The 278,258-nt window shown below is 50.9% G+C and overlaps 10 protein-coding genes, 3 long non-coding RNA genes and 1 other non-coding gene across 23 annotated transcripts; 6 read left to right on the forward strand and 8 right to left on the reverse strand.

The window, feature by feature from the left end:
- Positions 1 to 11,775: 11,775 nt before the first annotated feature.
- LOC146431029 (uncharacterized) lies at positions 11,776 to 12,866 on the forward strand. Its single transcript, XR_014854844.1, has 2 exons — positions 11,776 to 11,979; positions 12,582 to 12,866. It is a non-coding gene; the product is annotated as an uncharacterized LOC146431029 (long non-coding RNA).
- LOC146431030 (uncharacterized) lies at positions 12,004 to 16,163 on the reverse strand. 2 transcript variants are annotated; one of them, XR_014854846.1, is made up of 3 exons: positions 16,038 to 16,163; positions 14,376 to 14,484; positions 12,004 to 12,422 (listed from the first exon to the last, which is right to left on the reverse strand). It is a non-coding gene; the product is annotated as an uncharacterized LOC146431030 (long non-coding RNA). The 2 variants fall into 2 exon arrangements; XR_014854845.1 differs by having other exon boundaries at positions 12,004 to 13,715.
- On the forward strand, positions 12,240 to 12,442 carry LOC146431031 (small nucleolar RNA SNORA74). The gene has a single exon (XR_014855016.1). It is a non-coding gene; the product is annotated as a small nucleolar RNA SNORA74 (small nucleolar RNA).
- MATR3 (matrin 3) lies at positions 15,799 to 41,880 on the forward strand. 3 transcript variants are annotated; one of them, XM_085073245.1, is made up of 15 exons: positions 15,799 to 15,906; positions 23,694 to 24,775; positions 29,095 to 29,156; positions 29,761 to 29,802; positions 30,051 to 30,154; positions 31,296 to 31,348; positions 31,843 to 31,968; positions 32,566 to 32,691; positions 32,880 to 33,050; positions 34,322 to 34,453; positions 35,690 to 35,733; positions 36,201 to 36,591; positions 38,230 to 38,623; positions 39,214 to 39,335; positions 40,817 to 41,880. In XM_085073245.1, exons 2-15 carry the CDS (start codon positions 23,885 to 23,887, stop codon positions 40,865 to 40,867), a joined length of 2,709 nt encoding a protein of 902 aa, XP_084929371.1. In that variant the 5' UTR covers positions 15,799 to 15,906; positions 23,694 to 23,884; the 3' UTR covers positions 40,868 to 41,880. The 3 variants fall into 3 exon arrangements, with proteins under 3 accessions (XP_084929371.1, XP_084929370.1, XP_084929372.1); XM_085073244.1 differs by lacking the exon at positions 15,799 to 15,906 and adding an exon at positions 16,132 to 16,268; XM_085073246.1 differs by lacking the exons at positions 15,799 to 15,906; positions 39,214 to 39,335 and adding an exon at positions 16,132 to 16,268.
- Positions 41,881 to 44,791: 2,911 nt separating this feature from the next.
- On the forward strand, positions 44,792 to 53,166 carry PAIP2 (poly(A) binding protein interacting protein 2). Of its 2 annotated transcripts, XM_085073249.1 has the most exons (4): positions 44,792 to 44,956; positions 48,281 to 48,446; positions 50,674 to 50,853; positions 52,055 to 53,166. In XM_085073249.1, exons 2-4 carry the CDS (start codon positions 48,309 to 48,311, stop codon positions 52,118 to 52,120), a joined length of 384 nt encoding a protein of 127 aa, XP_084929375.1. In that variant the 5' UTR covers positions 44,792 to 44,956; positions 48,281 to 48,308; the 3' UTR covers positions 52,121 to 53,166. The 2 variants fall into 2 exon arrangements, with proteins under 2 accessions (XP_084929375.1, XP_084929374.1); XM_085073248.1 differs by lacking the exons at positions 44,792 to 44,956; positions 48,281 to 48,446 and having other exon boundaries at positions 50,512 to 50,853.
- LOC146431034 (uncharacterized) lies at positions 45,445 to 48,068 on the reverse strand. The gene is made up of 3 exons (XR_014854847.1): positions 47,817 to 48,068; positions 46,841 to 46,911; positions 45,445 to 45,829 (listed from the first exon to the last, which is right to left on the reverse strand). It is a non-coding gene; the product is annotated as an uncharacterized LOC146431034 (long non-coding RNA).
- Positions 53,167 to 55,110: 1,944 nt separating the features above from the next.
- Positions 55,111 to 59,522, reverse strand: SLC23A1 (solute carrier family 23 member 1). Of its 2 annotated transcripts, none has more exons than XM_085073263.1 (15): positions 59,313 to 59,522; positions 58,796 to 58,855; positions 58,522 to 58,623; positions 58,266 to 58,423; positions 58,104 to 58,192; positions 57,960 to 58,027; positions 57,696 to 57,877; positions 57,478 to 57,598; positions 57,218 to 57,374; positions 56,882 to 57,029; positions 56,651 to 56,756; positions 56,444 to 56,573; positions 56,133 to 56,276; positions 55,905 to 56,000; positions 55,111 to 55,786 (listed from the first exon to the last, which is right to left on the reverse strand). In XM_085073263.1, exons 1-15 carry the CDS (start codon positions 59,520 to 59,522, stop codon positions 55,545 to 55,547), a joined length of 2,013 nt encoding a protein of 670 aa, XP_084929389.1. In that variant the 3' UTR covers positions 55,111 to 55,544. The 2 variants fall into 2 exon arrangements, with proteins under 2 accessions (XP_084929389.1, XP_084929388.1); XM_085073262.1 differs by having other exon boundaries at positions 58,522 to 58,626.
- On the reverse strand, positions 59,517 to 61,025 carry MZB1 (marginal zone B and B1 cell specific protein). Its single transcript, XM_085073264.1, has 4 exons — positions 60,764 to 61,025; positions 60,369 to 60,475; positions 60,033 to 60,137; positions 59,517 to 59,954 (listed from the first exon to the last, which is right to left on the reverse strand). Exons 1-4 carry the CDS (start codon positions 60,953 to 60,955, stop codon positions 59,777 to 59,779), a joined length of 582 nt encoding a protein of 193 aa, XP_084929390.1. The 5' UTR covers positions 60,956 to 61,025; the 3' UTR covers positions 59,517 to 59,776.
- Positions 61,026 to 61,552: 527 nt separating this feature from the next.
- On the reverse strand, positions 61,553 to 67,968 carry PROB1 (proline rich basic protein 1). Its single transcript, XM_085073261.1, has one exon. The coding sequence runs from the start codon at positions 66,653 to 66,655 to the stop codon at positions 61,952 to 61,954; it is 4,704 nt and encodes a 1,567-aa protein (XP_084929387.1). The 5' UTR covers positions 66,656 to 67,968; the 3' UTR covers positions 61,553 to 61,951.
- A 3,001-nt stretch (positions 67,969 to 70,969) lies between these two features.
- DNAJC18 (DnaJ heat shock protein family (Hsp40) member C18) lies at positions 70,970 to 85,395 on the reverse strand. The gene is made up of 7 exons (XM_085073251.1): positions 85,247 to 85,395; positions 84,988 to 85,133; positions 83,477 to 83,662; positions 80,712 to 80,824; positions 78,805 to 78,914; positions 76,790 to 76,962; positions 70,970 to 73,259 (listed from the first exon to the last, which is right to left on the reverse strand). Exons 1-7 carry the CDS (start codon positions 85,282 to 85,284, stop codon positions 73,135 to 73,137), a joined length of 891 nt encoding a protein of 296 aa, XP_084929377.1. The 5' UTR covers positions 85,285 to 85,395; the 3' UTR covers positions 70,970 to 73,134.
- Positions 85,396 to 86,529: 1,134 nt separating this feature from the next.
- On the reverse strand, positions 86,530 to 105,057 carry ECSCR (endothelial cell surface expressed chemotaxis and apoptosis regulator). 3 transcript variants are annotated; one of them, XM_085073252.1, is made up of 11 exons: positions 104,900 to 105,056; positions 95,498 to 95,539; positions 94,909 to 94,959; positions 93,448 to 93,564; positions 92,938 to 92,991; positions 91,463 to 91,531; positions 90,822 to 90,920; positions 89,999 to 90,097; positions 89,373 to 89,409; positions 88,150 to 88,249; positions 86,530 to 87,620 (listed from the first exon to the last, which is right to left on the reverse strand). In XM_085073252.1, the coding sequence occupies exons 1-11, from the start codon at positions 104,949 to 104,951 to the stop codon at positions 87,612 to 87,614; spliced, it is 729 nt and encodes a 242-aa protein (XP_084929378.1). In that variant the 5' UTR covers positions 104,952 to 105,056; the 3' UTR covers positions 86,530 to 87,611. The 3 variants fall into 3 exon arrangements, with proteins under 3 accessions (XP_084929378.1, XP_084929380.1, XP_084929379.1); XM_085073254.1 differs by lacking the exon at positions 93,448 to 93,564 and having other exon boundaries at positions 104,900 to 105,057; XM_085073253.1 differs by lacking the exon at positions 91,463 to 91,531 and having other exon boundaries at positions 104,900 to 105,057.
- Positions 105,058 to 107,177: 2,120 nt separating this feature from the next.
- Positions 107,178 to 108,577, forward strand: SMIM33 (small integral membrane protein 33). The gene is made up of 2 exons (XM_085073255.1): positions 107,178 to 107,300; positions 107,742 to 108,577. The coding sequence occupies exon 2, from the start codon at positions 107,758 to 107,760 to the stop codon at positions 108,148 to 108,150; it is 393 nt and encodes a 130-aa protein (XP_084929381.1). The 5' UTR covers positions 107,178 to 107,300; positions 107,742 to 107,757; the 3' UTR covers positions 108,151 to 108,577.
- Positions 108,578 to 115,767: 7,190 nt separating this feature from the next.
- PCDH12 (protocadherin 12) lies at positions 115,768 to 126,723 on the forward strand. The gene is made up of 4 exons (XM_085073256.1): positions 115,768 to 118,866; positions 119,305 to 119,399; positions 120,589 to 120,764; positions 125,448 to 126,723. Exons 1-4 carry the CDS (start codon positions 115,969 to 115,971, stop codon positions 125,810 to 125,812), a joined length of 3,534 nt encoding a protein of 1,177 aa, XP_084929382.1. The 5' UTR covers positions 115,768 to 115,968; the 3' UTR covers positions 125,813 to 126,723.
- DELE1 (DAP3 binding cell death enhancer 1) lies at positions 125,277 to 145,129 on the reverse strand. Of its 3 annotated transcripts, XM_085073258.1 has the most exons (12): positions 144,993 to 145,129; positions 144,816 to 144,912; positions 144,571 to 144,691; positions 144,123 to 144,266; positions 137,694 to 137,749; positions 136,403 to 136,496; positions 135,545 to 135,687; positions 134,529 to 134,687; positions 133,570 to 133,662; positions 130,133 to 130,289; positions 128,969 to 129,212; positions 125,277 to 125,823 (listed from the first exon to the last, which is right to left on the reverse strand). In XM_085073258.1, the coding sequence occupies exons 1-11, from the start codon at positions 145,127 to 145,129 to the stop codon at positions 128,977 to 128,979; spliced, it is 1,437 nt and encodes a 478-aa protein (XP_084929384.1). In that variant the 3' UTR covers positions 125,277 to 125,823; positions 128,969 to 128,976. The 3 variants fall into 3 exon arrangements, with proteins under 3 accessions (XP_084929384.1, XP_084929383.1, XP_084929386.1); XM_085073257.1 differs by lacking the exon at positions 125,277 to 125,823 and having other exon boundaries at positions 127,152 to 129,212; XM_085073260.1 differs by lacking the exons at positions 125,277 to 125,823; positions 133,570 to 133,662 and having other exon boundaries at positions 127,152 to 129,212.
- Positions 145,130 to 278,258: the final 133,129 nt, after the last annotated feature.

Consider the following 278,258-nt stretch of genomic DNA (forward strand, 5'->3'; position numbering starts at 1 on the left):
ATAAAGAACATGGGAAAATGCAGCACTTAATTTTAAATCAAGACTTGATTCTCTTTTAGTAGGTAATTGATGTTGATCACATCACTTAGCAGCGACTATAAAATGTGCTATTTAGATTGTAAAAGGATGGAGAAAAGGACTAAGCAGATAGGTAATTGATGGATCACAGGCAGCATTGGTGGGAGGCAGCAGGAATCCTTCAGCTGGTTCTGTTTGCAGCTGCTCTGAGGCTTCGTTAGTGCCCAGGGTGTTAACAAGCACAGAGCCCCTATCCCAGTCCCACAGCATTGCTCTGTCCTGGACCACAGCAGCTGTGGGGGAACTGCACTTTGTGGAACTGATCCTTTGTGGTTAAACCCCTTCCTTTAAGGATGAGCTTTGCCCAAAGTGGCTCAGCCCCTAGTGCAGGGTGGCATTTGGGGATGGTCTCCCTGGGCAGAGCATCCTGCCCAGGTGTGCCAGGTTCTGCCCAGTTCCCTCTCCCAGGCAGAGAAAAAAGCAGAGAGTGCAGGACTGGGTTATTCCCTGTGCAACAGCACTGATGGCTTCTCCATCAGGAGCTTTACAAGTAAAGCTTGTAAAGTAAAAAGTATCCAAAAGTAAAATCAAGTCACAAGGTGCCACCACTGTGAGGCCTCACAGTGCTGCCCTTCAACAGGTAACTCTTAGTTTTTAGTGATTTTTTCAAACTAAAATTACCTGCAAGTAGTTTTGGTAGGGGAAAGACCCAGAGAAAAGCCATGAGATGCTGTTTAATGCAGCAAGGCAGAGACATCCAGAGGGTTCAACTGCCCTTTCCCTCTGGAAGGATGCCAGGACCAGCATGAGAGGTGTCTCCCCTGGGTAAGAAGCAAACTCCACAGGCTGCAGGAGACTCACCACGTCACATTTCCAGGTGGTAGGTCCACACTTGCACCAAAATGGATGGATTTGCGGCCAGACAAGCCACTGGATAGAGAGTTCTACCAGGATTGTGGAGCAAAACACTTTTCCTCTCCAGCCTTTCCTTCCCCTCAAGTTTTGTTGTCATACAGTAGCAAAATATGAGATGGAATTTGGGCTCCGGTGGGTGTAATTGTTGAACAGCCTGCCCCAGCCAACCTTGCCGCTGCCAGGGAGCTGGCTGCTTTCCATGCTGACACAATGAAATGCATTTTTACAGCCCAAGAAGTGAGTCATGACCCAGCCTGAGTTCAGAGCAGAGAGGTTTTTGCAGAACGTGTGACGGCAGAGAGGCCAAAGGGGAACCCTGAGCTTGAGATGGGATAGGATGGCGTCATAGAGCGGCAGAGTTACCCCAGTCACTTTTAAAAATGCTTTTTCTCACCCATTTTGTGTGCTGGGACATGAAGGCTGTCACAGGATCTGTTCTGCCATGTCAGCATAGCCTCTCCGAATTGCCGTGAGGATCAGATGGGTCCAACTTGCAGCCTCTTATCACCACCAGCACAAATCCTATTTCATTCAATGCCAAAAAAATGACTCATCCAAGGGCTTTTGCCATCAGTCCCTCAGGGGCTCCGGAGTGGTAAGTGAGATATGACGAGCCCAGGGGCCACCCCTGCTCTGGGAAGGGCTCTGCCAGCGGGGGTGAAGCTGCTGCCAGTGAAGCAGTGACCCAGCTTGGGGTCAGGATCCCGGTGGGTGACAGCCCCTGATGACTCTGCTCCCTCTGGGATGTATCCACATCCAGCTCTGCCCTCGTGGGAGCTCCAGCTGCGGGACAGAGGCTGTGCCTGCTGCCGAGAGGCAGCAATGCCAGCTGACTGCAGCATTTCATCCCAGGTTATTAACGATGCCGTTCATCACCGCCAAGTGCTTTGCTGCACGCAGGTTCCCCCGGGCTGCCCTCGCTCATTCCCGCTTGATACCGGTTTTGGATTAAATTAGCAAAGGCGACACAGTGATCAATTCCCAGCGCTTTCCTCCAGAGCCAGGCACAAATGAGTTGGAAGCAGGGAGGAAAATAAAGCCCGTAGCAAGAGCAGAGGGATGTGGCAGGTACAGAAGTGGTGTGAAGGGAACCTCAAGTTTTCAGTGCCACCAGCTCTGCTGTGACCAGGCAGGGATGGTGACAGCAGCAGTGTCCCCAGGGATCCTTTCTAGAAGCTGTCACCTCAAATGATCTGGCCAGGGGCCTTTATGGGTGCCCAAGCAGGGATTTGGGTGTAAAACAAAGTCACGAGCACAGAGGGCTATGCAGGCAGCAAAGGGACTGTTCCATCCCGTTCTTCCTCCCTGTGGAACAAACCCTGGTCATAGACATACAGTCCTGGTTATCCCTCAGCAGAGCAGACTCCCTTGGCCCTTCCCAGGGCTGAAGGTTTCAGATCCTTGCAAAGCCCGCGGGCAGCACCCATCCCTGCCTCTCTGGCTACCTTCCCCAGGAGTCACATCCTGGCTGCAACCTCCTCCTTGCTGTATTTGAAGCACCTCAACATCACAGCACACATGGGTTTGGGAGCAAGGGCAGGGACAATTAATAAAACACCTCCCATAAGATGGAAACAAGGACACCATCAATCTTGGCAGTGTCACACCATTAAAGGAGAGGGGATGGTTATGAGCCATTATTCCCTGCAAAAACGGGCTTTAAATCATCATCCATCACCAACACCCAGCACTGGATGTTCTAAAGGTGTCCAGCAAAGCCTTTGTGGCTCCTTTCCACCATGGCACAGGTGACCACAGTGCCCATCATCACCTGGAGGTACTTACAGAGCCTCCACACCCACACTGCTGCTGCTCCTGGCACCCACCAGCCTCCTGGAAGAAATCAGCCCTGTAAAACATCAACAAGACCAACTAGGCTGCTTTAGGGTCTCAGATCCACCTCTCTGCGATGGGATCACAGGAGGGCAGGGTTCCCCAGCTGCCCCACCCCTCCCGGCAGCACGGCAGGGGAAGCAGGATGTTAGGGAGCAGCAGTGCTGTAATTGAAAGCCTTTTTGCTCCTGAAGCCCTTGAGGCTGCCAGTCTCTCAGCTGAGCCGCTGCTTGCCAACACTTTTTCATTTCTTCTCTGTTTCATCTAAACTTTCCATTGGGTTCTTCATCCATCTGAGCTGCACTGATAAATATGGAAATAAAGAGGCATTTACAGCCCCTCTCCTGGGTTGGTTATGTGTATAAACAAGCTGTGCTCACAGCATCCTCCTCTCCACAGTGCTGGCTCAGGAGCAGTGGGGTCTGCCCAGGACTCAGCAGGGTGAAGGCTTTGGGGAAAAGGGGTGCCAGCCACATCCCTGGGTCACTGGGGGGAGAAAACAGCAGCAGAAAGGATGGGGGAAGCAGGATTTCTTGTAAATCTTGTAAATCTACAGGGATTTCTATAAAGGACTAGAAAGGAAAGAGCTGAAAGTGTGAAGTATGAAGAAAGGCTTTAATTTGCACAGAATATCTTAATCCATTAATCACAGGGACATTTGTGTATGAAGACCTCCCTCTCACTTAATACTATCTCAGGTTTGTCCAAGAAGGCAATAACTGTTTGGCAGAGGAGTGGGTGGAGCAAAGTGGGACAGGCTGAAGCCATGGGCTTGTTTCCAGGGAGAGATCAGCCCTTAACAGCGTGGAGCCAGCAAAGGGATGATCAGTGATGAAAAGCACAGGGTATGGCAGCCCAGAGTCACTGTGGGCAGTGAGGACATTGGTTTTGTGAAGAAGGATGCCCCAGTGCTTCTTGGCTCTCTGAAAGTTGCCTGCAAAGGCTGGGCAAACCTGCTTGGGTGCCTGGAACAGAGAGTTTGGGGTTTTAACAGTAGACTCTGACACCTTCCCCTCCACCACAGTCCCTTCCTCTCCATCCACACTGCTCCAGTGTTCCTTCCCTTGCCCCTGAAAGAGCTGGGGAGTGTAAGGATCATGCTGGAGGCATGAGGAAGCACTGGCAGCATAGCATGCTAGGGCATGGACTGATCCATCCCCTGATCCTCACCTAATGCTTTTCTCAGGCTTAACCTGTTCTGCTTTAATCCCATGTGCTTTCCCGGCAACACCAGCACTGCACCAGACCAGCCAAAGTCTCCCCATGTCCCATGATGGTCCCACAGACCTCAGACTTCCCTGTCAGCCAGCAAGTGAACATAATATCTACAAACCCAGCTGCTTTCCTGGAGCTGTTACCTGTGTTCCTCAAGGGAGAAAAATAGGAAAAATTAGTATGCGGCTTCTTCCTCGAGAAATCAATGCGATCTCAACTCACTGTGAAGTTCCCCGACTGTTAGAGATGCTGCACTGGTAAAAACTAACCCTCAGAGGAGAAAAGGTGGGGAAAAAAAGGAAGAAAAATAAATTCCAGCGACTAGACAAGTCTAAAATGTTGCAGAGGGCTAAACTGCCAGGGCTGGGGCTCGTTTGGAAGTCCCAGAGCAGAGAGGGCTGTGCAGTCCAGCTGTTTATAACCCTGCCAAGAATCAGCTGTAATTGTTAATTCTAATTAGAGCTGTTGGGAAAAAAATGTAATCAAGAGTTTCCATTAAAAAAAAAAAAGACATTTCATCTAAATTAAAAATTTTGGTTTTTAAAACGGGGTAAACGTTGAAAATTTTGTAACAACCAATTTCAGCATTCTCAAGATGAAAAGGGATGTACTTTTGCTGTGAAATGCATCATCAATTCAAATGTGTTTTATCTTACAGTCTGAAGAGCAAAAAATAATTTTCAAATTAAAGCAAAAATTGTATTTTTAGGCATTTTCTTTTAAAAAGCCTATCTGGGGGTTTCTGTCCTAATTAAGAATGATTATTTTTTTTTAAATTGAATAAGCTGTTTCTAGTTAGCTCTGCTCTAAAATGCTGGGTTGGTGCTTTTCTTGATGTGCCCACCCATCTGTCCCCAGCACCTGACCCCACCCCACTCTGGGTGCCAGCACTGCCTAAAATCCCTGGGATTTGAGTCAGGCTTTATACAACTCACAGAATTAAAGCAAATTCCTTGCTGCCAAGAGACTTGGTTGGGCACTGGAAGGACACAGGTGTGTTTGATGAGCCTTGTGCAGGTCTGAATTCCTAAGGGGAGTGGGTTGTGCTGCCCACGCTTGGGGCAAGGCAGGTTTCACCCTGTGGCTTGATGCCATGGGGTTGCCACAGATCCCAGTAGCGGTTTGCATCCTAGAGAATCCTCACCACAGGATTAGCAGATCACATTTATCATGCTGAGAAAGTGGTTTAGGATCTGTTAGATGAATAACAGAGCTTGTGGTTTGTGATCTGCCTTCTGGGTGGGAGCACTGAAGGAGGGAGAGGAAAAATGGGGGTTAAATTGGAGCTGGGAGCAGAGAGGGACACCAGGGAAGGAGACTGGGCCAGGGAGAAGCTCAGCAGGAAGAGAGGAGGGCGGAAGAGAAAGGGAGAAAACTCCAGGGCTCTGCCAGAGATGAAATGGAAAAAGAAATTGCTGTGCAGCAGTTTCAGCCCAGAACAGAGGAAGCTGCACAGGCTCCTCGAGCTGCCCAAGTGCATTTTGAACAACAAAAAGACCAGGCTCTGACAGGGACAGGAGACCCAGGCAGGCAGGGAGGGAGGGGAGAGGGGCAGCAGGCCCAGGGGAGGCAGGGTCCCAGCAGGCAGGGCACGCTCCTGCCCAGCCTCATCCAGAGTGGCACTGCTCTTGCTGCTGGTGCACCCACCCCTCTGGCAGGCTGATTGGGGTTTATATAACCTTTTCTGACTGCTCTTTCCTCTGGACCAAGTGAGGTTGCTCTCCAGCTCCACAGTGAAGGGAACAGCCTGAGCAGCCTTTCCCTGGGCTGCCCAGAGGGACATATTGCCTCAGCCTCTGAGACAGCTGAGCAGCAGATCCTGCCCCGCTGGCACCCCTGGGGAGCTGTGCTGGGCAGAGCTGTCACCAAGGACATGGCACACACCAAGCCCCTGTGGGAGACTGCAGGCCCTTGGCCAGGGAAGGAGATGGTTGCATCATGGGTTCTTCCTGCAGGGAGCAACTGGTGGATGAAGCCTGGAGCACCCACTCCCATGTGGGAGCAGCAAGTCTCATGTTATCCCAGCCCTGCGCCTTCATCTCCTGACACAGCCACGGAATAGCACAGCAGGACAGCTCCCTCCCACTGGCACCCAGGGAGGTCACAGAGGAGCAGGTTGATGTGCAGGTGAACGGGATTTGTACTCTGTTTTACAACAAAATGATGGGTCCAGCAGAGCAGGAGACATCAGCAGTTCCCTATGGAAAGGGAAGCCAAGACAACCTCTGCACAGATACTCTCCCCATCAGGAGGCAGAGTCCCACCAGGTCTGAGCATGGCCAGGTGCTGGTCACAGGGTCACCATCTCATGTTCAGCTGGCAATGACTCAGTCCAGAGTCTGGACCCAGGAGCCAGAGGAGACGAGCCAAGGACAGGGCTGGAGGCACACGGATCCAAAGATCACCTGGAAAATACAGTCAGAGATACAACTAAAATGTGTGTCTGAGGGTCCTTCCAGGAGTCAAGGCTCTGACAAAGAGCAAGGTGCTCCTGCAGCATCCCTCCCAGGATGAGGGAAGTTCCAGGGCTGAGCTTCAGTGGGGCTCCTGTCCTGGAGGTGTGGCGTGTCAGTGATCTGGAAGCTCCTCACCAGTGTGGCCACACTGAGCCATGGCCATTGGCTGTGGGTTGTGCCATGGGTAGGCAGGGGGCTCTGGGCAGGACCTGTCCCCACAATGGCAGGGGGGACACAGAGGGGATAACACTGCACCAGGGCTTTATGCACCTAACTCAAAATAAGCTTTCTTTAAAAAAAAAACCCACATATCTAAAAGGAGTGATTTTTCTTTTTTTTTTTGTTATTATTTTAAAGATATAAATTGTTGAAAGACTTCTCATTACTCTCCAAATCATTCTTAAGCACAGAAAAGGCAGTTCTACCTTTGACAGTGCTTTGTAACAAAATGAGTCAGATTCATTTTGCTCATGATTTGCCCTTGGCTCCCTTTGTCTATGTCTTAAACTATTTCATGGCTTGGTCTGATTAGCAGTGTCTCCTCGGGGGCAGAGGAGGCCCTGCAAGAGCTGGAGGTGTTGCAGGGCAAGATTAAAGTGCTCTGCATGCCATTTACTGTCAAAACTGTAACTGGCTTAACTCAGTGCAATTAGATGGCTCAGAGGTTACCGAGTAACGGCGGCAGTGTTTCAGTCCAGGTGCTTAAAGCACAGCCTTGGCATTAAGGGATGTGATTAAAAGGCAGTGTCGGGGCTGAGACCTGGCAGAGCAGCTCAGCAGGCAGGGTTAAATCCATAGCTTCTTCTGGGGTTGGACACCCCAGGGTCTGGAAGAAATCTCCAAGTATCAGAGAGTCGGCTCAGCTTTTAGGTCTGGAATGCCATCTTGTGATGGCAGAGGGGAAGTGGAAATGGTCCCTCTGTAGAGTCAGAGGAGATAATGGAATCACAGAAGGGGTTCAGTCAGAAGGGACCATAAAAATCATTTTATTCCTCCCCCTGCCACGGGCAGGGACACCTTTCACTGTCCCAGGTTGCTTCAAACCTTGTCCAACCTGGCCTTGGACACTTCCAGGGATCCAGGGGCAGCCACAGCTTCTCTGGGCACCCTGTGCCAGGACCTCACCACCCTCATAGAGAAGAATTTCTTTCCAATATCCCATCTAACCCTGCCCTCTAGCAGTGGGAAGCATTTCCCTTATCCTGGCACTCCAGCCTTTGTAAATAGTTTCTGTCCATCTTTCTTGTTGGAAGGCCACAATTAGGTCACCGTGAGGCTTCTCTTCTCCAGACTGAACAATTACAGTTTTCTCAGCCCTTCCTCACAGGAGAGCTGCCCCACTGCTCTGATCATCTTGGTGCCTCCTCTGGACTGGTTCCAACATGTTGATGTCCTTCCTGGATGTGATGAGTGTCTGGTTTGGATGGACAGGAAGCCCACTGCACTCCAGAACAAGTCAGGGGCTAAGAGAAAATCTGCCTCCAATTGAAAAGTCCCTATTCTTGATTGGATAGAGTGCAAATGCTCTCATCAACATTTCTCTCTCTGGTTGAATTATGTGGCTATAAAAGCAGTTTGTTCCAGGCTGAAGAATCTGACCTGTGTCTCTCACTGGGTGCTGAGGGCTAATTTCCCTTCTCAGCATGGAGGGACAGAGTTCCACCTATGCCATGAGTGGCAGAGGAAGGACCTCTGGTTCAAGGTGCCATATCCAAGCAATAAAGGTTCTTTTCTTCCTGGATTGAAGCTGGGAAATTCAGCAAGATCACCTCAGCTGTGAGCATCCACACCAACCTCAATGCTAAGATGCACACATAGGGTCATGGAGAACCAGCACAGGAAACACAGGATCTGTGGAGCTAGGAGAACTGAACTCAAGGACCAACTCATGGGAAGCAGAGGGCCGGTGAGCTGCCTCTCTCTTTGCCTCTGATGTGTCCCGCTTAAGGCACATGAGGTAGAAGTGTCAGCTCAGAAACAGCTGCCAGCAACAAAAAATCCAACCCTAAAATAAGCAGAAAAAAAGTTGTGGTGCTGCCAAGTGCCTCGCTGGAAGAAGCACAAATCCACACCTTGCCTGGTCTCCACTGGATGCCTTAACATCAGCTCAGTGCTCTGTGTATCCATGTCCAAGCACAGCAGTGTAACTGTGACCTCCCTCACTTGGGATCCATTCAAAGGAAGTTTTTCTCTGGGCTTTGTGCTCCAGTGAGACATTTCAAGGCCTTTCCAGAAAGCCTGGCTTCCCTCCCCCATGCTCCTCATGTGCTTGTGCTCTCAGTGCTCAGGGATGAGCTCAGCTGGAGCTGTGTCTTGCCTCAGGCAATCATCCACTCCAGCTCTGTCTTCTTCAAATGCTGCTCCGTCTATTTTCAGCCCAAAGCAGGCAGCTATTCTTCCTGTATGAGGGGTGCTCCTCCCCAAAGCAGCCTCATCCTGCCTCATCCCAGGAAGCTCTGGGTTTGTTGTGCCCAGGACAGGCTGTGTGGGGGTAGAGAGAGGTTGGTGCTGAGCAGCAGAAGGAGTTTGGTGCTTCCCCTGTCACTGATGAACGTGGTGAGGGACAGGTTTCCCAGCTGTACCCAGTGCAGCACAGGAAAAGCTGTCTGGTGGAGGGACAGGTAAGAGCAGACACAGAACACTTCAGGGTCTTGTTCCTGGAGGTCTCACTGCCTGTAGCCGAGGGCACATGCCCATGGACAGGGCTGGATGATGACTCTGCTGAGACCCTAAGCCACAGCTACAGTTTGGAAGCTGTTTAATTCATCAGTGTAGCATGGGGCCCAAATTAATATGCTTTGTCTGTTTTAATAAGACATTTTCAGCAGGATCAGGGAGATACTTCAAAAGCTTCCTAAATGCCAAATACCATAACTCAGCAACTCTCAGTGCCAGGACCAGCCTCTCACTTCCCAGCATAGGACTGATGTGTGCACAGCTTTTCCTCTGCTTGTTGGCCTTGGAGGGAGGCTAAAACAAAGGCCTGCACATCCTTTGTGAACTTTGGGTAAAAAGTGTCAAACCAGATGAAAAACAGCAGCTCTGCCATGAGTGTGGAGTGAAGCCCTTTTCTGTCATAGGAATGTGCTCTCTGCACCAGCTTCAGCCAGTTCCTCTTGTTCATCTTGGCTTGGTGGCAGCTAAACAGATCTTCCTTTTCTCCTGCAAGTGTTGTCATGGGTACTGAAGGGACTGAGTTGCTTTGTTCCAAGCCAGATTAGAGATACGAGTTACTACAAAACAAAAGCCCAGCCAGCCTTCAGGAGAGCTTCTCTAGTCTAGACAGAGCCTCCTCTGAGCTTTCTGCATCCCAGCACTGTCCTGCAGCTTGTGTTCAAGGCAACTCAACAGACTCCAGAAGCCTGGGTAACCCCTGTCAAGTGAATGCTCAGTTACAGCATAAAGGAGGGATCACATCTGAGTGATTTTGCTCCCATAAATTAGCAGGATGGGTTAAACCAGGACATCAGCACTGTCAGCTGGCACAGTGCATCCACTCAAGAGATTTGCACTGGCATGAAACTGTAATGCTTCAAAATACATGTGCTACAAGCCTGGGGTGGGACATCCTGGTGTAACCGATGTCTGCAGCTCCTGTGGCAGCAAAAGTGATGCTTTACTGTCACCTCAGCCCTGAAAACTGCCTGCCCCATGTCACTGCTCACCTCCAGCCCTGGCACTGCAGGGCTGGTACTATGATCCTTCCGTACTGATCAGATTTTGCCTCAACACCATTTGGCCACACATTCAGTCACTGGAGAAAAAGAACAGAGTAGTACCATGGGAAGGTGAAGAAATTCAGTAAACCTATGGAAGAAAAGATTTGCGGATGTGCATTGTTATTTACCGTGGTAAATAACACCTCCAGCCCCATAGCCAAGCAGGTTTGGGCTCTAGTGAGAAGCATTTTAGTCCCATCAGTGTCTGCCACAGATGGGGACTGTGATGGTGATGTGTTGAAGGTGTTTGTACCCCCATTGCACCATGAGTGACACAACTGTGCTTGACACCAACTTTGCTCAGCCCCTGCACAGTGGGGATGGTGGGGCAGCCATGGCCTGTGTTTTCCTCTTTTACGAGATTCAGCACTCTTTGAGGTGGTGTGCCAAAGTCAGGGCAATGCCCAGCATGAGCACAGACTGGCAGAAGAGCTCATTGACCAGCAGAGAAAGACTTAGGGGTTCTCATGGATGAAAAGCTGGACATGAGCCAACAAGGTGCAGTGACAGCCCAGAAATGCCCCATGTGCTGGGCTGCACACACAGAGGAGTGGGCAGCAGGCAAGGGAAGGGATTGACCCCCTCTGCTCTACACTTCTGACACCCCCCTGCAGAGCTGCCCCAGCCCTGGGCGCCAGCACCAGAAGGACATGGAACTGCTGGAGAGAGTCCAGAGGAGGCCACAGAGCTGCTCCAGGGCTGGAGCTCCTCTGCTCTGGAGCCAGGCTGGGAGAGCTGGGGGTGTTCACCTGGAGAAGAGAAGGGTCCAGAGAGAGCTCAGAGCTCCTGCCAGTGCCTAGAGACTCCAGGAGAGCTGGAGAGGGACTGGGGACAAGGGATGGAGGGACAGGACACAGGGAATGGTTTCCCACTGCCAGAGGGCAGGGAGAGATGGGATATTGGGAAGGAATTGTTCCCTGTGAGGGTGGTCAGGCCCTTGCACAGGGTGCCCAGAGAAGCTGTGGCTGCCCCTGGATCCGTGGCAGTGTCCAAGGCCAGGCTGGACAGGGCTTGGAGCAACCTGGGACAGTGGAACGTATCCCCGCCCATGGCAAGGGGTGGGACAGAATGATCTCTAACGTCCCTCCCAGCCCAAACCGCTTTCTGACTCTATCAGGGTTTCTCCCCGCCCCAGGGAGTGGCCGAGGCGGTGCCTGTGGAACCAGCTCGGCAGCGCGAGCACACCAGGCCCTTTTCTCCGCCCGCCGCCATGAGGGGAACGAGCGGTACTGGCCGGGCTGGGCTGCCTCGGCTCGCCGCCATGAGGGACCGCCGCCGCCGTGAGGTGAGGGCGGGACAGGGGAACGGATGGCGCCGGCAATGGGGCTGGAGACCGGGGCTTCGGGGGCGGAAAGTGCCACCTGAAATACCCCGATTTTCTAATTTACTCATTTCTGCGGGCCGGCAGGCGCTGCAACCCGCGGTGCCCCGGGAATGGGGGTGTTGCTCGGCTGTGCCGTTCAGCACTAATTCCTCAGCGTTTTGCTCGGTTTGGTGGCTTTTTTCCCTTCCTACAAGCCAGGCCGCTGCTGTTGAGCTCTCTGATACAGATTTAATTAATGGGGTTTTGTGCTCTCTTTAGGGCTTCAGCCGAAGTGTGGCGATCGCCGTGACCCGGAGCTGTGGCCGGCCCGGAGCCGCCCGAAGGAGCAGCCCTGAGGTGACCCGACACCGTCGTGTGTGAAACCCACGAGCTGTGCTGTGCTGGGACAGCCAAGTGAGACACCTCCAGGAGGGCGCTGGAGCCTGCCCAGAGATGTGAAGGATAACCTGCCTGTGAGGCACGGGGAGAGCTCGGGAGCCTCTGGAGCAACGTGGGTGAGGTGTGACCATGAGCCAACCAGGGGAAATGGGCAAAAACTGTTCATTTTGCTGAACTAAAAGGCCTCTGCTGGCTCCTGTGCCAGCCTCGGGGCTTCGGGGTGGAAACAATGTAGTTTACACAGCGATAGGTTTAGCTAACCTGGGTTACCTGTGCCACTTACTGGAGGAAGCCCTGCTGAGAGAAGGCATCACCAGAGAGATGTACTTTGTGCCTTCACTTTTTTCTGCCCTTTACACTCCCCAGTTTCGGTTTTTTTCTCCCAGCAGTAGTCAGCTGCCCGTGGCTGCTCGGTGCCTGTGGCAGTGTTATGCTGCTGGGAGAGAAAGGTGCTGCCGAGTCCTCCTGGCACCAGCGGGGCTGTCCTGGCGTTCGATGGTGCTGGGTTTTGGCAGTGCTCTGCATGCCTGAGAGTGGAGTAACTCCTGCCTGTGGAGTTAAAACCTAGATTGGATGCAGACAACACACAGAAAATAGAAAAATCTGTTGCAGACACATTAAAGTGTCTTTTATATAAAGTCAATGTCAGCTGATTAACTGCTCAGTGCTAAGGGTTGAATAGGGATCCTCCTTTCAACTGTCTTTATTGGGTTTTTATTTCAGGTGTGGGGCTTGCTGGAGCAGAAGGAGTGGTCAGAAGAAAAGCTGTTGATGCTGCTTTAAAGATCCTTGTTTGAAAGGTATTGGGGAGATGAAAACCCAGAGCCCACAATTTACATGGGGCTACGGGAGAAGGACTTGTTTTCAGGATCTGGATGTAGGAATTGGAAATTTCAGAGGTGGTTTGGTGCAAGGTACAACAAGAATTACGTGTACAATTAATCTGCTGTCACTGCTTGTTTAAAATACATTTTTATGTGACTTCAAATAAACTTACTTATATTTAAAGTTGCTTGGTTTGGGTTTCTTTATCTTAAAAGGTTGTCAGGTGCAGCAGGATTTGAGAGTGGCTTTGAATTCCTATCTGGGAGACTGGAGAGGCTGGAGTGAGGCACCAGCTCTCATCCCTGGGCTGGTGAACTCACAAAAGACGGTTGAAAAGGCTGATGAATATGTAAAATACATCAACACTGGTGGGGAGGGGCAAGTTGATCATCAGCTATTCAAACAAAAATCGTGTTTAAATGCAAAAGCTGGAACAAAAGGAGAGTTTTGCTCTTTCTCCAATATCAGTTGTGGATTCCATGCAGTCTTTTGGGGAACCCTGTTTTTGTGAAATAATCCAAGCATCTTAAATGTCCCTGACACTGCTTGTTTAGCCATTCTGCCACCTGAATATCCTGATCTTTAAATGCACAGTTTTATACTGCACATGGAAATACTTGTTTGAATACTCAACATTGGAAGAAAGCTCTTTTTCCTGGTTGAAGCCTATGAGTTTTATTATTTCTGTAGGAACAAATCCTACCTGCAAAGCTATTAAAGGGTTTTCCCACAGATTTGTATTGTGCCCAGCCATCTTCCACTTTCCCAGATGGGTGCTGCAGGGCTGGGTGCCTGTTGCCCTAACTGAGGGAGGGTCCTGCCTGCTGGCAGCAAAGGAGCACTCACTGTGTCAGGGGCCTCTGTTGCTGGACTGGATATTTCCAAAAGTGGCAGAAAATGGGGAATACAGGCTCTGTCAGCCACATGAAGCATGTGCCATATGGACAACCAATAAAAGTTGATAGGCTTATTTCCTCAAAAAAATGGCTGCAATAAAGCTCTGTGACATTCATCTTGGGGCTGAACCCAACACTGTAACAAAAAAAGGCAGAACAGGGTGGAGAAAGTCTGTTGGCAGTGGTGATTCTTCCATCGAAACAGTTGCGAGCGACTGCAGGGCTCTGCTCAGTGAATGCTTCGCACTACACGAGCTCTGGTTGCCCTGCAGCTCAGGGTCTCTTTTTTCACAGAATCCCAGAATGGTTTGGGTTAGAGACCTTAAAGCTGATCCTGGCCCACCCCCTGCCATGGGCAGGGACAACTTCAACTGTCCCAGACTGCTCCCAGCCCTGTCCAACCTGGCTTTGGACACTTCCAGAGATCCAGGGGCAGCCACAGCTTCTCTGGGCACCCTGTGCCAGGGCCTGCCCACCCTCACAGGGAACAATTCCTTCCCAATATCCCATCTAAGCCTGCCTTCTGGCAGTTTGAAGCCATCCCCCCTTGTCCTGGCCCTTCTAAAAGGTCTCTCTCCATCATTCTTGTCAGCTCCTCCAGGCACTGGACAGCCACCCCAAAGCTTCTCTTCTCCAGGCTGAACAATCCCAACAATCCCAACTCTCTCAGCCTTTCTAGCACAGCTGCTCCATCCCTCTGCTCATCCTGGTGCCTCCTCTGGACTCTCCAGCAGCTCCAGGTCCTTGCTGTGCTGGGCCAGGGCTGGGGCAGCTCTGCAGGTCTCTGGGGTCTCACCTGGCTGGGGCAGAATCCCTCCTTTCCTGCTGCCCATGCTGGGGGCTCACCCCAGGGCACAGGGGGTTCTGGGTGCCAGGGCATGTCCAGCTTCCAGCTTTGTGCACAACTGGAAAACAAAACACATAGGGATGTCCTGAAGGTTCTGCAGTGGTCAGCCTGAGCACAGGCTGGTGTCACCCCCAGCAGGAAGGGGACAGTCAGTGCCATGCAGCCCCTTCTGCAACACAAAGGTGATCGATAAAGGTCAAAATGATTCACCTCATCCCCACTTCAGTGCCTCAAGCGAAGGACAGCAAAGGGAATTGGGAGAGAACCCATGTGGTCCAAGACTGGCAGTGAAATAAAGCTGGGAAATGGAGCAGGACCTGCATTCATACTCAGGAAATGGCAGCATGATTTATGGTTCTGTTTAGAAGCACCATACATTTTGCAATCTAGATATGACTTTTACCAGGCAAAAGTGGCTGCGTTGCTTTAAATTTGCTCTGCTTTTACTGCTCTGCAGTACCACAGCACAGGAGAATTGTTAACTGAGATTTATGAGCTTGTTTTTGGGCACTTAATTGTTTTCTTATCCTGAGCTTGTTAAGAGCTGGATTTCTTGTGATTGTTCTCTGAGCATTTCCATATTATTTCAACACGTATATTGCACCACTTCCATTTTTAAAAAATACCTAATGTGTTATTGTTTCATTGTGCTCTCCAGCCACATACAGAGAAGAAAAATCAGCCTGTGATGAATTGAACAGGCAGATTTTTCCTTTCCCGTGGAGCTTTCCCTGAATTCATGTACACACCCTCGCCTTTGTAAAGCTGCTGGAACACAGCAGCTTTTAGGCTGATGGAGAGACTGGTTCTTTAGTAACAAAATTAAATAGGGAAGAAACATACAGACTATGAAAGAATTGCAAATAATGAATAGCATTTCCCGGGTTGTACGAGTGCTTTGGTTACAACGCATGGACTTCAGCACAGCGGCACGGGGAGCTCTGCTCTTCCAGCACAAGGTGGCAATGTTGGATCAGAGCAAAGCCTCGCACATCGGCTGCACGGCCTTTTTACCAGAATCTTCTAACGAGCCTCACAGCCAGCGAGAACCCATCGTTTTGACTATTTTAGCGATGGTGACACCTGCGTTGAGCTGAGGAGAGCGGCCTTGGCCTGGGCTGGGTGCCCGTGAGTGTGCCCTGGGACAGCGGGAACGGCGCTGGGGACCAGGGGATAGCCTGGCTATCCCGGACACCCCGGATATCCCGGATGTACTGGACACCCTGGATATCCTGGATACCTTGGATACCCCGGGCACGCCCCGCAGCAGCGCTACCGGCAGTGCCTGTCCCCGGAAGGGGCTGAGGGGGGACGCGAACCCGCGGTCCCGAGCCCCCACCCCTCCCGCCAGGGGGCGTGGCCGCCGCCGCGCCACGCCCCCCGCGCTTTCCCATGCTGCCCCGCGGGAGCGCGGACAATGAGCGGGGCGCGGGCGGCGGGCTGGCGGCGCGCGGTGCAGCGGCGCTCTCGCGAGAGCAGGGTGAGCGGTCCGCACCTCTCGCGAGAGCCGTGCCGGCGGCGCCTCCTCCCCGTCCCCATCCCACACCCCACATCCCTCACGGCGGGCGGGGCGGGCGGTCCCGGCCAGCGGCGGGAGCGGCGCGGACTCACCGGCGATACCGGAGCCGAGCGGCGCGGCCGCCGCCGGGCACGTGAGCGAGCGGGCAGCGGGCGGGCGTGCTCTCGCGAGCGCGGCGAAGCGCGCGCGGGGCTCGCGCAGCCGCCTCGGTCCCTCCTTCCCTCCCTCAGTCCCGCCGTCCGTCCGTCCGTTCCTTTCCCCGCCGCTGGCGCCGCACCGAGCGGGAGGAGCCGCCGCCGCGCTCCGTCCCCGCCGGCCCGCAGGTAGGAGCGGCGCCGCGCCCCCGGCCCGCCGCCCTCTCGGGGTCCGGCGGCGGCCGCTCCGCCATGAGGGGGGTGGGGGCGAGGCGGGAGCGCGCGGCGGGAGGGGGTGGCGCGGGCCGGCGTGCGGCGGTCACGCGCAGGCCCGGCCCGGCCGGTGCCGCGGGCCCCGGGGCGCCCCCGCCCGCCGCCTGCCGGTACTGCGGGCGCGCCGGGCCGAACAAAGCCCCGAGTTGCCCCCCAGCGCCGCCCCCCCGGGCCTGGGGACAGCGGCTGCCGCTCGGCCCCTCGGCACTGCCGCCGTGACCGGCTCCAGCCGCGCTTGCCGCTGCCCGCGGCTCTCCCCTGCGCCCTGCCAGCGCTGCTGGCGCCAGTCGGGGCCTCACAGGCGGCCTTGTTCCTCCTTCCTTCCTTAACTCTCTGAATGCTGTTAGAGTCAAAAACTGCTGGTTTTGATGTTCGTCTGGCCATAAGAAATAATGAATTGAGCAACAGGAATCCTGACAGTGCAGGCATCCGTTTGACCATTCTTTCTACTCAGTTTCACTTTCATATAATTTAAGCTCTGGTTACAAATACAGCTGCGGGGATGTTTTTTCTTCTTGTGGTAGATTGATAATACTTTTTTAATGTACATCCTCTGCTTCCAGAGTCAAAGTAACGAGACATAAAGTTCACCTATTCTGAAAACAAGCAGAAGTTGAAAAGAACTTTCTGGGAGCCTGAAGAACTGCTTTGTTAAATGATAAATGAGGCGTTTACGCTGTTAAAAGAAAGCTGAACCATCCCTCTGATTCTAAATGTGTGGCTTTTCTTCTTTCCACAACGCAAACTTTTGGGAAAAAAGTATCTGATACCGGTTCAAACTGCTGCATGATCTTTATTCTTTTTACTCAGCCTTAAATTCTTCAGGTTTTTTGAACTGTAGGTGGTCCTGACTTCCTGGAGTCAGATAAGTAGGGAGCAGCTCTGGTCAAAAACGTAAGTTTCTTAAAGAAGTCAGTATAGTTTTCATGGGGAGAAGAAAAGGGTGCATTTTCAGAAACTTCTTTACAAAGAATCTATTGATCCAGTGATTTAATCTTCTCATATTTTGAAGCATGTTAATATATTAAACTTTTCTATGTACTAACATTATATATTGTTGGTTTTTTTAAATGTAGTGGAACATACTAACATTTTTATTGTATTCCCAAGAAATTAGTGTGAACTTCTGTCTTGAATTTTATTTAAAAAAAAAGCCTTCCCAAAATGATCCATTACTGAATTCTGAGTCAGGATACTGGCACTCAGACCTTGAACATGTGCTGGTGAAGTGATAAGCCAGTGTTTGCACTTCTGTATTACACACATCCCAGAGCTAAACAGTGGGAAAAACAACACAGAGATATTCCTAAGTGCGTCCTGAAAATGTCAATATCCACGTTCCTGAAGATAAAAACTGAAAGCCAAGGGGGGAGTAAGAATCAGTCTTTGGGACTCCACACTGAAGTTTAATACAACTGTTACAGTCACCTGGTTTATTCAGGACTACACTTAATTAAAAACACTCATTAATGTGGTGAGAAGTTAGGAAATGCTGCGTGCTGCCCTTTGCTGTGGCTTGCACATGTCTCAGCTGACAGATTTGGTGAATACAAAGGTATTTTGTAATGTAATACTCGACAAGCTTCTGAGGCTCAGCAGATCTGGGGGGAGAAGCTGTTGCAAGCAGAGCTACAACAAAATTATTTCCATTTGGTTTGTTAATTTATAAGTGGTTTTTTGAAACAGACTCAGTGCTGTTTCCTTTCTTCTTAAGCTCTCTGAGTCAACAAGTCTTGAAAACAAAAGCAAATACCTCACAGTATTCCTGAACTAATTTAGTTTGGGAGTGTTTAAGTACCATATTGTGCAGTCATAATTTAAACAAAAGGGGTTTTATTTTGAGCACTAAACCAGTGAAACAGTTCCTTGATTCTTCTCTGCAGCTTGAATACTTCTTGCAACCTTATGCAGGATTTCAGCTGGGAAAGAACAGGATTTTATCCTAGCCCTGGAAATGCGTGGAGGCAGACGTAAATTCATAAATCTAGTTTGCCAGCTCTGAACACAAAACTGTTCTGTGGGGGAATCAAAGTTTTGGTGCCCGAGGGGCTGTTGGTCCCCAAACCTGCTGGGATTGAAAAGTGATTGTGTCCTCGTTGTTCATGGACACAGAGCTGTGTTAGCAGAGCTTCCCAGCTGAGATCCCACAGCATTCCCCAGAGACTCTGTTTTTGGCAGAGCCCTTCTGTTAATGGCTCCATGGAGCTTTTTGTAGGTGAAGGAACCTGTGTGCATCTGTCTTAGTGTAGAACTGGGGCTCTGAAGGTGTCAGTGGGATTGAAGGTAGTAGAAAGGAATGGCTGGAAGCGATCATGTGTTCGTGGTGTGGTCACCACGGAGACAGCAGTTACGTGTTGTTCCTGGGTGTTACTTCTTCCCCTTTCCAAAAATACATGGGATTTGCCTTCTTTCTCCACTGTTCCATGGATCTTTTTTTCCACTTCCATTTCTGTAAAGGAATAAATGCACTTTTAAATGCAATTCTTACAAAAGAGGGATGTTTGAATATATTAAATTATATAATGAGCAGAAATAGGAAACCAGCCTCTTTTAGTGTTCCTTTTTGCATTCAGATGTTAAAAACTGTAAGTTCTTCTAAGATTCTTCATTGCTAGACCAGTCATTTTAATTCCCCATTTGAAAATATGCCTGTTCAGATATCACACTTCCCTGTCCTGAAGCAATCCTCTGTTAGAGTCACTTCAGCTTTCAGATTATTTTGTGCTCCTCTGATCAAGGAACTTCCTGGGATGAAGCTAAACATAATCCTGAGAACTGAAACTCCTCCAGTTGTTGTGCCTGAAACAGACTGTCTAATCTGTGCCCAGAAAAAGCTCGTGCATCCTGTGTGCCAGGTGCTCCTGAAGTTTCTGAGGGCACGACCTTGGAGATGGCTTGAACAAGATGAGTGCTTTTCTTGCATGTGAAACAGCAATATTAAATAACTGCGCTGAACACTGGAACCTGAAATGAATGAGAATCTGTATTTTCTCTAATGCTGCTGGACAATTCCTGCTTTGCCTTTGGAAAGACAGCGGCCTTCTCTGTATTGTCCAAAAGTTAATCCCTTAGATTTGAAATCCATTGTACTGGGTCATTCAGCAACTAGATAACATCTGCTTCTAATTTCCTTGCAAGTTCTTGTTTTTACTACCATTAAGTCTCAGAGCAGCATGGGAGGCTGCCTGTCCAAATTCCAGATCTCTTCCCTCAGTAACCCTTTTTGCCATAATGTGCTGGAGCCAGTTTTGCCAAGAAGCATAAGAATTCCTCCATGTTATAAGGGATTGCCACAGAGTATGATATTTAAGAGAGGAGAAGGAAGACCTATAGATCTTTATCCAAAGAGCAGATTTCCAAAAACTTCTATGAGACTTTTTTCCCAAGGGTGTACAGTCTGCAAAAGCATTGCATTCTTACAAACTAAGGGTGTGCTTTTCAGCTTGTCGATTATTTCATGCTTTTACCACAATTGAGTTTATTTGCGTAAATTTAATATGTTTTGAAGTGAAAGTGAAACTGATTAGAAAGTGAAAACAGTAATTTTTCATTTTTAATACTTTTTTCTGCAAATAGTGGAAGAGGAATGGATAAAACATGAGTTGTTCTAAGAACAAGACAAACATTGAAATTATAACTATGCATAGGTTAAAACCCTCTGAGAGTGACAGAAGGAATGGGGAGCTGGGGACTTATTTTCAGCCTATTGGTGTTCTGTAAAAGGTGACAAGTTGAGGTTATTTTGTTCAGCATGATCAATATATTGCAAGAATTCACTAAATTAAACTATTCTCAGGTCAAAATTAATACTGGAGCAGGAGTTCTGTAAGCTTTATAGAAAAAATATGATCAGTTTTACACGAAAAGAAAAATCTGTAGTGTTTGAAAATCAGCCTCATTTTGGGCTTTATTTGATAACAGCGTACTCTGTAGGGTTCAAATCTCTCGTTTTTGTTGTCTGCCTTTATAGAAAACTCTCTTGCAACTTGTAGGTATAAATTGTTTTCATTGTCTGCATTTGTCTGGAAATCTAACAACATTTTGACTTTCAACTTATTTCAAGATTGCTTTATATTATATATTTTCAAATCTTAATACGGCCAAATTTCTGTCCACAGATGTTAAAAAAAGGTGTATGTGAAAGCCTGTCTGTTCCCAGTGTAGCTGAAATTACATGGAGAACAATTAGCGTAACGCTTTCAACTAACTCATGTCTGGCTCTCCAGGCAGCTCTGTTCAGTCCTACCTGTCTTGTTGCTGTGACTCAGTTGATGGCACCCTCTCTCAGAAGCTGGCCCTGCTCCATGGGAACCTGTCTCTATCACATAGTGGCATGGAGTCTCTCCAGAGTGATCAGCACAGGAAGTGCTGCCTTGGGATCGTGTTGAACCTGACCATGTGGAAGTTAAACATCCTTTGGGGTGATGGTAGAGCTCTTTTGCCACCTCGTTCCATTGTCTTAAATCAGATGTTAAAGGATGGGGTTGGTTAGGAGTGGAGTGCAGCAGCCCCTGCAGGATGAGTTAGTGTCATAAATGGTGGATTTTGAGGAAGTTCAAACTTGTTTAAGTACTCCACTCAAATACTTAATTGGATGTAGGGCATTTCCTGACTAGCACCAGCTGCCAGCATGTGCTGTGTCTTCATCACACACTTGTCTTACTGTCCCACTTCATGCTTTTCCATAAGATTGTTCCTCTTTATGTCTTTGTCTTGGTTTTTCTCCCATCTTTCCTATTTTTATTTTTCCCTTTGCCCTTTCCCTGGGTGTTAGCAGCAGCAGGAGCTCAGTGTGGTTCTGGTGTGGGGTCTCAGCATGGCACCATTGGGTCCCTGCAGCTCTGGTCCCTCCAGGCCAGGGTGCCATGGGGTTTGTTCCCTGCTAATCCCTCTGGAGCAGCACACAATGAACTGCCAGTTGACAGCTGTGATGAGAGGATTAGGGAGCATTTGTTCAGAGAGAAAGGATGTTTTTGAAGAGTGGAGAACTTTCCTGATTCTGTGGAAACTTGAATAGTGTGGGTCCTTGCACTAACAGCAGGACACACCAAGCCTGCCCTGACCGCAGGGGTATCTGTTGAATTGCTGCAGGGTCAGGCTCAGAAAGCCCTCTGGAATACCTGATTTTATGAAGAACCCAGTAAGTTCAGCTTCAAACTGTTCTGAAAATGTGTGAGTGAACTAGGAGGAAATCTAGGTGTAAAAATGGAATGAGTAAGGATTAACTTGTAAAATTGTCATGAAGTACTTTGAAGAATACTGAATGAATGAAAGATAAAAGCATGGTACCCAGGTGAATAATTATTAGTGTTCCTCTGTGTTTGAACTTGAAAGAGCCTTGATTTTTACAATATAGTTCTTCAATGCTTCCTGTTCAGATGTCCTCCAGTGTGGCCTCCTTCTCTGGGACAGCTCCCTTAGAATTTGCCTGGTCTGCTCCCCCTGTGTTCTTGTGTTACTGTTTTCCTCTGAAGCTTTCTGCAGTGTTTTTCTGTCTTCTGCCTCAGAACTTTCAAACTTGTTTTCATCCCCATGTTTCTCAATCTCTTATTTTTAATCAAATATCACAGAGTTAAGGTTCCTTCAAGTGACTCTAGAGTATGTGAATCTTAAAAATGTAGCTGAAATGAGTTCAGATGCACTGGTAACAGATGCTACATGCTACATGCTACACAATGTAGCAAATTGTGTAAAGGAGTTACTTTGCAAAGGTGGAGTTGTGTGAGTTATGTGTATTTTGTGTATTTTTCAGATAATCCATTTTTTTACATAAACGTATAATTTTGTAACATGCTGCTACTGAGAAAGAAAACCCAAGTGCTTTTCAGCTTTGTGCAGTGTAGCAACAGGCTGTGGATTGAGCAGACAGTGGGGTAGAGACCTATTCCTAACCTTGACCTTTTTCCTTCTGTTTCCAGTACAAGAGCCATTGCCTTCTGCAGAGCTGGTCTCTTCAAGGAAAAGTCCTTGCTTTCATTTTGTCCTTTCCATTCCTCCCCAAATGTACCTGTTCTCTTGGGAGCTGACTTCATTTGCAGCTGTGCAGTCTGTGCCTGTTTCTTTTCCAAGTGATTCTGTGTTTGATGTGCTCCTCTGTGGCAGTGCTGGAGAAGCAGAACTGCTCTGCCGACATTGGAAAGGGCTTTGCGGCCGTCGGGGACCCAAGAACAGATTATTGGTGGAATATTCTCACTTGTATTGAATTGCTTTAAAATTTGTGTATCTGTCCCAAGGCTGGAGGAGGATGGGGGTGAAGTATTACAGTTTATTTCTGCTCTGCACTAAGGGAACATTTTATATAATATATTCGTTGCAGCATACTGTGGATATTGATCAGTTCAGTTAAAACTTCATGTAAATGCAGTGGAACTAAATATTTGACTGCCAGGTTAGTATTTTAGTGGGACACTAAAGAGTCACCTCTCTCTTGTGAGCAGTTTTAGGATCTTTAACTCCCACAAGTGGTCATGGTGTCAGTGCCAGCCCCAGCCAGACAGTGCTGGTATGAGACAGGGCCACTGGGATGTTGTGCCATCTCCTGACTCACTGGGGTCTCTTCCTGCAGGAGCAGGGTTTTCCTTGGGTTTCCCATCCCAGCACTAAGCCTGACCTTGTGTAGCTTGAGGTCTGAGAGTACAGGCTGATGTCACAGCTGCCATGTAACAGAATAAAGAGTCCCTTCCGAAATGCTGTTAGCCGTGTAACTGCAATTGGAACAAGAGGTCTTGTTTACTTCCTGCAAAATGTAAAACTTGTTTTTCTTGTTCACATCTGTCTTCACATCAGTAATTGGAATTTTACTGCGTAAAGATTGAATATTATGTTTGGTCTTATTTACAGATCTTATAGCAGAAACTTTTTGCCCAGACTTCAGTTACTTTTAACTTCCTTTCGTCCTGTTCTGTGGTGGTACAGGTTTCATTTTCAAATATGTGTTATATGCCAAAGTCATCTTGGATTCTATGGGCCTAAGTTTTTTGTGTTCTTCTCACAGACACAGTACAGCAATGTAGGGTATGAACAAAGCCATTAAACAGAGATCAAGGTTTACATGTCAGTAAACTTTATAGATGCTTTCAGACATCGCAAACTTCTGAAATTCACTTTTCTTCAGTATGAAAATAGCTTTTTGTGGAAGAAGAATAGTGTGTATAGGAAACACAACTGTATTTTTATCTGCAATAATATATGTAGGTTCTGGGTACCTCTTGAATCTGTTATGTGATAAAAGCCTTGTAAGATTGAGATCTTTAATGTTTTTTTTAGATCAACATGATGCATAAGTTTAAAACTGCATCTGTTTAAAGGGATTTATGACTAAAACTGCTTGTTTTTCTACAGAATTGTCTGGTGTTTCTCAGCTTGAAGAAGATCTGCAGTCATTATTGATCCTCTTTCTTGGCGTTACCGTTTTTGAAGTGAAGTTTGCCTAGCTTTCTAGTGTGAGCTCTCTTTGCAGCCATCTTTTAAAAAACTAAAAAAAAAAAAAGAAATTTTTTTGATCCATAAAGTAGACAAGCTCTAGTTCTACAATGTCCAAGTCATTCCAGCAGTCATCTCTGAGTAGGGATTCACAAGGTCATGGGCGTGACCTCTCTGCAGGAATAGGCCTTCTTGCTGCTGCTACCCAGTCTTTAAATATGCCAGCATCTCTTGGAAGGATGAACCAGGGTACTGCACGCCTTGCTAGCTTAATGAATCTTGGAATGAGTTCTTCATTGAACCAACAAGGATCTCATAGTGCACTGTCTTCTGGTAGTACCTCTTCCCATAATTTGCAGTCTATATTTAACATTGGAAGTAGAGGTCCGCTCCCTTTGTCTTCTCAGCACCGTGGAGATGCAGACCAGGCCACAAACATTTTGGCCAGCTTTGGTCTGTCTGCTAGAGACTTAGATGAACTGAGTCGCTATCCCGAGGACAAGATCACTCCTGAAAACTTGCCTCAGATCCTTCTACAACTTAAAAGGAGGAGAGCTGAAGAAGGTTATGGTAGAGATGGCAGATCATCCACACGGGAACCACCATACAGAGTACCTAGGGATGATTGGGAAGAAAAAAGGCATTTTAGAAGAGATAGCTTTGATGATCGTGGTCCTAGTCTCAACCCAGTGGTTGACTATGACCATGGAAGTCGTTCTCAAGAATCTGGTTATTATGACAGAATGGATTATGAAGATGACAGATTGAGAGATGGAGAAAGGTGTAGGGATGAATCTTTTTATGGTGAGACTTCGCATAACTATCATAAATTTGACAGTGAGTATGACAGAATGGGTCGTGGTCCTGGACCCGAGAGATCTCTCTTTGAGAAAAAGAGAGGTGCTCCTCCAAATAGCAATATTGAAGACTTCCATGGATTCTTACCGAAGGGTTATCCCCATCTGTGCTCTATATGTGATATGCCAGTTCATTCTAATAAGGTGAGTTATGCACCAGATACTTCTATTTTCCTTTACGTTGTAGTATCTGTTCTGTTTTTACCTATTTCTTTAATTATTTCTATGGCCTGGTTGCTTTTGAAATGATCTGAAAGTTGGTTTGAGAGTGAAAAAGGCACTTGGTTTATTTGCAAGGTAATTGTTGACAAACATTGTAAACCAGGGCTTTACATTAATGTATTTTGTTTGCCCAGATTGCTTAACTTCAAGTCAAACAGCTATCATCTACTGGGATATCTTGTTTATATTTTACATCTACATGTTCTCTTTAACCACAAACATCTGGCATTCAAGCAGTTTTTGGGGTGGGTTTTGGTATTTTTTTGTTGGTTTGGGGTTTTTTTTGCAGTATATCTACTGTGCCATTCCGGAAGCTAGTTTCAGCTCTCCTCCACATCTGTCTTGATTGCTGATTTATATGTAGTTAAGATGCATTCTTGCACAGTTCTGCTTTTTCCCTGTCCAAAGGGAAAGAGTTAATGTAGAGCCCTGGAACTTATTTGCAAAAGTAAAAACCACGTTTTAGATTAGCTCATTCTTGCCTTTTTAATTTCACTTTAACACTCTATCTCATACTATGGCTGAAATTTGTCGTCATTTTTCTCCTTTTTTCACAACTTTCTTAGAACACTTCAGACTCACTTTTTATTGTCACATGTTGCATCTATCCCTGTAGACTCTCCGAGCAATCAGTTTGCTGTTGCAGTATCCTGCTCTGTGTTCCTAGTAGTGTTCTTTACTTGGCTCACAAGTAGAGTGGATCTTCGGGTGTATTCAGTGATGCTGAGACTTTCCTCTTAGTTATCCATGACTAGTGCAACTCTGCAAAGGGAGCAGGTTACTCAAAATGGCCTGTTGATTCAGATGGTATTTTCAGAGCCTTCTCACTTTCAGCTTTTCCAATGTACTCATCTTGCTGATTTCCAGTATACTAGGCAATTTAATTGGCTAATTGGCTGATACAGTGCCCCTCTTGTCACAATTAGTGGCTAATTAGCTCGAAGGCCTTCAGTTGAAAACATAATACATGCTATTATTGTAAAATTGATACAATGTGGAATTGCTGTTACTAACCATTTCTTTACAGTTACCTCTCAAAAAGTGCTGCTTCTGTACATCTAATCTTTTTGAAACACAAGAATTATTCTGTCCCTGCAAGGAAAGGATCAAACCACTTCTAGAGCACACGCTGTATGGCTCCACCTGATCTGACAGTTTATGAACTTGTGTGGCTTTGATTACTTTTTGTATAAAATCCGGGTTTCTTGTCTCCTGTATTTCACATTTATTTTCACAAAAGTTTTAGTGTTAACAGTTTAGCTGCCTTGCTCAGTTCTGTAAAAGGACTTCATTTGGGTAGATTGAAAGCATAAGCTTCTGAGGCCCTTGAAGATGGCAACCAGTAATCCTGTAAGTAGGGGTCTTTTTAGCTCTTTATTTTAAAGGCTTGTGGCTCTTAGTGTGTTTTGAAGTGCAGATCTAATGAAGGGATATCCACATGGAAATACCTATCCAGGTATGAGAAATACCAAATTCTTTTAACAGCATAACCTAAGTGGCTGACCTCTTCTGTAACATGTAAAACTTTTTTTTTTAGGAATGTACTTTGACTTTAAAACTGCTAGCACACCATAAAATATTTGCAATTGGATCATCTGGTTCTTATGTCCCAAGTTTGGGCTTTGTTTCTAATTTCAGAAGTTATTTCACCACAAGAATTTTTCTCTTTCTCTCCTTCTTTCCTCTGCTTTGCATACCCAACCATTACAGAATTCCTTATTTTGTGTCTCCTACAAAATCAAATCAAGTAACTCATAACTTTTAAAGTAATCTGATTTCAACCGAAATTTATGGAAAGCAGAAAGGGAATGCTTTTCTTAGCTGGGACTATGTAAATTTATGACTGCAGTAACAAAATCTCATTTTCCCCACCTCCAGATAAAAATATCAGAGATTTCTAAAAGTGTTTGATCAAGCCATGTGTATTTTAAGTGCAAGTAAGGTATTAAACATCCTTATTGTGACTTAAATTGGCAAATTAGTCTTTCTTTTTATTATTATTATTGTTATTACTATTATTATGGTGATTTTCTTAATTGCTTGTTTAATTTGATGTGTGTATATTTTAAGACCCAGTTTATTTTCTGTGAAGTAAATTGTGCCCCAGTTACTTCAGGCATTTTGTCAATCCTGAGCCGTTTATCAGAGCACGAGGTGTTAGATGTGGAGGGATTGTTTTCCTGCCAGAGACAAAGGCTGATCCAACCCAAGCAGATGAATTTGGAGGTTAAACACTTGAAGCTGGTTGGTACATCTCAGAGGAAAACCTGGCTGTGGCCCTGGGAGAGGGCTGGCTAAAATTAGGTGCTCAAGTGTGGCCTCGTTTTCTGAGGAACAGCGTGTCCTCTCGCTTGCATTGACTCAGCCAAGGAGTAATCTGGGTTTTTAGAAACTCAGTTCAGGTTTTCTCTCACTTAACTTGGGGCCTTTGTGTTAATGAGTTCCTGTAAATACAAATACCTGGTGCTCCAAAACCTCGGGGAGGGGATGCTGCTGACTGGGTGTAGGCAGTGAAGGGAATCCAGATGAAGTATTGTGTAATAAAACGTTAAAGTAGGTGAGCTGCCATTGTTCCCTGGGGGAAAGAAAAATCTAAAGTTATAAGTCAGATTCCCCCTTTTTTGCCGATTTAAAAGCATTTGAATGAGGAGTTGATCTCCCATACTTTGCCTCTAGTTTGCAGATAATTTCTACATCAGTTTAGAATAGTTGTCAATTATGTGTTGATCCAAAGCATGCTACATCTGTCAGAACCAGCCACTGAGGCTTTACTGACTGTGCCCCCACATTTAGAGGGGTTGGGGGGTTTAAAGGACTGTTTTTTAGAGTGTACTGCTAACACGTTAGCAAGTGTTGAACTGAAGAAACTTCATATTGAATGGTTCATAGATTTTTTTTTTTCTGGTGGGTATTTTTCATCCTAATTGCCAGTCTATTTATAGTTGCAGAGCCTACATCTTGTCCAGTTAACAAGAAAAAGTGGTGCTCTCATTTTACATCTTGATAAAATGGATGGAGATTTCATCTTGCTCCATGTCAGGACCATCATAGAGTAATACTGTAGTACTTTATGAGAGATTTTAAATCCAGGTTTTTCTGCTTCATGGGAAGTGCAGAGTAGGCATTTAACATATGGAAACACTACAGTGAGCCTTGGGAGTGTCTCACTGTATGCAGAAGGATGGCTGTAGTGTGGCAGAGAGACCAAAAATCTGGAAAGATGAGTGATTAGGAAAAAAATCCTTTGTGGGTGCGAGGAGAAACAAACTTAAGAAGAGCCACATAAAGCAGTTGCTAGTGCTCTTTGTGTTCATAGTTGAAAATGTGGCTGATACGGAAAAAACCTTCAGTTGAAGAAAACCTTCAGCCCCAAGGTTCTGTTTATCTCTGCTGGTCCCTTTCCTCCCTGAGGAGCAGCAGAGTGAAGGTCAGGCTGCGGCTTCCAGATGTGCAGCAGGGAAACTCCTGGGTTTCACTTCACAAATGTGAATAAAGCACAGACTTGTGCTCCTACTTGTAAGAATGTAAAGATACAGAGATCAGGCACTAAAAAAAAATCCTCCCTTTGTAGCTAAAACAGTCTGCAGAGAAAAAGTAGAAATCCCTCATTCCTTCCTAGTGATAAAACCAGAACCAGGAGGAGTTTTATCTGGCTGATACGCTTTAATGTCATTGTTTTTCCTTTGTACCACCTTGATTTAGATCTGCTTTTTCCTTGATCATTCCCCCTGAATGGTCATATATTTTGTATTTTACCTATGTACTTGTAGTTTGTCCTAGCTATGCAGTTTCATTTCTTTTAGTCTTTCCTTTCTGAATTCCGTGCAATTTCTTGGCCTCTTTATGGTTCTAAAAATTGAAGTGTTTACTACACATTAATGTGTAGAAGTTTGAGGAATGAAGCAGAGTGGAGGAAATTCTGAAATGCCTGAAGACAAACACTCAGCCTTCAGTTCCAAAGGCTGCCATGGCACTGTGTGCCTGGGCTGTAGTTTTCCAGGGAGCTTTGCACTCTGAGGCAGGAGCGAGCCCAGTTCCCATCAGACACCCTTTCACCCTGGTTAGGAGGGAGGAGGTAGGTCCAATGTCAGTGTCTCTTCAAAACACCACAAACAGATTCCATTATCTATGTATCTGCAAAACTCCAGCTTAGAAGAGAAGATACTGCACTGTAGGACATGACTTTGTGGAAAGGACTTCCATGTGTGGCTGCTAATTGTGACTTGTTTACTTTGCTGCAGGAGTGGAACCATCACATCAATGGAGCGACTCACAGCCGCCGCTGTCAGCTGCTGCTCGAAATGTATGAACTGGAAGTACAGTAACTGGGGATGAGGGCTCAGCCTGGGCACAGCACCAGCCCAGCCACAGCTCAGGGAGCGCTGGGCTGGCACTCAGGCACAGGCTGGGATTGTTGGGTGTCCTGTGCTGGGCCAGGACTTGGACTGGATGATCCTTGTGGGTCCCTTTCAGCTCAGGATGTTCCCTGATTCTAAATAACTGATACGTTGCACAAAGCAGGTTTAGAAAACATTCTGTGCCTTGTAGGGAATAAAAACAACCTTAGAGCATCTCCAGGACAAAAAGGGTTCATAACTTTGGAATCCTGCTGATGTATATGTAGCCATTGGATCTCAGCAATTGAGAATCTATTGTGATTATAATTACTGATAGCAACTTGTACATTTTTGGTGTAAAACCAGCAGTTCTGCAAACGGTGTAGGGAGTTTGTCCTGAAGAACAGCATTTCTATCAGTGCTGTTCATGGCTCCAGCAGAGGGCCTGGAGTGATGCCTGTGCTGCAGCTGTGTTACACCTGCAGGTATTGCTGCTTGTGTGAAAAGTGTTACACACCTAGACAAGATCGCATATTTCTTATATTTTCTTTTCATTTTGTTTCTTTTAAGATACCCAGAATGGAATCCTGACAGTGATTCAGGACATGGAATGTAAGTAGTAATTAATTTGGAAGTATTTATAATTTAGTTGAAGCAGAGGACGTTCCTAACGTGTTATGTGAAACAATACACCTCCTTTGCTTCAGATGGATTCCTGCCCTTGTTTTCTAGCTAAAGGGCAGCAGTAAAAGTAGTCTAAGTTGTCTGCATAGAAGCTCTGCAGAAATTAGGGGGTTTTGTGAATGAAAGCTTCACAGTTTTTTGATTTAAAATGACAGTGTGTTTTCTCCTCTTTCTAGGGGTGATCCCTTTATGTTGCAGCAATCTACAAACCCTGCACCAGGCATTTTGGGACCACCACCGCCTCCATTCCACCTTGGAGGACCTCCTGTTGGACCCAGAGGTAACCTCAACAAGCACCTACCTTTACCAGGCTTATCTTCTTGATGGGTTGTTCTTGGGGTTTTTTAACTCTTGTTTTAATTTGTTACCAGTGTTTAAAACAACAAAGGAAAACACATTTCTGAGCAGTAGAGCTGAAATACTTTGGCCAGGAAGGGACTAAAAACTGGTACTGAATTCCCACACTTCACCCTTCTGCCAGCTGCCAACTCCCTATGGCTGGTGATTTTTAACTGGTTAATCTACACATGTTTTGGACTTGGATTTTTTTCCATCCAGGAGGTTTTTGTATCTGTCTTCTGAGTAGCTACATGTTAGTGGAGTTTTCTGGGTGAAACTTGTAAGAATTCAGTGTTCTAAGAGGTTTTTTTCCCCCAGTAATATCAAAAGAATTTAAGAAATAAATTGGAATAGCAAGTGAGAAATGGGAAGATGGATGATGTAAGGCTCTTCCTCTCAGGAAGGGAGGCTAAGAATCATATTCTTGCCTGATGCTCTTACTTCCTACTTTTAGATAGTTCAAATGACTAAAAGAGCAAAATTAATTTACCTGGATATCCTGACAGAGTACTTTAGACACTTTAGATCATAGATGCATTCATACTTAATTTCATTAAAATAACACTGTTACTTTTTCAAAACATGTCAAATTCAATTATAAGCCAAACTGTTTGAAAGGGGTTTTTTGGTTTTGTGGGGGGGTTTTTTTGTTTTTTTGCTTTTTAAGTGGGCACTGCGATAGATTTGGTGATGTTTTAGAACCTAAAATCTCAGTTGGGTCTTAAATAAAGAAATCTCACATCCTGTGTATACAGAGATGATTTGCTCTGGTAAATCTTACTTAAAACAGGAAATTTTTTCCCAATAAGCTGTACTTACTCTCTGCTGTTCCTGAACAGCAATAAATTCAGCTCTTTCTGTAAAGTGAACAGAAGGAGCAGGAATGAGGACCCTAAGTTACAAGAGCTCTGAAATACATTAAAAGCCTTTTTAGACTGCATTGAAATAATTAGTTTTTAAAACTTGATGTCATTCTGATTTGGTATTACAAGTGACATATCTTTTAAGAACTTGTGATGAAACATGTTAATCCCAGTCTTACAGGTTGAACTAAGCTTGTTCATTCCTTCAATTTCTTAAAGGAGCTGGAAATGGAAATATGCAAGGACCCAGACACATGCAAAAGGGCAGAGTGGTTAGTATTTAAAATTCATTATTTTTTTAACTTGCATTTTTGTTATATAAGTTTTCTGTGCTATCTTGAAGCCTGGGGTTTGTTTGGGTTTTTTTAAATGAATTTATTGTCTTTAGAAGTGAGATATTAAAATTTGTCTGTGTGGAAGTACTGAAGCTTTGGCATGAGATTGGCATTTGTTGTGTTGAGTACTCTACAAAATATTTATTCCAAAACAGTACTGAACTTCTTTAGACATTCTCTTTATGATGAAACTGTGGGACACAAACTTACAGAAGGGCAGCTTTGGCATGGCAGGCATCTTCCTTTGGAAATCCCTGGAAATTCTTTGTGTTTTCTGTTTGGATCTTGTTCTGGTTACTAGTGAAGATAGATAGAAAAATTTTTTAAAAATTTAAAAATCTACACCAGTAGAGCAAGCCTTAGCAGACTCTTTAGGTTTGCTGGTGCACAGGGCTTTTTCTTGCTGTGTACATGTGCTTTGTCTTCAACAGGAAACAAGCAGAGTTGTGCACATCATGGATTTCCAGAGGGGAAAGAACTTGAGATACCAGCTCCTTCAGCTCGTTGAACCCTTTGGGATAATTACAAATCACCTGATTCTAAACAAAATCAATGAGGTAAGGCTGGGTCCCAGGGCACTGCTGGTGGTGCTGGCTGGTGTCTCTGGTGGGCTTAGTGCCACTGTCTGAGCTTTGGTTTTGTAAAAGTACTTTCTCAGCCACCAAATGAGATTACACACATCACCAAGGTCATGTGGGAAGGGAGGAGTGTGTTTCCAGAAATGCTGTACTACTGCATTTTCACTTAAGTATTGAAAACTCCTCGTTAGTTGTTCATAGCTTTCGCAACAGCATCACATTCTGCTCTTGTTTTAAAACGATCTGAAAACTTACTTGGTCTTAGTTTGTATACACAATGGATCATATTTTGAACTGTGGAAAAAGGCAATATCAAAGAAGTGAAAAAGCAGGAAGCAATTGAGTGTTCCAAATCCAAATCTAGGTGGAATGTAAACAAACAAAATAGTTCTGTTTGTGCACCTAAATAAAGTATCTTCATGCCAAGTTCTGCAAGTCGGTTCATGTTGTAACCAAAAAGCTGTTTTCATTTCTGATGCGGTTATTTTTTTGAAAAAGCGTGGAGGAGCTTGAAAACTTGGAACAAAATTAGATTCCTGAAGGAGCAACACTAAATTTGGTTCTATGTGATTTCAGGCATTTATTGAAATGTCAACTACTGAAGATGCCCAGGCTGCAGTTGAATATTATTCAACAACACCTGCCCTGGTATTTGGGAAACCAGTCAGAGTCCACTTGTCACAAAAATACAAGAGAATAAAGGTAAAACACTTCTGCTTTTTTTAGCATTGCCGTATTTTAATCTGGGGCAGTCAGTGTTAAGAGGCTGCTGCATTTAAGTTACACTTCGTTCTTGTACTTCTCAGTTGCATCAAATTAATCAAGGGACAGTCACCTGTGTATATTTTACATATAGCTCTTCAAAAAATGTCATTCCCTTTTAATCTTAGAAACCTGAGGGTAAGCCTGACCAAAAGACTGAGCCACCAAAACCAGAACTTGGTCGTGTGATCCACCTGAGCAACTTGCCCCATTCAGGATACTCTGACAATGCTGTGCTCAAACTGGCTGAGCCCTACGGGAAGATTAAGAACTACATCCTCATGAGAATGAAAAGCCAGGTAACTGCCTGGGGAGCACCCCTGGGGGAGGGTTTGAAGGGGGTTTTAACTGTGAAGAAATTGCACACCTTTAGCTGGTGCTTGTGTGCACTTTCTGCTCTGGCATGGGTTTGGAAATGACTCAGGGTCTGTCTAGGTGGGGGTTTGCTATGGATCTTGCTGTGAAATAGCTCTGCAATAGGAGGTGCTTTAAAAACAGGAGCAGGCCTCAGTTTGGAAGAAGGTATTTTAGCATTGAGGCTTAATTATTTGATTATGAACATTTCTTGGAGTGTTTGGACTGCTTTCTTAGGGCTGAAAAACCATTACCTCTGAAACATTAACAAATATATTCCACTCTTATATGTTTTTTTAATTCATCCTTTTCTTTAAAACTAAACAAAAGCAGTCCTGGTGTGGTTTTCTAGGTTGTAAAAGAAAGGTTTGAAGACAGACCATTGCATGTGTATGGTAAAAAGCTTTGGATGTTCATGGACATGATTTCTATAAATATACAGGAGTTTAAACTATTTAGCTCTAATTTTTTTTAAGCTTTACTGCCCCAGTTCACTGCTCCCTTGAGTTAAATAGGAAGTTCCACTGATTTTTCAAAGAGATGGGTGCCTGAATCCCCTAATGCCTGTGAAAAGTTATTAGACTATTGTGTGACCCCTATGAAGTCCTCTCTGACCTTATTTCACTGGAAGAACAAAATCCCTTGCTGCCTAAGTTGGCTGTTGAAACAGCTTTCAGTTTTCTGGCAAGGATACTCCAACCCAGATGTGTTTGTTTAAAGCTCATTCAGCAACCTTAATGTGCCATTGGCTTTTTCCCAGGAGGAACTCCTTTCAGAGCTGGAGGAGCAGCAGTTGTTGCCTTTCTGTTTCAGGCTTCTCTCAAAAAACAGAAAATATGGGGGATTTTTAACAGCTCCTGTGAAGATCCCAGGTTTCAGGGGAGCTCAGTGCTTAAATAAGCACTAAATAAGAGTTTCATTGTCCTGATACTTTTTTTTATTTAAATAATATTTTCCTTTATGGTGATTTTTTTGGCAGATTATTTAAATGCCTGTTTAATTTCAGAACTTTCTCTGGGACAGATATTACTGAATTGAAAAGCTGGGGTTTGTAGAGCACTTGGGTAAATGTCACTGTTTGGAAAGGATGGATGTAGCTGAACCTCATAGTTTTGTTTCACTCTTTGGAAGTGCTGTGTTTTAAGTTAAATAGCTTTGACTGGAAAGGTGGTGTGTGTTTCAGAGTCCATTTTAATGTGTGTTTTAATCTTTTCAGGCTTTCATCGAGATGGAGACCAGAGAAGATGCTTTGGCCATGGTTGAGCATTGTGCCAACAAGGCGCTCTGGTTCCAGGGCAGATGTGTGAAAGTGGATTTATCTGAAAAGTACAAGAAACTGGTGTTACGGGTAGGGAGTGTTCTTACTTTTTTAATTGTAGTTGAAGGTGTAAAGGGAAGTAGAAGACAGCTGTTGCTTATTGAAAACTTGCTTGTAAAATGGACCAGTTGGCTTTAATGTTTTCTGGCTCCTCAAGTGCAGTTACTTGGCACAAGTGTGGTGTTAGGAAGCCTCGAACAAGTTAAAGGATTTTCCTTTCTGATTAAAAAACCCCAAACTACTACTATAGTTCAGATTTGAGAGTAAATGGTGTAGATTTTAGTTAAAATTACTCCGTTTAGAATGGAGTAATTACATTCTATAATGTCTCTTCCTTTTTTTTTTTTTCTTCCTCTTCTCTGAATATGAAGGTTTGTGAAAACTTAAAATATATCAGAACTACACCTCTGCCTGTGCAGCTCAAACAAAGGAAGGAAAAGCTGGCTGAGGGGTTTTTTTACGTTACACCAGGGTAATATTCCTGCAATTATAAGTCTCTCTTACTCGGACTGGAACAGTCGGTATAAAATTGAGATGAGCTCAGTTGGTCAGAGCAGGGTGGTGATAATGCCAGGGTTGTGGATTCAACCCCTGCAGGGGCCTTTCAGTGAAGAGCTGGACTTTATCCTTATGTGTCTCTTCCAGCTCAAGATAATCTGTAATAATAATAAAGTTCTGTGATAATAAAAGCAGGAGAAATCTCAACTGTCAGGCTGTCTCCTAGAAACATCAGTGGTGTTGTGGAGCATGAAGAAACCTTACTGTTGCACATGATAATGCAGCAAAATGAGCACTTAGGGGCAAATTGAATAGATTTCCTTGTTACTGCGAACAAGTGACGTTTCCTGTTCAGTGCTTCATAAACAGGTGAAGTGGTGGAAGTCTGCTAAAAGTTTTCCACCAATGATAGAGAGAAAAGCACAGATTAGGACTGATCTGTGCCAGTGCCTGCACCACATTCTGTTGGTTCATAAACAAACCAGGAATTACATGTGACTTTTCTGGAGCAGGATATCCCATTTGTTTTGCATTAAGTAACTGCTAATTACTGTGAATACAAGCAAGGGATTTCTAGGTTGGTCAGGTCTTGTGTGACAAAAAATCAGAGTTTACTTTCCACTTGGTGGGTGTCATGGGCAGAGTCTTTGGGGGTTAAAGTAACTGGAAGCACTTGGCTGGATTGGCTTCTGGTCTGAATTAATACTGCAACGGTTGTGTGAATCATACTCTGCTGTGACTCACAGATTTTTTAAAATTTTATCTTAGATTCCCAACAAAGGAGTTGAGCTGCTGAAAAAGGATAAAACCAGGTAATTTCCTATTGTTAAAGCATAATGTTGTTTACAAGAAATACGAAAATACCTTATTCAGAGTATAGAAACAATAAAAAAGAATCAGGCAAGCTTTGGGATCAAATGATTGTTGTGCCCAGAGATTAACTGTTTCTAATTTGCTACCCACCCTCTTCCTTTAATCATGGAGATTTCACAGCCTCTTCGGGCTCCTCAGGAAATCTTTTGCAGTCCCTAATTAGCCTTGCCTTCCTGCAATTTAAACCCAGGAGCAGTTGTCCTGTCTTGTAGGGATAATTCCTCCTTGCAGCAACCTTTTTTATGTTTAAAGAATGGTGTCCTTCAGGGTTTCCCTCAGCCTTCCATTTTGTGAACTGAAACAAAATAGTTTTCAGGCTTGTCTAGAGAAATAGGATGTTTTTCTTTAGTAATTTCTGGGCTCTCTCCAGGTTTACAAGCAAGAATGTTCTTTATTCTTTTTACAGAAAGAGAACATACTCCCCAGACAGCAAAGATTCTCCCAGTGATAAGAAGTCCAAAACAGAAGCTGCTCAGAAACCTGAAAGTGGTAATGCGGAAGAAAAAGCAAAAGAGGAGAAACAAGAGGATGCTGCTGAGCCTTCAGGTGCCAAAAGTGGGGAACAGGCAGAGCAAGACGAGCCCAGTTTACTCCTGGAGTCAGAAGATGAGCTGCTAGTGGATGAGGAGGAGGCAGCAGCACTGTTAGAAAGTGGCAGCTCAGCAGGAGAGGATGCAGATGTTGCCAATTTAGCTGATGTAGCTACTGAAGAAAAAAAGGACACGCCTGATGATGTGACCGTAAAAACTGAGGGCAATGTTGTGGCCACTCCAGCAGCCAAGAAAAAGCTTAAAAAGGTAAATCCTACAGTGATGTAATGAGTGGGAGAAGCCCAGTCTAACTTAGGTAGCACACTGTGTACATTCTGTTGCAGAGCTGCCTCTGTGGGTCTTTAAAACATCTTTCTGGAGAGAAAAAGGTGTTAAAGCTCCTGTGAAGAAAGTGGAAGATCTCGCTGGATGTAACTTGCACATGGATTCAGTTGTAAATTCCCAGTTCTGTTTTGACAGAAATATTTAATTTTTGGGCTTCTGCCCCTGTTGCTCCCTGGGGGTTTGCTTGCCACGCTCTTCACCCCTTTTTTGACTAATACTTAGCCAGGAACTGTGTTCTCCCAAGCAGTTTCTCAGAGAACTGTCTGTAGTTACTCTTGAGCCCAGAAATTATGTTAAAAAAAAATTTACAGGTGGCTTGAGGCTAATCTGGAGTTGGACTGAACTGGATGTACAGCTACACCTTAACACTGACTGAGAGGCAGGCAGGGCCATCTGCTGTTAGCCATCTCCCCTTTCCCTCTTGAGAAAGAAAATAATTGGTTTCAAGGTGTTTCCAGTCACAGGCTACTTGCTGTGAATTCCCTTTTTCTCACCATGTGATCCCACATGGTTTTATGTTCTACCAGCTCCTTTGTTGATCATACTCAGTTCTGTGGAGTAGTTTTAGTGCAAAGTTTTAGTAGTTGACTTGGAATGTTGTTTTGCAACAAAGTCGGGCATGTTCCTAATTAATGAATGAGATGTGCATGGATTTCAGTTTTGGGGGATCTTCCTGTCAGGAGCTTAGATAATGGTGCTGAGACCAGTACTGGTGATGCAAATGGTAATTCCTAGTTTTCTTAGTGTTCCTTATTAGTATGTGGGAATTGGCTGTGATAAACTGCCTCAAACCCAAACTTAATTCTTTGAAGACCTACATTCCCAAAGCTTATGCTGCTTCAGTCCTGTTAGCAATTGCTGTTAAGTATGTGGAATAGTGATGACTCCATATCAACAGGAACATTTCCAAAAATTCAGAATTTAAACAGTCCCTCTTCTAATGAAACATGGCTTTTAAGAGACCTCCACAGTTCGGGTGGTTGGTGGGGTTTGGCTTGGTTTCTGTTTGGTTTTGTTTCTGTTACTGATTTTTTTTTTTTTTTAATGCGGATGCTGTAAGCTTTCTACTGGTTGAAAAGAGCTTTTAATTATTTTTAATGAGCTTTCATACCATTAGTAGGCATGGTATACTAGAATAGTTCTGGTAAGGTTTTACCTTCTGTTCGGGCATGAATTTGAGGATCATGTGGGACTCACAAATAGAACCAAAATTTGTGCACTCAAAAAGTACTTTCACTTAAAATATTCAAGTTAAAAAAACTTTCAGCTTGAGAATTTGAGTATGATTTTTGCTCTATTCTTAAGTTGAAATCACATGTTGCTATGGTGAAACAGTGGCCCCTCCTGATGCAAAAAACAATCATTCTGAAATGGAATCCTTGATTCTGGGGCAATGGGATACAAAGAAACCTTGTTAAACATCTACATCCTTGAGTGACAGTTTGAATGAGCAAGGTAGGTCTTGGAGGAAGAGTTTGGAGAAGGTACTCCTGTAACTTAGGGGGGTTTGAGGGAAACACTGCAGCCTAAGCTGACCTGAGGCCCCCGTTCTCCCCGCAGCGCTACGTGGGTGGCTTCCCCCGGAGCATGGAGGGCTTTGTCACCCTGGACGAGGTGGGCGACGAGGAGGACTCTGACCACCAGAAGCTCCGCAAGTCAGGCCTGGCAGTGAAGGCTGCCGGCAAGAGCGAGGACAGCCTGGCAGAGATCAAGGTGGACAAGATTGAGGAGCCAGAGCAGGAGAACGAAACGTTGGAAAATGGAACTAAAAGCGAAGAGAATGCCAAGGCTGAAAGCGTTGAAGCGTCTGATGCTACAACGGCACAAGACACTGAGAAAAGTGCCCAGGAAAACACGGAGCCCCAGGGTGAGCAGGAAACAAAGAGTGTCCAAGAGAAGCCTCTTGTCCCAGATGAGTTTAGGATTGGGCCGTACCAGCCAAACATTCCTGTTGGTAAGGCTGTTTCCATTTCTTTTCCAAAACATCTCTCTGCATTGCAGTAGCATTTCTCATTTCATCTGACTTTTATTTTTGGCAACACATTGCCCCATAGCCTGTCATTTTAGGGCTTCCCCTTCCTCCCCCTTCTTCACTCCTGCCCTAAACTGAGTATTTTCTTTTGTTTTTTTTCCTTACTTTCATACCGTTTTTCATGACACTTTCCATAGGCAGAACTTGAAAGAGGTATCTTTTAGCAGCACAAATTCAATTGCTAGCACAAAGCACAGCAGTGGTAATAGTTCAGACATACTAAATACTCCAAAACTGATCACCAAACATTGTGAGTTCTTTTGAAGGAACCAATAAAATGGACCCTTAATCTAAAAGGTTGATTTTTTAAATTAAAACAAAAAGAAAAGCCTGCATATATTTAATTATGACTAGGCCCCTGCTTGACTCAGCTAAAGCAGAGACTCTTAAAGATAAAGCAGCTTTTAATGTAAAATGAATTATGGTTTTAAGACTTAGCTAAAATGACAAATGACATTAAAAATGATGTAGAGTAGATCTCTTAGTTTATTTTGTGGTGTTTACTCCTCTAGGTGTGAATTATGTGGTACCCAAAACAGGGTTTTATTGCAAATTGTGTTCCCTGTTCTACACAAATGAAGATGTTGCAAAAAAGACCCATTGCAGCAGCCTTCCTCATTATCAAAAGTTGAAGGTAAGGCAAAAACTTGTTCATTTTAAATGGCTTGATTCTTTCTGGGGAATAGAGCTCAACGAGTCCGGACTGAGAATAAAAATACCTTTCAGGCAGTGGAAATTGGCTTATTCTATAACTTTTAACTCTAGGTAGACCTCTCCAAAACTTCATCTTGTGTAAATAATATGCAGAATACACCGTCTAAAGAGGGGCTCCAGCATTTTTTTTATCTTGTAAATCTGGATTAAAGAGGGAATTCCAATTGGAATAAGGCCAGGCTTAGAAGAAGCAGTGCAAAGTAAATACAGATGGCCCAGATCCCTTCCAGTTGTCCCTTTGAGAGTGTTTTTAACCAGTCAACAAAGCTTAAGATGAAGTTTTTGTGTTTAAAAAACAAAAACCTTTGCAACTTCTGATTTTGTGAGCACTTCTTACATTTTCCAACTGGATGAGGTATCACATGATTGCATGGCATGAGTGGCAGTGCTGCTGCTGTAACCTGATACTGTGAGCTGCAAACATCACCTCCAGGAGAGGGCAATCCCAAAGGAATTGTGATAGTCCTGCAGTGTCACATTAATGCATTTCGTGGCAGTTGATATCTGAGCTGAAAGCAAACCCCAGGGGCTCCACAGAGAAGGAAAAGGTGGCCCCTGAGACTCCAAACATTTGCCTTCTCCTTGCAGTAACAGGGAACCCCTAAATAAATAGAGGGCCCAGGAAGGCAGATGACACAAAAATTGTCACCAAACAAACAACACTGTGAAGGACTAGATCAGAAAATCAGTTCCCATGCAGGATCTTATAGGAAGAAAACCCACCTCATCCATCACCATAGCGATTTTTTTTCTTTTTTTTTTTTTTCCATTGAGGTACCTGCTTATGGGACATTAAAGCCTTGATGTAAAAAGGGAAAGGGGGGAATAATGCTGATTTGTGAACTTTATTATTTAAGTGGAACATGACTTGCTTTGCTTTTTCCATGGCAGAAGTGATTAGTGAGCTGCTTGTGGGTGACTGTGTCACAATGGTGGGGTTTGGAACTGGGGAAGGAAGGGGTGAATGCAGCTTTTGTTTCACAGTGGCAATTCCGAGTTTCCTTTGCTTGGAGAGCAGGAAAAATTAAATTGATGAATTGATGTTGCTACCAAATGTCATCAAAGTAACAAATTCCTCAAACTTCCAAATTAACCCTTCTCCAGGGAGGGGAGATGTTGTGTCCCTGCCTCTGTAGGGGGCAGATTCCACCCAGGTAAGTGGCACAGTTGCTGTCACAAGTCCATGACAAAAGCGGAAGGAATTCCCTTGGCTTGCCAAGGAGAGCTCCACTTCAGGGCAGGGCTGGGAGACGTGCCAACCTTGTTAGTTTGACCTTTGCAATTGCAATTAATGTTCACAGATTGGAAACTTGGAAATTGGATTTATGTTTCTGTTCTTTACGTTGTGCCTGTGAGAAACTCTTTAAATATATCCCAAATATAATTGCTTTCTTTCAACAGAAAATTCTGGATAAAATGGCAGAAGACTACAGGCAAAAGAAAGAAGCTTAAAAAGAAGAAAGGATGTAAGGAACACGTGGCTTTGTTTTTAATGTTAATCTTTTTTAAAAGCCGTACAAGTAGTAGATGGAAAAACTGTATTCTTTTTTGTTTTAGTGAGATACAGTAGGCATTATAGGTCTGTTCATGTGTTAAATGTTGTAGCAAAAAGCATATGCAGTTAAGTTAATGACAACAATTTGTTCTTAATGTGAGAATAGCAACAACTTTTCATTTTGACACTTCAAGCTATTACAGAAAAAAAATCTTGCACCCTTGTGGAAAGCTCATCTAAGAGAAGAAAACTGCATTTAAATGAAACTTACTACTTTCAAGCTTCAGAAATTGTCTTTCAATTCCATTCTGAATAAAAAATGAAAAGTAACACTGTATTTTTATTTTATCTAGAACATTCCGTATTTTGGTCTGAGCCTAGCAGCTATTTAATTTTGAGTGTAAGGCTGTCATTGCATTTCACTTTGGAAAAGTCTTTAAATGTAAGTTGCATTTTTAAATGTTGAATTGCAGTTTCTTTTAATGTCACTGCTGTTATCTATAGCAAATAGGTAAATTAGTGATTAGTCAGCTTTACAACTTTGTGATTTTTTTTTTCCTAAGCTGTTGCTAGACTTTCCTATTCGGCTATTCCGTGTATTTTTAGTGAGAAGTAAATGCCCATTCTCTGACCAGTATTATTTCCTCGAGCTCTTCCTGCTTTTACTTGAATCTTGTCGCTGTCGTACATCTCTGGTATATCAAAAGCAGCACTGGAGTCCTGAAAGGGACAAAGGTATCTTTATATTCTCCACATGGAAGTTTTCATACCTGCATTTTAACATCGTTTTTTGTTAAAACCTGGTTTTGTCAAGACTCTTTAGAACTGTGCTCTTAATGTACCTGCACATGTGAGATGTGAACAGGAATTTGCATGTGTAACCTGTGTTTATCTGTAGTTTTTGTTATTTACTGCTTATTTGTGACTTCAGGTTACTAAAGTGATTCCCAATAAACAAAGCTAGGCCACAGTGATTTGTTATAGATGTTTGGCATGTTAACCAGTGTGTCTGCTGAACTCTTTATCCTGTGTCATGTCACCACACCAAAACTTGAGCTCTCTTTTTAAAATGTGCATGTTTTAACACCTGTGCTTCAGCAGCTTGCTACATAATTTTCTTTCTCTTCCCTAAACCCTCTTGCATTTCCAAACAAATTAAAATACCACTTGTTAAAACCCTGGTAGGTATATTCTGCTGACACTTTTATTTCTGGAGTTTTGGAGTGTTCTCATCAAAACTGAAGTTCAAGCCACATCCCATTCATGTGGATAAAACAGACTGAGGCCAGTTCTTCCAGCCTGAGCGTCCACCAGTGAGGATTTGAGGCTTGGAAGGGGTTTGGGATGCACGAGAGGCTGAGTGGTGATGAATTTATAATGTACTTAAGCAGACACACCCAGCAGACACAGGACAGTGTGTTGTGTGCAAGTCAGGCCTTGAGAACTTGTTTTTCCAGCTGTGGCTTTGTGTTGCATCCCTCAGCCGAAGGGGTGCAGTCCCTCACAGAGCTTTAGCCACCTCCTCCTCGAGCAGCGGGTTCTTTGAGGCCTCTGGAGAGGGGAGAGAAGTGCTGAGGAGCAGCTCTGGTGCAGGGCTGGTTTAAATAGCACATCCAAATTAAAGTCTTACCGTGCAGTGACTCATCCTTGTACACAGAGAAGTTACTGCTCTGTACACAACACTCATTAGTAGGCAAAATGTTGTTTGGGTTTGTAGGAAATGGATTAAATGTCAGGCAGTGACAGAATCTTAAAGTTCTCTGAGGCCCCTGAAAGAAATCACAGGCACCAGCAGCCCTGCACCTAAAACAGAACTAAGTTATGGCATGGAGTTGGAGTCCCCGTTAGGGTGGCATTTGTCACTCTGTCACTGAGAGGCTGCTGAGTCCCTCAGCCAGGCCCTGGCCTTGGCTGCAGACCAGGCACCCTTCTCTCTGAGGATGGCAGATAATTTATTTCAAAGATCTTCCATCTTTCCCAAGGATTTCAAGTTTCCTTACAATGTGCATTTAAGATTAATGTATTGAAATACTACATTTAATTTTTAAAGTTGCCTTTTTTTAGCTAATACCTGTGCTGATCTTGTACCTTGTGTGAATGCTGACCTGTGTCACTGCAGGAGGATGGTACATCATGTTTGGTGTTTAAACATAAAGCATTCCCAGGTCTGATTGTGGCATAGCCCAGCTTCAGAGTCCCAAAATCCCTGGCTTTAGTCAAACTCAGTTTCTGGCAGCAGCAGTGGTTAGTACCTGATGCAGGTACTTCAGACCCTTGCTCAGCTGTGTGTAAATCTCACCTGTCCGTGTGCACCAGGATGCTTTTACACATCAGAAACAAAATCAAACCCACTGCTTCTCCAAGTGTCTTCTGTTTCCATGCAGAGGTTAGGGAGAGTACAGCCCTTTTAGGCTAATTTTTGATGAAAATGTGCCAGAAAAATGTGATCTTGAGGACAGATGCCAGACACAAGCATTGGTGCCATGGGCTGCTTATTTGGGAATACCTGACTGCACAGTGAAGGGGTGAAGGAAATCCCAGAGCATTGGGCTGAGTGAAATGTTGGGCTCTGCACGTCAGGCACCAGTTTCAGCTGGGAGGAGTTGTCCCATTGCTGTGGGAAATGAGAGGAAAGAGAAGCCTCTGTTAGAGATGAGAAAACCACATCCTGCTGGATTTGCAGAGTTGGAAATTGTTGTGGAAAGAAGAGTAGTGAGTAGTGGTGGTTTCTTTAATAAAGAATGATGCTTGCAGGGGTATTTTGCAGTGTATGATGGACTGGGAATAATTTGGTCGTGGGGACCAATAAAATCAGTATAAACACACAATCCAAGGGACAATCATCTCCCAGAAGATTATGTGGGATTAGTTACCTCTTACTAAAATACAGGATGAAGGAGGTAAAGGGCTGAGCAGAGAGAGGTTAGTGCAACTGTTCTGCTCAGATCTCCCTTTGTTGCTTCCCAGGCCGGAGCTGTGGGGCTGTGCTCGCTGCTGGGGTCGAGCCTGAAAATTGTTCATCTGGGAACCTCTCAGCCGCTGCCAGGGACACCGAGCCCTGTCACTAACACACACTTGGGCCCTTTGCATTTTCCAGACGCTGTGCCACACGTCTTGGCAGCAGCTGGGGCAGCTGTCCCAAGGAGGGCTTGTGGCTCCAGGTTTTGTTTCTCGGATGGATCAAAGCGCTTTAAGTCCGTCAGTGTCTGGTGTCTGTGGGGCTGTGAACGGGAGCGGGGCTCAGCTGTGGGCAGGAGAGGCGTTCCCACCTTCCTCTGAGGAACGGGGAGGAGGAGCCAAAGAATAAAAACGGGGTTTTGGACCCATTTTGTGAACGGGGTAAAGCCTCGGCACGTACCCAGCAAGGGTTATCTGTTGCGTCCCATTCCCTGACATAGAGCATTAAAAATGTACGAGCCCAGAGCGGAACCATCACTTTGTGAAGAGGAGTGTTGTTCCCACAGTGTTCCATTATCCCCTCCCTCAGTGCGGCGAGGGTCAGCCGCTGTCCCGAGGGAGGCTCGGGAGCCTTGGGGGAGGCTGTGCCCGGGCACGGGGGGTGTTGGCAGCCGCTCCAAGCGGCCCGGAGGCTATTCTGCGATCGCTCTGCGAGCACCGGCGCTGTCCGACCCCTGCCCCCTCCGGCCGGTGCCACAAGATGGCGGCCGCCCCCCGGACTGCGCTTCCCGGCGTGCCCTGCGCCGCCGCGCGAAATGGCCGCCAGGTGCTGCTCGGGACTACAGCTCCCGGCATGCCGCGCTCCGGGAGGCGGGAAAAGACTACGCCTCCCGGCATGCAGCGCGCAACCCCCCCGCCGGTGCTGCGGCCTGCCGCGCGCCTGCCGCCGCCGCTTCCGGGGGGAGGGGGCGGGGCCAGCGGGGCCCGGCGTTGGCGGAAGTGACGTCAGGTCCGGCGGTGTGTGGCGGAGCGGGGCGGGCCGGGCCGAGCGCGGAGCGGGCGGAGCGGAGCGGGGCCGGTGGGTCCGGTGGGGTCCGGGCGGGTCACGGCGGGTCACGGCGGAGCGGCGGCTCCTCTGCGCACCGCAGGTGAGCGGCGGGGGCGGCTCCGGGTACGCATCGCCGGCACCGCCGCGGGGGGCTCGAGGGCGCCGCCCCCTCCCCTGAGGCGGCGCCGGGCCGCGGCCTCCACCCCCCGCGGCGGGGCCGCCCCTCGGTATTGTCTGCGGCGCCATCCGGGGCCTGCGGGGGCGGCTGGTGCCGAACAAAGCGGGGCGGGGGGAGGCGGCTCCGCGGCGTTACCGCCCGCGCGGGGCCGGGCGCGGGGCCGGGGCTACCGACAGCTCCGCCGGTGCCGAGCCATGGCCCCGCAGCGCGGCGCGGGCAGCCGCCGAGGGCCCCGTTCGTGGCGGGGCAACCCCCGCCTTAGCCCCGCGCGAAGGAGCGGCTGCGTTCGGTAACCTCCGGCGCAGCGCTTGGGAGCGTTTATATCAGATAGCGTGGCGTCCCGCGTGAATTTGATTAAGAAATCTGTTTGTTAGGCGGGTATAATTATGGGGCGGTTATAATCAGCTCCGCTGATAAGAGCCGTGTGCTAATCTCGCTAGATAACCAGGAGCTGGGCCGGCGCTGCCGACTCGCAGGAGGAATCGCCGGCTGATAAACAAGTCACTGACTCCTGCTCTAAAACACCTTTCCTTAATCTTCAGCTGCCGCTGAAACCATCCCGTGTTGGTTTGGGGTGCGTAAAGCAAATATCTGAATTTTTTTGCTTAATTGTTCTCATCGTTATTTTCTGTCGTGGCTAAGGTCCTGGGGTTGCTGCATGGAATTAGGCCTGACCTCACCTCCGGAGAAGGCAGTGGATAATCTTCTTTCGTGACTGGGTTTTAAATGCAGACTCTTCAGTCACAAAGCTCTGAATTTTAATGATGGTCGGTCAAGGGCTCTTCATGGCTGTAACTGCAGCAGAATTGAGGGAAATGGGTGAATTAATGGGCCTCAGTGATGTTCTGGAGCAGCAAGCTCCACACTCCCTACAGAAAACAACTCAGGGTTAACTGTTGTTACAGGATTTTTAATTTCTGACTTCATTCCTAAGATAAAAGCCTTACATTTTTTAGTGTCTTTCTTTATGCACTTGCAGTGTGCTTGCTCCATCACCCCACTCTACACCAAAATCCCAGAGGAACTTGGGTCAGAACCTCACAGTGTGTCACTGTGGCAGAATTCTCCCTATTTTCTGTTCCTTAGCACTGCCAGTGTTATATTTTCTCTTCTAGTGTGAGGAGCTTCAAGCTCCTCTGATTCCCACCTACTCCCAGATGGAAAATGGGTTATTTTTATTCCCAGCAGCAGTGTAGCCTGGCACTGGGGCTTGTTTCCTGCAGCAGCCAGCTTAGGTTGGGACTTTTTGCAAGACTGAAGTGCTGTTTGGCTCTCCCCCTCAGAATTCCCTGCCTGAAAAGGTTGTATCCAGAACTGGTGAAACGAGACTGATCTTGTCCCACACGTGAGCACAGAAACTTGGTCTGTGCCTTGAAGTGGAGAAGTGGGAATGTTTATTTGTTCTACTGGAAGCTGCAGAAAATTAAATTAGGAGTGCTGTGAGTGAGGAACCGGCCTGGGGCTTCCTCACTGCTCCTGCAGGATGAGTGAGTGTTGGCACGTTTCCTGTGGGAAAAGCATGAATGGACTGAGGGCTTCATCAGATAAACTCCAGCCATCCAGGCCAAGCCTGGGTCCTTCTTGAAGATCATCCCAGTGATCCTTGGGAAGATCCTTGAACAAAGCTGGTTTGGTCCAAGCTGGACTTCTCTTCCCTCCCTCCTAAAGCTGGAGCTTCTGTCCAGTGGGAACGCTTCAGAAATGGGAAAGCTGGCCCATGATTCAACAAATTAACCTTCCAAGGTCTTACACAAACAAGTAGGGTTGGTTGGTTAGGTTTGGGTTGGTTTTTTTAATTATTTTTACCTTTCTGGACTTGTCTGGTACAGTCACCTTTGTGCAGAAGCTGCCTGATTCCTCACTGCTGAGGCAGTTACCTTCAGGAAAATAGTAATATCAAGACTAGCTCCACAAAAGAGAAGGGGAAAACACATGCCAGTAAAAAGGGGCCAAAAACAGAAATCAGAATTTTAAGGCCTTATTTCCTGTTCTCCATCCATGTGTTGGCTTGGGAACAGCTGAAGTGGCTTAAAGCAATTTCAAGCTTGAATTGGGGTGTTAAATGCAACGTCCTTTCCTGTTTTATGTCAATGCTGCCAGTAATCTTTAGCAAGTTTGTTTTGAAAGAACATCAAAAAGAACCTGTTTTCCCCTGGTGGAATACACAGTGGAATACACGGGATCTGCTCCCATTTGTGGCACTTTCCAGGGAGCTGCAGTGACTTCCGTGCTGGGGTTTGCCTTTGATTTAAAAACCTGGAACAGAGCGAGCCAGGCAGGTTCTTTCTTCTTTGTGCTTTTCTTAATTGGTCATTTGGATGTGGCAGGTTTTTAGTGGTATTATCAAGAGTTTTGAAATAAAACTTGCCTTAATTCCCTAGATAACAGGACCAACTGGAATCCATGGAGAAAATATGAGGTGGTGGTAGGTGATAAGCCCTTGTACTCTAATAACAAGGCTGTATTTTGATACCCTCTTCTCTAAAGAAGTCACTCTTTGATATACAGACAACGAGCTGAAGTGTTTTGAGAACAAAATAAAAATGTTTTCACTTGCTGCTGCAACTTCCACTGTGGATTTTAACATGAGAAAAACATTCAAATTTGACTTGAGTCATGGTGGTTTTGGTCAGGTTTTTTTGAAGTCGTTGCCTCACTTTGCATACTGTTTAAAGAAAATTGATACTACCTGTACTAGTATCCAACAAATACTCAGCTTTTCCAGTGTTGATCTGTGTACATGAGCATGGTACAGGAAGGGCAGCAGTGTTGTCTCACTCACCTCAGAACAAACAGATTTCCATGTGGCCCTGTGCAGGGTCAATTCCTCATGGTTTCTGCTCCCTGCAAGGTTTCCCAGTGGGAAAGGGCTGTGAAACCTGGCTCATGCCATCACACACAACACTTAAAAGTGCTTTGGAAAACAAATTCTCCTTTTGAATGTTGCCTTAAATATTTTCCTACTGGCAAGTACGTGTGCTTCCTGTTTTTTCCTGTTGCTTTTCATTGGCCGTGGTGCTTGGCGTTGGTGAGGTTCAGTTTGGGAAATTAATTTGTCTCTGGAATCTGCACACAATGGGAATGGTGTTTCTGATACTGTTCTTTGTGATCTCAGAGCTCTGCTGCAGTTGGGGCAAGGCTGCCTGGAGCCTCCAAATACAGGTGCAGCCTCCCTTCCCTTGGGCTGGGCTTGTGCAGAGGCAGGGAGTGAGGAATCTGCACGTGTTTAATTGCTGCCCTCCTCAGTTGCAGGTTTGGGATCAGAGAGGCAGCCATGAAGGACCCAAGTCGCAGCAGTACCAGCCCCAGCATCATCAGCGAGGATGTGATCATCAACGGGCACTCCCACGAGGATGACAACCCCTTTGCCGAGTACATGTGGATGGAGAACGAGGAGGAGTTTAACAGGCAGGCAAGTCATTCCCTGCTTTCAGTGTCCTGTCTGTCCTTTGTCATTTTCCAGCTGGAGGAACAGAGCTGGTGTCCCACACTGACAGTCCTTTGGAGAGGAAGTTTTAGGTCAGCTTGCTGGAGTGATCCTGGGGGACAGGTCTTCCTTTCTCTGGAAGTAAATGCTAATCTTCTGTAGTCCTGGTGGAAAATGCAGGAAGTGCAGCATGTTCTAACGCATCCATTAGTTCCCTACTTGTGCAGGAGGGAGGGGAGAAGAGGGAGTTGACAGATGTGCATGGCACTTGGGAAGGGCTGGCCTGGGAGGTGTGTTCGTGTGTGGACATGCTGGCTGTCCTAGTGCCGAGCTGGCAATTCCAGCTGCACACCTGCCTTGGGAACAGTGCTGCCATTCCACAGGGAGTTGGGTGACAGAGCTGCTGGGTGACAGGCCTTCTCATTTTAATACTTGAGTCTTACAGCTCCCGTTGCCATCAAGTGGAAGGAAGCCTTACCTTCCTCTGCCACCTTGCATCTGTCACCCCTTTCTCTCCTGTTCCTCTGGAGGCTGGGAACAGCCCACCTCTTTCCACGCCCTTTTGCCATTCCTAGCTTGTTCTGTGCACTCCACAGCTGCTGCCTGTGCTCCAGCAGCTGTGGCTGTGCTGGTGCCTGAGCTGCCAGCATCAGATCCACAGGGTGCCAGCAGCACTGAGCTCCTTCAGCGGCAGGTTTGCTCACTAAACCTCTGTTCTCTCGTGCTGTGTTTCCCGTTTGGTGGCTTATTCCCCCTGGGAACTGTACCACAGTTAACGTGTGGGCTGGGTAGTTCTCTGGGAAGGAGCACTGAGAGTTGTGCCGTGATTTTTCATGCACAGATTCCATTTTCAGAGCAGAGGAAAAGTGGGAGTATGAGGGGAGAAGGGTCATGCTGAGACAAACACCTGGGTCACCTGCTGCTGCAGACACAGCCCTTGAGCAAGTTAAACTTGAGCTAGAAAATACAAACAGGCGGTCCTAATTTCCAGATGTTTGGGGCATTAAATGTTATTTAGTACTCCCGGAGCTGCCATTGAGGCACCTGTAGGGGTGCAGGCCTGTAACCAAGCCCCTGGAACCGGGCAAGCCCAGTGTAACAGGAGCCTGTGGCTGTGTGCCCACGGCAGGAGGGAGGCAGTGCCTCCTGGAGGTGCCATCCGGGCTGGAGTGCTGCTCTGGGGAATCGCTGAGTCAGCGTTCCATGCCTCTGGAGTGCTGGGCGGTGGCTCGGAGCTCGGAGCACGTGGGGATGAGTCCCTGTTCCCCAGAGCACCAGGTGAGCTCGTGGGTGTGTTTGCCCCAAGGGCAAGGACCAGATTACACAGCAGTCCTGATCTCTGGTGGTAATGTTTTTGATTTGGTGTTTGTGGTAACTGCATTTCCACTCCAGGATTGAGGAGGTGTTTGATTTCAAAGTGAGGGATAGATGGGAAAACTTGTTTGAGCTTCCACTGAGTGAACTTCTAAATCTGTCCTGAATCATTTTTCCATTCCCTTGGGACTGTGCAAGTCATTCACACCAGCTTCTATTTCCCTGCTTTCCACTCTTAAACACTGTGATGCAGGACATGGAAAATTTGTAGGATGAACTCCCTCCAAAGTCTGTTTACTGAACAACCAAGGAAAACTGCTTTAATCTCTGCACTGCATGTCAGTTCTGCATGGTTTGGTTTGTCCTGCTCCCAGGACAGCAGGGCTGCATTCCTGACAGCTGCTGGGATCAGGTGTGGTTTCCAAGGAGAGCTACAGTGGGTGAGCACACACCAAGAGCCAAGGAGAGGCTGCTTGTTCCAAGTGACAGGCCATGGTTATTTTTTCCCCAGGAGTCCCGTAGGACACTTTCCTAGGGAGTGTTTCCTGGCTGTGTGTGTTGGCACAGCTCCCTTCCTCATACTTGCAGTGAGCTCAGTCCAGACTAGTTGGTACAGCTGAAATTTTTGCATGGGACCAACATTTTCCTTCTCCTTTAGCTCATAACAAGCTGCAAACGAAACAGCTGGGGCTGTGGGGTTCTCCTGCCACTCCCTGTTAGCTGCAGCCCCAATAACTGGGACAAAGCACTGATGTCCTTCCTGCTGCATGGACATGGTGCTGGGCTGGGGTCCTGTTGGACAGCTGGGAAGGTCAGCTGGGTGCACACACCTGGGAATAAAAAACCCCATGAGCTCACAATAGATTTGTTGCTGAAGCAGTTTCTTTTCATTGTACAGATCGAAGAGGAGTTGTGGGAAGAAGAATTTATTGAGCGCTGTTTCCAGGAGATGCTGGAAGAAGAGGAGGAGCATGAGTGGTTTATTCCAGCCCGTGATCTCCCACAAACAATGGATCAAATCCAGGACCAGTTCAATGACCTTGTTATCAGTGACAGCTCATCGCTGGAGGATCTGGTGGTAAGTTCAGTTTCTCATCCTATTTCTAAATCCTTTTTCTAAAACTAATTCTAAAGCTTGAATCTTTGTCTAAGGCTGGGGCTTGTTGCTGCTAATGGCAAGAGGAAGTCCTTCCCAGTAGGAACCTGTTAAACCCTGCCTGGCTGTGCAGGGTGGGTGGGAAGTGATGTGTCTTCATGGGATGTGACCTATTTGGTGGGTTTCTTCATACCCACATGGAGCCTTTCCCAGTCCATGGCACAAGTTCAAGAGTGGGTGGGATGTTATGAAAGAAGGGCAGTGAGTGAAGCTAGGGCTGCAAAAGGGTCACTGGGCATCTGCCAGCGTTGACATGTTGGGCTGGTCTGAGCTCTGTCCCAAGGTCTGGTTGGGATTGGGAGAGCCACAGCAGATCCCTGTAGCAATTCTGAGGAAGGGGAAAGCAGCCAAACTGTGATTATTTCTGGTTTTGCTGTCTGACTTCTGTGCAGAGTATAACTCAAAGGAAAGGGCCGCTTATTTTCCCTCACAGAATCCAAAGTTTCTGATACAGAGCACAGATCTCACACCATCCTGTCACACAGCTGCTCTGAGATTCAGATTCAGACCCCAACTTTTCCAAACTGAGGCAGCTGCAGGCATCAGACTCAGTGAAGATCAGAAAAGCCTAATCCTCCATTTCTTTGTGATAAAGAAGAATGGAGGTGCTGCTGCCCACCTCTAACTGCAGGACACTGAGCAGCAGCAGCTTGCCAAGGGGAGTCACAGACAGAGACATGTAAAAAATCAATACAGTGCTCATACACATGAAATTCCCAGAAGTGGCTGAAGTTCCTGGAACAAGTCACCTCTTGCTTAAATAAGCAAAATTTAAAAACCTCCTGGCACTTTTTAACAGCTCAGCTTGAGAAAAGGCTATTTCAGCATGAGGGGAAGCTGCTATGTTTGGTGCATGCCTGTGGTTTGTGCTTATTCCCTGAGCCCTCATCCAGCTTAGCTCAGGTGAGCTAAGGAAGGTTGGATAGTTCAGGGAGTAGCACAGAGGAATGGGCTTTTCTAGAGACTGTAGACTGCTGATAAATGTAAGAAGCCTATTGTATACCTGATTGTTGCTCTAAATCCATAAACCTTTCCTAATGCTCTCTGCCTCTAATTGTCTTTAACTTGAAAATGGAAGCTGAAAATAACGATTCACCTCAATTTCTATTTTTCCCTTCCTCAGGTCAAGAGTAATCTGAATCCAAACGCAAAGGAGTTTGTTCCTGGGGTGAAGTACTTAAACATTTGAGTAGACTGGGCCCTCTTTTGGTGGATGTAGCACAATTTCCACACTGTGAAGCCAGTATTAGAAGATTTAATTGTAAAAGCTCTCTCTTCTTGTCACTGTGTTACACTTATGCATTGCCAAAGTTTTGTTAGTCTTGCATGCTCAATAAAAGTGCTGAGACTGTTATTAAGTAAATCTGTCAAAAGTTTAATGGAAACATAATTGGGCCCTGGCTCTGTGCGAAGGAGGCAGTGAGGTAAGAAGCACCAGTCAAGTTGAGACAAAGTACCACGTTAATAAAACCTTCTGCAGACTCTGACTTTTTAAACAGGACTTGGAATTTGCGGTGAATGGTCTGTTTTTAACTAAAGATGTGTTAACTGGTGCTAGCTTGCACCTGATAATGCCTTAACTTCCAAGTGAAAGTGAGGAGATTTGATTGTTATGCAAATTAGCTAACTTTCCTTTGAGGTATCAGTGTTGTTACTAACGTTAATTTTCCCCCTTACCAAAACATCATGATCCTGGGAAGCAGCGTGAGCTTAACCCAAATCTTACAGACCTGTACAGAGTTGTAGATCTCAGCTACTGAACTAACATCCTATCAACTGGGAGGAAGCAATTCCCTGTCCTTTGCAGTGTGTTACCATGTTAGAAACCTTCCCCTTCCCCGTGATGTTCAAGGAGATGTGAGATCCATCACAGTTTCTTCCAAGAATGAGCGCCGTACATAGCACTGCCTATGTAACTCTTAGCATCCAACTTCCCATAGCTGGATTTAACCTGGCAAACCCCAGCATTAGTGATTTGAGTGGTGCTTTTCCCTTGCTTTGTTTAATCATCACTACACTATAGTCTACAGCACAATGACTTTTTGTTTTTTTGGTTTTTGGTTGGTTTTTTTTTTCTTTTAATAAAGCTAGAACAGTTTTGGCTTCTTAAACTTCATACTTGGGTAGGTTAAGCTGCCATACGTGTTCAGTGTGAATAGTGTTTAAGTTGAAAATATTGTAAAAAAATTATATTTTTTCAAAAATATTTAAAAAAATAAATAATAGTAGAACTGATGTGGTGGCTGTCTCATAACTGGGCATCTCACATGGGAGCTCGCTTGGCAGCGTGTGGAGGACAGGGCTGGCACTATGGATGCCAGCCTGGAAGGCTGTGGAACCCAATGGCCCAGGATCCTGGCTGAAGCTGGACTCTTCTCATGGAATCACAGACTGCTTTGGGTTGGAAGTCTTCAGAGATCCAGTTCCAACTCCCCTGCCAAGGGCAGGGACACCTTCCACTAGACCAGGGTGCTCCAAGCCCTGTCCACCCTGGCCTCGGACACTTCCACGGATGGGAATTTATTCCTCTCCCCCTCCATGCACTCCCTTCATTTTCCCTGTAACTATTCCCAGCTTGGCCCTGCTGGCAGCCCTGGGAGCAGCTGCTGTCACTAAAAAGCTGCTGCCTTGGTGCTTGGCACAGGAACCCCAGAGCTGCACGGTCAAGTGGTGACTGCAGCAGCCTCTCCAGTCCCATCCACACTTGCTTCATGGAATATCCAATATTTGACCCACAACGATCAAGTCCAGAAGAATCAAGCCCAAGCCTTGGCTCTGCTCAGAACAGCCTAGCCTCACTCTTAATATCTCTGTTTCAGGCTCTGATTGAACCAGAGGGGAACAGCTGGGAGCTGCAGCTCTGCAGGATGGGCAGGGTGAGGCAGAGCCTTGCCACAGGTGTTACCCTGCAGCAGAACCCCATCGCTGTGTCAGCCGCTCGTGCTCCAGGAGGAAGAGCTTCTCCCTCCTGGGGGAATTCAGCCACACCAACCCCTTCTGCTGTTGCTCTGCAAAGTTATAATGCAGTCACCCCGGGCTCTGTGCTGGGTGCTGCCTTCCTTCCCATGCAGAGAGCTGGCCTTCCTAGAGCTGTCAGCACTGCTGCAGGATTTCCACTTACCTGGGGAGAGTTTAGACTCGACACCTAAAGAAGGTCAGCAAATAACACAGCATCGTTCTGCAGCGGTTTTGTATCTGCAGTGTGAGGTTCACCAGCGAGTCCTGTGCAGCTGCAATTTATCCATGAGCTTCTGCCTGGCCACCATCACCTCGAGGTGGTGGCAACTGAGTGGAGCAGCCAGTGTGTGGAGCAGCTGGCCATGGGCTGCTCTCCTAGCTTTGGTTTTATTTCTCTCCTGTATCCTGTAGCACTGGGATGTTTATTGAGGAGGAGCTGCTGCTGTCCATGGCAGCCCCTGCCCTGCTGGCTTTGGGGTGTGACTGGAGTGGAAGTGGCATCACCCAGGGCTGAGCAGCACTTGCACAGCATCCAGGCTTCCTCTCACTCCTGCTCCAGCCCCAGCAAATGGGCTGGGAGGACAAAGAGGTGCGAGGGGACCCAGCTGGCCAGAGAGCTGTCATGCACTGTAGCACCATCCTTGGCAGCAGCACCAGGACAGCAGCAGAAGAGGGAGCTCAGAGTGTGGGTAGTGTTCGTGGGAGGTGGTTGTATTTGCATCACTTGGGGTTTATTTTAAGTTGGGATTTTTTTCCCCTCATCTTCACCTTTAACAGACTTTCTCACTTCTCTCCCTGCTCAGCCTGGGGACTGCGTGTGTGGCAGTGCCACCACGGGCTGTGACGGGGTTGTGCAATGTTGCCTCAGCTCAACTTTGGCGCTAAAGCCAGGCCCAGGACTGGCCTGACCCCGTTGCAGGGGGGGTCAGCGACCTCTGTGCCTGCAGCTGAGATCACACCGCTGGCACGAGGCAGTGTCACCAGCATGGCTGGGACAGAACCAGCTCTCCAGAGCTCCCAGAGCAGGAAGGGTTTGCCAAGGGCTTGTGCTGACATGCTTCTCGCACTGCACCATGCTCAGGCAGAGCACACCTGGATGAACTCCAGCCTGTCTCCGTGTCAGGCAGCCCAGGAGGGAGTATGGAAGGGTGCTGATGCCTTTGCAGTGCTCAAAGGACAAGGGAACGGTGCAGGAGGCAGCAGAGACGCTGGCAGGGTGCGTGCATTTGAATATCTTATCTTTTTAATGTATAATCTTAAATTAGGCATCCTAACGCTGGTCTGAACACTGCCCCACGCAGAGCCCGTGCCAGCCGCTGGGTCACTCTGCCAGGGCAGAGGGCACGGCGTGATAATCCGTGGCCGGGTGGGAGTGGGTGGCCCCGGGGCTCTGGCTGGCTCCGATGGCTGACGCGCTTCAGCAGGCACTGGGCGAGTCTGAGCCAGCTAAAGCTTGATGTGGAGCACGGCACGGGGTGGTAGTCCCAAAGCTATTCCCCGGAGCTCGGGTATCCCCCAAGAGCAGCACCGTGTTTCCCTAGCCCTGCGTTCGAGCCGAGCACCAGAAGCCTTGGCTTTGGCCATGGTGGGTGCCACGGAACCCCGACAGCACCCCTGGGAGCTGCGGCTGGACCCTCCCGGGAGCCTCCCCTCGCTCAGACCTTGGTGCACACCGAGTCTGTGCCGTCCGGTCCCTCTGCGGCCGCCGTGCCCCTGGCCCTGGCCCGGGCCCTGAACCCGGTGAACACCGGGCAGATGGGCACTTTACTCAGCCAGCGGATCCTCCGCACCGCGCCCATCCCGAACGGGAAGTCGTAGCTCCTCAGGCTGGCGCTGCTCGTGCTGTCCGAGTGCGCTCCTGCCTTCCACTGCACCAGCCCTCGCTCCTCCTGCGTCCCTGCGGGGATGTCCAGGGTCACCCCCGGCCCTGCCACCCTCTCTGGCAGCTCTAAATCACCGGGAATCTGCCCCAGCGCCCCTGCTTCCCCCTTCCCGGCCCCGCGTGCTGCAGTTACCCGGGATGGTGTTGTCCAGGATGAAGGCAATGGTTCCCCCGACGAACATCTCCGTCGTCAGCAGCACCGTCAGGATCTGGTCCAGCTCGGGGACACCTGCCAATGCGCGGGACGGAGCCGGGGGTGCTGTGAGGATTTCCCAGCTGCTCCCCCGGGGTGGGCGAGCGCCCGGGAGATCTGCCCTCCTCTCTCCCTAAACTCCCAAAACTGTGCCTTTTCGTGCCGCACCTGTGTTAATGGCCCCGGGGTGGGAATCCAGGTAGTTTGGCAGCGTCAGCCCGAAAAACATGGCAAAGCCCAGCACGAAGAGGTTTCGCGAGGAGTTCATGTCGACGAACTGCAGGTTGGAGAGGCCGACGGCCGTGATCATTCCTGCCAGCAGAGACACGGAGATGCAGGCGGGGTCGGGCATCACGGGGCTGCCCTGGCTCTCCCCCAGACCTGCCCTGCATCCCTTGGGCTCACCAGCCCCTGAAGCTGCGGGGATGTGGCCCAGGGCTGCTTTGAGCAGCGCTTCGGTTTTGGGGGCGAACAGTTACCGAATAAGGTGCAGAACATCCCGCCGAGGACTGGGTCGGGCAGGGAGGCGAAGAGCGCCGTGAACTTGCCGACGGTGCCCAGCACGAGCATGATCCCGGCGCCGTACTGGATCACCCTCCTGCTCCCCACCTGCACAGAGACCCCGGCGGCAGGTGACGGTGCCTGTGCCCCCCGGCCGAGCCGGGATCCCTCCCTGGCCCCGGTACCTTGGTGATGCCCAGGACGCCGATGTTGGGGCTGGAGGACGTGGAGCCGTTGCCGGTTCCCAGCAGCCCCGCGATGATGCAGGAGATGCCCTCAGTGAAAATGCCCCTGGGGAACAAAACGGGCGGGCTGGTCCCCATCCTAAGGCCTGCAGCATCCCTGATCTGTCCCTCACACCGAGGGATGCCACGGTGTGAGCGGGGTAACGTGGAGGGGGGAACGGCTGGCTGTACCTGTTAATGGCGTGCACGGGGGGCGGGGGAGCTCCTGCCAGCCGGGCACAGGAGTAGTAGTCCCCGATGGACTCGATGATGCCCGCCAGCGTGGCACTGAACATGCCCAGCACGGCTGCCGAGGTCACCGTGGGCAGCCCCCACTGGCCTGCCCAGGGGGTAGAGCAGGTCAGGGTTGGGGACACCTCAGGATTCCCCCACCCAGTGCTCCCTGGTGCCACTTTGGGTCCCCCTCCAGGTGCCCCTCAGCCCAGTGGTGCTGCACCAGGGCCCCACACCCCCCAGGGCAAAGGGCTATCGGGGGCTCAGCGTGCCGTGGGGCTGCCGGGCACTCACAAGGGTACGGGACCCGGAACCAGGGTGCCACAGACAGGATCTCCCCGCGGGCATCCGTCCTGGCCTTGTATCCGTACTCGTCGGGCTGGCTGGGGAACACTCCGGTGCGTGTCAGGATGTAGCAGATCAGCCACACCAGCAGGATGGCCAGGATGATCTGCGGGGCACACACCGGGACGCTCCTGCATCGCTTGCGAACCCACGTGTGGGTAAAGGGGGGAATTTGGGGCCGCCCCAGGATGATCTCATCCAGTCCCTACCGGGAACATCTTGAAGATCTGAACGCGGAGCAGGACGAAGCCGTGGCCCCGCCGGTAGCCGGGCAGGTAGATGGCGACCTGCCGCAGGTACTGGGCGAACAGGACAATCAGGAAGATGGTCCTGGGGGGAGAGAGACGGGATTCCTCATGCCCCTGATATCCTCCTGGCTCCATGTCGGACATCCCTGACCCCTGTCCCCCATATCCCCATGCCATACAGCACGGCGATGCCCCAGTGGGAGCCGGCCCGGTCGCCGGCCGCCTGGAAGACGGAGAGCCCGATGAGGGACACGGTGGGGGTGACGGTCAGTGGCCCGATGTAGCTGAGCAGTGCCCCGGGAAGCCCCAGCAGCCCGATGACCACCTCCACCAGGCTGGACACCATGATGGCCCCCTGGATCTGCAGGGCATGGAGAAGTGGAGGACAGGGTGTCAGCAGGCTGCCGGGGGCTGGGGAGCCCGGCGGTGGTGGCAGGAGGTACCTCTCGCATGCGGGGCTGCCAGATGTGGGAGGTGTTGAGCGGCAGGGACCAGTTGCCGTAGATCTGCTCTGGGGATGAAGGGGGGTCAGGAGGTCCCGGGGGGCTGGGAGCGGCCAGCCACCCCCTGCACCTCCCTGCCCTCACCTTCAGGTGGGCATCGCCACTTGTCCAGGGCCAGGATGGACTTGGCGGGGACGAGGAAAGCCAGCGCGCTCGCCTGGAAGAGGGGCAGCCTGGGGGACGAGAGGGATGCCTGCGCCCGGGCCCGGGGCTGGGCAGGGGGTCCCGCCGGGGCCGCGGCTCTACCTGATGCCCACGGTGGTCTGGATGAGGGTGGTGATGCCGACGCAGGTGAAGATGGTGCCGATGAGGTAGCTGACGGTGAGCTGGTCCTTGCCCACGCACAAGCTCTCCGCCAGCAGGAAGGGGACGGCGATGGTGCCGCTGAAGCAGGTCAGGTAGTGCTGGGGGATAAGGGGGGGCTCAGCGGGGCTGGGGGGCCGTGGGGTGCCCCACACCGCGGGGATCGGGGCCTTGGGATCTGCCGTTTGCCAAGCTGTACCTGGAAGCCGAGCAGGATGCAGAGGTACCAGGGGGGCACGTCCTCGATCAGGTAGAGCATGTCCATCTCCGGCCGCGGGGGCCTGGTGGCCGTCCCGGGGTCCTGCTGTGTGGGGGCACAGCTCAGCCTGGCTCACCCGGGGCTGCGTGCAGGGACGGGCACCTCATCCTGCCCCACGGGGAGGGAGGGGTCCCGGCTGGCTGGTCTCCATCCGAAGGTGCGTTACTGACGGATTTGGGGCGTGGTGCTGCCCGAGGGGTGCCCCTGTACTCACCCTGCCCGTCGCAGGCAGCTCCTTCCCGGGGGTCTGCGGGGAGCCAGCGGGGTTCCCATTCTGGCATGAGGACGAGGCGGGAGCTGGGTCAGTGTGGGCCCAGGTGTCCCACGGGAAAGGGGCTGGGCTCTGCCCTGGGTGGCGCGGGTGACACCGGGCCGTGGCTCAGCATGTGTGTCAGGTCAGTCCCACCCGGTGCCAGCTCTGACCCCGAGGAGAGGTCTGGGCTCCAAAACCCACTGGTCCCTACGTGATAATTTGCTCCCCAAAAAGCGTGCAGGGGGATCCCCGCTGCAGGTGCTGGGAAATGTCCCAGCCACAGCATTCAGCATGTCCCCTTGGTCCCGGGATTCACCGCAGTCCCCAGGCTCACCCCGACCTTTGCCAGCTCCAGCAGTGCATCCTGGCCCCGAGCTGGCCATCGCAGCGGTCAGTAGCCCTGGCCAGCACCTCCCTCCCCACCGCCCTGGAATGACACCGAGGAAAGGATGGGGACAGGGACGGCGGCTGCATTCACCTGGGGCTGAGCCAGGTCTCCTGAGCGGGTCCCCATCCTCCGGCGACGTGTCCCCGGCGGCGATGTCGCTGCTCGGGGGGGTTTTATGGCCGTGGGAAGGACTTTAGTCACCAGCCGGGCGGTGGCGATGGCAGGGGCGGCGGGCGGGAGGGCGGCCATTGGCTGGGGGTTGTGAAACCAGCGAGCGCAGCCCCGGGACGGATCAGCCATTAACTGCTTTAATTGGGGCTGCACCCGCCCGGAGCACGGCCGTGGTGAAACATTAGAGCCCGTGGGTTACAGAGTAATTGCCAGCTCGCCCGAACGGAGTCCGCGCTGCTGCCGGCACGGCGTCGAGCGACAGCGGCGACATCGGTGACAGGCGACCCCGGGAAGGCGCCCACCTCCCGGCACGTGTCGGCTCCCGCTGGGGACGAAGTCGGCTCCGAAGGTCACCGGGGCATTAAGCATTAACCTTGCCGGGGCTAGAGCTCGTTCTGCAGCGCCTTGGGGGGTTCTGGCCCCCCGTCCTTGCGGCCGGCACAGGGTCCCTTGTCGCCGTGGCACAGCAGCTGCCGCAGCGCTGCCGGGCCCCGCCGGTGAGCCCCGTAGATCTGCGCCTCGCCCTGCTCGCCCACGTAGCTGTGGCACATCTTGGAGAGCCTGCGAGGAGCCGCGGTGGTCAGCTGGCGGCGAGGGGACAGTGCCCGGTCCCCCCGCAGTGCCCAGGCCCCGACTCACCTGCTCGGCCAGGGTCCCCCCGACACCATCACGCTCAGGGACTGCTGCCTGGACAGCCCCGGCCCCGACAGCCGCTTCTCCCCGTCCAGCTCCAGCACCCCGTAGCTGCGGGGACAAGGGGGTCGGAGGGAAAATGGTCACTGGGGACACCCCTGTCCCTGGAGTCAGCCCCGGGGGCACTCTGATCCCTGGGCCATCGCCATCCCTGTGGACATTCTGACCCCTTGGGACCCCCTGTAACTGGGGACGCCCTGATCCCTCGGAACATCCCTAACCCCGGGAACAGCCTGATCTCTGGGGACACCCCCATTCCCATCCCAGGGACACCCCGCTCACCTGTCCCAGTCCTGTGAGCAGGTCCTCTCCAGCACCTCAATGTAGTCCGACTCCTTCAGCGCCTTCTTGCCCATCTTCCCCTCTGCCTTGCGCAGCTGCTCCTCAATCTGGGGTGAAAAAAGGCAGAATCCGGTCGGTGAGAGAGGCAGCCTCGCCATGACCCTGGTCCCGAGCAGAGCTGGGCTCTGCACCCCCTTCCTTGCAGCCCCGGCAGCAGGAGCACCTCTGCGTGGGTTAGAGGGTCCACGAGGAGCCCCAAAGGGCTTTTTTGAGGCGCCAGTGGGCAATATCCGTCAGCGGTGTGCCCAAGGGAGCCGGCAGCATTCCCCCAGGCTGAAGCATCCCCGCAAGGGTTCTCACTCCCGCTTTTGGGCTGCCGTGTCCCCGGTCCCCACCTGGAAGGCGATGGCGTGGCAGGCGTCGCAGCGCAGGGACTCGGGCATGTGGGGCGAGAGGCGCTCCTCGGCGCTGAGCTGGGGCGCAGGGACGGAGCGGGTCGGGGGCTCGGGGGGCTTCTCGCACATGCCCTCGGCCCCCGTGCCCCCCAGCAGGCTCAGCACCAGCCACGCTGCCAGCGCCGGCCGCATCCTGCCCAAAGTGATGGGGCGGAGGCGCGGGGTGGCTATAAACCCCCGGGGCGGGCTAGGAACCCCCTGGGGCTGGCGAGCGGCGCTGAGGCGAGGCCAGCACGCACCTGCATCCGGCTGGGGCCGCCCGTCCGTCCCGGGAGTCGCGGCAGGAAGCAAGCGGGTGGTGGTGCGTGGGGTGTCCCCGAGCAAGAGCCTCCTCTCCAGGAGGTTTTTGCTGTAACTCAGTGCTGTAATGCCTAAACCCTTCTTCTCAACCCAAATCCTTCCTGGCATGGTGTGGACCTGCAGGGGCCGGAGCTGGATGGGGGTCTGGGGCTCAGGACCGGGGTTTGGGGCTCAGGACCAGGGTTTGAGTCTCACGATTGTGGTTTGGGGCTCATCGTTGTGGTTTGGGGCTCAGGGCTGGAGTTAAGGGCTCAGGGCTGGAGTTTGGGGCTCAGGGCTCACTGATGACTGCCGAGTCCCCTCCTGCTCCCAGGGACTGGGATTTATCTGGTGGACACTACAAGACACATAAATGGACTGCAGATTCCAAGTGCCTCAGCCCCTTGCCCCTCTTTACACACCACACAAGCACAGGATGAACAAGCAGACTTAAAGCTGTTTCAGCATTTTTATTACTATTTTAGGGTGTCTAGGCTGCAGCCGTGGCTGGGGTGGCCGGTGGTGGCCAGGCCATCACCCCCTTGTGCCAAACAGCCCGGGTCACCCATGGGTTTGGACTGGCAGGACCGGGGAAAGCAGGGGCTGTGTGGTCCCTTTGCTGGCCGGGCCCACGCCTCCGTGTCCCCCCAGGGCTGCCAGGTGCTCACACTGGCAAACACGCTTTCTGTCCCCGTTTCCATGAGAAGCCAGTGAGGTCCAACCAGTGCCCTCTACCCCTCGGCGCTTTGCCCGCTCAGCCCTGGGTGGGAGGGCTCTCCCGTGCCAGGGTGATGCTGACTTTGGGCTAAACCCGGCCATGGGAAGGGACATCCACACGGCTCCATCCCGTCACATCCGGAGCAGTGACCCCTTCTCGGGGCTGGCGCGGGCCGGGGGCTGCTCGGGGCCGGGGCTGGCCCGCATCCCCGTGGGGATGTAGTACAGGCTCTCCAGGTACCCGCAGTCGGGACCCCCGGCAGGGGACGGCCCGTCGCCCTTGGGGGCAGAGCTGGAGGTCCCGGAGACTCCGGGGTTGTCGGCGGCCGGCAGGTCGGGCTGTGGTGGTGTGGGGGCAGAGGGCGGCGGTGCCGGGAGCCCCGGGAAGCCACCGTAGGGGGCATAGGGTGGGCTATAGACCCCCGGGGCCATGACCAGGGGGTTGAAAGGTGCCTGGTAGAGCCCGGTGTGTGATGCCACCGGTGGGAGCAGCACCTCCAGGTACTGCCCGGTCTCGGGGTCGTAGAGCGTTTTCATCTGCGGCTGCCGCGGCGGCTCCATGTAGTAGCACTTCCCGCTGTTGGGATCCACGAGCATCCTCCGCTGGGTGGGCAGGGGGGCGGAGAAGGGCTTGGGGGGGCTCTGCCTGCTCTTCCCACTCGGCGAGGGGCCATCGGTCCTCCTGAGGAAATGAGGACCATCCTCGAGGTGGGGCTGAGCTGGGGGCTCCACGGCAGCCGGGCCCTCGGGGGGTCGGGGCAGGAGGGGCCCAGGGCTGGGCTTGCTCCAGGCCACTTCCCCACCAGGAACGGGATAGGCACCAGCTCCCAGTGGAGCGCTGGCTGGGCTGGGGACAAAAGGGGATCCAAAGAAAGAGCTGGACATGTTGGAGACTGATGGATGCCCAAGGGAAGTGGGGACCGGGTTGGTGACCAAGGGAGACCCAAACGATGAGCTGCCTGGGTTGGGGATCAAGGGGTTCCCAAAGGATGCACTGGATGGATTTTGGACCAAGGGGGACCCAAAGGATATACTGGGTGGATTGGCGACCAGTGGGGACCCAAATGATGCACTGGGTGCATTGGGGACCAAGCGGGACCCAAAGGATGCACTGGAGGGGTTTGGGACCAAGGGGTTCCCAAATGATGCACTGGATGGATTTGGGACCAAGGGATTCCCAAATGATGCACTGGATGGATTTGGGACCAAGGGGGTGCCAAAGGATGCACTGGATGGATTTGGGACCAAGGGGGTGCCAAAGGATGCACTGGATGGATTTGGGACCAAGGGATTCCCAAAGGATGCACTGGATGGATTTGGGACCAAGGGATTCCCAAAGGATGCACTGGATGGATTTGGGACCAAGGGGTTCCCAAAGGATGCACTGGATGGATTTGGGACCAGTGGGGACCCAAATGATGCACTGGATGGATTTGGGATCAAGGGGCTCCCAAAAGATGCACTGGATGGATTTGGAACCAAGGGGGTGCCAAAGGATGCACTGGGTGCATTGGGAACCAAGGGATTCCCAAAAGATGAGCTAGATGGATTGGGGAACAAGGGGGTGCCAAAGGATGTGCTGCACAGGTTGGGAACCAGAGGGGCCCCAAAAGACTTGTTGGAGTTGGAAACCAAGGGGGTCCCAAATGTTGTGCTGGCCAGGCTGGAGGCTGCTGGGTAGCCAAAGGATGAGTTGGTCATGTTGGTGACCATGGAGGTCCCAAAGGATGCGCTGGCCGGGTTGGGAGCTGAGGGCAGCTTTGGCACCAGCGTGGATTTGGGGGCTCTCTCGGGGATTGCCAAGTAGTTGGAGTTCTCTGCCGGGGCAGCAGGCAGGTAGGGCTCTGTGGCCGCCGGCCATTGTGGCGAATGCTCCCAGGCCTCCCTCCGCTCCGGCAGCCGCCCAGGGGGACCTTCGCTGTCCTCCCCAGCTCGGAGCGGGGCGGCAGGGCCACCAGCAGAGCCACTGCCACCCACCGACACCCGCCGGCTGCCGGGCTGCTCCTGCCTCGGCTCGCTGCTCCTCGCCGCCGGGGCTGCAGGCAGTGCGCGGCCGCTGCTGCCGGCCGGGGCTCCGGCTCGGGGGTCCCTGCTGTCACTGCCGCTGTGCCGCTGCCCCAGCGACTCCGGCCCCTCGGCGGCGTGCAGCGCTCTGGAGCTGCCATGGCCACGCACCTCCTTCGCCTCCGTGGGACTCGGCGGCGGCGGAGGGAGGAGAACGGTCTTCTCTGTCCGCAGCACCGCGCTGCTCTGAGCCGGGGAGCTCTCCCTGGCCACCGGAGACGGCCGGCCCACCAGGACGTGCAGATGTGTCTCCACGTGCGGCACCCCGTCGGGCACGGGCGCCCGGGGCGGCACCCTGAGCTCGCTGCGCTCCCGGCGCGGGGGGGATGCCGGTGGCTCCTCGGCGGCTGCAGCTCCCCTCCGCGTGGCCTGGACCCTCGTGATGTTGATGGGGGAGCTGTGGGAGGGCGCGGGCCGGCTGGCGCTGGGCTTTGCGGGTCCCTCGGCACACGCCGGGGCTGCCTCTCTGCCGGGGGCCGCCAGCACCTCCTCCCCCGCCGGCGCCGGCTCCGGCCGGCGGACCGAGGTGCAGTGGATGACCAGCGGGGCGGCCGGGGGCGGCTCCCCGCTGCTCGCCGGTGCCACGGTGCCGCGGGAGGTGCCGGCAGTCCCGAATTTGAGGCTGTAGCTGCTCTTCACCAGCTTGCGCACGTCCCGGGGCTGCGGGACTCGCCCCTTCCCCTTCTCCTCTGGCTTGGGGGGCGTGGCTGGCGGGGACCCCCGGGGCGCCGGGACGCCAGGGCTGGGCGGCCGGCGGGGCACTGCTGGTGGCTTCTCCGGCTGGCTCTGCGGCAGCGTCCTCACCTCCTGCGCTCGGGTGGAGGCGAAGTGGCGGCGCGGGGCGGCGGCGGGTTGCGCCCGGCTCTCGGCCTTGAAGGGGAGGGTTTGGGAATGGATGGGGCCGATGGCTCGCTCCTTCAAGCTGGGCCATGGCCTCGGCCCCCTCCCAAATCTGGGGGCGACATCCAGCACCTTCCCCACCCCCGGCTGGGCTTCGAACAAGGCTCGTGCTCGCTGGTAGCAGATCCTCTCCGACGCGTGTTCCTCAGCGGCAGCGGGCAGCCAGCGGCCCTCCAGCACCTCCTGGTACTTCATCCTCTGGTTGAGCTCGTTGAACGTCTTCCTCAGGTTGCACACAGTCTCCCTCGTGGCCTCGCTCAGCACCACGCCCTTGGTGGGATGGGTGGTGGTGCTGCTCCCCGCGGCCGCCGTGGCCACCGGCATCCCTCCGACCCGGACATCTTCGGCAGAGAAGCTGCAGTCCGAGCGGGACAGCGAGCTGGACTTGCCCTCCAGACCATCCCCCAGCATGTCGGTGCCGGCGGAGGACGGTCCCGAGGAGGTCGAGCTGCCCCGCAGCCCCTTCTGCTCCATCTTGATGCGCTGCTCGTACTGCATCTTCTTGGCCAGCACGTTTTTCACCAGGCACGAGGCCGCCCTGGTCCTGTCGGTGTTGGCGTCCAGGGATGCCGCCTTCATGAACTGCTGGTAGTTGAGCCTGAAATCCTCGCCGATGGCTCTGCCCTTGCTGGGGGGCTCCTTCCTGGCAGGGGGCTGGGGAGCTGGGCCATCTCCCCAGGAGCCAAAGCCCGTCTCCTTCCTCTCCTTCCTCTTCAGCAGGATCTGGCGCTTGGGCACCGTCCTCTTCTTGCCGTGGCCCTTCCTGGCCTCTCCGCTCTCCAACTCCACGTCCACGCACTCGAACTGCTCCTTGCCCAGCAGCTCCCCGTCCAGGCCGGCGGGGAAGGGCCAGCCCACCCTGCCGTGCAGAGCCGTCGCTGCCCCCCGGGGCTCCCCGGCGCCCGCCGGCCACCGCCGCGGCCGCCCGCCGTCCTCCGACAGCGAGTTGGAGAGGCTGGAGGAGGTGTGGGAGCTGCACATGTCGAGGCGAGCTCCGGGGAGCCCCGAGAGGCTGCGGAAAGCCCTGGCCGTCAGCGCCTGCACCTCGCCGTCCACCTCGTCCGAGTCGCTGGGAGCCCCGGCGAGCATCGGCCCGGGCTGGCGGGGCACGGCGGGCTCCCCGCCGGCGGCAGCGGCCGGCACAGGCTGCCGGTCCCCACCGAGGGGACCCATCCTGCCCCCCTGCCCCGGCGCTGGGCTATTCTTAGCCGCGCTGGACAGCTGAGCCCGCTGCGGGCGGGAGAGGGGGCCGGGCGGCGGGGGAACGCTGGGGGCCCCCGCCGGAGCCCAGCGCCCCGGGGCAGCCCGGCCGGGCGATCCCTCCTCGTCCAGAAACTCCAGGCAGTCCTTGAAGGTCTCCGTGCCGTCCGAGCACAGGGCGGAGTGGTAGGAGGACAAGGAGGAGCTCGACATGCTCTTGGTGAGGTCGTCGCGGGGAAGCCCCGGGAGGTGTCCGTCCTCCTCCTCCTGCTCCGCGGACAGACGGCCGTCGCCACCCGTGCGGGGACCCTCGCCATCGGGGCCGGGCAGCTCGGCGGGGGACAGCAGGACGGGGTCCCTCTTCCCGCGGGGCATGGCGGCAGGGAGGAGCCCGGGGGTCTCAGCCGGTGCCGGGGAGCCCCGCTCGGGGCTGGGGCCGCTCTGTCGGCTCGACCTTGTGGCTCCGTCGCCGTCCCGGCGGCTGGACCCGGCGGCGGCACAGAGCAAGCCCTCGATCACATGGACTCGGCGAGCGCCAGCCGGGGCAGCCGATGCCAAGCGCATTGCAGGGATGCCACCGCCGCCCCCAGCCTCGGCGACCTGCCGGGGGGCCGCTGGCTCATCCCTCACCCCGCGCCGCTCTCCCCAAACCGCAGGAAGGTCCCAGGGCATCCCCGCACCCCATACACCTTCCGGGCCTGTGATCCCATGGAACGGGCTGGGCTGCCCCGGAGTTTGGGGACCTGCAGACCTCTCTGGGGACGTCCCATCCCCGGTGCTGAGAGCACGGCAGGATCCTGAGCTGCTGCTCCATCCCCACCACGGCTCCTTTCCCCGTTCCTCTGCCTATCTTGCCGCAGGAATGGTGTGTCCATATTGGGCTTTCCCCAAAACCCACCCTACCCCAAGCAGGAGCTCCCCCATATCTAATCCAAGTGGCCAGGAGCAAACTTAAGGCTTGGGATCAACCCGGGCATGGAGCACCCCTGGGACTCACAGGAGCTGCTGGATGGACCTAGAATGTGTCTTTTTTGGGGTGAACCCAAGCCAGTGGCTGGTGTGGCATGAGGGTCTCTGCAGCTTGCCCACCCCAACTGTGCTGCCCCGTCCCAGCTTTTGGGGGAATTTTTGCAATGAAACAGCAGCAGCAGGTGCTCCCCAGCACTGCCAGCCCTGGAGCAACCCGATGCCCACGTCCCCTGGGTTCACGCAGGGGCTAAATTTAAACCTTGGCAAGCAGGAGAGGAAAGCTTCCCGGAGAGCTGGGCTGGCACTTAACCCTTTGCTGCTGAGCTGGGCTGGGCTTGCAGGTGGCATTTGTGCCCACAGGGACTGCAGGGGACCTGCCATAGGCTGGTGTGGTGGCCTTGTGCAAGAAATGGTGTGTATGTGGGATTTCAAATCCTCAAATCCCACCCTTTCTTCACGGAAAGGGTGGTCAGGCACTGGCACAGACCTCCCAGAGCAGTGGTGGAGTCACCATCCCTGCAGGGATTTAAAAGATGTGTAGATGTGGTGCTTGGGGAGACATGATTTAGGGACTGCCTTGGCAGTGCTGGGGGAACTGTTAGACTTTGGAGGGCTTTTCCAACCGAAATGATTCTGTGGTTCTACAGAATATTGGTTCTATAGCTAGGTCCTATTGGCTGCAACACTGGGGCTGTGCAGTCCCTGCCTGATGGTGGATTTGCAGTGCCAAGGGATGCGGGGCAGAGATGTGGTTCCCCTGCAGCTGAGCTGACTCCAGCTGCTCCAGATGCCAGCAAGATGCTGTTTCATTCCCTCTCCTCCACTGAGGGTCATCCCAGAATCCCAGGGCCAGATATTGGTGGGAAAGGGGGGTTGGTGCAGCCCAGGGTCACTGGTGACCCACTGAGCCCCAAGAATACCTTCAGTGCATCCGGATACCACTGCAGGGGCTGAGGGCAGAGGGGCTCCGAGGAACAGGGCTGCAGGAGCTGCTGAAGCTCTGGGTAAGGTAAAAGAATCAAGCACAAAAGGAAAGTCCTTGTACTATTGCCTACAGGTCCTGCTCTCCTGGCAGTGATGGGAGGCAGATTTAGGGTGATGAGTTGTGTGACTGCTTTAAAGCTTTCACAGAATCAGAGTGGTTTTGTCTGGAAGGGACCTTAAAGCCCATCTCATTCCACCCCTTGCCATGGGCAGAGACATCTTCCACTACTCTAGGTTGCTCCAAGCCCTGTCCAACCTGGCCTTGGATACTTCCCCTGTGCTGGGGGCAGCTCTGCAGGTGGGGTCTCACCTGAGGGGGCAGAGGGGCAGAATCCCCCCTGCCCTGCTGCCCACACTGGGGGCTCAGCCCAGGTTCAGGGGGTTCAGGGGAAGGTCCAGCTCTGACCCACAGCACCCCCAAGTCCTTCTCCCAGGGTAGCTCCAGCTGCTCATCCCCAGCCTGGACTGACCCTGGGGGTTGTCCTGACCCAGGTGCAGCACCAGCACTTGGTGCTGTTAAAGATATTGGGAGAAACTCACTTAGCTGACAGTCCTTGCTGCAGCCCTGCCCTGCTGCTCCACGGAGCTTCAGGCTGTGTCCAGGGCCATCCCACCTCCTGCAGCAGTGCCTGTGGGTGCTGGGAAGCGGATGGACAGCGGATGGACAGTGGATGGACAGCCGGGTGTCCGGCACTGCTCTCCTGCCACCCTCACAGCCTCCGGTGCTGTCGTGTCACTTGTCACAGCTGTTGACACTGTGACCATTGTGGTTTTAGCAGGACCTGGGTGTCAGAGATGCAGCAGCAAGGACTGTGCAGAACACAAATGCTGGAGTGAGGCAGGGGAAAGGCTTGGAGAGCTGGGGGTGTTCACCTGGACAACAGAAGTCTCCAGGGAGACCTTAGAGCCCCTGCCAGGGCCTAAAGGGGCTCCAGGAGAGCTGGAGAGGGACTGGAGACAAGGGATGGAGGGACAGGACACAGGGAATGGCTTCCCACTGCCAGAGGGCAGGGATAGACGGAATATTGGGAAGAAATCCTTCCCTGTGAGGGTGGGCAGGCCCTGGCACAGGGTGCCCAGAGAAGCTGTGGCTGCCCCTGGATCCCTGGCAGTGTCCAAGGCCAGGTTGGACTTGGGGCAACTTGGGCTAGTGGGAGGTGTCCCTGCCCGTGGCAGGGAGTGGAATGGGATGGTCTTTGGGCTTTTTCCCAACCCAAACCAGTGTGTGATTCTGTGATCCCAGTGATGCCATGAACAACCCGTCTGGGGTGCTGTGGGAGTGCAGCAGGACTTGCTGGGCATTGCTGTCCCTGTGCCCTGGCTGCAGCCCCAGGCTGCCAGCAGCCTGCCAAGCAAGGTCACGCTCCAGCAGCTGCACCTGCTCCTCCTGGTCCTGGGGTTCATCCCCCCTCGGTTTGGAGGCCATGGAGAGCCCCCCGGGGTCCTCCTGCCAAATGAAACCCAACCAGCATCTCCCACCACCCAAAGCAGGTGGGGCTGTGCGTGGGAGCAGCCTGTGGGGCACAAACACGTTACAGAACAGCGGGTGGACCCCGGCTGAGCCAGACGTGCTAATTAAACTGTGATTTATGTTTAAGCCAGCATGATACCGCCTGCAGCCTCACCACTGCATTTGCTTATTAACCTGGATTTCGTGCCAGCTCGCTGCGTGCTCACCTCAGTGCTGGTGAGCCTGGCACGGGCAGCGAGGAGGAGGAGGAGGAAGAGGAGGAGGAGGAAGGCTGCTGGCAGCTGCCGAAAGCAGGATGTGCCTCTCCCACGCTGGAGCTACTTTTTGCAACTCCGGAGGAGCAGGAAACACCGGCCCAGCTTGGCAGAGGTTTTCAGAGCTGCCTCTGGGGCTCAGGAGGGATCTCGGCATGCAGGACACGCAGCAGCCCCGGTAGAGCTCAGGCACTGGGACACCCCAGTGCTGTGTGACACAGGGACCCAACCGCCTGCCGCCCGTGCCGCGGTGTCACAGGGCTGCCCTGCTCCCCACGGCACCGCCGCGCCGGTGGCTGTGGCACAGGGGCGATGCCCGAGCAGCTGCCAGGGCTGTGAGTGCCACGGGCCGGAGTGCGGGGCTGGGCTGGGACGCGGCAGAGCAGGAGCGTCCTGCGGCCACACGGTGCTGTGACAGGGGCCAGCCCCGCTCCCAGGCTCCTGCCCTGCTCCCAGCTCCCTGTCCCGTTCCCAGCCCCTTGTCCCTTTCCGTTCCCTGTCCCATTCCCAGCCCGTCCCATTCCAAGCCCCTATCCCATTCCCTGTCCTCTGTCCCTGTCCCGTTCCCAGTTCCCTGTCCCATTCCCAGTCCCTGTCCCGTTCCCAGTCCCTGTCCCGTTCCCAGTTCCCTGTCCCGTTCCCAGCCCCTGTCCCGTTCCCAGCCCCTGTCCCGTGCCCAGCCCCTATCCCATTCCCTGTCCCCTGTCCCGTTCCCAGTTCCCTGTCCCGTTCCCAGTTCCCTGTCCCGTTCCCAGTTCCCTGTCCCGTTCCCAGTTCCCTGTCCCGTTCCCAGTTCCCTGTCCCGTTCCCAGTCCCTGTCACGTTCCCGACTGGTCCCACGTCACGTGCAGATCGCGGGGCGGGGCCTGCACAGACCCCGCCCCCAAGGCAACTGGCACACGGTGCCCCCGCCCACACGATGACTCCGCCCACACGATGACCCCGCCCACACGATGACCCCGCCCACGCGGTGACCCCGCCCCGAGCTCCCGCTGCTCCTCAGTCCCTGATCCCTGATCCCGATTCCTGATCCCCATCCCGATCCGATTCCGATCCCTGATCCCCATCCCGATCCGATCCCGATCCCTGATCCCCATCCCGATCCCTGATCCCGGTCCCCGATCCCCATTCCGGTCCCGGTCCGGTACCGCCCGCGGCTGGCGGCAGCCCAAAGCCTCCGCCGTGTCCCGCACCCCGCGGCAGATGGCAGCCGCCTTCCCCCAGCCCCTAGCCCTGTCCCCACCGCTCCCGGTGCCACCCCAGCCCGCCCTCCCTTCGGCCAGCCTCGGACCACCACGGACAGGCACAGCGATGTCACGTCTTTAATTTAAAAATAAATAAATAAATATATACACACACACGAACCCATGTGCAAGTGCTTGGTGCTCTGAGCCACCCAGGAACATCCTTTCCTCCAGTCAGAGCCCCGCGAACAAGAATCCCAAGTACCCTTTGGAGAAGGACAGCGATGCCATTTCCACACCTCGGGCTCCAGAGAGGATTCTCCTTTTCCCTGTGGAGCACTGTACAAACACGGCTTGTCCTCTGTCACCGCAGAGGCTCTGAGCCACACGCCCTCCCTCACAGCACACAGCGGGACCAGCACCCTGACCACCCCTGGTTAGGAATAAAGAACACTTATTGCTTTGGGGGATGTTTTTACCTCCCTCCTGCATTTCCTAGCTGATTGTGCTTCCCACAGGAGGTCTCCTACCTCCATCAAGTACTCAAGATCTTTGGATGAAAGGTACAATCTGGTTTCAGTGCAAAATGCTGTGGAGGAGTTCAAGCTCTGTGCAGGACGTTGTGAGTCCAGGGAGTCACTGGATTTGGTCTCCCTACCTGTATCCCTCTACACTCACACAGGAATGACAGGGAAGATACCAACCCTGGAACAAAGTCCAACCACTTTAATAGATTTCTAATATATTCTACAGGCTATTTAATATATAAAAAGCAACATTATTTTCACTTTTTGTACACACTCATGTGCTCCAGAGTGGGAAATACCAGAATTAAGACTGCCTGCTCTGCAAGCCACCAACTTGGAGTGATCACCCATTCTTGTCCTTAAACTCTGGCACTAAATATGTTCCACACCAACCCCCTCAAAATGCCCTTTTCATCGGTGCTCTTCCTGTCCCAGGTGCACAACAAATTCAACTCAACTCCCCCATGGGTTCCTACAAGGTTTCCTACAAATGGGCCACAAATGTTAACACAAAAATGCCATTTGGAGTCTAAACCATGTTGTTTTTTTCATTTTACGACACACCACCACAGCACTGTTGCTGTACCTGGAATGCTCTCCTCCCTGGGATAGGAGCTGGGATGTTTAGGGCCTGTGTGCAGGAGCACCAGGCCTCCAACCTCACACCCCACTGCAGACCCCCAGAAAAACTGCTTTTCCTGCAGCTCCCAGCTTTGTTTGCCACCCAGTCTCCCCGGGTTGTATGGGACAGGGATGTGGAGGGGACACACTGTGGTGCCAACATTCCCAGTTCCATCCCAGGGGTCTCACACACCACTGCACCAGCGCCCAGCACATGGACAGTCCAAGCTTGAAAGGCAGGTTTAATCCTGGCATTTCCCAAGCTTTTGCACATTTGCTCCCTAGGTTTCAGCCAAGGCCACCTGTGAATCCTGTGTGACTCAAGTTTCAGGAATGTGGCAACAGCAGAGCCTTGCTCAGTCAGGTGTCACTGACTCACATTCCCAAGGTCAGAGGGGAGCCCCCCATCCTGGGCAGGCATTCCCTGGAAGAGCAGGTCATTCCACGTGTGGCACATGCCAAACTGGCCCGGGGCTTAATGATGCCCAACTGGAGCAACACTGGTCTAACACTCCTCTGCTGCTCATGAGGACAACCCAGCCTCAACTTGCTCTTCAAGGCCTGGCTGTGTAAAGAAGGATCAAGAAAAAACAGGACAGACATTGCCACATGGATCTTTTTCTTTGCAATATTATGTCTACAGTGAAACATTCATAGCTGCTCAACAGATTAAAAATGTGCTACATGAGAACTGTACTGGAAAAAGCAGGGCCCTGGAAGAGCTGGGGAAGAGTGCAGATAAAATCCAGAATGGAACAGCCAGCTTCCCCAGCACTGCTCGGGGATCCAGGGAGCTGCAGGTCCATAGAAAACACGGAAAGCTGAGAGGTGCCTGCTCTCCTGGGAAGCACACAAAGTCTGGATGGCAGACAAACCACCCACGCAGATGAGTTCCAAACTCAGAGCGTGTCCTGGGGAATTAATTTACAAAGTGCCACTGGTCCTTGGAACCAAATCTAATGTACAGGATATATTACAGCAAACAGCAGCCCTGCAGCTCGTGCTGGTCCCTCTCTGCACTACCTGCAGAAGGACTTCAATATCCACTCTTTACAACAGACTCCTTCCCTTTTCATACAAAGGAAAATAAAAACATAAGTTAAAACAGCAATAAATAGAACTACGGAAGTGTGCGTCCTGGTCAGCCCCCTTTATGCATCCCAATCAGACTGGAGAGCTTCTCACAGTGCTCAAGTTTCAGGGACTCTGCTTTCTGTTTTAACCGCTCATCTCTGTAGAGCTTGGCCAAATTTGACAAATCAGACTCTGAAAGATGAAAAAAAAAAGTATTAGGACGAAGCCGTAAGCCTCCTTTAAAGAACTGTTTCTCAGTGCTTTGTTATCCTTGTGGCACTTTTAATTTTGGTGGGTATTAAATCCAGGGAGGTGAACAGCTACCCAAGGGACTCGTGTGAAAGGCCTCCCTGCCCTTTCATTAACAATCTCAAATGTACTTTCCATTTTGTTCCACTTCTTCTCCAAAAGCAACATAAAACTGAAATAATCCATTGTTTAAATTATTTCCCCCCAGTAATTCAGAGAAGTTTCTTCTGCTGATTAGCTGAGGAAGTCTTAATACAGGTTTCTCCCTGAAGAATAATTTGGCTGCAGGATTAGATGCACCGAGGAGAACAGCAGTAATTTACTTTTGAAAAGGTCAACATCTCCGTAAGCACAGGCTACCTGATGACACTTAATTTTTCAAAGAGCTTTTATACACCTTACAAGCCCCTCATTTTACAAGATTATTCAGAGTGGAAAGAACTTCAATAGATCCTTTCATGCCTTATGCCCTCTGTCCCTGTCCCACTGAAATTTAAAGCCATTTAACCCTCCTCCCACTCACTGAAAAGCTTCACAAACTGACAGGCAGGAACAGTTCATTTTAGAGCACGAATCCATTTACAGGTTTATGACCAAAATGCCACTCAAGCAGTGCTGGACACAGCCTTGTCGAGCCTGCAGCAAAACCAGGCTCAGGTAATTGTCCCTGAGCCCAGAGTCCCTGGAGTTGTGCAGTGGAGAATTTCAGTTTACACTTATCCAATTGGGAAAATTAATCCCTTCAGTTTTGACAGTGTTCATTCCATCACATTTGCTCTTTGTGGGTTTCAATCTTTTATAGAGTAGCTCCTTTGGAGTTTTGTCTTCAAGGAGGTCCTAAAATATTGAATTCCAACTATACTTACATTGGATATGCAGAAGTTTTTCCCTGTGAGGGTGGGCAGGCCCTGGCACAGGGTGCCCAGAGAAGCTGTGGCTGCCCCTGGATCCCTGGCAGTGTCCAAGGCCAGGCTGGACAGGACTTGGAGCAGCCTGGGATGGTGGAAGGTGTCCCTGCCATGGCAGGGGTGGAATGGGATGAGGTTCAAGGTCCCTTCCAACCCAAACCATTCTGGGATTCTGATACTTATCCTGATTCTGTTTTCAGTCACCTCTTTGTGACCCTGAGCTCCTTGCAGCCTCACTTTACAATTGTGCCATCCCAGCTGAACCATTTCCTGTAAAAACCTGGGATGTGCTTTTTGAACTTAACTGTTCCAAAGATTTCAGAAGACCCAAACCCACAGCACATCCAACCTTCACACACTGCTCTGCTGAGGAGCTGTTTGGTGCAGCACTATAAAACTGACTGGCTGACCAAGGTACCAACCAATCCATTACTTTAAGGTTTTCCTTAAGGTTGTTGGACACCAGGTAACACTCTTCAAGTCATAAAATCAAGGACTTGAAAAACCAAACTGCTCCTGAACAACTCATCTCTGTCCATTTTGCTGGTGCTCAAGGGAAATGTGCCCTCAGTCAACACAAGTATACTATTAATAGACATTCAACTAACAAAAAGCTCATCACATCAAGTCCAACACTTCAACAAGGATTAAGGGACCAACACTGTGGAGCAACAGCTGACTAAGAACTGCCTGAGCATCTCCAGAACTTTTCCCCAGCACTCCAACCCATAATCAGAGTTTATTTTTACAAACATGACTGTCCAACTGTCCTAAGGTCAGCCCACTCTCAGCTGTGCTCCTCACCTGCTGGCTGGCCTGGATGGGAAGCACTCTGAAAATGGTTAGTTTTAATGACAGTGGTGTCCTCAGGCTATGCTAATTGTGGCTGTTGGAAATGTATTTGCAGATGGTGACTAATACAACCCCTAAGTGTACAAAGCTCTGGAGGAGCATGGTTTGGCAGGCACTTGGCATTCCACGCTGGATCATCTCCACTCTCTGACTACTGGGCTCTCTCAGACACACAAACCCTGTCTCCCTCTTTGGGGATGGGCTCTCCTCAGCTCCAGGTGTCTGTGAAAGAGACAATGTGGTGACTTGCAGTTGCACAAGGTCAGTTAAAGGCGTTTTTCTCTAAGAAATAAACCCTCTCCCTGTAGCAAGCCTACATTTTTGAGTATTAACAGCCAGTTTATGCCCAGAGGCTGCTCCTGCCAGCCACAGATACTCAAAGTTCACAAATCAAACACACCAAAAACTTCAAGACTTTTATGGTCTTATAATTATGTGTTCTTTTCCTTTTTAACTTCAGAGCCTACATATTTTTATTTCTCTTTAAAAGCAGGATTGGTAACTTTCATGTAAAATAAGCCAAAACAAGCCTTCCCATCAAAAACCTGTCAAGAGTTTGGAGTTAGCAACACTGTTCCTGTAGGATTAAATGAGTTTGTTTAGACAAACTGTGTGTTTCCACAATGATGCAATTGATCAAGAAACTGAAAACAAATGCAAAAGCACTTTTTTAGCAGTGTGCTGAGGACTGTTCTGCACAGAGCAATTTAAAATCCCTACCAGAGTGTGAAAGCAGTTTGTCTGCTGCTACTCAGCATTCACACAGACACAACTGATTCCAGCTTCACACAGCACTACTTGGTGTTGAGTCATTTGAAGGTGATGAGTTCTATAGGTGAATGAAATCAGTCACAACATCCCAGCCTAAGCTACTCCCAGTAATTTCATTTCTGTTATTTCTTACCATTCTGCAAGCAGCAAGGATTTGCTGTCTCTTCAATGAACCAGATTAATAGCAATTAACAAGTAATAAAATATGGGGTTAACATGCCTTAAAATATGCACTTAACATGCCCTTTTTTGTGCCACTGAGTCACTCCGGGCTGAGAGAGAATACAGACTTTGAATGCTCACATCTGTGTTCTCCCTTTCTGCATTCAATTCTTGTTTTTAGAAGCCTTGAAAATGGTGAAAAACATAATCTCCAACTCATCTAAAGATAGAAAATGCAAATAACACCCAAACCACAGAAGCATGCTCTGTAAACTAATATCAGGAACACAGCCCACTGCAAAAGAGCCAAGAGCACCTGGACATGCTCCGGACTCTCCTGGGGAAATTTTAAGGAAAACATTACAGAAACCTCTTGTGAAGCCAGTCAAAGCAAAACTGATTCTGCCCCAGCAAAGGAAATGTGGAATAGGTGATGCCTCAAGATCTTTTCCAGCCTAACAATCTGTCAGGATTAGATAAATGCGGTGGGCTGTATGTTTAAAATATCACTAGGAGTTATTCGAGCATAAAAACCGAGCGGAAAAAAGTGTCTCAAATGGTGAACTCTACTTTCCACTTGTCTCTCAGAATCACTTAAAATGTATTTTGACAGATCTCCAGAATAGCAAATTCAGTGTTAAGAGCAGATGTGAGACACCTCAAACCAGTGCAAGGTTGAGATGTTACAAGGATTGGAAACTAGAACTAAGAACAGCAGAGCTTTGTGAAGCACAGCCACTACCCAGCCCCTGAAACGCACTTGAGACAGAAATAACTTACTTTGCTGTTTCTCCTTCCAGCAGCTGGTCTGAATATAGTCTATGTAATCTTTTTCAACTGTTTTCTCAAGCTCTTGAAGTTCTGCTCCTTGATAATTCTTTTCAAAGTTCTTATCAACATAGTAAGGCACCTGCAAGTTCTCTGTTTCTCTGCTGACAACGTGGCCTATGGACCTGTGGGAACAGCAGGGAGAAATCAGATGTTGCAGCAGCTCAGATCTCAAGAAATCAGGAGTTGTTCCTCCATATTAGCATTTCCAGAGGACAGTATTTACAGCAATGTTTGTACAGCTCATTTCTGCAGGATTATGGCTCCCTCAACCATCCAGTCAGGAAATTACAAGTCTCAGGCACAGCAAGATGTGCAGTACAAACAGAATCCACCCTCCTGCTAAAACCACAGGAAAAAATCCCAGATGTGGAGATATCCACACTGTTCCTTCTAAATACCATCTTTGTTCCCAACAGTTCAGTCAAGACACTTCTAAAACATAAGAGCAGATTTTTATCTATGAACTCTGCAGACACTTTCTTCTGTTTGCTGGTGATTTCTGGCAAGCTCGCTCCAGAAATCCACAGGGATTGATTACAAAGGGAAAGATTATAAAAACTTAGGGCACAATGCAACTGGATCTGGATTTCACCACTTTTTGGATCCTTTAGTAGAAATAAAACTTAGCAGGGGAGATTCTAGTTATGCTTTTCTTCAGGGTTTTATAATCATCAGTAAGCAAAAAGAGGCATAGAATAGCATGGAAAATACCCTGTGGGAAGAATCTGCCCCTCTGACACAGTCACTGGCTTAAACCACACTTCAATTTCCTTATTTGAGCAAAGATACCCAGGCCTTTGCTCAAATCATTGCCCACAGAGAGAGGCAGGCAGCCAAAACACAAAGGTTACACTCTACTCAAAGGAATCCTGTTTGCCCCTTTTTCCTGGACTCCTCTTTTCCTTCTCTCCCTGTGTCTCAGTTGTCCACAATTTTAGTTTTCAGGCTGTTTAGTTGTTTTAAGGCTGTGATTTAGAGAAATAGCCTAACTCTGTACCAGGCTCAGGCCTGCCTATCTCACATCCCCAGGAGAAGGGGAGGTAGTGAAGGAAAGCAGATCAGCTGCTGTGGGGGCAGTGTGGGAGGTTTCACATGGGACTGGCAGATAGCAAAAACACTCCCTGGAAAAAATACCACCCTAAAAACAACCACCCTCCTGTTCTTTTCTGAGGGCCTCACACTGACATCGTGTGGTAAAATGATGAGGGGTGTTGGGCTGCTCTGACAGAGAGGAGGGGAAGGCTGGACCTGAGCAGTTTTACTCCTAGAGGGGAGCAAGGGGAATGTTTGGAACACTCTGCTGGTTGCCCCAAACCTGCCAATCCCACTCCTTCAGGAAGGGCCAGCCCAGGTCAGCTCTTTCCCTCCTGCAGCACTGGATGTGAGAGGAGCACATGGGTTTTCCTCTGCCCCACAGCTCCCAGTACAGCAGTTCTGCTGGGGTCCTTCTGCTCCCAGAGCCCACTGGGGTCCTGCTTCTCTACAGAAGTTAAACCAGGGCATTCAAGGCTTCAATGATTTGTGGAGCTTCCAGTGGAATCCATGCTCCAGAAAAGATTTGGATTTATAGTGCAAACCACAGGCTTCATTTTTTAATTGCTTTCCAGAGGAAGGTCAGTGGTGGTCCAGATTCTGGGGGCTGGGCAGAGCAGAGGCTGATCTACACCCACATTCCCCATCCTGTTTCACTGTACAAAACCATTTTACACCAGCTGAGGAAGATTTCTGCCCCAGTGCCTCTCTTTGTTCAGCACCCTGTGCACTAAAGCTCCCCACAGGTAACTTCACAGGGAGAGTGCTTAGAACTCACCAGTGCAAACTGTTGGTATTTCCTTATTTACAAATTGATAACACTTGCTAGAAAGACCAGAACACTAACATGCATTTTGCTATCAAATCCAACTTCAATTGCCTCCATACTGCAAACAGCAACAGCAGAAAAATGTGGTTTTTAAAGGACTTACGATTTGTAGAATAAGCTGTAGGGTGGGTTGGTGGCCATCAGCTGTGTTATAACTGACACTATTATAATGATGAAAACTGGCATCAACTGGATAAATGCAGAATATGAATTCTGAAAAGTACAAGGATTAGCAGTCAAGAAAATAAAGAGATGGAAAAAGACATCTGTTCACAGAAGCCAGGCTATCAATCACAGATCAACAATGTGTTACATGGAGCCTTAGAAGAAAAGAGGAAGTACTCTGGGATTTTGAGAGGGGTAACATTGTAATTTCTACATAATTAATTTCTTATTAATAAATAATCCTTTATTAATAATATCAGAACCCTACTGAACACCATTTTCTTTCCATTATCTTTTGCTCTGCCCCTTCCTTCACAGTGCCCACAGTCAGTCAGTGCCCAGCTGACAATGCAACCTGCAGGAACACCCTGCAATTCCTGCGTGTCTACACCTGCACAGGGGCTTTCCTGAACCCTCTGAAGCTTGCTCCCTGTTGTAAAGATCTCAGCCTCTGCTCAAGCACTGCATTTCATGGCTGAGCAGTAAAGGGTTAAGAGCTCACACGAAGTGTAACTTCAGACAGGATGCAAGCACTTGGGCTTTTGTTTGGATTAATTTAGCAGAACAAAAGAATGGAAATAGTATCAAAGAGAAAACACTGATCTTTCCTTCTGCTCTTCAATTTCTTTCTGAACTGGCTTCTAAAATTCCTTTTCTCATCCAGAGGAAAGTATCACATGCAGCTGTTTAGGCTTTGCCCTCTGCCCTGGGATGGAAACAAAGGTTCTTGATGTAGCAGTAGGTGGGATTCACAGAATCACAGAATTATTGAGGTTAGAAAAGCCCTCCCAGACCATCGAGTCCAAGCTGTGCCCAATGCCCACCTTGTCCCCAGCCCAGAGCACTCAGTGCCACCTCCAACCCTTCCTTGGACACCTCCAGGGATGAGCACTCCAAACCTCCCTGGGCAGCTCCTGCCAAGGCCTGAGCACCCTTTCCATGGAGAAATTCCTGCTGCTGTCCAAGCTGAGCCTCCCCTGGCCCAGCCTGAGGCTGTCCCCTCTCCTGCTGTCCCTGTTCCCTGGAGCACAGCCTGACCCCCTGGCTGTCCCCTCCTGGCAGCAGCTGTGCAGAGCCACAAGGTCCCCCTGAGCCTCCTTTGCTCCAGGCTGAGCTCCTTTCCCAGCTCCCTCAGCTGCTCCTGGTGCTCCAGCCCCTTCCCTGGACACTCTCCAGCCCCTCAGTGTTTTTCCAGAAGTCAGGGGCTGGATTCACTTGCCCCAGCTTAGCTGTCTGTCAGGTTCATGAGGGTTTTTTTTCAGAGCCTGACTAAGACACTCAAAAGGAAAAATTCATCTTCCTTGGAGAATGATCCCTGGAGGTTAACAGACTGTCTCCGGAGGAAGATTTTGCCAAGGCGGGTGGCAGGTGTGTATGTGCACTGACAGCAAAGGACATCTTGTGTTCCATCTGGAGGTCTCAGTTGGCAAAAATGTATCCCAGACCCATCCTGTCCCAGCTGGAATAGTCCTGTGCAGCACCTGGGTGCAAATTTACTGAAGGATTAAATACACCTTGAGGACAAGCCAGTACTTCCATATCCATTACCAGTCCCAATTGTTGTTGGATTACCAAGCATTGGAGCTTGTAAAAAGCAAGCAGCATCAAACCCCTCAGTGACAGGAACTGGAGGGCCTGTAATCCTATAAATACAATGTATTTTTACAGCAGTGATTCATAAAAGCCAATCCAGAGACAAAGAAAACACCCACTGTGGCTGCAGCCCTTGAGGATAAACACTGAGCACTCAGGCATGGGAAGGTTTGTCCTGCCTTTGGAAGACAATCCCTCACCCTGCTGAGATATTCACATATTTAAGATGAAGTGATCCCTCCTCCTGGCTACCTGTGGCCTGTGCTCTTCCTCCTCTGGCTCCTGTGTCCATGCCCTCTCAGTCCGGTGCCTCCGTGGGTAATAGTGAGCATCCCTGGCTACATTGGAGAACATGTGGATATTCCCTGGAAAAGAAACCAGGACACACTCCTTTCACCCCCTTGCTGGTACTCACCTGGATTCCTCAGCTGCTATTTAATCATCCACGTTTACACTACACAGCCTGAATTACAGCTGGGAGATCTGAGAGTAAAAAGCACAAACCACCTCAGAATTAAACAACAGCACAATGTTATTCCAAAAAGCCTACCAGAGAAATGGCAAAGTGCTCCAATCCATCTTAATTTAAATCAAGCTGCAGAAACATGTTCGGATTTTTATGATTGTATCTCATATTTTAATGCTGTTCTTGTCACATTCACTCGCAAGGCTGTGGCAGGAAAATGAATTTGCTTCACCAGGCTCAGGCCATGAATTATGGCCTCCCATAATTACTGCATGTGGTCTTCTACCCTCATTTCTAATTCTTCTGCCTTCAAGCCATTAATAATTTCACTTAATTATTTTATAATAAGGAAAGAGATTTTTAAAAGGAGTAAAAAAAGGGAACAATTCAGGATTTTCTTTCTTGCACACAGAATGCAGTTGATTTATTTTTAAAAAATCTAAAATGAAGAAAGAATTGCACTTGCTGCTTCAATTTGAAGCTCAGGATCTGATTTTATCACCATATGAATATCTTAATAATAGCTGTGCTCTCCTCTTTTGAAATTCAGAATGCCTTTGTGTTAGAAAATTGAAATCTATGGCTTATCATCACAGCAGAAATGCAAAACTATTTTTAAGCCCCAGGAAAGATGTCACATTATTTTATACTCTTATCCTGTCCTTTTTTGAGTTTCCCAAAGAATTCTGCAAGAAACCTGGGCAAAGGTGACCTCTGCAATTGTGTCAAAACCTCTGTTCCACTGCTTGTTCAAAGATTTTCCAAGCTCTAGGCATGCGTGCAGTCAGAGCTCCAACAGCGAGCCGAGCCAGGCTGGCTCCAAGGAGGAAAGGTTCTTTTGGAAAAAAGAAAGTTTATTTCTATCCTTCAGCATTGCTTAGACAGATTTTATCAAGCTGTGAAAAGAAGCAGCAAGTGTGGGAAGAGAAGGATGGCTTTTGTAGGGGTGCCTAGAAAAAAGTTTTCCCAAATTTTAAGTTTCTCCGAGAATTTCTGTCAGCAGTTTCCTTTGTTTCATGTGCATTTATTTTTTATGAGAAGAACTTGTAGCCTCTACTCATTACAACTGCAACACTCTGCCACATGGAGTCTCTTTTGAGTTTAATCACATTTAACATTTTAAATTTTACTCTTTTCCCACTGAATATCCATAGTGGAAAACTGCTCAGTAAAAACAAAGCCACAAACTTGCCCCCAAAAGCCCAGTGAGGAAACTCTTGTTTAATACCAACACCTGCTGCCATGAAATTATGTTTTTATTTTCTTACTCTTTGCTGCTTTGGTAAAAATCCCCATTTTCTCCTTCATGCCAGTGTCCCTGTTAAACCTGCCATGCCCACTACCCAAACTCCTCCCACAGCACCTCAATTTCCTGTCCTCAACTCCAAGCATCCCTCTTCTCCTCAGGCCTATTCCATGACAGTAATGTCCCACAAAAGGCACATCCAGCTGCAATTCCTTGCAGTCAGAAATGGAAAACCTGCAGACTCCAGCTGGAATTACACCATGCTGGGGTTGGCTCACTTGGCATATCCACTGATCCAAGTTTGGGAGCAAGTGCAAGATGCACCACTCGCAGCAAGGTTCAGTAAATAACTACTTGTCTGTGTCTTCAGGCTGTAGTAACTGCTGTGTACTTCACTTTTTGTGGGCCTTGGAGGTGAAAAGTTCCCAGGAGCGCTAATGCAATTCCTTAGATGCTGCTAGGAGAGCCGTTGAAGTCCTTACACCTTTCAGATTTATTTTTAATCCACTGATCTTGCAGGATCTATTTTGCCTACAGATCCAAAAGCCAAGGCTGGATTGAGACATGCATGGAGCTACTACAGGTGCAGCTCCACTGCTGTGTCACTGGATCCTGCACATCCACTGCCAGCCTCTCCTGGCAGGCAGCACTTGCTGAGCTCCCAGGCTCTAATTTCATTACAACACAGGAGCTCCTGTTTCCCCTGAGACCAAAACTCCAGGAGCTGGGCCATCCTGGCCTGGAATGCTGTCAGGTGCTTCAGGTACAACCCAACAATGGAATTGTTAAGAATTGTTGGAAAAGACCTCTGAAGTCAACCATCAAAGATACCTCTGAGCCTTTCCCATTCACACTCTGTTTTACCTTCTACACCATTGCTGGCTTCATATGATGCAGGAAATAAAGGCAGAAATCAAATCTGAAAAGGTTTCTTCTCTTTTCAGATGTATTATCAACTCCCTGAACAGTCCCAAGGGAAACTGAACTTCCTTCATGGTTTACAGAATCACAGAATATCCTGAGCTGGAAAAACCCACAAGGATCACCCAGTCCAACCCCAGCCCTGCACAGACACCCCAACAATGCCACCCTGTGCATCCCTGGCAGTGCTGTCCAAGTGCTCCTGGAGCTCTGGCAGCCTCAGGCTGTGCCCATTCCCTGGGCAGCCTGGGCAGTGCCAGCACCCTCTGGGGGAAGAACCTTTCCCTGATATCCAGCCTGAGCTGCCCTGGCCCAGCTCCAGCCATTCCCTCAGGGTTAGAGTCAGTCCACTGCCCTTCAGAACCACTGCAGACAGGTACTGACCTGTAGGGAAGTGCCCACCAAAAAACACATTGAATATTTCTTCTGGTGTAATGTCTGCTTCGAATTCTGTGTAGTAATTGTAGTGCCTGGCCTGGCCAGTGCTGACATGCTCGTGGTCACTCCCGAGCTCATCGTAGCGCAGTCGTTTCTCAGGGTTGCTCAGAACTGCAAAAGCATTGCCTATTGCTGGAGAGGGAATGAAAACCAGTGTTACATTTCAAGAGCTCACACTTTCACAAGTGGAGTAGTAAAAAGCCCTCAACAAGCCTAGGAAATTTGTGCTTGACCAAAGACTGAGTTACTTTTGTAAAAGATGTGTAACAGCTCTGGTGTTACCTGTGATGGAAACCACTTCCCGCTGTCACTGATGTCAGGAGAAAGACAAAAGTGTTAAAGTTCATGGAGATACTTGAAATATTTGTAAAACTGAGGTTAGAGTTACCTTCAGCCAAGAAACTGGGTGAGAGTGAAACACTTTATCAGCTCAACCAAAGGCATCTTTGGTGTGAGCGCACCTCCACATACCACACACAATTAACACACAGTTAATAACTGCACAGACCAATTAAAATGCAGAGGGACAATATCCCAAGTTTTTCCTGCTGGCAGAGGTGCTCCTGAAGCTGTGTGGCACATCTATTTCACACCTCACATCCAACCACTCAGAAGTGTTTGGATCATCTTCTTTGACAGAACAAGTTCACAGAGGAATACAACCCAAAAAAACTCAAACAAACAACAGCTCCTTATTTTAACAGACTATGAATGAATCACTTGCTTTCCTCATGCTGTGATGCATGGAGAGGGAAAATATATATGAGTTTGGGCAGTAACACTGCTAATACAGGACTGCTGCATGACTGAGAACTCCAGACACAACATATTGGATTACATTTCATATGCCTGCATATATATATAGATATAAAAATTTATTCATGAAACAGAGCAGTTACTGACGACAAACACCCCACTCTCCATAGGCAGTGTGAGTTCCTGTGCAGAAGTTCTGAACCTTCTGCAGTACCATGCAATCCCAGAATGGTTTGGGGTGGAAGGAACCTTAAAGATCATCTCATCCCAATCGCCTGCCATGGCAGGGACACCTTCTCCTACACCAGGCTGCTCCAAGGCCCATCCAAGTCGGCCTTGGACACTTCCAGGGATGAGGCAGCCACAGCTTCTGTGTGCCAAGGCCTCCCTACCCTCACAGGGAACAATCCCACCCTAATATCACATCTAACGCTGCCCTCTGTCAGTGTAGAAGCCATTCCCTGTGTCCTGTCCCTCTAGGCCTTTGTAAAGTTCCTTAGAAGTATGTAGGAATGTGACCTGGCATACACATCCTGTCGTTTCTAAGGGAGACGTTTTATTTCGCAGATGGTAACGCAACTCCTGCCGATCCGCAGTGGGGTTCAGTGAGGACGCTGCCGTGCCCGTAACCCCGCCCGGCACGGCTGCCGCAGGGCTCTCGGCGCGGCCCCTCGGCCTCACGGTGCCCCACAGCCCCTCACCTTTGAAGGCCTCGGTGGCTCCGGGCGCGCGGTTCTTGTCGGGGTGGAACTTGAGGGCCAGCTTGCGGTACGCCCTCTTCAGCTCCTCCTCGCCGGCGTCCCGGCTCACCCCCAGGATCTCGTAGTAATCGCGGCACCGCTTGATCCTGCGGGCGATCGCGGGGTTACCCCGGGGCTCCCCGCTCTCCCCCTTTCCCCGGGCTCCGCCCCCCGGCTCCCCGCCGCCCCGGGGCTCCCGCGGCCCCCCGTTGCCGCTCACCGCCGCACCCCGTCCAGCTGCTCGGCCGTGTAGGTCATGTCGGCCCGGGGCCGGGACAGCCCCTCGCTCACCGCCCGCCGCCCGGCGCCGCCATCTTGAGCGCGGGGCTGCTGGGAGCAGGCCGGGGGGCTGGCGGGAGAGTGACGTCACGGCGAGGGCGGTGACGTCATCAGCGGGTCCGAGGGGAGCAGGAGGGTGGGGGGGATGGGGTCATGGGATGTCCTGGTGTCTGGGATGGCATGGGGTCTGGAGTGTCCTGGGATCTGGGATGTCATGGGATCTGGGATGTCATGGGGTCTGGAATGTCCCGAGCAGGAAGGGACCCACAAGGATCATCCAGTCCAACCCCTGTCCCTGCACAGACACCCCAACAATCCCACCCTGTGCATCCCTGGCAGTGCTGTCCCAACGCTCCTGGAGCTCTGGCAGCCTCAGGCTGTGCCCATTCCCTGGGCAGCCTGGGCAGTGCCAGCACCCTCTGGGGGAAGAACCTTTCCCTGCTCTCCAACCTAAACCTTCCCCTCCATCCATTCCCTCCTTCCCTGAGCTCTGCCCTCTGCTCTGTGCTGTGCTGTACCAGCCCAGGGCCCTCAGCCGCTCCTCGGTGGCCCTGCAGACCTTCCCAGCCCCAGGTCCCTCCTTTGGACACTTGAACAGCTTTGGATCTCACCAGGAAAGGCCTTGGTGGCGCTGGTGACAGCAGCTGATGGGCAAGCGGCCAATGGCACCTGGGCTGTCCCAGGCCTGGCGTGGCAGCAGGAGCAGGGCAGTGCCTGTCCCCTGGGCTGGAGAGGCCCCTCGAGTGCTGTGTGCTGTTCTGGCCCCACACTGCAAGACATTTCCCAGTTGTCTTCATCGTTGCTAGTGCTGTTGATGGTTTCCCCTCATCCCACCTGCCAGGGACACCTTCCACCATCCCAGGTTGCTCCAAGCCCTGTCCAGCCTGGCCTTGGGCACTGCCAGGGATCCAGGGGCAGCCACAGCTTCTCTGTGTGCCACAGCCCCACTGCCCTTGTTGTAAGACCCTTAAGGGCCTGTGGGAAGAAGGAGGTCAAAGGAAGAAAAACTAAAGCAGCAGTGAGATCCTATGGCATCTCAAAAGTCTGGGGAGATTTGTTAAGGCTTTACATTTACTAAAAACCTGCTTTTGGTGCTCCATGTGTGCAGTCACAGGTCTCTTGGATCTGGAGCTATCTGCATTCATCTAATTGGGAATAATTTGGGATTTTGTGTTAGGCAAATTCACCAGTCTGGTGGAGCCTGGGTGAGTGACCACATTTCACTTTCCATGAATGTTACCAGAAAAGCTTCATTTATTAAAAAACAACATATCAAAATAACTCGTGCAGATGTTAAAGGTTGAAAGTGCATTGGTACTTAGCAGGAGCTGTGAAAATGTTGCATTTAGTTTGCTGAACATTTCCTTGCCAGCTGCAAAGCACAGCTGCCTCTTGCACTGCACAAGGGGATGCTGCTCTTCTGGACTACCAGGAAGCTCAGGGAAAGCAGTGGTGGAGATGATGGAAGCTCTCCTGGCAAACTTGGGCTGCCAGACTCCAGGAGCTGAAGGAGCTCAGCATTTTGCTTGTGACCACTCGTTTTACACTGAGATAAACCCTGGTCTATGCAGGGACTTTGTTCCTTACACTTCAGCTGAGTCTGTAAGCATGCGGGGAGATAATGATCTGCCTTCCCGAGGCTCCATTATTAATAATAATAAAGTGTTTAAGATGGCAATTTGCATTTCAGCAGCACCTTTAATTCCCGGCTCTCCAATCGCTTTGCAGACATGGATTAACAAGGCCTCACAACAACCCTGTGAGGTAGGTGGAAAAGACCATCCCCACTGCTGTGGGGACAATGACTGCACTGGGGATAAGGGGCTGGGAGCAGTCATGCTGGGATTTGACCTGGAACTCAGGCATTTGAGACCCATCAGGCCTTCAGCTTCAGCTCGAGCTTTCCCAATGCACAGGTCTGGCTCGACGTGGGGCTACGCTGATTAACGAGCCTGTGACTGCCTGGCACAGACTATAAAGGCCATTAATCTAAGGCAGTGGTTTATTAGCGGAGTAGATAGTGCCTCGGTGCTTCTTGCTGCTGGAATTATCTGAGTGTTTGAAGGCATGTCAAAAATAGAGTTAGATATCAACCACCGAGCATGGCAGGCTGGAACTGGAGAAAGCCCTTAGGCCCCAGGTGGGGAAGCTATGTAGGACACTACTGTAAATGTATTGATCAGAAAGGACATAATAATTTATATGTAAAGTCCACCCTTGCTCTTTCCCCGAAGGAAAAAAAAAAAAGAACCTAGAAAGGCACTGCTGGTTGTCACGTGTCAGCTTCAAGCTCTGGGCTCTTGGCTTCATAGCACCTGCCAAAAGAACAAAAGGTGGTACATCAGCAGCCTGGTTGGGCTGGCAAAGGGAGTTAGAGCAATGTGTTCTCCCACACTCAGTCTCAGCTTTAAAACAGCTGAAATCATCCCCATGAATTCCTCATGTGGGATGGACCTGAGAGCACTGATGGGGCTGTGCTTCAACCACCTGTGGAGCAGGAGTGGGTGAGCTGGGCTGGAGGGTGAGACCTCGATATCTCATAGACCTCTTCATTTAATGACAAACCCCTCCAGCTTTGCAGCTGGCCCTAGGGGATGTCACCTGTACACGAGGTAAACTTGGCACCTCGAGTTCAGCCAGCTCAGGTAAACCTGAGATGGGCACCCAAACTTTTCACCGGGCTCACTGGAACCAATTTGGACCTTTAGAAGTTTGGTGGCAGCTGTTTTCTGTTATATTTCTGAAGGAATAATGAAGCAGACAAACACCTCAAGGCATGCTCTTATCCTGCCAGAGAAATGATCCCCAGCTGACTCCCTAAAAAGCATGGCTGAAAATGAAAACCTTTTCTGACGGGGGGTAGCTCATGCTGTTGTTGGTGTTGATGTTCTTCATGGAGATCAGAGTGATGCTGTTGCCCTTCTGGCTCGTGTCTGCCGAGCAGCTGCCAAGGAGAGAAGGTAATATTAACTCCTCTGCAAAACGAGACAGGGAATCATAGAATCACAGAGTCACTGAGGTTGGAAGAGACCTCCAAGACTGTAAAGTCCAACCTTTGATCAGTCACCACCTTGTCACCCAGACCTGAGCATTGACTGCCACATCCAGCTGTTCCTTGGACACCTCCAGGGATAACATTTCTTTGCACACAGCTGGAGGCAAACAGGCAAGGCTGGTACAGGGGACAAGGTTTGGTTTCCACTGCCCACTGAGCTGCTCTCCTGATTCAGGTCCATCCACAGTGAGTTACAAGGCTTTGGAAGGTGGAACTCCCTTATTTTCCTACTCTGAGGGCAGGGATGTGCATTCCTTGCCAGTGGAAACTGGATGACTTTGGGGATCAGGGAACCTTAGTCACTGTCCTATTTTCTGGCATGTTCTGCCTCAGTGGCTTCAGATCTCTTGGATCATGATTATTCAGGGTATTTGGAAACCACTGATACTGATGCAAATTTGGCACCTAAATACTTACAGACTTTGCTCCCTGTGTCCCTTGTCTCTTTCCAAAGCAGGATTTAGGAAACTATCAGTTGGAAAAATAGGAACAATATGTTTTGGTCCCTTCCAGCTCTTGTTTCCTGCTGTTTCCCCACGTTCAGCCTCTCCTCTGGAGCAGCAGTGATGGACTGTGGGGCTCTGATGGACTATCCTCTGCTTCAGGCTTCTCTTCCAAAGATCTCTGAACTGGGGCTTCCTTGTCCTGCTTTCACTAGGTGACAGTAATGGGCATCTTGGGAGATATCTGAGATTGTTTTGAGACCCAGAAACTCAAGTTTACACCTCAAATCTGTATCTATGCAAGGAAGACAAGCAAATTGCTGTGGGAAGATGATGAGTCTTCACACATCTTGGTGTAGCTTTAAAATGAGGCCCCTAAATATACCTATTTCTCTATCAGAGGATGAGATGATATCAAAGCTGATTTTGCTTTTCTCCCTCTCTCAAAGATGTCTTGAGATGCTTCCTTTCACCTGAAATAACCAACGCAGACTAACTTCCTTGCTAAAATTAGCTCTGGGATAAAACAGGCACTCCCAGTCAGATGTGGATAGTGTGATCAGCCTTACCTCTCTGAGACCATGGAGGTTCCTGGTTTCTGTTTGTCTGGGGAAAGAAAAGCAGTTGGTGATGTAGAGGTGACAAAACAACCCTAGCTAAGCTATAAAATAATTCAGCTCTATTCAGAATTACTTTGTCCAGGGATATAAATTAAACCTGAATTGGAGATTGGAGGCATTGTGGGGGAAACTTAGATGCTGATTGGAGAAAATCCTTTAACCAAGGGGACATACAGGCAGGACCTGCTGGCCCTGCTTCCTGTTCAGTCACCAGCATCCTCTGGGCTTTAGGAAGCTGCAGAGCAGCCTTGCTCTCTGGTGGGCACTGCTTAGTGGGAAGTGGGATTCCTAGGCAAAAAGGAGTGACAAACTTCATGACTGTTGCTGGAAGAGCTGCCCACCTCTTGGAATTTGAGCTGCAGCAAACTTGAGACCATATCCAGATGGGGCAGGGCTGGGGCCCTAGTGAGGAAATCACACTGCATTCCTGACTGCTCAATCTGTGTTCCAGCCTGGCTTCTAAACCTCCCCACCACTGTATAAGCTTTTCAAATGCATCCTTTAGGAATTGCCAGATCCACATGGAAACTGGTGAGTTGTTGATTAGGGGAGTACAGATTCCCTCAGACAAATACCTTCTGAGTCCTTGGAGTGGTTGCACTTGAACCTCAGGCTGACCACGCTGACCAGGATGATGACCACCACTATCAGGATAACAACGAAGCTGATGACACCTGGGGATGGAGGAAAGAATTGTCTGAGTAGCAGAGAAATTTTGACATCAAAACTTGGGTAGGAAATCAATGTTTTCATTAATGTGAGCAATGGTACATAATAGGCAGAGAAGCAAATAGTTGTTAGAGTGAATGGCTTTATCCTCTTGTGTTTTAACTTCAAAGGGCTTCTGATGAATACTTAATCAATAAATACTTAATTGATAAGGGAGCGCCAGGAGAGCAGAAGTGAGCTGATTACACTGGGGATTGATAGGAGTCAGTATGTTCTTGCTACAGTTGGTAAATCTTATCCCAGAAGTGTATAAAGACAGATAAATAAGTAATGTAACAGGGAGAGTCAAGCTAAAGCTGTGGGTGATGTTAGCTGTTCTGTAAACCACTCAAGTGTGGATTTGATACTGACATCAGGCCTCAAGGAATCAAACAATGCTTTGCACAGGAAATTTGTCCTGCTAAGAATCCTGTGGACTTAGAATCATGGAATTACAGAATGGTTTGGTTGGGAGGGACCTTAAAGCCCATCCCATCCCACCTCCTGCCACGGGCAGGGACACCTTCCACCATCCCAGGTTGCTCCAAGCCCTGTCCAACCTGGCCTTGGACACTGCCAGGGGCAGCACAGCTTCTCTGGGCAGCCTGTGAAATGGCCTCATGAAGTTGGGTGTCCAAACCAGTGTGGCCTGGTGAAACAGAGCCCCCTCCTGTCCCCACAAGACCTTACCAAAAGCTGCCACTGTCAGCGGTGATTTGTCGTCTGTCGGGCTGGGCTCAGGCACGTGGCTGGAGGAGCTCGGGGTTGGGGTGATGGGTTCTGAGGTGCCTGCAGAGGGGAGAAAGGTAGCTTTATGTAAAAGTCTTCTTTCCAAGGCTGGGAAGAGGATTCCTAGCTGTGTTAGAGGACCTAACTCCCACTTGTACTTCACTGAAGAGACTTAGGTTTTATCTTGGCCAGGCCCATCAATCTTAACAGCCAAGTGAGCAAGACCTGTGTGGAATCATTGCCTTGGTGGGACCCCTTTTGTGGACAAGCTGAGAACACCCAGAGGGCTTCCTTCTGGGACCCCAGGGAGGAAAGGCCAAGATCAGCCCTGGCAGTGTGTTTGAGGAGGCAGTTTGTCCTATCTCCCTCCTTTTATGACCTTTTGCCATAGTGGCATCTTTCCTGCTCTTCCCAGGCTCATCAAGTGGCCCTGATGTGCTGCTTCTGCAGAGCTTTACAGGCTTTTCAAGGGACAGATGGGATGTTCAGCACCCCTCAGGCACTTGCTGGCCATTCTCCATGCTTCCCTGAAGACAGCAGTGTGATGTGTAGAACATCTGTGTAGAGGAATATAAAATATGGAATATAAAATAAGGAATCACCTCTCTGCGAGGAGGAAGCACCTTGAGTCACTGATGTCGTGGTGCTCACATTCCTCGTGGGATCCTGACCTGCACAGAGAGACACAGAATGTGAGTCTTGCCCTCCAATGTCATCTAAGAACCAAAGGAATTAATGGGCACCTGGAGAGGAGAATGGATTCACAGTAGTGCTGGTGATACCTGGGGAAACATGGAATTAGTACTCATGCTAAAATCTTCTCACCAAATATTGTAGTATTTTCCGTGTCCACATGGAAACCTAGGGAACCAAAAATCAAATACCCTTTTAGAAACTCTTTAGGGTCTGCAGTCCCAGGTGCAGATTTGGGGCAGAAACAGCAAAGGAAGGCTGGAAGACTGAGCTGGGAAGGTTGTAGATTTGCTGTAGCTCATAAACATTGAAATTTTAAAATAAATCTACTTAGGGGGAGGAATGTTGCAGAATGTGGGCGTGGATTGACTGTTTGGCTTGTCCCTGGACTTGAAATGAGTGGATTTGCTATCCTGGTTTATCTAGAAGTAATTAAACTCGTTTGAGCTGGGCTAACTTGTACACCATATGTAGACTAGTTGTGGCAGCACAGAGGTTTGTCCAAGCAAGGACTCCAGTCCTCAGTGGGATAAACTGGCTTGTGTGAAGCTGCATGGTTTGTGACAGCTGCTTCCAGTGCCTGTGCAAGGAAATTTAAAGCCAGCCTGTGTGTTTCACTTGTACAGAGAAAGAACATCCTCTGCTGCCTCCAGGCTGTTGTTGAACAGCCAGAGTGTCTGCATTGACCTTAATGAGCAGCTACAGGCCCTGTCAGGAGACTAAAAGTGATACTTCAGAGCTTCAGAAGATCCTCTGTAGGTCAAGTAGGATCTCCTTCCTTGCTTTCCCATCCCCACCTTCCCAAAGGGATGTGGTGCCTGGAGAGATGTGTACAGCTCTTGGCACTGCCCCGGGGAGCAGCTGAACCTGGGTCCTGTTCCTCAGAAAACATCCCTGTTTTGGAAGGTGATTTTGCCAAAAGCCAGAAGAAAAAAGGGAAAAGGCATGAAATAGCCAATCTAACTGTTCCAGAAGCCCCATGGAACAGAACAGTCTGGAGAAGCAGGGTCTGCTGCTGTACAGGTTTCCCCCAGTCATTGAACACTTACTGATTTCTCTAATTTGTGCTTACATGTTTAAGGGTTAAGGAAATTGTCAAAAGCAAAACTATATTTATTTAAAAGGATTTAAAAAGGGCTCTCTTCTCCTAAACATAGATCAATTGTTCAGGTATTCAACTTCATCCCAGCAGAGGATGTTAAGAGCATATGACCTTCTGCTTTATTACTTTTATAAGGACACCAGATGTGATTTGGGGTGTTAATTGTGGCTCAACCCCCCAAAAAAAGACTCATGCTTAGATAAGCTGTGCCATGAGAACCAAGCAGGCTGATTGCCATGAAATTCTCTGATCTTATTGTTACTCTATAAAAGGAGAAAGTACCTTGAGGTGGTGGAGAAGGAGCTGCTGTGCTTCTGTTTCCACTGGGTTTATCATCTAGATAAATAAAAAATGGGAAAGGACAATTAACTTGTGAAGCCACTAGAAATTCCACTGTGGAGAGCTGTTGGGTGTCCATGGAGTAAAAATCTTTGTTTGCATGATGCTTTCCCTCCAGACAAACATCAGGATGCCCAGTTAGCAGGGTGTGGAGTCAGTTAAGAATGTGTCTGACAGGTGAGCTTGGGAGAGGGAGGCTGAGAGACTGGAGCTCCATTATTTGATAAAACATGATCTACCTTTTCTGATATGGGTTTTGATCCCAGCTTTTGGGGAGCTGGAATGAGCTGCTCTGTCAGCAAAGACTCAGAGAAATTCAATATTTGCAGAATTGCTGAATAACCAGCACAGTGTGGACTAGCCCAATACTCTGATGCCTGCAGTTTGGCTTGGATAAGGAGGGAGGCACAAACAGGTCCTGCCTGAGCAAATATTTGAGTTTTCCATCCTTACCTCGCTCAGTGGTTGCTGTCAGTGTTGTTGTAGCAATGGGGGAGGATTTGGCTGTAGCAGTTTGACCCGCAGAGGTGGGGTTTGGGTTGGTGGGTGGTGTTGATTTTACTGTTGGCTCTGTAGGGAAATTGTAGTGTTACTTCAAAAAGTTCAGCTCAGAAACAGCTTGGAGAAGGCAGAGCTATCAAAAAGAGTCCTCAAACTCCTTGAGAGTTAGAAATAACCTCCTAAAGAAAGCATGGGAATAGCCTTCAACCTGCTCAAGGAGCTCTTGTACGTTGGAATTAGCTTTTGCTCTTTTCACTGTGAGGAGATGCTGTGCTGGCAGAGCTCAGCAAACACATGGGGAAAGTCTGGGGTTTGCCCCTGCTCCTTTCCCTGCTTTGAAAAGTGAAGGTGTTTTGTCACTGGACACTTGAACTGCCTGGGGCTGCCTGGCACCCATGTGATCATTTCCTTGTGCTCTGAAATGCCAACTTTCATGTTTCATTGCACTGAGAGTCTCTAAGCACAAATAATTCAGCTCTTGAAGTGGTCTGGAGGCTCCAAGCTCTGCCACAACCTGCTACTCCACACTGCACCTGATCCAGAGCAAGATGTGGGGAAAAAGTCAATAGTCCCTCTGCAAGGAAGAGTGGATCACCAGCTGGGAATTTACAGGCAAGTTCCTTGTCTAGACTTCTCTTGGCTTTCCAATAAATTGAGAAAAGGGTAAAAAATGTTTCAAGGTTAGTGTGAGGATTTTTCCCCCCCTTTATCCAAATGCTTCACTGAAATACTAGAATTTAGGATTAAGTTTCTTTTAAGTTTTTTCTTTTCTGCAAGGCTTGGAAGCAGAAGCTGAGATCTTTTTGAGATCTTACTCTGTGGTATTTTTGGTGTCCCTTTGGAGGAGTAGCTATGCTTAGATTTAATTTTTTTCCCCTGAAACACAGCAGGAAGAGATCTATCTCCAAAGATTCAAGTGGACACTAACAGATGTGTATGTGGAGTTGGAGATATCATTTCTTGTGTAATTGGTTTCCTGTACATGTCACAGAAACCTAGAAAGGTTTGGGTTGAAATGGATCTTAAAGAGCAGCCAGGTTGGACAGGGCTTGGAGCAACCTGGGCTAGTGGAAGGTGTCCTGTACATGGCAGGGGGTGGAATGAGGTGACCTTTAAGGTCTCTTCCAACCCAAACCATTCTGGGATTCTCTGATTCTACTCTGTGATCATCTCATTTCCCCTGTTCAATACAGTGATTTCTTCCCCCCTGTTTTTGCTCACACCTGTGCCTTGATCCCTCTGGGGTGAGTTGGCTGGATCAGAAGCCCTGACACCACAAAATTTCCTTCCTCCTCACCACTGTCCTCTGCACAGCCCCATTTACTGCTGGGTGGCCCAGCTGGACTGCGGTCAGACCAGCTCCACACTGGGATGTCCCTGAGCTGCTCTCCTCAGTCTCCAGCTGAGTGTTACCTGAGGTGTGGTTCTTTACTTCAGGGCTGTGTGTTGTTGGTTGGGGTTGACCTGGAACACAAGCAGAGACACAGAGGTGACATTTCCCCGGGCAGGGTTGAAGGGTGGGCCAGAAAGGAGCCATTGTAGCCAGTGAGAGCAGAAGGGGTGAGGGGGACAAGAGATGCCAGGAGAGGGTTTGTCACTGGTGTGGCTGTCAGCACCAAAGGGATCTTGGCTCTGAGGATCCACAGATCCATAGAGGGTGGCATGCTAACTGCTGGGAAACAGCTGGGGAAACAGGGAGCAAAGATGAGGCAGAATCCCTCTGCTTTCCCCAGGCTTCCTGGAACACAGCCTCACTCTGTTCCAGACAAAAACGAGCCAAGCCAAGTCACCCTCTGGGGCACAGTGCCCTCCATGTCCCCTGGGGATCTGGGGGGAATGGTGATGGATGGGGCAGGCAGAGGCAGATCCTGGGTGAAGGTCACTCAGCAGATGGGAGTTTTGAATCAGGTTCCCATTTAGGGGCTCTCCATTTGCATCCCCACATTTCCATGTGCATCCACATACAAACAGACACTTAAAGCACACCACAGCCCAGAGGTACCTGTTCCAGCAGGGGTGGAGGAGTTTGTGGAAGCTGTAGAACCTGAAAGAAAAGAGCAGGAGGGTTAGTGGTGCTGATCTGTGATGGTCATTAATGCTCTGCTGCTCTTGCTCCTTGTGAGGCTTGGGTTTTCTTCATCTTCCCTCAGAATGACTTTGAAATATGGGATTTCCCCAAATGCATTAGCAGAGAAGTAGTAGCAAACATTGAGTGTAAAACGATCAGCCTCTGAGTAATTAGCACTGGAGTTTGTCCAACCAGGAGAAATGTCCTCAGCTGGAGCTGAACCCTTTGGGTGGCCATACAAATCCATGGGGTCATTCCCTCCCTGTCAGCTCAGCCTGAGCAGAGAAGGGTGTGTAACCTGTGACCTGGAGCTGTTCAAAGAGTTAGGACACACATTTGGACACTCTGTTCCTTGAGACCTTAAGGAATGGATGGATGAGGCTTGTAAAGGTTTCCAGGAGCCAGTGGGACTGTTCTTCCTGTCCCATGTCCTTGGATCCTGGGAAGCTGGCTGAAGCCTGGTGGCTGTGTGAGCCTGGAGGGAGCTGCAGCTCTCAGGAATGCCTTCCCTGGAGGGCTGGGTAGTCCTGTAGGTCCATGCAAGGTTGTAGGTGTTTCACTGAATCCAATTCCTCCACTGAGAGGTGGTTTTGTTTGCTTTTGTTTATTTGTTTGCTTTTCTTTTGGATTCACAACAAAGCATCCCTGCCCCAATCCCTCATATTGCATCTGTGTTCTCCTTAAGCCCCTGGAGTCTTGTGCTCATGGAATCACAGACCAGAATAGTTTGGGTTGGAAGGGACCTCTCAAGGTCACCTAGTCCAACCCCAGTGGTTAAATGAGATGCCAATTAAAAATGCTGCCCTTGAAAATGGGAGAAAGAAATGTCCCACACTTGAGGACAAGACCTGGAAAATGTAAATACACTTTAAATGCTCAAATCAAACCCAGCTGGTTTAACTTTGGGAAGGTGACTTTGAGTCTGTCATTGCTGGAATGTACATCCTAATTGGGATTTTAAAGTGGTTATTGCTGATGACCCTGGTGCTCTCTGTGGTTAAGTTTAATGAAAGAAATGACATTGCAGGTGGAGAAATCAGCTGAATTTGACTCCACTGGTGATCCGTCTCACTAGAATCCCATGGGAGCTAAAGGATTTGGACAGAAAGGAACAGCTGGGAAGGTTGAATCCTTCCAGCACACTGTCCCCTAATGACGCCCCAAAGCTGCACTGCCCCATTGGTCTGTGGTGGCAGCAGTGTCCTTGTAGGGGGTGTGGGGGAAAGTCCAGCCAGGCAGCACCAGCCAGGGCACAGCAGTATTTGTGTGCCTGTTTGCAGCCAGAACCTGCCCTTCCTGGGGACAGATGCAGCTCAGCTGCTGCTTCACATCTCTCCTGAGCCAGCCTGTGAGAGAGCTCCTCTCCAGGCCCCTTTCTCACCAAAGAGGGGACCAGGCATGTCTAAAAGTGTAGCTCTGAGCTCTCTCAGATCTCCAGCCTGCAGCACCCCATAATGGCTTCAAAACAAAAGAGAGCAGGTTTAGTTTGGATAGATGGAAGGAATTCCTCCCTGTGAGGGTGGGCAGGCCCTGGCACAGAGTGCCCAGGGAAGCTGTGGCTGCCCCTGGATCCCTGGCAGTGTCCAAAGCCAGGCTGGACAGGGCTTGGAGCAATGTGGGATAGTGGAAGGTGTCCCTGCCCATGGCAGAGGTGGCACTGGATGAATTATGTAAACCATTCCAACCAAAACCAGTCTGGGATTCCATGATTTGGTACCAGGAGCTGTAGAGGTGATGTAAATGAACATGGTGTTAGGTCCACGAGCTGCTGGTGCCTGGAGGAGGCTGAGAGCCCTGCAGGGATAAATGTCTGGAAGGAGACCCTCAGCACTGAGTATGGTTTTCCAGGGCCTGGCTCAGAGCTCACCATCAGCACCCTCTGGGTGTAGCAAGTTCCTGATTGATCTCATTTTCCTCATGGAATTGCTTTGGAGCTGTAATTGTTTTTGAGTCTGAGGTTTTATGACAATGATCCCAGCCAAAGGGGAAGTGTGTAAACCATGGTGAATACATAATAAAACATGGTCTATTTCCATAGATGATTTGGCTGTGAAAATGAGACCAGACTTTTTAGACCTTTTCCATGTTTTTCTGTTCTAGTTTACTGGGCAGCAGGCTGGGAAAACTGTCCTGTTCAGTCCAAGAGAAAGGAGACCGGATGAGATCTTTAATTACACAGAGAGGAAGGGACTGGTTGGTTTTCTAAATCCATTTGGAACAGGATCAGAAAACAAGGACCTTTATCTGCAGCAAGGAAAAGGGAGGCTGGGCAAGAAGAAACTGCCTTAACACAAGGATAACGAGGTGCTAGGAGTGGTTGTGTTGGAGAATTTACGGGATATCCTTCTCTAGGGGTTTTGAAGAGCAAGTTAAAGGAGCATCAGGGCAGTAAGAGACAGGGTTGTGGGCAGCTGTATCATCACCTACTAAATCAGTTAATATAATGGGAAAAAAAGAATGTTTTAAGCACATGTTTGCCCCTTCTGAAGAGGTAGAGATGCATCTTTTGAGGAAGGGGGATGATTCTGGATATTGGCTTGCAAATGCCTTATGATACTGTCTACATTCAGCACAAAAAATAATGTGCTGAGATCATCATAGGAGATCAGTATCCTCTAGCAGCTGCAAGATTTAAACAGCTCCTCTTTCTCCAAAATTCCCTTGCAGGGCCCACTGTCTTGTTTTCCTGTGGGGAGAAGTAGCTGTTTGTAACACATTTATGGAAATGATCACAGGTACTTTTTCATGGACATGGCGTGCAGAAGCACCCAGAATCCCTGGAGAAAGCTGTCTGCCCTTAGCTGTTGCCAAAGGAAAAGGGGAATGAAGGTGCTGAGCTGCCCATTTATTCCACCATTTTTGGTGCAGATGAGGAGAAATCTGAGAGCTTGAACAGAGCCTCTAGGGATGGGAGGAAGCTGAGGGTGAGGGAGGTGACACTGTCCTGTCCTGCCATCCCTGATGGGACCATCCATGGGTGTTCTCCAGCATTCCTGGAGGAAGAGGATTGTACTCAACACTTGCTTCCACTGCAGCTTGTCCTGTCACTGAGGGTCACCCTGGATTTTTCTGTTTGCAAACCTAAACCTTGGGGTTATTGTAAATAAGATGAAAAAGTGTTTCTTTTTTCCCAGTGCTCAGTTCCCAGAGTTCATGAGGCTGAGTCGATGTTTGCCCTGCTCTGGTGTGTTGCTGTGGAGAAGTGCCCAGCCTTGCTGTGGAGAGGCCAAGGGATGGAGATCCCTTCTGGCATTTTGCTCCGGAATAAACGGCCCTGGCTTCTCTAAACACATCCACACTTTATTTCAAAGTGGAGCAGGCCTGGCTCTGACTTCTGGCTGCTGCTGCCGCTTGTTATGCCTTCCCTGCCAACTCAAATAAGCAAAAGTCCTGTTCTATTGGGTGTTTTCTTTTGGGGAGGGTGCTCAGCAGCCCAGATCCCACAGGAGAGGGATGGATCTGCACAAAGCAGGATGAGACCCAACTCCCACTGCGGGGCTGGGCAGCAGGATGGGGATGAACAAAACACGCCACGTGTCGTGGCTCCCTGCAGACATCCCAGGGGATTCTGGAGTTGGAAACCATTCCCTCCCAGGGCTGCTGCCAGCATGGAGAGCCCTGGCTGTGTAAACAGCTCCCAGCAATAATCAGGACGCGGCCGGCGCAGCTGGAGTTGCAATAAACATCAAAGCCCTTCCATGAGCACAAGCACTGCCAAGGCATTCGTTGTGTGTTTGGGTGCAAAGGATTGACAGCTGGATTGTGCAGCCCTAGGTGGAGATTCAGAATTGGCTGAGGGATTTATGATGGGAAGTATGGCTTTCTGCTGGTGCTGTCATGGGAAGGTCCCAGTAACCCACTGGAGCTGCAGGGCTGCAGAGGAGCACGTCAGAGCTGCAGCTGCATTTTGCACTCAGTGCTCACTGCTTCCTGGCTAATTTTTCCAAAGGATAAACAGGAGAAGTTTGGAATTCTGTTTTTGGCAGTTGTTTATCTGTGGGGTTAGGTGTTCTAGATGGAGAGCCTTTCAGTTGAGCCTTCTCTTGTGGCAGCTGAGATATTCCCAGAGCCAGCAGCTCACCCACTCGCTCCTCAGCATAAAAAGAAGATGATGTCAGCCAAAAGACAGGTGAATTTTAGTAATTTCTGCTTTGGTATTGTTTTTGTCAATTGTAAACATTTAAAGCACGGTTAAAGCACAGCTGCTGATCAAAGAGATGCACTGCTTTAAACCCCCAAACTTTGCCAGGGCCTCCTACAGAGACCTGGGCTAGCTGTTGGAATGGCTTCAGCAGGGTTTAGATCAGGCTCAAGGCAGGCTTGTGCTGTCCCACTGATGTCCCACCTGCAGAGCCCACAGGGCAGTGCTGTACCTCAGTGTCACCCTGTGCTTGAAACTGCTTTCAGGAAAGAGATCCAGCAACCTAAAAATAGGCTTTTCAGCTCATATATTGGCACTTCTGGCGGATGACCCATGACAAAAAAAATACCAACCACTTAACACAGGTGCAGCTGTTTCCTGGGTGGAACAGAGCAGCAGGGAAAAATACCCCCAATTCTTTGGACTTCCACATGGAAAACAAATCCTCTGATAGGAAACCTGGAAAGCAGAGAACTCTACCAAAGCCTGGATTCGATTTTATTAAGAGCCTAAATAAGGTGTTGCTGCCTTGAGGGTCTCACAGCAGAACAGGTGGGCTGGGAATTGTGGAGGAGAAAGAGGAGAAGTGTTGTTCAGCGGGCTGGATAACTGACAGCCTAAATCAGGGCCAGATCCACAGAAGTATTCAAGTGTCTAATTCCCAAATGGCACGGGAGGGTTGGCAACTCACTGCCAAGTGGTTCTGAATTGTAATGACTCAGTCAAAGTGTTATGGAAAGTTTAGAGAGCCAGGAATTAATCCCGGATCTCATCAGCAATTAAAATTAATCGTTGCCTTCCTCTGCCCATCCTCAAGGGCTGGGCTTGGGCATCCTCTCCAAGCATCACGCTCCTTGCTCCTCTCTGGTGAGCCAGTCTGGAAACAGATCTTGGTGGGAGGCAATTAAAAACCACTTGGATGTAGAAAACAACCTGGGAGACAAACAATGTGGGGAAGCTGCACCACCGTGGTGCCCAGGGCTGATTTTTCCACATAAAGGGGTTGTTCCTGGAAGGAAAACAGCATGGCTTTTCTCCTGGCTGCACCACCACTGCTCCGTGGTTTTTGGGGAACAAACACCTGCTCCACCAGGCTGCTGCTCCATCACCCTCCCAGCTGCTCACTGGTTCCAGTTTCCTCCTGACCTGCTTATTTTAGAGCTCTGGTGTTTGCAGTGCTGGTGATGAGGGTCTTGCCCTTCTCCTGGCTGTGCTGCTCCTCAGGTTTGGTGCTGGCTCTGGGATTTTGGAGGAGGAATCACTCCATGCCCAGTGCAAATGAAAAATGGGGAACCACCATAGGAGCTGGAGCCCAATCTGTACTTTTAGCCTACCTACAGTTTTTTAATAGTATTATTTATTAGCAGAGCTCAAAGCACTTCACAGAGGAGACTTTCCAAATTTCTCCCCAAACTGATTATTCTCTCCAGTAATTCCAAGATTCCCCAGGTTTATTTCAGTGTTGCTCTGTGGTGCTCATGAACCACCAAGCAGGAGTGTGATCTGCTGGGACTGGTTCAGGAGACAAGGTGTGAAGGGGGCTGCTGGCTAAGGGATTTCTCATAATTCCTGTTCTTTCCACCTGCTTTTCTTCAGTGTCCTGGCTTGAGTGCCAGGGGAGCAGATGAAGGATGTTCCTGCTTGGAAGCAGTTCCAGTGCTGGGCAGGCCTTGTGCAGCTGCTCATCAGGGGCTGAATCTGACAGAACCAACAGCCACAGAGCAGGGAAAGCATCTTGGCCTGGCTGTTCAGCTGAGTCCAGATTTTAGCTGAATGGCCCTGGTGGTATCACCCAGGTTTTATTCCCAGATTTCATAACTCTTTATGCATCCCTCAGAGTGGGCAGCAGAGGAGGGGGGAATTCTGCCCCTCTGCCCTGCTCAGGTGAGACCCCACCTGCAGAGCTGCCCCAGCCCTGGGGTCCAGCATCAGAAGGACCAGGAGCTGTTGGAGCCAGGCCAGAGTAGGTCATGGAGATGCTCCTAGGGCTGGATCCCCTGTGGAGCCAGGCTAGGAGGGATGGGGGTGTTCACCTGGGGAAGAGAAGGATCCAGGGAGACCTCAGAGCTCCTGCCAGTGCCTAAATGAGCTCCAGGAGAGCTGGAGAGGGACTTGGGACAAAGAATGGAGTGACAGGACAAGTGGGAATGTCCTTAAGCTGAAAGAGGACAGATACTGGGAAGAAATCCTTCCCTGTGAGGGTGGGCAGGCCCTGGCACAGCTTCTCTGTGCTCTCCTGGCACAGAGAAGCTGTGGCTGCCCCTGGATCCCTGGCAGTGTCCAAGGCCAGGTTGGACACTGGGGCTTGGAGCAGCCTGGGCTAGTGGGAGGTGTCCCTGTTCATGGCAGGGGGTGCAACTGGATGATCTTTAAGGTTCCTCTTTCCAGGGGGGAATTCCTTCCCAATATCCCATCTATCCCTGCCCTCTGGCAGTGGGAAGCCATTCCCTCTTGTCCTAGCACTACATCCCTTAGAAATAGTCCCTCTACATCATCCTCCTAGCTCCTTCAGGCACTGGAAGGCCACAGTGAGGTCACCCCAAAGCTTCTCCAGGCTGAACAATCCCAACTCTCCCAGCCTTTCCCCATGACAGAGCTGCTCCATCCCTCTGCTCATCCTGGTGCCTGCTCTGGACTCACATGGGAGCTTCTCCCTTGTTCAGATGGTCAGGTCATGCCTGGTGGTTCCTCTGGGAAGTGGAGCAAGGAGAGCTCCCAGCTGGGGCTGGGCCTGGGGCTTTGCTGGTGCTCCACAAGCCACAGCTCCCCTCTCCAGCCTGGATCCCCAGCAGGAGCGCTCCTGGCTTTGGGACATCAGCACCACCTCCTCCAAGGACACCTGTTGTTGACTCACCTATTGTAAATGGGACATAATTCCTGGAAGCAGATCTGCAGAGTCACCGGAGGGGTTTCGTGTTACCGAAGGGAGCAGTTTGTTGTGTGAACAAACATTTCTCCAAGCCACCTCCTGCTTTCTCTTCCTTGTTCACCACCTTAGGGCTGCCTGGCCTCACCCTTTGGCTGACCAATTTGCTTTAGGATGCCCTGATTTGAGGATGCAAGCTGGGATCTTGTGTCTGTCCTTTAGCTGCACTCCATCTTTTTGATTATATCGAAAATATATCTCAAAATACATGTCTGGTTTTGAAATACAAGATTTCTCGTGGCATTATCCATCCACAGGCTGTGGCACAGATAAGGAGAGCAGTGGATGGAACAACAACAGTGGGAAATCCTGCTGGGTTTTCATCAGCTTTGAGGAGGAATTTTTTCAGTGGAAATCTTTTGTCTGGAAAACGCCTGCCCATTGTAATGGAAATGGTCCATAGGAAGAGGTTTGTTTGGACAAATTTTCTGCTAAGTGTTTCTGGGGGGAGGAAAAACAAGTTGGAAATGTTCCAGACCTTCTCACTTCAGCAATTTCAAAATAACAGTTTGAACCTCCCTTATTCGAACCTCCCTGCAGAAATAACCATGAGAATGGAGAAGTTTAATTTAGGAAATGATAAATTAATAAAATACTGAATTTGCACCAGGCAAAAGCAAGAAAGGCCTGTGTGGGAGCAGGCAGGTGTTCGTGACTAGCCAAATCTAATTCTCTCTCTCCTCAAGGTTATCTCCATCTCCCCCAGGGCAGGGAACCCTAATTGTTCCAGAGCTCCCAATTGTTCCAGAGCCCCTAATTCCCTTTTCCAGCTGCCTGTGTGTCAGGAAACCAGCAGCATCACAGACCCTGTCTGCCCCTCTCACTAAGCTGCTGCTTTGCCTTGTGCAGAAGCTTCCCCCAGGGGCTGCACCACCACAGGGACTTGCTGTAAAATTAAAAATGAAATGAAAAAGCCATTTCAGAGCTGTTGGATCAGTGCAGAAGAGGGAGCCAGGACACATTCAGGGGAAGGCTGGTGGTTTGGTGGGAGAGGTGCAGCAGTGATTGAGGAGGAGGACAGTCCCTGTCCCCTGATTTTCGACAGGTGGCTTGGAGAGGACAGAGTGATGCCCTTGGGACTGAAAGATGGAGGGTGGCATCCCATGCACCTGATGCTGCAGCAGCCAGGTCCTCCTGGAAGCTGGAATTTTGGGAGTCCTGCTCTGTGGATCTTGGTGTGGTGCAGCTGAGCCAGGGAAGGGGCCTGACCCCCTCTGTGGCATTCCTGAACCAGAAAAGCCTTTCCAAGTAGTTTTAAGAGGAAAAGCAGCATTCTGGGTGGGCATTAAGGGGGGTCACAGGGTGGCCAAGGGGCTCAAAGCCCCTTGATGTGATCCTTGATCTGACCTCAGGCACACATCCCCCCTCTGCTGAAGGCACCAGTGTTGCCCTCTAATGAAGAGAGAAATTTTCCAATCCACATGCTCTTATTTCTTGGAATTATACAGCTACAAACTGAATTGGTTTCTATATTCTATAGAATGAGATGATCTTTCCTTTCCAACACAAACCATTCTATGATTCTCTGCCTTTTAAAAATCCCATTATTACCAGCACAGTGGCTGTAACCTGAGGCAACTTCTATGGTTTAATGATAAAACCTCGGAGTTGGAGACACATTATTTTATATTCCTTTGAATGTGTTCCAGCTCCCAGCTACTACAGCTGTCAGCAAGGCAAGAGGTGCCTGACAATGCAGGGAAAAGCAACCTGTCATCCTTTGGAGCAGGAAACCAGCTCCTTCATCCCACACCTCGACTCACATGGGAAAGAGAAGTTAAAGCAGAATTACCCCAAAGCAGCAGAATTATTACAGCAAGGACGAGGTGTGCTCTGCACAAGCCTTGCACACGGGCTTTGTGTTTATATTAATGAGAGGAAAAAGTACAAGTAGTCACGGGAAAAAAAATTGAGGAAAATAATGTTCTGTACATTTAAACATTCTACTTTTACTCTCATCTGACAAAAGCCACTTACTACAATTTCCTCAGCATCGCAGCCCTCAGCAGAAAAGCTCCTTTCATTAACCAGGAAACAAATTCTTGTATTCCAGCACCGCCAAACGAACTCGGTAAACCTGACAAAGCCACGTTTTCCCCAGCAACCTGCCTCCTGCCACCCCTGAGCTGCAAGGCTGAGCTTCCCAGCGGCAGCTCCCACACCTTCCAGCCTCTGCCTGGCTCCCTTTGGATCCCCCGTGAAACTGGGCTCCCCAAATCCCCCCGCCCAGCACCGCCCCGTGCTCCCCAGGGCGTGTGGAGCAGCTCACCTGGGAGCAGCAGCAAGAGCCAGAGGAATGGATGGATGGACAGGAGCAGCATCTCCGCGGTGGTTTGTGGCTCGTGGAGCCTCTGGCCATCCCGGGAGGGACCGTGAGCAGCGATTTGCCTGCCTGGGCTGACTCTCACCCAGCTTCCTGTTAAAGAATAGAAGGAAACGGGCTGAATTCACAGGGGAACTGTGTTTTTCAGCCCATTATGGCCGGGGAGGATGTGAGCCATCGCTTACCGGCGGCAGAGGAAACCTCGCCGAGGTTTGCTGGGGATTCGGCTCCCGTCACAGAGGGATGCCCTGCTCTGGGCCTCAGGAGCTTCCTGATGGTGCTGGGGTTTTTTGGGAGATGTTCTGTGTGTGGTAGGATGTGCCCCCCAGATCCCATCCCCCCCACAGCAGCCCTGAGGGCTGTGTTGAGCCTCCCTAGGGTAAGAGCTGCTGGAGGGACCTGTTCTGTTCTTATACATCCACGAGGAATTTGGAAATAACTGTTCCTTGTGGGGCCAGGGGAACTCGGCAGCTGGATCTGCCCTGCAGCCTGTGCCTCCCTGCAGAGCTCCAGGGAGCCTGGGCACTGGGACATGCCAGGTTTGGGATGCTGGCTTTGGGATGCTGTTCTTCAGGCAGCACAGCCTCCCTCCCTACAGCACACACAGCACATGCTGGGCTTTCACCTACCCCATCCCCAGGTCCTTGAGAAGGGGAGGAACTGGGAAACTGGGCTGGTTCTGCCCCCATCCAGCCCAGGGGGTTCAGGCATTTGGGCTCTGGCCCTGACTTTGTATGTGCTGATCTGTGCAGGTCCTGTCATGGTGTGAACTCCAGGGGTGATGATTGATCCTGTCTTGGATGTGAGTGGGTGTTTGGAGGAGGGTTTTAGTGTTCCCATGTGGGAAAGGCTCTGTGTCTGCCCATCTCAGGGGGTCCATGTGGGTGTTCAGCATGCAAAGGCACAGGACTGTGTCTCCTGGTTTGAGGGGCTGGTCCAGCCCCCTCCCACAGCCCCCCAAAAGCCACAGGCAAAGGAGAGTCTCCTTCACTTCATGGAGTGCATGGAGGGTGTTCTGTGCTGCCAGCATGATCCTTGCTCCCCACAGCTGGCAGACAGCAGCAGGACTGAGGGAATGATCCCCCATGTGTGGTGCAGCTCCTCATGTTCCATGGGTCTCTTCAAACCCCTCCAACCCCCAGGAAAAGCACCAGGCCAAGGCTGATGGCCTCCTCAGTGGCCTTTGCTGGGACAAACCCCCTCCAGCAGCCCCCCCAGCCTTTTGTCCCTTGCACAGATGTGACGCTCAGAGATTATGCTGTAGATTAAGGTTTTACTGAATCCTGAAATGAGTGCAAATACCCAGAAGCTCTCACATGCAGTTAAATCTCTTCTGGATGCTCGGCTGGATGGTGGAAAAGGCATTTCCCACCCCGTCCTCCCCACGTGCAGGAAGGACAAAACCCAAATATTCACCCCAGCCTGTCTGCTGAGAGCCTGCAGGTAAGAGCAGTGATGTTTTGGGGTGGAAGGGTGGGAAGATGTGTTTTGTAACAGCTAAAACTCCGGAGGATCCATGTTTTCTGCTCTGACATGTGCTCAAGGTCACTCCCAGTGGCAGAGAGTCTGACACACGGCATCCCTGGGCCAGGGGGATGTAGCTGTGAGCAGGGTGGTGGCCTGGAGAGCAGCCCTGCAGCCTCGTGGCACGGCTGGTGTGTGAGGGGAGGGATGTGCCAGCTCTGACCTGCCTGTGACCCCCAGCAGGTCACACAATCATCCAGGCTGGAAAAGCCTCCAAAATCTCGAGTCCAACCATTGTACTGGAGGCCTAAAGCATCCAGAGCTCCCCATGGACTCACCCCACAGCTGAGCTGGCAAATGTTCCTTGTGCAGCAGTGGCACCCCAGCAGGGACAGTCATCCCTGGGGCTCTGCCATCCTCCCAGCCCGGAGCACTGCGTGGATCTGCCCTGCCGGGCTGTGCAAAGAGCTCCCGTGCAGAAAGGGCATTTTTTACACCCATTTCTTTGCCACATTAAATTTTCACGCCACGCCGGTGGCAGCAAGGAGGTTTCCTACAGCCCGAGGGGGGAGGGTGCTTCTGCCCAGACAAAAGGGTCCTTGTCCCGCCCGGGGGGACAGGAGGGTCGCGGCGCGAGGGCAGCGCTGATGTGGCAGCGGGCAGGGATGGGAGCAGCGCTGCCCGCGGGATGAGCCGGAGCTTCCTCGTGTGCCCCGGGGAGTCCCGGCGGCTGCGGGGCCGGGGCGTGACGTGGCAACTTCCGAGGTGAGTCTGCCTGCACCTTCACCGGAGAGCCACCCCGCAGCTTTTCCTGCTCGTCCCGCCGGCAGCTTCCCAGCCCCGCCGCTGGAGACGATGATTCCCAGGCAGCAGGGACGCCCAGGTACCCCCGTGGGGCTGGCAGGGCTCTCCTTCCTTCCTCCTTCCCTCTCCCCCATCGCCCCCTGCTCCCACCCGTGTGCCTCCCACGGGATTTTGCCTCTGGCGAGTGGCTCACGGGACTGTGTGCCCCGGGGAGGTCCCCGGGGGGTTTGGTCCTGGATCAGCGCCGTGGGGCTGGGGGCGGACAGGGGTGGGCAGAGGGCTCCCCACAAGCTCCAGGTGAAGTGTGTGCAGGTGCCCAGGACAAGGGGATGCAGGGCATTGCCTCATCCTGCAACCCCGGCCTTAGCCACCCAAATTTATCCTGTCCTGCGAGCCCGAGGGAGGGAACACTGACGGGATCATCCCATTCCCTGGCAGCTGCCAGTGCAGGCAGGAGGGCTCGAGGGGACATGAGGACAGGACAGCCGTGCTCGGTGCTCACCCCGTGTCCCTGTGCCAGGTGACCCCGCTGAGCCATGAACGCCTCGGTGTCCGGCAGCCAGCTGAGACAGCCCGAGCTCCAGGACGTGGCCGCCTTCACTCCCGTCTCCATCGTCAAGAGCGTGACAAAGAAATCGGACGCGCTGCCCGTGATCTCGGCCATCGTGGTCATCTTCGTGCTGCTGGCCGTGTTCATCATCCTGCTGGTGCGCTACGGGCCGCAGCTGCGCACCGTGCAGATCACCCTGCGCCACGAGCCGCTGCCCCAGCACATGGACAGCGTGCTCCTCACCCGCTGGACACAGCTGGAGCCCCACGGCAAGCTGCCCGCCATGGACCCGGCCGGAGCGAGCTGCCACTGCTCCTGCAACCATCACCTCCCCTACGGCAGCGCCGAGCCCAATGTCATCGAGATCACGTACCTGTGACACGGCCTGGGCCGGCTGGGCTGGGCTCGAGGGACGTGTCCCGCTGGAAAAGTGTGGTTGGGATGTTAGAGCATCCCGGGATTCACGGCTCCCCGCACACGGAGGCTGCATCTCCCCGGGACTGTGGCTGCCCCGGGAATGCTCAGCCAGGAGCTGCAGTGCCCCATCACTGCTGCTGCTGTCCCCAGGCAGGAGCTGTGCCCCAGCCCGGGCTCTGGGGCTGGGTCAGCCTGCGTGGGACAGCTTTAGCATCTCTTCTGGTTCTACCTGCCCTGGTTTTACCTGTCCCACGCTGCCTGGGAGTGGCCAGCAGAGCTGCCTTGGTCCTTGCCGCAGCTGGGGAGCTCTGGGGCTGTGCTCGGGCCCTTGGCAGCAGCTGGAAGTTGCATCACCTGGAATTGTTTTCCAGTGAAAGATATTTCCACAAGCACGGTGTCCTCATTACACTGTTTATGTGGCACAGAGAAGTCTCCAGCCCGTCTTTCTCTCCATGCTACAGCCCTTTTTCCCTCACCGGGGGGTTGGATCATCACCCTGCCCCCTGCCAGCTCCCTCAGCCCCTCGGGGCAATCAGCCAGAGAGGAGGGGAGGGGAGGGAAGGGGAGGGGAGGCAGCTCCTGAACCACTGATGGGAGGAGACAGTGACAGGTGACAACGTGTCCTGTCCCCAGTGTAGGTGGGTGAGAGAAGAGGGGTGACACAGCAGAGGCAAGAGAGGTGATAATGGCACATCACAGCTGGCTGAACATCTGGAAGTGCTGACATCAGAGGAGAAGCTCATGTGACTCTGGGCAGAGCCTGCAGCATCTGTGTGCAAGGGGATGGGGAGACCTGAGGTCACCTTCGTTGTGGTCACCTTCACTGTGGTCATCTCGCTGTCCCCATCACTGGCTGCTGTCCCAAGGAGGCAGTGATGGTGAGCTTGGCACTGAGGTGGCTCCATAGCCCTGGGGAGAACCTTGTTTAGGCAGCCCAGAGAGAGCAGAAGGAGAGCTGAAAGCTCCTGAGCCCTGCAGGGCTGCTGCTGGTGTCAGACCTGTGCAGCCCTGGGCTCTTTGCTGCTGGAGGCACCTGGATCTCTCCAGTCCTGGTCTTTCCTCCCGTGGTGGGAGCAGAACCTCGGTGTCTGCAGTGCCTGGGAGGAGCACAGCCTCTGGGATCCCCACAAGGATTTGTTCTGCTGAGCAGTGCCAGGAGTCAGAATGCAGCTCCCACCTCTCCCCCTCTGGAAAAACCAGGTCTGTGTCTGCCCTCAGCTGTGTCCCTGGCACAGACCCCTGTGGGCACAGCTGGACAAGAGATGGGCCTTTACCTGTTCCTCCAGGTGCTGGAGGGATTCCTGTCCTGGCAGATGCTCCAGGATCACTCCTCTCACTCCTTTCCAGCTGTTTTCTTGCTCTGAAGCTGGGTAGTGGTTGGACTTGCTGGAAACATTTTGTCTCCACAATAAACATAATTTATATTACTTTTTCGGAGGGTTGTTTTCTGTTTTGTTGCCGTTTGTTTTCCAGGGGTGATAGGGCATTATCAGCTCTTCCACACCCGTGTTGGAAGAGATAAGGGCTGTCATTTCCATTGAAAACCATGGAGTCCTGCTCCCCTTTGCATGTCAAAACACGGCTTAGTTTGCAGTGTAATAGCACCCCTGAGGAGATAATCACCTCCAGGGACTTCTCCTAATTAAGAAATTCCTCCCTGTTCTGGTGGGCAGGCCCTGGCACAGGGTGCCCAGAGAAGCTGTGGCTGCCCCTGGATCCCTGGCAGTGTCCAAGACCAGGCTGGACAGAGCTTGGAGCAGCCTGGGACAGTGGAAGATGTCCCTGCCATGGCTGGGGTGGCACTGGATGGGATTTTAGGTCCTTTCCAGATGAAACCATTCCATGGTCTCTTTAAATGACATCTGCAGGTTGTGGTCACTCACACCAGGGAGCTAAGAGCTGGAGAAAGCCCCAGGTAAGCACCACGTGCTCTGCACTGTGGCACCCAGAGAGGCTGCACCTCCTGGGGACATCAGCTGGTGTCACCAGCCCAGGGTGAGGCAGCAGAGTTGTCCCCCAGCTTTGGTGGCTGTGTCATTCCAGCTCAGTCCAACAGAAAGCCTTTAATGGGAGCAACAGGAGCTTTCCTGGCAGCTCCCTCTGAAGGACAACCACAGCAGGGAAACATCGTGTTTGGAGAGAAAAGATTAAAACCGTCTAAATATTAATAAAGAGAAAGATAAAAAGGGTAATTATTGCTGGCTCTCATTGATTTGCAGCCGCTGGGGACTCGTGAAGGTCTGATTTATGTCACAGTGTGCCATGGCCCAGATCCATCACTAACCCCCTGCAGCACAGGGAACACACCCTGGCCTCTTGTTCAGGTGGTTCAGGGTGTCTACAATCAGATAAAAGTGGCATGGTGAATGAATGGTGGTGCTGAGGGAGCTCCAGTGTCCCCACATTTGTCCTGTGCTCCCAGCCAGTCACCAGCCCTTTCTGCACGACCATCTCTGGAAAGATCCAGGATTGAAGTGCCAGCCTTGGGGAGCTCTTCCGTGTGCTTCATTTGCCAACAGAAATGTAGATACAAGCTTTTGGAACACAGGAAAGAAATTACTGTAAGACTTAGAATAGCAAATTAAATCATACGAGCGAGCGACAATATGCTGCCAGCTTTCTCCTCCAGAAGGACATCAAGGGTTAGATCTCAACTCATTGCTTTCTCCCACACAATAAAACATCATTTTTACAGCTTCTCCTCATTTCTCTTTGGCCAGCTCTCCCTCTCTCTGCTCACAGAATTGCTTTTTGTAGCACCAGGCTTTATAAAACACATCAGGGTCCAGGAGCAGCAGAGCTGTGCATGACATTACCATAACATTATTCCTCTCCATTCAAACACCCAGCCTGTCCCAATTTACTTCACTTATAACTTTCTTCCCCTCCTTAATAATAACCCTCTTATGAGCACAGAGCAACAATAACTCTCCTTATCGTCCCCTCAGTGCAGGGCAGCTCCTGGAGCACGGCAGGCAGGAGTTGCTTTGCTCAAAGCCAGGCTTTGCTTGGGGAAGCTTTCAGCAGCTTCTGCATCCATTATTAACTCTGTCCTGAGCAGAGATGGCCTGCACTCCGTTTTATTTCCTTCCCAATTAAGGTGTTGCCCTGCAGGAAGGGAGACCTTTATAATCCCCCAAAGGAGGGTTTAGTGCAGGGTTACAGCAGGGTTTGGGGGTGACACTGCTCGTGATGCTGCAGAGTTGTCTAAAATAGTGTAAAACCCAGGGAAACACCCTAAAAGCGTTCAAAACCGAGGGAAGCACCCTAAAACTGTGCCAAACTGAGGGAGGTACCCAGAGCACCGGCTGAGGATGGAGAGGGGAGGAGCTGCAGCATCACCCGCAGGGCTGGAGGGGCTGAGCTGGGGCAGGGTGGTCGCAGCCCCTCTGCTGGCAGAGCTGGGGGGCTGAGCTGGGGGTTCAGCGCCCTGTGTGCCCCTCGGGCAGGCCGGGGACAGGCAGGGGACAGGCAGGGGACAGGCAGGGGACAGGCGGGGCCAGCGGCGGAGCGCAGCGCGGAGCAGCAGTGAGCTCTCGTGGTGGAGCAATCCAACTGCACGGAGCGGGGCTGAGCCTTCCCTGCCCGCCCCGAGCCTTCCCTGCCCGCCCCGAGCCTTCCCTGCCCGCCCCGAGCCTTCCCCGCTCGCCCCGAGCCTTCCCTGCCGCCCCGAGCCTTCCCTGCCGCCCCGAGCTCGGCAGGCACCTTGGGGAGCTCCGGAAGGCACCGCGGGAGGACATGCAGGCCATTCATCACCGACGAGCAGCCAGGCTGGACCAGGTGGCATGCGGAGGTCACCTTCAGCCAGTGTCACCTGCTGATTTTACGGAGGAGCTCAGGGAGAGCCAGACCCCCTCGAGAGAAGGTCCCTGTGCCTCTTGCGCAGCTCTGTGTCTGATGTTGGTGGGAGAGGAGGAATCACGTCCTCCCTCCTGACAAAGGTCCCCCAGCAGCCTCCCAGGTCCTGCCGGCAGCTGAGCACGGGGAAGGTGCTCCTGTGGGCTCTCCTGTGCTCTCCTGTGCAGCTGCAGCTGCACCCAGCTCCTCACACACCTCACACACCTCAGCGAGGGATTGCTGTTCTGCTGACAAAGGATCGGCACTTCTAGAGAAGCAACGGATGTCTTTGAAGGGCTTAAATTCATAGAATCACAGAATACTTGGAGTTGGGACCCCCAAGGATCGTCCAGTCCAACCCCTGTCCCTACACAGACACCCAACCATCCCAGCCTGTGCATCCCTGGGAGCACAGTGTCTAAACACTCCTGGAGCTCTGGCAGCCTCAGGCTGTGCCTGTTCCCTGGGGAGCCTGTTCCAGCTGAAAGATAAACCCCATGATCCCTGGGGCATGGTGAGAAACACCCCCCAAGTGCCTGTGCTTGCTTCTTCTCCCTTTGCAGCCCCTCTGAGGTGGAGCTGAGCCTGGAGGAGCCCAGTCCTGCTCAGGGTTCATCCCTTGCCCACGGTCTCTGTGTCCTGGACACCATTTCCCACCCCATGGAGCAGCTGTGGAGCAGAGATGAGATCAATTCCTGCTCCCCTGAATGGCCCACAGGGTATGGAGAGCCCTGAGCACCCCAGTGAGGCTCAACCTCTGGCAGTGGGAAGCCATTTCCCTTTTCCTACCCCTCCATCCCTTGTCCCAAGTCCCTCTCCAGCTCTCCTGGAGCCTCCTTAGGACTGGAAGAGGTCTCTCCAGAGCTTTCTATTCTCCAAGTGAGCACCCCCAACTCTCAGCCTGTCTTCATCAGAGAAAATGATCAGATTTGAAAAAGTCTCTTCTCTCTCACTGAAGCTGCCCTCTGCTCCCTGCTGTGTTATGGCACAGCTCGTGGTCCCCAGCTAACACCATGTCAGCCCAAAATGACAAAGTTTGAAGATCTCTAGCTGTGCAGTGGAGCTCGAAATAACCTGGTGGTGCTGCTCTCTGCCATGTGATGGACAGGAGAGTGGTGCCTCCAGCACAGCTCTGCACCCCTGGGAGCTTGGGGTGCTCCCATGTCCTGCTCTGGAGCCTGGAGAGCAGCTGAGCTGCAGAGGAGCCAGGTTTTCACTCCTGAAAATGGCATTTCCAGCTGCTCTGGGTACTGACAGCATCAAGCAGGAGCAGAAGGAAGTATTGCACATAGTGAATGTATGAAGTGCTGCAGGAATTGAATGAAGCTGATGCTTTTTCTGAGCTTTAAATGAAAGGGTTCAGGTGCAGCCTAAACCTTAGGGGGAGAATGTTGTGTTTATAGGCACCACATTATCCGTGGAGGTCCTGAAGCACGTTGGGAGCCTGCCGGGGTGTGAACAGGAAACAGGAGGAGACACGTTTTGTTTTTAGCACCAGATCTCATTTTCCTGCCTGTGCTTCTGGCAAGTCTCAGCTCGACCCTGTTTTTTTCTCTCCTATTTTCTTGCAGCATCACTTTGTCCATCTCCCTCCACAGCCCTGATTTGCAGCTCAGTGATGCTTTTGCAGCATCCTCCTGCCAGCTGGGAATGTTCTGATGGCTGGGGGTCACAGGCCCAGTCTGTAGGGATTTATTCCTGAAGAATCATAAATAATTCATGCAGGAGCTCCTCCAGCTCCTCCTGGGCAGGCCAGACCTGTCACTGGTGCTGGGATCTGTGCAGCCAGACTGGGGACAGTGCTCAGGGGGTCACAGCCTGGTGACAGTGACTTCTCCTCCCAGCCTTTCCCTGTGGTGGCTGAGCAAACTGGTGCTCAAAATCCCACCTGGTCCCTGTCTTTGGGAGAGAAAAAGGGGTGGTTTGGAGGTTTGGAATCCTCTCAGGTGAGGGGTGGGGATGGCAGCAAGTGAGGTGTGTGCTGGTGTTGGGGGGAATCCATCTGTGCTGTCAGTGATGGTTAAACACGGGGGACTCGGGGAGATTGGCTTGTTCTGCAGGTGGATTGGGAGGTGATGGGAGAAGGAAACACACGCAGGGCTCCTCAGGGAACCCCTGGGGTTCATTTGTTTCTTTTCCCTTGTGACGTTCCAGCGCGGTTCTTCTGTTCCGCGGCGCCCCTAAGAAGGAACGGCATTAAAAAAACGGGAGGTGGCAGGATAACCATCCCCGCAGAAGGAAGTGGCCTTCCCACCTCCCCTCCCAAAATCGGGGCACGGGCTGGGAGACATCCGGTTCTCCTCCCGCAGCTCCGCGGGCAGCGGGAGCGAGCAGGAGCATCCCTCCGGGAGAGCCGCGGGCAGCGCAGGAGGAAACGCGAGCACAAAGCAGGGAAATGACTTGGCAAAGGTCACCTGGAGCTGGGGCCGAGCCCAGGAATAGCACCGGGGCTCCTGCCACCCCCCGCGGCACTGTCCCTTCCTCCCGCCGTGCTGAGCGGTGGCACCGACCCAGCCGAGGGGACAGCTCGTGGCACTGGGGTGGGGCTGGTTTTGCTGCTCGTTGGGACATCAAAAGTCACTGTAACAAAGAGAAGTGATGACGGCAGGGATGCAGGTGGTGGGAAGGCTCACCTGGGAAAACCAGAGCTGTGAGGGGAACTGGGAGGGATGGCAATAGGTTGGGTCTACAGGGGGTGCCCATCAAGGCTGGAAAAGCAGGAGGAGAGGGCGAGGTGGGAACAGGACTCCAAAGGCTGCTGGAGGCTGCCTGGAAGGTGTGGGAGCCACAAAGGTGGTGTGGCTGGTGGGACTCCAACGACACCATGAGGATGCTCCATAATGCCAAGGAAGATTCCACTGGACCTTCCCTGTCCCAAATGCTTTCAACCACCTCGAGAGCAAAGTGAACCCAGCCTGGGGCTTGGGGGCTCTGCAAGCTTAGGAGGAATACCTGGAATAGCTCTAGGCTGTGCTACCTGTTGTGCACAGCTGGCCAGCTGTGCTGCTCCTGGTGCAGCAGCTGGGCAGCCTGAAGGTGGGGGCTGCTTGAAGCTGGGGCTCAGGATAAAGTGCTGAAATAAGGCTGAGAAGGGATTTGGTGGTGCAGGAGTGACGCCAGGGAAATCAGTGCTGAGCCAAGCTGGGATGGAGCATGTGCCAAGACAGGGAGTGGCCGGGATAGGGACAGACGGGTGCAGGGATGGAGAGAGGCCTGGAAGGACAGAGGTCGTGTCTGCCAGCACCTCCCTCCGCCCCTCGTGCCCTCCCGGCTGCGTCGGATGTGCTCACACTCCCGGTGATTCATTCATCAGCTCCTTTTGGTGTGTCCAGCTGCAACTGGTAACATCATCAAAAGCCACGTGTGGAAAAGGTGACTTGGGCACATCGCCCCCAAATGCAGAGCAAGGAGCAGGGGTTGCACTTGGATTTAGGAAAATGAGGATAAGTCAAAGTCTGAGATGTAACAATGGGGGAACGAGGCTTTGGGTCCATGCAGGAGCAGGAGTCCATCACCTCCTCCTGAGGCATTGTGGTGGGTCGGGGAGTGTCTGCAGGAACCACACCTTCTGGGCAGCGTGTTCTGCAGGTGACAGTGGGAACGGTGCCCGCAGGTTGGGATCGGAGGGCACTTCCACACCCTCTGGCAGCTGGGCCCGTGCCGCCCCAGAGCCCCCACCCCGCCCCGGCATTGTACCAGCCCGGTCCTCCCTTTTCCTGTAGGTGGGGTTTCCATAGGATGTCGGCTGCTCCATCCCCAGCCCGGCCAGCCGGCCGGTGGCTGCTCCCGGGGCTGTCCCTCTGCTCCGGGCTGTCCCAGCCCGGGGAGCTCCCGCGCTGTCCCCCGGTGATGGCAGCGCTGGGGACAGCCACCAGTCCTGCTCGCCATTTCCCCTCCTTTCCGAGCGCTGGCCGGTGCCCACGGGACCCGGAGATGGGAGAGGATGCCGAGGCCCCGCTGTGGCCGTGAGGACTCTCCGGGGATGCGGTGGCCGGCGGGCCAGCCCGGGGCAGGGCGGCGGGGCCGCGGGGGCTCTGCCGGCAGCATGCTGGGGCTGAGGCACTCGGCGCTGCCGCTGCCGGCGCTGTGGTGGTGGTACCTGTTCCTGTGCGCCGACGCCCAGGAGGTGGCCACGTTCACGGTGCAGTACCGCGTGCTGGAGGAGGTGCCCCCGGGAACCGTCATTGGCAGCCTGGCCGAGCATTTTGAGGGGGGCGAGAGCGGCGAGGCGGCAGAGGCGTTCCAGCTGATGGAGACCCCCGGGAGGTTCCCGCTGCACGTGGGGAGCGGCGATGGAGTGCTCAGCACGGCCGGGCGGGTGGACAGGGAGCAGCTGTGCCGACACAGCGATCCCTGCTGGGTGTCCTTCGACGTGCTGGCCGCCCAGAGCCCGGCGCTGATCCACGTGGAGGTTCAGGTGCTGGACGTCAATGACAACGCACCGCGGTTCCCCACGCCCGAGCTGGAGCTGGAGATATCAGAGAGCGCGTCCCTGCGGACACGGATCCCCCTGGATCGAGCCCTGGATGCTGATGCTGGCCCCAACGCCCTCTGCTCCTACGCCCTCTCCCCCAGCGAGCACTTTGCTCTGGAGGTCATCTCCAGCTCCGATGGGATGAGGCATGCAGAGCTTGTTGTGGTTAAGGAGGTGGACCGGGAGCTGCACTCCTCCTTCGACCTCGTGCTGACAGCCACGGATCACGGGGAGCCTCCAAAGTCAGGTACAGCTTTGATTAAAGTCATCGTCCTCGACTCCAATGACAACAGCCCCGTCTTCGCAGAGAACTCCCTGACGGTGGAGGTTCGGGAGGACACCCTGCCCGGGACCCTCCTTGTGACAGTCACGGCCACCGACCCTGACCAGGGTCCCAACGGGGAGATTGAGTACAGCCTGAGCAGACATGCACCCCCCGAGGTGCTGAGCACCTTCAGCATCGACGCCCGCACGGGCAGCATCCTCCTGCGGCTCCCTCTGGACTACGAGGAAACCCACGCCTACGAGCTCGACGTGCAGGCAAGGGACCTGGGCGCCAACCCCATCCCAGCACACTGCAAGGTCCTGGTCAAGGTCCTGGATGTCAACGACAACGCTCCCGACGTCCACGTCACCTGGGCCGCGCGGGCTCCTGTGCTCTCTGAGGCCCTCCCCAAGGACAGCTTTGTGGCCCTGGTGACAGCCAGTGACCCCGACTCGGGAAGCAATGGGCAAGTGCTCTGCTCCCTGAGCCCAGGGGATGAGCACTTCAGGCTGAAGAGGACCAACAGCCACAGCTTCGCGCTGCTGACCAACGCCTCGCTGGACCGCGAGCTGCGCGCCGAGTACAACCTGACGCTGGTGGTGAGGGACATGGGGGACCTGTCCCTGGCTGTGCTCAAACACCTCACCATCTGCATCAGTGATGTCAATGACAACGCCCCGGCCTTCGAGAAGGCCACCTACGAGGCTGCTGTGGCTGAGAACAGCGAAGCACCTGCCTTCCTGCTCACTGTCCGAGCCACTGACCCTGACCTGGGCTTCAATGGGAAGGTCACCTACAGGATGCTAGACCCCTCTGCTTTGGGGCTGATCTCAGTTGACCCCACCACTGGGGACGTTTTTGCCCTCCAAGCTTTTGATTATGAGCAGGTGAGGAGCCTAGAGTTCCTGGTGACCGCAGAGGACGGAGGGCATCCTAAGCTGGCATCCAACATCTCCATCAGGCTGGCTGTGCTCGACCGCAATGACAACGCGCCCATCGTCACCATGCCAGTGCTGGTGGGAGGGGTGGCCACGCTCTCTGTGCTGGTCAATGCAGAGACTGGGTGCTTCTGGATGCTCTCTGGGAACGGGAGCAGCCAGGGGGCTGCAGCAGCCACCAATTCCACACCTGTGTCGTGCCCTGGCACTCCCTTCCTCTTCACCATCGTGGCCAGGGATGTGGACTCTGGCATCAACGGAGCTCTCCGGTATGATCTGGTGGGTGGGGACAATGCCGGGCTCTTCATCCTGGACCCTCTCCTGGGGCAAGTGTCCCTCAACACCAGCAACGCCAGCAGCCTGGCCGGCAGCCAGCGGGAGCTGCTGGTCCGGGTGAGTGACCAGGGGGACACCCCCCTGCACACCCTGGCCCGGCTCCGCTTGGTTTTCCGGCACCACGGGGCCTTCTCCAAAATGTCAGCCCGGGATCCCGGCTGGCTGAGCCTCTCCATGCTGGTGGTGATCTGCCTGGCCGCTCTCCTGGGAGGCTCCCTGCTGCTGCTGGCCCTGACCCTGTCTCTGCGCAAGAAGGACAAGAAGGACGGCATGGCCTACAACTGCCGGGAGGCAGAGGACGCCCGCAGGCAGCAGCAGCTCAAGAAGCCGCACAGGCAGATCCAGAAGGCTGACATCCACCTGGTCCCGCTGCTCCGGGGTCGTCCCCGGGAGCCTGAGCCCCCCCAGCCCTGCCAGGAGGAGCTGCCCGGCACAGCCACCCCCGCGGGCTCCCCAGAGGCTCCCCTCCACCTCACCCCCACTCTCTACAGGACCCTGAGGAATCAGAGGACACAAAAAGGCTCCGAGGAGCAGCAGGGCACCTTGGACCTGCCCATCCTGCAGCGCCGGCCCTGCCAGCCCCACAGACCCAAACACTTGGTGAAGGAGGCTGTGAGCCCCCCGGAGGCACTGCCGCACGGCAGGAGCTTGGTGAAGCCACCCATGGGAGAGCCCCAGGTGCCAGCCGAGCAGCCCGTGGGTGCAGGGGGAGCCGGGCAGCCCCAGCCCCACCAGCAGATCCTCAGGAGCCTGGTCCGGCTGTCGCTGGTGGCACTGGCGGAGCAGAGCCCGACCGGGGAGTTCGCCATGGAGTCACCCCCAGTGCAGGTAGGAGCTGCCCTGGGCGTTCCCAGAGTGTGGACACCTCAATCCTTCCCTGCCTGGGTCCTTCCCACCCTGGGGTGGTGGGAATGTGCAACTTGATGGCCTTTGGTTGGTCTCTGCCCGCAGCCCTGGGCAGTGATGCCTCAATAGCTGGGGCTGGGTAGGATGAACAACCCCCCAGCCGGGCAGGATCACTCGGGGAGCGGGGCTGTCACAGGGAGAAGGGGACAATCTCATGGGCAGGGAACAGCAGGAGGGCTGCAGGGGAGCCTCAGGACCAGGTGGGCTGCCCAGGCTTGTTTTTTCCCCGGTGTGGGGATGCTGAGCCATCTGCAGGAGGAGGAAACGCTATAAAAAGGCCCGGGGGCTCGCAGGGACGTCCTGGCAGGAAGCAGCTTGAGTGGCCAGCCCGGGGCTCAACAGGCTTTTCCTGCCTTGCAGCAAATCTCCCAGCTGCTCTCCCTGCTGCACCAGGGCCAGTTCCAGCCCAAAACAAACTACAGGGGAAACAAGTACACGGCCAAGAACGGCAGCAGGTAAGGCTGGCTCCCAGCACTTCCCTTCCCCACACCCCTTCCACTGCTCCAGCCCCAGCAGCCCAAAAGCCTCCGAGGGCAGAGACACAGCAGGGAAAGCCTCATCCCCCCAGACTGGGGAGGCAGGTTCTCCCTGCAGGGGATGGTTGTTCTCCTCTGGTCCTGCTTCCAGTGGTATCCAGCTGCTCTTTGCCTCCTTCCTGGGGTAGCTTTGGCAGCTCCCTCCGCACTCACCTGAGCTCCTCCATGGCCATGAACCATTGCTCCATCCTTGCCAGGAACACCCATGGTTCTGGTGTGATGGGCAGGGACACTCAGGAGCACAGAGGGGCCCAGCTCTGGAGGCAGCAGCATGAGGATGAGTGTTCTCATGGCTCTGGGCACTTCCTTAGAGATGCTGTGGCCTGCTGACATGAGTTTGGGACAACTGACCCTGTGCCAGGAGGCAACTGAGTGAGGAGCTACCTGCAGGGCTGGAAACACTGAGATATCTTTGTGCCAAAGATACTCCCAAACTTCATGGTGTTCCCATAAAATGATGCTGTTGACATCTCTGAGTGAACACTCATCACTGCCTTGCCATGTCCCCCTGTCCCCACCTGCCCAGGCTATGGGCAGACACAGCTTTCTCCACCTTTCTCACCTGCAGCTGCTGAGGGTGGAGAGGGAGAGAGAGGGAGAGCAGCTCCAGGGCTTCTGGGACAGGGCTGGGCTGTGCTGCTTCTCACCTGGTCCTGTGGGAGGGAAGCTGCTCTGAATTCATGGGGAGGAGCCAGCAGCTCCCTGTTTGCTCAGGATATGAGCAAATATGAGGATATTCCTCATCTCTGGAAATGTTCCAGGCCAGGTTGGATGGGGCTTGGAGCAACCTGGTCTAGTGGAAAGCATCCCTGCTCATGGCACAGGATGGAATATGATCTCTAAAGTCCTTTGCAACCCTTCTGTGATTCTGTGATCTTGCTGCAGAAGGATAAAAACCCTCTCAGACCAGAAAAGTGGAGCCCAACCAACCCCAAAACTCATTAACTGCTGGGCTCTCAAAATGCCTTTGGTTCTGAGCATGATGAGCAGGGAGGGTGTCACAGCCCCTGTCTGGGGCATTCTGTGGGGATAGGAACCTTTCCAAGGGCTCAGTGGGGCAGGGCTGTGCTGGGAGCTGCAGTGACATGGGTGTTGTGACCCCTGGCAGGGCTGCAGGGCTGGACACAGGGCTGGACACGGGGCTGGACACTGACTGCCTGAGCACCAAGGACAGCGGGCATGGTGAGAGCGAGGCTGGTGACCGCGACTCCGACAGCGCCTTCGAGCTCTCCGTGCAGCAGCTCGTGGGAGAGGAGCTGGAGACCCTCCTGGAGCCACAGGCAGGTGAGGTGACCTCGCTCCTGGGACAGGGTGGGGCTGGGGGGCTCCAGCAGTGGGATCTCCTCGGGTAATGCACACTAACCCCATCCAGCAGGGCCAGCAGCCAGCCAGGGCACATGGCACCTCCTGGAGTGGCTCTGGCAGTGCTGGGGCAGCACGTCTGGACCATCCCAGGCTGTTGGTACCAGGCAAAGGGACTTGCTGAGCTTCATGTTGGATTTTTCCATGTGTTTATGGCTGCTCTTCCCTCCCATGGATGCATCTGCTGTGGTTTAGGGTTTAGTGATGTGTGAGCTTGATCTCTGTCATTGCTTAGGGGTGAGGTCCAGTTTCACACTGCAGCTGCTGAACTGCTTCCCACGCTGGCCTGAGCCCTCCTTTCCTGGTCTCTGTTCCATGCAGAGTGAGAAAGGTGGACACTTGTCCTTGTCAAGCCCCTCAGGATGTTATGCACCCTCAGAGCCCCATTAGGTTCCTCTTTCCTCTTCATCTCCTGTGACCAATCTCATCTTAGTGGGTATTTTTTGAGATGTGTGACCAGAACTGTGTGCAGTGTTTAGGATCCACTGAGGGTATAAGGAGGTTTTCTGGCTTGTTCCTCATTTCTGTCTTGCCCAAGCTCCATGCTGAGCTCTGTTCTTGGTGACTCCCAAATCCCTTCTCTGTGTGGAGGGAGAGCCATCAACACAGGACATGTTGCTCCCTGGGACAATTATCCAACACAGTTGGTGACACAGAAATTCACCAGCCCTTTTTGCTCATGGCACTCAGCCTTACCAGGTCCTTCAGCAACCCTCTGCCTTTGGGTGTTTCAGTAGAGTCAACACCAGCATTGTCCCCCTTCCATGTCATTTATCACTGTGTTGAGCAGATACTCTGGGACTCTGCTAATGATCTCCCTTGGTGAGGAAGATTAATTATTCCTACCCTCACTTCCCAGCTTTTAACACATATGAGTCCCAACAGAACCTGGCTGTAAATTCAGGCACAGCTCAGGTCCCCTGCAAGCCTGGCTGGTATTGTTCCACCAGCTCAGGTGACCTCTGCCATCACCGAATTGAATCATGGAATGGTTTGGGTTGGAAGGGACCTCAAAAATCATTCCATTCCACCCTTGCCATGGCAGGGACACATTTCACTATCCCAGGCTGCTCCAAGCCCTGTCCAACCTGGCCATAGACACTTCCAGAGATCCAGGGGAGCCACAGCTTCTCTGGGCACCCTGTGCCAGGGCCTCCCCACCCTCACAGGGAACAATTCCTTCCCAATCTCCCATCTAACCATGTCCTCTGGCAGTGGGAAGCCATTCCCCTTGTCCTGTCACTCCAAGCCCTTGTCCAACGTCACCCAGGACTCTTCATCCAGCCCTTCCAAATTTCCAGAACACAATTCCCCACCTGACAATGCCATGTGGTTCCTCTGGGAGCAGCAGCTCTGTGGCTCTCTCTGCTGAGCCTTGCACAGAAGGATTTCTCTGAATCTGCCCACACTGGATTCACCTTCACGCGCTTAAAAACTCCTGTCACCATTTCCACCTCCCCTCCCTCTGATCCTGCATTCATTTGAAGCAGTAGTTAATGAACAGCAGCTAATAAACCAGGCAATTTCATATCTGAGTTCCTCTGGCACTCCGGGGTGAATACCATCTGGGCCTGACATTTTCTACATGTTCCTTTTATTGATTTGTTCTAAAAATCTCCTCTACTGGCATTTCAATTTGAAAGAGTTGGGCTGACTCATGTCCTGTAGCAGAAATTTCATTGTGAAGCTGCTGTGCTCCTCCACAGAAGAGAAACTCATTGAGCTTTGCTGCTGGGGTGGTTTGAATTCTAGAGCTGGGCATTTTTGGTGCTCTTCCTTAGGGACACAACCTCCTGCTTGTCCCCCTTTGCCTCCCTGTTCTTTTATTCCAGTAAGGAGCAAATGAAGGAAAGGCTGAGACCTAAAAGCTTCCTTGAATTGCAAGGTCCTGCAGCCAAGAGCAGGGAGCAAACAGGAGCTCAGCTCCATCCCAGGTGCATTAACACACCCTGATCCCAGGAGAGGGATCAGGTCTGGATCCAGTCCTGCTCACACAGGGAGCATCCTAAAAAACCCCTGCTGTGGTGAGGCTGATCCATGAAGCACCATCTCCCACGGTTATTGGGTCTGACAGGAAAAAACCCTTTTGCCAAAGAACTGAAATCCCACAGAATCATTAAGGTTAGAAAAGCCCTCTCAGACCATTGCTCCCCAGCACTGCCAGTTCCACCACTGACTCACATCCCCAAGTGGCACATCCACATTCCCGGGATGATGATTCTGCCGCTTCCCGGGCAGCCTGCTCCATGGCACAGGGAATGCCCCGGGGAATGCTGAGGCTGGGGCTGTGTCCATTCCTGCTGGCCATGCCCTGAGAGGCTGCTCTGTTCCAGTGGTGCCAAACCTTCCCCAGGAGCCCAGAGCTTCCCGCAGAGGCGCCGGAGAGCAGCCGCCGGAGCTGCTGGGCTCCTTCCTCCTCTCCCCAACACAAACAGAGCCGTGGACTTGCATCCTGAGAGGGAGGAAGGAAGCACTGCTGGTGCTCAGGAGTATCCTAACAGCTGGCTGAGGCTGGCTGGGCCTTTGTGCTGCTCCCAGCGGGGGGATTTTGGGACTGATGTGTCCCAGCAGCTCTGGGATTGTTTATGCTGCGGGATGAACTCCCACCAGCCCAGCACAGCACTCCCAGCAGCAGATGAGAGATAGAACTTTATGGATGATAAAAACAACCCCTGCTCCCCAAACACCATTAAAACAAGGCAATAAAGAGTTATTGGTCAAATTAAACATACCTAATGATGAGGTTTCATGGCCACGGGACTGTCAGCCCGCTGAGTCGTGGCTCTCCCTGCAGAGAGCAGAGCAGTTGCCCTGCTCCAGAGCTGAGGCAGCCAAATATTCAGGGAATGAAGGGGCTTCTTGCAGACTAGGGAGAAGAAAACTGCATGTTTGACAGCAAAACCTGCAGCACACTTGGGTGATGTCTCAAGGAACAGTCACTGCAACTCAAATACTGAGACTGCAGAGAGAAACCCTGGATATGAAGGAACACAAAAGAATTTTGGGGCTCCAGCTGAAACCAAAATCTAAGGGATGTCCCTGCCCTTCTCTCCTCGCCAGGTTGGAGTCCCAGCCCTTGCCCCCATCCCACCCCAGGACAGTTGTTTTCTAGAGAAAAAGGAGCAATTACTTGGTTGGCTGAGGAAGGAGCCTTGTTTTAGTCACTGACTGAGGATCCCATGTCCCAGGCTGTGACAGGGTATTGATTATCCTTTGGAATCAGCAGGATAAGAGCATTAGGATAGGGACCTTCCTTTCAGATGTCACTTTTTAAGTCAGAGCCACACCACTGTTACAGTGACACCAGCTCTTGCCACCCTGGGGACTGCCGTGTTTTGTTACCAGTGATGTTTTGCTGCTCCCAAAACCTTTCCCAGACCAGGTGGTTGCTCTGAACCCCCCCAAGGTTCTGGGATATGCTTTGGGAAGGAACAATGAGGGAATGCAATGAGGAATGCAGCCTCTGTGCACCACAGCACGGACTCTTGTTTACCAACTACCTCAGAAAACAAGAATCCCCGTTTCCCTTCCTGCCGTCTGACGAGGAAGCTATTCCAGGCTCTCCCTGCTATGGGGTCCTTCCTTTATTTTCCAGGAGATGTTTATTCATGGACAGTTATAATCACTTCTTCTCTTGCCAACACTATTTTAAGCCTAAAGATTTCCTTTGCTGGTGCTTATCTCCTCAAAATAATGACAGGTTGCAGTCAGATCCCTGGAGAGCACTTGCTTCCTTAGGAGCAGCAACCCCCACCTCTTGGGGTCTCCATTGTGTCAGCCTGGATCACTCCTGGTTTCATCTCCAGAGTTTTCCCTGCTGGTGTCATTTCAGCTCCTCTCTCCTACAGATGGATAATCAGATTTGTGTGTAATTCCCCTAATCAGAGCTAGTAACAATCTACCCTGGCTGTGCCTCCATGCCAGCAGGGAATACTCTGACCAATCCACGGTGTGATTCCAGTCACCCATTTTGGGGCACAATCAAATTAGTGGTGCACTAAGGAGCCTGCAACAGCCCCCAGCCCAGGCTCCCCCTGCTCCTCAGCTGTTTCCAATCGAGGAACAACTACTTTAGAGCTCAATTGTTTGGTCTCAGTCTCCAACCATCCAGCTGTGCATTTTAGAATCCAGAATTTCATTCTGCTATTATTGTTTTCACAATAACCCATTTCTTTTCAGTCTCAATCTGCCTCCTTAGCAGCAAATTCCCACCCTGGAGTGACCCTGAAGGGAAGTCCACTATCTTTGTGTCCAACACTTCCCCCTGGAAAGCTTTTCATTGTCTGCTCCCCTTTAGCCAGTCCTAAACCCTCCCTCTCTCAGGCCTTGCTAACAATTTAGTGAAGGGCCAATTGAGACTGCAACAAATGAGAATGAATGGTGATTCTAATGGTTATTATATTAAAACAAAACAAAACAAAACAAAAAGCCCAATAGTTTTAAACCAGTTCTATTTTGTTTGGCATTTTTAAGCTGCTGGCTTGCATGATGTCACTGGTGACCCGTTTACAATCATTGCTCTCAGCTGATTTTAGGTATTTTCATTTATCAGTATTTTTATTAATTTGTTTCCCCCCTCTTCTCTGCTGTGCTCTCTCCCACCAGAGCTGGCCCTCAAGAGGCTGACAGCAGCAGACCCAGCGTGGATGGCCCGCCTGTCCCTGCCCCTCACCAGCAGCTACAAGGACAACGTCTTCTCCCCCGACTCCCCGCGTTCCCCTGAGGATGAGGAAGCTGCAAGGCAGGAGAAACCAAGGACCTTTGAGACCTTTGGCAAAGGTGCTGGGGCTGACCCCAGTGGCACTGGGACGAGGCTGGCCAGCACCTTCCTGTCGGAGATGAGCACCCTCTTTGAGATGATCCTGTCCCAGAAGGTCCAAGTGCACGGCGAGACAGGCTCGGGGCTCCTGCGGCAGCTGTCGGCCCGAGGGCAGAGCCTGGGGCTGGGGGACACTGCTCCAGGCCTCTAGCAGCTTGGTGCCTGTGGCAGGGAGACAACAGGCAGGGTTTTGGGGTGCCCAACCCTGTCCCCAACCCCAACAGGGTCACTATGACCCACCTAGACAGGTGTATTTCTTCCTTTGCCTCGCCCCATCACATTTCTCCATGACTGATTTCACCTTGTTTAGTTCCCCTCTACCTGCCTGTCCTTGCCTTCCTCCTGTCCCACCCTGCTCTTCCAGCCTCCCATCCCATCCCATCCCATCCCATCCCATCCCATCCCATCCCATCCCATCCCATCCCATCCCATCCCACCCAGCAGCAGGAGGACCTTTTCCTCTCAGGACAGGCCGAGTGGAGAGGGTTGTGAGAGCAACCACAGCACAGTGAGATACATCCATGTGATCACAGACTGTGAAAATACCTGTCATGGACATTGCTGCAGCTGGGCTCCAGGGTTTCAGTTATTTAAATAAAACTGTTTTTTTCTAACACTACCTTCTCTGTCAGCAGTGTAGCTGACACAATCTAAGTGCAGAAAGCCTGAAGTGGCAGCTGGGGAAGGGGAAATGTGCCTGTTGTCTCCCACTGGTTCTTCCAGCTTCTGTGCTTTTGCCACTGCGAGCTTGGTATTTGTAAAACACCCCAAAATCAGCACTGGCATCTCTCCTATGGCTGCACCATGTGCCCACAATTCCTTTCTCTGTAAGGACTGATATAGCACTCGGTGCTCTGGGCTGGGTGACAAGGTGGGGATCAATCAGGCTCGATCTCAGAGGTCTTTGGCAACCTTAATGATTCCATTCTATTCTCTCCTCTCCTTTGAGGCCATTGGATTTTGGAGCACAGTCCTTATCCAAAAGCAGACAACAGATGGCTGGAGTCTGCCAAAGGTAACCTGGGAAAAGGGAAGCGTGAAAACACTGTTTTGAAATATTCAGTCTCAAGCTTCACCCTTTTTATGGGTTTTCACTTTGATCTGTCTGTCTGGGAGCTGTTAAGACAGTTTTGGGATAATGGCATGGGCGGGAAAACGACGATATTGGTGACAGAGGAAGAAGCACACAGGTGTTTGTGCCTCAGCACTTCTGGAGAAGGGAAGGGCAGTGGTGGCTACCCACAGGCTCATGCAGCAGTGTGGGAATGGCAGGTAAGGCCTTCTGGGCTCTCCTGGACCATCTCAGGTGTCCTACCTGCTGTTTTCCATGGACCTGGAGGTGACAGCTCCCAGCTTTAGGTGTGTACACAGCCAGAGCACCAGACAATCACACAGGTAATTTAAAGCAGAGTAAATGAGAAAGTTACCCCTTTCTGTTGCTCTTGGGACTAAGTGACAAGAGCCATAAAGTAAGATTTCCCCAGGTGGACTTTTTAATATCCAAAATGTTCTGTTTTATTTGGAGTCTCCAAAATGCTTGTACAGATGAGCCCATGTCTGGCATCCATCCACAGATGGGTTTGGCCTGGCCTGCTCATGCTTCTGCTCTGCTACCACAAATCTCTTGCCGGTTTGTTTTACAAACAAAACAGGTTCTTGCACCAAAACAACGTCAGAGAGCCAAATTCTAACTGAGATGCAGCTGTGCAAACCAGGAGGGAAGCGTTTGTGACTGAGGAGGTGCAGCCCTGTGGGATTCCTCTACACCTGGGGAGCACACAGGGAGGGACAAACACCCGGCACAACCTCACATCTCCCTGGCAAAATTGCTTTGATGTGCCTGTTAGAGGACAATCCCTACACAAAAATACCTTACAACAAGCAGGTTTAAAAGGAGACAAATTCCTCCCTCTTCATTCGATTTCCTGATTCTGCAAAGTGCTTTCAACCCCCCAGCCCCTCTCCCATCCTGACCAATGCGTAAGCACACTGTGGATTATCACAGCATAGGAAATCCACCCCAGGAATTTCCTGCTCCTTGTATCCTGCTTGATAAAGGAAATGGTCTAAGAAAGTTTGGTCTGAGCAGAAGGAGAGAGCAGACTAGAAGAACAATCAGATGTGTTGAGGGCTGGCTGGGCCCCTCCCTTGCTGCGTGGAGAAGTTCAGGATGAGGCCATTGCCTTTGTTTTGCAGAGCCTGATCTGCACAAAGCACCAGAGCCATGGCCACAGGAAGCTGGACAGTTTGCACAGATGCCCTTGAACCAGTTTAAACTGGTGTGAACAAATGCCTTTTTCCGGATTCACCTGCCCCAGTGGAAGAAATTATCACACCAGCTGCCTGCTGCTGCTGCCTGCCAGTGGTGCCTTCCCGCTGGGAGCATCCCTTATCCACTCTGCTGAAAATGAGCTGGCGTGCTCAGCAAACAGGGACAAGATGAATTTTGAAGCAAACCTTGCTCATTGTATCTCAAAGAGGTGCACCCATGGGAGCAGCTCACTGCCAGGGCTGCAGGAGCAAGAGCTGGGGACAGAAGGACACTGACACGGGGCAGGCCAGGGACAGCTGTCAATCTCATTGGTACAGGTGGATCTGTCACATCCCATAAAAAACTGTGTCCTAAAAATGAGAATTCCCACTCTTGCTTGCCCAGGTTTGGAAGCAGACTGAAGTGCCATTATGGCAACACAGAGCCAGCCCAGACTGTGCTGGTAACACAGCCACTGTGGGGCTTTGCCTTCAAGAGAGAGCAAATTGCCCCAGAGGGCATGGGCCAGGACAATGCCAGGGTCAGCTGACAACGTCTCCATATGGTGGCTTGTAAACCTCACTGGGGGACCATGTGCAAGACATGCTGGGCTACTGGAATTATAACCCCAAATCACACCACTGATGTGCAGAACCACAGAATGGTTTGGGCTGGAGGAGACCTTAAAGCTCAGCTTGCTCCCTGCCATGGGCAGGGACACCTCACACTATCCCAGGCTGTTCCAAAGCCCATCCAACCTGGCCTTGGACACTTCCAGGGATCCAGGGGCAGCCACAGCTTCTCTGAGCCAGTGGCATGGTGGGAGTCTATGCATGGCTCTAATACAGAAATGCAGGTGCAGAAGCAACATCCCTGTGCAGAAGGTAGGAGGACCAGAGGATTTGGTGGTGTAGGAGACATCCCAAGGTTTATTCCCAAACCCCTGGTATTTAAAAATGCCTCCTGCTCCATGAACAGAAAGCTTTCTCTTTCCATTCACTGCCAGCCTGGTTCCAGTCCACACCAAGAGCTGCCAAGGCAGCCTGTCTCACTTACTGCCTGCTCTACTGCCAGCAGTGGTGCAGGGGCACTGTCCTGGCTCCGAAGGCACGGCTCCATCCTGCACTGCTCAGCAGCATCATGTGCAGTCTGTCTGTGCTCCATGAGTGGGGCAGGGCTAGGGCACACTGTCCTGGCTGAGTGCTGTGGAGACCTGCAGACACAGGCTCAAGAGTCCAAAAATTGGGGCTAGAGGAGGAGGCTCTTAATCCTGAAGGGAACGGATGCTTTGTGTGCACATCTGGAAGTACAGAAAGACAAGGTATTAATGACATTGGCAAAGGCTGGACTTGATCATTCAACCACATAATCAGAGAATATCTTGAGTTGGAAGGGACCCCTAAGGATCATTGATCCAACCCCTGGCCCTGCACAGACACCCCAACAGTCCCACCCTGTGTATCCCCGAGAGCACTGTCCAAATGCTTCTCAAACTCAGACAGCTTTGGTGCTGTAACCACTTCCCTGGGGAGCCTGTTCCAGTGCTCAACTGCCCTCTGGGTGAAAAACCTTTCCTGATATCCAACCTAACCCCCACAACAGGGCTCCAGCCATTCTCTTGAGTCCTGTCCCTGTCCCAGGGAGCAGAGCTTGGAGCTGTCCCAGCACAGCCCCTCAGGAGGATGCTGAAAACCACAATGAGCTCTGCCCTCACTCTCCTCTGCTCCAGCTGAACCAGCCCAGTGCCCTCAGCTGCTCCTCACCAGGCTTTCCCTCCAGACCCTTCCTCATCCTCACGGCCCTCCTTTGGACACTCCCTAATGGCTTAATGTCTTTTTCATATCGTGGTGCCCAAAACTGCCCCCAAAACTGGAGGTGAGGCTGCCCCAGTGCAGAGCAGAGCAGGACAATCCCCTCCCTGGCCTGGCTGGTGATGCTGGGCCTGGTGCCCCCCAGCACATGGTAGGTCTTTCCAACATAAATAATTCTGTGACACATCATATTATGGGAACAGCTTCCTCACTTCAGCTGGACTGGAAAGAGCTGCTAAGAAGTGGAAAGAACTGAGAGGGAAAAGTGGTGCATTCCCTTTGGTACAAAGAACTCCTTTGTGCCGTGGCCCTGTGTGACCCCTCCTCTGGCAGTACAGGCCCCACTTTCACAGGGTCACTCCCCCACGCAGTCCCACAGCCCCTGGTGCCCCTGGTGCCCTGCTGGTACCTTGCAGCTCCTGTTCCCATGCCCGCAGTCTCTCCCGGGCCTGCCTGTTCCCAGCGGCGGCTGACTGCCGGTAGTGCCTCAGTGCCTCTGCCAGGTTCTGCTGCACCCCCAGGCCCTGCTCGTAGCACACACCCACGTGGTACCTGCTCTGGGCATCCTGCACAGCAAGCAACACAGGAAAGGAAACAGTCTTAAACACCTTCTTTAAAGTTTGCTGCTCTGCCTTTGCTCGCCTTCTTAAGTTTACCCCTCTACCCCTCAGTCTGTGTCTTCAGTAGTTTAGTCCCCTGGAGAGAAGCAGAATCTCTGACTCTGCTGCTTCCTATCCCTTTCCAATTAAATTCACTGATTTCCCTTCAACACCCAGGGCTGTGTCAGGGGAACAAAGGAGCAGTTGGCTCTGCAGAGCATCCCAGTTGTCTCAGAGGTCAGAGCTGAGGTGTCCTGGGCAGCCCTGACTGCACCACATCCTGATTCCACCCAAACTCCGAGCACGCCCTAAGACAGTTCAAGCCCAGATCTTGTAAAAACATCACAAATGGCACAGAGGTACTTGCTGCCAAGGGCTGGGAGATTTCCCTTTAACACAAGAGTGCAGCACTCTCCTGCTCAGCCCCACCTAATTCTATTCCAGCAGAAATCTCAAGCAGCAGAAATGAAGTAAATGAAGCAAATATGCACTAGAGAAAAAGCACCTGAACCACTCAGACATATGTAACTGCTGGGAATGAACTGGAAAGCAAAGGTTGTCACTGCAGTGAAGCCAAATCCAAACCCATGACATGTTTATGTGTCAGATGTGCACTTTATCTTTGAGATCCAGTGGGAGCAAAAGGGTCTCAGATAGCAGGAAAGCAGGATGACACTCCTGAAGACATTAAAAAGACTGCATGGACTTGTGGTCACACAGACCTTTCCAGCAACCACAAAGCCAGCAGCAGCACAACCTGAAGAGTCTGAAGAGTCTGACTGCCAGAAACATGATCTATACAAGGCTTTGCAAAAAAAAAAAAAAAAAGGAAAAGAAGAAAGAAAAAGAAAAAAAAAAAAGCCCAAGTAAGTAGCAAGTTTTAATAAAGCCACGAGAAAGGAACATATTGCAAGTGTTGCTGTCTGGGATGTAGCTGGTAGAGGCAAGTGAAGAACTCAGTGAGTGGGTGCTTTGCAAAATGTTGCAAGTCTCAGTTTATGACAGCAATAAACTCCTTTAGAGATGAGATAAACAGTTTGAAGGATTGGCACTTCAGCTGTGACAAGAGATAGGGTTCAATCAGGAGTGCTGCACCAACCATCTCGCACAGGATGAGCACCTCAGAGCCAAGACTGCAGGGAGAGGAGATCCCCAAATTAGCACGGCAGAAGTGACTGTGATACCCTTGGAAATCTGGAGATCAGGCTCAGCTCTCCAACAAAACTCTTTAATAGGGGTTTATATTCCGTGTAAGCACCTAGAAAATAAGGGAGGATAAAAAGTGGGAAGCAAAGTAGAACACAGTTCTCGTGTTAGAAAAACACTTGTCAGAGTTCCCTGCTCAGCTCTAGCAGAGAAGAACAACCAGAGAAATGCTGAATCTGTTTTCCTTTTCCTGGAGTTGCACTAAATGGTGCTGTCCTTGCTTGATCCAGCATTCTTTCAGCCAACTAAACACAAACTCCAACTCCAGGGTAATGGGAAGCGAACACATCCATGGAGCCCTTCCTTCTCCCAGGAGAACAGCTACATCCCAGGGAGCCCATGATCAGCCTGCCCTCAAGGCTGAGGCTCTGGAGCACCCACAGCCAGCATCCACTGGAAAGCAGAGATGGGGAAGGGTGCCTGGGGTCTGAGAACTGCCATGGCTGGGACCAAAACACACCAGGGGTGCACCTCAGGAGCTGCAGTTACCTGCCAGATATTGTGCTGTTAAGGCATTACTCGTAAATGACAATCATCTATTTAATGGGATAATTCAATGTGATATTGCTCAGCATTAACATCTGATTCCAGGCTGAAAAAAGGAGCCAAAGATGCAGCCTAACAGAAATCTTTAGCAGATTTAGAATGAAATACTGTGCATTGTGATGTCTGAGGTGCTGTGGCAAGTCAGACCTAGTCTCATCAGACTGACAGCCTGGAAAAAGGGTGAAAACCTAAGTGCCAAAGTTTACAATGATGTTATGCCACTCAGAGTGGTCAAACTTACTATAAAGAATTAATTAAAGAAGATCTCACAAGACTAAGGAGTGTGCAACACAATCACAAAGGAAACAGCATTGCCAAATGCAAAGCAGTGCTTATAGAAATAAATTTGGGTATCACACTGTGATGGTTCCCTGAGCCCATCTAATCACTGCTCAGTGTCAGGCAAAGGGCAAACAGCATTAGGAATTATTGGAAGGGAATGCAGAACAAAGCAGAGGATCTCATTATGTGAGATCCATGGCATACCTCCATCCTGAGTCCAGTTTTAGTCCAAGCATCTTAAAATGGTCAAAGGAGAATTAGAAAAATAGAAGACTGACAGGCAAAGTAGAAGAGCTTAACTACACTGAGCGACAAACTAAACCAGCACTGTGCAGTCTGCAAAAGAAATGACTCAGAGAGGACACACTAAAGGGCACCACAACCAGAACTATTAGCCAGCAGAACAGGCAATAGCTATTCATTATTTTCCATTGCACAAAAGCTGGGGGAACTGAAGTTAAAATGAACAAGTTCTCCAGAAAAAACAACCCAAAAACCTGGCCATTACAATGCAGCTGAAAACAAGAGGACAATGTCGCAGCGCTGGAAAGAAACAGAACTGTGGGATGCAGAGACCTGCCTGCAAGATATGGGATCCACATTTCTGCTCCTCTTAATGCTGATGGGGGCTCAGGAGAGTGTTGTGCCCACATTGTGGCACTGACCTTCAAAGAAGAGAAGCCTGGGTCACTGAGAAAGTGCAAGCAAGAAGATTCCTGGGGATCTGGGAAGAGAAACAGCAACAACGGGGGAAGGCTGAACTCAAGTATTTGAGTACGTTAAAAGTCTCTGAATTAAAAAATAATTTCAGAAATAGTCTTTTCATCCTCTCTATAAAAGGAAAGATACAACGAGCCAATTTGGAAGAAGAGATTTGAGACAGACACAATGAAGTTCTCAAAGAGAAGCAGTAGTGAAAGATTTTGACTGAAGAGGGTGTAGATGCTCCATAATGGGAAACCTGCACAATTCTGGTAGCTGGATACAGGCTGGTGCTGTAGGAACTCCTCCAGCCCAACAGGGCTGTCTCTACCTCCATGTTCTGTAGGGTCTGTGCCTGGGGCCTGTCTCCTCTCCAAAAGGCACCAAGGCTCCACTCTGCCCTTTCACAGTGCACTAAAATCAAGACACTCACTCCCATTTCCAAAAAACCTGAAACCTGCTTCCTGCAGATCCCAAACTGAGGACAATCCCTGGCAGAGGGATCACTTACACCACTGTTTGCTGCCAGCAGCAGGTACTTCAGACCTCTCTTTTCCTGGGGTTGCAGTCCCCTCATGTAGAACACGCCAAGATAAGCCTGTGCCTGCAACAAAACCACACGGTCCAGATCAGCCAGGATTTTAATTACTCAGTTCTTTTACTGATTTTTCAAGCTGCTCAAATGCTGGGGTTACTGTGGCAGTGTGGTAAGGACCTTGCTTGTGCATGGGCTGTTGGGAGAGGCAGGGAAAAATCAGCAGGACATGGTAAACACATATCACATTTGAGACCCAGAATCTAATTTCAAACTTCCCTGTGGGAGTCAGAGCCAGGAAACGGCTCCCACTCATGACCTGTCCCTAAGATCCAGCAGATTCAGCCCCTGGACAGTGTCCTACAGGAGGCACAGGCACTGCCAGACTGGCATTCCCCAGACAAGATGGCACATGCCTAAATACATCTCCTGAGGAGAGGGAAAGGAGGGCAGGATACACAGATCTGCACAGATGAGTCATCTCGGGAAGTCACAGATACAAAATGAGGATCTGTTCTTGCTTCAAGCACTGGAAGTTCCCAGCACAGCGACCTGTACTCTTAGAACTGAGAGAAGATGAAAACTGAGCTGTGTTTTAACCACAGGTCAGCTCTCCTAAGCCAAAGGTTTAATATAAGAGCCATGTTAACAGCAGAAAACCAACGTGTGACACAGTGGCTCCCATGTGCAGGCAAGGCTGTTCCCCAGACACTGCCAGGAACATAAACAGAGAATCAGGGAAGAGTTTGGGTCAGAAGGGACCTTAAAGATCCTCTAGTTCCAATCCCCCTGCTGTGAGCAGGGATAAATATGTTGGAAGGCTATTGCTTCCAGTCTCACAAATGCTACTTTCTAGGATGTCTTGCGGCTCCAAGCCTTCAGCCAGGGCTCTCTGCTGGCTGTCTCCTGTGACCTGCCATGCTGTGGACACCAACCTCTGTAATCCCAGCCACTGCTGCTTGCTCCAGGAGTGTCACAGCCTTGTGATGCCTGTCCCAGTTGTTGCCAGGGCCGTGCTGGAGGAGGAACCTGGCATAGCGGTACTGAGCCATGGGGTGACAGCTGTTGGCTGCCTGGCAGTAATAAAAACCTGCCTGGAGAAAGAGAAACGCAGGTAAAACATGCCCTCAACATGACATGGCTCCCCTCAGGCTTAACCTCTCTGTCTAGACCCATCACAAGCTGCATCCCTCCCCAGAGCACTCCCACACCTCCCTGCTGGGAGAACTTCAGCTTGGTGAAGTGACAACACCGGACTGTGACTACCCCAGAGCCCTGGAACCACCCTGCCTACCCTACTCAAACCTCCCCAAGCTGAAGGGGGTGGCACTGAGCCAACAATGACTCAAACCAAGCTGCCTTTGCAGCTCTTTCCCAGCTCCAGCAGCCGCTGGCCAGCTTGCACTAGGTGGCAGCCTGTAGTTACAGGACCCGAACTGGAGATCTGAGAAGCCCTGGGATGTGCAGTGGTGTCTTAAATACAGCAACATGACAGGTTTCTCCTTGGAACCCTGCTGGGTGCTGGTAGCACAGCCTGTGCACCTGGAGAACCCTCACAGGCTGTGGGAAAGGGGATCTCAGAACACCTCTCTGAGGGGATCGATGGGACTGAAGGCAGCTCTGCAAAGCTGCAATTTTTATTATTTCCAGCATTTTCTACTGAGTCTTCAGAGCTTGGGCACTGCCCAGGCTCTCCAGGGAATGGGCACAGCCTGAGGCTGCCAGAGCTCCAGGAGTGTTTGGACAGCACTGCCAGGGATGCACAGGGTGGGATTGTTGGGGTGTCTGTGCAGGACCAGGAGCTGGAGTGGATGATCCCTGTGGGTTCTCTCCAGCTCACGATATTCCATGACTTTCCCACCCACGGAAAAGGAACAAAGCTCCAAGCACCCAACAAAGACCCCTCTCGTGGTGTGTGCTGCCCACACCCCAGCCCACAAGCCCTGGATACCTTCTCCAGGTCCTTTTCCGTGCCCCTGCCGTGCTCGTAGCACAGCCCCACGTTGAACTGGGCTTTGCTGTAGCCCCGATCTGCTGCCAGCTTGAAGCAGGTGAAGGCGACCCGGCTGTGCCCCGCCCTCATGCTCTCGACCCCTGAGGAAAACACAGCCTAAACCAGGGAAAACAGGGAAAAGCACACAGCCACAACCCAGCCTCCAATGCAGCAACCTCCCCCACAGCCACTGGGCCTTCCTTGGCTCACACCAAGTGCTCTGGGCCACTTCCAGCTGGCTCACCAACCCTCACTCCACAGTTTCCATAAGAAAAATGATAATACTGCATTTTAGGGATTTTTCTAGGCTCGTGGCAAGGAGGGATCACAGGCTAACACAACGTATGGCTCACACAGAAACAACTTGCTTTTCAGTGCTGCAACTAGTGGTGTATATAGGGCAGGGACTTTTCTTAGATCATTGCATCTTCCTTCTGCTTTTCTTAGAGTTGCAATCCTGCAATTGCTTTTTCAGCTTGCCAGGAAAACTGAGAGCTCAGACAATAAAAGAAGGATACAAGGATATGGCATCTTGTGTTGCAAAAAAGACAGAGATGGCTTAATTTCCAACTACAGATGTCAAGACAACAGTGCAGGCTTCAAGCAAGCCTGGACTGAAATATGCTGAGATAAATCAGGTGGCACGATGGGACAAAGGGCAATAAATCTCTCCAAACACAGTTAAAATTGCTGAAAGGAGGCTTCAGCTTGGGTATTTGCCATCCCTGACTTCTCACAAGACCTGCAACCATTTGGAGGTCCTCCAAAATGAGAAACCTGTGGTTTAAGGGCAAAACAAAACCAACTCCACATTACCAAGGATATTCAATGCAATGGAAATATCAATTCGGAAAATCTGCTGCAATTGGAAAGCCGCTTCCTCTAAATGCCCTCGCTGAGCTGGGTCACCCTGAGGAGTCAAAGAAAAAAGCTATTAAAGGCAGCTAAATCATATCAAGCCTAGAGGAGTTTTTTGCTTGGAAACCAAGCAGTGAGACCTGTTTGTATTGTAGTACAGTTGTCAGCAGGGTGAAGCCATGTGTCCACACAAAACCCTCCCTGTCCTACACAGCCACCTTGCTGGGGAAGCTGTGTGGACATTGCTCCCCTCCCCTCCAGCCAGGGAGCTTGGTGCAGCCTCTCAGGCATTGTCAGAGCTTTCAGAATTTAGCCAATACCTGACACCACTCATAGCAGTCTGCAGCTCCTGCCGAGGGGCAGTACAGGGACAGCTCCCAGCTCTGCTCCTGCCACAGGGACAGCACCAGGGAACGGCTGGAGCTGGGCCAGGGCAGCTCAGGCTGGAGAGTAGGAAAGGTTCTTCCCCCAGAGGGTGCTGGCACTGCCCAGGCTGCCCAGGGAATGGGCACAGCCTGGGGAGCACTTGGACAGCACTGCCAGGGATGCACAGGGGTAAAATGCCTTCTCAGTGCCTTTTGCAGGAACTCACTCTGCTAAAAACCGAGTTTACCTCCTCTCTGCTCACAGTGTCCTTGAGCAATTGCTCAGCCGACTGATTATTTAAAAAGGGAATTATCTGCATCTAAGATGTGAATTGCGAAGAATTGGCAGGTTTAATCACAACAAGAACAATAATATAATTTATGGCCTTGTGACACTCGAGCTGATGCACTCTCTTCAAGCCCCAAGTGCTTCCCTCTTTAACAGACAAGAGCCAGCCCTGATTTGCAGCATTTGGAGGAGTGACACCACCTTCCCCAGTCATGGGTTGTCTGGTAAAAACCAAAATAGCAACAGCATGTAATCACCTAGTGAAAGATTGCATCAAAATGCAAATACACAGGAACACACTGGTGATGCTGAATTTGTTGTTTTGTTTGGTTGCTTGGTTTGGTTTGGTGTTTTTCCCCATTTCCTTTCACTGCTTCCCTGCCAGCAGCCCTGTTACACAGATACCTCCAAGGATGGGCATGTCAGTTTGTAAATCCTGGAATCTTGCTCTGGCTAGAAGGGAGGCCAGTATATCCTAGCTCCCTTTCTTTTTTCAGTCTTGTGTGTGAGTGTTGCTCAGGCTGTGCTTGGGTAGCTCTGGGATGTGTTCCTGCAGGGAAGGTGCAGACAGGGGGTGTGGAAAATGAAACCATACCTTTGCACTGTGGAGAACTGGCCCCACCCTGGAGCTCACAGGGATTTGGAACTCCCCTGCATTAAAAAAAAACCAACAAAAAAGCAAGGTTAAGCAATGCTGCATCTTTGCCTCTTTCCATCTTCTCTATTCCACAGCTCTTTCCTAAAGGATTGATCTCCTATTCAGTCGGGGGCCTTAAGAACAGCAGCAATACCAACCAATCTGACCTTTGGAGCAAAAGCAACCACGTGCCACAGGAATCCAGCCCTGTGGCTGCAGCTCCTCCAGAAAGGCCCTGGGTTTTCATCTGAAGAAACCAAAAGGTAGAGAATCTCCTGCTTCTCCTTAAATGTGTGTTCCAGTAACTTGTAATCACTGCTTTAAACCTCTGTGCTTCATTTCAAATTAAAGTACTTCTACTCTGGGTTTCTGCTCCCAGGCACTGGCTCTTCTAGGTTTTTTCTTCTTTACTAAAAAGCCAATTCCTCCTTTTGAAAGTCCTGACACGACTAATCAGCCCCTCTTGATTCCTGTCTGTGATTCTAAAAAGACTGCACCATTCATGTCTTTCAACTGCAGCACTTTTCTGCCAGACGTGGTTAATTTTATGACTTTTTGCTACTATTCCTGAATTTCCAGCATTGTTACTGAGGTGCAGACCCTCTGACTGGTGTCACACAAGGGTGGAACAGAACTGTGCTCCAGCTCCCACTGCCCACCTTGCCCAGGGCATCACCCCCAGCCCTCAGCTGAGGCGCTGCCTCCTTCACTCCTTCTCTAGGTAATTCCTTTCCAGGGTACAGCTCTGCCAGGGGATGATCAGCCCTGCTATCTGGCTGCATCAGATCAGCCTCCTCTGCCCCCTCAGCTCATCCTGCCCTCTCAGATCCGCTGGGACAGCCACGTGTTCAGCACTGTATGACCAGCTTCAATCAGAATTATCTAACACAGCATCTACAGCAAAAGCTAAGCCACCTTGCTCAGGGCAGAATTGTGCTGGCAGTGATTACAGTGGCATTTACTCCAGCCACTCTAGGAGGACAATGACCTCCACAAAGAGGACACACAGGCTGAGGCCAAGTATTTTTAACCTGATCACCACAAGAAGGAGGATCCCACTGGACATTTAACTCCAGGTGCTGAAGCCTGAATCACTTGGAGCCAGAGCTGCTCACTCCAGCAATAGCTGTGCCCTCTCCATGTCTCCCTCTCAAGCTGAGTGGGAGCCAAAACAAGTGAAAAAAATGCCCTTTTAGGGCCTGATTGGTTGATTGCTGGCACTGCTTGCCTCCACAAGCACTTGTGGCAGCACAGCAGCAGCAATGAGGTGTGCAACAGGCAGGAGTGCTCCCTGCAGTGCCTGGACTGTGGCACAGTGTGCAAGAAGCCGTGGCCCATGTGCCAGCTGCAGCCTCATTATTCCCAGACAAACAATTCCCCCCTGGCTCTATTCAAATGTGTGTTATCTGAACAGGCCCCACTCACCCAACAAGCAAAATCACTATGGCAAACAAGATTTCTATGCATCATTCCACCAAAAGTAGTATAATCTGCGAATTTATTAGTTGTGCTTTCCATTTCTTTGCAGACCAGGCATCAAATTATCTGATGTTTCTCACTGTAAGACTCTATCTCTCGTTCATGTATCTCCCTCGTGAAGTAATTTGGGTTTTTGCCACACATACAACTGCAAATCCCATGGAAAAAAAATGGTCTGTATTAAGAATTCTCCCACTACCTGTTTAAACAGCATTAGTACATCCACGCTTTCCAGAAACTGTACATTTTGCACAGATGTCTACTCCTAAATCAGAGATTCCTTGTTTACTGTGAAAATGTTGTAATTTGGACAAACCACTGAACCATGAAAAATAAACAGACACTAATTCTGAATTCTGTCAGCCTGCAGCAAACCCCTCCTCACTCAAACCCCAGTGATCTCCCCACATGGGGTTACCATTCCCAGAGAAAACCTGGATGAAAACACAAGGACCAGCTGATCCTGACACCCAGCTCCATCTCCTGAAGGATCACAGAGACCCAGAATGGTTTGGATTCAAAGGGAACTTAAAGCTCATCCATCCCCTGCCATGGCAGGGACACTTCCACTATCCCAGGTTGCTCCAAGCCCTGTCCAGCCTGGCCTTGGACACTGCCAGGGATCCAGGGGCAGCACAGCTTCTCTGGGAGAGCTGAATTCCTCACCTTTGAGGCTGGGCAAGCTAAATTATTCTTCAGGTTATGTTTGAAAGATGGGAATATCACAGCTGGAGTTTTCTGTGCAACTTTATTTCTACTTCTTCAAACCTATGCTATGATGCAACAGGACTGCATATCCTTTTTTCAATGCAATCTTGCAGCTTGCAGTGTTCTGGATGCCCAACACTCACATCTTCAGCAGTTAATAAATATTTTCATCCTGCCTCCCTGTTCATCCTGGACTAATCAAGTGTTGCTCACAGCTAGCTCCAAATGAGGAATTAATAATCTTCTCATAGACAGCCTAGATTGCTCATCCCAAAACATCCACGACAACGAAGTCACAACAAGAGCTGGCCAAAATCCAGCATTTCTGCCTCATGGAAAATTTCACTGTTTCCAATTGGTTTCATTGTGCTTTGAAATGAAAACACACTTCTGCAGTGTCTGTAATCTCAGAATTGAAATAACGAATTTTACAGTTCTGCCAGGGGTAAAATACAACTCCCCGGGGCATCATTCAGCTGCTGTAACACTGAGACTGGCTGTAATCACCTGCTTGCTCACTCTGTGCCTTTAACTTCCAGCAAAAAGGCTCGGAGTGAGGCAAGAATTGCATGGAAAAAAATAAGATGTGAACACAGAGCTGAGGACTTGCTGGTAGCAATATCCAGAATGCTATTTAAAGCAATTTTTAAGTTAATCTCCTGAAGTTTTCTTTTTAAACAAAGGAACAGATTTTTATCCTATTGTGCTCCATTCAAATTGGAATGGCTCTTGTGGAAAGCTGGGATGTTGGGATCCATCACATCTTTGCCACAGTAACAGCAGATTGTCACTGTACAGGGAGACCAGCAAGTCTGGAAATGAACTGAAACACCCAGAGAAAGGGTAAGGACATGGAATTCTCTCCAGAAGATCCCTTGCCATTGCTGGCAGCAGCAAACTGGAGCAGGGAAGGTACATTCTGCTCCACTCTGAGGTCTGTTCTCTCATGGCAAGGCTTTGCTACCAGATTCCCTGGCATCATCTGCCAGGCGTCTGTCCTTCCCTTCCTTCTGCTCTCCCCAGCTTCCTGCTGCATCCTCATTTTGCCAGCCTCACCCCCTTTCAGTAGCTAAACACCAGGAAAAAATAAAATCCTCTACCTCAGGCAGGTTTTTCTGTAGAAAGCAAAATGCAGTGAAAGTAAAGGGATCATCAAGCTTCACTTTCCACGGAAAGATTCACAGGGCTTCTCACATGACAAAACCTTGCATTTTTTTCAGGCTCTTCAGTGCAAATTATTAAATCTCTTCCCCCTGACTTTTCTCCATAAATTCCCACGAAATGGGATGCACAACATAATGTGGAATGTAACCCGAGGACTTATGTATGGAGCAAAATCAAATTATTTCTGACATATATTATCTCTGACAAGTGACAGTTGGAGATGCTTGGGCAGAAAGGGTGAGGAACAGGGATTATAAAGTCACGCTCTCCCTGGCAGAACTTTCCAGCAATCAGCTGTTCTGTGATCTGAGCAGGAGGTTTGGCTGGACCAATTAAGTCTAATTTCAATCTGTAATTTTACCTAATCACTTCCTGGAACCCACTTGTACTTCTGGCCTGTAGCAGTGAGTTCCACAATTTACCTGGGCCCTGGCCAAACACAAAATGCCTGTTGCTTTTTTCCCAACTTGCCACCTGACCCTTCTGTGCTGCCTTTTAATATGTGGATTACGAAAAAGATGGTCCCTGCTCTCTTTCTCTCAACATTTTTAGTTTCACAGAGCACCAGCACATTCTCTGCCACTTCTTTTTTTTTAAGCTGAAGAGTCAGTCTCTTCTGGATCTAATTGTCTCCCTGTCATCTTTTCTCTGCAGTTTTGTCCATGTTTTTCAGACACTGTCTTGTCTTTTAGTGCTCAAGACGTGGCTGCACCCCAGACTCACACGAACCCATGGCACTGCCTTGTCCTCAGCTCCTTCCTTCACCATAATTAACATTTAATTGGCCTCACTGCTGCTGAGCACTGACTTAACCTTATCAAAAGCACATCCACAGTGACTTGAAATGTTCCCTCTGCAAGACAATTATTAATTTGACACTCCTCATTCTGCATGTGTATTTACAGCCACACTCCCCTGTGTACACTCGTTTAACCCACCTGAGGATTACCCTGGCTTTGGTTCTTGTGCAATCTTTGCCTGTGACTTTCAGATTTGACTGCCCTGAATAATTTTGTAGCATTTGCTGCTTCTGTTGCCTTGCTCATCACCTCCTTTTTCCAAATCGGTGCTGACTGTGGTGAACAGAACAGGTTTAACAAAGGACAGGGGAATACTACTGCAATGGCTCTCCACTGTGAAAACCTTCTTGTGCTTTAAGGAGTTACCAGCCTGAGAGTAACCCCTCCATGTTCCCTCACATCAGCTTTAATTCTTTAGATAGCTTTGGTTTAGGTCCTGTCTGGATGATTTCCAGAAAGCTAAAAGCTGGATAATCTTGCTCCACATGCCTGTTGACTTCTCCAAAGAAGTCTTAATAGATTTACAACTCTCAAGTCTCTGCAAGGGAGCAAGCTGGCCTGAGAAATGGCTTCCTAAATCCTTCCAAGACCTTTGATCCAGCCCACTCATCCCAGCATCTGACACCTCTATCCTGTAACAGAGTTTTTATCAAATTAAAATCACCTTTTTTTGCAGTTCTGTGCCTCAAACAAACACCCACCCACCCCTTTCTAAAAGCCAAGCTGTCCAATCTGTCAGTGCTCATTCCCCTGGTCACAGAGCAGCTTTGAGCATGGGATTACAGACCATCACTGGAGGCTCAGTGATTTCCCAGCCTCTGAAGAACATCTGAACAAAGACCACGTGGCCTTAGTGACTCGTCACTGTTCAATTTATCAGTTTGCCCAAAAGCTCTTCCTGTTGACTCTCAGCAGGGAACTGTTTGTCAGACACACATTCACTCCAGGATGTTCAGCTGTGCCAACTGGAGGCATTGCTGTCTCCACTTCTTCCCACCACTCCTCCCAGAGGTCCGTGTCCAGTCACCTGCCAGTGCTGGAGTGCTTCTTAATATGCTCCAGGCTAAAGCAGATGGGTTAAACAGTCTAATTGGCAGTTTAGGTAAATTAACCTGGCTGTTTTCCTGGAGTTAATTAGGAGACATGGAAACAAAATGCTCCATTTGCCAACTGATGGGAATGGTAACCTCTGGCAGGAGAAGGTTTGATAAGCAGTTATGGGCAGTAGCTGAAATCAGCACAGAAGGAGGCCAAAATTCTGAAAGAAGGCAAAAAATGGGGAACAGCTCTGACCTTTGCTGCAGCACCTTCATTATTTACATTCTTCCCTGTCAGGGTGCTGAAGCCCTGGCACAGAGCAGCTGTGGCTGCCCCTGGATCCCTGGAAGTGTCCAAGGCCAGGCTGGATGGGGCTTGGAGCAACCTGGGATGGTGGAAGGTGTCCCTGCCATGGCAGGGAATGAGATGAGCTTTAAGGTCCCTTCCAACCCAAACCAGTCTGTTATCCTGTGAGTTAGCCAACATCTGTGGTTGGTTTCCTGATGTGCCTCTTCTACACCACTATCAAGTGCTGTTCCCTTCCCAACTGTTCCAGCAGGCTTCCTGCTCCCAACAACTTTCCTGAGGCCATTATCAGTGTTTCTATATCTAGTGAGCTCTGGGCCTCATCTGATCTTCCTTGGTGTGACTTTAAATTCCCTATGTAGGACACGCTTTCCTGGGTGAGACTTCAATTTTGTTGGAGTCTATCTTTCTATTTTTATGAAACTCATTTTAATAATGTCTTTGATACCTCCTTCCACTGTCTTATCTATGGCATAAGAGCTCAGCAATGCATCCTCATCCTGCAGGAAAAGAATGATTCCTTTAGTTTCACACCATGTACACCAGTCTCCCAGATCAATGGTGCAGCATCCTCCTGAATCCTTCTGGCTGCAAACATCTGTCCACAATAAAACAACAGGACTGGATGCTGTAATCAGTCTAAGGCAGAGCAGTGTTGGGAAAGCTGCTGTCACCTGCAGTAACAGCACAGCCTTGTCTCTGCCTTCAGGAGATTTTTTCCCTCCTGTCTCTGGACTCCTGATTCATCTCTCTGAAATTCTGCCTTTCCACCCTCACCTGCCTCCTCAAGTGTCAATAAATGGCTACACACTCCTTGGCTCTGAGCTTGCCTTGGGGGAACTCCGAAGTCCTTCTGCCACAAGGATCCTGCCCTGCAGCACATGGCACATACCTCCTTCTGCCCAGGGCTGGCTCTCTTCTTGCCCTGAGGGGATGCCTGAAGATGAATTCTCTGGTTCAGCCTCTGGACTTGCTTTCTGCAGGAACTGGGACCCCAGCTGCTCACTGGGACAGCTGGTTGAGGCTTCAGTCACCACTGTAATACAGAGCACAAAACCTGTGTCTGCTTCAGGCAACGACACCGGACTGTGGATGTACTCAGTGTCCTCTGACCACACAGACAAGCAGGAGGAAAGTTCGCGGAGCAAAACAAAGGTAAGGGCACACAAAGTGTGACTGCCCCCAATGGTTAAGAAGCAGATTCTCCTGACACACTCGCTCCCCAAGGCCTGAGAGCGGCTGTCAGCCTCTCCCAGCTCTCTCCCAGGTTGTTACCACAGCCCGAGGCAGGAATCCCATCCGGCAGCCCCCACAGCCCTCCCCAGGCCAGAGCCGCTGACCTGTGGGCTGCGGGGGCAGCGAGGAAAGCCAGGGCGCCCTTGGCTCTGTCCTGGCGTCCGGCAGCGACCTGAGCCACGCGATCTGCCTGAGCAGCTGCAGCAGCAGCGCGCCGACAGCGCCCTGAGGAGAAGCGACACGGGTCAGCGAGAACAGCCCCGCTCGCTCCCTCTTCCCCTCCCATCCGGCCCCTCGGCCCCGGCACTGTTACGGGGTTGCCCCGAGGTGTCCCGGCGCCGCTCCTCACCCAGGTGACAGCCTCCCGCACGGAGTAGCGGGGCACCAGGCCGGGCAGCGCCTGCCGCCGTCCTCCTCGCTCCGAGCCATCCTGACACGCGGGCGCCCTGCAACAACCACACACACGGGCCCCGTCAGGCCGGGCCGCTGCCCCGGGCCGGGCCGGGGGACACCGAGCCGCACTCACCGCTCGGGGCTGTGGCCGCGGCCGCCGCCCAGCCCGGGGGCACAGGCGGGGCGGGCGGGGGTAGGAGCGCAGCGGCCCCGGCCCAGCAGCAGCCGCCACATCCCGCCCGCCCCGCCGCCAGCGCGCGCAGGGGGCATAGAGACGGGCGGGCAGGAGGGCACGGCGCCCCAGGGCTGCGGGGACAGCGGGGACACGAGGGACAGCGGGCACAAGGGCGGCCACAGACGGCCGGGGCCGGGCGGGCGGCGCGGGCGGAGCGGCAGCATCGCCACGGAGCGGAGAGAGAGCGGCACGGTCGCCATGGAGCGGGGGTAGAGCGGCAGCAGCACCATAGAGCGCGGCTAGAGCGGCCCCGCCGCCATGGAGCGCCGAGAGCGCCGCCCGGGCCGGGAGGGTCGCGCTGAGGGCTGCGGGTGCTGTGGCGGCACGGCCGGGCTGAGGGGACACTGAGGGGACACTGAGCGGGCACTGAAGGGACACTGAGGGGACACTGAGCGGACACTGAGGGGACACTGAGGGGACACTGAGCGGACACTGAGCGGGCACTGAGGGCCCGGGGATTTGCAAAATGCGGAATATGTCCAACATTTCTTAGAATGGATGTTCTTCGGTGTTTCATCTTGGTATGCTTTCCAGCTTAACCAACAAGAAGGGAGATTTTATCCGTAAAACAGCAGCTCACAAGCTCCAAGTGATGTCCAGGTGTTCGAAAGATCAATTTTTAGTAGAATCACCTAGATACTGATGGTGACATTTCGAGAGAAATAGTTAACAATTTGCCCAGAGTGTAACTGGGAATGAGAAGGGGATTAGGCAGCAGCATGCTGCCTTATTGTTGCAAAACGTGCAATAAGTTGAAATTTTCCTAAGGAAGGATGTTCTTTGGTGTTTGATCTCTGTATGCTTTAAGGCAAATCAAGAAGGGAGATATAATCCGTGGAACAAATAGCACCTAACAAGCTCTAAGTGATGTCCAGGTGTTAGAAGGACACATAACTTGGAATTACCATGTTGAGGTTCAGGGCTGGACGTGTTTCAATGATCTCAGACCCTGGGCACGCTGAGAAAGCTTGGGAAGAAGGATGTACCACTGATGGTGGACACAATGCAAAGTTTATAGATCACAAGGACATTTGGCAGAACCCACAAGACAAGGGAGAAACTGATAAAGCCAACTCAGCAACTGGGCTGAAATGAGCTCCATCTGAGTACAAGGTAATTCCAGCAGGAGCAGGTCACAACCACTGACCCATGGCCCGAGAAACCACTGACCCAAAAGAAGAGAAAGACTGAGAGTGGGACTAATTAGCATGAGAAGCGAGAGCCTCATTAACCAACAGAAGATAGAATACTAATTAATAAGAGAACTAGGTGATGTGTAGCCAGTGAACACTGATGCCTTTGTTTGCTAAGCTAGTGACAAGTTTTGGTGGTGGCTGTGCTGGCTTTGGGGATTTGCCACCAGCCCCCTTTGATGCACATAACTGTCAATAAATCAAATACATCGACTCTGTGTGGATCAGCCTCTTGCACATCAGGGAAAGAACCTGTTTGGAGATAACAGGGAGGGTTGCTGGGGATGTGCTGTTGTTTGGGGCAGGGGGATAACCCCCCTTGGAAAGCATGCATAGGGACACACCCCGGGCTGGTCATACTCAGGTTGTTCCTGCAGCTCTGGGCTGTCTGAGTGCTCCTTGAGCCCCGAAATGAACCCTGGGGGTGACAAACTCTAGGAACCACATTACAAACTGTTTACATTACAAACTGAATAAAGTGCCTTTTTGTCATGCAGAGCTGCAGGGCCAGGTGGGTGTTTGGGTGCCGTGGTTCAGTTACCCAAGGGCAAACTGCTACAAGAAAATAATTTCAGGTGTGATCAGCAGCTCTGTCTGTTGATCATCCTGTAATCAGTGACGTGATTAATGATATTTGGGAAATGGGTATCAATGTGGAGCATTTGTGAATGCAGTAAGTGCATTAAGGCGCATGAAGGTTTGGGTTGGGTATGAGCCTGCTTTTCCTTCTGGCCCCCATTCAGCCTGGTTTTGTGACTGATGGTGCTCTCAGGGCCTTCTTGGCTTTCTATCTGTTTTTGTTTCAGCAGTGCTGCAACAGGAGATGGCAGAGCTCCCAACAGAGACCATGCCATGCCAGCCTGAGAAGAAATCAGCTTTATGTCCTCCTCATCCTGGGTTTGCATCAGGAGTAGGAATATTGCCCTGCTTAGTCTAGCTGAACAGTCGACTTTCTGGTTTATTTCTTTGTTCCATGGGCACAGAAATTCTTGGTCATTCCAGCAGTTGTCTCTCTTCCTGGAATATGGTGTTTTGTGTGCTGGTAATTCCTGTTATGAACTCTGAATTCTTGTTCAGTATTAGCTGTGGTTTATGCTTGAATGGCTGCAAGTTTAATTCCAAGTATGGCTTTCCAGGAGATCCATAATCGCTCTCCTTCATCAGCCTAAATACTTGTTTTAAACGACCAAATTTCTCTTGGTGTTCCACAGCTTTTTTTTCCCCATTTTTGTAGTGTCATATGGGACACAAATCCTTTATCCTTTTCACCCCAGATTTGGCTTAATAGTGTAATTACAAAGTCATTTAGTTGCCTGTTTTACTAAATGTGTCTGTAATTGTCTCATGTTAGTAGACTGGTGTTTGCTAAGCTACTACAGTTTGTTTGGGGATGAAAATTACATGCAAAATAGAAATATCAGCATCTCCACTCTATAATCTTGCCTTAATTTTCTTGCTCATCAGGTTGATACCATTAATTAATGCTCCAAAAACTGAACCTGCATTTGTTGGTATTGGTTCATCAACTGATCACTGAATTTTTAGTTCTTTGGTCCTGGTTTCAAGTCCCCAGCCAACTGATGAATGATACTCTGTCTTTTCTGTGACAGTCAAGGCAAGAATGGAGCTGGTCTGTTTGGATTGCTGTTGTGAGGATTCCCCAGGAGCTGCAGTGTCCATGGTGCTGTTGTGTATTTGTATCTTTGACACTGGAGAAGGAAAACCCCCAGATGAAAATGGGATGAGAGGGGATGCTGAGAGACAAGGAAATGGCTCTGGGGGGAAGGTCAAAGTAGCCAAGGAGGCCAGTGTGATCCTGGGGTGCTTTTCCAGCAGGTCAGGGAGGGATCCTGCCCTGTGCCCAGCCCTGGAGGCACCTCTGCAGTGCTGTGCAGCTCTGGATCCTCAGCCCAGCAGGGACCTGGAGCTCCTGCACTGGGGCAGCTGAGGAAGGCCTGGAGCATCTGGGTGCCCAGCAAAGGCTGAGGGAGCTGGGGCTGTTCAGCCTGCAGAGGAGCCCAGCTGAGAGGAGCCCTGAGCCCTGGGTGTCCCTGTGTGCAGGGAGGGTCACAGCAGGGCCAGCCTCTGCTCCGGGGGCAGCAATGGCACCAGAGGAAGGGCAGGGACTGAGCCCAGGGAGTTCCCCCTGCACAGGAGGCACAACTTCTTCCCTGGGCAGTGCCAGCCCTGCAGAGATTGTGCAGAGAGGCTGTGCAGTGTCCCTGCTGGGGATATTGCAGAGCTGTATGGCCACCCTGCTGTGCCCTGTGCTCTGGGATGGCCCTGCTGGAGCAGGGAGGTGGCACCAGGTGAGCCCCTGGGGACCCTTCCAGCCTGACCCAGTGTGGGATTCTGGGAAGGAAACTGTCCAGAGCAAGACAAAGCTGAGCTGGCAAAGCTCAGAGTTTGGAGCTGCTGTGATGTGCCTGAAGCAGGAAATGTTGAAGAGAGAACAGCTCGGGCTGAGGCAGGAGCACATTCAGAATGTTCCACATGAAATTCTGCTGCTGGGGTTGTCCAGCTCAGCCTGTTTGTGTCCTTGCAGCTTGAAGTCAGAGTGGAAAGGACATTGAGAAGGAGGAGGTGATCAGCCCTGAGGAATTGCTGCAGGTGCAGCATCTTGCTGCAGCTTTTCTGTCTGCCAGTGCTGGAATTTTGTTCCCTGCACCCAGGGGTGGTGGGGGAAGTGGCCAATGTCATTGCAGGGCCCCTTTGCAAGGTCACAGTAATCAGGAGAGGATTCTGCTGACTGAGAAAGGGCAAACAACATACACTCATTGAACAGTTCTTCCCTGGAAGGGTGGGCAGGCCCTGGCACAGGGTGCCCAGAGAAGCTGTGGTTCCCCTGGATCCCTGGCAGTGTCCAAGGCCACGCTGGACAGGGCTTGGAGCACCCTGGCACCATGGCAGGGGTGGGACTGGATGAGTTTTAAGATCCCTTCCACCCCACCCCAGTCTGAGATTCTGTAGGAAGGATAAGAAGAAGGATTAAACAACCCTAAACCACTTGATTTAACCTGACTCTCTGGAAGGTGATGGTGCACCTTCTCCTGGTCACAGTTTTAAGCAGGAAGGTGATTGGGAATTGCCAGGATGGATTTAAGGACAGTTATGCCTGAGGAACCTGATAGGCTCTGAGCACGAGAGGAGAGAGCAATGGGTGTTGTTTACCTTGACTCTCCCATGGCCTTTGCCAAAGGCACCCACTGTGGCATTTTACCAGCCTGGTGGGTGAGATATGGATTGGGTAAATGGACTATAAATTAAATGGAAAACAGCCTGCATTGCTGGGCTCAGATGATGGTCAGCAGTGGGTTAGCAGCACACAGAGTGTACCAGAAGGGGCTGAGAAAACTCTGCTTGTTATCATGATGATTTTAGGAAAATAAATACTTTGCTCCTGAGGGAAATACATACTGTGCTCCTTAAGAAATATATTTATTTTGGTTGGAAGAGAGAACCAGGCTGGTTGTGGAAAGCAAGCTAAAAATAGAAGTGGAAGTTCTAGAAGGTTATATACATTGTGAGTTCTTTAAAAAACCTTCCTGTTGAAATCATTCTTTTAGTCACTGGTTTAAACACCCGTTAATGCCCATTCCCCCTCAAAGTGCAGACAAAATTAATGTATTTTGAAGTTTTTAATTATTTCTTTGAGGCACATTTGCCACTCGAACTTTATTCTCTGGAGCTGGTTCCTCTTGTCTTATATGGCCTCCTGCTAACTTAGGTTTTCATCTGCATTTTTATTTTTCTGCATCTTGAGCAAAATAACTCAGTGGACCATGTAAGCTTTGATAGATAATAGTTGTTTTTGTAATTTAAACTCAGAAATTTATGGCCAAAAATCTCACTATCCCCCTTTGACCAAATATACTTCAAACCTTGTAATTACAGGGGATATCTCGTTTCACAGCTCACAGACAAAGCAAATGTGTTTGTTTTACTTTATTAGATTTCTTATAATACGTTCATACAAACCCAAATGTGCATATACACACTCTGTCAATACTGCCAACTGCAATTTATTAAGTTTTACAAATTTTTTCCACTAGGTCAGTATATTGTTTAACAGAGAGTGAAGGCAGGATCAATGCTAAAGATGGGAAGGAGAAATTTCCAAGTAAACAATCTCAGCCTTCTCCTAATAAGTTTATAAGGGATATTTGTGAGGAAGGCTAATTAATCATATGCCTGAAACCTCTCTTAAAGCAGTTGTAGAATAAGAGAAGAGAATTAAAAAAACAAAGGTATTTGGGCATAAGCTGAAGCTCGTGCTGCTGCTTCCCTCTTCCCCGAGTGCTGCAAAGCCCTCAGTCAGTCACTGTAATCCAGAGCTGGAACTGGGAGCGAGCTTTGGGGATAGATCTCGTTGCTTTGTGATGAACTCAGAGGCCCTGGGAGAATCTCTTGGTGTTGACAGCCCCTGACAGTAAATGTCACATGGATTCGGAGGGAGCTCAGAGCCTTCTGGTGACTGCTATGAGAAGAGACACGGTGACAGCAAACCTGATTGATGAGCCGTGCCACGAGGACAGGGAGCTCTGGGTGGTGATTGTCTGTAATTGAATGGGCCACAGAAGTTATTTCTGGGCTTCCACAAACACTCCAGGAGAGTTTTCACAGGGGAGGGGTGTGAATTCAGACTGAGGTGCTCAGCAAGTCCCTGTTAAGTCAGCCCTAGCAGACTTTAAAACTTAACGGGCTGGTTTAGCTCTGTGCCCAGAGCTGTAATGAAACAAACAACATGTGCAGATGGTCACTCCTGCAATTACCTTTAGGAATATTCCTTTGGCAGCTTGGGCCTTCTGTTTCCAGTGCCTTCTCCTCGTGGCTGGGCTGTGTGGTGTTGATGGTGGAGGTGACATGGCTGTGACATGGCTGTGCTGTGACACTGGCTTGTCCAGCGATGCTCCAGGCGTTCACCAGGAGAGTGAGACCTTGGAGCCCCTCACCCAGCAAAGCATCTGCTGGCACTGACCAATTAAATTGGCCTCTCTCTCATTAAAACCCCTGTGCAGGCTCTGGTGTGTCACAGATCTTTAAAATCTCCATTATGAATTCCACTTTCTTGCGGGTATTTTTAGCTTCTACTTGAAGAACTGATTATTGTCTCTTGCACTTAAACATATCAATTTCGGCTCCACAGACATCTCCTCTGGGCCATAGTCAATGACCTGATCTGACTTGAACTGCTGAATCCTTAGGGAGGATTTCAACACAGCTCCAAGCGCTCGGACATTGGAACTGTGCAAGGAGGAAGAGGGAAAGGAATTCAAGCCCTCCCCCCTTCCCTTTGGTTAGGCAGGAGCACATCCCTTACAGATTTGCTTGGTTGTGCCAATTTAATGTGATTTCTTCTGAGGGCCTGGAACCACTCAAGGAAGGCTGACAGGTTTTATCAACAGAATGGAAACTGAAGTGATAAGGTGAGAGTTGTTGACCTGATAACTAACAAACAGCAAACTCCAGTGTCCCTCCAGCTAAATATTGCAGTCCTCAGGTAAGTAAACGATGGCAGCAGCTGTGGTCTCGTCACTGAGCGAGAGTGTTTGAGTGCAGAAGAGCAGGAGGTGAACTGTGAAAACAAACACATTCACTTGGCTACAGACTATTTCCCTCTATTACTTTTAATGAGAGCTAAACTCCAAAATGCACAATGGGACAATAATATTGTGGGGAGAAGGAGCTCTGCGTGCGGCTCCGAAATTCCAGACACCCGGTTGCAATTAAAATGATTGCTGGTGTATTATTAATGGCTCGCCAGGAGTTTGAGGCTGTTACCAGGTTTGGGACCAATTGGTACAAGTCAGTGCACAAGTGACTGAAAGGCAGTGCTGTCCCTGAAGGAGCTGAGTTAACAGCCTGAACCCATGGTGCTCAGAGGAGCTGGGAAATGAGAGAAGTGTGAAAAGGTGAGAGGAGCTGTGTTAAAACACATCCCTGAAGGGGCTGGCAAGAACCAGCTGGGGCACTGTAGGCAGATGTTAGTAAATACAGCCCAAATGTGTGTGGGGTTATTGTTTTTATTTATTTTAAATCTGAAATTGTAGTGGGGGGAGATGAGAAAGGAAGATGATTTCGAAGTAATGAAGTAATGCGCACAAAAAGCACTGCAAGTCTTTCATTCCTCCTTTTCCCCTTATATCTTTTTTTCCTGAAAGCACACTGGGATTATGTACAAAACGTAGCTGTCACAGATCTCCCAGAGCCCTCGGAGTTGTTGCCTGACAGGATATGAAGGCTTCAGCAGCTGAACAAAGAGGCACACGACACAGCTCGTGTACGATGTCCGTCTCCCCTTGCTGGCACCTGGCCTGCTCGGCACAATTGGCAACGACAAATGCCAAGCGATCCCTTCCTATTCAGCCTCTCATTCCTGCTAACTCTGCTTTTCACATGAAAGCAGTTTTGTACTCACCATGTTTGTCATCCTGCCATGTAGCTTTTCTTTTTGCTGTTAGAGTTTCTTTTTGTCTCAGGTGAGGGTACCAGAGCTGCGCTGAGCGCTGGAGGAGCAGAGCCACTGTCAATGTAAGCAGGGGCAAGGCTGTACTTTTCTCTCCTGAGAATTCTAAACTTCAGGAATTTTTTTGCCTACTCTTGAGCAATGGGGTCATATATTCATAGAACAAGCTGTTATAATGTTGAGATGCATTTCCTAAATTGTGCAAACTAGCTCAGAGCCCATCACTCTGTGTGTAAAGTGTTGCTTTCTGTGCATAACCAGATTATGGATGTCAGCGCTGAAATTTATCTTCCACTTCATCATGAGGCTTGCTGAGTGTCGTGGCATCCTGAACTTTTTGCAGTAAATATTATCCTAATTAACTTAGTTTTTATCAGAAATCATCCTCACTCTTCCACCAACTTTTCAAATCATTTCTGAGCACATTGAACACCATTGGACCTTAATCCCCATGGGACTCCACTGCTGATCATCTTCCACTGTGAAAACTCATCCTTTAGGATAATCTTCTTTTTCCAATACTAAATTGGAACTCTGTGAGGTCCTTACCTGTAGTCCCTGGCTGTTTTAGTTTATTTAAAAGCTTTTGATGAGACCTTCTATGCATGAGGTTTCTGGAAGCTTGGGGTGAGTTGGAAATGCAGGGAAAAATTCTCAGCTGGAGCTCTGCTATTTACATGCTTTTGACTCCTTCAAAGAATTCCAGCAGATTTAGAAGGCTTGGATTCCTTTCACAAAAGTCATGTTTACTTTTCCTTAACATGTTACTTTTATTCATGTATTCACTAATTCTGTTCTTTACTGGAGCTTCAGCCAACATGACCCATATGGACATTGGGCTTAGTGGTCTGAGGCTTCTCGAATCGCCACTGGATTTATTTTAAAAACCTGATTTCTTATTAGTTACCTTCAAGTCCTTTGATAATCACAGCAATTTTCAGCAAAAGGTTATGTACTGAGGGTATTAGCTCAGATGATTCATATTTAACATTCTATAAAAACCTTGTGTGAATTCCATCGGGCGCCCAGTGAAACGTTGTTCTTCATTTTATCTGCTTTGTAATCTCCACTTAACACCCTTCAATTAAGACAAGCCTTCTGTGAAGGCCTTATAAACAAGATCGTGGGTCTAGAGTTTCCAAGGTGAACAGGGCTTTGAAGCAAACCCCAAGAATTTGGGATTTTTGTGATTGCATTGTGTTTTCTGAGTGCTCCTTCCACACCTGTGTGGCTCTTGCAAGCTCCTCACTCTTGATGTGTTCAAGAAGGATTTATAACATTCTTTTCTATTTCTTTAGCAAACTGCTTCTAAACTCTTTCTTCCGTCTATGTTATTGTGCTTTTACATTTAGTCTGCCAGAATTTATGTTCTTTTTAGATTTCCTTTTTCAGACACAACTTCAGCTTTTTGCAGGATACCTTTTAACTTCCAAGAGCCTCCCTGATCCTGCTGTTTTATGATGCAAGCTTTTTGTTTTCCTCTCAAGTCTTTTTTTTTGACAGGTTATATGCATTTGCTTTGAGCCTCCAATATAGAATCTTAAAATAGTCTACCTGCCATCTAAAAACATTTTACCTTTCTGGCTGCCACTCTGAGCATTTTCTGTAACAAATTCCCTCATTTTCCAATTTTCCTTTCGCTGGAATCAGGCACAACCACTTCATTTGCCAGCATTGCTTCATTTCAGAGGATGCAGTCAGGAGTCAGATAAAAGGATTAAGGCTTTGGCCTAACCCAGTCTCTGGGAAGGCTGGAAATACCATCCATTAACATTTCACTAAAGGTAATTCCCCTGATTTCATTACCTGAGGAACAAGCAAGGAAGCAGTTTGCCAAAGCTGGCAATGGTGGGAACTCCTGCCCTGGAACACCAGCTGTGGTCTGCAGCCTTCAACAGACCAAATGACAGATAATTGAGAAAAAACCCAACAATCTGAGCTGATTTATCACCATGTCACTGAAGTTTGATACTAATGAGTGTGAGTGATTTGGGGCAGGGTGTTGGTGGGAACCAGGGTGAGAAGCAGAGGCACAATGACAATGTCCAGTTGTCACATCAGCAGATCAGGAATGACCTGGGTGTCAGGGACAATGTGTGAGAGCAAGAGGCTCTTCACACCAGAGAATCACAGAATCATGGAATCATGGAGTGGTTTGGGTTGGAAGGGACTTGAGAGATCATCTCATTCCACCCCTGCCATGGCAGGAATACCTCCACTGTCCCAGGCTGCTCCAAGCCCTGTCCAGCCTGGCCTTGGACACTGCCAGGGATCCAGGGGCAGCCACAGCTTCTCTGGGCACCCTGTGCCAGGGCCTGCCCACCCACACAGGGAGGAATTCCTTCCCAATATCCCATCCATCCCTGCCCTCTGGCAGTGGGAAGCCATTCCCTGTGTCCTGGCACTGCATCCCTTGGAAATAGTCTCCATCTTTCCTGTAACTCCTTCAGGCACTGCAAGGCCACAATGAGGTCACCCCAAAGCTTCCCTTCTCCAGGCTGAACAACCCCAACTCCCCCAGCCTCTCCTCCCAGCAGAGCTGCTCCATCCCTCTGACCAGCTTGCTGTGGGAGGCTGTGTCAAAAGCTTTACAGAAGTCCAAATAATCAGGAGTTTAGCCCTCATGGCTTCAGTTCCCATCTAACACAACCTCAGATATGCTCTGACCCACGAGTTGGCACAGGATGATTTGGAATCCTGATCCTTTTTGTCTCTCCACTGACTGCTCCATGCAGTCAGTGGAGAGCTTATGGACAGTTGTGGACAGGAGCTGCCTGTGGACAGTTCCAAAGCTGTTTGGGATAAACAGTCGATGCCAGGCAGGTGAGTAAAGCCTTTGCTCAGGTGAGAAAGCCCTGTGAGGGTGAAGGCAGCAGCACTCGGGTACTGCAGAGCACCTTGAGCCACCCCACACCGTGACAGTGCCACTGCTGAGTGGCACCGAGTGCTTAGCAACAGGAGAGTGATGGGGATACAGATGAATTGACTGTTTTCTGAGCAAGCTGGGTAGGAACAGAAGTAATTAGCTGCTAGCTGATGAAAAGGCATGCTTAATTATTAGTATAATTATAGATATAATAGACCAGGAATTATTCAGTAAAAGCAAGAAGGCCAATATGTTACAAAGAAGGTAATGGGAATGGAGGAGAGAATGACAGCACTGTGAGTTCTTGAAAGAAGATGTAAGGAATTAAGCTGATAAATCAGGAATCTTTTGGGTTTCTACTCTCTGACATATCAACTCAATTTAGCAGTGGTAGAAGGGTACACAGAGCTAACGAGGTCTGTGACTTGCATGATTTCTTTTATATAAGAACCCCTATATATAAGGGTTTATATAATGTTGATTTAACTGATGGAATGCCAATGAAATCGAGCTGTGCTTTCATAAATCTCAGATCCTGCACAATTTCACAGGAATCTTTGCTCTCCTTCCAGCACAGACATTAAATTCAACAGATCCTGCAGGAAGCTCGGCTGTAGCTCCTTCTGGTCAATATTGGGAATTGATTATAATTGTTTGATAAGGCAGCACTGCTTTCCCTTGACATCATGAGGAATTGTCTGGCTCAGAAGGTGTCATGTTAGTCAGCCTGGCCACTGCAGCTCAAACTGCTTTCTGTGGCAAAATGGCTGGAAAAACCAGGCTGAGCTGCACTAAGAGGGATATGAGGAATACATTGTTGATATGGGATGTACAACCACTGAAATGGATAATCTGGGGAAGATTTAAATTATTGCAGGATGTTGTTTCTTATATCAGATTGGACTCAGGAATATAATGGTATAAAATGGCCTTTGTGCCAGGGATTGGACTGGTTGCTGATGGCAGCAGCAGTGACCTGGTGTCTCCATGAGAATCTGCAGCTGAGAGGCCCAAGATGTCTACAATGTTTCCTGAAATTCTGGTAGTTTCTAAGATTCTGTGGGAGACTGGCACCAGCAGCTCTGATCTAGATCCTGTGAGTCTGAGAGAAGCAGTGCCAAAGGATTACAAACCCTTTTGCCCATTGTTCTGGTTGGAGGGGAAAATCAAGATACAAAGATTTTATTGAATTAGTATTTGAGGAGTAATTATTAAAATGGCTTTTGATGAATGAGTTGTGAGTCAAGTTGGCAAATAACATTCTGATAAGGTGTTTGTGAAACAGATAGGCTTAAGATGGTAAGATGAACATAAACCACTACCTTTAATGATGTTAATGCAGGAATGATGCAAACATACAGGAGCAATCGCTGTGTGAGGCCACTGGGGTTCATCGGGGCAAACTGGGGACAGACAAACTCTAATCAACCTCAGCTGGGCACAGAATCCTTGAAAAGTGAAGCTGGATGAACTCTCAGCTGATCACTGAGTCCATCTCCTCCTTCCTCAGCACAAACAGAAGTGCTGGGGACATCCCTGGCATGTGCAGAGCAGTTGTTTCACTCCATTTGCAGCACACTTTGATCTGCCCAGGGCTGTTTCTGCCCCAGTCCTGCACTCTCAGGGCTGTTACTGCCCCTCTCCGTGCTTTGCTCTCTGTTGAGCACCTCCTGTTCCCAGTCTCTTGATTCAGGTCATGTTTTCCAGCCCTCTGACCACCAGTGTTGCTGCTTTTCCTGTCAGCCTTTCCCGAAGAGCAGCCCCCAACCTGCACTCAGGCGTTGCAGAGGACAGCAAAGCACCTAAAAAACGTCTTGCAGGTAATTCTCTGCTAATAGAGCTGTGCAGTGCCTTCTCTCTGCTCAGGATAACAACCCCTTTACAGCTGGTGATCCAGCAGAACCTGCAGATTGTTTGTTTTTGCAGACTGCTTTCTGCCAGCTGATGCCTATCCTGGATGTGTGCACTTTGCTCCTGCCCAAGTGAAACCATTCTGCTTTTTACCAGTGAGATGGCGTCTGTATTTATAGACTTGTCCAAGTTGTCAAAAGTTTTTAATACTGCTCTCCCCCATGTATTTGCAGCCGCTCTTCACAGATTTAATCTTGGCAGATTTAATAAACACACAGTCCATTCCCTCATCCAGGCTATCAATAAAATATTGAATGGATCTTATGAGCAGCTGCGAAACCATTCCATTTGTCCTTTGCATTTCACAGTGAACCATTGGAAACTGCTCTCAGCCTGCAGATTCCAACCAGATTTGTGTCAGGACTTCAGCCAAGGCATTCTTCACTTCTGGATGTCATGAGGGACAATGTCAGGAGGCTCAGGTGTGTGGTATCTGCTGCTTCTCCCTTATCCACAAAGTCTCATTCATTGGAGAGCAAAATTGGATTGGGTCAGCTTGTTTGGTTCCTGAGGGATTCATGTTGACAAGGACTCATCTCCCTATTAGTTTCTATCCACTTTGAAATCATTCTGATTATTCTGCTGTTTTACTTTTCCTGGGTGTTAAGCCTTTTGATATCTTACTTATTCTGTTTGATTTGTGGACAACTGCTGGTGGTTGCAATTGTTTAAAAGTGTATGAACTTTGTGGGCAGCTGGGAAGGCAACAGATCCAAACCTCTCACTGGGAGAAATCCTGTGCCAAATGTGAAAATCCTGTGATAATTCACAGAGTCACAAGTGGTTTTCAAGAGAGTGGTGGAAGGAATGTTTTGACAAAAAGAAATTATTTCATTTCAGTCTGAGAAATGATGATGCAAATCAGCATGACTTAAAAAAGAGATTTCAGGGAGTCTTGAGAGAATTCTGAACAGTTTGAACTGCAAGTCTGAGCAGCCATGTAGAAATTATCTTGTAGATTGGAAATTGAGAAGAAATTCTTGGCTGTGAGGATGCTGAGGCCCTGGCACAGCTTGGCCAGAGGAGCTGTGGCTGCCCCTGGATCCCTGGAAGTGTCCATGGCCACACTGGAGCAGCCTGGGATAGTGGGAGATGTCCCTGCTATGGCAGGGCATGGAAGGAGGTGATGTTTAAGGTCCTTTCCAACCCAAACCAGTCTGTGATTCTGCAATAAATATGGCCAGGGTCATGTAAGAGAACAAGTCGTGGAAGAAGAGGCTGGGAAACCCAATTTTGGGGTGCACTGACTTCCTTGCCTATAATAGATCGGTAGTGAAAGTCTAAGAAAATAGAAGTAGAGATTAGACTAAATTTCATAACCTTTTAACCCAGAGAGCCTGGCTCTTGTTTGCAGAGTGTTTTCTGAACTCTCCTACAGGCTCAGTGTTGACAGGAGCTTAATCACAGCACAGGGTGACCTTTGCACAGCTCAGTGAGAAGTGCCCCTGTGCTGGGCTTTCGAATCTGCTGCTCAGTGCACACACGTGGCTGCAGGTTTGATCCCTCCAAAACAACGGATTATCCTGGGCTCGGTAGCACTTGTGGAGTGTTTGATACTGTGTGGGTGGGAAGTGCATGCATATTTATGTGAGCACTCCAGTGGATGAGTGGAGGGAGAGAGAATAACCATTGCAGTTGGCATGAATGATTTGCTGTTTTTCAGAAACACTGATTTTGCTTCTGTTTGGTGTTTTGCAAAAAAACCACCACCCAACAAACACTTACCTGTGTTGTGCATTAACAGGGTTAGTACCTTTTCTGCTCTGTGTTTTTGTTAGGTAGAATTACCATCATGGGAATGCCTTGGATTGTTTGGAACAACCACAGGATCACAGACTGGGTTGGGGTGGAAGAGCCCTCATCCCTTGGCACCCCCTGCCATGGCAGGGACACCTTCCACCATCCCAGGTTGCTCCAAGCCCTGTCCAGCCTGGCTTTGGGCATTTCCAGGGATCCAGGGGCAGCCACAGCTTCTCTGGGCACCCTGTGCCAGGGCCTGCCCACCCTCACAGGGAGGATGGAACTGCTGGTGAAGGAGAAAAACCAAAAGTGTCATCAGACTCTCAAAACAGAGGCAGAGGTATTCCATGTAGGAATATTGAAATGTGAGCAGGGGCTCTGTTATGACTCTTCCTTCTTCTCATCCCCCATCTTCTGCAATAGAGATCCCCTTCTGCTTCCTGCTCTTTTCAGCTGAAGGAGCTGTAGAAGTATTTTAGATGTCATTTGTGTGTGGAAAAGTGTTCTTGCTTGCTGGAATCTTTTTTTTTTTTTATGTCCCCTGCACAGGCAGGGTCGGGAATGTTGCTGGGGATGAAGCAGATCCATGTGAATGTTCTGAGGAGAGGGGTACAAGGCAGTGTAGAACAGATTTATAACACTGAGGTGAGTCAGTTCTTACCAGAGAGGGCTTGGGAGTATTAACTCCCAGTGACTTCCACTACAAGGTGGCTGTTAACACATTACTGTGAATTGGTTTGTGGGGGGGAAAAAAAAGGATTAAAATTGCATAAGTAGATAAATTTTAAAGCGACAGAAATAATAATGACATGAAAATTGGCTGCAAGACCTGAGCGACAGTAACAATGGAACATTTTTAAAAATAAATGGGTAGCCAGGAAAGGGTGCAGGGAGAGAGGCTGCCTGCAGATCACAGAAGCACCTGAGCTTGACAGTTTCTATGACTGCACGAAACAGAGCCCCAGCCAAGCCCCCGCTCTCCCCAGCACATTCTCCTGCACAGCAATCAGGCTCAGCACCAGGCTGCTGAGGAGAAGCCTCCCACTATTTAGTATTCATTAGAGATGGCATTTTTCAGATTGCAGTGCAGTGTGTAAACAAGCCACGCTGGAGGGAGAGTGGAGAGCAGCCTTTCTCCCAGCTCTGATTTATTTCTTGTTGATATTCACTCACTCCACAAACCTGTGGTAGCACCAATTTTAAGAAGCTGTCAAGCCAGCCCCTGTTTTGCAGCGTTCTTGCAGGGAGCCAAGCCAGCAGGAGGCAAAGCACAGTCCCTGCAGCAGGCCAGGCGTGTGGCTCCCTTGGGGGCTGCAACATCTGGCAGGTTGGTTTGGGAGCTGCCAGCTGCCTGCTTGGTATTCCATGGCCACTGCAGTGTGGCTCTGGTCTGCAGGAGGAGGGAGCTGTCCCTGCTGGCTACCTGCAGCTCTGGGCAGAAGCTGCCCAGACACACCTTTGAGGTTATTCTCACACCAAGATGCACACACTGCCTATCCACACGGCAGCAAACACTCCAGAAGCTGCCAGCATCCCAAGTGCTCTGAGTGTGACCAGCAGTTGGCACATCCACGTGTGGGATGGCACTGGGCAGGGACACAGTGCCCAGAGAGCTCTGTCCTGCTGTGTGCAGAGCAGGGCATGGCCCAGCCTCCAACCCCTCTTTTTAGTGTCAGATTGGCTTTTTTCCGGGGGAGTTGGATGCCAACCACCCAGAAAAGATCCAGGGGTGCTTTTGCAGCCCCTCTGAGCCATGAATTCGTGTAACCCATCAGGCCCTGAGCACTGGGAGCTGTGGGGTGGGAGGTGCTCACAGGCTCTGGTCCCAAGCTTCCCACAGATCCCCCAGATCCTGCTGTGTAAAACCAGACCTGGAATGCTGAGGGAAGGCCAAGTGTGGCATCTCTGCTCTGCCCCAGACACCCTGCCTGGGTGAGTGCAGGGAGCCTGGAATTACAGGAGATCCTTCCAGCTCCCCTCTCTGAATGCTGAGTTCACATCATTCTGGTGCATTCCTGCTTTTGAATAGGAATTTTCCTTTGGGATTTGCTTCTCTGAATTCCCTCCCTGTCTTTTACCAGGTCCTTTTGGATGCTTGGTGCTAGAAATTCCTTAGTCCAGCTCTCCCAGCCTCCAGTCCTGCTCCCTGCAGCGCCAGGGCAGAGTCCTCCCCATCCTTCCCTTTCCAGCTGGAGGTGCTGCACATCCTCTTTCTTCCACAGCCTCCCGTTTTTGGAAACACCCGGGTGGATTAACCCTCTCCTTTCCCAGAGGGATTCATGACATTATCTGAGGAATATTTGATTTCCCCCCTCCCCAACTCCCTCACAGTATCACCTAACTTAAAAATGAGACCTATTCAAAAGTGCAGGAGCTTCCTAAAAGGAAATTAAAAGCAGCTCTAAGGATGCAGAAGATGAGAAACCAGATAAACCCACCCTATCTGAAGCTCAGAGCAATATATCACTAAGTGAAATAATTCTACAAGGGACCAAAAAGGCAATATTCCAACAGCAGAGTGGAAGAGAGTATTCAAAATCAGGGGTTTCTGAGCAAATAAAGAAACTCCTGGAAAAAAAAATTAAAAAACCCATTAAGTGTGAAGCTAAACCTGTAGGGCAGGCAAGGGGAAATTTTAAGGTGCAAACTCACTAAAGGAATAATAAAAATATTGTAAAAATATCTTCAAAATTGCCAAAATCATATTTTTTTCCAGAGGTTTGGGAAAAAGATGACCAGTCTCTAAAAAAATTTCCTGTAAGAGAGGAAAGTAAAGTGAGCTTTGTGTTGGTGCTGTCTAGAGTTGAGGTAGGTTGTTCTCCCCTGAGAGCCAAACTTATGGGGACAAGTGTAAGGAACCGTCTCAAATTAAATGACAATAGAATTCATTTTAGGACTAATTGATAAGATGAAGAGTCAGAAATTACCAAGACCATCTGGTAATCACTCAAGAGCTCTGGAGGAAAACAAATATGCAATTATGGAGCTACAATAGTGTGTAACCTGTCAGTTAAATCAGTTTCCCTGCAGGAGGGATGGAAGTTGGGAGATGTGACAACAATCCTGGAGAAGTTCCCCAGGAGTGAAGTGGAGAACTGCAGATGGGAGGCTGTGCTGAGCAAGGGAGGAGAAATGATAGGGAAAACCAGAATAAAAGTTAAACGTCAACACCTTGGGGCAAGTTTTTCTAGTGAGTAATCACAACATACAAATTTGTTGGAGCTTGTGAAAGGGTCCTGAAAGGGCACTGAAAGGAGCTACTCAGAACTATGTCAGAAATGATCTCGTGGGTGTGACTGTGGTTCCTCTGCTTGCACTGTGCCCTTGGCCTAGATGTCACCACAGAATCCCAGGATCACTGAGGTTAGAAAAGCCTCCCAGACCATCCAGTCCAAGCTGTGCCCAATGCCCACCTTGTCCCCAGCCCAGAGCACTCAGTGCCACCTCCAGCCCTTCCTTGGACACCTCCAGGGATGAGCACTCCAAACCTCCCTGGGCAGCTCCTGCCAAGGCCTGAGCACCCTTTCCATGGAGAAATTCCTGCTGCTGTCCAACCTGAGCCTCCCCTGGCCCAGCCTGAGGCTGTTCCCTCTCCTCCTGTCCCTGTTCCCTGGAGCACAGCCTGACCCCCTGGCTGTCCCCTCCTGTCAGGAGCTGTGCAGAGCCACAAGGTCCCCCTGAGCCTCCTTTGCTCCAGGCTGAGCTCCTTTCCCAGCTCCCTCAGCTGCTCCTGCTGCTCCAGCCCCTTCCCAGCTCCATTCCCTTCCCTGGACACTCTCCAGCCCAAGGTCTCTCTGGCCATGAGGACCCAGAACTGGACACAGGGCAGAACCTCACCATGATTTTATAATTCTCCCTCACATCCCCCTTGCTCTCCTCTCTCCAAACTGAGGAGCCCCTTTAGTGTCTCTTCCAAAGCAACAACTGGAAATCAGCATAATGTGGTTGATGGTTCTTGACAAAACTTGTAATGGAGCTGTAAAATCCCTTGCCATGGGATATTATGGATGCTCAAAGTTTACTTGTGCTCCGGGGCTAGCGGGAGAAGTTAATGGAGGGAAGTTAAAGCAGAACCTGTTCAACAGTAAAACCAGGGATTGTGACTCAGAAAGTCCCAAGACGCACATTGTTGGGAAACAGAATAACATTCCAGGAAAGCACTGCTGCATTCCCGGTGTGCTGTTAAACCCCTTCCCTGGGCAGCTGGATGGGAAAGCTGCTGCTGCAGGAGAGGAACCTTTGCTGTGACCCAGCGCAGCCTTTGCTGTGCTCTGTTATGTTCTGTCAGAAGCAAATGAAACCCGGCTCTGAATGTAAACACTTGTGATGGCTCCTCTCCCCACTACACAGGCAAACAATGAATTTTTATTGGAATGCTAATGAAGATCTCACCACGAGGCTGCTGGGGCTCAGCGAGCAATAGAAAGAAGAAAGCTACATGGGAGAAATAACGAGAGGGTCTTTAGAAAGGGATGAATATGTACTGGAGAGATTGATGTCATTAACCACTCGCGGGTCAAAAATACACTTGAAGCTACTGATGTAATTTGAAGTGGGTAAACAAGTCTGGGGAAGAAAGTTTTCTTACAATTGGTGCATCTGTTGTGATCTGAAAAGGAGAAATTTGTACTTCTTGCATCGCTTTAACTCCAAATGATCTGGGCTTTGTAGTCAAAATCAGCTCTTTCCACAGGCATCTAATCTAGATCTCTTTTGGTTTTTGGATCAGAGCTGAGACAAGCTTCTTTTACAAATTTGTGCTGCAGTCTACTAAAAGAGCTGTTCCTTGCCAGGAGAATATTACACACAGTTCTGAGAAAAATGAACAGAGTCAGCTCGTTTGAGAGCTAACTGATGCTTACTCACAACACTGATAAGCCTGACATTTACTGAGGAGTGCCACAATTCTCAGTCCAATAAAGAATCCCGAGAGGATGTGTTTTTGCTTTTTTTTTTTCCAAAAAGTGATGCTTCACATCCTATTGATTCAGGATGAGCTTCACCCTTCTGAAGTGTTTGACAAAAAAAAAAAAAAAAGAAAATCCAACAGTGTGGAGCCCAACTCCTCCGCCTGAATTCCTTGCAGCTGCACCAGCCTGCCTTGGCACATTTGTTAATGGTTGTGGTGTGGTTAATGATGCTCCACAACTTGTCAGCGCCTTGTGTGTCATTTTTCATTCCTGTAGTGTATTAAAAGCACTTGTGCAAGAGTTCTTGGTGCCTTGATTGCAATTAAAAATGATCCTTGGAACGATGCCACTTAACACCTTCCCAGAGGAGCCCCAGCTTGGAGGAAATTCCTGTCAGTGACATCGGGGTTCTGCCTGGTGCTGTGCCTGTGCTTTGGGTTTTGGGAACATCCACAATTTCTGGCCGTGCAGGATTCCTCGGGATTAGCCCTGCCTGAAAAACACTATCAGAAGGCTCTCGAGTGCTCAAGCAGATTATGTCAAGCAGTTCCCTTTTGATCATTATTATAAAGAAATGTTCAAATAGTTCTGGAATATTAGTGATGCAAAATTTTCATTACAGTCACTGTGATAATTAACTCCTGCCATATCATACTCCTTATCTAGGAATTCCATTATTCTGCTTTTATTATCATTTTGACCAACTTTCAACGTACAAAGCTGTTTCTCTGTCTCATCTTTTATCTTTTTTAAGTAGACAAGAAACCCAAATGGTGGCGAAGAATTTTCTGGCAAAATTATTTTTCAGGGAAGAAAAAAATCCTTATTTATCAAAACTTGAACTTTTCACTGGAACATATGTTCCAGATGTCAAGAGTTGCAAAATCCATCACTTCAGGTGGTAGTTTGTTCCCAAATTTAATCATCACTGCTGTTAAAAAATGTGGGTTTCATTTCTGCTTTGAATCACTTTCATTTTTCAGTCCTCAGTCTTTCTTCTGTCTCGGCGAGATTAAAAAGCCTTGGTTGCTATTTCCCCCTTGTGAAAGTTCTTATGGAATTGCCCCACAATTGAGCTGTTCAAGCTTCCCAGCTACACATTCTCCTCTCCTCATATACTTTTTTATGGCTCTTTTCTGCCCCCAATCCAATTTTCCCGCAGTGTTCAATGGGAACTCCAGAATTGGATGTACTGTGGGTTTCTCAGGCTGCACTCCATGATCTCAGAGGTCTTTCCCTGCCCAGTGAATTCTGTGATGCTCTGAGATTCTGTTTCAGTGCTGCTGGGGGGGAATGGATTCCTTATTTCTGACCACTCCTCCCATTTCATCTCACTTTACCTTCTGAACACTTGTGCCCACTGAGACCTCTCAAGTCATCCCCACTGCCCTCCAAGAGGAGTTTTGTGCTCCAAGAGCAGCCCAAATTCCCTGCTGCTTCATCCCCTGCCTCTCCTGAACTCCCTCCTGTTGTTCCTCGCAGGAGATGAAGCAGGAGAAGCCTCTTGGAGGTCTGAGAGCTCTGCACAGCAGCCTCTGCTCCCAGAAATTGCTTCTCTAACCCTTTTTTTCCCTTTGTGCCATTATATCCATTTATTTTATGAATAATAGAGGGGCCCGTGTTTAGTATTTCACCTCCCAGCATTAAGCACTCAGTCTCCTTTCTCTGGTGACTGATGGGGTAACTCTGCTCGTATATTTACATTCTCACTGCCAGACGTTTTCAGTGTATGGTCTTTTCCAGTAAGAATTTTAGTCTGACTAGATTCTCTAAAACATTCTCTTTGATATAAAAAAAAGGGTCTTTCACTTTTATGACTTATACTCTCTTTTCTGTAGTTTATGGCCATATATTTCAGTACACTGGTGGGTTTGTCAGTAGGATTTGCTGTTTGCTGCTGATTTTATTACCTGTGTTTTATTTCAGCTAGCTTTTTTCCTCCTTTAATTTAACACCTCCCCATTTTTATATACGTGTATTTATAGTTCTTAATTAAGGGGGCAGCTTTGTGGTAGATTTTTAGTCCATTTTGATATATAAAATTTCACCTATTATCTGTTCCTGTCCCTGTACTAAGCTCTTTTTCTGCACTGGCTCGATACACACAGTATTTGTGTTGTACCAACCCTCAGCAATCTGTTTACCCTTAGCTCATGACAGATTTCCCCCAGCTCCCACTTAATTAAACACATCCTATATGTTTTCCCGAGCCTGATTTTCCAAAGTCTGATTTCTGTGGAGTTCTGATGGAGCCCATCACCTCCGCAGAGCTTCTCCTCCCCCTGTGCCTAATTGGAGCTGCGTGTGGAACTGGGAGCATTTCAGAGAAGCTGCCAACAGCACCCTGGGGCTAAATCTTCAGCCAGCAGCCTGACTTTGCCTTCCAGGATCCTTCACTCGCGTTTCCTTTAGGATCTGTGACATGCAGGAGGACCTGGTGCTCCTCCCCAGCATTTCCCACCCAGGTGTCTCAGGAGAGACCCCTTTGTGCTCTTCCTGTAAGTCAGCAAATCTGTCAGCACTCGTGCAGCTGCTCTGTGCTCCTGGTGGTTGAATCCCCAGCAGCACAGTCGAGCAGAAATTCGCAATTTAAAATGGATTTTCAGGCAGAGCCTTCCCGGAGCTGGCAGCCTGCTTTTCCTCACTAGCAGGAAGGAAGCTTCCTGCTAATTTAACACCATGTTCTGTGGCTGCCCCATCCCCATCCCCATCCCCATCCCCATCCCCATCCCCATCCCCATCCCCATTCCCATCCCCATCTCCATCCCCATCCCCGGGAGAGCCCAAGGCCAGGCTGGACAGGGCTGGGAGCAGCCTGGAATGCGTTGGAACCATGGCAGGGAGTGGAACAAGATGAACTTTAAGGTCCTTCCAACCCAACCCGTTCCCTGATTGTCCACTGGGCTAAACTATTTATTGTGAGAGAAGAGCACAGTCTGAGCCAGGCCTCGTCCCTCACGTCCTTTTACTCTGGGTTTGTGCTTCAGATTTGTTCTCTCTTTGTCTTTCCAGATTAGCAGCTCTGGCCTCAAACTGCTCTGGGGCTGTGCTGGGAGAGCCATGTGGGCAGTGCAGGCAGGAGCTGAAGCAATTATTGAAGCATTAGTGGCTGCCCTGGAAGCTCCTGCAAGGCAGGTGAGATCACTGAGCTCTGTCCAAAGGCAAACACAGTTTACTCCTTTGAAAAAGAGAAGCCAAAGAAGGAGAGACCGCTTGTTTCTTCCCAGAAAATAAATCTGAAAAAAAAATATTAGGTGATCAATTGAAAGCAAATAGGAGATAAAGAGGAAAAGACATCGATTTAGCAAGAATTAATCATGCGATCTCACTGTAATTTCTTTCCTTGAGAAAATAATGTCTAGGAGATGAAGAGGAGGCAGCAGATGGGACATATTTTGCTTTAGGAAAGCTTTTGAAACTGTTCCACATGATTCTCTGAGAAGCAGACTAAAGAAATATGGTCTGTATCAGTGTGCCCAGCATTTCTGGCTGGGCCAGCCTCTTACCTTGTTTCTGTGCGAGGCAGAGCCCATCTGCTGCAGCCCCTGCTCTGATGGATGGCAGTGCCTGCTGCAGGCACGGGAGCTGTCCTGGGGCACAGATTGATTGTTTGCTCAGGGCAGCTCCAGCAGCAGAGGCTCTGGGTGGCTCCAGCAGCATGGGCTGCACTGTGCCCCTCTGGCAGCCCTGGATTTGGGGATGAGGGCAGCACAGCCAAATGCCTTGTCCTGGCAGCTCAGAGCTGGCAGCTCCTTGTCCAGAGGTTTTCCTGTAATGTGGGTGCCCTGGCAGACTGGAGTTTGGGCTGGAATGCTGCTGGTGTGTCCTGGTGTTCTGTTCACTTGTTTAATTCATCATCTCTGTGGTTTAACAAAGAGCTCACTCAAAATCTGTTGTAAAACCAGGATACGCTTTGAAGGTCAGGATCGGGTTTTCTAGCCTGGAGAAAGTGATCACAAAATCAACAAATAAACAGAAAACAAGTGCTTTGTGCCACATTTATGAAAGAGGAAACGGATACCAAAATATCTCTAAAAAAAAAAAAAAAATTCCAACTGCCTGCCTGGAGCGTGCCAGGAACAGACATGGGAATTAGAGAAAATAAAAAATTTAACAAGAGCGAGCAATCACCAAAGTCTCAAACCAGGAGGTGTTAATGAAATGTATTATTGAAACATGGGGGAAAAAAGCCTCATTTTCTGCAGTGCTTTGAGCTCTGCTGGACTTCTGTGTCCACACTTGGTGCTAGAGGGAGCTGGTGGTGTGAGTGATGTGGATCCCAACGTCAGCAACGAGTAGGAAAGAGACTTGGAAGTGAAATCACTGAGTTATAAATTGTCACAGCAGCAGACAAGCAGATTCTGAGTTGTTGGTGAGGTAGTTTTTACGGGAGAGATAAGCTATATAAATCAACATTGCAAACTAGGTTTTAACATTCCAAAGCAAGGAGGTATTTTTATAGCTGGCAGTTGTGGAAACTCACCAAATAAACAACTGCACATGGCTCCAGATCACAGCTCCTCTTCAAGAGGAAGAAGAAAATTCATGTAATTTAGAAAAATGGAAGGAGCTGAAATCAATAACATCGAGGAAGGAAATAGCAAAGAATGGGCTCAGCAATTAAAGTCCCAGCTAAGCAGGTCCCATGAAAAATGGGCAATGAGATCAATAAAAAATGTAAAAATATATCTATACAAATGCCGTAACTCTGAAGCCCCAAAGAGGTGAACTAGACTGATTTTAAAGGAAATTATTGACATAATAAATGCCTCAGAAACTTGGCTGAAGGGTAGGAAACTGTAATAATAGGGAACAAATTACAGAGGAAGGCTGGGAAGGGGTGCATTAGTGGTGAAGCAGTGGAGGGCATGAGGAATTGTCCCTAAATGAAGTTCCAGCAGAGGACATTTGGGAACAAATCAATAAAAGGAGCAGTCAGAAGGCAACAAGATAAGATGATACTCGATCAGGAGTTCTGAAAGACCTCAAACAGTAGATTAAGAGAAAGCTAAATGTAGCATGAAAAGTGTCATTCGAGTTGACCACACTGCAAGAAGGATGGACAGTGGCAAATGTGTCTTCAGCCTTGAGAAAAAGGTCTCCAGGACAAATGGGGAAAAGCAGGGATCAGTAAATCTCCCTTCCAACCTGAATAAGTGGGTAAAAACTACAATAATAAAGAAGAGAAGCAGGAGGCAATTTCATAAATGTGATTTATTTGGAAGAAGTCATTACAGTTCTTGCAGAAGGAGGCTGTGCCTCATAAATCTCGTGGAGCTCTTTGGAGATGTCAACAAGCTCGTAGGTGAGGCTGATCCAGCTGATAAAGTGCACATGGACTCCCAAACAAATGTCAATAAGTCTTTCTCTAAAGACTCTTCAAGTGGTTAAGCTGAGGTAATAAGATGTCCTCTGTAAGTAAATAAGATGGAGACAAAACAGGACAAAAAGTGGGAGGAAAAAAAAAAATCAGTTTTCCCAGAGAAAGGAGCTCTGCAGCTTAGCCATCATTAGGAGCTTCTCAGTGATTTGGGAAGAGGGGTGAAGGTGGCACTGACAAGGTTTGGGGATGACACAAAATCAGCTGGGATTGTCCAGTGTGACCCCAGGAAGAGAAGCAGATGGTCCCTGTGGCTGTCAGGAGCAGCACAGGAAAGTCAGAGCTAAGAAATGCAAAAGGGTTTGTCAGGGAATATCCATATTCAATTATATATTGTACTTAATTAGGGCTTGAACAGAGCATTGTCATCACTCAGAAATGGAGCTGCTGTAGGAAAACTCCATGATAACATTGGAGCAGTGGCCCCAGCACTAAAATATTCCAACTGAATAAGAAAAAAAACTCAGGAAAGGAAGAAAAGGAAAACACCATTATGTGATCATGTCACTGTATAAATGTTTGGCAAACCCACCTATTGATTAATATCTGCAGTTCTGTTCATCCTGTCTCCATAAAGAATAAAACAGAGCTAGAAAGGATGGGTGGGAGTTCTCTAGCTCCGAGATTTAGACTCCTAAATTTAGGTTTCTACCTGGAGGTGTCAATCTATGAGGTAGAGAAACTCCAACAGGAAATCAAAGCTTTTTAATCTGAATTCCACCCACAGAAAGTAGATGAGGACAGAACAGTTTTGGGAACAGGACAGGAAATAGTCAGGCAGGGGAGAGAGACCTTGAGATCTCCTAGCTAGGAAAAAATCAGAGGAAATAAGAAAAGTTAAGGTAAGAATAAGAAAAGTTTAGGATGCCCCATGAAATTATGAGGCATGAGGTCTAAATCAGAAAGCCAGACGTTCTCATATAACTGATTATTAAATTGTACTGCCTCAGGCTGGTGTGTAGGTCAAAAGTAGAAATGAATTAAGAATTCCTGGGAGGCTGATTGGGAGTCACTGTCCTGCCAAATGGAATTAGGGAGGCTCCTTCAGCTGTCAAAAGCCAGGCAGGGGGAGCTGGCAAGGACTTGGAGCAGGTGAGGAGGACAATAAAGGCAATTTTTAGGGCAGAGCAGATTCTGTGAGTGAGGAGCTGCAGAGCATCCCAGCAGCAGCTCTGCTTGTGGGACACCAGGAGAGAGAAGCACAGCTGGGACATGGGGAGCAGCAAGTGTGGGATGCTCCAACACAGACCTTGGGGGAAGGAGAGGGAAAGGGAGAGAGAGAAATCCTGGGTGGAAATTTTAGAAATGGAGGGAAGACCAATGATAGCCATGAAGCAACATTCATTGCACAGGGAACGTCCAGAAGGTGGAATCAGGAATGTTTGCAGATCTCCAGCACCTCAGGCTTACTGCAGCAGCACAGTCCATGAGCAGGGCAGCTGTTCCCAGGGCTGCTGGCTGGACACTCTCCTGCCTGCAGCTGGGAATGTGGGAACTGGAATTCACCTGCTAAACCTGGCCTTTGCCAGAGCAATGCTCCAGTGCTTGTTGAAGACTGAAATTGCTCAAACCCACGTTCAGCCCAGTTTATTTCCTTCTCCCCAATGTCCCTGGGTTTCTCTGGTGAGTGGTGTTCCATTGTCAGACAATCAGAGAATCATTAAGGTCACAAAAGACCTCCAAGGTCATCAAGTCCAACCTTGGACTGAACTCCCTCATGCCCACATCACAAAATGCCACATCTGCTCATTCTCTGAACTCCTCCAGGGCTGGTGACTCCCCCACTGCCCTGGAAGCCTCTTCCAAAGTTCCTGCCACTGAAGGGAACCTGAATTCAATCCAGAATGACCCAAACATGGAGATTTTCGATGGACTGGCTCAGAGCAGCAGCTAACAAGAGGTGCAGGGCTGTGGACAGTAAGGCTGGAGAACACCTCCAACTCCCCACCATGAGGGAGAACTGAATTATGGATGTGGCTGCCATTGTAGCTCAGTTAATTTTAGTCTAAAACTGTGTTTAGTGATCCCAAACTTTCCTCTTTGCATCCTGCTTTCCTTTTCCATGTTGTTCTGCTGTGTTTTCATCCTTCATTTCATGCTTTAGAGAAACACTTGTTCCTGTTAGGAGTTTCTGTGCCAGCTGTCCCCAGGGTGTTTCCACCTGCTCTGGAACGGCTGCAGGTATTTGCTGAGTGCTTGGGCAGCCATGGGTTTGGCTCACGGAGCTGGGAAGGACATGGAGAGCTCTGGGAAGCAGAATTCCTCATCTGCAGGGTGCAAACTCGGGGAATGATGATTTAATTAGATTGGGAGCACTACTTAAAAGCAAAATTGGGATCTAATGCAGCTGCCTTTAAACTGCACTTCAGCGTTACATAAGAAGCCCATTAGAACATCAGAAGTGGAAACCTTTAAATGAGGGGAAATTTGATGGCAACTTTATTGGAAAGTAGGTCGAGCAGCAACATGCTAAAATCACAGGGTCAGGGAATATCCTGAGCTGGAACCCACAGGGATCATCCAGTCCAGCTCCTGTCCCTGCCCAACAATCCCACCCTGGGAATGTTCTCCAAACACTCCTGGAGCTCTGGCAACCTCAGGCTGTGCCCATTCCCTGGGCAGCCTGGGCAGTGCCAGCACCCTCTGGGGGAAGAACCTTTCCCTGATCTCCATCCCAACCCTCCTGGCCCAGCTCCAGCCATTCCCTGAGTCTTGTCCCTGTCCCAGGGAGCAGAGCTCAGAGCTGTCCCTGTGCTTTTCCGAAATCCTTTAGTACTTTGAGGATCTTTTCTTTCAGTCAGGAACTATTCATTGGACTTTTCTTTAAGTCAGGAACTATGCATCAACTATTCAGGTGGGATTCTTGGGGTTGTCCTTTGCAGGGCCAGGAGCTGGACTTTGATGATCCTTGTGGATCCTTTCTGACTCAGGATATTTTGGGATTCTGTGATTCTGGGAGTCACTGGTGCTGATGGAGGAGATACCAACCTCTCCCAGAACACCCCAGTCCACCAGCCTGGTAGGAAAACACTGCAGCTTCCCTCTGCCACAGGAAATTCCTGCTTTCTGAAGCACCTCAGCCAAAAACCACCATTACAGGTTCATTTCTTCCACTGCAGGATGAGACTTCAGCAGTTTTCCTTCTGTCCCCAGTCCCTTTGACCATCATGAGGAGCCTGGGGCAGATGGAGCTGCCCAAAAAGTGCTTTTGCCCAAGCAAGGCTATTCTGAGGTGGGATCCACCCTGGACTGGTGCAGCCCCAACACAGCTGAACTGTCACAAGCATGGGGGTGTTATGGAGCTTCTTACACTGAAGAATATTTCTTGTACAGCCTCAGAAAGGGAAAGATTTGTAATTACAGGGAAAAAAGGGAGTGCTGGGAGTAATCTGGGAGCTTTGCTATGCATATGGATGTGCTTCAGTCTCCGGGTAGGGATGATCTGCTTTACATGAGGACTTGTCACCAAAGCAGGACTCTGAGCTTACTGCCTGATGCTGTGTGAATCCTAGGGCTGGAGGACTCTTCCTGGCATTTCTCCCCTTTTCTGACCTAGAAAATATTTACTTCTCTTTTTTTTTTAATTTTCCTTTTTTTTCCCCTATAAATCAGAACTGCTATCCCTGGAAAAAATTTAATAAGGTATTTTGGTGCCTGTCAGGGAGTTGCCAATTGAAATCGGGGTCAAACTGGTAGCATGGTTCTGGACTTAATTAGATAGGCTGCTGCTTTCGGGGAGAAGTTATTTTAAAGAGTTGGACACTGGGGAATTTTCTGCATGGAGTTAAGAGGAAAACAGCTTTAAAATGTGTTTCTCCATTTCCTAGAAAATGAGGTTTCTACACGGTTTTGGATTGTTCAGCCAAATGTCTCTGGTTTTTCATGATATGTTTCACAACATATTTGTTACGTCCAGCCATAGAAAGTTGGAATTAATCAAACCTGAAATATTTATGGAGAAAGCCATTTCACGTCCATCTCTGTCATGAGACTGGCTGCTCTGATAGGGATTAGAGGTTGTTACACTAATGACTTAGACTTTTGTCTCATTGCCAGAGCAGTTTCCCAATTTAGAACCTTTTCTTCTGATTAATATTTGTATTCCTCCCACAATTCCTCTTCTTATAGGAACTCGTACTGGGAATTATTCCAGACCTACATAATGTCTCTAAAATCTTTTTATCCCTCTGTTTGCTGATCAGTGGAAAGGATTTTAATGCCAGGTTAGGTAATCGAGATAAATCCGAACTTCATCTAACTTTATCCCTCGACCATGTCTTGGATATTCTGGAAACATTTTTTGTGATCCATAAATAAATGCACATAGGATTTTGATTAATCTTTTTTTCCCTGCTCCTCTGTTTTCGGCGAAGCCTCATTACGTTAATGGGAGATCCAACAGTGTTTTACAACTTCCACTAGCACAGCCTTGTTGAGGGCAGCACTTTTTGGGGGAGTTGGAAACACCAGGGAGTTGCAGAGAGAAAGTTTTGTGCACAGCTGGGTTTGTGGGATGGTCTTTGGTGCTACCCTGGAGCAGGAAAGGCTGCTGGTATCTCTTTAAAGCTCCCCAGCCCTCTCAGCTCTTTGGATGAGCTTACACAGGGGTGTAGAGTGCACAGTCATTTAATTCACTTCACTCCTTGATGGAAAAAACCAGGGAGTTGAACTTGTTTAGAGCAGATCTGTAGTTGGCACTTGGAGCCAGCAGAGGTGTGGATTTGGGAGAGGGAGGGCTCCTGGCACTGAGAGCCACAGCACAGCCCTCCTGGCTTTCTGGGTGCCCATTTGGGGACATTTCATGGCCACAAACCAGCTCTGCACAGTCACTGGGACCAGTGCACAGCTAAGGAGCAGCTTCACAAAAATCCTGGTTACAAGCTCCCTGCTCCTTCACGTGGGCAAGAACAGAGCAGGGCTGGAGCTCAGACCCCTTTTTGCTTGACTCTCTCACCTCCAGCAGAGCCAACCCAGAAATCCAAGTTTTCTAATGGAGAAGCAAACTTTGGTGTGAGTTTTCCACCAGCCTGGGAAAGATGGTGGCTGCAGTTTGTCAGGAGAACTGGACCCTCACTGGAGATATTCCAGCACCATCTGGACTCAGTGCTGTGCTCTGGGATGACCCTGCTGGAGCAGGGGGATCAGGGGAGCCCCTGTGGCTCCTCCCAGCCTTCCCCACTCTGCAATTCCCTGATTCTATGTGGCTCCAAGTGACACTTGCCCGTGCTAATGACAGATAAGCTGGAAAAAGCCCTCCCTCGCTGTGACCCAGAGCTGCTCTTTCCTCTGATGGTTCATTGATCCCTGCTGCTTCCCTTCTGGTTTAATAGATTTGGATAAGTTGGGCATTTACAGATCTGCTGCCATTACCAGCCGATGCCAGCAGTGCTGGAGCTCCTGAGCCTGCTGATTTAAAACTGCTCATGGCTCAGAGAGTCTAACATCCCTCTCCCTTCCTAATAGACTGGGAAGTATTTCATCATCTTCAAGCAATGAAAGCAAATCATCCTTCTTTCCAAATACCGACTCAAAGTCTGTTTGAACCCTTCTGCATTTTCTGCATAATCCTTCCCAATTCTCCTGTCTGCACCGAGCAGTGACCCCGTACTGTTGCTAGGATTTCTTCTGCAAACATAACTTCCTTGTGCTAAGCTCTGTCAGCCATGGATTTGATTCGGAGGTTTCTTTGTTTCCTGCTTCTGTTCATGTAGGTCAGGAGTTTTTCCTGGCGATTGATTTACAACCAGCTCGATGGCGTAGCAGGCTTTGACATTTGGGGCTTTGTTTTCCTTTGCTGATGTCACCACCAAACTTTGACCACGCCAGGCAATTTTTTTAAGGTTTCACGGTGAGTGTTTGACTCTGTGATATTTTTTAAAGTGTCAGGTGAAATGGCAAGAGGATTAGGGAAAAGATACCATTTTCCCAATGTTTTGGATACATATCTATCTTTTTGTGCTGTGTGTTATTGTGTGTTATCCACCAGGAACTGCAGTGATAGGAGAAGGGTGCAACCCAAAAGAGAGGAAATTTAGGTTGGATATATGGAAGAAACTGTTCCCTGGGAGGGTGGAATTAGATGATCTTTACAGTCCCTTCCCACCCAAACCATTCTGGGATTTTGTGATTCTACGTTTTATATATTTATTTATATTTATTATATAAAGAAACCCCCCAATAGCAATGCCAATTAGTTCACTTTTGCCAAGCCAGAGTCTTAATATTTGAGTGATTAATATTTGAAAATCTGTGGCACAGAGGTGGAAAATCAGGGCTTTTCCAAGTGTGATGCTTATTCAATGTGGGATCAGCATCACCCTGTGCCTCCAGATTTGGACAAATTCAGATCTTCATCAAGGGTGACAACATCCTGTTGATCTCAGAAACCCCATAATTTGTAGATCCCAGGCCCACAGCAGGGGATGAGGGCACTGGAATGCTGTTCTCTTCCTCACCAGTGTGTGGGGAAGAGCTCAGGGCTGCCTGTGCTCTGAGGGATCTGTGATCCTGATCCATGCCCAGCAGGGCTGGAGGTACACTGTACAGGAGATCATCCCTGGAGCTCAGGGGACCAACCCCTTTCCAAACCCTTCCATGCTCCCCAGGCTCTCCTGTGCCTTGTGCTCCATGCCCAGGAGTCAGAGATCCTCCATCAAATCTCATTCCTTTCTCAGAGCTGTCCTCTCCTGTCCCAGCAGCCTCCTCACTGAGGTTCTGAGTCACAGAACCACAGAGGGCTTTGGTTGGAGGAACCTTAAAGATCATCTGGTTCTCATCCCCTTCCCCTAGCCCAGGTTGCTCCAAGCCCTGTCCCACCTGGCCTGGCTGATTCTCTGCACTGTCCCTTGAAGAGCACAGGCAGAATTCCTGCCTGGAGAGATCCATGTGTGCAGCTGCTCCTCCATGACCTAACAGAGCCCTGTGTCCTCTCCCTCGCTTCACTTGTGTTTGCTTTGGACTGTAAATTCTGGTGGCCACAGGCCAGGAACTGATAATCCAGACAATTAGCCAGGAAAAGTGTATTTATTTATCCTCTGCTGGAAGGTTTTCCCAGAGCACTCACTGCAGGCCCCAAGATGTGAGCAGGGAGAGTCGCTGGCCCTTTGCTGAGCCTGAGCAGGATGATTTTTGTGCTCCTTGTACCTGAAAGCCCCCAGCCTGCTTTTCTTACAACTCCACTTCCAATCTGCAGGGCTTTTCCTTAGTGAAGCTCTCCTTGTTCTCACACTGCTGTGTCTCTTCATTTTCATTATTAGCAGATGGAGTGTGAGTCCCAGTCCTTCCCTCCCATCCTTCCTGCCAAGAGGTCTCTGGGTTTATTTTCTGGATATTTAATCTTCCACCGGTTTTGATTAATTTTATTCAGGTACATAAAATTATTTCTTGAGTGACACTCACCATTAAAAGATCCTGTGGAAAGTTAGGGAGGCACTAACCTGATTCCAGTGAGAACATTTCAGGCAGCCTTCTTTTCAAAATTTGAACTTCACGATTATTTTCCCATAATCCACTTTTAATTGCGAGTCCCCAGCGTTCTGCTGGTTCACACGAGGAGCCTGTGGAGTGCTCCAGTGAGTGGCTGCTGGGGAATATGGAAATTCCATGGAAACATGAGGCCCATCCTGTGAAACAGCCTCTCCAGGCAAGCCCATCTGGGGTGCCACATCCTGCCACGTTCAGTGGGAGCTGCAGCGCTGCTGGGCTGGGGCTGTGCAGCTTTAATGAGCCATTGCAGCAGCCAGCAGCTTCCCACTGTATTTGCTGCATATTCATGTGCCTCCCTTCCCCTTGCTCCAAAATTCTTTCCGGTAGATTAACTAGGAATTCTCAGTTCTTCTGTCAAGTGCTGTGGTGCCCAAGGACTGTGCTGTCCTTCCCAGCCTGGGCTGGAGAGTGGGGCTGATGTTTGGAGAGCTCTGCTCTGGAGCCAGGCTGGGAGAGCTGGGGATGTTCACCTGGAGAGGAGAAGGATCCAGGGAGACCTCAGAGCTCCTGCCAGTGCCTAAAGAGGCTCCAGGAGAGCTGGAGAGGGACTGGGGACAAGGGATGGAGGGACAGGACACAGGGAATGGCTTCCCACTGCCAGAGGGCAGGGAGAGATGGGAGATTGGGAATGAATTGTTCCTTGTGAGGGTGGGCAGGCCCTGGCACAGGGTGCCCAGAGAAGCTGTGGCTGCCCCTGGATCCCTGGCAGTGTCCAAGGCCAGGCTGGACAGGGCTTGGAGCAGCCTGGGATAGTGGAAGGTGCTCCTGCCATGGCAGGGGTGGGATAAGTTGAGCTTTAAGGTTCCTTCCAACCCAAATCATTCCATGATTCCATGAAATTGCGATTCTCCCCTATCTCATTTTGCCCATCGCTCAGAGCTGCTTTCTGATCCTCCTAAAAGCTCCCACTTGGTGCCTATTTCCTGAGACAGCCACTTAATTAGGGGCTTGGAAAGAGATGGTCTTTAAGGCTCCTTCCAACCCAAACCATTCTAGGATTCTTTGATCCTGTGATTTTCACGGGAGATAAAAATATCCATACGCAAGTTTTGAAACCCATAATCAGACAGAAGCCTTCAGCTGGGGGGACACTGAGGGCTCTGGTTCGTACTGGAAACCACATGGAAGCTTTCAGGGGGCACCAAAAATCACTTGAAATTAAAAAAAAAAACTTTATTTCCCCCCTTTTCCCTTTTAGAACATTCAGAAACGCAGTCCTTTCCTAATCTTAGTGCCCTGACAACTATGTGGAGCTAAACCTGGGCAGCAGTTTAAAAAAAATTATAAATAGCTCAGAGTTAGGTTACTTCCAGACCTTTCCATGGACAGACACAGCACCAATCTTGGAGAAACCACTTCCCAGGGAAGGGAACTCACATCTTTGAACAGAACCACAAGGGGAATTAGAAGAGTCTGGAGCCTGCCAGCACCAAACCAGACTGGCTGCAGTGCTGGCAGATGTGGAGGGGAAAAAAGGAGGGGTAATTCAAGCTCTTTTTTTAATTTTAATGTTACCTCCATTTTACTAAAAGCAAGTGGAAAAGGCAGCAGTGATTTTTGCAGCAGGCTGGAGCCAGCAGAGCTGTGGTTCAGGGGAAGGCAAGGGCAGCAGCTGAGGGCAGCAGGCAGCAGCCACATTCTCAGTTTGCTGCTGGGGAGGAGCTACAGGTGAGGAGTGTTTTCCTTCTTTTTGGAGAACAACCTTCTGGAGGGAAAGAGCACACATAACTGTAGGTCTATCCTGGGCCTTTTCAAGCCCTTGTATTTCTCCTTAGCTGTGTTAGAAGGAAGTTTTGTTTTATTCCCTTTTCCTCCTCTGTGAAAAATTCAGCAATAACTGCACAGTGTCACCTCCAAGGCCTTGCTGGCTCCTTCCTCACCTCAATCCATGCCCTTCCCTGAGTTCCCTCTGCTTCTCTGGAGCAGCAGTGGCTGTGCTCATCCTCTTCTTCCTGTCTAGAAACTGCAATGATTTTAAGGATCTGGAGCAGCTTCTCCATTCCCAGGGGCAGACATCCCTCAGCCTTGGCACAGCTCTACCCCTTTTCCACCCCGTGCTGTGCTGGGAGGCTCTGCCTCCCTGCCTGAGCATTTTTGCCCCCTTTACCTTTTTCTCCAGGGTTTTCTCTGGAGCTGTGGAGGTGCTTGGGCTCTCCAACACATTGAGAAGGTGTTGGTGCAGAGTGTGGGGGCTGTGCCAGGGTTTGGGGGGGCTGTGGAGAGATTCCTGGTGTATCTCTGCTCCCAGCTTGTTTCGGGAGATGGGGAGTTGAATTCCTGGGTGTGAGGTGTTTGATCCTCTCTCAGGGGCTGTGGGCATGTTTGGATTGTAGGAATGTGTGGCAGAGAGGAAGGTGAATCAGCCTGGGAGCAAGGGAGGGTTTGGCCATGCTGAGTGACCAAAGCTAAACCCCGAGGAGGCTTTGGGGTCTCTGTACCCCATTCCTGGTGGGTCAGATGTGCCCAGAAGGTGCAGGCAGGGGCACCTGGAGGGGATCCCAGATCCCAGGAGCTTCTCCAAGGCTGCCCAGGACTGAGCTGGTGGTGTTGGGGGCTATTTCAGGGCTCTGCAGCAACAGCAGAGTCCTGCACTGCAGCTGTGGAATTGTTCCCTGTGTTTCCCACTGAGGTCAATCAAAGTGTTGTTTCCCACTCTCTGTTTGATGAAGGTGCTTCCTTTGCAGGGGGTCAGGGCTGCAGGGGGCTCTTTGGAGCTGTTTGGGTTGTGAATTCTGGACTGGGATGATCTTTATGGCACTGGGGTTTCCTGTGGGGATGTCTCGTGGGGCTGCCTGGGCCTACAGGGAGCAGCTGGCTCAGCCTCCCCTGTCAGATGCTCTTCATTGGAGAGAAAAGCTTTCCCTGCCCATTCTGGTTTCCATGGCTGGCAGGGGTTTGTGGAGGTTTATGGATGGCCAAGGCTGCCCCTGTGGGTCAGACCTTTGGGAAGTCCTTCCCATCCACCCCAGGAGTGGCTTGGAAACCAATCTTCCTTTCCTGATGGTGCTGGCAGGAGCAAACCTCTGTGTGCTCCAACCCCAGCCCACTGGAGGGGGCAGCTGTGCCCCTGGGGCTGCTTTGAGCTTTGGGCTGAGCTTTGGGACCGAGCTTTGGGACCGAGCTTTGGGACTGAGCTTTGGCTGAGCTTTGGGGCAGAGCTTTGGGGCTGAGCTTTGGGGCTGAGCTTTGGGACTGAGCCTTGGCAGAGCTTTGGGGCAGAGCTTTGGGGCTGAGCTTTGGGGCTGAGCTTTGGGACTGAGCCTTGGCAGAGCTTTGGGGCAGAGCTTTGGGGCTGAGCTTTGGGGCTGAGCTTTGGGGCTGAGCCTTGGCAGAGCTTTTGCCTTGCCCAGCTGGGGCTGCAGCTCTGTCTGCTGCTGAAGAAGGAAACCTGGGCTTGGCTGGGGCTGCTGGAGCAGAGGGGCACAATTCCAGTGCTCACATCTGCCTCTGCTGGAGTGAAAACAGAAGTTTCAATCCTATTGTTTGTAGAGGAAAACTGCCTGGAGCTTCTTCCCTGTTTTTTTCTCTTTTCCAGAGTGTTTATTGCTAAGAATAAACTGCTGCTTCACCTCCTGCCCGCCCTCCAAGCTGCTTGGGGCCAGCATTTTAGACTTCAGCTGGAGCTGCACAGGGTGAGTGACCCTGTTTTCCAGAGACCTCGCTTGAAGGAGCAGGAACTGCATTTTGCCTTCACTTCCCCCTGAAGGAGCTGCCCCAGGAGGAGCTGGTTCTTTGCTGGGGAGTCACACCACAGGGAGGCCTGAGCAGGAATCAGCCCTGCTGGCATCATGCTGGGATAGTTTCCCTCTTGGAAATAAAAAGTGGAGCAAGTGAGTCAAGGAGATTTTTGGTTTATTCAATGCTTTGTTTACTTGTAGCAGATCTCAGGAGCAGACCTTGCCCTGCTCCTCATCCTCAGCCTGTCCCACAGCTCCTGCAGCAGCTTGGCTGCTAAAAGACACGAAAAGCAAAGAAATGAAAAGCTGTGGGGGAGATTTGGGAGAGCATTGCCCTTTTCCTTTGCTCTTGCCCACAGACTGTGCCTGTTTCAGGTCCTGCCCTTGCCTCACTGCTGTGGGATGGGGCTGAGAGTCCTGAGGGCCCACAGAGCCCATGGAGAGCTCCTGGGGACACCAAAGCACGGATTTCCAGGGAAAATCAGACTGAGACCACTGGGACACCCTGGAAATCACATCAAGGCCTCTGAGGGCACTGGAAAAGAAACAGAGGGGCTCCAGGGGTATCCAGACCCTCCCGAGGGGCACTGTTGGAGCAGGACAAGCAGAGCAGGGCTGGTGTCCCTCTTGCCTCTCCCCTTTCATCTAGGGAGCCCAAAAGCAAACCAAGAGCAGAGGGAACCAGAGGGATTGAGAGCACTGAAAAGCAGATGGAGGGATTGGAGGGGCCCTGGTGGCACCAAAATCCATATGGAAGCACGTGGGGCTTCCCCACAGAAGAGCAGAAGCCTCTGGGGACACGGGAGGGGCACCAAACCCAAATTAATTGCATATGTAGAGACCTGGTGGGATTTTTGCAGCCCGAGCCCTCTATCTGTCCTCTCCCCTCCGTGTGCTGGCATGCAGGTTTCAGATGGATTTCACGGTGCCTGAGCATCCCGGGAGAATTTCCTGCTTGTTCCTGTGCTGTGGAAGAGAAACGTTCCCATTTCCACCCGGATCTCACAATGCCTTGTCAGTGACAAAACATTCCCAAATCCTCTCATTTATCAAATGGCCAATCCTGTTAACAGCTTAAGAAACATAATTACCTGCAATCTCTTCTGCTATTCATTTTGTGCCTGTACTTCCCTCTCGCTGGCAGCTCCCCAGGAGCCAGGCAGGAGCTGGAGCTCTGCAGCTCAGCTCTGCCATTCCCTCTGCTCACCTGCACGCTGCTCCAGGGGTGCTGCCTCCCTGCTGGGGCAGCAGGGGAGTGGGGAAGGCACCAGTGGTGTGCAGCTTTGCCAGGCATTGGCTGCACTGATCCCTGTGGATTGCTGGAACATCAGTGACCAGGATCTGCTGTGAGGGTGGGAGGAATCACAGCCAGATTTCATGGAATTCCAGGATGGTTTGGGTTGGGAAGGACCTTAAATCCCATCCAGTCCCACCTACTGCCATGGGCAGGGATGTGGCTAGCACAGGTCTTTCCCATCAGAATTCCTTTTGTGTTTTATAAATAAAGTTTGGATGTTATTAAAAACAGTGTCCCAGGATTTGGACGGTGCAGGCCTGGCCAATCAGGCCTAGGGGGAGGCTTCTGACTGACCAATCTGGGTGACCTTTGAAAACTCTATATATATGATGAAATCAAAACAATAAAGGTCCTTTCCTTCTTGCCACTGAGAACTGGGTTCTTTACTCTGCTAGTGGCTCAACAGCGACACAGGGACACCTTCCACTATCCAAGGTTGCTCCAAGCCCTGTCCAGCCTGGCCTTGGACACTTCCAGGGATCCAGGGGCAGCCACAGCTTCTCTGGGAAGTCCATTCCAGGGCCTCACCACCCTCACAGGGAACAATTCCTTCCCAATATCCCATCTAACCCTATCCTCTGGCAGTGGGACACCATTCCCTCTTATCCTGTCACCCCAGGCCCTCTCAATTGTTTTGGAAGCTCTCAATAGGAACCAAAATGCTGCTGTAAGGTCTCCCCAAATCCTTCTCTTGTGCAGGCTGAGTTCCCTTGAGTTCCCTGATTTGTGGCTCTGGGAGGAGCAGCAGGAAAGCTTTGGGGCAGCTTTGGGTGCTGGAAAGGGCTGTGGGAGCTTTGGCAGTGGCAAAGCAGACCCTGAACCATCAGGGACTTGGTGAAAAGGGGGAAATCAGGATCAGCTGGAGCCAGCGAGAGCTCCTGGTTATGGCATTGCTGAAAGGAGCTGATTCCCTGATTTCCCAGTGCATTTCCAGCTCCTGGAGACTTCCCAATGCCTTGCTTGGACCAAATCTCAGGCAGGATTTAGAAGAGCAGCATTTGCAGGCTGGAGATTTGCTGCCTTCCTGAAAGTTGCTTCTGTATGGAACAGCTCGATGCAAGGAGAACCCTCCAGGACCACAGCAGCTTCTCCCAGAACCACAAAACTCCCAGCTCTGTCCTTCCCATGCTGGCTGCTGAGGAACTGCATTTTGTGCCTTCAAATCCTGTCCCATCCTGTCCCATCCTGCCACCCTCACTGTGCATTCCCTGGCCAGGACAAGCCCTGGCTCCTCTCTGTGCTCAGACTTGCCTTTGCTTGGGAAGGATGTTCCTGGTTCCTGCTCCCCTCCTCTCTCAGCTATTTTGGATCCTCAGTGTTTTGGATAAATGATACACATTCCTTCTGACACTTTCATATGTTATTTTTAAGCAGTTTTTTATGCTGCTTGCCAACATTTTCTCCTTGCAGTTCTTTGAATTTTGTATTAAAAGCCCCCATGAATAAACTGTGTACAAATCACAAGGTCTTTTTATTTTATTTTATTTTATTTTTAAAGTCAGGCAGCATCTTAAGGGATTTGGGGCTTTTTGATCCTAAGATGCTGAATTCAAGTATATTTTGGTCACTATTATGGAATAACCCTTTCTTAAGTACAATTTGAACCTCAAATACTGAATTTGGCCAGAACTGCCTAAAAAGCTGCTTTTCCTTTTGAAAATAGTTTCATTCATGTCTCAAAATTCAGTCACTTACAGACCAAACATCACCAGACCCAAAGATTTTGGATGGCTCTGGGCTACCTGCCTGAAGAGTGGGATAAGAAAGTATCCAAGTCTTGAGGAGGGATTGAACCAAGCTGGCTTCTTGTGTTTAACAAGATCTAATTTATATATAGGGAAATGAAGAACTGCAAGTGAATAAACTGCTCCTAAAAAAAAAAAAAAAGGGAAAACTGCCCCAATAATAACAAAAAAGTAGGACAGCTGTGCTTTTCTAGCAGAACTTGCTATTTCTTTTATGACATTTATCTCAAATCATGCAAACCCTTCAGAGCAGCACTAATGCCCAGTGGAGTTCTCCAGCCTAAATGTCTCGTTGTCAGTGCAGGAAACAAAGATAATGGAATTTGAATGCTGAATGCAACAACAGGGCTGCTCTCCGGGCTGCTTCTCCCTTCTCCAAGTGGGAATGATGCCTCCAAAGAGCCTCACCAGAGCAGGCTGAAGAGCAGACACCTGATTTGGGAAGAAAGGCCCAAGATCTCAGCTATTTTTCCCCATGATTTGTTTCTTCCTGGAAAGAAAAAAAGCCAAAAAACAAAAAAACCCCCACGCAAAACAGTTGCATAAAGACGCTGCGATTTCAAAGCAAAATTTGAAAACATTCCTGATTTGCAAATGGCATCTCAGCATTTTCATGAGAATAAAATGCTGCTGTGATGCCGTGGTTAAATATTTCATTCCAGCTCCCTGAACAAACTTAAAATCTTATTAGGAGGTGTTTTGACATAAAAGTGAGCTGCTCTGTGGTGCCCAGAGCTGAGACATCTCCAGCTCCGAGTGCAGCTGCAGGAGCCTGGCAATGATCAAAGGTGCCACCCGTGAGCCCCTGCTTGTCCCCACGCCCAGCCCAGGAGGAAAAACACATCCTGAACGTCCCCAGGGCTGGAGCCATCCATGGAGAACATGGAAAACACACATTGCTGTCATAACCCCACTGCGAAAAGGTTGGGTGAGTTTAGCAAACAGAAATGCTCTGCCTGGGTTCAAACTGTGCTGCAGCAAAACCTCAGCCAGCGCTGGCTGCTCTGATTGCTGTGCAGCCCTGGGAGAGGGAAATGCTGGGAAAAGGATTGTGGGGAGCAGACAGAGCAGGAAACATTCCATGAGGGATTTGTCTGCAATTCCCAGCTGTGCTGCCCTCACGTTTTTGGGGTGGCTTGGGGCAGCTCCCAGGATGTCCATGGGATCTTGGGGTGGGACAGAGGTGATTCCAAGAGCAGTCCTGATGTGGGAGCAAGGAGCTGTTGTTCCCCTTGCAGAGGCTGCAGCACATCTCCCAGGGGAGCTGCTGACTCTCCTTTTCCCAAATGTGCCTATTCAGCCCCAAAACAGCCATTGCTGCCCTGCTGGTGGGAGGAGGATGTGGGAACTGATCCATCATGTGCCACTGCTGGAGCTGGAATGCTGATATTGGCCAGGACTCCCAGTTTCCCATATTTATTCCATTGTTCCTCGTGGTTCTGTGAAATGCAGATTTTTCTGGGGCCGAGATCCCCAATGCCACCATGGTGGCAGCTCTGAGGACCTGTTTTGGGACTCTGAGCATCCCAACTCCCTTCCTCAAGCCTCCATAGGACACTTGGATGTTTCTGCTGGTGCCTCTCTGCCCTTGGCACACCCTGGTGTGTGGGGTGGGTGTGGAGCTGAGCCTGCAGAGCTGCAGTTGTGGCAGAAGTGCTCCAGGATGGGGCAGGGAGCTGCAAGCAGGACCAGGGAAAGGATTGCTGGCCACTGCTGAGGGACCTTGAGGGCTGTGTCCAGTTCTGGGCACCTCAGAGCATGTCCAGGGAAGGGAATGGAGCTGGGAAGGGGCTGGAGAATCCCTGAGGGAGCTGGGAAAGGAGCTCAGCCTGGAGCAAAGGAGGCTCAGGGGGACCTTGTGGCTCTGCACAGCTCCTGACAGGAGGGGACAGCCAGGGGGTCAGGCTGTGCTCCAGGGAACAGGGACAGGAGGAGAGGGAACAGCCTCAGGCTGGGCCAGGGGAGGCTCAGCTTGGCCAGCAGCAGGAATTTCTCCATGGAAAGGGTGCTCAGGCCTTGGCAGGAGCTGCCCAGGGAGGTGTGGAGTGCTCATCCCTGGAGGTGTCCAAGGAAGGGCTGGAGGTGGCACTGAGTGCTCTGGGCTGGGGACAAGGTGGGCATTGGGCACAGCTTGGACTCGATGGTCTGGCAGGGCTCTTCCAACCTCAGTGATCCCAAAATTCTCCCCCCAGGGCTCCACCCAGCCCCCAGGCAGCCTCCCAGGGGCTCTGGCAGCAGCAGCAGCGTGTTGCTGAGTAGCTTAGAGAGCTCTTGCTGCGAGTCAGCGAAGCCCCAGCCTCACGCAGGGCGGGTACCAGCAAGTGGAAATCAGGGCTTATGTTTGCCACTGATAAATGTATTAATCTTTGGAGCAGAATTTAAACTACAACCCTTTTCCTAGGCACCTCAGCGCTCCCTTATTTTGCAGGCCTTGTAAGGGAATGTGATTTTGCCTTTTAACTGGAGTGTATCTTATGCTAAGCAGCGAGATTAAGCGGAGGGATCCAAAAGAAGTTGCTGAATGGCAGAATTGCCTTTATAAATAACATTAATAATTTATCCGATCCAGGGGTTTTTTTGGTAAATGAAATACCTGCCTCTGTATAAAGCCCACTGAATAGGAACACATCTCTGCTTTTATGAGGCTGGGATTAAAGAAGGGAAATGCTAAGGGGCTTATCTTCGCTTCAATTTGCAGCCCTTCCGGCTAATGGCAAACTCATTTAAGGAGCTGCTGTGTTTGTGCCAGCTCTGGCTTTGTTCTCCGGGCTGCAGCTTGGCTGCATTTCCCACCACGGCGCTGGGGAGAGCTGAGAGGAAGCACTTTGTTTTCCTGACCTCAGATTACCAGACAAAAGCCAGCGAGAATCGTTTTCCTCGGAGTTCTCCCCGTTCTGGGCTGCTGAAAGCACCGGCGGGGCCAAGGCTGAGAGGCTGGGGCTGCAGGAGCCCAAAGAGCATCTGTCAGATGTGTGCCGGGATGCCCCGAGTCCTCCCGCACCAACAGGCGTGAAATGGCACCGCTCAGCCTCCCCAAAGTCCACGAGCTGTCACTTCCCAGCTTTTCTTTCATGCCCGGTGAAAATCAATCGCTTCAAAGTTCACTGAAGGTGAAGGCAACGTTTGCTTTCCATTCAGAGCTGAGCCATCTTCGGGAGCAAAGCTCTCGGAAGGGAGAATAGCAAAAATCAGCAGAAAAAAAAACCTCTCTGAATAATTCCAACTAGGCAAGGGAAAAGCAATTTGCTCCTCGTTATTCCTCAGACAAAAGTATGAATAGAAAGAATCACCAGCTATTTACCCTGCCCGGACTGTTTGCGTGAGGTTTGTGCCACCCCAGTTTTGCTTCACTGACCCCCAAAGACCTCATCACCGGATCCTCGAGGCGTTTAAAGAATCTGGGGGCTTGGGGGATGTGATTTTTTAAAAAAATTTTATTTTTTATTTTTTAATTTTTTATTTTTTTTTTTGCATCAGCAGGGCCCAAAAGCAGAGAAAACAAAAGGGGTCCTAAATGTGACCCAAGCTGCTTCTTGTGTGGGCACTGACCTGGATCAGGCTCTGACCAGCTCCACCAGCAAGGAAATGTTATCCAAAATCATGTTACAAGCTCTGTGATGTTCTTTCAGAGAGTGAGGCTGTGGCAGAGGCAGGTGGGAATTTCCAATCTGCTTTAGAAAAACCTGAGATTGTCTTTAGCTGCGTGTTGAAAGGCAGTTTTGTGTCACCCACATCTGCTGCTGCCCAGGAGGGCCCACAATCCCCAGAGCTGCAGCGAGGAGAGGAAACAGAAAGGGAGATGAAGACCTCCTAAGCTTTATCAAACCCCACCAAAAAAGTCGGGAGATTTGGGGATTATGCCGTGTAATTACATTACCTGCAGAAAAAAGGTGCCTGAGAATTTCCTGTCTTGTGTTGCCAGCGCTTTTCAGCCATTAGTAACACACAACTTCCCATTGTCTTTTCCCGAGGCACAGATGGGCTAATTTTCAGCTACCTGATAATTACACATTGTTTGAAACTATATCAAAAGCTGCTGCTCCTGCAGTCCTGCGGCAGCCATTCCTGCAGCTCCCCAAGTCCCTGCCTGGGACTTTTCCCATCCCTCCGTCCATCTGTCCATCCAGGAGTGGAGCAGCAGAGCCTCCATGCTCCCACTCAGCTTTCCCAGGCTGGGTTTGCAGGATTTACACCTTTTCCAAACTGCTTGGAGTGACTGAGGCTCCACCAAAAGCACCTTCCCAGCTCCATGCCAGCATCCATGATAATGCTGCATCCGGAGGGTTCTGCTTGGACACTCTTGAGGATGCTGATGTCGTGGGGAAATCGAGGATAAACCAACGTGAGAGGCTAAAAATCAGCACAGCAAAAGTCTCAATTTTCCTGGGCAAAAGCCAGAGATTGCCAGGCTGGAGACAGGCAGGATGGAGAGGGAGGTTGGCAGCTCCTCCTCTAGGGCTAAGGTGGAGGCTGGAGAACCTCCTTGTTCCCTGATCCCTCCTCTTCAGGGGTGGTTTCTCTGCCAGCTGAGCTCTGATTGGGTTTAGGGGGTGTTTTTGAGTGGGAAAATGCAAAAAGCCTCCTCACTCATGTGTTTTCTGCTCCCCACCGTCAAGTCCTCCTGTTGCCTTATCAGAGAAGGAAATTAAATTGGGTTGACATGACTGGCTCTTGACAAACCCATGTTCTTTGATTTTATTCATCCTTTTACAAGTTGCTCATTTAAGCCTTTCCTCCAGCCTCTTTCAGGGAATTTAGATTAAGATGATTATTCAGGGTTTTTTTTAACTTTTTTTTTTAAAAATTTAAGTATCCTCTTCAAAGAGAGGTGCTTCTCTCATCTCCAGGGACCTCTGCACCTTCATCAATTTTGAAGATAACCACCAAGGGTTCAACGTTCCTGTGTGTTTTTCATCAGATCCTCTCATTTTGAATACATTTGACACATCCAAATGGCTTGAAACTCCTTCCCTTCTGCTGGCCTTCCCCTTCAAAGCTGTTTCATTAAGTTTCATCCACAATTAACCTTTGGAGAAAGACTGAAGCCATGGAGATGGGACAAATCCCTGCTAGGAACGCTCAGTCCCTTCTCCTTCCCCAGACATTCAGGCCCCTCCACATCCTCCTGTTCTCATTTTCCATCTGATTTATTTGCAGGCCCTTCTGCTTGCCTCCAAAGCCTTGTGAGCAGCTCCCACTCTGTGAATGTGCATTATCCCTCTTTTTTCCCCCAGGCATGTGCCTGTTCCCACTCTCCCCACGATACTTTCCAGCTTCCAGGCCCTGCTGCCGCCGTAATGCCATCTAATTATGCTCCTTATCAGCCTTCCCGGGAAGCAGTTTGTTGTTGTGCACCATCTTTGGTGTCTTCTGGGAGCTGCCAGCTCCTTATTGCACATTCCCATCCACGAGAGCTCCTCCAGCACAGCCCCGATGGCTGTCAGCTGCTCGTTATTTTGTTATTTCTATTATCCCGCCTCGCTGTGCCGCTGGGAAGAGACACTCGGGTGATACAAAGCTTCTCCTGTTCCCAAATCTCTTGGGATGCCAGTTAAGGACTGGCCTGATAACGCTGCAAAACTGAGGGGAGGGGGTGGCTGAAAGCTCCTGAAATGCTGCTGGGGGTGACCCTGGGTGGCACTGAGCGGGGAAGGTGTTCCCTGGGGGAAAGAGAGCCAGAATTGGCCAATTGTTCCGTGTTGGGTGTGTGTGGGAAGAGGGGCTCTGCAGCAGGACCCCCCAGAGCCTGGCATCTCCTGTTGCTGCCCATGCACATGGAGATGGGATGGGAAAGCAGTAGATATATTGTGTGGTGAGCAGTTTCTGACAAGTTATCTCTTAACTTCTGATTCCCTTGTATCAGAAAAGCAGCTCTGCCCATGCCTTGGCTCTTCAGGACCTTCACATCCTCAGCTCAAGAGGACCAAGGTGTCCCCTTGAGGGGGATTTCTCCCATTTTTGGGAGCTCCTGCCTCACTCTCCTGAGGTTTCCATGCTGGCCAAACATCTTTTTGTGCCTCCCGTGGCCACTCGGAGTCAAGAGCTGCTGGAAAGTCATCTCCCAGAGGCAGGAATTCCAGGTGCCCTCGGGGATGTTCCAGGCTCGTCTCCCGGATGTTCCCCGGCGCAGTTCCGTCTCAGGTCTGACAAACACTCGCTCTCCCGGCGTAACGAAACAGCGAGATGAAAGGCAGGGCCACGGCAGGTTGTTCAAAAATGACTTGCAAATGAATGTGAGGACAAAGTGTGTGAGTTAATATCGTCTAAAGACCCTTGAAAGCGGCGCTGGCGCGTGCACCCTGCGAGCGCCGACGTTCCCAGGCACAGCTACACTGGTAAACCAAGCCCAGGGGGCTTGATTAACAGGAAATTTGCAGAATGCCAATTAGAGCAAAGTTTACCGAACAAATTGTTTGCACTTGTACCCTAGAACCATCATGAATTTTAATTCTGCATGGATTTATGTGGCTGAAACAATAATTAAAGATACATGAACGCCTCACGTTCAGGAGAATCCCCTGGGGCTGCGCTGGAGTTTTGGGTGGGGAAGGGGGTGAGGAAGCCTGTTTGGGCAGGAGCTGCTCTCTCTTGGGGGGACATGGGGTGGAGAAGGCTTTTCCCTATGGAAAGAAGCAGTTTTCCAAGTACTGAGCTCCCGGGTTTGTGCAGCATTTTGTCTTTGATTTCTTTTCTCTCTCTTTTTTTTTCTTCTTCGTTTCTGTAATCTGACAAAGAATGATGCATGGGATATCTTCCCAATAAACAGTGTCTTTACTTTTCCTGCTTCCCATTTTTAGAGGCTGTAGGATGTTAAATCAGCTCCTTGGGTTCCCCAAAACTGGAGCCTTGCCCCTCCCTGCAGCCTGGCAGGGTAAATGGGAATCTCTTTTCTCCTCATCCCTGCTCCTGCTCGGCCAGTCCCAGGTCTGAATTTGGGGGAAAAGTATCTTTTCTCCTTATCCCTACTGAGCCATTCCCAGGTTTGGATGTGGGGGAAAGGCCTGGAATCCACAGGGAGCAGCTTTGCCACAGGGGAGAAGTCACAACCAGCGGTGTGATGTAAATGTGTGTCTTCATTTGAATTCCTCTCCCTCTTTCCTGGTTGCTGGTAAATAAGTTACACGTATTTTTAGAAGAAGTTATTTTCTATCACTGCACTTTTAAATGTCAAGCTCCTGGAGAGGATTCTTCAAGAGAGTTTAAGGTCAGCCAGGCTTTAAGGAAGAAATACAGGTAGGGAAGAGCAGCAGTGGTTGGGCTTTGGTCCAGCCTAAGCCTGGCTGTGGTTTAAATGCTGGGCAAGCAGGAGCATCCCACACAGAGGTGACACCCAGGGCCATTGCTCTCCCTGTCCCTCACTTATGCAAAACCAGAAAACTTTGACCAAAAAATGTTGGATAAAAATTCTGTGTTGTGTTACCTGAGGAGCACTGATGAATAATTCATCCCCCCAAAGGTCGGTTTACAAATGATTAATTAACCTTAAGAGAAGCTGTCCTAAAGAGCTTCATCATGTGGGCATGGGGTATTTAAAACACGATTATTTGGGAAAAGGATGGAGGAACCTCGGAGCAAACGGAGAGGAGCCATGGGGGTCACAGTGGCTCCTCAGGCTGTGCTGGGTCACTGTGGGGTGAACGAGGCTCAGGCATCACTGGACCTGCTGGGATATGGCTGGCAAGGTGCTGAAACTGCACAGCAAACAGTTCAGCGTTTGTTTGGCTGCTTTAGTGGGGAGTGTGGCTCTCCTGCCGGGAACGCCGCTCCCGACCTCCCGCTGCGCCTAATGGCTGTGGGGGCACAGCCTGGGCTGGCAGGGCTGGCGTCCCAGGGCTTGCTGCGTTTGTCACCAGCCATTTCTCATGTGCATTTATGAATAAAGTGCTCCTTAAAAGCTCTCCCAGTGTCTGGAATGATGCTGGCTGATCCCTGATGCCTCTGCTGCGCAGCGTCTCTGCTGAAGCTGCTTTGCCACCAGCAGGGTTCTGGGGAGCTGCGGCTGCTGGGGGCTCACTGCACCCCTGTGCCCCCTGATCCAGGCTCCAGGAGAGCCCCCAGTTCCTGCCAGGTCACTTACGGTGCTGATGTTTATTTATTTTAATGACTGGATGTGTTTTATTTTGGCAGAGGTGGAAGGCCGGGCCCCTCGATGGACAGGACAAGGGTCAGGGCATGGAAACCTTGTCTCATCTGAATGCTGCTGTTCCTCCAGCTCCTTCTTCTTCCTTCCCTCCCAAAATCAGCAGGACACCGGGCTCTTCCTGCACTAAGAGCAATTTACCCCCTCCCTGACACAGCTCCTGCATTGTACGAAATGAAGCTGATTTATTCTTACCTTTCTCAGCCCATAAAGTGCCAAAAGCAGCACATTCACACCTGAGTGCTCCCTGTCCCGAAGTGGGGGAGGTTTGCCAAGTGTTTCAGCTCAGCTTCACTGTTTCCAGGAGCAGAAGGATCACAGAAAGAGTCTGGGGGAAAACAACAGAACCTCACATTGTGAGCAGTTGGGTTTGGCTTTGTTAAGCAGGGCTGGAGCCCAGAAGAGGTGCCTGAAATGCTGCTCAGGTGGGGTGTGGAGCCTAAACTGGGTTCAGTGACCCATACTGGGCATACTGGTACTGAACTGGGTATTGAAAGGGAAAATTAGGTTGGATATTGGGAAGGAATTGTTGGCCAGGAGGGTGGGGAGGTCCTGGCACAGAGAAGCTGTGGTACCCCTGGATCCCTGGCAGTGTCCAAGGCCAGGCTGGACAGGGCTTGGAGCAACCTGGGATAGTGGAAGGTGTCCTTGTCCATGGCAGGGGTGGAATGGGATGATTTTTAAGGCTTCTTCCAACCCAATCCATCCTGGGATTCCCTGATTCTGTACAAACATCTGTGGGATGCTGATGGATTCACCCCAGAGATGATGCAGAGCTCACACACAGCCTGATGTCACCAGTAAGCTGGTGAACCACCAAATCCTTCACCTCTCTGCTCCTCTCCCACATCTCTTGGCTGCCACATCCACACCAAATCCCTGCCAAACTGCTGGAATTGGGAGCACTGGGGTCACGGGGATGATCCAAGGGATGGCAGAGGAGCAGCACCCACTGGGCCTGCTCTGCCTGCTGCTTCTGCAGCTCAGCATCTCCAGCTTTAATCCCCATATTTCTGCGTTTCTCGGGTGGTTTTTTTTAGAAGCGTGAAAATGATTTACAACGTTTCACATTGCATTTTTTTTAATCCTTCCAAATGAAAACAAATCTTTCCCCGACTTCGCCCGATTTCAAGGCCTCGCTTTTGTTCGGCTCTTGCAGAAAAAAAACATGGGTGGGAGAAACTCCTAAAATCCCCAACCACTGGAAACAAAATTGGTATTTTTCCAAGTTAAGTACTCTGACAGAGCGAACATACATGTTTAATTTGAAAATGTTGATTCCAAATGGATTTTTGTTTAAAAAAAGCTTTCCTCAAGCAAGTCAATATTTGTAATCAAATTGAAATTTCCTCTGGGAATTATTTATTTTCATGAGGTCTAATTTTTGCGAGGAAAAATTCTACGCAGGAAGGGTTTAAGGCGCTTTAAAGCAGCTTTAGGAATCTGGGAGATGGGAGGGGGTTGGGAAATCCCACTCAGGCTGAGCCCACTCGCCTTTGATGAGGGTGAGCTGATGAAAGAGTTTAAAGTGACTCTTTCTTCTTTGAAGAGGGAAAAGAGTGAGCAGGAAGAAAGGGGAGGAATTGGAAGGGAGGAGACATCCAATGCCAATTCCCTCCTGCTCCCCTCCTTTATATTCCTGGAAAATAAAGAAGAAAAAATCCACGTGGCCTGGGATTCCCCTTGGAAATGTTGGACATCAAATGAGGGACCTGAGCTGGACTTGTGGGGTTTCTCCATGCCAGAGGGGACAAGGGGCACAGATCCATGGCCACCACAGATCCATGTCCACTACAGATCCATGTCCTCCACAGATCCCTGTCCTCCACAGATCCATGTCCACCACAGGTCCATGTCCATCACAGATCCATGTCCACCACAGGTCCCTGTCCTCCACAGATCCCTGACCTGCACAGATCCCTGTCTACCATAGATCCACATCCACCACAGGTCCATGTCCACCACAGGTTCATGTCCTCCACAGATCCCTGGCCACCACAGGTCCATGGCCACCACAAGTCCATGGCCACCCCAGCCCGAGGAATCCCATCTGTGCTTCCCGACCTGCTGGACATTTCCTGGTGGGGCAGGAGCACTCCTGGGATACTGCAGCCCATCCATGGCCATCCCAAGGTGGTCCCAGAGAGGGGCAGAGGTGATGCTGGTGCCAGGGTGTTAACAGAGCCCCAGAGCTCAGGAAAAGAGGCTGCAGGACTCCTCCAGCACCAGGGAAGCCCTTCAGGGAAAATTGTCAAGGCACAACCTCAAGATGGTTTTCCTGCAGAATTTGTGTCCATTTTAAAGCAACAGTTTGTGTTAATGATGTGCATAATTTACATTATTAAGCCTTTTATTTTATTTTTTTTAGCATTACAAATTGCCTGCTTTCATGTTCCCTTTTATGATGGTGCTCTGGGAACACGACGGAGTGGTGGGAAAACCACAGCAGAGGCCTGCCCTGTCAGCCTGGAACACAGAGCCAGCATCCCCAGACTCACAGCAGCACCACGGCAGATCCAGAGCTCCAGGGCAGCTGCCAGCCTGCAGGTTTACTGGGAATGGAAACAGTAATTCAGGATTTCTTTGCTCTCCAAGGAAGAGGCAGGAGGTCTGAGGCAGCATCTCCTGACACACCTGACGCTGCTCCTCTGCCTGCACCCATGGGTTGGAGGTTTTGGGGATCTCTCCCAAAGGAGCAGGATTTCCCTCCTTGTCCCCAAGTTGTCCCCAAGGAGATGGAGAGGGATTGACTGCAGTTGGAGTGGGATGAGGAAACTCCAAGCTCCATGCTCCAGGCACAGCTGCTGGGACATCGTGGGTTCCTCCTCACCACACATCCTCAAAGCTTCACAAACACACCCTGATTATTTTCAAACTATTCCTTGCCTTGCCAGTATTGCTGGTTTAGCCCCTTTTCCAATGGGTTGAGGTGAAATGATCACCAAGAAAACTCCTTTTTCATCCACCAGGCCCTGATTCTGTTGCTCTGCCCACACACAGTCCCTGCCTGGGCTCAGGTACCTGTGGGGAAAGGGCTTGCTGAAAACATGTAGGGACTGGCAGGAAAATGATCAGAACCATTGGGGTGATTAATTTGGGGTTGTTGAAACCTCCTTTAAAAGATGCCCTAAATGTGTTCCAAAAAGCCACGCTGATCACAACAGCAATGAAGAAATGCACCTTGATGAGATAAGAGGTGAAAGAAGCAATAAAACCAAATAAACCAACCTATATAAGAAATGGGATAAGAGCAAGCTGACAGCCACAATCACTGGGCAGAAATAAAGGGATGCAAATGGGGCCTGACAGTGACCTGAGCTGGGAAAAGAGCCTCAGTGGGGATGGAGAGGTGATTTCCCAATCCAGTGTTTGGATTCCCAGGTGTCCTGGAAATTCCTGAGAGGAGGGAGCACAGCAGGGCTGCTCCAGAGGGTCTCTGGTGGTTATTTTAAATGGAGAATTTCTGGTTTGGATAACACTGAATTGTTTATGGAATACTTCTGCCTCCCCTCAGATGGGGACTTTTAAAACAAATCTGAAATCCAAAGCTTGGAAACCTAACTCTTCAGCTGGAAAGGCTTCTGATCCATCAGATCATCCCTTATTTCAGCTCTGCTATCACTCCCAAGGACATGGAAAAAGACTTTGAGGGGTTTTCCTGTCATCCAGAGGACTGACTTCCCTGGCAGGACCCAAACCTGTTGTGTTCAGGGTTTGGAACCAATCCAGCATTTCCCAGGGCAGGAAACACGCTGGGAACATGCAAGACCATCATGGATATTGGAAATTCCCTGCTCCAGGTGCCTGGGAGCTTTGGCTGCATGTGCATGACCAGCCAGGTACCAGGGGAGAGATGGGAGAGATTCCTGCTGCCCTCAGGGCTCTTTCCCCCAAATTGTGGTTTCCTGCTTGTTTTAAAGGGTTTTGCTCTATCTGAAGCTTGGATGCAGCTTTCTCCAGCCTGGAAGCCAGAGGGGCTGGAAAAGAGTCCATATAAGAGCTCAGGGGGGGTTCAGGGTCTTCAGGCTCCAGCCTTGGGCAGAGGGGTGGGAAAAATCCTCCTCAAAGAGCCAAGATCCCAGGATTCCAAGATTCTTGTGCTGGCCCTAGCACAGAAACCAGGAAAACATTGACTTCCAGGGGGAGATGCAAACACTGGGAAGTGCCAGTTGGAAAAATCCAATAAAACCTGCCCTCTGATGAACTGCAGCCTCGACACTCTCAAACATCCCTGTGTTCAATATTGGCACTGCAGTCGTTTACCTTGGAGGGCTGCAGGAGCAGCAAAACCTGGAGCTGCCAGAGATGTTTCATTCCCAGCATTTCTGGGATTGTTCCCAACTGCAAAGCCCTTGGGGAGAGCCCAGAACTGTGGGGTTGTCAGAGCACCTGAACCTCCTCAATTACAGAAAATACAGAGGGAGACAGAAAGAAATGATCTTCCCTGGCAGGAAGGTCTTTCCCTCAGGTTGGTTTTCAATCTTGTAATCCTCCTGGGAATCCACTCAGCCTTGTTGGCCCCCAGGAAAACTCCTTTGGAGCAGGGCAGACAGCCCAGGGAATAAACACTGAGTTAGAAATATGGGGAAACCTTTGGGGAAAAAATAATGGGGGTTTGATGAGAGCCATGAAGGAAGAAATGGAAGTTTCTCTGCAGAATTTCTCACCTCCCAAGCCAAGGATTACACCAGGCCTCAGCCCTGTTCAGCACTACAAACATATCAACAATTTATTACCTTGTTCCCTGGATTACTCCAAGCTTTTTGGAACCAGTCTGAAGCACAGGCAAATCCATTAAAAAATTGATTCCTTGTATTTCTTTATACCTGCCTCTAACTCGACTCCCTTCTCTGCTAAACCCTGACTGCAGCAAATTCCCCCTTTGCCTTTCTTTTCCCCAGCAAGGTATTACCTACATTTTGGGGATTTATCCCTCATCCTGCCCTTGGCTGTCCTGGAGCTGTGGGGTGGGAGATCCAGCTGCAGCTCCTGGGAATGGGGGGATAAAGCTCCTTCTGCCTCTCCCCAGGGCTGCTGTCAGCAATGCCAGGCAGGCAGGCTCTCCCTGGCTCCAGCTGCACCCCAAACCCATGGGCTGTGGGGTGCTGAGGGTTACTGAAATTCCTTCTCCCCAAATCCAAGCCTGGGGCAGAGCTCCTCTCTCCCTGGGGTTTAGCCAGAGCTGTGGCAGAAGCTGCAGTTTCCCACCTCACTTCCTGACCCTGAGATCTGCCTGGTTTGGGTGCTTCAAATCCAGCAGATGGGAAGCACAGCTGGAGGTGGTTGGGGCTGCATCAGGCACTGCACTTCTCCCAAAAATCTGAAAGCAGCCTACAACAATCACTGCTGGCAAACACCTCAAAAAGCTGCCAGGAACTCACTTTTCAAGGGATTTAGGCTTTTGTAACCTGCTGTTCAAGAGGAGTAGGGACACAGATGAAGCTGGAGCACATGGTGAGCTGTATTTTAGCTCTGCTTTCACTCTTAGGACACACAAAAATAATTGTAGGGTTTTTGTGTTTCGTGGGGATCGCCGGGAGGACTCCAACCCTGGTGTGGTGCAGAGGCTGGCAGAGGGGCTGATCCCAGGCAGGTGTGTCTGGGATCACATCCAGAGCTGCCACAGCCCCAGATCTGCTCCCAGCACTGCAAACCATGGCTCAGCACAGCCCTGCTCATCCCAAGCACCAGCAATGCCCTACTGCCTGGGGGGGAGGAGGGGAAATGCATGCACAGCATGAGCTACCCCAGATTTTATTCCAGCAGAATGGGAGCACCAAGCTTTTCTTTATCCCATGGAAAAAAAAAAAATTACTTTTTACTTTTCAGAAGCAGCAGCACTGGGCAGTGGGGGAAGAAATCCTTCCCTGTGAGGGTGGGGCTCTGGGGCAGCTGCCTGGGTGAGGGCTGCCTCTGGGCAGTGAGGAAGTTTTGGGAACTGGGGGAAGGTGGCTGCAGCACATTGGAAGTCCTCTGGGCCGTTTCCAGTCCTGTCCCATCTGCTGTGGTGCTGCTGGGTGGCTCCTGGCTGCCTCCTTTCAGCTCCTCACTGAAGGGAAAGGGCTGGCATGTCCCAAAAACCTGGCAGCAGCACCCTGGGCTGGGCCAGAACAGCTCCTGCACAGCCTGGTGCCAGCAGGTCCTGCCTCCTGCAGCCCCCTCCAGTCCAGAAGTGTGGAAAAAGCTGAGGGATGACAGAGAGCTTTCTCATTCCTGCCCTAATTAGTCCCCTTGGAATTCAACTAACAAGCTCCCTGTTGCAGCTCTCAAGGCATCACCCATTAGGCAAACAGGAATAGCAGCCAGGCTAGGGCCTTGTGAGTACAAAATAAATATTCCAGCATGTCCAAGGGGAAAATGTCCTCGGGGAGCTTGTCCTTCCATGCTCCCCAAATTCCTTCCAAGTGCTGCCCTGCTGGTGGGAATTCGAGGCTCTGTTGAGCATCTCCCTCCCCAGCTGGGAGCACCTGGCATGGCCAGCATTGTCCCTGCCATGGCCACAGTGTGCCAGGGCTGTCCTTGCTGTCCCCTGGGCTCTGTGGTGGGACCTGAGCCTGCTGTGTGCTCAGGCTGAGGTGCTCCCAGGGACAGTGAGGAGCAGCCATTGCTGCAGGGGCTGCAGAGCTTCTGATTTTTATGGATTTCTGGCTTTCCCCACAAGCCCAGCCAGGCTGGAAGGGGAGAAGCTGATGTGTGCTGAGCTCTTCTCCTGGGAAAAACAACTTCTGGAAGTGGGGAGATGGGAGCTTAAGTCAATCCACTTTCAAACACCAGTGAAGTGAGGCTTTCAAAAGGGCTTTTCCTTGGGAAGGCAGTGCACATCTTCCTCCAGGGACAAGTTTGAGAGCAGGAAATTGGGATACTCAGTACCTGGAGGGACTCTGGACACAGTCTGGCCTGTGCCTGCTGGAAGAGCACTGGGAGGTGACACTGCAGGTGGCTGAGGGTGTCACACAAAGCTCACAAACACCCCCAGGGCTCCTCTCTGCCCTTGGAGCTGCAGGTTGGGAGGAGAAGCTGCAGCAATGGCAAACAGCTCTTTTATAGAGCCTGAGGAGCTTCCTGGGAGATCAATTTGCTCCTTGGGGACAAAAGCAGTCTCTGTGTGTCTCCTTATCAACCTCCCTGGCCAGGCCTCCTGGAGGAGCAGCTGTCCCTCATCCCTGATCCATCCTCATCCCTGATCCATCCTCATCCCTGATCCATCCCCCCAGGGCTGTGGGGTTTGAGGCTCAAGCAGGCTGCAGGTGGTGGAATCACTTCTGGAAGGACCTGGAGGGGCTGGAGTGTGTCCAGGGAAGGGAATGGAGCTGGGAAGGGGCTGGAGCACCAGGAGCAGCTGAGGGAGCTGGAAAGGAGCTCAGCCTGGAGCAAAGGAGGCTCAGGGGGACCTTGTGGCTCTGCACAGCTCCTGACAGGAGGGGACAGCCAGGGGGTCAGGCTGTGCTCCAGGGAACAGGGACAGGAGGAGAGGGAACAGCCTCAGGCTGGGCCAGGGGAGGCTCAGCTTGGACAGCAGCAGGAATTTCTCCATGGAAAGGGTGCTCAGGCCTTGGCAGGAGCTGCCCAGGGAGGTTTGGAGTGCTCATCCCTGGAGGTGTCCAAGGAAGGGCTGGAGGTGGCACTGAGTGCTCTGGGCTGGGGACAAGGTGGGGATTGGGCACAGGTTGGACACAATCTTGGAAGTCTCTTCCAACCTCAGTGATCCTGGGATTCTGTAAAATGTCTCTTCCCCTCCCCTCCTCTCCTGGCTCCAGTGCAGGAAAATCCCTTTCCCTGCTATGAATGACATTTCAACTCAGCAAACTCAATTCCAAATGAAACCCAGGATGGCAAAGAAAGGAACAAACCCCTGGAACGTCTGTACTGCAGCACAGGGAATGATGTCATGGGTGTGGGCTTTGGGAAGCTCAGAGTTCCCAAAAATGGAGAAATTTTCAGCGTTCAGTGAGAAGGACCAGAAGGAAGATGCTCCAACCTAGAGAGGCTCCAGCCATGCTTCTGGTGGTGCATTTTCCTTTGGGAGCATCCTCTGCTCTGATGTTCAGGGAGCTGGTGGCCACTTGAGATCCATGGTTGGACCTTTACATCCCATCTGTCCCTCAGACAGGTCTCCTAGCCCACCAGTGTGTGCTGGAGCTCAGACATCAGCACTGCCTCCCTGCTCTGATGTCCCCATGACCCAGCATGACCTCTCCCTGGGCTCAGGTTCACCCACACCCTCAGGGCAGGGGCAGCCAGGGACCTGCTGGGCATAAATCCCAGAATTATGGAATCTCACATGGTTCCTGAGCAGCAGAGCAGAGAGCACAATGTTCCCAGCTGAAAGCTCCCTCCTGCAGCCCTGGGGAGGTTTGATGTCCCTCCAGCCATTCCCACCAAGGTGTGCCAGCCAGGACACTGCTGTGCAGAGCTGGGCTGAAATACAGGAATGCCCAAATCCTGCAGCTCCAGGGTTTGTGCCAGTGGGGTCAATCCCTTCTCCAGCAGAGCAGGGAACCCTCCAGACCAGGTCACTGCTCAATTAGGCTGAGATTAAGCAAAGCTTAAAGAACAGAAGGTTTTTTTTGGACTCCAGCTGCTCACACTGGCAGTTGTCACAGGAAGGTCCAGCCTTGCAAAATGTTCCTTCCCAACCAAACCAAACCTAACAAAGCAAATCCTGCCAGCAATTTATCATCCCTGTCCTGGAGCAAAGCATTCCCAGCCTGGCCAAGGAGTGACAGAAGTGCTGTGCCAGAAGGAAGGACATGAGATCCCACCTGGATTCCTGCATCCAGCTCTGGGGCCACAGCACAGGGAGAGTGTGGAGCTGCTGTAGAGTCCAGAGGAGGTCATGGAGATGCTCCCAGGGCTGGAGCTCCTCTGCTCTGGAGCCAGGCTGGGAGTGTTCACCTGGAGAGGAGAAGGCTCCAGAGAGAGCTCAGAGCTCCTGCCAGTGCCTAAAGAGGCTCCAGGAGAGCTGGAGAGGGACTTGGGACAAGGGATGGAGGGACAGGACACAGGGAGTGGCTTCAAACTGCCAGAGGGCAGGGATGGATGGGATATTGGGAAGGAATTCCTCCCTGTGAGGGTGGGCAGGCCCTGGCACAGAGTGCCCAGAGAAGCTGTGGCTGCCCCTGGATCCCTGGCAGTGTCCAAGGTCAGGTTGGACAGGGCTGGGAGCAGCCTGGGACAGTGGGAGGTGTCCCTGCCATGGCAGGGGGTGGCAGTGGATGGGATTTAAGGTCCCTCCCAGCCCAAACCATTCTGGGATTCGATGAAGGCTTGAGGGAGTTATTTCTTTAAAATGATACTTTTCAACCCAAGTCCCCTGGATTTCCCTTGGTCTCACTCAGGTTTCACAGGCAGAGGCAGAATCATCATTCCCCTGGTTAAACAGCACTTCACTTGTAAGGCCTCAAGATTTATAATTAAATTAAGGGCACTTCATTAAGGACCCTGCGACTTTATTTTGCTGATATTCCGCTGGGGCCGTGGGGATTTCACTCAGAGCAAACCCCTGAATGTCCCAAATCACCCTGAGTCCCCCAAATCCTGCATCAAACCCTCTGCACCCCAATCCACCTGCTGGCAGCCAACAAACCAAACAGCTCCAAACCTGCCTGGAATAAGGAGGACAATCAACTTCAGCATCAGCGAGAAACCTCAGGATCACGAGATGCTTTTGGAAACATGTTTTATTCCCCAGCTTATAAAAAACTGTGTTTGATGCCAAGGGGAAAGCAAAGGAGGGTTTATAGGATAAGCCCAGTTTAAGATAGAGGGGAGCAGGGAGAAGCTTTAGGGTGACAATGGTGCTTTAGGGTGACAATGGCGCTTTAGGGTGACAAAGCACAGCCCCATTTTTCACCCTCTCAACACCACCCCGACACCAGCTTTATCCTGGTAAAATATTCAGTGATTTCCCTCCACAAATTTTGCAACAACTTGGCTGATCTTGCAGGTGAAAACTGGTTTAAAAATTAATTGCAAGCTTTTAAAAATTAATAATTATTTCGCTTAATTAAGCTTGCAGCTTCACATTTTTTAAGCTGGGAACAATTTGGGAGCTGCTGCCGTTGGGATGGAAAATGCTGGGGGATGAGAGCTGGAAATCTGTTCCCTTCATTGTTTCCCAGAGCAGGTTTTTGGGCTCTTCTGCATCATCTGCTTCATTATTGATGGCATTCCTGCCCCTATCAAAAACTGGATCTATAACATGGCAATTCTGCTGGAATTTCTTTTGCTCCAGCCTAATCTAAAATGGTTTTTTGTTGTCCATAACACATTTGGATATGGATTTTTTTTTTTTTAATGGATACTCTTACTTCTCACATCCATTGTGCTTTATTCCAGAGTGTCTAATTTTTAATCAGAGCCATTATCTTCCTCCCTTTCCTGATTTGGTACTTATTATCTGTAGGTCGGCTCGTTCCTCTGGCTTCCTTTTTTTATTTTTTTTTTGCCAGGATGTGTTGTGATCTCTCCTTTGTGATCATCATAAATACTCCTGTCAAGGAGGAAGGCAAACAAAAGGCATTTATTTCGGGGAGAATTGGAGAAATTTCTGCTTTCCAATGAGGCAGTGGAGAGAGAGCTTTAAAAATTGCTCTGTGGATGAGGATGGGCCAGCAGATTTTGCTGTGGGCTTCAGTCTAATTCAGCATCCAAACAGGATTGTTGATCCTGGGGATCTCTGGCACATGCAGAGCCCTCTGGCAGGAGCTGCTCTGCACCCTGGCTTGCTCTCAGCACCAAAAATCCCCTCCATTTCCTCAGTCATGATCTACAGTGGTTGGAAATTCCTAAACCTGAATTTCTGTTGTCCTGCAGAGGTGGATGCACGACAGGACGCTGCATCTTTCATGGTTTTAAACGGAAAAAGGAGAGATTTAGATGGGATATGGGGAAGGAATTCCTCGAAGCTGTGGCTGCCCCTGGATCCCTGGCTGGACAGGGCTTGGAGCAACCTGGAACAGTGGAAGGTGTCCCTGCCATGGCAAGGGGTGGGATGGATGATCTTAAAGTCCCTTCCATCCCAAGCTTTTCCATTATTTCCCTGCCTGGAGCAGGGCTGTGGGGAGTTCAGGAGAGGGGGAAAAGATGGGAATGTGTTTTCAGTGTCCCCCAGGCCAGGAAAACACAGCCAGAGCTGTTCCTGGAGCTGAGGGCTCTGTGCCCATCCTGGAGCTGCAGTGCTGCTCTCAGCTGCCCCTTGATTTGCTTACATTGATTTTAGAATAATGACTTTTCATGAAATAGATTTCGATGGAGAAAATAAATTATTTTCTGGTCCGGGCTGCTCCCGGCGCTGCTTCCCCGTTCCCAGCACCTCATTGGCATCTCAGCATTTCCATTCCAATGCGAGGCATTCACAACTTTATGTATTTCCCTTTTCATGCAGAAAATCTGCCTATTTCTACTCAGCACAAGAGGAACTTTTGCTGGGTTGTTTAACCTTGAACAAATGCTGCTTTAACCATTTTCAGGACAGTGGAATGACAAATTCTGCCTCTGCCTTTCTGCACCACTGCTCCCTGGTTTAAACCTGAACGTGGCAGAACGGAAAGCAAAATACAAAAATATATTTTTTTCCCCCCCAGTGCTGCAGTGGAAATGTGCTTTGAGTCCTGCTTGCTTTTAGAAATGTTCTTTGAAGCTGTGGCTGGTTGTTTTCTTTTCCTGGCTGTGTTGGATGACCTGCAGCCTTGTGCTCCAGGCAGGATCCCATGGAAGTGTGATCCCAGGGAATCCTCCTTCTGCCGTGGGTGCAGAGCCTGGAGCTCTCCTGGAGCCTGAGGTGAATTTGAAATCATCTTCCTCCAAGGCTGCTCAAGAATTTAAACCACACTCTCGATTTTCTCCTCACAGTGATGGAAGGTGAGCGTGATGTCCAGTGGGGAATCCTCTCGGAAAAGCAGCAGAATGTGGCTAGCACAGATCTTTCCTGTGAGAATTCTTTTCTTGTTGCTGTTGAGCCGCTAGCAGAGAGAGAAGACCCAGTTCTTTGTGTGGCATAAAAGAGAGCGTTTTATTAATTAATTCCAACTTATATAGAGTTTTCGAAGATCACCCAGATTGGTCAGTCAGAAGCCTCCCCCTAGGCCTGACTGGCCAGGCCTGAACTGTCCACATCCCGAGACACTGTTCTAACAACATCCAAACTTTATCTTTGTTTATAAAACACAGGAAGAAGAGAGAAAATGTGGCTAGCACAGGTCTTTCCCATGAGAACTGAAAATGTGGCTAGCACAGGTCTTTCCCATGAGAACTTTCCTCTGTGTTTTATAAACAAAGATAAAGTTTGGATGTTATTAAAAACAGTGTCTCGGATGTGGACAGTTCAGGCCTGGCCAATCAGGCCTAGGGGGCGGCTTCGAACTGACCAATCTGGGTGACCTTTGAAAAGTCCATATAAGTTGGAATTAAATAATAAAATGCTCTCTTTTATGCCACACAGAGAACTGGGTCTTCTCTCTCTGCTAGTGGCTCAACAGCGACAGCAGAATGTCTCCTCCATAAGAAAAATTCTGTGTTTCCACCTCTAGCCGAGGCAGACTGGGAGTTTCCAGTCAGGATTGGATCAACACAAACCTGGGCATGGTGACTCCCTCATCCTCCTCATCCTCAGCTGAGAGCTCCCATTGTGGGAGATTCCTGAAGAATTCCTGCATGAAGCTTCTGAGCCAGAGATAGAATTGAGGGAAGCAAAGCAGCCCTGGGCAGGTGTGGGGAGGCCAGGGAGCTCCAAACCTCCTCTCTGCATCTCCCTGGGGATTCTGGTGATCCTGCAGCCACCCAACCTGACCCCACCCTGCAGGGGAGAAGTTCAGTGGCACAAAATCTGAGCAAAGCAGGTGCTTCCAGCCCCTTTGGAGTGTCCTGATCCAGGTGACATGCCATCTCTGTGCTGCAGGAATGGTGACTTATCTCCCCTGTGCCACCCCTGCCCATCACTCACACTCTGCTCACAGTGAAGAGTCTCAATCCACGTAATCTCTCCCCCTGCAGAGACATTCCTCAAGCCTTATCTTTCCCACTTCTCTCTCCATCTTTTCTGCTTCCTAGCTAGGTTGTTCTTTTCCTGCCTTTTTTTTTTTTTTTTTCTCCTCCAGTGGAGGGAACAGATCTGCAAACAGTAGTTAAGTAGCAGGTGAAATATTGATCTGTGCAATGACAAATTGATCTCTTCTGTTTTGTTTAACACTTTTCCCCCGAAATATTTCCACACTCAATTTACTTTTAGGCTATCACAGATCACTGAGGCGATTTTTTTTTCCTAACTGTACCTGCAGTGTGGCCATGCAAGGGAAAAGTTACTTTTTCTGAAAAGGTCTAGCTTGGTTAAGGTTCATGAGTGGTTCAAGTTCAAATTGGAGAATCCCAAAATGGTTTGGGGTGGAAGGGAACTTAAAAATCATCCCATTCCACCCCCTGCCATGGGGGTGGCACCTTCCACTATCCCAGGGTGCTTCTAGTCACATTTAACCTGGCCTTGGACACTTCCAGGGATCCAGGAGCAGCCACAGCTTCTCTGGGAAATCCATTCCAGGGCCTCCCCACCCTCACAGGGAGGAATTCTTCCCAATATCCCATTTAAATTTCCCCTCTTCAAGTCTGACACCATTCCCCTTGTCCTATCACCCCAACTCCTGATGCAAATCCTTCTCCAGGTCTCCTGCAGCCCTTTCAGACTCCAGAAGGAGCTCTGAGCTCTCCACACACCCTTCTCTTCTCCAGGCTGAACAGCCCCAACTCTTCCTGCAGGACTCTTTCACCTCCACAGGATTTTGCACACTTTGCTCCTGTTTTCCTGTCCAGCACTGTGAGCTCCTGCCATGGCTTTGCACCAGGAGCTCTGAATATTGATATATTGTCAGCAGCTTCACTGTGGAGCTGCTTTCCTTTCCTTCTCCTCACCTGGAGCTGATGCTCCACCCTGGCTGCTTTTCCTGGGAATTTTACTGCCAAAGCTGCTGATTTATTCCTAAATTGTGTTTCTCCCAGTTATGGGCCAGAGGAGAACTTTCTCTTTAGCAGCACAGCTTTGCTGTGCACTCTTCACTGCTGTCAGAGCCTCTGATGAAGACTTTTCCAAAGCTTTTCCAGCATGCACTCCATGCTCTGGAAGCTCCTGGGCTCCAAGAACTCCTGCTGCAGGACTGCAGAACCTGCAGTGACTCTTCCCACTATTCCATATTTATTTTTGTGCTGCCTTGGTTATATCTGCCTGAGTGTTTCCTGAGCCACCCCTGGATTGCTGCTGAGCCCCTTGGATTTTCCTTGGAAACACCCCTGCTTTTTTTTCCCCACCTCCAGCTCCTCTGGAACCACCTTATTTTTAATAATTCCTTGCTCACCACCACCAAATGGCTCTTTCCTGTGCCACATCCTTTGGGATTTGAGGTGAATTCCATCTGCTCCTTGAAATATTTTCAATTTCCCCACTGTGCCTCCCAACCTCCTCAACAACCATGGATTTTGGGATGGATCCCCCAGCTGCTGAAGGGGCTGGCAGAAAGGGTTTATTACTGGATTTCTTAGGGTTAATAATTAGACTTTTACACCTCCTCAAAACCCAGGTTTGTCTCTCCTGTCACGGCTTTGTCTTCTCACACTCCTTTTCTCATTTCCCTCATCTGAACACGAATTCCACTTTTTGAAGGATACTGTTTTACCTCAGACAGGCTCCTTTGGTCTGGTCTTTAATGAGAACTGCTAATTTTTTGCCCTTTTAAGGTCTCTTTTGATAATTGTATAGATTTGCTCTCATCCTCTAATAGAAGATCTTTAAACAATGTCTGTGTCCCCTGGAAAAATGTCACCCTTTTGGTTGGTGCTTTTAATTTCTTTTTAACAAGCCTCTCCCCTTTCATGTGGAGAGCCTTTTTGAAATGAAGTTGTGATGAACTTTTGCAGGTTTATTTTTAAATTCCTACAATGTTACTGAGTTTAAGTACATTGAGGGACTTTTACAGAGCAACTATCCGATGATAGCATTTAAAATTCGCCTGTGGCCTGCTCAGGATTAAATCTGGCACTGCTGCTCCTGGCTGTCCCAAGGAGGAATTATCTGCTGTGCTGTCTCTATCCATTTTTCCATGGAGTTTTTGCAATTCCCCCCAGTTCTGGGCTGGTTTGCACCCCCTTGGCCTCAGATTCTTGATGACTTTTATGGTTAAGAGTCACCTGCTCAGGTGGGTGCTGCGGTAAGCCTCAACCTTTTGCTCTGGTTTTGAATTTTTTTGGAATTATTTTTTAGCAGGAATTGTTCACTGATTTATTCTGCACCAATTAATGCCCAGCCCTCTCCTGCACTTGCCCCACTGCTGCTTTCTGTCGTGGCTCTCATGGGCTTTGCTCTGGGGTCACCTTGTCCCTCTGACTTCCACAGCAAACCCACAGGCTGGGGTAAAACCTCACTAGATCCCACACTGAGCTCCTTAACTGGACAGAAGGGACATCCAGGGTCCCTCTTTCCCAAAATAAAGGTCTGGACAGCTTCCCACTTTAGCTGTTGCACCTAAGAATGGACAAATCCATGACCCTACAGCTTTACCTGGATTTGGATGTGGTGCCAAATAAATCAACATGAGGAAACAACACCAACTAACACCTTTTGTTCTGGCAGTGGGCAGTTTATCCTGACAATGCCTAAGTTTAAAGAGAGCTTCCAACCTCCCTCATCCCCCAGAAGCTCACAGCTCTTCCCCAAGAAGGAGGTGACTCCAACACTTGCCATGGAGTGTGTGACCACCTGAGGGAAGGCCAGGAAAATCCAAGCACCTTTCCCTCTCCCATGTTTCAGGTTGAAAGCAGGATTATTGCCAAGTCCCATCATTTCCTCGGAGGTTTTCCTCACAGCTGAAAAGTGCCAGGAACACTCCACAAGGCAGGAGAGGAGGAGAGGGAAACCCAGCAGCAGGCAGGCCCTGCCACCTACCCTGCCTGGGAACATTTGTAGAGTGAGGCTGCTCTCCCTAAAGACAGAGGGAAAAGCCTTGTTCATACCCAAAATATCTGTCCCAAGGTGTGAGGCAGATCTGCTGAGCTCTAAAGGAAAGGCAGGGCCAGCTTTGCTGCTGTCCAGGAGCAGCACAGGCCCCACTGGCTTCTCCTGTTTCCTCTCTGTTCTCTAGAATATCTTGTAAACTAGTAGCAAGTCACAGCTCCATTTCCAAAAAAAAAAACCCAAATCCTCAGCATCACCCCTAAATAAGGGGGAGACTGCTTGCCCAGAGAAGCTGTGGCTGCCCAGTCCCTGGAAGTGTCCAAGGCCAGGCTGGAACAACCTGGGACAGTAAAAGGTGTCCCTGCCCATGGCAGGAGGTGGAACAGGATGAGCTTTCATGTCCCTTCCAGCCTGGGATTCTGTGATAGATGCAGGCTTACAAAACCCAGCAAGTTCCCTCCAGGTGAGTGCAGACAACATTTCCCAACATTTCTCTTTTCCCTATCAACCCCCCCCAGCCTGTTTATCCATTCCCAGCTGTCATAATTTCATTTTCCCCCAGTTCTTGCCTCGAGCATTCCTTCTCCTGCCCTGCCTCCAGCTGCTGCTCAGTGACCTGCAGGAAGCACTGGGCAGCCACAGCCACATCTCCACTTGTCTCTGCTCAATCCCCTCCTGGAGGCTCTGAGGATTCTGTTTGCTCTGCACAGGCTCAGACCCTGGGCTTTAGGGATAAGCCAGATTTTCTTCTGATTAAAGACTTCTGGAAGATTAAAGATACACAGCCGGGGCCCAAGTCAAAGCTGCAAAGCAAAGATCACTCTGCAACTTTGCACTTGGCAATTTGATTGTTTTTCTTTCAGTCTGTTCTCCTACATTTTTAAACACAGAAATTGGGAATGACAATCATCTGCCACGAAGCAGCACAGTGCCCCTGCTCAGGAGCAGGGCTGAACATGGAGAGCCAGAGTCAGAACAATTCCCAGGCTCTTGGCACAGCCAGTCCAGCTCTGCTGGATGTTCTCCCACTCCTACATAGCCCCAGGCTCCTGCTTCAGTCTGGCTTTGTTCTGCTCTGCTCCACTTTCTCTTTTCCTCCTGTTCCCAGCAATTGTCTCCATCCCACACAGGCAAACCTCTCCATCACTATCTTCCTCAGCGTGGATCAGCAGAGATCTCTCCAGCTCCTCCAACAGGATTTTTTCCCCAATCCCACAGGCAGAACAGGCTCTTCTCACCCACCTGAAGCTGAACACAGCAGGGCTGGTCAGACACAGGGGCAGGGGACACATCCACACCCCCAGTGTGTGCACTGGGGGGACAGGGCAGTGCTATGGGAGCCAGGGCATCCCTCCAGTGCCAGGATAAAGCCTGATTAGCACCTGAACTGGATCAGGATCCACTGCTGGATCAGGGAAACTCTCCCTCTCCCTCTCCCTCTCCCTCTCCCTCTCCCTCTCCCTCTCCCTCTCCCTCTCCCTCTCCCTCTCCCCTCATCCCACTTGTGCCCACTCTGCAGCATCTCTGTGTCCCAATCCCCTGGAATGTCCCCCAGACAAAAAGGATTTTCCACACAAAACTTCTGCAGTGACCAATTCCTCTTCCTCTCACCAAACACACCCACCCAGCCTTTGGGTTCCAGGTGCCCTCTGGCCTGGGTGGGATACCCTGAGGATCCTCCTCTGCCTGTCTGTGCTGCCATGGGGTGTTTTCTGAATATCCAGGAGCCACCTGAGCAATGTCAGCCTGTCCTGAGCTGGAAAAGGACGAGCATGGAGCAGCCAGACAAGCCTCCAGCTGTCCCAGCAGCTGCTCTGGGACCTGAGTCCCACCTGTGGGAGCTCCTGGTAGCTTTGTGTGGCCATGGATTGTCCTGTTCCTGCTGCCACCAAGCCCATCAGCTGTTCCCAAGCAGCTGCCTGTAGCCCTGAGAAAAATCCACCCCATTTCCTCTGTGTCAGGAGCATTCCCAAAAGGCTTTTAGAGCAAAAAGGGCCCGTTTTGTTTGACTCTGTGTTAGGTTACTTCCTTTCCTTCTGGAACGAAGATAGCTCAAAGCGACAGTCAAACAGAGAGGAAATAAAGAGAGTTATGAGGAGAAATAAAAACTGGTTTATGATCACTTCTCCCACCCACCACGTCCTCTCTGGCTGCTCCTTCCTTCCAGCTGCCAATAACTCACAGAGGATTTCCAGCAGCAGCCCCAGCGAGCCCTGAGCTGTTCACCCTTCCATCCCCCCTGCTCTGGCTGCACATTCCCAGCTCTGCTGGGCTTTTGCTGCAGCTTGCTCCAGGTCTGGGCTGCCTTCTCCCAAGGGAAGGAGCTGCCTCCCTTCAGAGGCATCTGCCTGACTCTGCCACTGTTCTTGGAGAGACCTGCCATGCACACACGGAGAGCACCCGCAGATCAAACAGATGCTGTCTGTCACAGAGCTTAAAGCCTAATTACAGAAGATTACAGAAACTATTTATAAATATTTATACCCATTTAAATATATTTATAAACGTATCAGGATTGGATAAAAGTGTATATTGTTATTTTCGCTTAAGACACAGCCAAGTATCTTTTATACAATGCTCATACAATAATCATATATTTGTATTAAGCTGCTTTTTGATGAACATGGACGGCAGCTGTTAACATTTGAATCGCTGTTAATACAAAGTAGGTTGGCACCAGTGAGCTGAGGAGGATGGGTGGGTGCTGAGGAGTCTGGAGGAGCAGAGCAGGTGTGCTACAGAGCAGGAATCTTCCCCTTCCGAGGCACAAACCTGCTGGATTCATCCAGAAGGAGACTGGAAGTACAGAAGTAGATGATGGATCTTTTTTCATCATTAATCTGCCTATTTTTTGTGGCAGAACAGAGGCTTCCCCCACCCCTCACCTGTGCTGCACCTGCAGGAGCAGCTTTTCCCAGAGCACAGCTCCTGGTGCTGCTCTTCCCACCAGGATCCTCTACCTGGGAGCACTCAGCAGGTGGAACACCTCAACCACACCAGGTGGAACATCTGAATCACAATTTCCTGTCACCCAGAGGCTTTCCAGCCTCCCAACTCCCCCTTTGTGGCTGGCTTTGGCTCCCAGGAGCAGCACCAGTGCTGAGCCAAGGCAGGGCTGTGCTTCCCTCTGAGCAGCAGCTTTGCTTCTTTGTCTGATGCTCAGGAAAGGCTCCAGCAAAGGCTTCTGGAACATTCCCTGTGATTTCCTCCTGTCCTTTCCCTAAAGGACACCGTGTGTGTGCTGAGCAGAGGTGTGCCAGGCCTTCTGGGTCACAGCTGTGCTCCCTGGTCCAGATGTGCCCAGGGAAGTTGGGAGATGAACCTTTCCGTGTGTTCTTGTGGAAAACACAGTGGGGATGACTCAAACCTTGCCTTCGGCATCCAGGAGCAGCCAGTTATCCAGGAGGATAATCCAGAGGTCTGGACCGGCTCTGGAGGGGTGTGGGGATCTGGAGGACCTGGATGGAAGTGCAGGGGGAAGTGGAATTTGGGCAGCACAGGAGGAAAGGCAGCTCGGAGCAGCCGCAGGGAGCTGTCAGTGTGAGCTGCACCTCGGTGTCCCCCCAGCCCCATCCGTGGGGACACAGAGCAGAACAGACCCTGCTCTCCATGCCAGGGCTGCTGCTGCGGGGTGGCCAAACCAGCCCAGCCCAGCTCTGCCCCTCCCAAACACCTTTTCCCCTGTCAGGAGCGAACAAAGCAGGAACTCGCTCTGTGCTCCCAGCAGGGCGGTTTTGAGCAGGACAATCCCTTGGTCAGGCATCAAACAGCAGCATGTGAACCATCTGCTTCTTTGACTCCAACACCCCGAGAAAAGCTGCTGGATTGGAAAAAGGATATTAATCTGAAAAGCACACAACAAAGCAACTGCAGGGTGTTTCCCCCCCGAGCCAGAGCGAGCGAGGGAAAGCTGATTACCATGACACACAGGAGCCCTGATCTAATATTCCACTTCAAGATTTGCAAATAATGTGCCCATTAACATTCATTAGCTCTTTAAATAATACCTGCCAGACCTTCCAGGCAAGGAGGAAAGGCCCCTGCGCCCAGGAATCAATCACCTAACAGCCTCTAATTGTGCGTTTTCCGCGGCTCCAGGAAGTTTCAAGGAAAACAAGGCAGGACAGAAGAGCAAAGCTGGAGCTGTCAGTGCTGAGCTGCTCAGAGCCACCCTCCCTGCTCCGCGAGCTGGGCTAATTAACAGCTTCTCTCCGACAGCTCGGAGTTCCAGGGGTGCTGGGGAGGATCCCTGCAGGAATGTGTCAAGGCAGCCTCTCAGCACCCAAAATAGCTGCTGTCCTCCAGCTCGGCAGGGCAGCCTGCAGAGACAAGTGCCAGGCTGAGGAAGAGGTGGTGCCCTGCCTGTCGTGCCCCAGCAGGTGATGTTTGGGGATCCCACTGAATTCCAGGACATGGGTGGGTTGCAGAGGTCTCCTGCAGCCCCTGTGCAAGTCACACCCTGGCAGGGGTGGGAAATTCAAAGTTTGCTATCCAGGCACGGCCTGGTGCTCCACAAACCTCACTGCTGTTTGTCACCGGGGCTTTCTGCCCTGCCAGCCCTGCCGAGGGGGGACATCCTCCCCAAAGGCAGAGGGGAATCTGGGAAAGGGAGCTCACTGCTCTCTGGTCATGCTGGTTTGCATTCCCAGACCAGCCCCTGGATAAATCAATTTCCTGCTGCTGAAATAGCTGAGAGCTGCCCCAGCAAGGGGACCTTGTCCTGTCCCCACTGTGGCCACAGCCCAGGCAGACTGAGGGCCTAGAGGAACCAGCAGGAACACACAAGGCTGGGAAACCTCAGCGCTGCTTTTATCCTTGTGCAGATGATTCCCAAACCTAACCCACGGGGACAGGTCCTTGCAGGATTGGGAATTATGGGAACTGCAGGCTGAAGAGCCCTCAGGGCCCTCAGGCAGGTCAGCCATGAGCAGGTTGGTGGGGTGGGGAAGCAAAGCCACTGTCACCTCCTCTCAGCTGGTTCCCACAGATGGACACAGCCCTTTGGGTCACCTGCAGTGACCAGCAGCACCTGGCTGGATCCAGCCTTGCCCTGAGCTGTGCTGAGCTCTTGGGGCACACAAAGTCCAAAAACCCCAACCTGCCGAGGAGAGAAAGCTGGGTGAGATCAAAGCTGACCTAACCCCGGTGAGCTCCATCCCAGCGGTGAGGCTGTCACCCCCCAGCTCCAGCTCTGAGTCACTCTGCCTGCACTCACAAGGGTTCTCAGCCGCTGTAAAGCTCAAATTAATTGTCCACACAAGCACTCTGCATTTTCCTGGCGTGTTTTAGTGCTTTTTAAACCAGCTCCAGCACCAGATAAGTAGGTCCCTGCGCTCGAGGCCACGAGCAAGCCTGCAGGCATCGGGGGGTCTGTGGCACATCCTCGTGCTCCTTAGGAAATGGCTCTGCTTGTCACAGATGTTACAGTCAAAGGGAAAACACTCTGGGAAAGGCACATTTTCCTGGAGAAAAGCTGTGCAGCAGCCAGGCAGCTCTTCAGAGCGGCGTTTAATCAGCCCCAAATGAGCTGGAGGCTGTTAATAGACAACCCCGAGTGACTCTGAGGTCTGAGCAGGCAGGGTGAGGAGGGGCAGGATGGCAACAGCCAGGGGTCTGCACCTCTGCAGGATGAGTGAGAAATCCTCCCCAAACAGGAATATTCCAGAGCAAAGAGGGGACTGGAGAAATTCCTTCCAAGTGTGAAGGTGAGATACAAAGAGAAAGGGGGACAAACCCCTTTTGATGTGCAGATGATGACAGTGCAGCAGGGAAGTGCTCAGGAAAAGGAAATAGTTTGGTGTAAGTGCCTCTCTCTGTCGATATTGCAGAGAAATGCAAGAGCAGAATGGGCTGATGAGGGTACTTAAGGGGCAGTGATCTGATGAAGAGGAGAAATACAGAATTAATGTTGTCGCCTGGATTTCTCCACAAATTTACCACGCAAGGTTTGGCAGGATTGCTCCACACCTCTGAAAGGAATTAAAGGGAATTTCCAGTGGCAGAGTGGAGCAGTGGATGTTGCCATCACGCTTTGAGATGTAAAACTCACCACTCCTCATGGACAAAAGAGATCATTTTTAGACTGGCCTTTGCCCAGTCCCAGTGCCAGCTCTGCTCTCCTGTAGCCAAGGTCCCCAAAACTTCCAGGGTGACAATTCTCACCCCAGACCTGCTCTCCATTATTGCTGAGCTCCCACTAATCCTCCCTGTTATCTGCCAGCAGCTCCCATCTCATTTATCCTACCACCTTCCACAAGTTTTTTAATCTCAGACTCCTGTAAACTTGAAAAAAAATCCGATTTATGTTATGTTCTCCCCGTTCCCTCCTCCTGCACCTGTGTGAACATGGATAAAATCACTATTTAATAGTGCTGGTCAAGCCTGGCTGCTCATTCTGGTTCCTCCTGCTGATCCCTTTGGATCAGCTATTAAAAGTTGGTGTGAAACTTGGGAACTCGTCCTGGAGGAGGCCAGGGAAGGATGGGAATGCCTGGAGCACTGGAGCAGCCCCAGGGAACTGCTGTGGGGGAGAAAACAGGGAGATGAGATCCACCCAATGAGGTGTTGGGGTCACCATCCCTGGAGTCTCCCACATTCCCAAGGCACTGGGATATCACCCAGCCCTTTCTGAGAGCTCTGGGGGATCCTTTTTCCAGGATTTTCTGTGGAATTGCCATCCCACGGGAGCTGCTGCCCACCAGGATCCCTCACCCACCTGCTCCAGGCACAGGGAACAGCCCCTGGCTGGAGCCAAGGCTGTGCTGCCTCTCCAGAGGTGGGAACAGCTCCGCCTGGATCAGTTTCAGGGAGGTTAAATTTATCCCAGAACAAGCACTCGAGCAGTTTGCAGCTCCTTTCCCCCACAGGTTTGGTTTGTTCCCTGTTCCTTCTGCAGTACCTTGACTCACCAGCCTCTAATTATTGCCTGCAGTTATAAACATGCACTTCTCCCTGGAAAAAGTCCATTATTTTCCCCTAAAATGGAGGGCAGTTTGCAGATGCTGGGGTAATGGGAACACTTGCAATATATTATTAAAACAAGCTCTCCCCCCTCTGCTTTGGAACAGCTGCAAACGGGGCTGGCTGGACGGATTTGGGGAAGTTTTGTCATCCCAACGCTGAGCCCGAGCAGCACCAGACTCTGTCATTTTCCAGCACTAAAATCAGGGAGCTGGGGACAATTCGGGAGCAGAGTTAATCCCTCTTGCAGCCATTTGGAGCAGGAGGGGAAGAGCAGAGGCATCAGGGAGCCCTTTCAGATTTCACAATTATCTCAAATCGCTCCGGCTCGGTCCCCGCGGAGCAGCAGCCAACTCAAAGCCCAAAGGCAGAAGAACTTCAGACAAAAGGCAGTTCCCACCGTGTCCTCGCACCTTTCAAACATCACTGCCTGTCACATTTCAAAGCTGGGATGATGACTGGATTAAACCACCTGCAACAAATCGTCCTGATGTAATTTCAGGATTTAAAAAAAAAAAAAAAAAAAATCTTTGTGTTATTGTTGGCCGTGAATAAAAAGTTATTGGAGAAGAGGTTATTTTGAAAGCAAAATAATCATCGTGGTTTTCCTTGATTAAATCCTTGCAGCAATTGAGAAGCCCTACACTCCAGTTTAAAGCTGTATTTTTGACAAAATAGCACTTTGATAGGGAAAAAAAATCTTCTAAAAAGTAGCTGGCTCTAATGTGTGAGAACTCATAAAAGCTCAGGGAAAAAAGTGCTGGTATTAATTTTAATATATAACCTATTAAATAGCAGTAATAAAGTGTTAAACAGAAATAAAATATGATATTATTATTATTAGCATAAGGAAGAACATCCAAAGTCGTGTTGGATATTCAAGAAAGGGTAAACCCACAGTGATTTGGGGTGGAAGGGACCTTAAAGCTCATCCAGTTCCATGGGCAAGGACACCTCCCACTGTCCCAGGGTGCTCCAAGCCCTGTCCAGCCCATCCTTGCCAAACCAAATTCCATCCCAACCAACCCTTCCCAATCCTTTAACCCTGGGGGGCTCTGCATGCAGGTGACACCAAACCCCCCAAGGAAGAGCCTCTTGCAGCTCATCCTGGGGAGGTTCTGGAGCTGCCATGGATCCTTGGGACACCCAGAGGTGTTTTCTGCTCCAGGAGGAGCAGAGCCACCAGGCTTGGGGACAGCAGAGGGGTGAGACAGATCCCAGGGATTTTATGGCTCTGTAATTGATGATCCTTTTCCATAATAATTCCGAGCCCTGGCATTATTGTAACTGGGATAGCAACAGTTTGGTAGGTTTGATTAGACTGTCAGGGCAGCAATCAGAGCAGCAGTAAATCCCTGGCTCCACAGAAATGTTCCCATTCCAGCCCTAATAACAATCAGGGCCTGACAGGCAGGGGGAAGGGGCAGCAGGGCAGCCACAGCTCCTGGCGCCCTGCAGAAAGGGACAAAATCCTCAGGGACCTTGTTATGGCTTTGAAATGGAGAATTTAGGGCAGGCCAGTGTGTGACCACGGCGGGGAAGGGTGGCCTCCAGTCAGGAGGTCACAGAGGCTGCTCCTCCCACCAGTCCTTGCTGGTCAGAGCCTCAATTAACAGCCATTCCAGGAGAACTTCAGCTGCACAACTAATGAGAGGTCAGAGATGGCTGGAGCTGTCTCCCCCAAAGTGGGGATGTATTCCCTGTGGTATTCCCAGAGCGGCCAAAATGCAGCCCAAGCTTCATTCCCTGCCTGGGAAGGAGCAAGAAGTGGTTCCAGGTGGGAATCTCTCACTTTAACCCCTCTGACCTGCGAGTGCCCAGGAGGGTCTGACTAAACCCACATCCCTTGTTCTGCTCTCCCCTCCCTGGGGCACCAGCCATGCCAGGGAAAGCTGGGGGAGCAGCCAGGGGCAGCAGCCACCAATCCACCTGGTAATGCCTCAAATCACATCCACCACCAGCATCCCATTGGCTTCCTCTGCAGTCCTGTTTGGGGAGCAGCCTCGTCACATGTGGAGCAACAACAACGTGACTTTCGTATCACTTGGAGAGAAAATACTTGAATGCACTCCTGGTTTATCTTGGGAAAGCAGTGCCTGCGACTGCAGCTGGAGCTGGAGCTCTCCCTCCCCTGCTGGCTCCAGTTGATAAGCCCCAAACAGAGCCTGATCGTTGTGTCTTGTTTACCCAAGTGACAAGATGCCTCTTTGTGTCCAAATTCTCCTCTGGAAGCTCCTACCTGAGTGGATTTTACCCGAGTGAAAGGCTTGTGAGAGACTCAGGGTTTTAACGCTGTCCTGGGTTTACAAGGAGAGGAGTTGCTGCTGGGTGGGAGCAGTTCTGAGGTGGAGAACAGCCTGGAAGCCACCAGTTTTCCTGGATTTGCCTGTTAGTGGTTGTTCAGCACGTCTTGTCTCAGTGACAAACCCCTGCTGGCACAAAAAGCCACAGCCTGTGACTGTGCTGAGGCACCACGGCCTGGCCAGGAGGTCCTGGTCATCCCACATGGATGCCACACCAGGAAAAAAGCCCTGGAGAGAGGCAAATCTCACATCCTGGATTTAGGGGCTTTGTTGGGCACTGCTTGGGAGCTTGCTGGTAAAATCTCCTCCAGGGAATGATGAACTGCCTGGAGCAGAGGGTGGGGTTTGCCCTAAGTGCCCCCAGGGTTATTGCAGGAAGTGTGAAGTGATGAGGGATTCTTCAATCCCATGGATTTGGGATGGAGCCTTCCTTGGAGGGCACTGGGATATCAACCCTGAGTCCTCAGTGCTGCTCCCACTTCCAGGGCCAGGATGTGGGACAGGGCAGGCACAGCTGGATTCCTGCAGCCAGAAATAAATCCATGAGGTGCTGGTGAGCTCTCTGAACCCTTCCAGAGCTCCTCCAGCACTGCAGGCACAGCTCACCCTGTCTGGAGCTGGAGGATAATGTGGATTAAGTGATTTAATTCCTTAGATCCATGTTTGAACAGCTACACTTAAACTTCCCATTTCACATGTCCCAAGCATGTTTGGGTGGCCTGTGTTTTATTCACTGTAACTCCTTCGTTTCTTGGTTAATTCCATTTTGCCTAATAAAGTGCTTTAATTTACTCTCATTTCCATATTGTACTGTAGCTAAAGAACAGAGATAAAGGGAGCTACAAGAAACTTGGAATAGATAATTGGTTAATTAAAACAACTTTCCTGGTATGTGGTTTATAACATATTGTTCTCATGGAAGCAACAATCTGGTGAACTGCTCTGCATAGGTAATTCCAACTTCCCGCTGCCTTTAATGAGTGTATCCCATAAAAGGGCTGGGAGTGATGAAATTTGGATAACCAGGCTCCCTTTCCCAGGCAGATTTGAGTTGCTTTGTATTAAATCCTTACCCAGTTTTCTCTCCCCATCCACTGAAGACAATTTATAGTTGTCATGGGAATTTACCCACTGCACACCCACCCACCTTCTGCTGTTGCCAGGACCTGTGGGAAGCATCTCGTGTGGAAAAGACACATTCCCAGCCATCTCCCTTTCCCAAAAGAAGTTTGGATCAGGTGGGACAGTGTGGAGAGAGGGCAAATCACTGCTGCAGGCAGAAGGATGGGTGGGATCAGGGGCTGGGAACTTGCAAACCTCTCAGAGATCCCCCAGGGAGGGACAGGGATCAAGGAGTCAGGCCTGGGAGAAAATGGGAAGGGAAGATCTGGGATGAGAAGTGGCTGGGCAGAGTTTGCTGTGACCCCAAAATCCGTGGATCTCTTGCCTAAACCAAGTCTGGAATCAAGGATCTGCCTGCAAGGACATCCTGGGCACAGGAAGAGCTGTTAATAACCCTTTCCAACATTCCCTTCTGTCCAATCTGCTCCCTTTCCATCTCTCCTGGTGTGTTTTCCATCTAACATTTACAATGGGTCTTCTTTTCCATATGGTGGAAGTCTGGACAGATCCACCTCAGAGCTCTGCACAGCTCTGGGTCTGTCCCAGCACTGCAGCAGGCAGAGCTGACCCTGTGGGTCACTTTTTTTACCTTTTGGGTCACTTTTTTAAACATCTGGATGTGATTTCCTAAAAAAACAATTGGTCTGACAGGTGCTGGAACATCCCTCTCTCTTCCCCCAGGAGAATTCCAGCCTGTACAGAGAAGATGTGTTTGAGATGGAGATTAAACCACTAAAATTCAGCTTCCTGATGTGTCCTTGTGCCCTGTGAACCATTGTAAGAGCACTCCAGCCCCCTGGATCCCTGCAGGAATGTCCTGAATTTCAACTGGAGCCCACCTGCAATGGGAGAGTGGGTGGGATGCACACCTGCATCCAGGTAACCCCCAGGAATCAGGCAGTGCTCTCTGCAGGGAGCAAAACAGGACCAAAAACTGCTCAAAACCGACAGAAAAATAAAGGAGAAATAACAGGGAGCTCCGGTTTATTCCTCAGTTCCAGGTGATTTAAGTAATTGGAAAATCATAGTTGTGAAACAACTCTTTGCAGAGCATCATAATCAGCAGCACAGCTCAGCGGGGCCTGAGTGCAGCAGAGTGGCTTTAAAGACCCCCTGAGCAAGGTGCTTGGTGGGGACATGTGTCACTTGGAGATGGCAGCTCTGGGAACAGCAGCTCCCCCGGAAAACCATCCAGTCTGCAGGACCATAAGGATGCTGAGATTCAGGGAATGCTTGGGAGAGTCTCGCCAGCTTGCCAGCAGCCCCCGCCCTGCCGAGGTCCTGCTGCTGCTGAGCACAAACTGCAAATTAGCCGTGACATTTCCACGGTGCAAAGAAAACTGTGAGCATCCTCTCCGCTCTGGGAGCTTTGGGAAAGCTCTGTGGGCTGCCAGGAGTGCAGCCAGGCCAGTGCCACCCCCGTCAGGGGCTGCGTGTCCCCCAGTGAGGCATTCGGATCACGCCAAGTCCCCTCCACGTTATTAATTTTGACTCGGTGCTTTGAATTCTGCTCTGAGCAATCCATAATCTCCAACCAAATAATCATAAAGGCCCTGCTGGCCTTGAAACATATGTCTCTGACAAGAGCAATAAACCTATTTATTGCTATTGTGGCCACTGTAGAAGAGCTCATGCGATGTGAGGATGAGATTTCCTTGGAAAGGCAGCCGGGCCCAGCATTTACTAAATAAAAATATTACTCTCAAGATCTACTGATCATGTATGTGGGCATTTAAATATCAGAGATGGTTACTGCTGTGAAGGCTGGGAGAGGGGGGAAAAAAAGACATAAAATGAGATTAAGACAGAAGGATAGAAGCTGCTGCCATAAAAGTAACTCAATAAACGAGGCGCTGAGCTCGAGTCTGCACATCCACGAGCATCCCACCACCATAAAGCCAGGGATATAGCAGGATCAGGTCACAAAAGCTCCAGGAAGGGGAAAATGTTTCTTTAGCAGACACAGGTTTTGCCAAGGCGCCCCAGACAGTGGAGCAGGGCACCAATTTGAGAGCTTTAGGAGCAGCGAGGGTCTGGCTGTGGTGCTCAGTGGAGCAGAGCAGGCTCTGCCCCAGAGCTTCTGAAGCAATAAATGGATTGGAGCAGTGATGATAACGTGTTTGCAGGAGAAAATTGCCTATATTGAGGCAGTGTCATGCTAGAACTCCCCAACAATAACAGGCAGGCTCAGGAAGAGGCGAAGGAACAGATGGGGGGAGATTTTCTGGCTTTTAAAGGAAATGAAACGAGATGGAGCTGCGCTGGAAGAGAGCTGCACAAAGAGAGAGGGGCAGGATGGGCTCCACTGGGGTGTCCTGAGATACTTCACAACACAAATGGGGACAGCACCAAACAAGTTTTACGGCCTCAGCTCCTCTCCACTGCTCCATAAAAATCAAGAGACTCGTGGAAATGGAGTTAATTCACCATTGCATATGCAGAGAGAACAGCTGTAATAAAAAGGAATGTGCTCCTTGGCTGGTATTTATTTTTGAAATGTTCCCACTAAAATCCTGGGGACAACAGCAGCTGAAGTGCAGGAGGACACTCCAGACTTTTATGGGGGGGGAAAAAGGTAAATCATAAGAGAAAGGGAGCAGAGGAAGTGAAAGGGTGGCATTGCCCTGGGTTAAAAAAGTATAGGATCAATGCCAGACTGAGATTATTCAGATTATAGCACCAGTTTGAGGATGTTTCCCCCTTCCTCACATCATCTTTGCAGGTCATAATCTGTCTGCAGCAGGAATAGGCTGCTGTGGATACCTCAAAGCAGTGAATATTGGTCAGCTGGGGGTACTCAAATCCCATATTTCCCCTCAACCCGCTGTCTCTCACTTCACGGTGAGGATAAACACACTGCCATATAAAAATATGGAATCCTAAAGTCAGGGATAGCTCTGACAGATGGAATAACACCAGACTCTGCTCTTAAAAATATCTATTTATTGGCGAGCAAATAACCTTTACTACACAGATAATTCCATTCACTCACTTCCTACTATAAAAATAACTTTATTCTGCCCAAAACACTTCCCCTGAGCTTATCAAGGGTGATAATATTGACGGGATGTGAAGGGAGAGGGTCTGGGATGCTCCCTGTTGCCCCCAGAGGCAGAGGGAGAGCTGAGAATTCCAAAGGCAGAGCCGGGGAGCCTGTGGCACAGCAGGAATGAGGCACAGGAGGGAGGGAGGGTGCAGCACTTTCCCAGCAGTGTTTGGGGTGTTAAGAGTGACTCCTCAGCATCAAAGCTGTCCTACTTCCCGAGCCTGATCATATTTGCCAGAGCACAACTCAGGGAACAGGACTCCAGCGCAAATCACATCGCACTGGCAGCCTCGGTGATAAATAAATTACATCCCTCTGCTAGAAACAATTTCCCATGATCAATAATGAATAAAAAAAGTCAGGTCCAAAGCAGTGCTGTGACAGCCCCGCACAGAAGTGAGTGGCAGCCAGGATTCTGCTTCAGCAGCAAAATCAGGGCCTGATAAAACATCACATTTCCCCAGGACTCCAAAGATACCAGGAAATCGGGAGAAAAACTCACATTCCTCCCCCCACAAAGAGCCTGGCAACACATTTTGGATCAAAAGGCTCCTCCAGCACAGAGCATTGCACAAACAGGGCTGTGTGGGGTAAACTCTGTGTCCTGAGGGCCACAGCAGCTCCATCTGAGCACAAAAGCTGCTGGGATAAGGAAGCAAGGCCAGGAAAATGCTCCCTCCCAGTTCCAAACCTCTGGAAGCAGCCTGAGCTGAGTGTCAGCAAAGTGTGGCACTGCTGCTCAGCAGGTGCAGCATTTGGGGTAAAGTGGGATGTCCTGGCACCCTGATCCTTCACCATCCCAACACCTCCTCCTCCTCCTCTCCTCTGCTTTTTGGGGACATGCCGAAGTTCAGTTGTCACTTGCTGAAGGCATTTTCGACTTGCAGCTCCTGCACATCTAAATTTCAACTCCTCCACCTGTCCTGAGAGGTCCCAGGTCAGCAACCCATAATGATTTTTCCCTGAAAGAGGGGAGGAGAAGGAAATAGGAGTCCAAAAACTTGTGTGGAACACTCCCATGGGATAAGAGGGTTGTAGCCTGGGCAGGAACTGCTCCAGTTCACATCTGGATAAGCTAGAAATAAATTTTTAGGGGATCAAAAAAATCATGGAATCCCAGAATGGTAGGGCTGGAAGGGACCTCAAAGAACATCCAGTGCCACCCCTTGCCATGGCAGGGACACCTTCCACTAGCCCAGGTTGCTCCAAACCCTGTCCAGCCTGGCCTTGGACACTGCCAGGGATCCAGGGGCAGCCACAGCTTCTCTGGGCACCCTGTGCCAGGGCCTGCCCACCCTCACAGGGAGGAATTCCTTCCCAATATCCCATCTATCCCTGCCCTCTGGCAGTGGGAAGCCATTCCCTGTGTCCTGTCCCTCCATCCCTTGTCCCCAGTCTCTCTCCATCTTTCCTGCAGCTCCTCCAGGCCCTGCAAGGCCACAATGAGGTCACCCCAAAGCTTCTCCTCTCCAGGCTGAACAATCCCAGCTCTCCCAGCCTTTGCTCCATCCCTGTGGCTCTCTGGAGCCATGAGGTCAGAGCAATCCTGCAGAGGCTGTTCCTTCTCTGGAAAGTTCCTTTGATTTTCTGAGGACAACCTTGGGCCTTGCTGAGACACAACCAAACCTCATTCTGGCCAGCAGGAACTTGGAGCTCAATTCCTGGACCAGCCACATCCATGAGCTGAGACCTTTCCATCCTGCTCATCTCTGAGCCAGGGCTCAGGTAACCCCAGAATTCCTAATTATTATGGGCTGTCACTTCATGTAAAGTGACTCAAGCAGGCATCATTTTCACAGATAAAAACAGAATCACAGAAACACAAAACGTTTCTGGTGACCACAGCTTGCAGTTCCAGTGACTCAGCTCCAAGCAGAAGGATAAAGTGCAAATCCATCCGGATGAGGATTTCCTTAAAAGCCTCAGAAGGACCCACAGCACAGAGCTGAGAACACTTGTGCCTCATGTATCTGAGAAAACCAACACATTTAAAAAAGAAACCTTGATGAGAAGGGGGAGAATGAAAAGTTGTCTCAAGAACAGTTGCCGTGATGCCAAAACCCCACAATCTCACAAGTTTGGAAGGAGCTGTGCTGCTCTGACAGCATTCCTGGTGGCTCCTGGAGCCTGGAATGGACATTCCTGATGGATCTTGGAGCCTGGAATGGACATTCCTGGTGGCTCCTGGAGCCTGGAGTGTGGAGGGCTTGGGATAATCTCAGCTCTCACCCCCAACACACCCACAGCCAGTTTGGTTTCTGGCCTTATCCACACCCCAAATCCTGAATTAAACCCCAGCCGTGCCCTGGGGGATCAGGGAGGGATTGTCCTGCTCTGCTCTGGCTGGGACAGCCTCACCTGGAATACTGGGGGCAGTTTGGGAAGCCTCAGACATGGAGCCCTTAGGGAAGGTCCTGAGGAGGCTGTGAGGGTGGGGAGAGGCCTTGAGGGGAAGCCAGGAGAGCTGAGGGCACTTGGTTTGTTCAGCTGGGGAAGAGGAGAGTGAGGGGAGACATTGCAGTTACAGCTTCTCCTGAGGGGAGGAGAAGGGACAGGGACTGAGCTCTGCTCCTTGGGACAGGGACAGCACCAGGGAACGGCTGGAGCTGGGCATGGGGAGGTTTAGGGTGGGTATCAGGGAAGATTCTTCCCCCAGAGGGTGCTGGCACTGCCCAGGCTGCCCAGGGAATGGGCACAGCCTGAGGCTGCCAGAGCTCCAGGAGCGTTTGGACAGCACTGCCAGGGATGCACAGGGTGGCATTGTTGGGGTGCAAGGATCAGTGATCCCTGTGGATCCCTTCCAGCTCAGGATATGCCATGATTCTGTGATTCAAGTGCTGGAGCTCCACTTTCCCCTCCCAGGCTGAGTCAGAGCTCTCTGAGAGCAGCAGAGCAGGGAGGGGAGGCAGACAGGAGGCTGAAGCAGCTGCTCCTCTCCCAGCACAGAGCACAAAGCTTTTCCAGTCCCTCTCTGGTTTCCTGGCTCCATCTGAGTCATCCCAGCTCCCTCTGAGGATGCTGTGGCTGCAGGTGGAGCTGCCCAGCACCTCAGCCCCAAAGCCATGACACCTCAGTGCATCCCACGGCAGCTCTTCTCCTCCTGCAGCCAGGGAACAGGGAGGAATTCTCACCTGGATGCTGTTTTTGGGCTGATCCCTCTTGCTGCAGAGCCCACAGCAGTGACACATTCCCAGGCTCTCCTTTCTTCCTCTGACTCACTGGGTTTTGTAGCATTTGGTATTTTAGATCTTGGGAGTGAAGAGTTTTAAAGTACCTTGGAGGATTATCTGTGGCTTGTGAAGCTCCAGAATGTTCCTCTGAACCTCTGGATTGAACATGAGGGGTTGGGTGGCTATCTGGGTCTGTCTAAAGGGGGGAAAAATACACATTTATTATTCCATACTAGGCTGTGTATAATCCTGTGGGATCAGGGATCAGGAAGAATTCCTATTTCTGCCACTGGATCTGTAACTTGGGAGTTGGGTTTGGTTATTTCCTTCTGTCACACCAGCAAGCAGCTGCAGGTAAAGCTGGATTTAAAGGTACTTTGGGAATAAACTTGTTCCCATGCCCAGGACTGACCTGATCACCAGGTTTGGGAGCAAAAAGGAGGTTTTCCTCAAATCAGGATCACAGAGATGCCTTTGTATTCTCCACCTTCTCCTGTAAGATGGAGTTGCACTGTCAAGGCCTCCTGGCTGCTTTTCTTTGGCAAACACTGGCCTGTTCAGTCTCTCTCATTGTTTTTGCAGGATTTGGTACTTTAGGCTTGAAATTAAGAGCTCTAGAGTTCCTTGGAGGATTATCTGTGGCTCGTGCAGCTCCAGGATGTTCCTCTGAACCTCTGGGTTGGATAGGAGGTGTTGAGGGGACATCTGGGTCTGTCTAAAGGGGATGCACGATGCATTCAGCATTCCATACTAGGCTGTGTATGATCCTGAGGGCTCAGGGAACAGGAGGAAATCTTATTTCTGCCACTAGATGTGTAACTTGGGGTTGGGGTTGTTTTTTCCTTCTATAACACCAGCAAGCAGCTGCAGGTAAAGCTGGATTTGGTTTGGGAAGGTGCAGCTTGACCTGATCACCAGGTTTGGCATCAAGAAGGAGGTTTTCCTTGAATCAAGGATCACAGGGATGCCTTTCTGTTTCCCACCTTCTCCTGTAAGAGGGAATTGCTCTATCAAAGGCCTCCTGGCTGGTTTTATTGGCCAATTCCCTCCTGCTGCAGGAGCTCCCAGCAGTGACACGTTCACAGGCTCTCTCCCATGTTTTTTTTGCTGTATTTAGTATTTTAGACTTGGAATGAAGAGCTTTAAAACTCCTTGGAGGATTATCTGTGGCTTGTGAAGCTCCAGGATGTTCCTCTGAGCCCCTGGAATTAATTCCTGTTTCAGAGCTGCCCTTGTCCATCCTCCAGTTCCACCAGCCACAAACACCAAGTGTGAGCCAGAGAGGCTCTCAGGAAAGTCCCTCCCAGGGTTATCCTGACTGATCCTCAATAATTCACCAGAAACCCTCAGAAAATCCTGCTGAGTGGCCATAATAACTGTGCTAATAATGTTCTCAATTAATTATCAGCTCTATCTTTTTAGCAGCTGCCCTGCTATTTTATGGAGGAACAGTGAGGAGCGAAATCACTTCAGCAATTCCACTCTGGTCTTTGTTTCAGCCCAGAGTTCCCCTCTCACTGAATACTGAAGCTTTCCCAGTATTCCACATTATCACAGGATGTGTCATTAAGCCCCAAATTCCCCAGGAGTTTCTCCAAAGCCCAGTGCACAGCATCTCTAATTTAAATGCATTTACCTCAATAATACAATTTAATAACCACCACAGTTACAGTTTAGAATGAAAAATAACTCCTTAGCTCCGTAAACTTGCAGTATTCTGTCCTTTTGGCTTCTTTTAATTACTAAGCAGAAATATTTTTGGAACATATTTAACTTTTCAGCAACACTCCCATCAATTTTATCATTCCCACTTAGCAGTGGGTTTTACACCAGCATTAGATCCCTTTTAATTCCTATTATCAGATTTCTTTGAGTCCCAACACTTGCCTGTTTTCTTCTTTTGTTCTTTACTTCCCTAACCGCAGACTTTCAAATAACAAAACAGCTCAGCTAAAAAGGTAAATCACAGATAATTGGGGCTAGATTAATTAATTTCTCTTCCCTCCTTTCCATAGGTGTCTGCACTCACAGCCACTGCCTGTCACCTGCATTTAAAGGAATATCTTTACCTGGAGCAACGTTTTGGAGGCACAGAGATCCTTCATGTGCATTTACTGTCAAGGCCCTGGCAGCCACCCAGCTGCCAGATTTATCCATAAGAACAGAGGAGCTGGAGAGGGAGCAGCCAGTGGTTCCAGTGTAGATGGGGACTTACGGACCAAGTCATCCCTTTTTCACGGGGCAGGGAGTTTGCATTACACCAACAAGGCAAAAAATCGGTGTTTATTGATCTATTCTGCACAGCAGAGCTGGGGGGTTTGGTTTCTGATTGAACATGCAAGAAAACTCTCCCTGGGGCCCTGCAGGTTTCCCTTCACCACCCCTTGGGCTCAGCATGAAGAGGCACAAGCATCTCCCCACCCTGGTTCCCTGTCCCTCCCCCTGCAAAAATGAGAACGTGGGGTCTGGATCAACACCAGACCTCCCCCTCCCCACACCCCCAAACCTCTTGCTGCTGTCACCCCAGCAGGTCCCTCCCAGTTTTGTCCCCAAAGGAGGCTGCAGCCACATTTTGACCAGGAAAGTGTCCCCACTGCAGCTGCAGGAAGAGGATGCTCCTGGACCAAGCAAGGACAGCTTTTAAAGGCTGCAGAGGTGTCACAGCTCAGACCCCTGATGGCATCAGCTCCTCCCTGGTGTTTGGTCTCCACCAACAGCCCTGGGGTTCAGCTCAGCATCTGCTGCTCCTGGGCTGGGCAGATCCCACTGGGGTCTGTCCTGCCCCAAACCTCGGAGCCTGGTGCAGGCCCAGCTCTCAGAGGGGTGTGGGACTCATCCCTGGGGAGATGGGGGACTCACCTTTAGAGGATGTGGGACTCATCCTTGGGGGGATTTGGGTCTCATCCTTTAGGGGATTTGGGTCTCATCCTTTAGGGGATATGGGACTTACCTTAGGGTATTTGGGACTCCTTCTTGGGGGATGTGGGACTTGTCCTTAGAGGATATGGGACTCATCCTTGGGGGATATGGAACTCATCGTTAGGGGACATGGGACTCATCCTTGGCAGTATTTGGGACTCATCCTTGGGGGATGTGGGACTCATCCTGGGGGGATATGGGGCTGCTGTGCCCTGCTGGAGAAGCCAGGCTGGAGCAGAGCAGTGCCTTTGCCTGTGCCAGCAGCCCTCAGAAAAGCAGCAGCGTTTCCTGGGCTGATGAAGGACTTCCCTGCACCCACCCAGGCACGGTGAGGCATTGATTTCATAAATGCTGCTGGTATTTGGAGGAGCTCCCTGGTGATGCTCTGCTGTGCCCCCCTGAGCCTGACCCCACAGTGGGACAGGGGACTGCAGGGGGGTGGAGAGGGGTCAGGGCAGGCCAGGAGGTAGCCAGGCAGGGCAGGGCAGTAGCCAGCATGGCCAGGCAGCCCTCCAGGAGGCTGAGGCAGCCCTGAGAGCTGCTCTCCCCCCACCCGGTGCCTCCCCCCAGCTCTCCCCGCGCCGCCTCCCCTGCCCTGCGGTTCTCCGGCTATAATCAAATCATAACTTTTATTAAATTCGAGATTACTTTTTAATGGAATCAATTTCTTGTGTGGTGCTTTTCCCTTCTGCCCCACGGCTCAGCCACGCTCTGCACTTTGGTGGTTTTAGTCGGGTTTTTATCTCTGCTGCTGCTGCCCTAATGCCGGGCCCTGGGTGAGCACCCTGACCCTGTCCTGCCTGAGAGGGACACTTGTCCCCAGAATTCCTGCTGGGGAGCACCACAGGGGGAGCAGGATTTGTCCCACCTTCCAGCTGGCAGTGGGGATGGAATCAGCAAGGAATTTTCCCTCTGGAGGGAAGGAAACTCCCCTTTCCCCTTGGCTTTGGGGCTGCTTTGGAAAGGCTGTGCTGGACCCAGTGGCTGTGGAGCTCCTGGAGACACCTGGGGGGATCTCATCCTCTTCATCATCCCCTGTAGGAAGTCAGAAATTCATCTTCTTCATCATCCCCTGGAGGAAATAAAAAATTCATCCTCTCCATGAGGATGGGGGATCTCATTGTCTGCATCCCCTGTGGAAGTCAGAAATTCAGCCCAAGCTGGACAGGCTGCCTGTGGCTCTGTGAGGATTCCCACTCTGAGCCCAAGCACAGCAGCTCAAACCTCCCCACCCTCCTGGAAACCTTTGCAGATTCCTGAGAACCATCTTGCCCAAAATGGCTTCATCTTTGCAGTTTTATGTAACTTTCCCCTCGTCTTCCCCTCCTCCTCCTGTGCTGGTTCTTTTCCCTTTCTTCCCCAACACCTACAGACTGTATTATATCCTCTGATGCAAAAGCCCCATTCTGCTTTCACTTGTAACCATATAATGACAACAAGAAAAATAACAGTGACAGCTTTTATTTGGTCCTCCTCCTGCTGATGTTCTCGAAAAGGAATTTCACATCCTAACTTCGCATCTCACATTTAAACCTTTTGGATTCTGCAGCTTTCTCGGTGAGGATTTTCTAAATCCTGTCTTTGCATAAAGCCTTATTTAGGAGCCACAGGTCAGACTGTGTCCTTGTTGGTTCAGAACCTGGCTCAATCCAGGCATCCCTCTCCCAAAAAACTTCCTCTCAGTCTGGAATACCTGAGTGCTGCAAAGATGGATGTTCTGTTCCGAAGGCGCGCGGAGCGTGGGCTTGTGGGCTTTGTGCTCTCTATTACAGAGGAGCTTCATTGAATTTCTGGGGGAATTTAAATCTAATTCCTCCAAAACAAATAAAGATGCATTATCTGGAGTGGTTTCTTCAGATGAGGCTGGAGCAGCAGGTCCTGAGCCCAGAGATGTGCAGAGAGGCCCTGAGGCTGCAGGAGCCCCACGTGGAGCAGGGGAGGAGTGTCAGGGACTACAGAGCCCACTGGGATTAATCATGCAAGACAACCACCCCAAAAACTTCCCTGTCCCAGCCTTTTCCTTTCTTCAGCCTGTTTGATGCTCATATTCACACTAAGAGCATCCACCATGTTTGTTCTGAACACAATCCCTGTGTTCATCCCAGGGGCATGGAGCTGCTGGAGAGTCCAGAGGAGCACCAGGATGAGCAGAGGGATGGAGCAGCTCTGCTAGGAGGAAAGGCTGGGAGAGCTGGGATTGTTCAGCCTGGAGAGGAGAAGCTTTGGGGTGACCTCATTGTGGCCTTGCAGAGCCTGAAGGAGCTACAGGAAACATGGAGAGAGATTATTTACAGGACAAGGGGGAATGGCTTATTTCTGACAGAGGGCAGGACTAAGTGGGATATACAGAAGGAATTGTTCCCTGTGAGGGTGGGCAGGCCCTGGCACAGGGTGCCCAGAGAAGCTGTGGCTGCCCCTGGATCCCTGGCAGTGTCCAAGGCCAGGCTGGACAGGGCTTGGAGCAGTCTGGAATAGTGGCAGGTGTCCCTGCCCATGGCAGGGGTGGAACTGGATGAGCTTAAAGGTTCTTCCAGCCCAAACCCACAGAAGGATTCTGTGATCTTTCTCTCCTGCAGGAGCAACACTGAGCTCTGCTGTTTGATTTATTCAGGAAAAACCAATCTAACCTTTTCCCTCCAATCATGGCTCTCTCAGTTTAAGGAAGGATCCACCTAATGATTGGAGTTGTGCTTTGTCTGCCTTGCTGTAGCTGAAATACTTTCCATGGCTGAGCATCCAGGAGGCCAGAAATGGCTTGTCCATAATTAACACTTCTCTAGAAGTGTTCACACCATTTAACCACTTCCAAATCAGCATCAACTGCCTCTTTTGAGATTTTGAAGGAGACTTTATATTGTTCTTTGCATCCCTCCTAAGATGGGAGCCCAGAGCTTTCTCCAAACTCGAGAAATCTCTCATGCAGTGATGAGGAGATGAGAAGCTCTGAGTCTGCAGCTATTCAGGTAACTTTGCTCTGTCTCCTCCTTTCAAAGTCTGATTTTATTTTTCAGCCAAGTCCATTCTGGCTGTATCTGTTCCTGGGAACAAAAGGATGTTATTCTTTGAGCTTCATTTGAAATGCTCTTCCATGGTCATTTATGAAAAGCATAAAAATAGCTTCAGTCCTGAAGCATGAGACACATCACCAAAAGCTATATATATAAATATATATATATATATATATATATATATAAGAATAGATATTTGTGTGTGTTTGTGTGTCGTTTTTAAGGATGACATTCCCTTTTTTTGCCTGGCCATGTGGGGTTTATTGCTGCAAAGGGTGAAGTTGTTTTTTTTCCCAGTCTCACACAAATCACCAGGACTGGGGGAGCTGCAGCTCTGCCGTAACTCTGCCTGTAATTAATAAATCATCTGAAGAGCAGAGAGTAACAGGTCCACTTTGAGGGCCAACAAGAGACTTCTAAGTATAGAAGTCTTTGAAAAATTAAAATCAGAGTCCATTTTGGTGTCCGCTCTGAGCTCCTGGGTTTCTGCTGCTCCAGTCCGTGGGGAAGCTCAGGTTTTGTCAGTCTGAACCCCTGCAGGTCCTCCCAGGCAGATGGGAGTGGGAATTGGGCACAGCTCCAGCTCCGTGGAGCCCGGGGATGGCAGTGCCCCTTCCCAAGGATGGGACTGGTGGCATTTCCGTGGCTTTTCCCACACTTTGCTGGAGCAGCCAGCCTGGTGACAGCAGCATTTCCAACCCTGATTTCTGGCTGCTTTTCGAGCCTCAGGTTGCAAGAAGTAATTAACTCTCTCTGTTACACTCCTCGATCAAACTGAGGCATTCTGGCTGCTTCCATCCTGTTTTGTTAAATGAAACTGGATCGAAAGATCATTTCCTACAAAACCAACGTTTCCCTAAAGCTGGCCATCCTTGGTGACCTGTGTAAGCTTTCCAGCAGCTCCACTCATTCCCTGACATCCCTGCCTGTCTCCCTGCTCCCAACAGCCAGCTGGAAAATGGCATTCCTGCCCTACACCGGGATAGTTTGGAAATACACATTTTATTCTCCAAGCTATTCACCTGAACTACATGTCCCTAGTCACCTTCCCGGGCTGGTGGCTCCTGACTGTCACCCTGTGCCCCCTGACTGCTCCCACCTGTGCACTGACACTGTGACCCCAGCTCATTCCAGGCTGGGATGTGCCCGGGAAGGTGCTGGGTGCTTCCTGCTGCTCCCTGCCGGCACGGTGACAAATGTGTCCCCTAAGAACGAGGAATACAAATGCTGTCCCTCGGCCTCGGAGGGAAGCACATCTCTCAGTGCCACTCGCAGGAGGACAGGCTGTCCTTCCCGCAGAGCCAGCCTGGTGGAACAGCCCGAGCTGCAGACAAACATTATGGAAATGTCTTCCCACAGCTCAGAAATGCTGCTTGTGCTCCATTAGGTCATTGGCAGACAGCGGCAGCTCAGCCTCGCGGATTTGCATCCTTCCCAGCACAGCCTGCTTGCCGGCTGATGGCTGCTGTCCTGTCGGGATTTTTTGGGGAAAGGGCTTGTTCCTTGCTGCTGAGGGCAGTGCTGGAGGCTCAGATCTCTGTGGGAGGTATTTACCTGCTCTGTCTGCCTATCCACACCTTCAGTGACGCTGCGCTGGGAGAGAAGAGAGGGAAAATAATTGCAAAGGCTGGATGGAATCAAGCCCAGCCTGGTCCTGAGGATCACAACACCCTCAGGCCCTTCCTTTTGTCCCCATGGTGGTCCCAGCTCACTTCTCCTTCCCTCACAGGGATGAGAATGCTGTTCCCAGCAGGAGCAGACCACAGCCCCTGGGAAAGGGCTCATGTTTCCAGCAATAAATGTACACAGGACGCTCCATGCAGCAGTAACAATTTAAAGTTTTCTGAAAAATGATGTTTCCCTGCCAAAAGTCCTTGAATTTTGCTCTGCTGACCTTGTGTCCTGTTGTGCATTGCTGCTTTCCAGAGCTGCTCACAGGGTGGGGATTTTAGCTCATGTTATGTTTTTATGGTGTTGTCCATTGCTTATGGCTGTGCTGTTAGGTGGTGTTTCTGCACAGGTCCTCTGGCCATTGCCACATGGATTTCCCAGAGCTCAGCTCCTGCCCTGCCTGCTCTGGAGCTCTTCTTCCCAGTCTGCCCAGTCCAAACCAGCCACATCTGCACAGCTGTGTCTTTATCCTGCCCCACTCAGCTGGTCACCTCTACCTCCAGATGGTGAGGTTCCTTCCCTGAACCTTTGTCCAGGCCATTTGCACTCCCAGTCCATCAGGGATTGAGGAGGATATCCAGCACTTTCTGGCATGGGAGATCTTACCCAGGAGCACAGATTGAGTGATTCCCTCCCATTCCAGGGAAAAAAAGTTAGAAATAATAAATTGTGGCCAAGGAGGCTGGTGGGATCCTTGGGGACATCAGGCAGAGCATTGGCAGCAGCCAGGGAGGGATCCTGCCCTGTGCCCAGCCCTGGAGGCACCTCTGCAGTGCTGTGCAGCTCTGGATCCTCAGCCCAGCAGGGACCTGGAGCTCCTGCACTGGGGCAGCTGAGGAAGGCCTGGAGCATCTGGGTGCCCAGCAAAGGCTGAGGGAGCTGGGGCTGTTCAGCCTGCAGAGGAGCCCAGCTGAGAGGAGCCCTGAGCCCTGGGTGTCCCTGTGTGCAGGGAGGGTCACAGCAGGGCCAGCCTCTGCTCCGGGGGCAGCAATGGCACCAGAGGAAGGGCAGGGACTGAGCCCAGGGAGTTCCCCCTGCACAGGAGGCACAACTTCTTCCCTGGGCAGTGCCAGCCCTGCAGAGATTGTGCAGAGAGGCTGTGCAGTGTCCCTGCTGGGGATATTGCAGAGCTGTGTGGCCACCCTGCTGTGCCCTGTGCTCTGGGATGGCCCTGCTGGAGCAGGGAGGTGGCACCAGAGGAGCCCCTGGGCACACTTCCAGCCTGACCCAGTGTGGGGTTCTGTGACCTTTCAGTGTTTGCAGGAACTTGCCCAATTCCCCTTCCTGTGCATGAAAACCTCTCCTCTCCACTCCCTGTGGTCCTTCCAGGTGGGAGAGCTGATCCAAACCCTTGGGTTGCTCTGACCAAAGGCTTTCCCTTGGGCAGGACATCCTCACCTTGATCTCCCAGGATGAGAAGGACCCAGCACGAGCAGAACCTTGAATATCCCAAGCAATTCTCCTCCATCCCCATATTTAATACACCTGTAATGCCATTCCCTTAAAATATGAAAAGCAGGGGGAATATAGAAGTAAATATAGTGCCTCCATAGCATTATATAAGTAAATAGAGTGCTAACCTGGAAGAAAGCACTGCAGGAATACTAAAAGTGAGTTGTTTGGTTTGACAGAGCACAATGAGTACCTGCCTTCATTACTCTGCTGAAATATGGGCTGCTCCAAGGCATTTTGATAATTATTTGTGTCATGCACTTATTTATTTATTTTTATTTTAACCCAGCCTAGGCACGCCATGGATTTTGTGGAGAAATCCTCACACTGTGTGCGTGTGTAGGAAGCTGCAACAGTTCCCTAATTCTTTGTGGAAGGAAAAGAATCATTTGTTTGTTGTTTTTCATTTTAATCCTGAAAATGAACATTGGTAATCACTGTTCTACTGAGAAGCAGCTCAACACATTCCTGCAAACTCTGCTGAAAGCAAGCACGGGAAATTTCACCCTCGGAAAATATTTTGCGAAAAATAAGGCGTGAATTTGAACACAGAAAATCAATTTTTTTTGCATCCTTGGCAGCCAGAGCCTCCCTCAAATTTCTATTAAGTTCTGGGAAGGCTGCTTTGTGTCAGGAAAGACAAAGTCAGCCCCTTGGATTGGCTTCCACAGATGCCAGGCTTCTAATGGAAAGCCCAGATAGCAGCAAAGTTAGCGGGGTTCAGTGTTCCTTCTGTACCAACTTGGTAATTAAAAATTGGGAAAACGAATCCAAAACCCTAAAAATGGATGTAGGCCAAAAAATTGAGTTGGGAATGGCCAATCTCCCCAGCCTGTGGGTGTTTAACAGCCCTGTCCCTCCGTGGGGTCTCTGCAGAACTGCAGTTTCCAGGGTGGGATGCGCCAGAGGTTGCAGGGTGGCCATGGAAACCAGCAGGTCCTGGAGCAGCAGAGGAAATCAGCACAGGGAGTTTGGGCTAAGGCAGCTCCTGAACCAAAGCCATGTGTCAGCAGCAGGATTGCAATTCCCAGCTGTTGAGGCAACAAGGAGGAATGTGGGATGCAGCTGGAGCACCTGCCTGCACCTTTTCTTTTAAAGATATCCAATTTTTTTTAATATATTTTGGCTGATGGAAGATATTTCTTTAAGCAGGAGGGAACAGGAGGAATGCACTGACCAGTGCCAGGCTGTGAGAGCATCTGTGCTGTGTTTGTGTTTGTGAGAGAGCTGGGAAAGAACCAAAAGCCTTGGATGTCCAGGTTTTCCATAGGCAACACATCCACAGGGTCCAAGTGACTGAAGGGAGCCTGCAAGGAAGATGGAGGAGACAATTTACCAGGGATGGAGGGACAGGACAAGGGGAAATGGGTTAAAACTTAAAGAGAGGAAATTTAGATGGGATATTGGGAAAGAATATCCCTGGGAGGGTGGGCAGGCCCTGGCACAGGGTGCTCAGAGAAGCTGTGGCTGCCCCTGGATCCCTGGCAGTGTCCAAGGCCAGGCTGGATGGGTTTGGAGCAGCCTGGGACAGTGTGAGGTGTCCCTGCCATGGCAGGAGTGGAATGAAACATTGAAAGTCTCTTCCAACCCAAGTTTTCTGTGATTTTGTGATTTCAAGTGCAAAGCTCCCAGAGGCTGTGGGAGGCTGAGGATGGATCCTGTTGGAGCTGTGGATGCTCTGGCCTCAGACCATCACTCATCCCTGGGGAATGAACCTCCCAGCCTTGTTCTCCCACTGCTCTGAGTGCTTTTCCTGGGATTTTCTCCCCCTCCATCCTCCCTGCGTGGGGCAGCAGCTCCCTGCCAGCGCAGTGCCAGCGCCTCTGGCTCCCCTGGCTGTGCTCTCCAGGGCTCCAGGGCTCCCTGGGATTGCCTGTCAGGGAGATTGGTGGGATCTGAGCTGCCAAACTTCCCGAGCCATTTACAAAGCGCCGCTCGCCCGGCCCCGCTCGCCGGTGATGAATGGAGTTATTATATCTGCACAATCCTATCCTGCCCCCCAGCAAAACTGCCTGCTGCCTGCACCGGGGCTGGGCAAGGCTGGGGAAGCACACGGAGCACTCATCACATTTGTCTTGCAGGGAGAGGGAGAACTGAGGGCTGCAATGAGCAGCATTAAAGAGCCGAGAGTGTGGGATTACAGCTGGGCTGCTCCCTGCCTGCTGTGCTCCTCCAGCCTCTTCCCATGGCCTTCCCACCATCCCTGGGCATCCTGGGCATGGGGAGTGGGCACTGGGGGTCTCCTCCCGTCTTCTGGTGTGTATTGGGTGGGAAAATCAGCTTGGGTGGCCCTGGGCTGAGCTGGGGTCACCTCACCCCCCAGGCAGGACTCACTCCAGCTCGGGGACACCAGTGGATGCTGTTCCCAGGCTCTTTGCTCTCCACCCCTCACTTCCCTGCTTTGGGAATGTTTCCACAGCAAAGAGCAGGTGGGAAGGCACCTGGTGGAAATGACCTTTTCCTCCATGCCTGCTAGAACACATGTGCTGCCCAGATGGGGCTAATTAATGAGTGAGGGTTCGTTAACACTCCCAAAGCTTTGGGAATGGTGAATCAGCCCTAGCTGAACCCTCACACCCAGTGTTCCCTCTGCAGCTGCAGCCAGGATGGGCATTTCTGGGGCACAGGGGTCACCCCAGGGAGCAGGAGGGTGCCAGCCTGGAGAAGGACTTGCAGAAAGTGGCCTGGAGCCCCAAAGTCCAGGGCAGGAGTTTCTGGGCTCCTCCAGCACCTGGAGGGGTGGTGCCACTGATGGTCTGTGTGATGGAAGGGGTGCTGGGCAGGCCAGGACTGGGGTCAGGTGTGTTCATGGGCACAGGGACAGTGACCAGGTGTGACACTGGCACAGAGTGCCCAGAGCAGCTGTGGCTGCCCCTGGATCCCTGGAAGTGTCCAAGGCCAGGCTGGACAGGGCTTGGAGCAGCCTGGGACAGTGGAAGGTGTCCCTGCCATGGCAGGGGTGGCACTGGATGAGCTTTAATGCCCTTCCAACGCATTCCAGGACTGTATGATCCCAAGATTCCATGATTTGTGTGCCAGAGGAGCCATCAGCAGAGACACCCCCGGGTGCTCGGGCAGTGCTGGGGTCACTCGGGGGGTGGGCAGCGTTCCAGGAGCGCGGGGCTGGGATGGGCTGGGCTGGGATGGGCTGGCATGGGATGGGCTGGGATGGATGGGATGGGATGGGATGGGATGGGATGGGCTGGGATGGGATGCAGAAGGAGCACGGACACTGCCCCGGGTGCTGGGGGTGTGTTTAACCCCATGCGGGGCTCAGGGCTGCGGCACTGCACAGCATCCCGGCAGGGGACAGGGCGGTGGCAGCAGGGGGCTGTCGCGGCTTGTGGCTCCCAGAGCCTCGGGGGGCTGCGCTTCCTCCGCTCCCGGCGTGGGCTGTGGGAACCTCCGGCCTGCCCCTGGTCCCTCCGGGGGCGGGGAGCGGCGGCTCAGCCCCGCACCGGGTCGTGATGCTCCGGCGGAGGGAAAGTGTGGGAAGAAGGGCTGGGAAAGGCACAGCCGCGTCCCCCCGGAGCCCGGCTGGAGCTCAGCTCCCACCCCCGGGAATAGCACAGAGGGTTTGACCCTGGGCGGGCTGGAGAGGCCGGGATTGGGGGTGCGGGACGTGACTCTGTGCCTGTCCCGACCCAAAACAGGGACACTGGGACAACCCTGGCCACCCCTATCTGAGCAAGGGACACTGGGATACCTCTGGCCACCGAAGCAAGGGGCACTGGGGACATCCCTAACCATCCCTACCCCACTGGGACACCCCTGGCCACCCCTGTCTCAGCAAGGGACACTGGGACAGCCTTGCCCACCCAAAGAAGGGGCACTGGGAACACATTTGCCACCCCTACCTGTGCAAGGGACACTGGGACAGCCTTGCCCACTGGGACAGGGCTACCCCTGGCCACCCCTACCCTGCAAGGGACACTGACAGCCTTGCCCCCAGGAGCATCCTCACAGTGACACCACCAGCATCAGCCCTGTCCACTCATTAAAACCTGGCAGTGAGTGAGCAGCAGTCCCAGCGAAGGCTGGAAAAGGCTTTTGCTGTCGTGTCCAGGTGGGATCAGAAGCTGGCAACCCAACAAGGCACTTTCTCATGCTGTAAAAGCACCACAGGCCCTGTTCCTCCCTGAGTGACAGCCCTGCCAAGGCACTGTCACACATTTCCCAGGCAGCATTAGAGGAGTGGGGAGAGATGGCAGCGAATTTGCATTAAAAATGGTCACGTTGGCATTTGCTTCGTGCTGAACATTCCTGCTCTTCAAAGCAGCACATATTTTCACAGGAAAAAGGAGAGCAAGGAGCACACTGTCCCAGGTATGAGACCGATGCCTTTGTCCCGAGCAATTTTCATCTTAAGAATAAAAGAACTGCATAAAGGAAAATACTGCTGAGCGCATTGGTTTGCAATTTTCCAGCCTTTAAAGGCTGGTCCCATCACTCTCCTCCCAGAGAGGTTTGTTCTCTGGCCCCTGAGGACACTGTTTCCTTGCCAGATCCTAATTTTCAAACCTCAGCTCTTTCAGCCCGTTCCAATAAACATCACAAGAATGTTGCTAAATAGGGAAAGCGTTTTTTTTTTTTTTTTTTTTTGTTCTCCTTAAGCCTTAAGAAGGAAGGGAAGATTTTGTTAAATGTTAAAAAAAGGATTATTGGGGGTTGAGGCGCTGTTTATCCAAGCAGGGAGGGTTTGGAGAGGTAAGGAAGGGTTAAACCTGTTGGAGCTGGGGAAGTGGGCCTGGATGAGGCTGGAAAACCAAGGAATGTTGTCCTGATAGTGGAATCAGTGGGATGTTTGCAGTGCCCCTCTGTACCCTGGCTCTTCCCAAGGATGGGATGAAAATGAATATGATGGGATGAAAATGAACATAAAATGAAAATAAATGATGAAATGAACAAATAAATGAACAAAAAATGAAAATAAAATGATCATCAGGTTGTTCCAGGCAGTTTAAAGACTCTTCCTTGTCCTTTCCTCCATTCCAACATTCCTGGTCCTTCATCACCAGGCCAAGGCCATGGCTTTGACTCTTCTGAGCTTGCCTGAAGAATGGACTTATAAGTGATTATTTTAATGAAGTGAAAGCTCATCAATGGCTCTGGAAACCAAGAAGCTGCTGGGAAGCACCATGCTGGGCACTCTGGGCTTGGCTGAGGTGACCCTTGTGACATCTCTGGGGTGGCTGGGGAAGCTCAGCTCCATTCCCTGCATCTGGAGAACGCTGGGAATGTCCCAGCAAATGGTCCAGCAGCTCCAGGGCTGAGAAAACCTCCAAAAGAGCCACTGAGTTGTTGAGATAAAGCAGAAACCCCAGAGCAGAAGATGCTGCAGGAGCTGCAGGGCTTTGCCCTCTCAGGGGAGGTGAGAGCTGGGTTGATTGGGGTGGAAAATTCCTGAGATTTGCAAGTCAGAGAGAGAGAAAGAAAGGAATGGTAAGAGAGGTTGATGCTTTTCTGGATCAGGGGCTTTATCCCGGGATAAATTCCCTGCTTGTTCTCAGGATGTGGGAATTTGGGGTTTGCTGCCTGAGCTGATGAGGTTTCCTGGCCTGGGAATGGCTGGGAATGCTGGGAAGGGAGAAGTGTTAATCCAGGGCTAACAGCTGCCTGCAGGGTGAGCAGACCTCCTGAATTCTGTGCAGTTCCATGTCACACAGCAAGGACTTCATGTGCTCATCCATCTCACCAAAATCATTTGAATTTAATGCGAAAACAAGGAAGAGATCTGTGGCCATTTCCATCCCTAACACATCAGCCCATTCCAGCAGATTCCAGAGGCCATAATTCTATTCCTAAATTCCCCATCACAACGTCGAGCCTCATTTCAACTTCCTTGTGGTTTTCTTTTCCCTTTTTTCCCCTCCTCCTCTATTTGCAATTTCAGTCAGCCAAGCGCTTGCCACGCATTGAGACATCCCTTTAACTCCCTTTCCTGGATGTAATTTCTCGGAATTTTTGTGAAATCCATCTGCATGGATCCCAGTGCATACAAATCCAATGACACCATTCTAATCAGCCTTAAATGCTGCAGCAGCCCGCTCCCATTTAAGCTAATAGCTCCCAGCAGGCAAAGGTTGTTATCCTTTATGGACCAGCCCTCTGGGGAGCCACAGGGAACAGCTTGGAACAACAGGGAATGCATTTGGAAGTTGCCAAACTTTACTTACTGCCTCGCAGGGCTTTGGGATTTGGTGATTTTTAATTTTTTTTAATTTTTTTTTCCCCTTCCCTACATACACAGAAGAGGTTTTTTGAGCCTCGGTGTACTCGTCTAAAATAGGAATTTCGGTTTGTAATTGCACTCTCAAATTCCCAGGATTGCTGGGATGGCTCTCACCTGCGTGGGCATCTGGAAGAACTTGGATTATCTGTTTTTTTAGCAGAGGAGAAAACTCGAGGGACCTCCAGCCTGAGAAATCCCAGCGAGTTCTGGGGATTAACACGTGCCCTTCCAGGCAGGGAGGTTTGGAGGCAAAATCCTTGGGAAATGCCAGAGTTTTGCTAACAGGTTTGTAAATGGAGATGCTTTGCTTTAAAGGGGGATATTTATTAGGTGTGCCAGCGGAATGAAAACAAGCACAGATGGAGGATAAATCTTCCTGAGCAGCAGTGCAGCTCCCACATCATTCCATAACCATCGGATTTGAGCACCTTTAGGAGTTCCCAGCAGCTCTGGGTGTGGGATGAGAGGTGAGGGCTCAGCAAGGACAGGAGGAGGTGACAATTCCTGCCCAGCCCTGCCTTTTCCAGCTGCTTGGAATGTTCCAGGCTCTGTCTCTCACTCTGAGGTTTCTCCACACTGGGCTCTGCTCAAAGGGTGGCTCAGTAATGAGGAGAGGGGTTTGGATGAAAGGAAAATAGATCACAGAATCCCAGGATCACTGAGGTTGGAAAAGCCCTCCAGGACCATCAAATCCAGCCTGTGCCCAATCCCCACCTTGTCCCCAGCCCAGAGCACTCAGTGCCACCTCCAGCCCTTCCTTGGACACCTCCAGGGATGAGCACTCCAAACCTCCCTGGGCAGCTCCTGCCAAGGCCTGAGCACCCTTTCCATGGAGAAATTCCTGCTGCTGTCCAACCTGAGCCTCCCCTGGCCCAGCCTGAGGCTGTTCCCTCTCCTCCTGTCCCTGTTCCCTGGAGCACAGCCTGACCCCCTGGCTGTCCCCTCCTGTCAGGAGCTGTGCAGAGCCACAAGGTCCCCCTGAGCCTCCTTTGCTCCAGGCTGAGCTCCTTTCCCAGCTCCCTCAGCTGCTCCTGGTGCTCCAGCCCCTTCCCAGCTCCATTCCCTTCCCTGGACACTCTCCTCAAATTCCTTTACATCATCAGAAGTCCTGTCAGGGAATACCCCAGGGAGTGTCAGGAAAAGCCATTTCATGTTCCATTTTTTTGTGTACAAAGCCTCAAATGCAAAATCTGCTCAGGGCAGCAAAATCTGCTCAGGGCAGCACTGAGTGAACCTCTCTGAACAGAACAGATTCAGACATGGCAGGGAGTTGGCTGCTCAGTGGTGGAGCCAGGAGGAGATGTGAGCACCTCCCTGGCACAGCTTGGCTGGAGAGGCCTTTCCATGTTGCCTGCTGCCTCTTGGACTCCCAGAGATTGCACTCCTGCTGGAATCCGAGCTCTGGGAGCTGGGCTTGGCAGCTTGAGGGGTTTGCCTGCTCCGCAGAGGATTTGCAGCCTGGCTGGGGCTCAGTGTCTAAGCCAAGCTGTTGAAGCCTCCATTCAGCCCGGCTCCTTCCTGAGCTGAGGGGAAAAGAGAAGAAAATGAGTTATTTTCATGGAAATCCTTCCTGGCTAACACTCATTCAGAACAGGGAAGAAGAAATGGAAGTGTTTCACCTCTGCTAACAAGTCTGGAAGCTGTGGATTTGTTGGTGCTTGGTTTTGCTGATGGGATCTGTGCAAAATCCAATGTCCCTGAGGAGCCAGGAGAGGATCAGAAATCCTGCTCCCTCCCCTGAACAAACCTGTCCTGCTTCAGATCCCCTCCTGCTCTCCTTAGGGCTGGAAAGATGCTCCTGTCACACACCTGGGTGCTCAAAGGGTCCTTGGCTGGAGGATCCAGCAGGGATGAGGAGCCTGAGATGGGAATGTTTGCTCCAGCAGAGCCCTTGCAGGCAGCTGCAGATCCACCCTTGCTCAGGCTGAGGTTTGGCTGTCTGAGGGGGGATGCAGCCCCCAGTTCTGGCATTTCCATCAGCTCTGACCCTTGAGTGGCCTCCAGACACAGCCTTGGTCAGGAGGAGTCACACCAACCCCACTGGGGGGGACAGAGTGGGTGGGAATGGGGAGATCTTGGAGCACTGGAGGAGAACTGTGAGATCCAGCCCTGGGGTCCAACAGGTCCAACAGCAGAAGGAGCTGGAGCTGCTGGAGAGTCCAGAGGAGACACCAGGATGATCCAAGGGCTGGAGCTCCTCTGCTCTGGAGCCAGGCTGGGAGAGCTGGGGGTGTTCACCTGGAGAACTAAAGGCTCCAGAGAGACCTCAGAGCTCCTGCCAGAGCCTAAAGAGGCTCCAGGAGAGCTGGAGAGGGACTGGGGACAAGGGATGGAGGGACAGGACACAGGGAATGGCTTCCCACTGCCAGAGGGCAGGGAGAGATGGGATATTGGGAAGGAATTGTTCCCTGTGAGGGTGGGCAGGCCCTGGCACAGGGTGCCCAGAGAAGCTGTGGCTGCTCCTGGATCCCTGGCAGTGTCCAAGGCCAGGCTGGACACTGGGGCTTGGAGCAGTCTGGGATAGTGGAAGTGTCCCTGCCATGGCAGGGGGTGGCACTCGATGACTTTTTCAGTCCCTTCCAACCCAGCCCATTCTGTGATTCTGTGGAATCTCTTTGCTGGGATTGGGATGCAGCTGCACTCCCCAGGCTGCCCTGGGCTGGAATCCTGGCACACATTCCATGGATCATCCCTCAGCATCCTGCTCCAGCCTGATTGTCTGGGATGAGCCCTTGTCTCCTGCACTGCTCTCTGTACAAATCTCCTGCTGGGGATGGAATTATTCATCTCCTTGTCCCAGATAACATTAATGGGACACAAACGAATGGACTGATTTTCCACAACGCTCTCGAAGATGAATGGGCTTCCTAATCCTTATTTTATCTGGGAAGAGTTGAAGCGTAGTGAATTGAAGGTCTGAAGATTCCTCTCTGTTCACTCAGAAGCTCTGAGGCTCTGCTTGAGGTATTCCATGGGCAGATCCCTGAGGACTGGATGAGCTGATCCCCCCTTGCAGTGGCAGCTGTGGGATGTGAAATCTCCAGGGGTGCAGCCAGAGCCCCTCAGGAGAGCCCAGAGATGGTGCCAGCAGCTTCTCCAGAGCTCTGCATGTCGCTGCCAACCTTCCCCACAAACAGCCAGGGAAGAGCAGAAGAATCCACAGAATATTCCCTAAATGCTCCCTGCAGTTGCTGCTGGTTGGTGGTTGTGTTCCCTGGGATCCCTGTGGATGTGCTGCTCCAGCCTCAGCGATGATCCTGGGTGCTCAGGGCAGCAGATCTCCTCAGGAGCTGTGGTTGTCCCAGAAATGGGAAAATGTTCATCCTGGGAAGAGGAGGACAGGGCTGGCAGCTTTTCTGGATTTTGTGGCACAGCAGCAGGTCCTGCTTGGTCCTGAAAGGAGGCAGATCCTGATTGTTTAGGCTGGAAGATTTCTTTAAAATGTCTTTAAGATCATCAAATCCAACCAGTAAAGAGATGTAGATCTGCAAATGTTCCTGGGTGGGTTTAATGGGGAGGGCATGGAATTCCCACAGGGATCAGGGAGGTTTTGCCATGGGATGGGGTTGGATCTCTGGCAGCAGCTGGCTGCCCACTGTGTGCCCTGGCAGATCTGCTCCCAAAAACCCACAGATTTTTTTGTGCCTGGACCTGCTGAGCCAGAGCACTCATTCCCCAAAATCATCTCTGTGTCCTCCTCTGCTAGTGTGGAGATCCCTGGGGTGGTGGAAAGTCTCCTGAGGGTGCTTTTCCTCTAAAAGCCTCTTCCCAGGGTTATTCTCTGCTCCTGGGGACATTCCTACATTCCCTGGCCATCTCTTTGGCCCCCAAATTTCTCCTCCAAGAGCCCTAGCTCCAAACCTCTCCTGGGCTTCATTTCCTGAGGCCAGAGGCTCCTCTTCTCCATATCCAGCACATGGAATGGATCTTTCTCCTTCCATTCCATCCAGTTCTGCCCTCCAGACTGCCAAATCCCACATGAACTTCCCTTGTGCTTTTCCCACGGAATGCTGGAGGCTCCAGGAGGTGAATCAGCACAGGATGAAGTGTCCATCTCCTCGTGGAGAGGAGCCTGGGAGCAGGGAGGGATCTCCCAAAGGCCCAGCAATTCCAGGATCACGGATTGTCCTCTTCCCTGCCACTAATCCATACAAACACAGCCTTATTTCAACCTTCTCTGCCCACCTCAACTCCGTGTCTTTATTCTCACCAAAAGCTCTTTGTTCCTGGATGCTCTGGAAAGGGAATTAGTGCCTAATCCTTCTATATGTGACTCCATGCTTTGCATATCATCCTCGTGTCCCTTGTCCCCAACAACTTCCCTTTTGTGCCGAGCTGAGCTCGTGTCTGAACTCTTCCCTGATCCTAGAAGGTTTTTTCCTCCCGTCCTGGGAGATTACAACTAATTCAGTGCCCAGCCATGCATGCCAAAATTTAAATAATAAATCATCTCTCCCTGCCAGCGAACACCTCTGGACACAGAGGCAAAACCCCGCTTCTTCCTGGGAAAACGGGGCTCTGCCTCGGGCTGAAAATCCCGGGAATTGTGGGTTGGGGGTGCTTCCCACCTGCCTGAACAACCCCCAGCCCTTCCCTGCTTGCCTTGGCTCTGCTCTGAAGGAAATGATTGCGTTGGGATCCTCCGAGTGCCAGGGAGGGGAGCAGGGGAGCCCGGAGGAGCCGATGGAGGGCGGGGATTGAAGGGAAGCCACGGCAAAAAATGGGAGCAGGGAACAAAATCTGGGAATTTTGGGGTGCAGGAGGAGGTGAGTTGGTGTGCCCCATGTGCCAGTGTGCTGAATTCTCCTCTCCACCGACGTCAAAGGTTTTTATCCTTTAACCAACGCCGTGGTGAGAGGTTTATTCAAGTAGAAAATTTTTAATTGCATTCTCTTGTAGTCAAATATTAATGGAAGGACCTTGTACAAATAAAAGTGAATAATGCAACAGCTTAGCTGACAACATTGTTTCACATTCATTGCAGATTGTGAACCTTCATTAAAATGGATTATTTTTGCTTTGGAGATTTAACCAGCAACATGACTTTCCCCTCTCGCTGGCCCTGTTCTGCCTGAGCCCGCAGAGAGCTTGGGCCAAGGAGGAGCTTGCAAAATTAATTCCGAAAGAAGAGGCTGAAACTTCCAGGACGTGAATTCTCCTCATCCCCTCGGCTCAGAGGAGAGTTCAGCACGGAAATTGTCAGGCAGGGAGTGGGAGCAGCGCCCTGCCATGGAGGAGAGCTCGGGGGAGCAGGGCAAGGCTTGGGAAAAGCAGGAATTGAGCAGTGACCTGTTGGAAAGGAATCTGAGGTGATCCCAAAAGCCAGGGGGTCAGAGGGTGGCCTTGGCTTTAGGACAACAGCTCCAGCAGGGGGGTCAGCTGGTCCTGCTGAGGCAGTCAGGATGGCTTGAGGGGCCTTGAGGGCATCTCTGGCTCAGCCCAGCCCAGAACTATTCTGATCATGGAACCCCAGAAGGGTTTGGGTTGAAAGGGACCTAAAAACTCATCCCATTCCACCCCTGCCATGGCAGGGACACTTCCACTATCCCAGGCTGCTCCAAGCCCTGTCCAGCCTGGCCTTGGACACTGCCAGGGATCCAGGGGCAGCCACAGCTTCTCTGGGCACCCTGTGCCAGGGCCTGCCCACCCTCACAGGGAGGAATTCCTTCCCAATATCCCATCTCTCCCTGCCCTCTGGCAGTGGGAAGCCATTCCCTGTGTCCTGTCCCTCCATCCCTTGTCCCCAGTCTCTCTCCATCTTTCCTGTAGCTCCTCCAGGCTCTGCAAGGCCACAATGAGGTCACCCCAAAGCTTCTCCTCTCCAGGCTGCACAATCCCAGCTCTCCCAGCCTTTCCTCCCAGCAGAGCTGCTCCATCCCTCTGCTCATCCTGCTGCCTCCTCTGGACTCTCTCCAGCAGCTCCAGCTCCTTCCTGTGCTGGGCCAGGGCTGGGGCAGCTCTGCAGGTCTCTGGGGTCTCACCTGAGGGGGCAGAGGGGCAGAATCCCCCCTTTTCTGCTGTGGGATCAGCCCAGGACAGGGTTGGCTTTCCTGTGCCACCACAGGGTTTTCCCCACTGCCAGCTCTCTCTGCTCTGTCTGTGCTTTCCCAAAGCCTCGGTGCCTCCATCCTGCAGTGTCTGTGCTCCTCGTGCAGCCTTGGTCCCACCCCAATCCCAGCTCCATGACTGCCACCAGGGAAGGTCCCAGGCAGCTCCAGCAGAACCCCTCACCCTCACCAAGATCCACATGAGGTGTTTAAAGCACTCCAGGATTTTGGCCAGGCTGTGGGATCAGCCTCACCCGGGAAGCACGAGGCAGCAAACTCCCATCAGGAGCAGCAGTGCAGCTCTGCTGCTCCACTTTTCTCCCACGAATCCCAAAATGCAACCCAGGTGCTCAGCTGGCCACAGGATGCTGTTGTTCGTGGGAACAAAGGAGCTCCTACTAATTTTCCCAAAAAACGCTTTCTCAGGGTTAATCTGCATATTGCTAGGGAAGTGGGAGCTGTTCCCCAATCTCTCCAGCCACACGTTTTCCTTGTGCCTAACCCGGGATTAATTGGGTTTGGAGCTGTGGCTGTGGGAAAGCTCTGATGTCCTCCAGTACAGTGTGACTCCTGAGTTCTTGGCAATTCTAATTCCTCGCTTACATTTCGAACAGCAATTCCTTGTTATTTTTAGTCCTAAAACATTATGAACATAGAGGAAACGAGACACCTACAGAAGTTGCCCCTGTGCAAAATTATGAATGATTCAAAAGTGCTGTCGCAATTGCCAAGCTCTCCTGTTCTAAAAAGCTTTGTAATATTCACAGTATGGGCTTGGCTGGCTCCTGAGCGGTGCAAAACACCCGGCAGAAATTAATTGTCGAGCCCTGAATTTCCCCTCAGGGAATCAAAGATAAAAGCACTGAGATCGGGGGGTGATAAGGGAACCCCACCCTACCCCCTGTGCAACGGGAAATCACGCCCTGCCTCAGTTTCCCCTCCTCCAGCATCGCTCCAGGGGGTGGGAAAGCAGGGATATTTGCACCAGGGATCCCTTTAGAGCAGCTTTAAGGCGTTGGATCAATTAATTCGCTGCTGGTATCTCGTGGTGCAGGTGTTCAGTGTCCCCCGTGCAAGTCACTGCGAGGCCACCCGCTGTCCCTGGGAGCTGTCGGGTGATTGGGGGATTTATATTTGTACAATGGCCTCACTGTCGAGGCAGACGAGCCCCTGACACGGCAGTACTTATAGTCCATAAACCAGCAATTATCCCTGTTATTAGATCATCCCATTTCCAGCCGGAATCCTTTGCCTGTGGAGCATGCGAAGCGAGCCGGTGCCTCTCGCAATGCCGGGCTAATCTGTGCTAATCCATTATGGAAATCACCAGGACAAGAACCAGAGACAAACGTTCAGTGTCTTCCAAGCATCCGGCCCTCCTTAATGAAATCTGACCCACAAAAAACCGCCGAGCTTTGGGCTGCAGGGCGCTGGGAGAGCTGGGTGGGAGGAACATCTGCACTTGGTGATTTGTGGGTGCAGTTTGGAGCCCCAGGGCACCTCCTGAGCTCGGCCTTTCCTGGGGCTGCTGCTGAATCTGTCCCTGAACATTGTCTGACCCTCTGAAACAGGACCCCTGCCCCCAAACCAGGTCATTTTGGAGCAGCTGCCCTTGCCCTGGGGTGATGCTCTACATGTGCAGTCACTCCAAAATGGGGCGTTTGTGAGCAGCAATCTCAGGGACAATAAAACTTGACTAGGTCAGGAGAGGAGTGTGTGTTTTTCTTACTTAAAGCCGCTGGTAACATCTCTGTGTGGCAGCAAAGCGAGGCACTGGATGAGATCCCAAAGGGGAGCAGAGCATGCAGGGGATGGAATTCCTGACCTCAGGAACTGCAGGCCCATGGTCCGTGCTGGAGAGCTTCTCCTGGGTGTCCATCCTGCCCCTGGCCACAGCTCAGACACCTCTAAGGGTGCCCAGGTGACTCTGGGGTGTCACCAAAGGACTCTGCCCATGCTGCTGGCTATTGCTTCTCGTTGAAGCTCTTATTCCTTACAGACGCCTTATTTTGGATTCCTCATCATCGATTCCTCATCCCAGAGCCCACAGTGCAGACACTGAGGAGATAACTACATGAGGACACTCTCGTCTCTGCCACGAGGCCTGGCAACAATCCACGGAGATCTGGGCTCTCCTTTGGTTGCCTTCCTTGCTCTCCCATCGCAGCAGGGAGAAGCAAAGCCACAAGGGGATGCCAGATAGATTCTCGTCTCTGCCTGCATTTCTGCTCCTTGGGAGGGAAATCTGGGCTGTGGCGATGAATATTTTAGAACGTGGGGCTCGGGAATCTCAGTGGCAACATGTTTGAGCAGCACTCGGCAAAGCAAACACAGGCCTGGCTGTGTCTGTGCTCCCGCTGTCTGTCGGCATCTCCGAGCCGAGCTGCGAGACTGCGCCGGATCGGCGCTGGGCTCTGCCTCCCCCGGCAGCCTTGATTCCAACCAACCCCGGGATAATGACATGCAGAAACGCTGTGCTCCCGCAATGTTGATATTGCACGTTCGGGAAGCACTGCAGAGGGGGTGCATGTGGGCAGAGCCATACGGGCGGTGGCAGCTGCTGCCAGGCTGGCACAGCGGAGCCGCCGCCGCTCCAGACGCTTCCCACAGTCTCACACTTTGCTCGAGCACCGAATTCCCTGCCGCCTTGGAGGTGCTGAGCCCCTCCGCGCATCCCAGGAGGGAGGATCCGCCAGCGGCTGGCGCTGGGAGTTATTTCGGGCTGAGCCGGGCAGTGCCAGAGGGTGCTCCGGGCTCATCCCGGCTGGAAGCGCTCGGGAATGAGGTGTGCTCCAGCCGCAGGTGTTGGGGACAAGCAGGTGGCTGTCCCCTGGCTGGCACTGCTGGCACGGCAGCTCCAGAGCCTGAGGAAAGCACGTGGGATGCTTGGATGGAGGAGACAAACGGGCTGGTGTCTCAGCTGGACACCTGGACATCTCCAGCAGCTCCACAGCCACCCGTGGGAGCACCTGGACACAGCACCGGACACTGATGGCCCTCGGGACAGCCCTGACCCCCAGCTCCCCGTGGGGACAGCGACACTGGGGGCTCTGCTAGAGCCTAAAGTGACAAGGACACTTCCCTAAGCTGCACCTGTGTCCTCATCCTCATCCTCACCTTCACCCTCACCCTCATCCTCATCCTCATCCTCATCCTCATCCTCAAACTCATCCTCACCTTCATCCTCATCCTCACCCTCATCTTCACCCTCAACCTCATCCTCATATCATCCTCATCCTATCTCCTCATCTTCATCCTCATCCTCACCCTCATCCTCACCGTCATCCTCACCCTCATCCTCACCCTCATCCTCATCCTCACTCTCATCCTCACTCTCATCTTCATCTCATCCTCATCCTCATCCTCACCCTCACCCTCATCCTCATCCTCATCCTCATCCTCATCCTCATCCTCATCCTCAAACTCATCCTCACCTTCATCCTCATCCTCATCTCATCCTCATCCTCACCCTCACCCTCACCCTCATCCTCATCATCCTCACCCACCCACATCTCTGCAGCCCAGAGAGCACACTTGGCTTTGTGCTCAGTGGGTGCCAGGAGGGAGGAGGAATGTGGGAAAACTCACCAATCCCAGCTCCAGGCAGGGCGGTTGGATGGAAATCCAGCCAGACTGGAATTTTGGGGGAAGCAGGAGAAGGGTGGGAGAGGACAGAACCCCAGGGTGGGAGAGGAGAGAGCCCCAGGGGCACCTGAGTGAGGCAGGAGCACAACTCTGAAAAATGCCAGCTATTTTCCCAGGGAAAAGCTCCTCTGTTTACACCACTCATCCAAAAGCGATGGCAAAGCAGGAATCCTGCAGTGCCTCGGGAGAGGGAACAGTCCAAGCTCCAGCCCTACCTGCAGCTCTCCCGCTGGGATGAGGCTGCTTCCCCAAGGGGGTGTTGCTTCATCATCTCTGGGCTGGGTTTTGCCAGGAAAAGGAACTTTCATGCCAGACAGGGCCCCTGTGATTCTGCTTTTTTCACCCTGGCCAAATTTTCAAATAGTTCTCCTGAAAAAAAAATGGAAAAAAAGAAGGGAATAAAACATGAAGAACCTCTCGGAAATAATGCTGGAGGCTTTGGAGTTTTGAACAAAACAGGTTTTCTTCAGAAAAAACACCTCAAAAAAAGCCAACAAGCAACCTAGGACTGAGCTTTAAAATCTGCACACGTTCCTTTTTTCATGCAGAAGCCCGCAATTTTCGGCCCAAACAATGTTTTTTATTAAATGAAACCTGTATTTTTTAAATCTCTAACAAAAGGGACAAAAGAGCCAAAGGAAATTGGGATAAATTATCCTGGAAATAAACATTGGCCATGTGTTGACTGAGTCTGGAGCATCTTCCACCAGAAAAACAGGATTTTCCTGGGATATCTGCATGGGCCCAGCTTGAGCTGATCCCGTTTGTCCAGTCTGGGTAATGAAATGATCAGGAAATCCCCAAAATTGGCATCCAGACCAAGCTGGTGCCTTGATGGAGTTGCACCAACATTCCCCCCAACTCCCTTCCCTCTGCTGGGATTTTTTCCCTGCTGTCCCAGCTTTGGTTTCTTCCTTGTGCTTTCATCAAAACCAGGTGAACTTCCTTAAAAAATAAAATAAAATAAAATATAAAATAAAATAAAATAAAGCTACCTGGAGTGTTAATAACACAATGAATGCAGGGGTGATTTTTTTGGGAATCTTGAGGATTTTCTCTTCCCTGAATAACCCATAAACAGGGGATGGGAGAAGGATGGGAGAAGCTTTGGGGTGTCCCATTGCAGTGGCTGCAGTCTTTTCCTAGCCCATTTCCCATATTCCCATCCCTCTGGGGCAGGAATTTGCCCTATTTTTGGATTATTATTATGATTTCACTGCCAGGGGCAGGTTTGAGCTCACCCAGGTGCCACCTGCCCTTCTCTCCACCACTTCCCAAGCACAATTCCCAGAGTCTGGAGATCACCTTCCAGCTCCTTGGTTGGTATTCATGAATCCCTTCATTTCCAGCCCAGTTCTGTGGTGGAAAAATCCCAGGATAATTTGGTCGGGAGGATCATTTAAAGACATCCAGTCCATCCCAGTGAGCTCCCAGCAGCCCAGGAGGCTCAGCCAAGCTGCCCTTGGGATCACAGAATCATGGAATGGTTTGGCTTGGAAGGATCTTAAGGATCCACCTGCCTTGGAAAGCAAGTTTTGGATTTGGAGGAATCATATAGAGGAGAGAGAGGTGGAGGAACATGGAGGAAACCCAGGAAGGGGATTTGGGGTGGATTTTCCAGGTGTGACATCCAGCCAGGAACTCTTCCTGATGCTCCTGCAAGGATATTTTTCCTCCATGCTTGGAATGGGAACCCAGTGCCTTCAGGTAACAATGCTTTACAACGTGTGCAACTAATAATCAACCAACAATTACGATAAATTTTGCAGCTTTCCGGGTGGATTTTGGAAGTTCCATCCAAAGTCCTGCTCGTGCTTCCCTGTTTGTTCCCTGCAATTAGCTGCCAGGAGATAAGACAGGTGTCACTAACGCTCAGACAGAGGAGAAGGAAGCAGCAATTTGCATAAATTAATTAAGAAACTGACCTCGTTCCCCAGCACTCCTCGGGGACCGAGCCAAACCCCCCAGCTGATCAAACCCATCCCGAGTTCGACACGGGAATGGAGCTCTCCCCAAATCCAATCCCACAATTAATCCCCAGCAGCAGCCACCACGAGTCCCCTCCCTCCAGGCATTTATTTTCTTCAGCCGTCCCAGCGATTTATTTTTAAACATATCAGGACGTTATGTTCCGTGACATTTCCCATCCACACAACACCATACGGATTGGCAAGTGATTCCTGCTGGAAACTGCCGGCTCACGGATGCGGGGAGAGCTGGCAGCTCGCGGGGCCCAACCTCTTTTGGGGCTGTGCCCTCATTGTTCCGCGGGCACGGCTCGGATTGGAGCACAGCGAGGGGCTGCTTTGGAAAATCACATCCACTGGATTTCTCTGGGAGGGCTGGAGGCCACACCTTTGCTCTGGGAGCTCTGTGGGGTGCTGGGCATGGAATGCTGCGTTCCAGGGATGTGGTGTGGTGGTGGAGGAGCTGCTGGGAGGTGCAGCAGGTCCTGGGGGAGCACTGCCACCCTGCTCTGAGCTCCCTGTGGCTGCAGCGCCCAGCACAGCTTGGGGACGTCACTCAGCAGCTCGGGGAGGATTGGTCCTGCCTGCCTGGAGGAATGGCAGAGGTGGATAAAGATCCTTCTACATCATGGAATGGTTTGGATCCGAAGGGACCTTACGGTCATCCAGCTCCACCCCTGCCAGGGCAGGGACACCTTCCACTATCCCAGGCTGCTCCAAGCCATGCCCAACCTGGCCTTGGACACTTTTAGGGTTCCACAGCTTCTCTAGGATTCTGTGCCAGGGCCTGCCCACCCTCACAGGGAACGATTCCTTCCCAATATCCCATCTAAATTTCCCCTCTTTAAGTTTGAACCCATTTCCCCCTTATGCTGTCCCTCCATCCCTTGTCCCCACTCTCTCTCCATCTTTCCTGTAGCTCCTCCAGGCTCTGCAAGGCCACAGTGAGGTCACCCCAAAGCTTCTCCTCTCTAGGCTGAACAATCCCAACTCTCCCAGCCTTTCCTCCCAGCAGAGCTGCTCCATCCCTCTGCTTATCCTGGTGCCTCCTCTGGACTCTCTCCAGCAGCTCCAGCTCCTTCCCATGCTGGCCCAGGGCTGGGGCAGCTCTGCAGCTCTCTGGGGTCTCACCTGAGCACAGGGCAGAGGGGCAGAATTCCCCATCCAGATTTCTTTCCTCTCTGGGAAGCTGCTCTGATCCCTTTTCCCTCACCAATCATTCACCCAAGTAAGCCCCCAGGAAAATTATTGCAAAGATAAACTTGGGAATGGTCATGGAGTTGGTCCCCACACCGGGAAGTGGCTGAGCAAAAATTGTCTTTGTCTCTTGCACACCTCTGACCCTTTCCCATCTCTGTTCCTGGCCCAGCTGCTGCAGGGCACGAGCAGGAAGTGGAATTAAAGCACTTTTTAGCAGATCCCCATCAATAATTGACAGGATGAAAAAAGGAATCCAGGTGCTTGAAGACAGAGTGTAAACCATAATTAAAACCTCCCAGTGCTGCTCTGACAGATGGCACAATCCAGACCCTGAAAATTGCCCATGAACATTTATTTGATATCTGAGAACACAAACTGCTAGCAGTCTGGGGTGCTGTGACTGCATCACCACCCAATCCCTGCCATCCAGGGAGAAATTCTCTCAATTGCCTCACAATTCCCATAAAACCATCCTGGAAATGATGCAAAGAAGACCGAGATCATCACAAATATCCTGTGGTGGATGCAAACAGAACCAAACAGAACCCAAGGCAACATCCTTAGCAAAGATATCAAAACCAAAAGCCACGTTTGCCTCAAAAATGCAAATGTGGCTGGAAACATGACAAGGAGTGGGGTTGTTTTGTGTAGGAACACACTGGGATGTTTAGAGGTGGGATTTGCAGCCCTGCAGCAGGTTCTGCAGCCCTGAGGAGAAAAGGTTGTTTAACCTGCTCCTCCTTCCAGCTTTAAAAGGCAGCACAGCAATCACTCCTGCACCTCCATCCCTCTGCAAAGCCACACTGAGACCCAAATTCTGCCTCCCCACTAACATTTGCTGCTGCATATTCCTCCCTCACCCCCTTCCAGGTGATTTTCCCTGGCTTTGGAGAGGCAGAGCAGCTCTGCAGCTCAGGGGTAGCAATGCCAGGAGCTGGACAATCCCTGGGGTTTGTCTGGGCCGTGCTTCGGAGGAGCCTCTCGCGTGGGCCCAGCTCTGCAGTGCTCTGCAAATGTTCCTGCTATTTGTAATCAGCCCTGCTTGTCACACTTTGATATTTGTTCTCTCCCAGCACTCCTGCAGAGCCTGCCAACAGGAATGTTTTCCACACAAAGATGCAGCAGCGTGTGTTTCAGACAGGAATTTTGAACTTATGAGCGCTCGCCTCGGAAACCTGAGGAGTCTGATGTGATTAAGGAGCAGATCCACATCAGCCGCCTTGTTTGCAGTCAAAACACTCCCAGGTCGGAATCAGGAACATCATGAAGCCCCAGGGGGATCGTGCAGCAGCTCCTGGCAGAGGTGAGTGTCCCCATTCCCAAATCCAGGCCGGCATTAATCCACCCACCAAGCAGGGCCAGCTGAGCAGGCAGACAATGCTGGGAGCACAGAGTTATTCAGCACAGTCAGGGAGGTTCATAAAGCTCCAGACTGAGGAGAGGAAAGCTTTAAAGTGAAAAAACCCCTCAGTGCTTGCAGAAGAGATGATCACAGCACCATGGGATGCTGAGCCTGGGGGAAATGCTGGGAAAGGCTCAGGCAGGTGGTGGTGCTGGTTGCCCTGCTTGGGTTTAGTAGGATGGAGATTTCTTGGCCCATCCTGAAAACTCTGATCCAAGCTCCCTGAGCAGTTGTGAGCTCAGGGCAAACCTTCTCAGAGCTTTCCCAGCTCTGCTGCAGCAAAGCCACCATCAGCTCTGAACATCTGGGCATGGAAGGCCTCAAGGCAGGAAAAATGACACCATTCTGGGAAGGAAGAAATGGTGGGGAGAAGAAAGATGTTGAGTAGCACAGCAGAAAATGGAAAACGACCCTGCTGTGCAGTACTGCTCAGGAAACGCAGGCTGTCTCCTGTCACCTGGTCAGGTGACAACAGTTTGGCATAGGAAGGTGTCCTTGTGAAGAATTCCCGTGAATCTGCAGCTTTGTGGCACCATGGGTAGCATCCAGGTTAATCCTGTTCCTGGTGTCCCAGCCCTGTGCAGGCTGACTTGTCCCAGCTGCTGATTCCCTGCCTGCAGGGTGACTGTGCCCTGCCACCCTGCCCAGTGCCACCTCTGGCAAGGGACATTTCGGAGCAGGAGAGAGGGCATGGATTGCCAGGGAAGGATTTCACCCCATGGATGCACAGGGATGGGAGCAGGGAATTGTCTGGGCTGCCCCTGCTGCCTTAGGATTTCAGCTTCTATGTTTTCCATGTATCTGTTATCCTGTAATTGTTTAGTTTATAACTCTGGGCTCCATACAGGGCTGAGCTGCTGTTCTCTCACTTTTACACAAAACAATTCCTCTCTAAGCTTGAAACTCAAGGACACCTCACTGTCTCAGGCCCTAAGATATGGAAACAACAGTGAACTGTGGGGAGCAAACTTGGAGTAATTGACTTCATTACCTGAAGGTGTAATTGGAGGATTAACCCCAGATATGCAAATGGACAAAACTTATACAGTATGAAAAACCTATGACCTGTTGTCCATTTTGGGTGTAGCCCCTGGGTGGGCTGTGACTGCCCTGAATGCACCTGAAGGCTTTCAATAAATGTAACTGCTTTTTATTCTCTTCACTTTGTCTAGCCTCTGTTTTAGGTAAGCCTGTCAGGCATCACCCCCAGCAGCACCTGAGGAAGCTGCTCTGCTTTGCTGGTGGCTGAGCCTCAGCTGCTGCCCAGGAGCTGCTTCTCCATCCATTTCCTGGCAAAGCAGGATGGCAAAGATGAGGAGGAGCTCTCTCCCAGCCACACTCCTGGCTCAGCTCAGCTCTGGCACTCAGCAGCTCCAGTGTGGGTTTGGAGGTGCTGCTGCCTCCCCCAGACAGAGGGGGCTGAGCTTGGGATCTGAACACCCCTGGAGAGTCACAGAATCCCAGAGGGTGGAAAACACCTCCAGGATCATCCAGTCTAAGCTGTGCCCAATGCCCACCTTGTCCCCAGCCCAGAGCACTCACTGCCACCTCCAGCCCTTCCTTGTACCCCCCTAGGAATGGGCACTCCAAACCTCCCTGGGCAGCTCCTGCCAATGCTTTTTCCATGGAGAAATTCCTGCTGCTGTCCAACCTGCCCGTGCCCTGGCACTCTTGAGGCCATGTCCTCTCATCCTTGGGCACATTCCCAGCCTGCAGCTGTGTGGGACACACCCCCAGACCCGTGGGGTTTGTCACTGGGCCAGACCTGGGTGGCTGGGGACATCCTCCCAGTGCTCTGCCTCGTTATTGTGGTGGCCACCATGAGGTTTGGGCTCTTTGCCCTCTGCCCAGGGCTGCTCAGATCCTCTCCAGCCCCAGAACGACCCTAGAGGGGTCACCACCACCTGCCTGAGCCTTTCCCAGCATTTCCCCCAGCCAACACCAGCCAGCCTTTTCCTGCACATCCCCACTCCCCATCAGTCTGCTGCTCGCTCAGGAGTGCTGGAAACGCTGCGATGGCCACAGAGGACAAATCAGGGGCCGTCATGTAGTCATTTCTCTCCTCCTGACTACTCAACAAATGCTGCCTTCTGCTGTCTACCACCCATGCAGGACCTGTGAAGCTCCAGAGACCGAAGCAGCAGCACTCCACTCATCTGCTCAGCTCCAGCAGCTCCGAGACAGGTTGGCTCTGCAGAGACAGAGCCTTGGAAACAGCATCCCAGCCTTGCAGCCAGCTTAATTCCGCATTTCAGCCCCTGGAAACACCTTTAGGAAGGGAAATGTGTGGGAAAAGCTGACAGAGCTGCTGTGTTTGACTGCTGGCACATCCTTCTAATTAATTTCTTTGCTGCTCTTCCAAAGCAGAGCTGCTGTCCAGGATCAGAGCTGCTTTCTGCCGGAGCTGCTGAGCCCTGGGATTCGTGCCATGCTTTCCCTTGGCCTGAGGCTGCAGCACCTCCTGCCCCTCCAACCTGCAGCTGCTGGGACACCCATTTATTGAGGAACAAGCTGATGGAGAGCAGCTGCTCCACCCGAACCCAGCAGGAGGTTGAGGCTCTGGCTGGGGCTTGGTGACTCCCCCAGACACTGCATGGAATTCCAGGTCAGCCTGGCAGCTCCTCTGCACTGTCTCCAGCCCTTTCTGGCAGGTTGGTGGTGGCTTTTGCCACTTGGCATGCCCAGATAGGACAGGGACACTGAGGCAGCCACCCAGGCTGGAGTGTGAAGCCAATCTGAGGAGCAAAAGCCTCGTCCCACTCCGGGAAGAGCTGCAGTCACAGTGTGGGAGGCAGCAGTTGCTGAGAAACCTCCTCCTCACCATGGAGCCTGCAAAGGACATTTGTTATTCTGGGATCCTCTACCTGATGGTCTCCAGCATGAATACCCACTGAGAAATGACTGTACAAGGCTCCTGGCTACTCTGACTGTTCCTTCTTTTCCTGCTGGAGGAACTCTGTGGCTGGAGCTCTGCAATCAAACCCAATTTTTCCTTCTCCATCTTGCTTTTCTTGCTTCTTCCAATGAGTGGAGCAGCCTCGTGCTTTCAGTGGAGTTGCCCAGAGACAATGACAATCCATTTCTCCCCTTCAGCCTTGCAGTGTGTGGGAGGCAGCCCTGCAGTGAGGCATCACCTCGGCTTCTCCCCACTGGGAATGTGGAGAGGAGAAAGCTGGAGTTTGGCTCTGCCACACTCAATCCTTCATCTTGCACCTTCCTTCCCAAAGGCAACAAACGAGGCTTGAGAGCCTCATCCCAATGAGTTCTCATTCCCTGTTCCCCTTCAAGGGAAGCTGATTCCCTCGGAGGAAAAGGCTGGATTCAGGCAGTGCTGGGTGGAGCTGCAGCTCATGGTGACACAGGCAGAGCTCTCCCTGTATGTCCCACAGCCTCCCACAGCCAGGACTCTCTCCACAAAGGAAAACTGCTTGGATGCTGTGCCCAGACACACAGTCAGGCACAGCTCTGAGGTGGAGCTGCCCAGACCTTTTCCCTTCCCTCAAGAGAGGGAAAGGACGTTTAGACCATTAAACCTGGCTCCTGCAGAACTACAATTATTTCCTGTTCCCATGGAAAAGATCCCAAATTCCTGGGCCAGACAGAGTAGGAATAACACAGGGTTTGTCCATAACCATCCCTGCCCATCCATGGGTTTTGCTCCAGCCAACACTTCCCAGTCCCTGGGAATGGTGTCAGAGACCAGAACTGTGATCCAAACTCATCCCAGCCATTCTCCCTGTTCCCTGCTCCTCCAAGGAGCACATGGGATGTGGGAATGCCCATGATCCACCTCTCATCCACGAGGGAGCTGCCTCTGGTGTGATGCCTCTGGTTTGAATCCATGGACTGGCCCTGTTGGGATGTGGCTGGAGCTGACAAAAAGGTGGAAGCCCTGCGGGAAGATGGAGCAGCTCGATGTGGTCAGCTGGCTCTACACGGAGTGCTGGCAGTGCTGTAATTCCTGTGGGATTGTGGCAGAAGCTTTGGGATAGAACAAGACAGGAGTTTATCCCTGGGTTACATCCCAGTGGGAATCCTGAAAGGATTGCTCCTGTCCTCCTCAGGGTGGGAGAGAGGGAGAGCCTCTCCTGCCTCCGATTTGGGATTCCAACAACAAACTCCTGTAGATCCACACCTTGGGCACAGCAGTGCCAGCCTGCCTCTGGGCATACTGGTGTGTGGCACTGGGACACACCTCAGCAGGACAAGGGCACAAGCTGGCCCTGCCACTCTGCCTGGAGCCTGGAAAAGCCACCAAGGGCACGGCAGGAGGAGAGCCAGGCCCTGGGGCTGTGAAACACTTCTGACTCCAGCATGGGGGAATCCTGCATGGAAAATGGGGCTCTGCGTTGGAAGCCTGAATCGAACCTGCATTACAAGGATTACAGTGCACACCCATCTCACCCCACAACCTTTTCCTAGTCCTCCTCCCCCCTCTCCCTGCTCCCTTGCCCGGCCCTGGCTGCAGCAGCAGCAGCTCCACGGAATGCTCCCGAGCTGGAGCAGCAGGAGCTGACACATCCATCACGGCTCTGCTGTTGGAATTAATGAGAGCGCCACAGGTTCGGGCTGTCACTCACTCCCCTCACTTTGCTGCTTCCATATGGCTGCCAGCCGCCAGCCTCCGCTTCCCGATCCCTGCCAATTACAGCCGCAGCACTCCCACCCTGCTCCTATTACACTCACAGCTTCATTATTCTAATTAAGCCAAGCACGCGGAGCTCTCTCGCCGTGTTGCACTGGTGATGCACTGCCCTCGCATGCAGCACTGCAGCAAAGCCCTCGCCGGGGCAGATTCCGAGGGAAAAGTGGCTGGAACGGCGGGATCATCGGGATGTCCTCCCTCCCAGGCTCTCCAGCTCCTTAGCTGGGGAAATATCCCTGTTTGGCAGCAAATCTTTTAGGGTCTTTTCTCGTCGGAGCAATCGCAGGCCAGGCTGGCTGCTCTCGGCTCCCAAACTCATTACTATGGGGATCCTTCAAAGCTACGTTGCATTTCTGCCTTTTTTTTTTTTTTTGGTTGGAAATTTGTTTTAGGTTCTGCCTTCTGCCCCAAAGAGAAGGGGGGATGTGGCACCATCAGGGCAGGAGCCCCGTGGGAAGGAAGGGATTTGCCTCTCTCCTGAAGGGAGCTGTGGTTGCACTTTCCTGGAGGCTCAGCAATGTCCCTGTATCCCTAAATAACACCTCCAATTCCCAAAATTTTGCTTTTGAACCTCCCTGACTCGATATTTTGGACAACAAGTGGTCCTGACTCCAAAGAAAGGTTGGAGCAGCACCTCAGCCTTCGACTGGGAGCTGGAGCAGAGCAATCCATGCTTGAATTAATGCATTTTATAACAGCTGGGGGGCTTAAATTGAATTTTTTGGCACAGCAGGAGTGGGTTAATCCACCTTTTTGCTGGCAGGGATGGATGAGAGGATGGAGGGAACACTGGGAACAGGGTGGGACACTGATCCCTGCACTGTGGCACAGCCCCACTCCTTCCCCAGCACCTCCTGCTCCATGGCTGGGACACACAGACATTCCCAGGATCGTCTGAGCCCAACTAAAGGACATTTGGATCCACTGGAAAGGCTGACATGGAGGATGCTCAGTGTGTGGGTGTGACCAGCCATGGGCATCCCACATCCCTGACCTGCCAAACTGGGGCAGCAGCAGGATTTCCCAGGAATTCCATCTGTCTGGGGCAAAGGGAAGGGAAGGGAAGGGAAGGGAAGGGAAGGGAAGGGAAGGGAAGGGAAGGGAAGGGAAGGGAAGGGAAGGGAAGGGAAGGGAAGGGAAGGGAAGGCTCCTCTGCAGATCCCGATGCCGCAGCCCTGCTCTCCTGCAGCTGGCACTTGGGATTTGCTGCCCTTTGAATCCCTGGCTTCGGTTGCTCTCAGCGTTACTCCAACAAGCTCAGCCAAGAGATGGAAGTGCTGGGAGGGAGCCAGAGCAGAGCCTGCTCCTGCTAGGGGGTGGGGAAACAGCAGCGATATTTCTCCATCTCTCCTCCCTCTCTGTGCTCCGTGACACTGAGCAGCCTCTGGAAAAGCCTTTGGAAACCAGGGGCTGCTCTCTGCCTTAAGACAGGTTTTGCTTCCCACCCCGCCCATATTTTATGTTTTTAAAAAAACTCGTTCTCTAATTTAGTTTTTAATTTTCTAAACAGCTCTGATTTATTTTTCTTTGTTGTTATTTCCCCAGTGTCTCTTCTCCCACCGTAGCTTGGAGTAGAAGCAGGAGGCTTCTCAGGCAAACTGGGAATGATTTGTGGGACTAAAATCCAGAGTAGCTTGAAAATATCCCCAAATTTCCCCACAATCACCTGCTTCCCGTTCTCTCAGACACCTTCACTGAGTGCTCTGAGCTTGAAGTCCCACCTTCCCTGACTCCTGATATTCCCCATTCCCTGTTCTTCCCTGCCACCACTTTGGGATCCTCCCTGCCACCACTTTGGGATCCTCCCTGCACACCTTTCCTGCCCACAGCTGTGCCCACAGCCTCAAGGGGCACCCAGGTGTAAATCCCTGCTGGGCAGAGGGCACTGGGCTCTGGGGATGGCACCTGGCAGCTGCCCAGGCTGCAGAGCTGATGACCCCATGGAATTCCAGCCGCCTGGCAGGCAGAGGGGGAGGCAGGCAGCCCAGCCATGTTGGCTCTGCCACTGGGAGCATTTTCCCCATGAGTTATTGCCAGGTTAAAGGGTTGTGATAGTGCCAATATCCCGAGCTGGGTTATTGTGTTATTAATGTGTGCCTGTCGCTGGCTATTAGCACCGTGATCAATCCCCGCTGACAGGGGCTGCTTAGGCTGTCACACTTTGTTTTATCTGCCATCCTTAGACTTTTCCTAACTCAGGAATTGCTAATCCAATCTCCTCTAACCCAGTTAGGGGAGGACAGTGTCTCTGTGCTGCTCAGACGCCGGCGCTGGGCCTGGGTGAGGACGTGCTGCTGGCAGGGGAGGTGGCTGAGGGGTGACACAGCCAGCTCGTGTCCCTTGTGGAATCATGGAATGGCCTGGCTGGGAAGGATGTTAAAGATCATCTCATTCCAGCCCCTTCTGCAGGCAGGGACACCTTCCACCATCCCAGGCTGCTCCAAGCCCTGTCCAGCCTGGCCTTGGACACTGCCAGGGATCCAGGGGCAGCCACAGCTTCTCTGGGAATTCCATCCCAGGGCCTGCCCACCCTCACAGAGAGGAATTCCTTCCCCATATCCCATCTCTCCCTGTCCCATGGCAGTGGGAAGCCATTCCCTGTGTCCTGTCCCTCCAGGCCCTCTGCACCATGTGAAAAGAGCCTGAGGTGCTTCCCTGAGGTGCTTCCCAAGGGTGCTGCTCCTGGGCATGGCAATGTGTCATTCCCACACATCCACGTGTGTCATTCCCACACATCCATGTGGGTCATTCCCAAACACATCCACGTGTGTCATTCCCAAACACATCCACACTGCTGATCCAGGAATTCTGTGCAGCTCTGTGCAGCTCACACCCAGCAGCTGCTTTTTGCTTCCTGGCCAAGGCAGTTTTGTCTCCTGTGCTCCTGCAGCCACTGCTCCCTCCGTGCTCAGCCTGAGAGGCTCCAGCAGTGCCCTGAGGCTTGCAAAGAGCAGCTTATCAATAAATGATAGTGATTCCCCAGCCAGAAAACCAGGAGAGAGTTCCCGAGTCCCAGCTGCTCCCGGAGGACAGGCAGGGAGGGACGAGGCCATGCCAGGGTCTGCACGGGCAGGGAAGCAAAGGGGCAGAAAATTCCCGAATTCCTGCCAGGCACGAGCTCCCCGTGTGCAAAGAGGGTGGATGTGAGCTCTGCATCCCGCCGGGAGGGCAGCAGGGCCGGGATGTGAGCCGTGCTGAGCTGGCAGCAGCACCAGGGACACTCGTGGCCTTTCCTCCAGCACCTCCAGGCCTCTCTGCAGAGCCTGACTCCTATTTTTAGATTCTCCTAGCTCAACGAGGCTCTGGGAAACAGCTTCAGACGCTACCAGGGACAGGCCTGGACTGCCAGGCCGCTGTCATTCCATGGATTCCGTGCTCCCAGAGCCCTGCAGCTTTTCCCAACCTTTGCTGGGTGGGACAATGTGTGTCAGCTGTGCTGACCTGGTGACCTCTCCCCGTGTCCAGGTGTCACCATGGGACGTGTCAGCACCACCCCTGGGAGCTGCTGGGTGCAGCCAGCACAGGGAGGATGGGGAGCTGCTGGAACAAATCCAGAGGAGGCCACGGAGATGTTCCAGGGCTGGAGCTGCTCTGGAGCCAGGCTGGGAGAGCTGGGGTGTTCATCTGGGGAGAAGAAGGATCCAGGGAGACCTTAGAGCTCCTGCCAGTGCCTAAAGAGGCTCCAGGAGAGCTGGAGAGGGACTGGGGACAAGGGATGGAGGGACAGGACAAGGGGAATGGCTTTAAGGTGAAAGAAGGGAGAATTAGATTGGATATTAGGAAGCAATTCCTGCCTTTGAGGGAGTTGAGGCCCTGGCACAGGTTACCCAGAGAAGCTGTGGCTGCCCCTGGATCCCTGGCAGTGTCCAAGGCCAGGCTGGATGGGGCTTGGAGCAGTCTGGGACAGTGGAAGTGTCCCTGCCATGGCAGGGAGTTTGGAACTAAATGATCCTCAAGGTCCCTTCCAGCCCAGCCCATTCCATGCTCCTGTGGTGATATTCCAGTGAATTAGGAAATGGATAATCCCACAGCAGCACAGAGAGCCCTCAGGTCTGTGACAGCTCATCAGGAGGAGCAGCACTGCAGAGCCCTGGAATGACATCCATCAGGAAAACAAACCAAAGGCACATTCCAGTTAAACTCCCTGAGTGATGGATTTGTCAAAATAGTTCCAAATTGTGCCCCCTCAGGTTGTCAGAGGCACACAGGGAGGAAAAGGTGCAAATCCCTCTGCAGTCTCTGCTATCAACATGCACATCCAGGAATGGAAATGTGAAATATTCCAGAGGGGAAAAATTACAGCCCAAGGTGGGGATTTACAGCCTCCCATCAGTGCTTGGTACAGCTGGGAAGGTAATATTTGCTTTTTGGTATTTTTTTAATATCAGGATGATGTGAAAACTGAGCATTTTACATTAAAGGCCCAAATCATCACCAATGTATGAAGCGAATTCATTCACAAGGCAAAACATCAGCTGAGCCTGATGTAATTTTTATTTTTGGCATGACATTTACCCATTTTTTTATACCTGGACAGGCTTTCCAGCCAGGAGGGAGAATTCCCTCCTTTTCCCAAGCCAATGCACAAGTCCTTGGCTGCATCATGGGTGTAAAAAAGAGAAAAATCAAAGAATAGTTTAAAAAAAACCAAAAAAAAAAACCAGACAAACAATTGGATTTCTCTGGGAGAGTGGGAAAAAATGACCCTGTTGGGGGAGAGATCTGTAGGATTGAGTTATAGAAGGTTTGGATGTGGCTTCATCCTGCTCAGGGATGGAGCTGTGTCCTCACAGAGATTCCAACAATTCCTCATTTTAGGGAGACAAAGGTGCCAGCCACCATTCCCTCCTGCTGGGCTGTGCAGGAGAGCACCATTAATAAACCAACCACCGAGTGCTTTTCCTTGCAAAACTCCAATTGTAATGACCAAAAAGGAATCAGGTGACAATTCCCAGCGTGTCCTCCTTGCCTGGGGACATCGTGCCTCTCCCTGGGGAGCTGAGGGGAGGACGAGCACACCTGGAGCTGCTGGGAAGGATAACAAAAAGGTCTTTTTTCCCCCCAAGTTCTATTTGGAGCAGCTCCTGTATCAGTGCAGTGTCACTTTTGGGGTGACATGGCTCAGCACTGTTCAAACCCCCCTGTTCCTGCCGGCTCTGAGAGCAGCTTACACTGTTCCAGCAGCTGCGCTGCAGTTTAAGATTAAGCCTGTCTTTTGAGCAGCCTAAGCAGTTTCAAATCCTCCAAAGGCTGAACATTAGAGGCAGTTTAAGTTGCTGGAGGGGCTTACAGAGGGGATGTGCAGCCGGGATCTTCACAGGGTTTGCACAAACGGCCTTTGGAGCTCTGATAAGCCCGTGGATCATGTTGGCATGGGGCACAGGATGCTCCCAGCCCCTCCTGCCCTTGGCCAGCCCGGGCTGCTGGGGCTGTGCCAGCTGGAGAATCTCTGCCTTTATCCTGCAGCACCCCAGGAGCTGCTCCTGTCAACCCACAGCCCAGGAAAGGGGAAAAACCAGCTCTGGAAGCCCTAATGAAACCCCAAACCTGGTGAAAGAAGGAAAGACCTCCTGCACTGAGCCCAGCCAGGGTGAAACAGGAGACTTTGGAGCAGTGTGGAAGAAAGTCCCACTCTCTGAGAGGCTGGGTTTGGGAGCCCTTTCCAGCAGGAGCCCTGGGGATGCTGCAGGGCTGTCCTTCCAGGAGCAGGGAGGCTGCAGGAGGCTTATCTGCCTTAGCTCTGCCTCATGACTGCTGCAGCCTTAAGGCCTTTAAGCCCGTGGGTGGCACGGAGGGTTTAAGGTCTTACACGGCTTTAAACGGGGCTTAAGTGCTCTCTCACCTTCACCTGGGACACTTCCCTCCTGGACAGCACCTCCCCCGTGCCAGGAGGGCTTGGATCCAGTGCTGCCCCCCGGGAGAGTCCCCACAGCCCAGCCTTGGGGTCTCACTGCCACTCCTGCAAGAGTCAGGGGGTGGCACAGAGGGGAAAATGGCACTTGCAGCTCCCCAAGGCCTCGAGCTGCTAGGCAAAGCTCTGGGCATGAGGAGATGAGGGCAGTGGTGTCACCCAGGGGATGTTCACCTCTCTGCTGCTGCTGATTGAGAGCATCCTGGGGTTTTTTTGGGATCAAACCCATTCCCAGGGGGTTCTCTCCCCCATTCCTGCAGGATCAGTGCTGGGATAACTCCATGCTGCTGGCAAGAGCTTGTCCCAAATGTTTTTCTTGCCCCAAAGTGCAGCTCCCAGTGTGGGGTTTGTGATGCTGGGTTTGGTTCTGCCCAGGCTTAGATGGGAGGGAAACAACCCTGAGAGAGGTTTTAGTGTTCCTAATTCCTTGTGGGATGGATGCATCCCATCTGCAGGGCAGGGAGGCAGAGCCCAGGAGCCCAGCATGGCCTGGCTGTGCTTTGTTCCCCTTGCTGCACTGCCTGTCCCCTCCCTGTCACCGGATCTAGAGCCACCCAGGGACATACAGAGCTTCCAGAGCTTTGCCCTGCCTGCACTGGGGCTGTTGGATGCCAGCCTGGAGAAATCACCCTCTGGAGTCCTCTGTTATGGAGAGGACCTCCTTCCATGCTGGGGACAGCCCTGGTGACTGTGACCTCTGCTGACATTTTGAATTCCATGGATTTACAGCCCCTGCCACACCTCCCCAGGGGGCTGCACCAAAGCTGCACCAGGGTAAAGATGGATTCATGCCACTGATAACATTGTGAACACAAAAATCATGGAATCACTGAGCTTGGAAGAGCCTTCCAAGGCCATGGAGTCCAGCCTGTGCCCAATGCCCACCTTGTCCCCAGCCCAGAGCACTCAGTGCCACCTCCAGCCCTTCCTTGGACACCTCCAGGGATGAGCACTCCAAACCTCCCTGGGCAGCTCCTGCCAAGGCCTGAGCACCCTTTCCATGGAGAAATTCCTGCTGCTGTCCAAGCTGAGCCTCCCCTGGCCCAGCCTGAGGCTGTGTCCTGTCGCTTGGACATCTCAGAGAGGCATGAGGAGCAGCAAAGTCCATAAAATTCCCTTTTCTTTGGGCATCTGCTGAGGCTGCTTTTGGAGCCTAACATGAGAATTCCTCCCTGCTTGAGTTCCTCCTCTCCTAAAACCTCAGATGAGAACTTCAGGCTGAGATACAAAGTCACCCAGCTCAGTGAGGTTCATCAGAGCCCTCAGTCCATAATTCCCACCTTGGGAAGGAGCATCATTCCAGCAGAGGGGATCAAAGCAGGGAATATTTGGGTTTGCAGGTGGAAAGGGCTCCCTGCACTGTCCCACCGTGCCTGGAGGGCTGCAAACCCCACCACCAGCTCTTTGGGATGTGGGATTTGGGGCTCACAGCCTGACCAGCCCTTGGAGTGAAACCCCATGGCCAAAAGGACCTGTCTGGATTGCTGGAGGGCGTTTCCCTCCATCCTGCAGACCCTGCAGAGGATGCACCATTTCCCCAGCCCAGGAGCTCCTCCAATCCCCATTTTTCCAAAGGCACTGGAAGAGTTTGTTAACTCTGCAATCCTGTGTCCTTCCCACCCAAAGAGAGGCAGCAAGGCAGAGCAGCTGTGAACCAAAATTGCTTCCAAAGCATTCCCAGATCCCCCCTTTTTTTAGATGGGAACACAAAAGCTGGGCCTTGCAAATCTGCACCTGGCAGGGCCTCGTGTGCTGCTCCAGCAGGTGAGGCCAGAGGCTCCTCTGACAAATGCCACGCTGGATTTTTCCAGCCCATCTCTTCCCCCTGAAATGGAATTTGAGCATGGAGCTCTCAGCCCAGCTGTGCTATCACAGAGTCCTGGGAGAGGCAGCTGAGTCAGGTCCAGATTGATTAGAGCTGGGTTTGAATTAATTCAACCCGGAGGGGCATGCAGGACCTGGGAGTCACTGCTATATTTTGATTTTTCACGCTGGGATGGTGCTCTTGATGTCCCTGTTCCCACTGCTACACTTGAAAGTGCCCCTAATATCACAAAAAACTCTTTGTCATCCAAATGAAAGGTTGCATTGCAGGTAAAAGAGGGGTTTAATAACCATAATTTTGCCTTCACTCTGTTAATTTGGCCAGCTGAAAGGAGCAGCTTTTGTGCCACGAGGCTGCACAGGAGCACTGGGAGCCCCCAGCTCGCCTGGAATTTTTGCAAACCAAATTTCTCATTCGGGTGCCTCGCTGTGGATGGCATTTGGGCTCCTGGGATTTTAATTCTTTAATTTTAGCTGCACCTAATGGGTTTTTCGGGCAGGGGAGCGCTGTCCATTCTCCACGTGATTTGTGGGGTTTCTCAGCAGGATCTGGACCATTTTCACCTCTGGAATGTCCCTAGGATTGGCACCGAGGTGTCTCTGACACCTCCTGAACAAAGCGACTCTATTGGTATTTAAATCCTTTATCTGTTCTGTTCTCTTCACACCAATTTAAAGCCAAACCTCCAGAAGCACTCGGAAAAACAAGAGATTTGTCAGGGATTTTTGCACCCGTCCACCGTGGGCACAGAAAGCTCGTTAGCTGCTCCCTAATGAGCCTCCCAGCAAGTCCAGCAAACCTGAGACTCAAAAGATGCCAAAAATGGAGCAGAATGAAACACTCCCGTTTTCAAAGGGGGAAAATTGGGAAGGGCTTAACAGCACAGACAGAAGGGCTCCCTGTGATCAACCCTACAGAATTTCCTCCTGTTTTCCTGTTTTCCAGCTGCTCCCCAAGAGCTGCCACAGGCCCAGCTCCTCCCTTGTGGAGCTGAGGGAGAGGGAAAAGGGGAATATTGGATGGTGTGGCTTCCTGGGATACTTGCAGCCTGTTTTGTGTCGTTTTTAGGATCCCAGAGATGAGGGACAGAGGTGCTCCAGGAGTGGCTGTTCTGTGCTCCTGCTGGGATGGAGACATGGATTGGGGTCAATGCCATCCCCACTCAGCTTCAGCCATTCTGGGGACAATTTTTTCCTGAGTTTTTCCATGGATTTTTCACTTTTCCGCACAGAGGTGCCTTTCGGGACCATCTGGAGCTCGAGGCACCCACAGGAGGTTCCAGCTCCAGCACTTTTGGGGTTTGCCTGGATCTGCTGGACTTCTCTCCCCAGCTGTGCTGCCCTCTCTGCCCTCCTCTGCACCCTTTGTACTCCTCCATTCCCTATTTCCCATCCCTCTTTGCCAGCTCTGATCCCCAGCCAGCCCCATGGATCTGCTCCGTGTTCTGGGTTCCCTGGGATGAGTTTCCCTGCCTGGGAAGGTTCATCTCTGCAGGTGTGGAAATGCAGAAATGTCGCTGTTGAGCCACTAGCAGAGAAGAAATCCCTGATTCTCAGCGTGGCATAGAAAAAAGAGCTTTATTATTTTGATTCCAACTTATATAGACTTTTCAGAGGTCACCCAGATTGGTTAGTCAGAAACTTCTCCCTAGGCCTGATTGGCCAGGCCTGAACTGTCCAAATCTCCAGACACTGTTTTTAATAACATCCAAACTTTATCTTTGTTTATAAAAGACAGGAGAAAGTTCTCATGGGAAAGACCTGTGCTAGCCACACAGAAACACACCCAGGAACACAAATAAATTCCGAATTTGGGCATCTCTGGAGGAGATCAGCACCCAATGCCTGCCTCTGGAGCAAAAGCATATCCCCAGCTGCCACAGTCTCTCCCTCAAAGTGCATTTTCCAGGTGAAAGCTGCATTTTGCCCTGGTTTTTGCTGCACCTCTGGCCAGCTGTGCCCAGCTGTGGGAGCTCTGAGGTCTTCCTGCTTCCAAGGAGCTTTGCCCCCGGAGCTTCTCCCTTTGTCCCTCGAGCTCCCAGCTGTCCCCTTGTCCCAAGCTGCCCTTGCTGGACAAGGGACACCTTGTCAGAGCAGGATGTGGAGTCCCTCTAACGGTGCCTGAGCCACTGAGAGCAGCTCAGCCTCACCCTGAGCCATTCCCAGCTCCCCCCTGACCCAGAAGGATTGCTGCCTTCCCAATCCCAATCCCAACCCCAATCCAAATCCCAACCCCAATCTCAATCCTGATCCTGATCCCAATCCCAATCCCAATCCCAATCCCAATCCCAATCCCAATCCCAATCCCACAGCCTCATCCCGCACTGCCCTGAGCACAAGAGCTGGGAAAGGCTGCTTTAACCCCTCTCTTGCCGGTTTTGTGCTGCTGATCCCACGTGCAGAGCTGAGGGTTTCAGGCTGGGAGGAGTAGCAGCAGCTCCTGCCTGCAGCCTAAAGCTGTTCCCAGCCAGGTGGGAACAGCTTTCCCGAGGGGGCAGGTGGGGGATGCTGCCACTCTCTGTGAGATTTGGTTTCTCCCATGCACACTGGGATGGACAATTCCAAGCTTTTCCATATCTCTGCAGGAGCTGGCAGCCACCTCCCTGCTCCCAGACAGGGCAGGAATGATGAAATGTGGGAAAAAAGCCCATCAGAGCTGTCCTAGAGGAGCTGAGAAGCTGAAAAGGAGATTTATTATTTTATTTTTAATCTGAACAGCCATGCTTGAGCACCCTTTGGATAACAGACCATGGACGTGGCTGTGGCACCCCAGACACCCCAAACCCCTGCTCAGCTGTCCAGCCTGGAGCAGGGCAGGGGTGTGGGATCCTCTTCCCACCCATTCCATGCCCAGCCCATCCCAGGTTGGTGTGAGCTGGGTTTCCCACCATCCCTGCTGCCCTGGGATGGGGTTGCCATGGCAATCCATCCCCGAGGTCCTATGGAGAACAACCTCCCCAGCTCCTCCCTGCTCCTGCTGGCCAATTCCTGCATCCCAGGCTGAGGGAGAACCCTCGGGGCTTTGCTCCCCTGCAACACCTCCCACTTCTGTCACCATTTCACCTCCAGCCTGCTGCAAACCTGACACTGCAGAGCAGGAGGAGCTCAGGAGGAGCAGTTTTGGCTTCCCAGAAATGTCATGGAGATATTATCTGACAAAATTACGGAAAAAAAAAAAGCTCTCACTCATGCAAGCTGTGCATGAAAAGAGTTTCTGAACCCATTTTCTAATTGCTCTCTGTCATTAAGAAGGATCAAAGTGAGCCTGAACCATTTGAAAATGTGTCTGGAGCCAGAGCCCGTGAGCTTTGTCTCCTAACAGACATTTAATAGGTGGCTGATTAATATGAAAGTGCTGCTTCCTTCAAATATCAATATTAACTTGAACTTTGCCTTAAGTAAGCTGGAGCCTATATTTGAAAAAGTAATGTGTTAAATAAAAGCCAAGCATTTCCCCCCTGGAATCTTTTCCTTTGACTCCTTTTCATTCCTGGCCCTCAGGTAATGACCTGAGCCCTTTTGACTGTCCAGGGGTGCACTAAAGTCCCAGGAAGCTGAATTCCCAATTCCTGAGGCAAACAGTGGGATAAGAGCAGGCAGGAATGGTTTCACAGAGCTGCTTCATCAACAACCACGTGTGGATCCAAAAAAACCTGCAAATATTCCATGAGAAGAGGAATGACTCCAATAAAGAGTTTGCTGAGCTGCCTGGCAGGGAAAGCTGCATTTCTCTAGCCCAAAGTGCCTGGATTGTTCCCTTGGACTTCCCCATCCCAGGATCCTCCCTGTGTGCTGCTGATCCCTTGCTGTTGGGATATTTTTCTCTGTTATCAAGAATACTTAATATTCTTCCAATCCTGGAAATCAAACTGAAGCTGAATGGATCTGCATGGAAAAGAGTTGCTTTTCATTGGCTCTAGGTTGCTCAGCTTGTTATGAGGACAAACTCCTTCCTCTCCAGTGTGAGCCAAGGAAAAAGGCTGCTGCAGCAGGGAATCTGGGGAAATGTAGGAAATGGGGAGGAAAAATGAGCTTGGACCAGTTCAAGCAAATTGCTGAAGTGGGTAAAGTGAATCCCTGTGTGGGAATGAATCCTGCAGGGATGGATCTGGGTTTTGGTGGCTTTGCAGAGGAGGCTGGGCAGCTCCTGCAGGATTTAGGGAAGGCAGCTGAATCCCAGGGCTGGGACAGCTCGGCATGGGCAGCACTTCCCAGGAAAACAGGGATTGCACTTCCAGAGTAAATCCTGCGGGGAAAAACCCCTCAGCTCCCAGTTCCTGGGGAGCCCTGGCTGAGGGGGAAGGACAGGATGGTCCTGCAGCCTCTCAGGAGCCTTTCAGGAGATTAAATTGGCTGTCCAAATGGATATCAGCTTAATTTGGGAAGGAGCTGGGGAGCTCTGGGGAGGATCAGGGTGGAAAGAAGAGGTTTTATTCCACTTCCTTGGATGCTTCCACAGCAAAGCAAGGAACACACCTGGAGAAGGAACATCCTGGTGAGGTGGGAGAGCAAGGTCAGCCCCAGCTGATCCAGGGCAGCTCATCCATGTCCTCACTCCAAATTCCCTCCAGTTCTGCCCTAGGAACACTGAGATGGTACCGAGATATTTCCTCAAGCACAGGGAAATTGGGAAAAGCTTTTCTCCCATCAGGGGCCTGGGGAGAGCAGCCACAAAGAGGAGCTCAGAAGGCCAAAATTCCCAAATCCCAGAACAGCTGGACCTGGAGGACAACTCTGGAGATCAGCTGCTCCAAGCCCTGCCCAAGCAGAGTCACCCAGAGCAGGTTTCCCACATCCAGGTGAAATCTGGGTGTCTACAAGGATGGGAACATCTTAGCTTTTTGTGGCCACCTGGGAATTCCGAGTGTTCAGTGCCCTTCCCAATAAAATATTCTCACATGAGACAAAATTCCTGTATTTCTGTGTGTGCCTGTTGCCTCTTGGCCTGTCACTGGGAGCACTGGGAGCACTGGGAACACAAGGCTCCCAGCAGCCCATTCCTCCAGCCTGTGGATGTCCCTCTGAGGGGCAATTTGCCCATCAGGTGTGTTACGGAATCATGGAATGGTTTGGCTTGGAAGGACCTTAAAGCTGATCCCATCCCACCCCTGCCATGGCAGGAACACCTTCCTCTGTCCCAGGGTGCTCCAGCCTGGCCTGGACACTCCTGGGGATCCAGGGGCATCTGGGCAATCTGTGCCACCCTCCCAGGGAGGAATTCCTTCCCAAATCCCATCAAAATCTCCCTCTTCTGGCTTAAATCCATTCCCCTTGTCCCAGGGAACAAGACCCTCTGTCCCACCCACCACACTGCTCCCTCCCAGCAGAAGGACACACTGGAGCAATTTTCTCCCTGCACAGCTATTCCAGGACTTCCAGTGGTAGATTTCTGGTGGATCTGGGAGTGGTGTGATCTCCTCAAAGCAGGTGGGATGTCAGGTTTGCTGTGGTAAAAACCACAAGGAGCAGCTGCCTGAAGCTGGAAGCTGCAGAGCCCAGCATGTGCTGGGATTCCCACAGGAATTTCGGGACAAACCCAGCCAGTCTGGGTACAAACCAGTCTGGTGACAACCCTGTGGGATCCCCAGAGCCTGGGAAATCCCATGGCTGCCGTGCAAAGGCAGAGGATGCAAATCCATTGCCAGAGGAGCAGGAGCTGCCAGTCAAATGAGGGATTCCTGTGCCTGGAGAAGGAACTCAGCAGGGCTGGAGCTTCAGGAATCAGCAGAGATCCCTGGATTGATCCCTCCTGTCTCTCCTGGGCTCCAAGGTGGGCAGAGCCTGCGAGAGGACTCATGGGAGTGATTCTGGATGATGCAGCACAAGAGAGTTTGAGGATCTGGAGAGGCTCTTCTGCACCCAGGATGCATCCAGACATTCCAGCAGGATTCCTTCAGCTTGGATTGCAGCCCCTGGGCCTGTGGGGACACAGCTGGCTGTGGAGGACGAGGGGAAGGTGCCCTGGGTGCTGTTTGCAGCAACTGAAGCGTGTCAATAATAACCCAACAGAGCACTGCCAGCAGGAAATGGCCTTTCAATGGCATTTGGTTGGAATAAAGAATTTCCATGGGAATGCATTGATTTCAAGGAAATTTAATTTGGGGGAAAGAAAGCAAAAACAAACAAACAAACGAACAAACCAGACCAAGAGAGAAGACATTTTGGGAGCTGTGAAAGCTGGAGCACCTCTCTTGCAGCAAATACATCATTTGTTACTCCACAATTGACTTTATTTCCCAACTCATTCACCATCCTGCAATTATGGAATTTGATGGAAGTACTTAGCTCAGATCCAGCCTCGACTTTTGGCAGCTCTTGCCAGATTGGAGGGAACTTGCAGCAGAGCCAGGTGTTTCTGGTGGAATTCATTTTAGATGGAAAACATTGCTGGGAATGACACTTCCCAAGAGCTGAGCTGTGCTGTGGCAGGAGATAAAGGCCTCTGAACTTCCCAAACCTTTTTCCTAACACAGAATCTCAGAATTAACCAGGCTGGAAAAGAGCTATGAGATCATCAAGTCCAATCTATGACTTCCTTCCTTCCTTCCTTCCTTCCTTCCTTCCTTCCTTCCTTCCTTCCTTCCTTCCTTCCTTCCTTCCTTCCTTCCTTCCTTCCTTCCTTCCTTCCTTCCTTCCTTCCTCCCCCCCCCCCCTTCCTTCCTTCCTTCCTTCCTTCCTTCCTTCCTTCCTTCCTTCCTTCCTTCCTTCCTTCCTTCCTTCCTTCCTTCCTTCCTTCCTTCCTTCCTTCCTTCCTTCCTTCCTCCCTCCCTCCCTCCCTCCCTCCCTCCCTCCCTCCCTCCCTCCTCCAGATTTTAGGGAGATAGAAATAAGCCCCAACAACCCAAAGGTGTCCATAAACACCATGCAAGTCAGTGGAATTCCAAATCTCATCCCAGGAAAGCAGACAAAACTCTGGATTTCAAACCTCAATGGGAGAAAGGGCAGCCAGAGTATCTTGGCCATCAGGATTAGGCTAAGGGGATTACAGCACCTGCTCGAGACTCTGAACTTCAAAGGTTCATGGCACTCGAATTTGCAGATGTATCCCGGAGTAATTAAGCAAAGCAACTTTAAAAGAAAGCAATTTGGGCAGCCTGAGGAGCTGCTGGGGGGAGCTTGCTGGAAAAGCCACCACCCCTGATGGGAGATCCAGGCTTCTGATCCAGCTTGGTGTCTCCTCCTGCTGGGTCTGCCCGCAGCTCTCCGGCTGGGGGGTGAGGAAGGGGCTGGAATTCCTGCAGGGATGGCTGATGGATGGGTGGGGAATGCTGGAGCCTCTCTGGCCACACCCAGGATGGAGCAAACCCGCCAGGAGCAGTCCCTGGAGGTGGCCATGTGGGAAACTCCTGGGATCAGGATGAGCTCTCCATCACTCGTGAGCAGTCAATGCCAGGACCTCCAGGACCTGTGCCAAACCAGACTCCTGGAGCCTCTCCAGTGGCTACTGAGATGCAGGATTCATCCCTAGGCTGGGACACCAGCTTTTCTGGATGATTCCTGCTTGCCAGCCTGGCTCCAGCAGTGCAGCAGGTAGAGGCAGCGTCCTGCTGGGCTCTCTGTGACTCACTGTGCCACCCACTTCCCCAGGAACAGCAATGTTTGGGCTCTAACAAGTGAGCCGAGCCCTGGAAATTGCTTGTGGAGTATTGATTGAGTCCAGGCTGCGGGGAAAAGGGATTTTCAGTCATTAGCTGGGAGATGTCAGGGCCGTGGGACTGATTTGAAACCGGCGCAAAAATAGGAATTATTCTTCTGGTTTTGTTTGGGGGTTTTATTCCCTTTCCACTGAGTCTTGGATAACATTTGCAGGAGTCCAACCTGGATGCTGCTGCTGAAGGGGGAGGTGTGGAAAACCAGCACAGGGAAGGTGTGGAAAACCTGGAGCACAGGGCTGGGAGCAGAAAAAAATGGGAATTTTCTTATCCCATGTGTCCAAATGGCATCTGTGGGTGCCAGGAGATAACAGGGACCTTCCCCTAGCCCCAGTAAGAGCAGACTGGTGCAACTGGGAGCCATTCCTGCCTCCCTCCCTCCTTCCCTCCCTCCTTCCCTCCCTCAGGAATGAGTCACAGAATGTCATGTCCGGCTCCTTCCGAGCTCCAGCCTCGCTCCAATTAGGCAGGAGAAATGTGTGGAAATGAAAGGAGCTGTGTGTAATTTCCAGCAGCTGGGAACGGCCCTGCTCTGCTCCCGAGCTGGTTGGATTCCAATCGATGGGAGGAGCCCACGCTCGGCTCTGCACATCTTCATTTCACGGCTCCCCAAATATTTTGGCACTGTCCATGTGCCCGTTGTCCTCATGGGGAATGGATGGGCAGAGGAAGGGGCTCCAGGAGGAAACATTCCCTGCTCCTGTTGGTGTTTTCAGCTGAGCATTTCCACCTCTGCCTGGCCGTTTTGCACTTTTTTAGGCTCTGCTTTGGATTCCCACCAGCAATGCTCCAGTATTGACTAGTGGCTGGAATTGCATCCCAGCAGCCATGGAAAAACACAGGGATACAGAGCTGGGCTTCAGGAGAGACCCAAACCTGCCACAGACAAGCAACTTCCAATCCCACAGCCAGCAGCTCTTCCTTAGAATCGGAATTAGGGAGTTCAGGCAGAGCCAGCCAGTTTTCCCCTATTTCCAGGTCTTTCTCCCACAGGCATCCTGCAGGATTTTTGGGTCCCTTCAGAGCTCTGATCCTGCTCTGTGCCCCCTGGCACAGGACAGAGCCATCGGCAGGGATGGGCTGCAGGATCCAGAGAATCTTTGGGATCCAGAGCAGCTTTGCTCCTGCAGTTCCCAGAATATCTGAGCCCTCTGAAGCTCCTCCAGCCTCAGCTCCCACCCCTCAAACTGTGCTGCTCAACATTTCTCCTGGAATATCCACATCACCATCCCTCTGGAATGACTCAGGCTGGCTCCTCCACCTAAATGTGCTTTTTCCCAAAGCTTCCTGGGCTGTTTTGGGAAGGTGATTCCCATTTCCTGCTGCTGCTGTGTAGGACAGGCTCATTCTGAGCCTCTGCCCTTCCCAGCCAGGCATTCCAGCCAGAGATTCCCCAGGATCCCTGGAGAGATGGAAGGAAGGGAGGAAGGTTGGGAGCACCTCTCCCTCCCCGAGCCACGCTGCCAGGGCAGCCTTCAGTGAAATATCAATAACTCCTGGCTATCAAAAAAATAAATCCAGCCCAAAAGTGCCAATTCCTGGCCTGCACGTGCCCCTCCCCAGCTCCCCCTCAGCCCCACGATCGATCTCTGTTTAATTAAAGCCTGGCAATGACTCTCACGTGGGGGCAATTCTGCTGACTCGGCCACTCGGGGATTTTTATGCATCTCTTTCTGCTTTGCTTTTCCATTAACTTATTTTTCCCTTTGTAATAAGGGCTTGTCAGTGTAATTTATCCAGCGGCGCAGGAAGCACGGCCAGCCCGGGGAGCCATTCACAGCTTGCCAGGGATAAACACAATTACACATTTTTAAATGTCAGGCTTCGGCAGAAGGAATGAAAAAGGTAAACTCTGTGAATTGCAGCGAGAGAGAGACACGGAGAGCTGCCCTCTCTTTGAGGAACTTCCCCATCGGTGGGCAAGTGCTGCAGCCCTGGGATGCAGGGGAACAAAGGGGAAGCCTCGAGGAATCCACAGAAAGTGGCTGCAGCACTTGGGCTTTGCTGTGGAGGCTTTGGAAAAGCAGCTGGTGGAGTGTGGTGGCCTGGCAAGTGTCCCCTCCTTGTCACCCACTGCAGGCCAGATGCACGGGGAGAGCCCTGCTGCTCCCTGCTCATCTCCCAGCAGCTGCTTTGATCTGCCTGCCATGAAAAGAGGAGAGTTCACATGGATTAAATGAGAGCCACTTACATAATCTGTTTAAAATTCCAGCAGCACATATCTAGGGGAAGGGAGAAGGAGCACAGCCACTGATTCCCACTCGTTCTGCTGGCAAGGGGGAGGTTTGCTGCTCTTTCCCCACTCCTGCTGGGCTCAGGGCTGGGTGGGAAACACCCCTGGGTGACAGGGGGACAGTGCTGTGTCCCTGAGCCATCCTGGAGATCTGCTGGGAAGAGAGAAAAGCAGGGATGGAGAGGGGAGGCTGGAAGTGCCCAGGCCCTACCAGAGAGCAGCAGGTTGGGCTCTGTAAAAGGCACTTTTTTGGGAGGGTGTTGTTTGGGGGATGCTGTACCAGTGGTTTTTGGCTTGGATAAATCCCCAGCCCTGAGCCTGGAGCAGGAGGGATCCAGAGCAGCTTTGCTCCTGCAGTTCCCAGCATTCCCAGCATGCCTGAGCTCTCTGAAGCTCCTCCAGTGCTGGCCTGGAGATCCCACAGCTCCAGAAGTGTTGTTCAATATTTCTCCTGGAATATCCACGTCCCCATCCCATGGGAATGTCCCTCATGGCTCCTCCATCTCCATGGGCCTTTTCCCAAAGCATCCAGCTTGTTCCAGGTGCCAACATGATCCCTTTGTCTCTCTTTCTGTGATTTCCCACCTCACCTGGGTGGGAAAAGAGCATGGGGTCTCCTCATTGGATCTTTGGAGAGAGCCTGGAGGGATGGAATGGGGGTGAGGAAGGAAAAGGATGGAGCTGGAAGTCTTTGCAGGGGTGGGAGAGAAATTGGAATTCCTTGTTGAAGATCCTGGTTCACCATCCTGGAAGCTGGGAGGGTTTAGGCTGGAGATTTAGGAAGTTTAGGAAGGAGTTTAGGAAGCAGCTTAGGAAAGAATTTAGGAAGGAGATGCAGCTGGTGGGCTCAGAGGGCTCCAGAAAGATTTTTTTTTGGGAATAGAGGGAATTTTCCCAGTGGACTGGGAGGATGCTGGAACAAAACGAGGGGAGGGATAGACAGGGAGCATCTCTTGATGGAGGGAGAAGAAGAGAAGGAGGGCACAGCAAGTTGGGGTCTCACTGCAACACTTGGGGGGTGCTGGAAATGGGGAGCCACCAAAACAGGCACAGGCAGCACTGGAGGATGGAGCTGGGGTGGTTCTGGAAGTGAGGAGCATTCCAGGGGACTGGAGGGGTGCTGGGTGGGGTTAGCAGTGCTAACTGGTGAAACTGGAGCTGTGGGGCTGGGAAGGAGCAGAAGGAGCTCAGGAGGTGTTCCTGACCTCAGATCCCATGGACTGGAAGTGCCCCTGGTGTGACCAACCCAGAGCAGGCCCTGCTGGAGGGTTGAGATGGGGAAGAGCACAGGCAGGAGGATCCAAGGCCAGGAAAGCAGGAGCAGCCTTTGCCAGCTGCCTGGCACTGGGCTGGAAGCACTGCCTGGAAGTGGGAAAAGTGGCCTGAGGAATGCAGCACAGGGCAAATTGAGAGGTGAGGAGGTTTTTTTGCCTTTCTAGAGGCTGGGAAACCTTTTCCCAGGAATGCTGCTGGGTATCAGCAGGGATGAACTTGTAGCTCTGTGAGCTGGAAGGACACTGCTGTGCTGACCTCTGAACACCAAGGCCTGATCCCTGAGCTGCCCGTGGAAAATGGGATGCCAGGAGCACTTCAGCTCCTGCTCCTCCATCCCTGGGATGTGAATTTGGGTTGCATTTCCCAGGGTAGTGTTTCTTCACTAAGGCCATGCTAATGAGCTTCTCAGAGCCTGCCTGCCTTCCAGGGGTTTCAAAGGGAGAGGGCCAGGCAGGAATAAGCAGAGCATCTCCCAGAGCTGCCTGTAATTCATTCATCTGAGGCTTTCATGCACGGGCAGGAAGATGAAATGGAGCTGTGGCAACATCCCACACTAAACTCAACTTATTTATCGAGTTCTGAAGGGTTTAACATAGCTTCTGATGTAGCCAAACCTCAGTTTAAATCCTAGGGCAGCTGGGGATGACCCCCAGAGGCTGCACTGAGGGGCAGAGGACATGGGCTGTGGAGAACATGGCTCTGCAGGGGCTGCAGGAGTCTTGCTGAGGTGCCAGGG

Source organism: Lichenostomus cassidix, chromosome 13, assembly GCF_008360975.1.
Source record: "Lichenostomus cassidix isolate B80296 chromosome 13, HeHo_3.0, whole genome shotgun sequence".
In the NCBI taxonomy this organism is placed as follows: Eukaryota; Metazoa; Chordata; class Aves; order Passeriformes; family Meliphagidae; genus Lichenostomus; species Lichenostomus cassidix.

Coding starts and splice junctions, on each gene's coding strand:
- MATR3 (XM_085073245.1), top strand. CDS start 23,885: ATGTCCAAGTCATTCCAGCAGTCATCTCTGAGTAGGGATTCACAAGGT. Junction 33,051..34,321: donor TCATGAGAATGAAAAGCCAG/GTAACTGCCTGG, acceptor TAATCTTTTCAG/GCTTTCATCGAGATGGAGAC. Junction 38,624..39,213: donor CCAGCCAAACATTCCTGTTG/GTAAGGCTGTTT, acceptor TTACTCCTCTAG/GTGTGAATTATGTGGTACCC.
- PAIP2 (XM_085073248.1), top strand. CDS start 50,527: ATGTCCTTCCTGCTGCATGGACATGGTGCTGGGCTGGGGTCCTGTTGG. Junction 50,854..52,054: donor CATCGCTGGAGGATCTGGTG/GTAAGTTCAGTT, acceptor TCCCTTCCTCAG/GTCAAGAGTAATCTGAATCC.
- SLC23A1 (XM_085073262.1), bottom strand. CDS start 59,522: ATGGCTGATCCGTCCCGGGGCTGCGCTCGCTGGTTTCACAACCCCCAG. Junction 57,375..57,477: donor AGATCTTCAAGATGTTCCCG/GTAGGGACTGGA, acceptor TGTGCCCCGCAG/ATCATCCTGGCCATCCTGCT. Junction 56,277..56,443: donor GATGTTCTGCACCTTATTCG/GTAACTGTTCGC, acceptor CTCTGCTGGCAG/GAATGATCACGGCCGTCGGC.
- MZB1 (XM_085073264.1), bottom strand. CDS start 60,955: ATGCGGCCGGCGCTGGCAGCGTGGCTGGTGCTGAGCCTGCTGGGGGGC. Junction 60,476..60,763: donor GCCACGCCATCGCCTTCCAG/GTGGGGACCGGG, acceptor TTTTCACCCCAG/ATTGAGGAGCAGCTGCGCAA. Junction 60,138..60,368: donor TGCTCACAGGACTGGGACAG/GTGAGCGGGGTG, acceptor TTGTCCCCGCAG/CTACGGGGTGCTGGAGCTGG.
- PROB1 (XM_085073261.1), bottom strand. CDS start 66,655: ATGCCCTGGGACCTTCCTGCGGTTTGGGGAGAGCGGCGCGGGGTGAGG.
- DNAJC18 (XM_085073251.1), bottom strand. CDS start 85,284: ATGACCTACACGGCCGAGCAGCTGGACGGGGTGCGGCG. Junction 83,663..84,987: donor AGCCACCGAGGCCTTCAAAG/GTGAGGGGCTGT, acceptor TTCCCTCTCCAG/CAATAGGCAATGCTTTTGCA. Junction 78,915..80,711: donor AGGAAGAGCACAGGCCACAG/GTAGCCAGGAGG, acceptor TGTACTTTTCAG/AATTCATATTCTGCATTTAT.
- ECSCR (XM_085073252.1), bottom strand. CDS start 104,951: ATGCTGCTCCTGTCCATCCATCCATTCCTCTGGCTCTTGCTGCTGCTC. Junction 93,565..94,908: donor AGTAAAGAACCACACCTCAG/GTAACACTCAGC, acceptor ATTTCCCTACAG/AGCCAACAGTAAAATCAACA. Junction 91,532..92,937: donor TCCTTCTCCACCACCTCAAG/GTACTTTCTCCT, acceptor CTCTCTGTGCAG/GTCAGGATCCCACGAGGAAT.
- SMIM33 (XM_085073255.1), top strand. CDS start 107,758: ATGAACGCCTCGGTGTCCGGCAGCCAGCTGAGACAGCCCGAGCTCCAG.
- PCDH12 (XM_085073256.1), top strand. CDS start 115,969: ATGCCGAGGCCCCGCTGTGGCCGTGAGGACTCTCCGGGGATGCGGTGG. Junction 119,400..120,588: donor ACGGCCAAGAACGGCAGCAG/GTAAGGCTGGCT, acceptor GACCCCTGGCAG/GGCTGCAGGGCTGGACACAG. Junction 120,765..125,447: donor CCTCCTGGAGCCACAGGCAG/GTGAGGTGACCT, acceptor CTCTCCCACCAG/AGCTGGCCCTCAAGAGGCTG.
- DELE1 (XM_085073258.1), bottom strand. CDS start 145,129: ATGCCCCCTGCGCGCGCTGGCGGCGGGGCGGGCGGGATGTGGCGGCTG. Junction 144,913..144,992: donor CGCGGCCACAGCCCCGAGCG/GTGAGTGCGGCT, acceptor TGGTTGTTGCAG/GGCGCCCGCGTGTCAGGATG. Junction 130,290..133,569: donor TGCTGGCAGCAAACAGTGGT/GTAAGTGATCCC, acceptor CTTGCTGTGCAG/GATGCCCAGAGCAGGTACCA.